The 288,358-nt window shown below is 38.6% G+C and overlaps 1 protein-coding gene across 2 annotated transcripts; it reads right to left on the bottom strand.

The window, feature by feature from the left end:
• Positions 1-67,420: 67,420 nt before the first annotated feature.
• Positions 67,421-173,154, bottom strand: ZNF385B (zinc finger protein 385B). 2 transcript variants are annotated; one of them, XM_036742684.1, is made up of 8 exons: positions 173,017-173,154; positions 143,782-143,820; positions 139,195-139,305; positions 111,278-111,440; positions 71,469-71,717; positions 70,994-71,172; positions 70,517-70,618; positions 67,421-68,946 (listed from the first exon to the last, which is right to left on the bottom strand). In XM_036742684.1, exons 1-8 carry the CDS (start codon positions 173,104-173,106, stop codon positions 68,728-68,730), a joined length of 1,152 nt encoding a protein of 383 aa, XP_036598579.1. In that variant the 5' UTR covers positions 173,107-173,154; the 3' UTR covers positions 67,421-68,727. The 2 variants fall into 2 exon arrangements, with proteins under 2 accessions (XP_036598579.1, XP_036598580.1); XM_036742685.1 differs by lacking the exon at positions 143,782-143,820.
• Positions 173,155-288,358: the final 115,204 nt, after the last annotated feature.

Raw genomic sequence — 288,358 nt, forward strand, 5'->3', positions numbered from 1 at the left:
CATCTGAGATGGAAAAGGAAATGGCAAGCTACTCCAGTATCTCTCTGCTAAGAAAACCCCTGATGCGGTTAAGAAGAGTCAGGCATGACTCAAAGACTCAGCAACAACAACAACTCCCTTTAACCTCTATCTAGATTCCTGCTGGGGGTCATATGTCCCCCAAATCTGTTTCAGAGACTCTGCCAAAAAAATATAATAGGAGTTGAATGGAAGCTGAGACACCCCTACAGAGCCTTGGGCACATTATTATTCACTTCCTGATTTTAATCATGAGGATATTTTGCTTTGTCTTAACTTCAAAACTCTTGCTCCTTTGCCAGGAGCCTCCCTTAGTACAAAAAGCATCATCAAAATTTAATATTTGTTAAGAATCAAAATTGGCTATAAATATGTAAGGGCTGAAATTTTTGGACTCAGAATTCATGACACAAAAAATATAAGACACATTCTGTCAAGGTAACTGCCTTCATGCCTATGGGAAAGGAGGATCCCTGTGCAAAAACAGTCAACCTGTCTGAGAAAGGTGAGGTGCTCCACCATTCCCCTTCTGCCTAGTTCTGACTTCGTCATGGCTTGTCCCTAAGGCTTAAGTATTCCAGTGACAGTTTCAGGACCTTCCCCGTTGGCCACCCTGTCAGAACTTCTTGGCAGCTACCAGCCTCTGTGCCATGCCCCCAATTCAGTAAGGGACATTTTGAGACAGAAAAGAAAACCAAACTCATAGTAGGTGACAAACAAAGAGACATTTCCCTTACAACCCCTATGAAAAGCCTGCTTTCAGAATCTTCACTTACACCAAGGCATAAATGATTAACAAGGACTTAAAACAGCATCACTCCCCAAATCTCCATTTAAATAGACATCAAGCACCTCATAAGAAGCTGTGATTTGGGAATTTCAAGCGTCAGACAATGGGAGAGGAAAATATTGAAGGGCACTAGAGAATTCATAGGTCACTTATCTTGAGCTTCCAAAACTCTGAGTGGAAAATTCAATATTCAGTTTGTTTTCCAGAAATTACAAGCCATAATGTCGAGGAACAAAGACTTTGCTAAATACATATTGATTGGATCACAGAGTTAGAGCTTGAAGAGATCTTAGAAGTCATCTTGCCCAGCACCTTCATTTAACAAATGAGGAAACTGAGACCCAGTGAGATGATGATTTGCCCAAGATCACACAGGTTGAAGGTGGCAGAACCAGGATTTGAACCCACATCCTCTGATTCCACTTTCAGTATTTTATCCACTATACCCCACTCCTACCTTTAGAGGAGCCACAAAGCAGAACAAAAGGGGGCCAGGAGAAAAAGCACCTAGGTGGTTTAGAGCAGAGGTGTCAACATGAGGCTCACAGACTACCAAGCTAACACTCCTGAGTGTAGCCTGAGTCAGATTAAAATGTCATTGGGAAATATTTAACAAAATAAATACAAATACAACCACGCATAGATATCATCAATGTGTGGTTTTCTAAGTCAGTACAAGGACCCCATTATTACTTGAGTTCGGCACTACTGGTTTAGAGCCTCAGGAGAAACACTCTATTCATTCCCTGGATATTTCTCAGGTCACATCCATTTCCACTGAGCAGCTGGATGGGGTTATCAAATCATTCAGAATTTCTTCCTAAAATATGTGGGTAAAGAAGAGGGCCATATATTTCTTCCAGCACTATCAATCAAATGCCATAGGGAAAGCTTTGTAGGTCCTGCTACACAAATATATATGTATGTGTGTATGTACATATATACATACACACACATACACACATGTACACATCTCTATTATATATATATTAATTTATATAGATAGGTAGATAGACAGATACTATAGATGATGACATGTAGAGGAGGGAACATTGAGTTTGGAGAGAGAAGATCTGGACTGTAATCTTAGCCCTATTACTTGCATCTGTTGGACTTTGGGTAAATTATTCACCTTTCAGGCCTCAGTTTCCCCTAAGATAAGGAGGTTGTAGTAGGTCCCTTCTAGGTATAAATTGATAAGATTTTTATATAATATGAAAGTAACCATCTGTGATTGGGTGGATGGGTAGGTGGGATGCAAGGGGCTGGAAGGGGAAAAAATGCTCTGGTAAATTAATTTTTACCTCTCAACCTTAAAGATCAAACAAGGTCTTGAAGAGTCCCCAAAATAGTTTTGTACTGCATCAGGCTTGACTCCAGATTACTGATGATTTAAATAATACCAAGAAGATATTTTCGTTTTTGCTATTCATCTCTCAGAGAAAATCTGGGACTTTTGTTGGAGCCAGAGCCTCAGGTCCTCCTTGGAACAAACTTTAGCCACTGAACAAACCCAAAACCTCCTTAGTATTATAGGTGACCCCTGGTCCAGAAAGATTCCCATGTCTTATTCCCCCAGTTAGATTGTAAGCTCCTGAGGATAAGAGCTAGAATTTAGAACAAAGATCACAGAATCATAGATTTAGAATTGGAAAATACAATAGAAATCAACCTAGTCAATACCTTCATTCCAAATGAAGAAGCTGTGTCCTTGAGAATGGAAATGACTTGGTCACAAGTGAGGACTAAGCTGGAATTCAAACCCAAGTTCCTTGTCTCTAAATCTCTTTCCTTCACAATAATAGCTTGTACGTATAACTGGATTCTGGTGTATTATAAAGATCCCATCAGCTTGCAAAGCTGATAGAACTTCCATGTGGAGGATCTAAGAAGTCACTTTCCCAGATAATTATGATAATATACAAAGGAGGTGCTTTAGAGCATGCATTGGCATTGTATAACTGGTTCTCGTCTGCTATCATGTGGTGAATGGAGAGGCTCTTGGGCTGACTGCAGAGGCATTCAAATAGGCCTGGCAGCCTTGTCCTAGCCCTTTTGGCCATTCCTACTTCATCTGTGCTGGGGTGGAATGATCACTTCATTCATAGTTTCTTGTAAAAGACAATACTGTAATATTGTAAGATGATCAGTTGTGAATGACTGAGCTAATCTCAGCAATATAACAATCCAAGACAACTCTGAAGGACTTAAAATGAAAAATACCATCCATCCCCAGAGAAAGAGCTGATGGTGTCTGAATACAGATTGAAGCATACTTTTTATTTTCTTTACTTTTCTTAAGGTGTTTTTTTTGGTCTATGTTTCCTTTCATAACTATTTTACATTTATTTATTATTATATATTACACATATATATTATATATTATTATATTTATTATACTTTCACATGACTATTATGGATATGTTTTGCATGACTACACATATATAACCTGTATTGAATTGCTTGCCTTCTCAATGGGTGTAGTGGGTGGGGAGGGATAAAGGGAGAAAATTTGGAATTCAAAGTTTTAAAAACGAATATTAAAAATTGTTTTACCTGTAACTGGGGAAAAATAAAATACTAAATAAAAGCTAAAAAAAAAACCCAAAAGACAGTGCTGTAAGGGAAAAGGCTTAGGGATCTTCTATCCTCTGAGGCCATGTGGCCTTGAAAAACAGGCCTTGGTCTTTGACCTCCCTAATTGCTCTTCTTCCTTTTAGGTAAAAGAAGTTGGTGCCCATGACCTTGTGAGGAGGCTTTCAGGAATGACATTCAGAACCCCAGCTCAGTAGCAGCTGAGATAAGGACTCATTTGGTAAACAGGCAGTGCCTGGACATGAACTTGGTGGGAACAATGCTATGTGAGTTATGAGCCTACTTGTCCTGGAGACCAAGGTGGTCTAGGGGAGAGCAGGTTCCCCTTCAGGATGTTGGGGGGAATGTTTGTACATTTGTTCTTGCCATATTTTTGCAGGAAATATCCCTTTGTAAAAGCTAATTGGGGTTAAGCAATGAGATGAAACTGAGGTTCTAGTCTCTGTTACTGAACACTGTAGGGGAAACCCCATCGCTACCACCACCGCCACCACCACCACCACCATCACCACCACCATGTGGCTTTCAAGCCAAAGCAAATGTTCTCTTTAGGGAATTTAGATCTCTTTCCCCTAAAGGGGAAAGGTATCTGGAGAACGCAAAGGACAGTTCTCAAGATCCAAATCCCCTTTCCCTTAAAAGGACAAAACCAGAGGAAGACAATGTCTGTAAAATTAAAGAAAGTTTTTTATTAAGCAGGGAAGTAAAACATGCACAAGGGGACTGCCAGCCTATGCTGACAGCCTGCCAAGTAATGGATGGGGTTGGAATATATACTTTTCAAACAAAGGAAGGCAGGGAAATGGTGAGAAAAGGTAGGAAATCCCAGAAAGGAATGAGTGAGAGTGCCCTGTCCCCAAACGGAGAGGGAGATGCAGGAGGAATTTCAGGTATCTGAGCTGTGGCCATTTGATACACAAATCAGAATGCAATCTTGGTGATAAGCAGTCCACAGCTCAAGGATAGAGCACAGACAATAGGATAAGAAGATGTAAAACAGGTTTTGTCTGACAGCCCCATAACCAACAAATAGGGGAGTCTCCGGAGATAAGGATGTCTCTTGAAGATCCAAAAACCAACAAATGGCTCAGGGTCTGCTTCAAAGCAGCTGGGTATACTCTTGGTCATCGCAAAGGATTGTTGATATGTCAAGCCACTCCATATCTTAGCTAATACAGCTAGTCCTCATACAACCCTTCTCTGTTACCTGGATAATTGGGGAGCTCAAGCACAAATTTACTTGTACAGGCTCAAGCTAATGATAATAGAGAAGAGAAATCTCAATCCCTCAGAGTTCCTCTCTGGGACTCTGAGGGATCAAATGTAGTTAGCCTGGCTCTAGGAGAGAGAGTTAGGTCATTCTTGCTACAAACATACACACACACAAACACACACACACACACACATATGTATGTGTGTATATATAAACATATAAAATTTTAATTTAGATAAAACACAACATATTTTATATGTTTTATATAATTTATTTAACATAGACAATTTTTAATAAAAAAAAATTTTCGTCTGACCCAGTGATTTCATCTGTGTAGGGAGCTTACTGGTAAAGAAACTCCCTCTACCTCTAAAAACAAATGTTTTTTTAAAAAAAGTTGTTTTTACATGCAACTGGCAAATAAGATATACAGGCAATGGGGTATAGAAATCTATCTTGCCCTACAAGAAAGTAAGGGGAAAGGGGATGGGGTGGGGAGTGGGGTGATAGAAGGGAGGGCAGACTGGGGAAAATGGGCAATCAGAATTTATACCATCTTAGGGTGGGGGGGAGGGTAGAAATGGGGAGAAAATTTGTACCTCAAAATCTTGTGGAAATCAATGTTGAAAACTAAAAATACTAAATAAAAAATAAATTAAAAAAAAAGAAACTCCCTCTACCAATGGAGACTGGCAATGCTTGTGCACCTTATAACTCAAAAGTTGCATAGGGACACTAAGAGATTATGGAACTTGTCTAGCTTTACACAGTCAGTAGGTATCAGAAGTAGAACTTGAACTCAGGTGACCCCAAGTTCTATAAGGCTTTCTCTCAACTACATCATGCTGTCTCTTACCTTGCACACTGAAATACAATAGAAATGGAATTCTCTGACCCAGAATCCTCATCCAGAGGCTGGGCTAAGTAGAGCCTGACAGGATTTAGGAGGTAAGGGAAGATGAGGCGAGAGAAGCAAGGCAGTATTTGGCCATGTTCCTGTCTCTGTAACTTTTGGTACTTGCTTGGTTGCCACGGAAATTTCTGGTTTCAAGAGATTTAAAGTTGCACTGGCTTTCTAGTTGAAATATGGCTTCCTTCCTATCATCCTATTAAGAGACGTTGTCACCCACTTTCAAGGGCATCTCTTTGACAACACAAAAGTGGCTTTTGGTACCTTTTTTTAAAAATAAAGAGTTAGAAGGGATTGGACAGCAGCAAATCATAATTCTTCCTGAAAAAGCACTCCCTTTACATTTTTCTCTCAAATAGCCATCTCTTCTGATGTGTGCAAATGTAGAAGCTGATTGGCAATCTTGTTGCATCTGAGATGACCTTCTTCTCAGTTTAGTAATAAGCCAAATGCATAAACATCATTTTCTTTCCTTTGCAATACTGATATTTATAAACAGATCATGATTTATTTCAGAAGCATTCGATTTAGTGGATGGATAATTTAAACCCCCACACCAGACGACTCAAATGCTGGAGGATCCACCCAAATTTTAGTTTTACAGTTGTGATAGAAATACACACCGAGTGGTCTATAAATACAGGAGTATGAGTGACTGCACATCATAAATATTTTATTCACAAGTTTATATTTCTCTCTCTATCATGCCGGCCTGTGATATGTAGCTGAAATATGCATTGGTGACAAACACTTCTAGCAGATACATGATGAGCAGTGAAAATGTCTTGGAGACTTAGAGGCTTTCGTGTTTTTGTTTTTGATTTTGGAAGCTGATGAGGCTACATCTTTCCTCCCTGAAAAGATTGTTCCACTACTCTACTAATATAGTTCCTAACATGTGCCCTACGCTTAAAGGTCAAAATTAAGATAATGTTCTCCAGAAATGAAAGCCATCTTTAATAATAAGCCATATTAATAATATAAGGAGAAATGATGACTTGCTTCTTTTTTCTCACCAGGAGAGAAAAAAATAACAGTGGCTCACCAATTGCTGAGCACTGTCCTTGCAATTAAAGAAATAGAAATAATTATTATTACTAGGTTAGACACAGCATTTATTAAGTGATTACTGTGTGCTGGGGATACAAGTATAAGCAATTAAGATAGTTAGATAGACGGTACTAGATGACACAATGCTGAATCTGGAGGCAGGAAGAATTGAATTCAAATCTAGCCTTGACTCTTATTAGCTGTACGACTCTTGGCAATTCTCAACCCCTATCTGCTTCAATTTCTGTCACTCTAAAATGAGGATAATAATGGTATCTATCCCATAGGGTTGTTGTGAGGATCAACTGAGATAATATTTATAAAGTGCCTAGCACTTAGTAGGTACTTAATATATGCTTGAGGAAAAAAATAGTCCCTGCTTTTCAGGAACTTACTTCTTAATATAAAAAGAAACCATGTAAAAGGGACTTAGACTTTACATAGATTATGCCATTTGAGCTGACAATAACCCATCGAGGTAGGCACTGAAGACCATTATCTCCATTTTATAAATGGATTCTTAAACTCAGAGAGCTCAAGTCATTTGTTTAGAATTCTAGAGCCTCTGAATGTCAGAGGGGAAACTGAACCAAGTTTTAACTGGGTGCCCCAAGTCTAGCACTAGTTCGACTGCCAAAGCGGCCTCTCATTTCATAAATAGGACAATAGTTTCATGAGAGAAGAAAGCAAACTGGCACCAATAGAATTCTGCTACTTTCTTATCAGAGCAAGGAAAGCAATACCTATTAACCCTAACATCAGGTTCTTTGGCCTTGTATCATAGAAAGAAATATTTGGATGTTTTCAACAAAAATCTGTCAAAAGGCATAGAGTAGATTGGATAGCAGGACCAAACCACCTCCCTGCCCCCGCCAAAAAAAACCAACCCCAACAACCTATTTTATTAGAAAGAACCTGAGACTGACACTTGAAGCCAGGAGTTGAAGGAAATTATGATTCAGCAGACAGAGGCTGTCTTTTGTTGCCCCAGAAAATGGACCAAAGTAAGATAAGCTACACTCTTATTTTCCAGGTAGATGAGGCATCAGATGTGTTAATAATGCCTCTGGCTACACTGAGGCAAGCAAGAATGATAGATCTTTTTTTTTTCCTACAGTGTTCCATTCACCAGGTAGGTAGAGATGCTGACTCAAATCAGTATAGTTGACTCTCATTTATTCCTTGGCAGACTATTCAATTTAATTCAATAAACAATTATTGAACACCATCTATGTTCAGACACTTTGTTAGAAAGATTTGTGGACCTTACACAGGCTAATGTTACTCTCAAAATTCTTGTTGAAGCATTCATCTGTTCTACTTAAGTCATTTTTTTTTGTTTTATGCCCTGCATGCAACTTATAAACCTTTAGGACTTAGAAAGCAAAGTATTTTAAATCAAACTACATCAAGGATATCCCCTATCCTGCATCAGAATGACAGCAAGTTTAGAAAGGAAGAGGTCATCTCTGGGAAGACGGATGCTTTGAGTCAATTTGAAACTGTCAACAAATGGGGGATAGGGTGGTAGCACACGGCTGTTTAAACACTATCTTAACTTTTGCCAGATCCTTTGTATATATATTACTGTTTTTGAACTTTGCAACAACTTGGTAAGTTAGGTTACGAGTGTAATTATAAATCCCCTTTTACAGTTGAGGAGAGTGAGACTTAAGAAGTTAAGTGATTTGCCCAAGGGCACGCAGCCAGCCGGTCAGGGTCAGAATTCAGGATTGGAACTCAGGGCTTCCTGATTTCCAGTCCAACCCCTTATCCACTATGACATGCTGCCCTTTAGAGATGAAGCAAAGAGGGAATAGAGAGATGCTGGAGAAAGGCCAAAGAGGGGATTCAAAGTGAGGAATTCAAGAAGGATCAGGAAGGTTCCAGAAACAGGATTAATAGGGTACAGAAAAAGAGAGAGGGGAGGATTGGGAAGGGGAAGGAGAGGGGCGGAGATACGGAGAGGGCTGGAGATGGACAGAGAGAAGCTGGAATGGGGAACAATGAAGGAAGTGATAACTCTTCAGTTCCTGATGACTCAAGTATTTCTACGGAGTTTTTTTCCCACGGAATTTCAAGTGTTACGAATTCTGTTTGCAAATAACTGTGCAAATTGCATGAAGTTTCACAAATTGGAGTCTCCTAAATGAGATTCGTAACCACTTAAAAAAAGTTTGGCTTAACTATCTATACAGGAATAATCAAGTGGGTAAGAATGCTTATTATACAGATTATGATTAACATCTGAAAGAATAACAGCTTTCCTAGTATATAGATGTCTAGGTAGTGCAGTGGAAAGAGTGCCAGGTGGAGACACGAGTTCCAATGTGGCCTCAGATACTCGCGGAGTGACCATAAGCTAGTCATCTATCCTTTGTCTCAGTTTCTTCAACTGTAAAAATGGGAATAGCACTTACCTCCTAGAGTTGGTGTGACGATCAAATGAGATATTTATAAATTGCTTAGCATGGGGTCTGGCCCATAGGAGCTGCTCCTAAACACTACTGTTCTTATTGCTGTTGTCACTGTAAATGGATGATGATATTGGTCAAGAGCTGACTAGGATAGATTATTATTGGGAAATGGTAAAGTTCTTTTAGTGACCCTTAGCTTCTTCCTGAAACAAAAGCCCATCTTGTTTTTTTTTTTAACACCAATGTCCTTCCTGTGGTGCTGCAGGACTGTTAGTTCTGCCATATTCCAGTTTTCAAACAATTTAAATTGAGGCATATGCAAAAGGCAATGCTGAGGCACAGGGTGGGCGGGAGCTTGTTTGTAATGCATTACAAGCAAGTAATTACATGAGAAAAACAGCATAAAGGATGGCTATCACGAAAGATGTGTATGATTGAAAAAGAAAATGAGTTAGTTATGCAGCAAGAGAAGGAAAAAAGAAAGGGACAGGCTACATGCTATACTGGCATCTTCAAGATGTCAAGAGACCTTGCCTTCACCATGTTGGGTGACTGACCCCGCCTATGGCAAACTTCCAGGACGTGGACAAAAGTCCCGCAGGAAAGTCAGGCAGGCAGATTGTGATCTGCATCATTAGAAGGAGTACAGACATCACAGCATGGAGTATAGAGATCACAGGTCTATTGAAGTCTTGGAGTTACATATTCCCAGAACATAAGGCATATTCATACCCAAAGGTGAGAGCAAAATCAAACTCTAAGGCCAAGGAATACTTGTACTGCTGTGCCTCCTTTATTCATATGGATAATGAAGAACTGTTTCTATTTGAAAAAGGAAGGAAAAGTAACTAGAGTATGGGCAAAAAAATCAGCAAATGAGAAACAATATGAGGCTAAAATATGTGGGAAATGGGAGGAATAATCTATAAGTTGATTAGAAATATGTTTAATCAAAATATAATATCTGTAATTTAATCAACCCCATCATTAGAATCTCCACCAAGAAGGCTAAAGTGGCATGCTAAATTTAGATTACAGAAAAGAACCCGAAATAAAAGGAAAAGCTTTTGCTTCCTTTTCAAATAGAGATATTGTTGTGATCACCACTAGAGGGGTTGGCAAACAACCTTCTTTCCATGTATTCTAGCTGAGAGCTGTAAGAGAGAAATAAAATGCAGTTGAGAATCATAACACTTGAAGTGACTGCAAGAGGTCATTTGGAAGAGAAATGATTTAGAAATGTTCATCAGATGTGACATTGTGCCCAAGGGCAAAGGTGTACTGGGTGATTTTCAAGGGTGAGCTATGCCATAGGGGAACAATAAAATGAGTTTATTAAGAAATACCAAGAATATACTTCTAACCTGATTAAATAGGGGGAAAAATCCTGTAAAATTGACCCAGAACCTGGCAACTCTCTCCTTCGTCAAGACTGTTAATTAAGGTTGTTTCTAAAATGATTATACACTTTTAGATTAATTCCATGAAGTCTTTAGAAATGAGAGGATGACGTAGGCTTTCAGAAACCTCAGCAAGATCACAGCTGGCAGTAAAAAAAAGCGATATACAATATTTTCAGCAGCAAGCTTGAAATGACTGGCTCAGGCTAGATTTAAATGTACATGAATTTTTCAGTCAAGAGTATAATGTCGAACCTGACTAATGATGCATGTGTTACATAAAATCTACAAATCCCTAATTAGAAACTAGAGTGGACCACTTATTAATTTCTAGAATGAACTATTTCATCAGACTCACTGGTCAGCTGAGATATTACTTTAAAAAACAATCTGTTCTCAACCTCAACCAGCATCTTTAAAATGTTTGCATAGGACTTTGTAATTATTGCACAGCTTAATGCAACCATGTTTCTTAAAATGAATCCCACCAATATTTAGAAATGGTGTGTGGAGGGGGTAGAGAGAGATAAAAAATGCAAATAGGAAAGGAAGAAAAGTTCTCATTTTCTAATTCATAATTACACTGTTTTTCAACAAGGTATATTGAAGATATGATTCTGCAGAGTAAATAGACTCCTACTCTCAATTCCCTTTAGTGCTCAACTCCTTTAGTGTTATCTATATTAAATTTAATATGATGAAAATATGTTTTGTATGACTTTACATCTATAATCCATATCATAGTGTTTGCCTTCTGAAAGGTTCCCCTTTCAGAAGGGGGAATGGGGAGGGATAGGAGGGATAGGAAAAGAGATAGGAAAAGAGAGAAAGAATTTGGAACTCAAAATTTTGAAAAATGAATGTTAAATATTTTTTACATGTAACTGGGAAATATTTAACAAAATAAACAAAAATATATCAAAGTAAATTTAATATGAAAGGGATTTTCTTTTTGGCTGTTTACATTTTGAATTAATGTTCCAAATGTCCAGTCAATTTCAATTCCTATATCATTTTGGTTTTTCAGTTTCCATTTCATTATATCAGTGTGACACTCCAGGTAGTATATTATAAAGGATTATTATATTTTTTCAGTGGTTGAAGTTCCTTTGCCTTCATTGCAATACCATCTTGTCTTACTGTATTGATTCTCTTTAAAAAATCCTCTAATGATGTTATGGCTTACTATGTGCTGAAATCATCGCTTTGATAAGTTTTCCAGTTCAGTCTAGACATGAGATTAAGTAGAACTAAGCCACTAAAATTATTAATCAGCTTTTTAATGCAATTAAGTGCTGCATTGGATATAGAAATAAACTTGTCACGTTATCAGGTTTCCATAGCTTGGAAACAATAAACATTTTATTGCAACCAAAGTTTAATGAGACATTCTTTCAGGACTTTCATTCATTAGTCCTTTAAAACAAAATATATATAGAAGGAATTAGATTAGTCTTCCAGACAGCCCTGGCTTGTACCTAAGTCTAACATTAGCATGTCCATTGGTTTATTGCTGAATATATTTTAAATTGTTCTAAGGCATGCGGTAGGTTTATTATTAACACAAAGAGGGTGTCAAACTTATTTTAATTTTTAATAAAAATAGGGGTCACCTTACCCTTTTGATATATTTCTTTTATTAAGGATGACTAATTGATATTGTATATAATTATCTCTGTGTCTTTGTAACTGGTGTTAGTACTTAAATCTCAGGTATAGATATTAGTTATGAATGAATGAAAAATGATTTCCATTAAGCACCTACTATGTGCCAGATTCTGTCATAGATGCCAGAGATACAAATGCAAAAGTGAGACTCTACTGTCAGGTCTAAAATAGTTTACATTCTAATATGGAGAATGGTAGTCAGGCGGTGTTAGCCAGAAAGTGATGTTTGTTTATGGGAAATCATGAAGATTGCAAGTGGAACCATATAGCAACTGGCTATCACACTTTTTTTTATTAGCAATGATACTGCTGATTTGAGACTATTAGGTTATTACTTTCATATTACTATGGGATGTAAGACATGGAACACTTGAACATATTTCTGGAAATTGAGAACTTTCTCTTTTCTCTGATTACAAACGTATATATCCAAGCAAAATAAATTCCCATGTTAGCATATAAAAAAAAAAAAAACACAAACAAACCAAAAAAACAAACAAATGCCTCAACCTCTGCTCAGAGTTCATGACCTCTCTATCTAGAGATCATGAAAATCAATCAATCAATCAGTCTCTCTCTCTCTCTCTCTCTCTCTCTTTCTCTTCCCCCACCTTTCCCCCCTCTGAGTCTTCACAAGATACCTTGGGTTTACAGGCTAGATTTCTTTCTTAAGGACCATGCCTTAAACCCAAATCACCCTGGCTCTCACTAATTGGTCAACAATACGTCCCAAGCCAAACCCCACTTGTTCATTATTTGGGCCCTGATTGACTCAGAGTGAATGTAAATTTTTCCGGAATAGGTTAAAAAGGTCATTCTTTGCCTCATTTTTTTTAAACCTAGCCTTAATCACAGGTGTTGCCTCTGTCAAACTGGGACCTGCTAAGGATCTTAAGTTTTAAAAGGCCAAGGTCTTCCACTGCATCTGGAGCCATCACCAGTCATGCTGATGCATATCTGGCCACTGGACCCAGATGACTCCGGAGGAGAAAGTGAGGCTGGTGACTTCGCATAGCCCTCCCTCACTTAAATCCAATTCACTTATGTATCTTGGCATCACCTCCATAATGGACAAACAACGGGCTTCCTTAAAACCCTGGCCCTTGAGAAGTGGAGGAATAGGGCAGCTGGCCCAGGCTTTCAGATACTTTATCCGATCATGTAGATAAGAATGAATTAATAATCCAGCACATAAGCAGTAAGTGTTTACACGTGCCCAGATTGGAGCCAAGCACCATGACATGTGAAAAACCAGACAACATCACCTTCCAGGAGCTCCTTACAAGACAGAAACACCTTGAAAAGAGACAAACTACCAAGAGTCATTGTTGATTAGGGATTTCCAAATGCCTGGGTGTGTTCCGGGAGCTCTGTTCTGCTTAGGAAAGTGGTTTTGCAAAGGTAAACAGCGCCTTTTGAATTCAGGTGCCTGTCTCTTGGGCATTAGAATGCTGGGTTGCATTACAAGATTACAAAAATGCCATGATATTCTTTGGACTACTCTAAAATGCCACACCATACAATTTTTAAATCATGGAAACTGGCAAATTATGCTGGTTCAAATCGAATATTGTATAACTAAAGCACTTAAGACACTCTGAAGCCTACAGGGATTTTTCATACCTCTACAGGGAAAATATAGGAAAATTGAAGGCATGTAATAGCATAAGAGGTTTTAAGTTGCTTATCACAGAGATCTCCAGGGTTTTAAACACAGTTTTAGAGAAGGAATTTTCTAATCAGAGGGGGAATTAAAAACCCACAGAGACAATTTTTCTTTACTGAAGTTTACCACTTTTTTCTTTTCAGATTAAGTTATGCATTTTAGCTATAAATTTCTTTTCTTTTCTTCTACCTTGCATTACTTTATCAAACCTTGGCTGCTCTGACTCTCTAGCTATTCTAACTCTTACCTTCCTGGCCACAGTAGTACTTCCTACCTGCACACCCTTCCCCCAAGAATATGGGTTTCTGATGCTGAATCTTTTTTAGTTTTGACCAATTTTCAATTGTAACAACAGCAGCAACAAAGTACATGTAATTGTTTAATCTACATGATTGCAAGCATCCATTTGAGATTTCTGACTAGTCAAGCCTTTCTGGTACCAAGGGGAGTTGTACCTCCCCACCCCAGCATCTTCCCCTTCATAGACATCCCACATACAAGTTTTTTCTTATCTCCCATCCTCCCTCTCCACAGGGAATACACAGTCCAGGGATACACAGAATGAAGACTCTCACAAAAAAGGTGCAGACAAAATATCACATGGGCAGAGCGATAAGAGAATACCATACCTTGCAGAAAACGTGGAAATTTCTCACTACCCAGCTCCTGAGTAGAGACCCTGTTTCAACGGTCTTCCAAAATTCATGGGCTAGTGGCATCTTTTCAAACTTTTCTAAATCATGACTTGAACCTATCTTCATTTGTAGATAGCTTTGTCTGTATCCTCTCCAGGTGCCTAAGCCAAAACAGCATCACCCTTCTGTAATGGGCTGCACCATCCCCCTGACCTGAGCCAACCCCAAGCAACTTCACACTGACATTATCTTGACAACCACCCACCTATGCTATAGGGCTTCCTTTGCTTTTGGTCTTGTGCTTGAATGAGCTGTCTTCTGTCTGATCATCCGTATTCCTTCAATTCCTCAGCCCAATCAGGGAAAAAAAAAATAACCAGTGATGAGGTTTGTAATTGTTAAAGAATAGGAGACTAACTACAGAAACCTGTTCAGATGGAAATAGGGCCTTTCTGAAATAATGAGTCTATTCACGTAGCATTTGGTAACACAACTCCAACAATGGTATACCAGGGCTTCCAGATCAAAACCAGGAGAGATCCTGGAGCATCAGATCCAGGAGGCTTATGAGGTCCAAACACTACGTGGTTCCTCTTAATTCAAGGCATCAGCCAAGTTACCTAACATCAAACATTCTCCTTTTATAGTCTGATATTCCGCCGACTACCTATTCATGGGTAATTATGCCTTTACAAAGCTCAGTTACATACTAGATAATGAAAGTGAAATACTGCAGAAATTGATTTAAACATTGCAACACTCATTCAGCAAACCCAGTTCAATAAGAAGGCACTGTGCTACATTCTGGGAATACAAAAACTAAAACAAAACACCTGCTGCCCTCAAGGAACTTATATTCTATAGGGTGGAGGGACTACATCTTACCCTCTTCTGGTTCCCTGTCTTCTCCCCCTTTGTCTACCTTGGGAGCCGAGAATCGATTCTGTTCATTATAATTTATTGGAACCTAGAACTATTGACTCCTGCGTTGTACCTTAGGCTCTCTAGAAGAAAAACAGGCAGAGAAGGTTCTTGGCATGTCAAGAAGTTGACATATTAGTTCTTCTTTGAGAACCTTGCTTAAACTTTGGAATGGACATTCCAAGTTTCTCTTATTATAAAGTTAGATTGTGTAACACCTCCTGCTTCACACAGTGGATCCCCCTGACAAGGCAGGTTCAAAGAACTCTGTGGCTCAACATTCACTGAAAAATGATACCTCATAAGCCTTCATCAATGTGTTTATTTTTTCTAATCTAATCAACAAGCATTTAGTAAGCACCTACTATGTGCCAAGCACTGTGCTAAGTTAAACACTGGGAATACAAAGAAAGGCAAAAACAATCCTTGCTCTTAAGGAGTTAGGGGTCTAGTAGGGAGACAAGATGCAAACAATTGTATACAAACAAGATAACACTAGAATAAATTAGAAATAATTAACAGAGAGAAGAAAGTAAAATAAAACAGAATTGGGAAAGGCTTCCTGTAGAAGGTCTAGGCAAGCCAGGAGACAGCGACAAGGAGGGAGAGGATTCTAGACATGGAGGACAGGCAGTGAAAATGCATGGGGAAATGGCATGTCTCATAAAAGAAACAGCAACAGTTAATTTCCCAAATGGGTTTGTCTAAGAAAATCTCTAAAACAAAGTTTAGGTTTGGTTTAGCTCTACTCTCATCTAGGGCTTCTCCCAACATGGGTCTCTTCCTAAATTGTATATGAGGTTATGGGGTATGAGATAGCATAATATGCCACATTTAATGCAGATTAGTGTAACTGATAGAATATTGATTTGAAGTCAGAAAGATTTTTTAAAAAACAATCCTGACTCAGTTATTTACTAGCTGTTCAGCTCTGGGGAAATGAAGGGAGGAAGGAAGGAAAGAAGGAAGGAAGGAAGCAATATAGTCCATTCCCTAAAGGAGTTTACATTCAAATGAGGGAAGATTACACAAAAAAGAAAGACGAATAGTGAGGGGTGAAAGTACTTTGTTCGGTGAAAGATTTTGAAGTCAAGAACAGAATTGGGAGGGAAATGAAGACTGGCTGATCTGGGTAGTTTCTCAGGGGACCAGGAGAAACTCACCAATGAGAAGAGACTGGCCCAGCTAAGGATTCTAAAAGGTAGAGGAGAGGAAGTGGTAAACTATGGGCTTGGTGGGCAGCTTGTGTAAATACACACATGGAGATAGAGTGTCATGTGTTAGGAATAGCAAGGACTTGGGAACCCTCTTGGCTTCAGTTTCCTCTGACGTAATAGGAGAGTGTTGGACCAAATGATCTTTAAGGTCCTGAGGGTTCTAACTCTAAGGATCCTATGATATCTACTAATAGGAAGGAAGTTTTTCATTATTATTTCTTTAGAACTGAGATTGTTCCTTGCAGTTTATTAGTTTGATTGCCTTTTTAGTAATGCTAACAATTTGGGGTGTGTGTGTGTGTATATAGCTTAAGAAAAAACATACTTAATTAGAAAACACACAAATAATATATAGCAAAATCTGCTTTAATTAAATTTCTATTACTCTTACTTCATTAATATGCTGTGCAATGCTCACAGTGATTCTAATAGAGTCTCTTTGGATGCATGCTCCTGTTTCTTGACTCTTACTGCCTGTACCTGAAGTCCAGCCAACAGCAGAGCACATGCATTAATTTACTGAAATGCTGATGGCTTATATTGCACTTCCTTACTCTCCTGACATTCTTGCATTCCCAGCACGAATAACTACATGGCCCACCAGGCTTAAGGATGCAGTTATCCTGACTATATGTTATTGAAAATAAGTCTCAGTAGGAAAGCAGATTAGGGCAGTTTAAAAAAAGGGAAAATATAGAAGCTATGAAAAACCAGAACGAAAATTGATTTCTAAGTACAGCCAGACCTCACGCCTATTAAGGTTTCATGGATGATTCAAGGCAGAGAATCACTGTCCTCTATCTCCAGAATTATGCATGTCTGGAGATTTGCAGATTCCTCTCAACTGTGGTCTTCTGGGGCCTCCCATTACTGGGGGCATGACAAGGAGCTTTCCCAAGTGTCCATGGTCTGTGCAGTATTTTAATAACATGCTATTCGAAGTGGAATTAAAAAAAATCTATCTATACTCAACAAACATTCCATTTTTTAAAACAATAGTTGGTTGTTTTTCAATTAGAATAAATTACATTTGTTAATTTGGGATGAGATTTGAATTTGTTACTATGGTTGGCATTCCATTTTTTGAAAATATGGTTTCTCTTTCAAAAATCAAAACTGAAAAAATTGAAACTAGTAGAGAATATTATACCAGCTGAAATTTATATAGCATTTCAATGTCTCTAAAGGACTTTACATACATTTCATTTTGACCTTACTACAAGTAAGTCTGAAGTAAATAAGGCAGGGCCATTATTCTCATTTTACAGATGAGTGAATGGACGCTTAGAGAGGCTATGAAACTTATCTGTGGTTGCACAGAAAGTGTCAGAGAAAGGTCCTAAACTCAAGTCTCTAACTCCAGGGGCAGTATTCTGTCCATTATACCCTGTTGACTCTCCAAATGAAAGGAAATCCTAATACAGACACATAAAACAAACTGCTGTTTCCCTCAGCTGGCACAGTGGGAATTATGATGTAAAAATTATACTTCCACTGATGGAGGATATTTTAGCACGCACGAACTCCTTAGGTATGGCTTTCAGAGTTAGTTAAAGAAATCAACCCATAATTTTGATGATTTATTTTCTTTAACATCACTTTCCATGGTGTAGGTTTCTCTTTAAATGTTTGTTGGCTTGACTTGACTCATCTTCTAGGATTAAGACAGAAGAGATAAAAAACTGCATATATATATTTATGTACATATATGTATTTATATACATACACACACACACACATATATATATGTATATATATACACATGTATATAATGACAACAATGTAAATAAATTTAATAGAGAGGATACAGAACTTTGGTCAAATGCAAAGTCCAGCATTAATATCATACTGTTGAGGTTCAGCGTCTGCCCAACTGGGGCCAAAAACTGTTGAGGTTTCATGATGTGTTGTGGTGGAACCATCTCAAAGAATTCAGAATCAGACCATCTCTAATCCAAAGCACATCTAATATAGGCATTTATTGAGACTGACGCTTCTCATGGAGCAGGTTAAGTTCCAAGAGGAACCAGAAGCTTCAGAGAAAGCAAGATGGATTTTTATAGGGTAAAGATGCAATTATAGAACAGAAATTTACATAGAATACAGGAATATGTTTAATATTAAAAAGGTAAGAGGAGTTTGTTAAGGGATTAGGTAATGAAGGAAGGGTCCTAGGCTCAGTGGAACTGCACAGGTGCTATTGTAGGATGGGCCCCTTCTACCGTTTCATGGTCAAGCATTCTGGTCATGCTGCCCTCCAACTGGCTAGCTATTGTGGTCCTGTCTGGTGAAGATAGATGGTGTGATTGTGATTTCACACACCTGTTTCGTGGGAAAGGGTCTGTAGGGCAGTGCTGGGTTTCTGATTTTGTGAGAACTAAGAGTTCAGGGACACGCCTGTTGTTCTAGTGAGCAGTGAAGCATAAGTTAGGACATTGGCTGTGGGGCTAGGTAGGTACAGTGGGCCTGCTGCCTATAATGAAATTGGAATATTGGGCCTGGGGGCAGCTCTATTAGGACTCCATCAATACTATCAAAGTCAATGGATGTTCCCCTCCTTTCTATTGGGAGAGAATGCGCTAGTAAGGTTTTTGTGAGTGTTTTGAAGGAAGTAGCTATTGTGTCAAAATAAAACATATCAATGAAACTAAAGCAAAGAAAAAGGCCAAAGACAGATGCTTGAGCAATCCTGTGTTTAAAGGAAATGAAGCTGAAAGCTCTAGAACTGGAAAGGCCCTTGAAGGTCATCTCATTCAACCCCTTTATGTTGTAGATAAAGGCCCTCATTGGTGGAAGAGCAGGGATTTGAACCTAGGCCCTCAGACTCCAATGCCAATATTCTTTTTCCCTGTATCATATTGCAGTCGAAGAGAAAACAAGCTAGCAAATGAGACAGAAACATCTTCCATGAACCCTTTCCTGATCTGTCTAAAGGACTGTGACCTTTGCCTCCTTGAACCTCCATAGCACTCCGTACCCTCTTAGGGCACTGATTACAGAGTGACGTTATTTGTGTACTTTCCTCATCTTCTCTGTTACCTAGTACACTCCTTGTGTGGTCAAGGACTGTGTTTTATTCATCCTCAAATCCCCAGAAGCACTTAACACAGAGCACTTAGCAGACATTCAATAGGTGTTGATTGAATGGAATTCAGTATTGAATTGCCTAGTCAAAGAGGGAACAGGAGGAAAGGGGCACCTCTAGTCCTCGTACTTTTCCAGGCACAAAGCACTGGGACCTGAAGTGTTTTGCTTCTTTCTAGTAACTCTGCCCCATCATCTCCACCCCCCAACCCCAGCCCCAGCCCCAGCCCCCAGCCTGGCATCATGCTGTACATTTGCTCCTCTTCCTTTTGGAAGGGAATCTATTCTGCTATGTAATCTACCAGTATGCCCAGACTCTGTCTCTTCTGAGATCGCCCAGGAGAAACCCAGAAGATTTGCATCCTTTTATGCCTTAGGGAGTCAGGATATTTCTCTGCCTAAATTTCTGTTCTGACAGGGAACTTCCCTCCCTCACAGAGATTAGACCAACACATTTCTTAAAACTAGGGATTCGTATGGATGAGAGAGCCCCATCACTTCAAGTGAGTTTAACAAATACTCGAGAGCCTCTTATCCCTAGGGATCCCCAAGTGCTTTGCAGGCTGAGCAAGCAGTTGTTCAAATCAGACATTAGAATCACTTCATTCACCACAGAAATCCAGTTAAGTGGCAAGTTAAGCTGAACATGTCTCTCCAACCCTGTACCTACATAAAAGAATTTCTGGTTGAAACTAATAGACCTCAATTACTCTGGTAATTTTCATGTGTAGACTCAGATTTACAAAGTCTGTCAATTTGTCCTGTTCTAACAGAACGTTGCACCAGATAGAGAACAAGAGGTTATTTTGCTGCAATTGGTCTAAAATTCAGAAGTAGATATTCTGTCTTCATAAAATGAAGTATTTATAAAAAAAAACTCAATAGCATTCTTACACCCCAAATCTGGATCTTTTGTTGTTTGATAAGACCTGCAATTTCTCTGGTAGAAGGAACATCCTATTGACAAAACTCCCTGTAATGATACAGGCCAGTACCTTGCCTTCAACTTTTGGTGTTGGGGGTTACCTAGAGCCAAGATGTCCAACTCAGCCTCCCAGCCCCATAAGGGCAAGGAACCAGCTTAAAATGTAATTGGGAAATATAACAAAATAAATAAAAGTACAACAGAATATAAAAAATGGTAATATATGGTTTTCTAAGTAAACATGCAGTGGGCAGGGATCCTTATATACCGCTGAGGGGACCCCATTTCTATTTGAGCTTAACACCACTGTCTTGGAGAACTGAAAGGTTAAGTAATTTGTCAGGGTTAATGAGCTATGTATGTGTCAGAGGTCAAATTTGAACTCAGATCTTCTTGGCTGAGAACAACCTTCATTCTACTATAATTTGCCTCTCATTTTTTGTATTTACATTAGGTTTATTTCATTAAATAGTTGATGGAAAATGATGCTGTTTTTCTTTAAATTTCATCATTTTGGGTGAGGTGGGGAAAGGAATTTAGTCAAATCAGACAGAGATAAATAAAGCCTGATGGTTGAGGTGTAGAGGAAGGCCAGGATTAACTCCGTATGATGACATAATAGAAAGGAGAGCAAAGGAGAGTTGGGAGAGCAGTGGGAAAATAGAGAGACAGAGGAGTGGAAATATTGGACTGTGGCAACCCAAGGTAAAGAAAAATAAGAAAATCTATGTGCGGAAATTGAGGGAGACTTGAAACCATTCATTGGCTGTGGTTGATTTAAACCATTAAGGCCTTGCCTATATTTGTTGGAAATTCAGTTCTGTGAGGGCTTACCTAAAAATTTATGACCCACTCATAGCAATGGAAAGCAAAATGGGAATTTATCCTGACACAGATGTGATGTGCTGATAACACAAATACAGTATGTATGAATGCTAGTAAGGGGGAAATTGGGAAGCACACCATAATTTATTTACACTAGAAATGGAAAAAAAAACCCTATTCATTAAAGGCAAGAGGTGGAAACTTTCAGCATTATGGAAATAGGGTTCTAATTAATTTATAGATTATAAAAAAGTCTGCTCTGATTCAGTCACATAATTTCAATAACAAAAGTCTTCTAATGGCTTTATAACAGATTTGTAAAAATAAATGGGAAAAATGGATTAAACCAGGGCACCAGGCCAATATAAACATTTGTGTTGTTAGCAATTCATTTCACAGAGTGGAAAATGTCTCCACAGAATTGGGAAATTTTGCCATGAAATGAGGCAGCCACCAATCTCATATCCCACCAGAACCTTAGCTGAACTCAGGCTGTACCTCTTGGGATGAATTCTCTGTTGCAAGTGGAGAAATCCATAGCCTTAGCAACAGGCAAGGCTCACTATTTACTTTATTATGGTGAACAATAATCTCATTGGAGCTGTATACGGTTATATGTTCAATCAATAGCAAAGTGCCTTATGTTATTAAGTTTCAAGGATTTTTCTTTAATGTTATACCATATTCTGCCTCTCCAGTTAATTAGAACAAGCCAACACAAGCGGCTGCTTACCATACACGTGTTATGTCACTGGGATCTTAACAGGAGAACACTTAGGATGTTTCACTGGTTTATCATTTAAATTAAATCATTTATCATTAAAAGTCTCACTGGTTTATCATTTAAATTGCATGGACTTTAAAAGGCTATGTAGTCTAGTCTCATTTCCCCAGAACTTGCAGTTTACCTCTTCAAGCCAAATGCAAACCTACCTGGCCCAGGGTATGACCTCCTTGGAATTTAGAGCAAAACCATTGTTTTATCCCTAATCTGTTACTTGACTGAGTGTCCAGTCAATCACACAATAACCCATATCCACTTCTTAATCATTATCCAATCAATGAAACATTTATTGATCGATACATATTGGTTAATAGGGTACTGGAGGCATAAAGATGAAAACTTAATAATCCCCACTCTCAAGGCCCTTACCTTCTAGTAGGGGTAGGGTGAGGGGGAGATTTGTACACATAAGAATAAATAGAAAATAAGTATACAATAGAAAATGAATACAAGGTAGTTGGGAACAATATCAGGGGTGGGTCTAGGACCTGGTAGGGAACAATAGTCCTCACAAAGAAGGGGGCACTGAAGGAAGTTTAAGATTCTAAAAGGCAGAAGTAAGAGAGTAACAAAGAGAGAGAGGAGAGCAAGGGAGGATCAAGTTAGTGTCAACAGAGAGCGAGGAATAAACATGTTGTACTGCGGCAACCAAAGATAAAGAAAAATCAGAAAATGATGTGCCAGAATGGAGGGACACTAGAAACTATTCCCTTCACTGTAGTTGATTTTAAAACATTAAGGCACTGCCCATATTTGTTGGAAATTGAAAGTTCTGTGAACTGTGTTTCTAAAAATCTATGTCCTAGGGGCAACTACATGGCCCAGTCGATAGAGTGCTGGCCCTGGTGTCAAGAGGACCCGAGTTCAAATCTGACCTTGGACATTTACTAGCTGTGTGAGCCTGAGCAAGTCACTTCATCTCATTGGCCTCAAAAAACTCAAATCTCCGACCTACGCATAGCAATGGAAAACAAAAGGGGAATTTATACTGACACTCATCTCTTGTGCTGATAAATACAAATATATGAATTGTCATAGGGATGGGGGACAGCCTAGGGTTGATTAGCACTCATAAGTAAGGGAATTAGTAACCATCAGCTGCCCGCTGTTACTTTTATATAAACTCACAGCCACCAGGTGTCATGCCAGCAAATCTCAGATACTGTTGTAACTGTAACTGAAGGGGAATATAATTTAATTGGTTAGTTAAAGGCACACAGTGATGCTCTGGAGATAGTGACCCGATTGTTAAATTTTTAGAAATTGGCAAATGCAAAACATAGAGGGGGCGGAGCCAAGATGGCAGCTGGAAAGCAGGGACTTGCGCGAGCTCCCTGCCAGGTCCCTCCAAAAACCTATAAAAAATAGCTCTGAACAAATTATAGAATGGCAGAACCCACAAAATAGCAGAGGGAAGCAGGGATCCAGCCCAGGACAGCCTGGATGGTTGCTGGATGAAGTCTATCATGCAGGGAGTGGAGGGGAGCAGAGTGGAGCTCAGCGTGAGTGGCGGCAGGACCAACCAGACCAGGAACTGGGTGGAACAGGCCCTAGCGCCCTGAATCAGTGAGCTGTGGCAGTTACCAGACTTCTCAACCCACAAATACCAAAGACAACAGAGAAGGTTAGTGGGAAAAGCTGCGGGGGACAGAGTGAAAAGAGTTTGAAGTTCAGCCACTGGTGGGGGGAGAGGGGGGTGCAGCTACAGAACTGCAGCTGCAGTTACTTCCGGCCCCAGGCCCACCTGGTGGGAGGAATTAAGTGGCAGATCAGAGCAGGAGTGCAGAGCCTGCTGAAGATTTGCATCAGGTCCTGCTTGGTGGTTCTTGGGGAAGGAGGAGTGCTGGTGTGGCAGAGTTGGCTATATAGAAATAGCTCTGAAATCAAGGGTACATCCCCTCAAGCTTGGAACAAAGTACTCTTTGCTCTACAAGCAGTCATACCCCCATGAAAAACACAAGGGTCAAGTAAGTTGGCTGGGAACATGGCCAGGCAGCGAAAATGCACCCAGATTCAGTCTCAGACTTTGGAATCCTTCTTTGGTGACAAAGAAGACAAAAACATACAACCTGAAGAAGTCAACAAAGTCCAAGAGCCTACATCAAAAGCCTCCAAGAAAAACATGAACTGGTCTCATGCCATGGAAGAGCTCAAAAGGAGTTGGAAAAGCAAGTTAGAGAAGTAGAGGAAAAATTGGGACAAGAAATGAGAATGATGCAAGAAAACCATGAAAAACAAGTCAATGACTTGCTAAAGGAGACCCAAAAAAATACTGAAAAATATACTGAAGAAAACAACACCTTAAAAAATAGACTAACTCAAATGGCAAAAGAGCTCCAAAAAGTCAATGAGGAGAAGAATGCCTTGAAAGGCAGAATTAGCCAAATGGAAAAGGAGGTCCAAAAGACCACTGAAGAAAATACTACCTTAAAAATTAGATTGGAGCAAGTGGAAGCTAGTAATTTTATGAGAAATCAAAATATTATAAAACAGAACCAAAGGAATGAAAAAATGGAAGACAATGTGAAATATCTCATTGGAAAAACCACTGACCTGAAAAATAGATCCAGGAGAGATAATTTAAAAATTATTGGACTACCTGAAAGCCATGATCAAAAAAAGAGCCTAGATATCATCTTTCAAGAAATTATCAAGGAGAACTGTCCTGATATTCTAGAGCCACAGGGCAAAATAGAAATTGAAAGCATCCACAGATTGCCTCCTCAAATAGATCCCAAAAAGAAATCTCCTAGGAATATTGTCACCAAATTCCAGAGCTCCCAGATCAAGGAGAAAATATTGCAAGCAGCCAGAAAGAAACAATTTGAGTATTGTGGAAACATAATCAGAATAACCTAAGATCTGGCAGCTTCTACATTAAGAGATCGAAGGGCTTGGAATACGATATTCCGGAGGTCAATGGAGCTAGGATTAAAACCAAGAATCACCTACCCAGCAAAACTGAGTATCATGCTTCAAGGCAAAATATGGATTTTCAATAAAATAGAGGACTTTCAAGCTTTCTCAGTGAAAAGACCAGAGCTGAATAGAAAATCTGACTTTCAAACACAAGAATCAAGAGAAGCATGAAAAGGTAAACAAGAAAGAGAAATCATAAGGGACTTACTAAAGTTGAACTGTTTTGTTTACATTCCTACATGGAATGATGATGTGTATGATTCATGAGACCTCAGTATCATAGTAGCTGAAAGGAATATGCATATGTATGTGTGTATGTATATATATATACACATACACACACATGCATACATATATGTGTGTCTATGTATGTGTGTGTATATATATGTATATATATGTGTGTGTATATATATATATATATGGACAGAGGGCATAGGGTGAGTTGAATATGAAGGGATGATATCTAAAAAAATCAAATTAAGGGATAAGAGAGGAATATATTGAGAGAGGGAGAAAGGGAGAGATAGAATGGGGTAAATTATCTCACATAAAAGTGGCAAGAAAAAGCAGTTCTGAAGGAAGGGAAGAGGGGGCAGGTGAGGGGGAATGAGTGAATCTTGCTCTCATTGGATTTGACCTGAGGAGGGAATACCATACACACTCAATTGGGCATCTTACCCCACAGGAAAGGAGGAGGAATCTTAGGGGCTTGACCAGCAAGTTGCCCTATCTCAGTACGCGATGATGAGGTGGGAGCCGATGGATATAACTCCGATTTATTGGCAGACATTATCCAGTTTTATAGGGTTTTGCACTACATAAGCAGAAGCAGGTGTTCAAGGGGTAAGGGGATGAGAGCATGGGAAGATCAATATCTGGTGAGAAGAATCTGGATTGTTGTAAACTATGTTTCCTACAAGCATGTGGGAAAAACCAGGGCTGAGGTAAGGTGGTTTCCATAGGAGTAAGGGAACAGAAGGGGAGTGCTGCTCTACAGTAACAGGGAAGGCTGGGAACAGGAGGGTAGTGCTGTTTCTACAGTATCTAAAGAGGCATGAGAAGGCTCGGGCAGGATACAAACTGGTATCAGTACTGTATGAGCTATGTGAGGCATGGGGCAGGATGCCCTTGTAAAGTGTCCAAGAAGTTCCCATTAATTAAAGCATATTTGTGTTAGGCTCTGGTTCAAGAGCATTCAGTAATGGCCAGCTGTGTTCCTCCTACTGGGCTTGTGAGTCCTTGGTGAATGGACTCTGCCTGCATGAGAAAGGATGGCAATCAGAGCAGGACGGGGGTGCTGTTAGGGGGGCTGCTAGGGATGGAAGTCTTTCCTCTGGGCACCTACCGTTCCAACTCCTACTAGGCCTGTCTGGTATTACCCAGGAAACAGGCCAAGCGCTAGGGTCCGAGCAGCCCCGGGGTCAGCACTAACTCCCTACGGAGGAAGAAGATAAAAAAGGGGGGATGATAGAAGGGAGGGCAGACAGGGGGAGGAGGTAATCAAAAAGAAACACTTTCAAAAAGGGACAGGGTCAAGGGAGAAAATTCAATAAAGGGGGATAGGTTAGGAAGGAGCAAAACATAGTTAATCTTTCACAACATAAGTATTGTGGAAGGGTTTTACATAATGATGCGCATGTGGCCTATATTGAATTGCTTGTCTTCTTAGGGAGGGTGGGTGGGGAGGGAAGAGGGGAGAGAATTTGGAACTCAAAGTTTTAAAAACAGATGTTCAAAAACAAAAAAAAAGTTTTTGCATGCAACTAGGGAATAAGATACACAGGCAATGGGGCGTAGAAATTTATCTTGCCCAAAAGAGAAAAAGGGAAAGGGGGATGGGAGAGGAGTGGAGTGACAGATGAGAGGGCTGACTGGGGGAACGGGGCAACCAGAATATACACCATCTTGGAGTGGGGAGGAGGGTAGAAACAGGGAGAAAATTCATAATTCAAACTCTTGTGAAAATCAATGCTGAAAACTAAATATATTAAATAAATTAAATAAACAATTATTTTTTAAAAAAATCTATAGGATAGTCACCTCCCTCGTGGAGTATACTATGCCTTGCTTAATGTAGCCTAAGAAAGCATTAGCTTTTTGCTTTGTTTTTTATTTTATGTCTTACTCTTGACTTCTATCGGACGGGCAGTCTACTAGAACCCTGCCCTTTTCCTTCCTCCCCCTTATCTTTTCACATCAATACTTACATAGCTTTGGTGAATTCTTGCTTGGTAACAACATATCCATTGGAGACCTCAAGTTTTTCAGTAGCAGGTTTCATGATTCTCCATGTGTTTGTGGACTGTATGCTGCTAAATGTTTAACAAATGGCTCTCCTGCGTTGGGGGGATGTAAGCACAAAACACTTATAAATTTAATCTGTATCATTAGCATTTTCTCCATCACTTCCTTAAGTCTAGACAATCTACAAAGCAATAAATCAAGCCCAGGTTTGTAGCATTTGCCAATTTCTTTTCTTTTGTTTTTATTTATTTTTGAAAGTGTTTGTTTTTGATTACCCCTCCCTTTATCTGCCCTCCCTTCTATCATCCCTGCTTTTTTATCTTCTTCCTCCTTCTTTCCTGTGGGGTAAGATGCCCAATTGAGTGTGTATGGTATTCCCTCCTCAGGTCAAACCCAATGAGAGCAAGATTCACTCATTCCCCCTTACCTGCCTCCTCTTCCCTTCCTACAAAACTGCTTTTTCTTGCCACTTTTATGCGAGATAACTTACCCCATTCTATCTCTCCCTTTCTCCCTCTCTCAATATATTCCTCTCTCATCCCTTAATTTGATTTGATTTTTTTTAGATATCATACCTTCATATTCAACTCACCCTGTGCCCTCTGTCTATATATATGTATATATATATACACACATACATATATACATACATACACACACACATATATATACATACACACATACCAACATATTTTTTATATATATACATATATGTATATTATATATATATATACATATGCATATTCCCTTCAGCTACCCTACTGCTGAGGTCTCATGAATCATACACAATATCTTTCTATGCAGGAATGTAAACAAAACAGTTCAACTTTAGTAAGTCCCTTGTGATTTCTTTTTCTTGTTTACCTTTTCATGCTTCTCTTGATTCTTGTGTTTGAAAGTCAAATTTTCTATTCAGCTCTGGTGTTTTCACTGAGAAAGCTTGAAAGTCCTCTATTTTATTAAAAATCCATATTTTGCCTTGGAGCATGATACTCAGTTTTGCTGGGTTGATGATTCTTGGTTTTAATCCTAGCTTTTAATGTAGGCTCTTTGACTTTGTTGACTTCTTCTGGCTGTATATTTTGGTCTTCTTTGTCACCAAAGAAAGACTCCAAAGTCTGAGACTGAATGTGAGTCCATTTTCGCTGCCTGGCCATGTTCCCAGCCAACTTACTTGACCCTTCAGTTTTTCGTCGGGGTATGACTGCTTGTAGAGCAAAGGTACTTTGTTCCAAGCTTGAGGGGACGCGCTGTTGTTTTCAGAGCTATTTCTATATAGCCAACTCTGCCACACCAGCACCCCTCCTTCCCCAAGAACCGCCAATCCAGACTGGACTCAGATCTTCAGCAGGCTCGCACTCCTGCTCTGATCTGCCACTTAATTCCTCCCACCACGTGGTCCTGCACCTGTAGTTCTGTAGCTGCACCACCTCCGCTGCCTCTGGGGCAGTGGCCAAACCACGAACTCCTTCAGTCTGTCCCAGCAGCTTTTCCCACTAACCTTCTCTGTTGTCTTTGGTGTTTGTGGGTTGAAAAGTCTGGTAACTGCCACAGCTAGGGCCTGTTCCGCCCAGCTCCTGGTCTGGTTGGTCCTGCCACAGCCCACGCTGGGCTCTGTTCCTCTCTGCTCCCCTCTGCTCCATTAGTGATAGTCCTCACCCAGCAACCATCCAGGCTGTCCTGGGCTGCAGCCCTGCTTCCCTCCATTATTTTGTGGGTTCTGCAGTTCTTCTTTGTTGTCTTTGTTGTTTGTGGGTTGAGAAGTCTGTTAACTGCCACAGCTCACTGATTCAGGGAGCTAGGGCCTATTCTGCCCAGCTCCTGGTCTGGTTGGTCCGCAAGGGCCAGGCTGGGCTCCATTCCCCTCTGCTCCCAGCTACATTCGTGATAGTCCTCACCCAGCAACCATCCAGGCTGTCCTGGGTTGGAGCCCTGCTTCCCTCTGCTACTTTGTGGGTTCTGTAGTTCTAGACTGTGTTCAGGGCCATTTTTTATAGGTTTTTGGAGGGACTTGGTGGGGAGCTCACACAAGTTCCTGCTTTCCAGCCGCCATCTTGGCTCTGCCCCGTATCCTATAGATTTTTAAAACCAAATCATCATAGAGGTAAGAGAATGGACCTGAGATTTCATTGCTATAAGAAACTCCCAAGTGAGGAAAGTCCCCTTATCCATGCAGGCTGATACTTACTTTGCAATTTATATTACAGAATTGCCTAGAGCAGTGAGGGGTTAATTGGCTTTCTCAGGGTCTCACAGTCAGTATGTGTCAGGGGCAAACTTGAATCTAAGCCTTCTTGGCTTCAAGGGCAGGCAGCTCTCTATTTTCTTTCTTCCTTCCTTCCTTTCATTCTTCCTTCCTTCCTTCCTTTCTTTTTTTCTTTCTTTGCAGGGGGGAAGGCAGGGCAATTGGGGTTAAGTGACTTGCCCAAGGTCACACAGCTGGTAAGTGTGTCAAGTGTATGAGGCTGGATTTGAACTCAGGTCCTCCTGACTTCAGGGTCAGTGCTCTACTCACTGCACCACCTAGCTGCCCCACAGCTCTCTGTTTACTAGGCCACTTAATGTATCATATGAAATTAAAATTTTTTTAAACATTTTTTTAAAAAGTGAAAAAACTGACTTGTCTTTTATCTTATTCATGTTATTTTTAAGTCGCAAATTTCTATTTTGGAATTAGAATACAAAACAAGCCATTAATACTGCTTTACATAATTCTAGCTACTATATTATTATTATTTTAATATTTTGAACATAAAAAAGACTTATACATTTGTAAAAGTTAAATGGGATTCAGAAAATGCAAAAATTTAAAAAAATATATAAATTGAATGAAACAACAACAAACCTAAAAACCAAAGAAAAAGAATTTGGGAAAAGCTAAGAATCATTAAGTGAAGTAAAAAAAAAATTCTCGACCAAATAATCTATTTCTCCTAAACCACATAACATAGTAGGAGAGGAAATTGTATATTGTAGACTGGTACTTACATATATATCTTTGTCAGCAGGTAGTTCATTGAAAGTTTTCTGTTCATTTTCCAAATGTGTGTAGTAGCAATTAGATTTGAAGATCTTTCCCATTCATCAATAGTCCATGTGACCTGTTTACATCACAGGGAGCCTAAGTCACATGTGGTAGGAGGAGCTTCCTGACAGGAAAAGGAAGTTATGTCACAGAAAAATGCTAAGAAAGAGAGAGTAGTTATGGCTGCTAATGGCCGCCCTCATGCTTGTTAGAACTGAACAGGCTGACTTAGCTGTACTGTGAGTTTGTCTTTGGGAAGACCCCAGCAGGGGGTCAGAGAGGTTTCTGGATGGTGAGGCTCCATGTTGTGATATCCTGTATTGAATGTTTTGGGTTCCTTGCTGTTATGATGAAGTGGACTGACTGGCTGTGGGAGCTAAGCATTTGGTTATGGGATATGATTTTCTGGTGTCTGAATAAATGTTATACTTGTTTTACCTTCTTTATGGAGAGTTTCTCATACTTTGCAATGCAGAACTACATAGGCATATTCATGATTATTGTTGCTGTTGTGTTTATTGCCTTATTGTTTCAATGTGCTATCTTGGGTTGTTTTGTTTCCAAAGGTTCTGTTTATTTTCCTCATTCTTTTAATAAAACTTTCCTTCTTTAATGTTGTGACCTGTTGGCTTGCAAGGGGAGACAGCGTTAGTGTACCAGGTGGCCTCAGGTAATGATTTCTCCAGATTTTCCCATTGGGGGCAATGAGAGAATGAGAAGTACAAACTCCTCTCAGAAGTCTCTGGGCCCTCTGTGTCCCAGCAGTCTTTGTAACAAGGACAGCATAACATTGACATAAGGCAGAATGTGAGGAGTGCAAAGTGGTCCAGTCAAATTACTAAGAGATCACATTCAGGTAAAGGTTAAGGGAGCCAGAGATGCCTTCATAGAAGAAGTAGCTTTGAAAGAAGAAGCATTTGATAGCTAACAGATGTGGATAGGGGAACAAGGTGGAACATTCATCCCAGTTGTGGGGGACAGTAGGCGTATACCTACCATACCTAGCCTGGAACACAGTAGAGGCTGCTCAATAAAGGCTTATTGAGTAATTACAGGTGAAAGGTGTCAAAGGCCTGCACTAGTGTGGTTATGGTGGGAGTGGAAGGGAGGGTATGGATGCAGAGGTGAAGAAGAAGGAAGAGTTAAAGATGACTACCAGATTTTGAGTCCAGGAAACAGGGAAGCAGGTCCTATTGACAGAAATAGATTCATTAGGGACAGGAGCAAGTTTTGGGGAAAGCTGAGTTCAATTTTGGGGATATGGAGTTTCAGATGCCTTTTTTATTAGCTTATTTATTTTTAGTTTTCAACATTCACTTCCATAAGTTTTAAATTTTCTCTCCCTCCTTCCTCACTTCAGATGCCTTTGGGTAGCATGATACAGCAGTCAACTGAAAATATGGGGCTGATGAGAGATTGAGAGTGGCTATACATCTGAGAGCCATCTAAAGCAATGTGATCATTGAAGCCCTAAATGGGTGAATTTGCAATGGTGGAGAACAGAAAGAGAAAATAAGAAGACTGATGGTAGAGTTTTGGAGGACACCCACATTAAGTGATGGGAGGAGGAGAAGGAGCCCATGACAGTTACAGGGAAAGGGTCAAAATCTAGGCAACAAGGCATCAAACATTTATTATGTGCTTAATGGGTGCCACGCACTGTGTCAAAGCTTCCTAGCTCTTCATGAGGATGAGTAGTCCAGTAGTATAAACAGGAAAGCAAATGTTTTAAGAAAGGTGGTTAAAAAAAGCTAGCCAGTCCAAGGGTCATAAAGCCTGTGAAGGGAGAATCCTCAGTCTAGACCTAAAAGTGAATCTGATACACAAGGTTGTTGTTGTTGTTTGTTCTTCCGTTCTGGAAGAGGACCATGACCTCAGGAAGGGGTGATGCCATGACTTGCGAGTGAATTGGATTTAACTGAGGCAGGGTTGTGCAAAGTCCCAAGCCTCACTTTGTCCTCTGGAGCCATCTGGGTCCAGTGAAAAGCTATAGATCAGGATGACTAGAGATGCCCTGGTGGTACACAAGGAATCTTTGTTAGAAGGAGGAGTGATGAACTTACGCTGGCCCATGGGGCTCCCGATCATAGGAGAGTTCTTATTTACGTCTCTCTGTGCCCAGGACTGCCATAAGATGTTTTGAGTCATGCGCTGAGGATTTAATAGATGAAATGTAGGCTGGTTGTAATATACCAACAGATTTATGCAGTATGGCACAAGTCAATGCTTCTACTGCTAGCTATTTTGCATCTGTCAACCTTGCATCTACTCTGCTAGGCATGGTATTAAATTTAGTAATCTCACTCTGGGAAGAATGGCACCTGATCACAACACAGAATATACCGGACAGATACATGCAGCATTATCAAACTTCTATAACAGTCTGTCACACATTCCATAGCATACCTTAGAGAATTTTTGCTGTTGTTTGTCCTTCATTTTTTTTTTGAAGAGCCTGATAATATCGTGGGGTGATGTCTTGACTTTTGAGTGAACTGGATTTAAGTGAGTCAGAATTGCACAAAGTCATCAGCCCCACTCTTTTAAATTTTTTTCAAAATTTTATTTATTTTATTCTGAACTTAAGAAATAAAATAAGCATTTCCATAACACAGGATAGAAAAAAAAGATTGTACAAACTGCAAATCTATTATATACAACTTGCTATTCCTTTTAAATACATAATAAAGTTATCATATGACTTTCTTTTTTTCCCCTTTTTTCTTCCCTCCCCCCTGCCCTAGAGATGGCTACCATTAGACAAACATGTGTGTATGTGTGTGTATATACATATATGTACATACACATGAGTGCATATATGTGTATATTAGGTAAAACCATTCTATATATACTTATTTCTATCAGTTCTTTCTCTGATATAGATAGCATCTTCCTTCATAGGCCCTTTGTAGTTAATTTGGGTATTTATAATAGTCAAAATGACTTTGGCTCAAATTCATCAACATCCGGTGGCAAGACGAAAGTCAGAATGACTAGCAATGGCCTGGGATGCAGCTGATGACTTTGGCATCTTCAATGTCTAACTACCGTCTAAGCCCTCCATAGCACCTGCTTCAGCCACCATTGGAACAAATTGTTCTCATTCACCCATCCCACTGGAGAGAGTCTTCACATGGTTGGGGGTAGACACCCCTCTAAGTCACAGACGGGTTTGAGGCCTCTTGGTTACGTTAGAGGATACTGAAGAGAAGAATGCTAGATATTCACAAGTACCTTGAGCACTGGGAAAATTCAATTTTCTTTTACTAAACTTGTGCAAGTTTTAAAATAGCTGTTCCTAAATTGCAGCTTTTAACAAACTATTTCTTTAGTCTTATCAGTGGATGGATAAAGTGACTGCTTATTTGGTACTGTTTCACAGACATTAGAAAAATGTTCTTCCTTCTTCCCTATCCTCCCAACACTTTCCTGACCCTCTGGTTTATGCCTAGAATTCCTCTAATTAAGGGCTGATATATATATTCAAACCCTGCTAGGAGAAGCAACAATTTAAAAGGTATTATCAGGCATTTGTACCTTAATATAGATGAGTTTCAGATCCTTTCCTGAGATTGTTTGGTCAAGGTGAAGGATGGGGAGGGAAAGAAGGTTTTTGGACACCTGAGGGGGCATGGTACAAGGGTCTATTAAACAGCAAGAGTGGGTGGGTCATTAAAGACAGGTGTCACTATTTCACAGTTTGCCTAGGACTGACCTGGTTCTTAAAAATGGATTGTAGAAAATTAGGCCAAAAAATAGTTGTACATTGCCCACATTTCAAAGATGAGCCCAGAGAAACCTGGGACGGGGGTGGGGGTGGGGGGGATGATGTTCTTCAACTCCATATTGGCCTGGAAAGAGGACATTCTCTCTCTTTGCCAGGTGTCTGAAATCTATTGACTTGCCCAAAAGCTCTCTTTTAATTTTCTTTTTTATATTTGCTCAAAAGTCATTTTATTTCCCTTTAGTATTTTTGTTTCTATAACCTCTCCCTAAGGTTTTTATATGATGTGTAAGTTTCAAAGGAGTCAGGCACCTCAAGAAGTAGAGAGCTAATGAGAAAAAAAGAAAAAAAAGCTCTCTCTACAGGGTATGCTAAAGGAATGGGCATATCTGAGATGAAGAAATGGCTGTTCCTGAGATGATGCGCCTGAGAGGCAATGTTTTTTTGGGGGGGGGTCATGGGTGTGGGCAGAGTTTTAATGTTTCTAAATTCAATGCTCTGAATTATGCCTTATAAACTTGCCGGTGTTACCTTACCTAGGTATTGAACAGTTGTATGTCATTCTTGTATCCTCCAGAGGGCGCCAAAGGGCATAGGGTTGATCACTATGGGCTGACTGGTCACCCTAGACATTGTGGGTATAATTGCTGGCTTAGGGGGCCAGACAGACTGCACCATGTGAACCACTCAGAACGGTAGTGGTCCTTGGTACTATGCTCCAACCTGTAGTCAATAGGGATCTGTTTGTAGTCTGAGTGGGTCTTATTTTCAAATATTTCTAGGGGGTGTGTGTATGTGCTCAGTCATGTCTGACTCTGACTCCATTTGGGGTTTCCTTGGAAAAAATACTGGAGTGGCTTGCCATTTCCTTCTCCAGCTCATTTTACAGATAAGGAAACTGAGGCAAATAGGGTAGAATGACTTGCCCACGCCAGATTTGAACTCAGGAAGATGAGTCTTCCTGACTCCAGGCTCAGCACTGTGCCACCCAGCTGCCTCATTTCTAGATGGCTCTGATTAAATTCAATTTGACAAATATTTAGTAAATGCCTACTAAGTGCCAGGCACTGTGCATACAAAGATGAAAAACAACACACCTTCTTCCAAGGGATTTAAAAATCTAATGACACTGCTGGGGGTAGGAGGAATATGATTAATTATTTAATACAATTGAGCATGATACAAGTTACAAAAGGTCAAGGGCAATAGAGACATCTAGTCAGAGCGATAGAAGGAAATTTGAAAGATCATTTTCAGCTGGGGGGATCAGGGGATGCTTCATGTAGGAGACATCAGTTGAAGTTGCACCTTGTAGGAAGAAGATTTCAGTAGGCAAAAATAAAATGAGAATACAGTCCAAGCATGGGACAGCCTTAGATATGGACATTACAGAATAAGATTAGGGATAGCTAGAGAGAGGATGAGGAGGAACACTATGAAATAAGGTTGCAAAGAGAGGTTGGAACCACATAGCGGACGTTCCTAAATTCCAGGCCAATGGTTTTCACTTTGTCCTAGAGACGAAGGGAAACACTAAAGAATTTTGAATAGTAGAGCGATACCATGAGACCATTGACTTAGGAAGACCATTGACTATTTTGGCAACAACACTGTGAAGAATGGATTGGAGAAGGGACACACTAGAAGCAAGGAGGCTGCCTGAACCAGTTAGTGAGGACCCAATAAATGGTGTTAGAGGTCAGGGTCCTATCAAGATAGGGACCAAATCATGACTATTTCATGTCTTCCAAAATTTATTGAAATTTCTAGGAGAAGCATATGGTGAAATTGTGGCAGTTCTGGGGAAAGGCTAGAGGAGTTTGACATCATTATTTTATTGATTTATTTTGACATGATAGAGCAGTGGGTCTCAAATTTTTTGGTCTCAGGATGTACTTTTCATTCTTAAAAATTATTGAAGCCCCCCCCCACCAAGAGATTCTGTTCATATAGATTATACTTGTCAATAGTTATTATATTGGAAATCAAAATGTCTTAGTATTATTATGAAAGTAGTTTTGACCTCCCTGACTCCTTGAAAGGGTTCCAGGGGTCACCAAACCACTTTGAGAGGTGCTTTGATAGAGGTTTCCAAAGAAATATTCAAACCATTGCCTACCCACACCATCATATAGTTCTAGAAAACAATTTTAGTTGCTTAATAGAAAGGGAGGATGAGTCCTTTTATTTTGACAGCATTCAGCTCCATTCTTATCCTCTCTTGGGGAGGTCTAAGAGATTGTGGGCCAGACTAAACATTGAGCAGAAGGGTCACTCATGGACTACAAAACTCCCATGTGTTCCATACTAAATTAAGATGTAATTGGAAAATGTTTAATAAAATAAGTAAAAATACAATATAGATAATGTTAATTTGTGGTTTTCTAAGTCATTATTCTGGCAAGGATCCATTCCTATTAAGTTTGACACCAATGCTTTAGTTTACCTTAGAGACATAGCTAGCAACATAATATATACACACATAAATATTTATGTATTATATGTTCTTATATATGTATGTATGTACACACACGTATATATATATATATATATATATATATATATATAGAAAGAGAGAGAGAGAGAGAGACAGAGAGACAGAGAGAGAGAGAGAGAGACAGAGAGAGAGAGAGACAGAGACAGAGAGACAGAGGTTCCACTTTACATTTGCTGTTCTGCCTGATTTCAATGCCGCTGAACAAAATGCTCCCACACCAGGTACTCCCTGATGTCTGCCCCTCCTTTCCTGCCTTCTTTTCTGTGTTGTCTCCCCTTATTAGACTGTAAGCTCCTTGAGGACAGGGACTGTCTTTCTTTTATCCTAATTGCATAAGCTCTTAAGAATATTTTGTGATATGATAACACCATTGAGGCTTAGAGATCTCAGCAATCACAAGTCAATCTCTGTCTCATAGGCTGAATGCTTTAGAGTGATTTTGGGTATCATTTTAGTGGTTTTTATTAATTGTATCCCCAGCGCTTAGCACAGTGCCTTGCATATAGTAGGTGCTTAATAAGTGTTGATTGGATTGGATTAGTAATATCTTAAAAAAATTGCTTTTCATGACTAGAAGAGAGGAATTGTCTCATTTGGTTAGAGGGTTTCTTTTCTCTATAAAAAGGGAAACCTTGTGCTTTTTAGCCTCTCCCTACCTTAACACCATAAGACTGGGAAGATGACCAACTCTGGATTATTTCAAATGAAGAGCTGATTGTTCTCAGTTGATTCAGTTACAAAAGCCCGAGTTTTTCTGAGCCACAAAAGAAGGTTTGAAAACATGGCCATATTTATCAAAATCAGATTCCATAAAATGTATGTCCTTAAAATATTTAGGATTTTACCTTGCAAAATTAATCTTATAAAGTCTGCTTGTAAACTGATTTGACTAAAGGAAGGATGGCATTGTAATTATACTAGTCTAATGTCCAGTATAGCTTTTTGTTTCTCATTCTCTGCTTTTTTTCCCCCAAAAGGATTTGAAATATATTAGAAATATAAATCACTCTCTCTGATAATGCTATGCATCCTGCCCTGTAATAATATGTAAGAGCACTTTTTGTCTGAAGACTTCATAATGCTTTACAAGCGCATGGACCTGAAGACAGATGTTTTACTACATTTGATAGACCTTGTTCAGTGATCGAGCAAGGTGTAAGACATAAGCGGCAGGTGGGCTTGCTATGGCTATTCACCACTGACACAGAGAAGCGTCGGTGCTGGGTACAAGTTGAAGAAGGCTTTCCTCTTAGATGGCCAGGCACTGCAGATACTCCTATTTGCAGAGGACACTTTATTGATTGCCTCAAACTCTAGAACAATGCAGGACCTCTAAAATGACACCCACGATCACTCAAAAACAGTCAGCCCATGAGGTAGAGTTTGACATGTGATTGTTGAGATCTCAAAGCCTTGATGGTGTTACCGTATTATTAAACAGGTATCCTTGAGAACTTATGCAATTAGTAAAATACTACTGACATTTATATGGTGCTTACTATGTATCAGGCACATGCTCAGATTACAGCCAATTTATCTTGAGGGGATGGGTGAGAGGATTATTAAATGGGGAAGGGGTAGGGGGAAGAGAGTGTTGATTCAAGCAAGTGTCCTTCCTGCCTCAACCTCTATAGGGAGGCCAAATAAGCAGAATGCTAAAGAATAAAAATAAAAGTTGACTTGCCATCAAGGAGGATTTGTGAAATTGTATAAGGTGCTGGGTCCCATGTGGCATATAGACCTGGCCTCTGAGCTCGAGAGGCGTGCAGTCTAAAGCAGACCCACTAGCACTGAATGCCCTCATTACAAAGAAAGCATGACAGAGATAACATTTCTGAGTCATGAGAAAAGGACCATCTTTATAATCACGAAGACGTGGGTTCAAATACTGCCTCAGATATAAAAGAGCCAGAGACAACGGGCAAGTCACCACCTTTCAGTGTTCCAGGCCAATGGTTGCAAGTATTGCAGATGAGTTATCAATCTACACCAGTGGAGGGGCTCTCCACAGCAGGAATTCCTTATACTGATGAAATCACAGCAATGGCTTTTTTTTTTAAGTCATGGCAAAATACATTTGGGAGATTTGGAGAAAGGGGAAATTCAGACCAGACTCTAGATGTAAGGTCAGGAAAACCTGAGTTCAAATCCTGCCTTGGATGCTTAGCCATGTGGCCAGGGGCATGTCATTTAACTTCTCATTTGTCTCAGTTTTCTCATCTATGGACGGGTAGGTGGCGCCATAGTGCATACAGTACCAGGCCTGGAGTCAGGAAGACTCATCTTCATAAGTTCAAATCTGGTCTTCCTAGGTGTGTGATGCTGGGCAAGTCACTTAATCCTATTTGCCTCCGTTTCCTTATCTGTAAAATGAGCTGGAAAAGGAAATGGTAAACCACTCTAGTATCTTTGCCAAAGAAAACCCCAAATGGGGTCACGAGTAGTCAGACATGACTGAAAAATGTTTAAAACACAACTTTTTCATTTATAAAATGAAGATAATATCCTAAGTACGTACAAGAGACACCCATAAAGACGGATCACATGCTCCATTGGTAGTCACGCAATACCAAGAAATAAGAAGAAGGAAGGTCCTCCCATGGCCCAGCATGTTGAGTAGATGACCCCGGATGACTGATGGGTCAGTATGTGCAAGAATCAAATAGGATGAGATAAGTTATAAGCTGCCCTATTGGGGGGAGTGCCCGCATTTGATCCATTCAAGCATCAAAGGTCAGAGACCTCCCTCACAGTTCTGCTGTTGCCTGTTCTCAAGGGACTTCAGTTCTGCAGAGGAACTCACATCTTACTGAATTTTATAATGAATCCTATGGAATTGTATAATGAGTACAGAAAAGAAATACAAACCTGATGTTTCCTTGAGAGATTCCTACTCGGGGGGAACACATAACCATCATCCTTGAGTCTAAAGGAACAGAAATCTCTCGGTCAACGTGTGCCCAAGGAGATCAAAAAACAAAGAAAGATGGCACAGATAATAAATGAGATGCATTGCAAACTTTAAAAAAGCCAGATAAATGTCTGCTATTGCAGCTTGGATAGAGTACTGGCCCTGAAGTCAGGAAGATGTGAGTTCAAATGCAGCCCTCAGACACTTAGTAAGTGTGTGACCCTGAGAAAGTCGCTTAAAGGCTGTTTGCCTCAGTTTTCTCATCTGTAAAATGAGGATGATAACAGCGTTACTTCCTAGAGTTGTCGTGAGAATCGAATGAGAGAGCTGTGGTGTACTTAACACAGTGACTGACACATAGTAAATGCTATATAAATGTTAGCTATTATTATTATTAATATTTTAGGAGTATTTGCTAAATGTACTTGGTACTTAATCTATATTAATGTATGTTGAATTGGCCATTTCTGTTTTTGCTTGAGTCTTATGGCCTGTCTACTTTTCCAGTCTCACGTCCTAATCAATTTCATTCTTATTTCCTTCCAAGTCATTTTGGAGATAGTAGGAACTTCTGTGTGTGGGCAATGATACCTCATGACTTTTTTTTCCCTGGGTGTTCTTTTCCTTTTGGTGATTTCTCTCTATTTCCCAGAGGAGGAGATGAAAACCACTTCGGATTTGACCCAAGATGGATTGAGGTTTCCCATGGAGAATCTGAAAAGAGCCAAGGGAGCTTACAATTGGTCTAAATCAGAGGTTCCCAAACTTATTTGGCCTTCCGCCCCCTTTTAAAAAACATTACTCAGAACCCCCCCGGAAATCTACTTTAACCGGTTAACAGATTTTTTTTTTAATTGTATCATTTAAAAAATATATAAAAAAATTCCAAATCCCCTAGGATTTGTCTGTGAAGTTTGGATTCAGTCAAAGGGCCATACTCAAGGACCTAGAGGGCCACGTGTGGCCTCGAGGCCACAGGTTCAGCCACTGGTGTACATCTTTCCCTTTATGAAGGGAACTATCCCCATAATGAAAGCCTGGCACTGTCAGATCCCATTTAAAAAACAAAACAAAACAAAACAACTCCATACTCATCAAAATGATTTCCAAACTCCCTAAATGGCAGACAATGACTCGGCAGACTAGACTTCAAGAATCTGCCTCTCCTAAATTCCATTATTGCTTAAGAGCTGAGAACCCCTCTTTTCTGATATTCTTTCTGTGCTGGGAAACAGTGACAGGAGGCTGGCAGCCTGTTTGGAAGTCAAAGGCAGAATGGGAACTCCCCCATCATGATTGTCTAAGAGCTTTGGTCAACAGGAAATTAGTTTCTTATCTGCCAACACCTCTGAGGCCTTCCCTGTGTAGGTTCCACCTGCTTTGGGAGACCGAGTTGTGACATTCCAGCAGCTTTATTAGGTGCTACTGAACTCCTGTCACCTCCCCTACATCCTCCCTACTCACAAAGGACACTTGGCAGCTCCAGGGTGTGGAAGAATTTTTAAAAAGTGCCTCCTCACTTTTGGCACTTGGATTCTCTTTTTAGCTTGCTAATATTTCAAGGGAGGAGTATCATTAGCAGAATGATAGAGACATATATTGCCTCATGAATATGATTCATAATTATTACCTTTAATGCATGGCTTCTTGGTGGTCTTCAGAAGATTCCATAATTCATTCATTCATTCAAAAAACATTTATTAAGTACTTACTCTGTGCTAGGCACTATGCTAGGCACTGGGGGTACAAGACAAACTGAAATAGAATCTCTTCTCAAGGAACTTAAATTCTGTGGAGGAACTCACATTTTTTTAAAAAAATTCTGTAATAAATCCTATTGAATTTTAAATGAATACAGAAAAGAAATACAAACCTGATGTTACCTTAAGAGGTTCTAAGTCAGGGGAAAATGTAACTATCATATCTGAGTCTAAAGGAGCAGAAACTCCTTGGTTAATAAATGTTCACTATTCTCCCAAGGAGGTTAAAAAAAAAAAAGAAAGAGGCCAGAGATAATAAAATATTCATAGCAGTAATTTTTTTTTGTGGTAGCAAAAAAAGAGCTACACGGTGGTTCATCAGTGGAATGGATAATTACTGCGCTATAAGAGGCAAATATAAGGAATTCAGAGAAACATGGGAAAACTTGTCTGAATTGTTACAGAGTGAAGAGAATAGAACTAGAAAAACGATATGTACAATGACTACAACATGGTAAATGAACAGAACAATAAAATGAATTTCGAAGTTTTAAAAATGATGACAGTTAGTCTTAACTTTGGAGAAGTCACCCCTCTGTTGGAGGTGGGGAATTACAGGGGTGGAATGTTGTAAATAGGACAGCTGGGGGTGCAGTGGATAGAGTGCTAGACATGGAGCCAGGAAGACTCATCTTCATGAGTTCAAATCCCGCCTCAAACACTTATTAGCTCTGTGACCCTGGGCAAGTCATTTAATCTAGATTGTCTCAGTTTACTCATCCATAAAATGAACTGGAGAAGGAAATGTCAAACCATTCTGGTATCTCTGCCCACATGGGGTTAGGAAGAGTCGGATATTACTGAAACGACTGAACAACAACCAAAAAAAATGTTGTAAATGCTGTCTTTAGCTTTTCTCTTTGTTACAAGGGACAGTTCAGTGGCAGAAGAGGGTGGAGATTAGGCATATAGAGAAATGACTGTAATATAGAAAACAAGGATAAATAAATAATTTTTTTTCCTAAGGAAGAAAAACCTGATGATTGATAAAATGTGGCAGAATTTGGAGAGAATTTAATAATTTTCTTCCTCTTTTTAAAGACGAAGATTTATAATTGATTGTTGATTTAAAATACATTTTGCTGATTTAAAATATGTTCTCTTCTTTAGATATTGGGAAGGGGGTCAGACTTAGTGTAAAACTGACCCTTTCATCTGTCCTTAGGAAATTTGTCAATCTGAGGAAACCACAGCACAGTAAAAAGAGTTAATTAGGTTATTTATAAATAAAATATCAGATTTAATGCACATTACCATCAGGGTAACTTACCATGTCTCATAAAAGTTCTCATTGGCTGTAAGGCACAGGAGAAAACTGAGATAGGCAAGTTAATTTCAAGTTAATGTGTGTTTCAGATCATATACCCTACTTTTCTTGCGAGGTACTTTTGCTAAGTTCATTAAAAAAAACAAACAAAAACACACACAAGGGAAAAACCAAATGTTTAAGAAGTGAATTGCTAATGATTCTTTATACTTGGACTCTAGGGAAAATGACTTTCAGGACTCAATAGCACACTCTAGTGCATGGTGCTCCCCGCCCCCGCCCCCAGTTTTAGAAAATTCTATCATTCATTTGTTCGGTCATTCACCATACATTAATTATGTGCTTACTATGTACCAGACATTCTGCTAGGTACTAGGAATTCAAGACAAAACTAGAAATTCCACACAGGCAGCAGAGCGTATCAAAAGACCCCTAGATTGGAAATTAAGGAGACCCTGGGTCTTTTTCCTTCTAAAAAAAAAAAAAAGACAAACCACGTGACCTTAGTAAAGCTGTTCAATGCCTTTGGGCCTCGCTTTCCTCATTGGTAAACTGGACTGAGTCAAAGGTTCTTAACCTGAGGTCCATGAACTTGGTTTTTTTTTCATGTTTTGACAGGTGTATTTCAACATAATTGGTTTCCAATTATAATCCAACGTATTTTATTTCAGGCATTTAAAGACATTACTCTTGGGATGACTTTACCAGACTGCCTAAGGGATCCATGGCACAAAAAGGACTAGATGATCGCTAAAGTTCCTTCTAGTTCTAAAATTCTAACAGCCTGGAAGAATAATGCCTTCTTTCAAGACATTAGTGATTCATTTATTAAGCTCCAGTGAGCTTAATGGGAACCTACTTGCCTGGGAGAATTGAATGCTCCTTCCATATCACCCATTCTCAGGCCCAGGCAGTTGAATATTCACCAGGCAGGTCCCCAGCCCAATACGAAATGCCTTACAAAGTTCTAAGTTGGTTCCAATCATATTCTTATTACTTAGTTCACAAACTTTCACCAATGGGCTGACAAATTATTCAGTATCATTTCAGGAAGTCCACTTTGTCAGCTAAATGAATGGTATAAGAAGATTTACTTGTAGGAGTTCTCTTTTTTTCCTAGTCAGAAGGTTAATAGTAAATCAAATTAAAAGGCTCCCCAAGTCCCCATGACCATGGTGCTCAGTGACAGCTTGGGAGATTTGTGGTGAAGGCAGCAGTGAAGGAGGCAACGATGTGATTAAATACAACAATCTTAGCCAAAATAACCTAGCCTTCCCCCCATCACAGAGAGGTTAAGCTCCTTAGGCTTGGGTCATTGATTCTAGCTTAGCAAGTGACAGTGTCCCAGGGGCTAGAACTCTTCTCTAGAACAGATATTTCTTTGTCTACAAGAATTGAATTCAGCTCAAAGACAAGTCAAAGGAAATATAAGGAAAGAAGAACCCTATTGCCTTTGAATGTTTTAGAAAAATATTCATTCTCATGACCCAGGAACTCTTCAATTAACCAGAGGTCACTTATCTGGTAATCATTTCTATGTAGCATACAGCTGAGAACCGAGAAGTGAGCTCTGGGGGGAGTAAATACCTCTGAATACCCAAAATGAGTGCCATAAATCTCTGTATGAGAGCTTATATACTTTGCTCCTAGAGTAAGTGCTGGAATGGACCTCAGAAGACATCTAGTCCAGACTTCTCATTTTATGGATGAGGAAATTGAGGCTCACAGTTTAGTGATTTATCCAAGGTCACACAAGGAGTAATCGTTAGAGGCTGGATTTGAATTCAGATCTTCAGAGCCAATTCTGGCCCACCTCCCCCTGTCCCCAGTCCCTGCCCTGATATTACCTTGCCTATCAGGTTTTTGCAACTGAAGATTTTCTTTTTTACCTATTCATGCCTTCATTCATAGATCGTTTAGTCTTGTTTTATATCAAGTACTAATTATTTCATCTGATTTCTCAATCCAAAACAAACGAGAAGCAACAAATTAGATGGTGGGAAAGAAGGATGTTGACAGAGGCAAGCACAATAAATAAACATTAGACCTTAAAAAGTAAAGCGGTCTGGGGTCAGTAGGGAAGACACAAGCAGTCCTGTATATCTCTGTAGGCCCTGAGGGGATTTGATTATGAAAGCCTTGTACAATGATATATTTGTCATAAACTCATGAAACAAATAAAAATAAAGCAGATTTTTTTTGTTTGGTCCTGCTCAGCTCCTTTTTGCTACTGCAGAAATGGGGGTAGCATGTATTAAAAATTATACAGTTTTTATTCTGCCTACAAACATTAATTTAACTGTCGATACTCTAAATCTGAGATCTTTGACCAATGATAAAATAGCTGATTTGCTGCTGGAGGAACCCAACTACACCATGTTATAATATCTTTCTGATTATTTGTTTATTGTCCTCTAAATTTAAAGGTGAGATATACAAAAGTCATTTTGGGAGGGCATGCGGGAGAGTTTAATTTTTTTATTTGGAGTTTCAATTCAACAAACATTTAAAAAATCTTATTACATTCAAGATACCAATTTTGGGAACTTGTAAACTACAAATGACAATATTTTTTAAAGGTTGAAAATAAAAAAGATTGTATGAGCAGAACCAGGAGAACATTATGTCCAGCAACAGCAATATTATAAAATGAACAAATGCGAATGACTTAGCTATTCTTAGCAGTATCATGATCCAAGACAATCCCAAAGGACTCATGATGAAAAATGCTATTCTCATCCAGAGAAAAAACTGATGGAATCTGAATGCAAGTTGAAGTATATTATTTTTCACTTTATTTTTTCATTTTTTAAAAATTTTGGTCTGCTCTTTTCACACATTTAATATAGAAATTTACATGATTGTAATATATAATCTATATCAAATTGATATATCTTAGGGAAAGGGGAGTTGAAGGAAGGAGAGGAAACATTTGGAACTCAAAATTTTTAAAAATTGAATGTTAAAAAATTGTCATTACATATAATTGGAAAAATATTATTTTAAAAAAGAAAATAAAAAAGACTTATTTCAAAACATTACTAGACCATGACATTTCAGTAGATTTTCACATGCTTTTTCATGTCCATGAATCCACTGCAAACACCAAGAGGAGGTCTTCTATCAGCCTGGAGGGTGCTCCTCAGGGATTTTGTCAAGGGGATAATTGTCAGGTATAGGGAGGACTAGAAGGCATCTAAGGTCCCTTCTGCCCCTGAGATTCTAGGATGCAAGACTGACATTCTTACTGTACTGAAAGCAAAAGAGGAGAATTACAGCTAAATGGAAAGATGATTCACAGCTTTTCCCTTGGAGAGGAAAAAAAAAAAAGAGCTGGCAGAGCCATACTTCACCCAAAGGTGATAAGAATCTGATTGTGGAATTCTTTGTCATCTCGGCTTGTATTCCTCATGCCATTCACAAACAAAGAGACCACCAGGAAGATAATTGCAGCTGATGTGCCAACATCTGTCATAAGGATGGATAAGTAGAGACAAACTGCAAAGAATTTGATAATCTCCTTCAAACCAAATCAACAAGTACCTTGATATTTGGTGACATCAATATCAAAGTGAGGATGGAGAAAGACGACAAAAATCATGGTGGAAAATATGATTTGAAATTAAGAAATACAAGAGACCCAAAGCTTGCAACTGCTTAGATGTCTTGTGCCTTTATAGATGCAATTAGTTGAAGCAGGGGTTAGAGTGCTGGACCTTGAGTCAAGATGACCTGAGTTCAAATCTGGCCTCACTTACTACGTGACTCTTAGCACCTGCCTCCCAGAGTTGTTCTGAGTATTAAATGAGATAATATTCGTAAAGTGCTTTGCAAACCTTAAAATCCTCTATGAGTGTTAACTCATTACTAGAATGAATATTTTTTCCCAAGGAAAGAGTTGGAAGGCACAAGATGTAACAAACACCAAAAAATAATTTTTAAAAATAGAGATTGACTACATCATGATCAGATAATACCAGCAACTGAGAAGGAAGTTATTTCAAAATCAGATGTCTATATCTAACCAGATCATGGATAAGCTGAATCCAAAGTCAAAATTATCAAATTAGAAGAAAGAATAGACATGGGAAGAAACCACTGCGTGAAATTGTAATAAATCCAACATGAATTGTTCAAACAATTAAAAAAATGGAAAATAAATGAAGATAAGTATATTGACTTAAACTATTATTATTTCTTATAGAAGTCACATTGATGAAATGCAGTCACCATAATGCGTAGGCCAAAGCACCTTAGAAAACTGCCTCAGTCACAAATATCCTATTTCCTTTCCAAGGGGTGATATTCCAGACAGGAGGTCTGGTTTGTTTAAGAACAAAACAAAACAAAAACTGTATTTTTATATATATGACATTTCAGAGGAGGATATCAGAAGGTTAGGAGTAGAGTCACTTCATAAAATAACAGAAAGCAATGGAGAAGAAAACCAGTCTACAGAAAGTTTGTCAGGAAACACATTGATTTATCAATGTTTCTACAATGATCTAATTTTACCATTGGTAACAGCAAAGCTACAACAGAGAGGCTCAAACACTTTTAATGTGCTTGTGTAAGGACATGGAAACAACTTAAATAAAAGTTAGAAATTGTAACAGGACCAGACTAAGCCCCTGTAGAAGAAGTCTATGCAGGAACTGACATCATTTTGAAAATATAATTAGGAAAAAAATCAAAGACAATGCTATAAACCATACAATATCAAAACAACAACAACGCAATAAAAAGGATGTCAGTAAGAACCAGTTGATAGGCTGACTTTATCATCCTGATAGACTCTTTATGGGAATGATCTACCTGAGTATTGGGGGTTTCCTTGATGAAAATATGAAGATCCATTTCAAACCATCAAGAATATTTTTATAAATTTTAAAATCTATTTTAAACTTAAATACAAAATGAGAAAAGAAAAAAACACTGCCAAATACACAGCAGAATATGAGAGGATTCAACATAAATAATATATTTTCATTTTAAGAAAACCTATATAATAAATACTACACCTTATTTTCAAAGCTGCCCAGCTTCTCTTTGCTTCCTTAGAGATTTTCTTTTGTTTTCTGCTGTGACCTTTTATTTTATTTTTTTCCTCCTCCCTCCCCTTCCCGTACCTTAAAGAAGGCTACAATTAAGCACGTATATATACACACCTACATAGATATCCACAAATATCCACATATATACACATACACTCATATACATATATGTAAGACTGCACTATGCTTATTTCCACTTGTCACCTGTTACTCTCATGGTGGATAGCATTTTCCTTCATAAGCCTAAGTCTGTCCATGGTTTTCTAAATCAACCAACTCATCTTTTCCTATGCCACAACAATCTTCCAACCCAATCCCATCCTATCTGAAAGACTGTCTATGAAAGTTTTTCCCCCAACTTTCTGTATTCCTACTATTCTTGACTACATAGGTTTTATACAAGAAAAATTTTAATTTAAAATAATAAAAAGTACCCATTTACACTTCAACAATGCTCTCACCTTATAGTTTAAGGTCTGATACTACTATAACTACTTCTTATACATCTTTTTTCCCTGGTTTCTTTGAAATTCCTGGCCTTTTGTTCTTCCGAATGAACTCTGTTATTATTTTTTCTAACTCAGTAAGATGTTTTTAGTAATTTAATTGGGATGGCATTGAATAAATAGATTAGTTAGATAAAATTATAATTTTAAAATTATATTGGCTCTACCTACCCATGAACAATAAATAATGCTTCAGTTATTTAGATCTGACATTATTTGTATAAAAAGTGTTTTTTTTATGTTCATATAGTTCTTGTGTCTGTTTTGGCAGGTATGCTCTCAGGTGTTTTATAGTGTCTAGTTATTTTAAATGGTCTAAAACAATACTGAATAATATTGCTGACACATAGTGTAGTTTCCCTATTTGTCTGAGATCATGATTACTACCCCTGCTTTTTTATATAATGCATGCTACTCCTGTCCTTTACTTTATCTTTGTGTGTATCTCTCATTTTTATAGTGTTTCCTGAAAGTACCATATTGTTGAATTTAAATTTTTAATCTCCTATCTATTTAATCTCCTATCTGTTTTGTGGTGAAATTCATCCCATTCACATCCTGAGCTATAGTTCCTTGTGTATTTTCCTTTTTCCTATTTTTCTTCACTATACTTCTCATTTTATTTACCTTATCCCTCATCACTTTTCTGTTTTACTTCTAAATACTACCTTCCTCTCCTATTCCTTAATCTACTCACTTCTCCCAGATTCCTTCCCTTATCCTCTCCCCCAACCCTTTCCCCTTGCTCTCATTTCTTTTTGAACTTGCTATGTATGTCACTACCAGCCCTTCCCTTACTAGCTTCTTTTATATCAATTTTTCCTATTATTCCTCATTTGTATGAGATAATTATTCCTTTTTATCTCTCCATACAAAGTTTTATCTTTTCAGAATCACCCCCATCATACTCAGCTCAACCTAAGTCTTTCTTTCAAACTACCCAAATAACGATGACAGTCATAAAAGTACTAATAATATTTTCACATATAAGAAGTAATCAATTTGACCTTGAGTCCCTTATAATTGGTCTTTAATGTTTAATTTATATTTCACCTGGATACTATATGTCGAATTTCCTCTTAAGTTCTGCTGTTTTTGTCACAGACACTTGAAAGTCTTTCAGTTCATTAAATGTCCATTTTTTTCCATTCAGGACTGTACTTGCTGCATAAGTTATCCTTGGTCATAACCCTAGCTCTTTTGCTCTACAAAATATTGTAGTCCAAGACCTATGGTCCTTCAACTTTGTAGCTGGTAGGTCTTGTGTAATCCTTATTGTAGCTCCATGATATTTAAATTGTTTTTTTTCTTTGTTGCTTCCAATATTTTCTCCTTAAACCTGGTTGCTTTGAAACTTTTCTATGATATGCCTGTAAGCTTTCCTCTTAGGAACTCTTTCAGGTGGTGATTGGTGGATTTTTTCCTACTTCTGCTTTACCTTCTTGTTCTAGAACTCCAGGGCAATTTTCCTTAATAATTTCTTATAACATTGTATCAAGATTCTTTTTTTTAAATTGCAGTTTTCAGGTAGTCCAACTATTCTTGTTATTTCTCCTTGATCCATTTGATCAGTTGTTCTTCTGATATGTTTCACATTCTCTTCTGTTTTTTCATTCTTTTGATTTTATTTTATTATTTCTTGATATCTTAGAATTCATTAGCTTCCCCTTGCCCAATTCTAGTTTTCAAGGAATTATTTTCTTCCTTAAGTTTTTGATTCTCTATTTCAAGTTGGTTGACTTTCTTTTTGTACTTTTCTCTTTTTTTGTACTTTTCTTGATTTTCTTGAATTGCTCTTAATTTTTTTCTCCTAAATTTTCCTTGCTCTCTCTTATTTGATTTTTAAAGTTCTTTTTAAAGTCCAAGAATTCTTTTTGTGCTTGGGACTATTTGACGTTTCTCATTGAAAAAGAAGAGACTTTTTAATTTTCCTCTGAATATGAACCCAGATCTTTTTATTCCCATAATAGCTATTTATGGTTGCATTCTTTCTCCTTTGCTTACTCATTTTTTAAATTTTGTTTTTACAACTATTAGTGTAATCAAGCTCTTGTCCAGAGGTATGGGGAATGATGCCCCAAGTTTCACATCTTCCTTACTGTTATTTTCTGAGGTCTGTCCCCCGGCCCAACCTTGGGCTCTCCTCTCCACTCCTAAACCCTGCTATCCCACAAATAATCTTCCTCACTGTTGTCCTTTCAGTGGCTATAAAGTACAGCTGTCTTCTCTCCCCTGGAACTGAAGCCAGGGGCTCTACTCTCCTGCAAGTGCCCACAGCCAGCAGGGCCCCTTCTTGCTACTATACTCACCAGGTGTGTGCTAGCTCCTTCTTCTCTCACAGCTGCCTTCCTGGAATCGTCTGGTCAGCACAGCTGTGCTTGGTGTCCCTTGACAGTGGAAGGTCCTTCAATCTCCTACTCAGCTGTCAAACCCCCACATTGTCAGAGAGATGGAAGTTTCTTAGGTTGAGGCTGCCTCTCAACCCAGCTGCCTCCAGGGTTTGTTGTTAATTCTGCAGAGCAGAGTCGGCCTGGAGGTGTTTGCACTTCATTCAGGCTAAACCTCTGCCCTGGAGGTCATTTTTCCTGTGTCTTTGGAGGACAACTCCTTTACCTTGACCTTTGTTTATTTCATTTGCACTAAGTTCCTTCTGAGGTGATGTTCTGTCTTTTTTTATGGAGGAAATTTGGAGAGCAGAAAGTTTTCTGACCCACTCTGCCATCTTCCTAGAATCCTCCTTTCATCAAGCATTTATTTAACTGCCTTCTATGTGCTAGGCACTATACTAGGCAAATAAGGCCATGTAGTGCATTGGGCTGGGCATTCTAGGACTTGCTAGGGATATCCATTACCACTGGCCCTTCCCATTCCCCTCAGTCCCACTGAGGCACACCTAGTCCTTGCATGCTTTATGAAAGCCCATGCTCAGGCGTTGCAGTGGAATAGTTAGGCTCATAGTCATAAATGGCCTGACAGTTGTAGAGAATTCAAGATACCACTGCGTTTATTGTTTGTTGATTATTTTTTAAAGTATCTGTCTTGATCTAAAATGCAACATTAAAGTCTATACCAAGAAGGCAAAGGTAATGCATATATTAAGATCACACATGATTCTGTAGAGATGACTTTGTTCAACTGTTCTCTATCAAAATCAAATGAGATATAAAATAAGGAAATTTACCTTTGCCATCAGTGCTCACTACTGATGTGCAGTATAGGGTCCAAATGGAAGAGGTCCTATGAACAGTGAATTCCTCCAGATGTTCCTGTTTGCAGAAAACATTGCTCTGCCAAACCCCAGAAGACTACAAGGCCTTCTCAATGAGACTAAAGGCCACTCAAAGATGGCCTAAGAATCCACAAAGGAAAAAAATGAAATGAATGAAAAATACCTATTGCCCAGATTATGGCATACAATTGGATGGATATGACATCAAGATTAATCTATTAGTGTATATATATGTAACAGAAAGTCTAGATGGACTTTGAGCAGAGCCTAGAATTGAACAGGATAACAAAAGTGGGCTGGATTGCCATTAGAAATTGCTTGGTATTTTCAATATAATATGATATGGCATGACATGATACAACACAAAATAATGTAATATATAATATAACATATCTCATAAATATTGCTAAGTCTTTCAAAGAATTTTTCCTGGAAAAAATAGGATAGTATAAGCATTAATACTCTGATTTTGCAGACAAGGAAATTGAGGCACAGAAAGGTTAAGTGACTTGTCAAAGGTTAAACAAATAAGTTGTAAAGTTAGTATTCAGATTTGGTTTCCTGAATCCAACACCTAGCCTCTGTTTACACTACCTTGCTTACTCCTGACACTTCAAAGCAGCTTCACCTTTCCCTCCCTCCCTCTCTCTCTCTCTCTCTCTCTCCCTCTTCTTCCTCCTTCTTCTCTCCTCTCTTTTTCTCTGTCTCTGTTTCTGTCTCTGTCTCTCTCTATCTACACCAAAATTCTTCCAGAGATTTTATATGGTCCTGGAATACCATAATCTCTGAGGAATGAAAACTGTGTGCGACTCAAAGAGCATGGAGTGTGTAAGTTGTCTGTTGGTTATTGTTGATGACGTCCATGCAAAAGACTGGTGCGGGGTTATTATCCACCAAATGTATGTTAGAAAAAGGAAGTGAGTAGGTCATATAAGGAATCCAAGAGATAATGGGCAGACAGCTTGAGCGTCAGAATATGTGACATTTTAAAATAAATAAAGATCCAAAGATTGCTGGGTAGTTCATCTATGGAGAATTTATGGATTAGAAAAGCCATGGACAAGAGTTACATAAGATATGTGCTTGGATAATATGAGATGTGCACTGTTGGAGGTAATACTTTGTTGAGATTACAGTTCTATTGAAATATTAAAGTATAATGATAGTAGTGTAGAATCTTTAAGAAAAAGTTAGATTATGCTCAGTGGGCTCTGCTTAAGAAGGAAGGGATTTTCATTTAGGAGGCTTTTAATAAAAAATAGTTAAGTCCAAACAAATTTATTAAATCTTTATTCTTTGTTATTGCTAGATAAATGGATGATCTTACTTAGTATCTTACTAGGCTAAATAAATTAGAATCATTGGGTTGCCAGAGTTCTCAAGAGGGGCTTTCAGTGGAAAGAGCACAGGACTGGGAGTCAAGAGATATGAGTTAAAATCTTGACTCTGACATAAGCTAGCTGTGGGATTCTCAAAGGATAAATCACATCATCTCTCTGAGCTTATTTCCTCATTTGCAAAATAGGCATAAGAATGCTTATACCACCTATCTTATAGTTGTTTTAAGGAGGCCTGAAAAGACATTACACCACAACTAAGGGGAATTTCTTGTGCATTCCAGGAACAGAAGAGAAGGACTAAGACCTGTATTAAAATCCAGCCTCAGGTGCCTACCAGATGTGTGTTCCTGGGCAAATCATTTAATCTCTCTCAGCCTCAGTTCCTTAATCTGTAAAACAGGGACAATAATAGCACCCACCTCCCAGGGTTGTTATGAAGATCAAATGAGATAATATTTATAAAGTGTTCTGCAAACCTTAACATGCTATATAAATTCTACCTTTTAATACTAATTTCTTTCTTTCTCTCTCTCTTTCTTCCTTCCCTCCTTCTTTCCTTCCCTGCTCTCTCTCTCTCTCTCTCTCTCTCTCTCTCTCTCTCTCTCTCTCTCTCTCTCTCTCTCTCTCTCTCTCTCTCTCTTTTTCTTCTTCTCCCCCTACTTCCCAGTAAGTTGGAGTAGTAAGTTCATTTTTGCAAGATTTTCTCTCAAATATCAAGCTAATTTTCCCTTGGACTCTAGGTATTTGAGGGAGAGTATTTTAGAAGAATGTTTTATGATAACTGTTACTACCATGCAATCTTAGTAAATATCCTTTTCTAAATGCTGCTTAAGGCTAACTGACTAAATCGATTTTCCACTGGGGCTGGAGGGTGGGTGTAGGATACACACCAGGGTGGCAGGGGTACCCTAAAGGGATATTCCAGTATCCTGAGGGGGTGATAGAGCCAGCCTAGCTCTGGAAACCACATTTATCTGTGGGACTGTGAGTTGGAATCAGGATACTCAAAGCTTATGTGGGCCACACAATTTTAAAAGAGCCTGCAATTAGGACCCAAGACAGTCTTCACTCAAACAACTATAGCTACTCCCAGTGTGAGGCCTGAGGTAACAATCACCTTGGGGATTCTAAGCCATGTAGTGCTCTGTTCTTCAGAAAAGAAAATGAGATTCTCCTTCAATTTCTCAGTTGCATACTGAGGAAAATACTTCCCTTCTCATTTTCTACATCAGAAGTTCCTAACCTGGTATCTGTGCACTTGTTTTTGTTTTTTAATTGCTAACTATATTTCAATACAATTTGTTTCCTTTGCAATCCTTATGTATTTTATTTTATGCATTTAGAAACATTATTCTGAAAAAAAGGCCCGTAAGCTATACCAGTTTGCAAATGGGTTCTGTGACACTGAAAATGTTAACCTTTGTTCTGCCCAAAGCTGCCAAATTAATATTTTTAAAGCACAGGTCTGACATCATTCCTTGGTTCAAGACACTTCATTGGCTACCAGCCTCTAGGATAAAATATAAACGCCTCTGCTTGTAGCCAGATGGCAAAGTGGATAGAATGTTGAATTTGAAATCAAGAAGACCTGAATGAAAATCTTCCCTCAACCATGTAGCACCCTGGGTAAGGGACTTAACTTTTCTCAATCTCAATTTCCTCATCTCTAAAATGGAAATAATAACAGTGAGGATCAGATGAGATTATATATGTGCTTTAAACTTTAATGTTAGCTAATTATTTGATTTACAACCCTTCATAATCAGGCTCCAATTTATGTTTCCAGACTGAGTTTTGCAATATTTCCCCTCATATACTCTGTGTTCCAGCCAAACTGGCCAATTTGTTGTCTCTCATGCAGCTACACTCACTCTCTCATCTCTGTCGTTTTGTACAGATTTTTTTTTCCAGTCCGGGAAATGTTCTCCCTCCTTCCCTCCACTGCTTGGAAGCCCTATCTCTCTTCAAGGCTCAACTCAAATACTTCCTCCTAAAAGAGCTCTTCTCTAGTAAACTTGGATATTAATTCTATCTGGATGTCTGTCTGTCTGTCTCTCTCTCTCTGTCTCCAGCCTCATCACTCATCATTTTGATTTTACTTTGTATATATTAGATACTCACTTTACATTTATGTTTTCTCTCCTTGGTAGAATGTAAGTTCCTTGAGGACAGGGATTGTTTCATTTTTGTCTGTTTCCCCAGTGACAAACTCAGTACCTGGCACATAGTAAGTTTTTAATAAATGTTTATTGAATTAAGTTGAATTATCAGGGGAGCCCTTATCCTGTGACTATAAGTAACTGAGAGCTTGCACATATGTCCCAGGTGTCTGCCTTGAAAACAAATCATCGTATTTAACCATTCAACATAGTGATTTCAAATGACAACCATATTGCAAACTGTAAATGTTATGGTTAAATGCTAGCCTTTTGTTTTAATGGATTCATGAACTTTATAGCCAGCTGTCTGAAATGATATTGCACCTCAGGAGAGCTTTTCTCTGTGCCTCAGATGAACAGATAAATCACAAGGAGGATGCCACTGATCCTTGTCTTAGAGGGGGGAGATATGCAAAACACCAGCATACTCTGGTAGGCTTCACGAAGGTGTTCTCTGTCATTCAAATGTTGCTTTTAATATTCAGTCTGATGTGATTAAATTTAGCAGAAAGTGAGTGGAACAAGTGTTGATATCCAAATGGCATATTAACACAGATAAGGGTAAGATGAGGCCTGAGAAGGACCTATCTCTGATGAAAGGACAACTAGTATCTTGGCACATCCTTTCCAGTTTGACATTCTGGGTTGGTGGGGATGGGGAGGGGGAGGGGGAGCTAAATGGTGTCATGCACTGGCAGAGTTTGCACACTATTCCTTTCACTCTATGATGCTTCCTCACTCAGAGCTTTGAGAACAATCAGACAACAGCTAAGTCCTTACTTTTGTTTTAGAAAGCATCTCACTTAGGGAAAGAGTCCAGTCCATCTGTTTCAGGGAAATATACCTATGACAGGACCAGTGTTTCTCTGATGTAGATTTTTTCCTCCCATCTACAACATAGGGAAGCTTTACCTAAAAGAAGATAAAGCTGCCCCTGAGACCTAACGTCTATGGGATTGGTTCCAGCTTCCTTTTCCACCTCCCCACTCCTCACCCTCCAGTTGATATGGGGCAGGTCTAGGACTGAGCTGTCTCTAGAAACTGTTTGCCCCTCATTTCCCTGATGCAGCTTCCTGGGCATTGAAGGATATTCCAGCCATGTGGAAGCTAGCCTCCTAGGCCCAGGTAAGTAACTTCACGTTGCCCTGCTGGGAAGTTGAGTCTAGAGAAAGTCAGGGCCCTTATATCCTTGTTGTATATTCTCACTGTTAGGGCAAAGTATATTTTGTGTTAACAGTTCAATGACTTGTATGTGCCTCATTTTGTCCCAACACTGAACCTGAACTAAGTGAGCACTCACATTAGAATTACACCTCTGGATTCAGCAAAAACTGCTTTTTTTTTTCCCCAAGCTAGTCTTCTATTTACTTGACTATAGCTATTACAGTGTAATGAGCCAAAAAGTACTTTCAATCAAGAGCAAAAGACTTGTATATTTTTATCCTTATACTGTTGCTACTTTCTAATGCCATGTACTCTAAGCTTTTTTTAAAAATCTGACCATATAAATTCAGGTATGTGGATATTCACTTATTCAGATCCCCCAGATTTGGCATTTGGTGTCAATAGCAGTAAGAATATATTCTCTGCTGATGGAGTGTGAGCAATGTTTTAAGCATAGGAGAATGGTAAGCCTCTCTGGCTTACTGAAGAACTAGGTCCTACTTGTTCTAGGTCTTCTAGGTCTAAGACTAGGCTTAGTAGAACCCACTAGATGTAGAACTACTGAAATCTGTTTTAAAACTACAATCGAGTTTGTGGAAGCCTTTAGTATTTCCATGTGTGTGTGATTTTAATGATGTAGGCATTCCATTCACCAGGGCAGATTGTAGCTCCATGCCTTCTTGTCTTGTGCAATTTTACTCATTTCTACTATGGTTCTTTCACTGATATTCCACCCAACATGTTGGAGGGTTTCTTCCAGGTCTTATAACATTTCTTGGTCACTGGTGTAGGCCTCCGGCTGTCCAACAGTCATCCTTCATTCTTGCCACTTGATAGCACTCACTCTGCTTTCTAATATTATATCTGCTGCATAATATCCATTTATGCCACTTATACATTGGCCATTATTTGAACTACATCAAAACCTATTTGCATGCACCATACATGTCTCCATTGGATTCTGGGTCACTTGCAATTTTAATTTAGATTGTAGAATTTTAAGTTTTGCAACCATACAAAGTCAACAGGAGAACATCTGTATCAAGAAAGATGGACTCATTATAGGGAACAATTTGGGATCATTAAAAGCACTGCACAATTTTCCCAAAGCAATATTTTTAGAAAATTTTTTTATTAAATTAAAGTTTATTACATTCAGTTCCACAAGCTTTTGAGTTCTAAATTTTCTTCTCCTCCCTCTCCCCAAAACAGTGTGCAATCTGATATAGGTTCTACATATACCTTCACATTTAAACATATTTGACATTAGTTATGTTGTAAAGAAAAATTATAACCAATGAATGAACCATGAGAAAGAAGAACAAAACAAAAAAAGAGAGAGTGAATAGTTTGCTTCAATCTGCATTCAGACTCTGTAATTCTTTCTCTGGATGTGAATAGTTTTTTTTTCCCATCATGAGTCTTTTGGAGTTGTCTTAGAATCTTGCATTGCTAAGAAGAGCCAAGTCTATCAAAGTTAGTCATTGCACATTTCTGTAATCGTGTACAATGTTCTCCTGGTTCTGCTCCCCTCACTCAGCATCAGTTCATATAAGTCTTTCCAGGTCATCCTGAAGTCTGTCTGCTCCTCATTTCTTATAGCACAATAGTATTCCATTACATTCATATACTACAACTTGTTAAGCCATTCCCTTGATGAATATCCCCTTGATTTCCAATTCTTTGCCACCACAAAAAGAGCTGCTATAAATATTTTTGTACATATGTATCCTTTTCCCATTTGTATGATCTCTTTGAGATATAGCCCTAGAAGTGCTATTGCCGGGTCAAAGGGTATGCACATCTTTATAGCCCTTTGGGCATAGTTACAAATTGCTTTCCAAAATGGCTAGATCAGTTCACACCACCACCGACAATGCATTAGTGTTCCAATTTTCCCACGTCTTCAGTATTTATAATTTTCCTGTTTTGTCATGTTAACCAGTCTGACAGGTGAGATGTGATACCTAAGAGTTGTTTTGATTTGCATTTTTCTAATCAATAGTGATTTAGAGCATTTTTCATATGACTATAGATATCTTTAACTTCTTCTGAGAACTGCCTGTTCATATCTTTTGACCATTTATCAATTTCCCCAAAGCAATCTTGCCTGGTCTCTTTCTTCCTATGAGTTTCTGGGCCTCAGCTCACCTTCTATTTTCAATGCCTTTCAAAGATTATAGGATCACAGATACCATATTGACTCCAGATAAACATCATGATGTCCTAATTCAATGGACAGATCTCCTACATCATAGTTTGGGCAACAGACATTTTTCATCAATTTAGTTTTTCCTGCATGGATTATTAGGTCTTTCTCTTTTACCTAATTGTGGGTCTTATAGATCTGGCCTTGTAATGAATGTTCTGTGCTTTGATGTAAAAAAAAAGTCATCCACAGACAACAGCTTTTGGAGGATCTCATCATCAATATAGAATTCTTTTTCCATGAGTAGTCTATGCAGGAAATTGTCTATAATGGTAGAAAATATCTTTGGCAAGTGTATGTCTCATTTTAGGTCTTGCTTCATTTATAATTGGTGGTTCATTGAACAGAATTATCTCAGTGATTGCATTTATCATGGATACTTATATGATCCTAACATATTTGTGAGATATTCCTTTTTGAAGGAGAGTATTTGAGGTGTTTTGCTTGCTTGACTTACATGCTTCTATTTTTTTTTTTTGAGGGGAAGAGGATGTATACACAATAAACACAGCAGCACTGTGTATTCTCTTCACCTTTCAGGCAATTACATGACCATAACATTTGGTCACTATAGAAAATCAGTTCCAAAGGCTTATGGTTACTTTCTCATATTCTCACCAAGATTACTCTCTTATATATGTGTAGATCATTGTCATAAAAAATTTATGAAGATGGTAAACATATGGAACAGGAATAGTTTATAGTGCTTTAAGTTTTATAAAGTACCATATATATGCACAAATATACATATGTGTAGGGTGTGTGTGTGTGTGTGTGTGTGTGTGTGTGTGTACACACACTTACCTAATACAATTATTTGAACCTCACAACAACCCTGGGAGGTAGGTGTTATTATTATCCCCATTTTACAGATAAGGAGGCTAGGGCTGAGAAAGGTTAAGTGCCTTGTACCATGCAGCTAGTAAATGATGGAAGTCGGATTTGAACACAGAAATTCCTTACTCTGTGTTTGATACTTACAGATGATCTCTCAAATGCCTTTTGGAAATATTTATTCAGTCATTCCCTAACTGATAGAGCAAGGGTGAAGTTGAAACCACTCCACCCCGTTTTTTAGCTCTGACACTTTAACCAGATGAGAATATGTCTCAATTGATTAATTAGAAAACTTTAGACTAAATGCAAAAATGCCTTTGAATTAGAAAGAGGTTGCATAAGAATAGTGTTTGGAGAGGCTGACCTGGGATTATTTACAGTTTATCAGTTGAGTGCAGGATACAGTTCTGGAAATGGAAGTGAGCATGGAGTTCTAGCTGAACTTTCTGAGAAGGGATTCCCTGGGTCATGGGATGAGGAATGGTGGCTTCAGCCTTAGTCTTGACCAGATCTCCATTTCCCACCACCTTTTTGCCTGCAGAAGGACCTTGCCTGCTTCAAAGAATGTCGAGGGTGGGGGACCTCATCATCTTCAAATTAGTCATTTGATTTATTAAGCTTCTACTATGTGCTGAACATCATGCTAAGCTTCCCGTTGGTGTACTGTACTTCTGAGGATACTGACTCCTATCTTCCAATCAGCATCCTAAATGCTGTCCCTGGATCAGCTCTTGGCAGTGTCTGCATGGTCAGGAGCTAAGGATAGACTGCATTTATGATTCCACAAGGAGCCCAGCAAAGAGACTTAAAGGGAAACTTTTTGAATATATTAACATAGGAGAAAATAAGTTTCTGACAACTTGTGACTTACCCGTTGGCCACATGGGTCACTCAGCCCACTTTCCCCTTGACTATGCATGTATTTGTATGAAAGTGTGTCACAGACTTTTGGGGGAATGTTTTGTACCAACTGCTATTATTGTATTATTTTAGTGAATTTTCCTCTCTATAGGCTACTTAAGGCTGAATAGCTAGATGATTCTTAACAGATAATCTGGAAGGGAAGCAAACCAAAGGGAGCTCAAGTCAATGGCATTAGATAATCACTACTAACATCTAAGGGATACTGCTAGAATCCTGAAGGGAAGATATAGCTCACCCAGCTCTGGGATGCTAACTCATGGGTGGGAGTGGGAGTTGGGAAAAGGATCCTCATATTTTATGTGTGTGGCGGCTAGGTGGTACAGTGGATAGAATGCTGGGTCTGGAGTCAGGAAAACTCACCTTTCTGAGTTCAAATCCAGCCTCAGATACTTACTAGCTGTGTGAGCCTGGGCAAGTCATTTAACCCTGTCTGCCTCAGTTTCCTCATCAGAGAAGGAAATGGCAAACTATCTTTGCCTAGAAAACCCCAAATGAGGTCACAAAGGGTCAGATATGACCGAACAACAACAACAAAGTTTATGTGTACTACTATAGGCATTCACTTTGTTTACTGAACCCATTTTATTAAAAAAAAAAGATTTGACCATAAGAAGGAATCAAGGTCTGTTGAACTGAACTAAATGAGAATGAATACAATTGAGTGACAAGGGCCCTATAATAATTATGTCAGGAATGCTAAAGTTCATTATATGCGATTACTTAGGAACAATGCTTTTTTACTACTTTAATATATGAGGGATTTGCAATTTCATCCTCCACCAATGCAGATCATAACCCATTAATGATTTACAAGAGTTTTCAAGAAATTCCATGGCTGAAAAATTTATCAATGTGGCTAACCTAGTAATGAGACTCTTTCCATTCAGTTAGACTGTTTCTCCAGTGACAGGCATAGTATCTATTACCATACCTACATTTGAAGCATTTTTAGCTTGGTAAGAGCTTTCAAGGGCTTGCCTCTGAAGGCATAACCTTCAAGAACCCATGCTCAGTGGACCAATTTGATCACCAGGAACCAAGGCAAATGAACATGGTAGCCAGTGTTCAATAAACACAACAACACAAATTAACAATGGAAGAATTTCCTCTTTGACAAGAGTTATTGTGTCTTGGGAAAATTGTAAATTATTTTTGCAGAAAACAGGCCCAGATCAACACTTTATACCACATATCACAATAAGTTACAAATGGATAAACATCTTAAATGTAAAAGGTTATATCCTTTAAAATTAGAAAATAGAAGATATCTTTTAGAACAATTGTTAGAGGCAGAATTCATAACCTAACAACTGGTGGAGGAAATCACAAGGGATAAAATAGACAACAACTTTGCTTACATAGAATTTAAAAAGCTTTTGCAATGATAAAATCAACAGGACTAAAATAACGGAAATTGTTGAATGGGAGAAAATGCTTGAATCAGATATCTTTAGCAGAAATCTGGTATGTGAATATGCAAATGTGTAAATAAATAAATAAATACATGAAATGCAAACTCTCATTTGAGGGTTTGGACTCAAGAAGTTGGAGTAAGAAGGGAACAAGGCTCCATAGAGCTGTGGCAGAGAAGGGAGATATTGAGGAGAATCCTTGGCTCTCTGGGCATCATGGAGAAGAGGATCCAGACTGAGGAAAGTCTCAAGAAAAGGTTGGCTCTTTCGCCAACTTTTCTCAATATCTGTCTATTCACAGACACTATAATATAATTTCCTGTTTTGTTAGTCAAATGTTTCCACTAAATGGAATTTTGCACCAACCACAAAGACACCAGAGCAACATTAGAGTTAAATGTAAATGTAAGATGAGGAAGAAAACCCAACCTCTGCCTAAGTATTACGATTGTGAAAGAACTCAGAACTTTATCTAAAATAAAGTCCCTAAGACCAAAGAGAAAGGAACCAAGGAGACCTTCCTGAGCATTATTTTGTTTCCTAGGGAAATGAGCTCATTATTGTAATAGAGTTTTACAGCAGCATGATGGGAAGATGGACTGAGTGTATCATGGTGGGTCTAGTGGTACCTAGACTTGGTGAACTCTCACTAATCAGAAGCCCAAGTCCTCAGGGCAGCAGCTAAAGTGCAGTAGCATGGTAAGAAGATGGCCAGAGGAAAAAATATTAATGAATCAACAGTGTCACATTGAAGTCAAAAAGGCCAAATCAATCTTTGTTATTGAGTTGTTTCTGACTCTTCATGACTCCATATGGGTTTTCTTGGTAAAGATACTGGAGTGGTTTGCCATTTCCTTCTCCAGTGGATTAAAGCAGAGGTTAAATGACTTGCCCAGGATCACATAGCTTATCAGTGTCTGATGCCACATTTGAACTCAGATCTTCCCAATTCCAGGCCCACTGCTTGATCCACTGTACCACCTCACTGCCTCTGAATCAACCCTACGCTGCTTCAAAAGAAGGATCATCCAGAATAGGGGAGGTGACAATTCCATTGTATTCACATTTCTAGTATGTTTTGGTCTGGGTTTTTTCTCTATTTTAATAAGGATATTGACATTGTAGAGGATATCTATAAGAGGGCAATCGGGATTGTAAGGAGACTGAGGACTAATTAAAGGAAGTGGAATGATGTGGCTGCCCCAGCTGTGTGCGGGCCTAGGACCACCATGAACAGTGATTTGTCCATCACCTTCTCTGATCAAGTGAGAAAAATATGCAAAGTTCTGTACAAACCCTAAAGCACTATGTAAATGCTAGTTAGTTATTATTATCTAACTGAATACTCAGTTAACTGCTACCTCCCAATTCAATGAGGAGCACTTTCACCTTCGCTTTCTGAAACCCAATGATTGTGTTACTCTCTGCAAGGCCATAAATCTTCTTTCCAACCTAGACAGATTTTACACACACACACACACACACACACAAGGTGGCAGGGTGGGGAGAGAGAGAGACAGAGAGAGAGACTGAGACAGACCTGGAGACAGAGAGAAAGGCTTGTTGACTTTAAGAGGGACTTATTGTTCAGATAAAGGTTGAAACAGATGACCTCACAGTCTTATGACCCTTACAACTGGGAGATTCTATAAGCTGCCATACACTGAATTTCTTTTTTGGTTTAAGTTACACATGGTAATCTTATAAAATGAGTTGTTTGTTCACTACGGAATATTCATTCTCACACAAGGATTTTTGTCTCAGTGCCAAAGTTTGGAAGTTTCTGTTTATTTATGGAGGAGTCTTATATTGCTTCTTTTCAGATATATAATACCCTCAGTTAGGCTCTAGACATTTTAGCCAAGGACGATCAAGACAATTCCCTTCTGTAGAAAATCCATACCTGAAGAAAAGCCTGCATTGTCAGGTCTCTGATGAAATCCCCAACACGGCTAATTACCTGGTAGGAAGGAAAGAGACCAAGATGAGCTACCCCAGTGGAATCTGATCTTGTAGTTACAGTATTGGGAGTCTCAGTGTTATAAAGCGGATGCTCAGAACACTAAATCAGCCATCTGGCAAGAGGAGTTGACTTTCTCCCAAATAGCATACATGTCTCCTTCATAATTAATTGACTGCCATCATGTTAACAAAATCATAAACCTATCAGAAACGGACCACAGCTGCTTCTTAGGTCTGGACAGCGTTCACTTTACAGTGGCAAATCTACCCCATTTGGGTTGTTGACAGATGTATTTACTTAAGGAAGGAATATGTGTACAAACTCTTGAAGATTACTGAGCCATTGTAGTAGGTGCCAAATCCCTATGGCACAGCACACCGCAAGTTAGACTTGGGGTTGAGAAGGTATTATCCAATCTAGTCATGTAGCAGCTGTGTGATCCTGAGCAAGCCACCTAATGTATCAGAACCTCACTTTTCTTTTTTGTAAAATAGGAATACTAGAACCTATATCACTGAGTTGTTGTCAGGTCCAAATGAGGTATGTATGTAAAGCAATCAACAAATCAACAAGCATTTATTAATCACCTACTGTGTACTAGGAACTATGTTGGTGCTGGGGATAAAAAGACAAAAATGATGTAATGCTTTGCCCTTAAAGGGCTTAAAGTCTACATTTACTTGTATCTCAACGTATGATATATGTGGAAACTAATATAATTATTTATGACCAAAACAATGGTGTATCACTTTTTTTTTGTATTAATAAGTAGTGAATCTCCAACTCAGGTCCCATAAATGAATCTCTTGGGACTGTGGGAGTCCTTTACATTTAACTTTTAAGAATTCTTACCTTCCTAGGCCGAATCTCATTAAGAGATTACTTTTCCCCCAGTAGAATTGTCCCTAGGTGTTTCCTTCTCTATCATAAAAGCGCCTTTAGTACCATCTTCACAGGGTTGTTGTGAGAATGAAATGAGATTCTCTCTCCTCTCTCTCTCTCTGTCTCTCTCCCTTTTCTATCTCAAGAGACACAGAGAGAGAGACACACACAGACAGAGACAGAGAGACATTCATGGAGAATGCATTTCACAAACTTTCTAGGCTTTATGAATGTCAGTTATTATTTTAACTGGCGCTTATGTTTTTCTTTTGCAGGCTGAGAGGTGGTAGGGGAGAATTCAGTTTTGTCACTTGCATTTCCTCACTTGAAAATTATAGAATCGTAGATTTGGAACTGATAGGGATCTTGGAGATGTGTAATCCAACCTGTACATCATACAATTAAAGAAACGAGGGCTTGCCTGAAGTGAAATAGGTAGTGAGCATCAAAGGCAGGATTTGAACATAGACCGTGATTCCAAAACCAAGGTTCTTTCTACTATACCATAATACCTCCTATTAGAACTTCTTCAGATGAAAGATAAATACATATTCAGGGGACATTTTGTTGTGATACATTCTGTGACATTTAGTTTGGTAATATTTTGCCCAATATCTCCTAGTGTTGCTTTCCATTTAAGATACAAGTTGTGGTATATGAATGTAATGGAATACTATTGTGCTACAAGAAATGGGGAAGATACGGACTTCATAATAACCTGGAAAGACCTACACTATGTAATGCTGACTGAGTGGAGCAGAACCAGGAGAACACTATACACAACCACAGATATATGGATTCTGTGATGACTAACCCTGATAGATTTCGCTCTTCTCAGCAATACAAGGTTCAAAGACAACTCCAAAGGACTCAAGAGGGAGAGAGCTATCTACATCCAGAGAAAGAACTATGGAGACTGAATGCAGATTGAGGCAAACTGTTTGCTCTCCTTTTTTCTTTTCTTTTTTTTTTGGTTCTGTTTCTTCTTTCTCACGATTCATTCCATTGGTCATAATTCTTCTTTACAACTTGACTATTGTGTAAATAAGTTCAATGCGAAGTTATATGTAGAAGATATATCGGATTCCATGCCGTCTTGGGTCGGGGAGGGGGGAAGAAAATCTGGAACTCAAAATTATGCAGAACTGAGTATTGTAAACTAAAAATAAAAAATCTTAATAAAAAATGAAAAAAAGATACATGCATATTCTTTATCTCCTCTATTTCATTCCTTTTTCTTCTCTTTCTTTCCTAAAATTTTTTAACCTATTGCAACAGTCCTACTCCATTGATATACTTTGTACAAAGTAGTTGTTAGATACCCTAGAGGATACAGAGACATTCTCTTAAGGCTCATGGACAATTTGGATTCCATGGTGAGCAGGCAAACGGGTGACTTTTCAACTTGCAGAGATTCTTAACCTGACATCTGTCAACTTTAAAAAAAAATAAATGTTTTGACAATTGTTACTGACATTATTTCAATATAGTTGGTTTCTTTTGAAATCCTATGTATTTTATGCATTTAAAAACATTATTTCGAGAAGAGGTCCATAGGCTTCATCAGACTGCTTGCTAAAGGGATCCATGAATGTTAAGAATCCCATGGGGGGGTGGGAAGAGAGGGAGGGAGACGGAGAGACAGAGGGAGGGAGGGAGGGAAGAAGAGAGAGAGAGAGAGAGAGAGAGAGAGAGAGAGAGAGAGAGAGAGAGAGAGAGAGAGAGAGAGATGGGGGTAGGGAGAAAAAGACAGAAAGGGGGACAGAGAAATAGAAGGAGGGAGGGGGAGAAAGAGAAGTAGAGGAGAGGAGGGAAGGGGAGAGACAGAGAGGAGAAAGAAAATAATAGTGACCCTTGACTCAAAGAAATTATCTAGAGGCCTTTCTTTGTAAGCTATCCTGACAGAGTCCTTATTTGGATTACTCTGTCTACCCTAGTTCTATTAGGCATAGTGCAAGATGTATTTTTTCAATAAGTCTTTTATTGATTATAATAAGACTATGATTACTGCTTCTGTTGTAGGTATCTTAATTAATAGCTATCCTTTTGTACTTGCTCCCTGGAGTGATTTTATCAGGATGTTATAAATCAGATCAGGGAATAAAGCCTTTTTCAATCTGTTTAACTATAGTCTCAGGACATTTTTCAAGTGAGAGGGGTGCAGTACAATGAGTTCCTTTAATGCTAGGTGGGATGATGCAAGATGAAGAGAAAAAACATTTGTCTTTGGAGAATAGGAAAACCTCCTCAGCTCAACCACACAGTGAAGCTGAAGGAGGAGCCTGTCCTACCCAGATCTTTACAATACAACGTCTCACCAAGCAACCACAGACTAATGGAGAGAATGTAGTATGTAGTCGGTAGTGTTCATTGATCAAATAAGTAATATTCAATTTCAAATGCTGAATGCTGGGCAGGAACCTAATTAGACTCTCAAATCATCATGACAGACGACATAGTGTAACATTACATAGAAGTAACAAAGGATATTGAACTAGGAACCAGAGAACTTGAGCTCTAGATCCATTGTGCTATAAGTCATTTAACCTTTCTCTCTAGTTTTCTTCACCAGTGAAATTGGGGTGTAAATATCTGGGCTGGTTTCCTCATTGGACTACTGTAAGGTACACATGAGATAATGTCAACTGAGCTTTGAAAACCACAAAGCCCCATACAAGTGCAGTTTAATGTACTTGTTTGTAAAGGGAGCCCTTCTCCATGTATCTGAGCTGCCTTTCAAGTAACTTGTCCTACATCATCTTTGTTGTGTCCACTCTTTGTGACCCCATTTGGGATTTTCTTGGCAAAGATATTGGAGTGGTTTGCCATTTCCTTTTCCAGCTCATTATACAGATGAAGAAACTGAGTCAAACAGGGTTAAGTGACTTGCCCACAGTCACATTTGAATTCATCAAGATGAGTCTTCCACTCCAGGCCCAGAACTCTATCCACTGCATCACCTAGCTGCCCCTAAGTTATTTTACCCCCTTTTTATTTTTCTTCTCAAACTGACTGTGGCCAAGATTTATGAGAGGGAGAAAAATGGTTCTCTCTTTTCCAACCTCCTTCACCCCCTTGACTTTCTTGGGGCACAGTGTGCAGAAATACTTACCTCATGAGGAAGTCATGAAGTTCACAGATTAATATGCAGCTAAAAAAGCAAAATAAATGTTTAATAAGACACAATCTTTGCACCTGCTAAAGACTTTTTATTAGGTGATTTCAAGTCAGAAGCATCTCAGGGACAGGAGAAATAAATGCCAAATAACACCGATCTCTATTTTTTCCATACTCTTTTATTGCAAAGATACATTTAAAAAAATACACAGACATTTTACCATTTACAGATTGCAGATACAGATGTTCTAAAAGATTTAATTCTATTTTGTTGCTTTTATTATACCTGTCACCTCTGATATCACAAGTAGTTCACTCATACTGATATCAACTTAAAAAAAAAGAGGGACAGGGAGGCAGAACCTGCAATATATTCAATCAACAGAAAAGACTAGTCATTTAATTATAAATATTTTATATTCTGTACATTATTGCATTAGGGAGCCACAAAATTATGTAGCATCATTACAAATGAAAACAGGTTAGAAATGGAGGAGAAATTATTTACGTATAAATACATGGATTCATTGTCTTCTTGCAGAACACACATGAGCTGAGATAATGTGCATTTAGGAAGCTCAGGTATTTTTTGTTGTTGTTTGTACACTGTTTACCAACTTAAACTAGTGAGGAAGCGACAAAATAAGTTAAACAAATAGCAAACAGGTAGTAATCATAACTATATTATATGGCTTTCTATTTCTTAAAAATATTTCTAAATAAAACATGAAATAAAAGAAATACTTCATTATCTTGTTTTTCTTTTAAAAAAATAAAAAAAAAATACCTCAAAGCTGCGTTGCTTCCTAACATTTACACAGCAACTAAAATGTTGAATTCAGACAGGAGATACAGTTCTAGTACTACACAAGGTACAACAGGACTTGGGTCTAAAACGGTACACGATCCCTGTCGACAACAGTACACGGGAAAGAAAACATTGGTAACCCATTGATAGGATGTTATCCACAATTAAGCACTTTTGTTAATCTATTTTTTTTCCCAAGTGAATATGCCCAGTTGGATTCCAAAGATTTATTTACAGAAGCAAGAGGAAGACCCTAGTTTTCAAGTCTGTCAGGAAAATAATCCAAGTTGTTTTCCAGTAAGCTCACACCCATGGAAATATAATCAGAGAATTTGGATGGTACAACTTTTCTGACCAACTCATTTTCAGGAAACCAAATGTCTCAGATATAGAATTTAAACAGAGTTGGAGGGGAGGAGGAGAGCTGGACCAGACCTTAAGAGGTACAGACTCCTAAATGACAGTATCTGTCCATGAGAATTCTTGAGTGCATCTGGGGAGGAGGGGAAGTGGAGGGTGGAGCAGGTTTTACTGCATTTTGAGGGAAGCCTTTCAAAGTAAAATGGTTCAATTATCCAATCCCATTTGGTTTTTTTTTTTTGCTTCTTTTCTTAACACTTTCCCACTGGCTGCCACAATCTTATATTATTTTTAAGTATTAGTATGGAGCAAAAAGAATTGACGCAGGAGTGGCTCGGATGGGCCCGTGGCCTGCCCTCAGGAGAGCTGGTGGTATGGCTGGAGCCTGGAATAGTGACGTGGATGGCCGGGGAGGCAGGGACAGGGCAGATGAGACAGCTGCTGCAGCAGCCAGAGGAGAGGAGAGGAAAGCCGGTGCCAGAGGCTTAATCATATCTTTCTGGAATGCAAGTTTTGCCTGAGTAGGGAGGGGGAAAAAGGAGTGGGGGGGGCAGTGTTAAGGAAGAAGAGAATGTTGCTTTAAAATGACAGCAATATTGACAGAAAAAATATTTTCATAAGTAATACATTAATAGCAGAAAGCGTCAAGCTCTTAAAATCTTAACTCCAGACTCAGAATTCAAGAAATGATGATGTTTCATATACTTGGCAGTGTGGCTCCTGGCATAGCTTAACTTTAATTTGCTTCTACTTCACCTCTTTCTTGGTGGTCTTTGCCTCTGGGCACTAGAGCATAGGAAAGTCTCCTCTAAATAGTAGGAGATACTCAAATATTCAAGCTATTTTATGGTGCTGCTTAGCAAGAAAAATAAAACACTATCTTTCCACATAGAAGATTCTTTGCTTAGACTTCAGAGCTCAATTCAAAACTCCCAGGAGTCTCCTTGACCCACAACGCAACTCATTGAAACTTTTTGCGACATCTGAATGACATTCTACTCACCTGCCTAAGTAAAAAGTTTCAACACATGGGAATTTTATTGGCATTAAAAAATGTGACCTCTGACATTGGAGAGCAGAGGATACATATATATATATATATATATATAAAGTCAGTTTAAAGGTATTTCAATTTAGAAGAAACTGCATATTCCTTAAAATTGGGTACAAATAGAAATTAAGTTCAAACTATTTCAATAGTTTGTTAAATGAATATTTGACTTGAAAGAGAACCTAGAGATGTGTATGAACCACCCAACTCCTAATTGATGTAGCTATCTTGTAAAATCTGTATTTTCATGCATCAGCTTTGCTCAATGCAGTGTATACCTGTATACGTTATCAGAAAGAGGGCAGATTTGTAGACAACAGACCTATTGCCACCAAACAGGCAAATCACCTGTAGGGATCCCTCCCGAGGGTAGATGGATTTCCCAGCCATCTACCTGTATATTTATATGGCATCTAATTTCTGGGGGTCTTGGGCACTTTTGCAAAATAACTGAGGACCTAACATCTTGAGAAGAGGTTAGAAAAGCTGAATATCCATATGTATGCTAGATGACAACAGTGAGAGACAAACACCCACTTCATCACACACAAAATAAAGTGAAGAGCCAGAAAGGGAGGTGAGGGGAGATAATTAAAAAAAAAGGGTAGATTTCTATTTGCATTCACAGTGATTCCATGAGGTTTAGCATGCTCTAGGGTTCCCAAGGCATCACTTGCCCTAGCTACATCTACATTACTTCTCCTCTTTATATGCTAATGGAATGGTATTGCTCCAGGTTCTGGAACAGGCTGGGGTGAAGGGCAGGGACAAGAGTCCTTGGAGAATTTCATCTACACTAGCCCCACACGCTTTAGTTTGCCTCATACTCTTAAAGGTTCTCTCCAGAAGATCAGGAACTGAGCAGTCACCCTCTTGTGTGACAGCTTTTCTAGCTCTTTGTTTTTAAAGTATGGACTGAACTGTCTATACGTGATGCCTATCCTGCCACTATATCCGTCCCCATTCCACTCTCCCCATCCCCAGTCCCCCCAGCCAAGGCTGCAGAGCACGGTGACACTCGGCTAGCAGTACTCACGGCTAGAATGCTTGGGCTTCTCTGGAGTTTGTTGTAAGGGCTGTACTTCGGTTTCATGGGCTTCCCTGCTACTCTGTCCTTGTGCCTTCTGCTAGAAATGTGCTGAAAGGAAATTCAGATATTTGCATTAGCTGTTCTTTTAGTTTCCTCCTTGGGGACAGATAGGTACTCATATTCAGTTCTGGGGTGGTTTGGGTGAAGTCACCCCTCCCCCATCTGAAAATTCAGAATTCTCTCTCATGCAACAATTATCAGTCAGGAGCAAATTGTGCAGAGAACCAAGACTCAAGACTTGCCTTAGAAAGTGCAGAGGTAAGTGGAGGTCAAATACTACATAAGCTGAGGTCAAACATAGAACTTGAATGGACCTTGGAGGACATGATTCAGTCCAAACCCCTCTTTTTACAGATGGGGAAACTGAGACCCAGAGAAAGGGGTGACTTGCCCAAGCTGACAGAGTCATTCAAGGCACTTTACCTGCTTAAGTTGAATTTCCGAATTCACATGAACATCACAGATTTCACAATGAAATGTTTTGTTTTGCAATCCCGAACCCTTGTTGCCATTCTGAATCTTTAACCTGGATCCAGGTCTTGGGTAGGACTTAATTGGACCAGCCCCATTGCGAGCTTCAACCATTGTCTTGTGTTTGGATCCTAAAGGGCCACGAAATGTACATGTGTTACCATTTTTAATAAGCACAGTTAAGTTGACCTTAAATTTATTTTCTGGTTAGAAAATTCCCCATCTGAAATGACATTAACTAGAGCAGCTTGATCAATGGGCTGCCTCTGCTCTGTTGTCACATTTTCCCTAAAAGAGCTGACTCCTTCACACCGGAAAGTCGAAATGTTTCTAACATCTAAGCAATGACAGGCGATCAGGAGCTTTAGCAGAAAAAATGTTTGCAGTTGTCACAAGCATAATTTAAATTCAAGAGACAGATGCTAACCTGTGTTATGGGCCTCTAGCTGTGACAGAGAGTTCACAGCCACTTTGCATAGAGAACAGTAAAGTAATTTTTTGGCTTTTTCCTCTTCTGATTCGGAAACGGCACTGGGAGCTCCATTTGTGCTCTTGGAGGGCGAGGTCACTGCTCCCAGGGGCAAAGGGGTTGTTGCTCCAGGTTTGGGTAGAAATAAACCTCCATCAGTGCTCGAAGGTTGAACAGAACTATTGGCTTTCAACTTCCCTTTATCTTCTACTAAAAGAAATGCAGATTTGTGTCATTACAGTCACGGAAGAAAACGCAAATGTATTTGAATCACATCCAAGGAATTTAAAATAGAATTTTAAAAATTATTTGTACTAAACCACTGAATTTTGGTTCATGTAACTTTAATGGGACCAAAAACAAACTACCTTAGAATTTTAAATAAGAACTCCATGTCATCAATTTCTAAATTAGTACAGATTAAAATCAAGGTTTTGTTGGCGGAAAGGGGTGGTAGTGGTGGTTAATGACACAGAGTCATCTTGATGGTGTTTACTAAGAGTCAACAATGATTTCTGAGGTTCCTGATAGTCATGAAAAAGAAAAATATCCACTGCACAAAAATCAAACCCTACAGGATGAAGTTGCCATGCTCAAACTGGAACTAGACAGAGCAAAAATTAAGGATCAGGAAAGAGAAAATCAATATACAAAAGGAAATGGAGTTTTAACAGAAAAGATTGATGATCTTCAAAAGGAATTAAATGATATACGCTATGTGCCATATGACATACTGAGTGTTATGATACATATATATATATATATATATCTACACACACACACACACACACACACATATATATTAGATGATATGTTTTGCTTAAGGATGTTGTTATGAATGTTATACTTTATTGCTGGATAAATACAGAGTTCATTATACCATGTGATTAGAACCTTGAAATTATTCACAGCAGCAGTCCTCAAGTGTGCTGCTGTGATTGGCAGTATAGTGGCTTCGTGTACAGGACAAACTAAATCATGACTTGTCTAGTCTAAGAGAGAACAATGGTGTCCTTTCTGAAGAGCTCTCTAAAGCTGAAAGCAAAGGAATAGTTTAGAAAATGAGCTATATCGTGTATGTGATTCCCTCAGAGAAAAGACACTAATTTTAGAAAGCTCACAGAATTAAACCAGGCCCAGCATGAAGCAAAAGAACTTACCACACAAATCAAACAGAAAAGGAAAAACTGAACAAATACGTGGTCAAACATAAATCTATCCAAGAAAGATTAGCCCAAATCCAGAGTGAAAATATATTGCTTCAACAACAGCTGGAAGATGCCCAAAACAAAAGCATCATTAAAGAAAAGGTATTGAGTGGTGCCCACGTACAGTTTATTGATCTCTTCAATAAACTTCATACTGATACTGAAAAACAAGTTGTACATAAGGAGGATTTTGTTATCCTTTTTAGAGTTCAGTTTCTCAGGATCCATGGCCACGGCAATGTCTAGTTTCCAGGTGTTAGATAATAACTCCCAGGATAGCCCCAAGGATCCTAGATAGTAATTCCTAGAATTATAGTGACAGACAGTCCTACTGAGGCTGTGCTGTGAAGATATGGGGTCCCATAATTGATATTTACTACGCTTGCGCAGAATGACGATATTGCTGAAGTTAACCTGTGAGCTTAATGTTGGCAAGATGCCTTCTTTGTCTGTTGCCCTATAAAGCAAGTGGGCACTGGTTAGTGAGTGGGGAAACCATGGTGAGCCCATAGGGGAATCTGTGTGTGCCTCAACTGGCCCCCATTGAGGGTTGAGGAGATTTAGGGGAGTGCACAAGCTGTGCCTGTCTTGATTGACCTCGTCGAGATGTAGGGGTAGTTGCACCCCCTTCTCGCTGGCCCCTGAGAGAAGGGTGATTAGGGGATGCTGTAGGAGTTATGCTCCCATTATCAGCAACCTTCTAAGAAGACTATATTAGGATAAACCTGATTATTAACCCCTCTGAAGGTGTCTTTCTGTCCTTCTTGTCTGACCAGATCAAGACTGAGCCTGTTAGAGTTTGGAGTCGGAAACCTCCAGTGCCTCCTGTGTGTTATCTGTGAAACACAAGTTCTTATGGTAGAAGAGAGAAATAAAGAGTTAAGAAATGAATGTAATCACTTAAGAGGGCAAATGTGTAGATATGAAAATGAGAAAGCAGAAAGAGAGGCTACAGTAAGAAAGCTTCAACAAGAACTTGCTGATTCCCTGAAAAAACAATCCGTGACAGAAGCTTCACTAAAGGTTACATCACTTTATCAAAATGATTTAGAAGATCAGAAAAAACAACTACTGAAGGAAATAGATCAAACCAAAAGTAAAGTATGTATGCAAAAAACGAAAAAAAGTTGTGGGGTTCGGAGGAAGGGGTAGGCATCATTAATTTTGGCTGTGATCAGTGAAATTTTCACTGTTATCTGAATGACAACAGAATTTATCCCAAAATGCAAAAGGCAAGGACTCCATTCACCCTAGTTATTAATTACTGCTAATCTAAATTTAAGTATCAGATAATGACACTGACCATAAGCAAAATGCTGAGGATTAGCCAAACCATTCACAAATGTCTTGGCATTTTGGTTGTGCAACTTTTAGAAGCTCATAATCCTCAACCTACATGTGATAGCTGCATGAGAGGTCAGAGTGACTTTTAGAGAATCTGTCTCCAACCAGGCTCAATTGTGATTAAAGGTGGGCTCCATTCATTGGCTCCTTCAGTACACAAACTGGAACCTCTGCCACCCAGCAGCAAAATTCAGTCATGTGCCCACATCCAACCGAGCTGGTGCTTCTGGAAAACATCGATGGAAATGCCGATAACAGTTCATTAAGCAAAAGAGGGGGCATTAAAGTTCAAATTGCATATTTTAGCAGCAATAGCTAAATCTGATCTGAGCACTGTTGGCCTGGTAGGTAAAGAGTGATGGAGTAACTAGGGTAACGAAGGTGACTTTCAGCAGGGTGTATAATTGGGAAGGCTCCACAATGTGGCAAACCTAGAGCTGTGACAGTGGGAGAGAAGATTTCAACTAAAATCTAAAGGAACACTGAACGGATGGAAACCTGAGGTTTTTCCATAATGCTGGCTCCCACAACCTGATTATCAATCAGTGAGAGGGAACAAGCAACTCCCTTCACACAGGTGCATTCATTCTTTCAGGATGTCATGCAGCCCCCAGGAAAAGGTCACAGGACCCAGGTGTAAAAAGATAGTATGCCTTTTGTAAATGATCATTTCTGTATCTATCAGTCCATCCTAACCTACATGGCAAGATAAGGCAGATCTGTTGGACTACAAACCTCTTGAGGTCTGAGTCTCTCTTTCCCACAAGTTTCCAACATAAGAATTTAAACTTTATGGCATTAACAGAGTAGGAAGTATACTCAGTGATATAGTACCTTCACATTTGTGGTTAAGGAACTGGGGCTTCCCATTCTTAAGTCTTAATGTTGCTGCCTACTGAACTTTTTTCCCCTGTCCTGATTCCTGTCCCTTTCTCCACACCCCCCCTCCCCCAAAGATGGCTCAGACTTGCTTCTGTCCCAGTCTCTCTTGTTCTACCTTCCTCTTCTCTTAGTGCTGCTTGTGGACTCTGCTTGACATGGATGGCTCTCTCTTCAATATGGAATTAATGGGAAAAGGAAATCGCTATAGATTTTCCCTACAATTCAACAAATATTTACTTGCTTTCCCATTAAGTACAAGGTACTGTGTTCTGTGGGTCAAGGATACCTATTGTGTGACTTGAACAGGTCACAACCTCACTGTTTCTTAAGTTGTTCTTCCCTGTAAGCGAAGGAAATGAACTAAATTATTTCAAAAGTCTTTTCCATCTCTAGAATTCTATAATTATCTATAGTTTCTATGGCTTTCTGAGAACTACCCAGCCCTACATATCCCAGTCCCTAATATTCCTTTTTTTTTCCCTTTCCTCTAAGCCTTTGGAACCCTCTTTCCACCATTAACATACTCCTTTTCATCCTTGGATCCTCTCACATTCCATGCATTTCCTAAATTGACTAAAACCTAAAATTTCCCTGATCTCTCAACACCTCTGGCAGTCTTCTCTGATGCTAGCTGTTCATTTTTTCTTCTCTTAAGAGTCAGCTTGCCATTCGCAATCTTTTGCTCCAGCACTGTCACTCAATAACTTGTCTTTTTTTGAAGTTAATATACCCAACTCCAAATCTTTATCATTGTCATGTACCAAGCTTTCTTACTAACTTCAGCACCTGGTTGTCTTCTCTATCCTTTTCCCTGATGTCATCTTTGAGAAGTTCAATATCTACAATGATGATTCTTCTCTGTTCATGACCTCACAGCTAGGTGAACTCCTTGCCTCCTGTCACCTTGCTCTATTATGCTTTAGAAACCATCTCGGGTGATCCTATTTTAGATGTCATCACTCACCCCAAAATTTTGATTTCTGAAATCCCTCTACTTGCAGTTTCTTGGAGAAGCTTACCCCAAATCAGAGATATTTAAAAGTAGAATGAATTGACTTGGGAAATAGTGAGTTCCCCCTCAATGGAGTCCTCAAGCCAAGGCTTGATGACTACCTGTTGAGTATGTTACAGAGGAATCTTGTTCAGAATTAGAAGTGCTCTGAGGTTCCTTGGGGTAGCTAGGTGGCTCAGTGGATAGAGCCTCTGATCTGTAGTCAGGAAGACTTGAGTTCAAATCTGGCCTTAGGTACTTATTAGCTGTGTGACCCTGGACAAGTTACTTAATCTTGCTTGTCTCAGTTCTTCATCCGTAAAATGAACTGGAGAAGGAAATAGTAAACCATTCCAGTATCTTTGCCAAGAAAACCTCAAATGGGGTCATGAAGAGTAGGACATGACCAAACACCAATGAGGTCCCTCCAAACTTAGAGCTTCTTTGAAACTATTATCCTTATACTCCTTGAAACAGCTGGAAGGCATTTCACCAGTCCTGATCCTTCACTCTTGATTCCTTACTGTCTGTATATGCCAACTCTTCCCTGTTAATTACTTCCCAAACCAAGGCAAACTCCCATTATCTGTCTCCTCTCACCTGACTTCCTTGAATTTGAAAGCTGCTTGGATCAAGCAATGAAAAGTGATGAATACAGCCAGGAAAAATCTCACCTAGGTCCTCTGCTACACAGCAGTCATTTCATCTATCTGTTTGACCTTCTATTTGCCTTCCACATCTTCTCTTTGCTAACTCCAATCAATCCCATTTCTTGTACTCCGGGGCTGATGTCACCTCCTTCCTCGCTGAGGAGCCTGAGACCTTGTGACTCCATCAATCCTCATCCTCCATGCATTGGTATCTCTTTGTGAATACCTCCACCTATTCTTCAGCTTCTAAGCAGCACTTCTAACTCCTTCACCTGTGCTCCTGATTCTGACACCTCCTAACTTGCCTTTAGAACAGGAGTTCTTAACCTTTTTGGAGCCCTTTGGTATTCTGGTAAATCCTGAAGACTCTTGTCAGAGTAATGTTTTATAAAATATATGGAATAACAAAGGAAATCAATTAGATTGAAATTCAGTTATTATTAAAAAATTATTGGGCCTCAGATTAAGAACCCCTATTCTCAACCTTGCTCTATCAACACTCCCCACATCTTCAGCATATTCAATGGATGCTTCTTAATCGGCTCCTTTTCCCTCAGTCTTAGGGACTTGCTTAGGTTGCTTCTACTCTACCCTAAAAGAAAATGACCAATACTGTTCTCTTGACTCTGCCATCTTCTTAGAATATGGAGTTCTCTATTTACCCCTTCATCAGCAATCTTAGAGAGAAATAAGCTATATTTGTTGCCTCTACTTCTTCATATTCTTGGGTATCTGTTCCTACTAGTCCTGATCCCCAATAAGCTTCTTATCACTAAATTTGATGGGGTTTTCCCCAGTATTTACACTCTTTGACATTTCTACATCCCCTCTTGATGGGTTTGCTTTTCTTGGCTTCCATGACTCCATGTTCTTCTGGTTTTCCTACTCTTGTCACTCTTTTTTCCTTTCCTTTTTTGCAGGCTCGTCTTTCTTCTACTCTTAAACATAGACGTCCCATAGGGTTATGCCTTTACTCTCTTCTCTCTTTATATTCTCTACCTTGGCCATCCTGTCCACTCTCAAGATTTCAATCAGCAACGCTATGCAGATGACTCAAGTGTGCATTTCCATTTCTATCCTTTTTCCAGAGCTCTAGGCCCGTGGCTCCAAGAGCCTATTGGATATCCCCAGCCCATGTCTTTCCATATCCTCAAACTCAATTATCCTCAAACCTAAACTCATCACCTTCCTCCCCAAACCTCCACCTTCTTTTAACATCTCTATTTCTAATGACTACCCTACTATCTTCTATGTCAACCTGGTCTGAAATCTCAGCATTACTTCTGATTCTTCCATCTCCTTATGTTGTCAAATTCTGTTAATTCTACTTCCACAATGTCTTTCACCTCCATTCCTTCCTTTCTGTGACATCTCTGCAACCACCCTTCTTCAGGTCCTCATTACTTCTAGCCTGTACTAGTCTTCCAAGTGGTCTTCCTCATTTCATTCAATCCCCTCTCCAGTCCATCAACGACCCTACTTCTAAGATAATCTTACTCATGTAATGCTATAATAACGTCACTCTCATGCTTGAAAGCCTTCAGTGATCACTGCCCATAGTCCAGGAAAAGAGAGGGAAGATTTTGGATATTAGCAGGAAAGTGAGATGAGGTAGGGAGGGACATCTCATTGGATAAGTAGATTTTATCATGTCAATATCTATCAAGTGCCTACTATGTGTCAAGAACTATACTAAGTGCTGAGCATATAAAAAAGGGGCAAAAAGATGGTCCCTGCCCTCAAGGAGCTTACCATACAACAGAGGAGACAACATATAAACAATATATACAAAGCAAGCTGTGCACAAGGTAAACAAGAAACAAATTAAGAGATGGAAGGTACTAGAGATTAGAGGGACTGGAAGGCTTCCAGTAAAAGATGGAATTTTAGTTGGGACTTAAAGGAAGCCAGGGAGGCTGTAGTCAGAATGGAGGAGAGAGAGCATTTCAGGCCTGGGGGACAGCCAGAGAAAATACCCAGAGCCAAGAGAAATGGAGTGCCTTGTTCATGGAACAGACAGGAGTTTGGTGTCAAGGGACTTGTGTTGGGGAGTAAGGTTTAAGAAGACTGGAAAGGTGGGAGAGGGCTAGGTTATGAAGACTTTTGAATGCCAAACAGAGTATTTGGTATTTGCTCGTGGAGGCAATAGTGGGCCATTGGGGTTTATTTAGTGTGGGGGGGGCGTGGGGAGGGAGGGATGGTGTGTGTGAAATGATCAGACTCTGCTTTAGGAGAGTCACTTGAGTGGCTTTTACTGCTAATTCAGCTCAGCAGCTTCTGTGCAACTCACAGTCTTTCAGAGTTTTCTATAGTCTAAAGCACTGAGGAGTTCAGTGACTTGCCAAAGGTCACATAGTCAGTAGATGCCAGATACGGACCTTGAAGTCAGCTCTTCCTGGCTCTAAGTCTAGCTCTCTGTCCACTGTGCAACATTTCCTCTAAATTCAGATGACTAAGGTGAAATGAGTTTTTAGATATGACAAGAGTGGCAGCTACAAACTAGGAAGAAGTACCAGTAATTCATAGGAATCAGTAACCAAAAAGAGAGAGAGAACAATAAAGCCCATGCTCTTGGAAGACTATATGCAAATGCACAAAGTATGGTTAGCAAACAAGGTGAACTACAGATCCTAATGCAAAGAGAAGCTTTTGAGCTTATATTACTGTTGGTGAAATAGGATGGGCCTCATGACTAGAATTTGGCTTCAGAAATGTATATTTTAACCTCAACTTAAAAGGTAGATTATAATTTTATACTACAAATGTTAACAATAAAACAAAATTTAATTTAAAAAATTTCTGTAGAAATGGTGGCAAAAGGCTGCAAAATATTTTCAAAGGAATATCCAGAATGCTGAAGGAAAAAACCTATTGGAGAACATTCGAGTGACAATCAAAAGAGGTAGGAACTGAAGTGATTTTTACCTCTTTTTTCTACTCCCAACACTTAGATGTGTGTATACATATAGAGACCACCTGGACAGAAGGAAAACCTAGACGAGTTTATAAAACATGGTGCAAGTGTAGCCCAAAAAGATGATATAGTAATGTTGAGAGATTATAAATATCTTAACATCTACTTGGACTCTTTTTTTCTTCCCAAAGCAGAAAGCTAAAAAATATCTATGATTTGCCTCAATGAAAATTTTAGACTTCCAAAGGCAAAAGAAACACCAAGAAGAACTGCAAGTCACAACCTATTTATGATTTACAAGGAGGAATTTGTTGTTGAAGTAGAAATGATAAGAACCTTGGTGTGTCGGGGGAATGGACAAGAGACATAAGTGACCACTTTATCAATGAATTTGTTTAAAGAAGGACAAAGGGTGCCTAGCTTAGGAGATTTGAAATGGTTCAAAGAAAGTATGGATACAATCCAATGCCCTAATATTCCAAAAGGCAAGTTCTCAAAAATGAAATTCTGAAAACATAAGCCAAAATAACTCTGATAAAGATGAAAAGGAGAACCAATTAAAAAGCCCAGTAGGGACGCACAGGAAACTCACTGACAAACACAGAAGTGGCAGTTGTGATGTGTAGAAAGGATGAAGGATTTGGAGTCAAGAGGATCAGGGTTCAAATCCTGGTTCTGCTACTGGTATGACTTTGGAACCAATCAACAATTTATTAGGCTCTTTCTATATGTGTTAGAGGCTGGGAACCCCGAAGTCAGAAAGAAAAAAGAAAGACAAAAGAAAATTCCTCAAGGAGCTTACATTCTATCAGAGGAGATAACACAGGATAATGAAAATAGTAACTAACATTTACATAGTGCTTTATATATACAGGGTGTTCCAAAAGTCAGTGTAGGTTTAGCTTAAACCTGCATTATTGGTATTATCTTAATTGCTATTGTATATTGTATATCTTCACAATATATATAACATAAAAGTATAAAAAAAATGGCCGAGGGGAAGGTCCTAGCAGCTATGGGGATCGGGAAAGGCTTGATATAGCTTGAGTTGAGCTGCGAAGGAAGTGAGAGATTCTAAGAGATGGAGATAAGGAGGGAGCGTATCATAGGCCTGGGAGACAGGTTCAGGGACAGATGGAGCATTGTGTGGGAGGAAACAACCAGAAGGACAATTTGGGCAAATTGTAGATCCCTGCCTTGGTGCCTGCTCTTCAGATTTTAGTGCCTAATTTGGATCATTCCACATTTCAGTCCAGACTCGATGACATATTTTTCTCTAGCTTCATTCCTTCTGGGAGGTTTTCAATGATCTTTCTTTATAAGAACTCCTGTGTTTCTTCATTATCTTACAAAGAGGTCAAACTGCTGGTTAATATTGGTCACTCTTCATCTTTGGAATTAAGTACAAAGACACATTGGCCATACTTAATGTTGTGGCTCACTTAGACACATACTTTGTAGTATTTTCACATTATTTTCTATGTAATTATAAGTATTTGATTAATGTTTACACAATCTAGAATGCAATTTAATTCAATTAAGGACTTATTAACGGTCTATCATATGCAATGAAAATGAATGAAAATAAAAAAATGAAATGAAAATAAAAAAATGAAATAAAAATAAAAATGACAAAAACAAAATAGTTTTTGCCCTAGAGGAGCTTACACACCCAGTTTTAGCATTTTTTTCCAGTTGAACACAAATTATTTTCTATTTTTGTTGTCTTACTTATAATCACAGCATTGCTGAGGTAAATTCTAAGTTTGGAAACGTGCTAATGAATCCCAGCTAATTTGGAAGAGCTACTTTTTGATAACAACTGACTAACGAAAACTAGGGACTAGAACTTTCATGTATGTCACCTAGCCTCCTGAATCACTCAGAATGCTTGAGTTTTGAGTGATTTTTTCTAGAGGCATAATAAACCTTTATGCTTCTTCCCAGTTCTATCTGTTGTATTATTATGTCTAATTTCAACTGCTTATAATCCATGTAAAAATCCGTTGTTTTGCTTCTCTTTTCTCACTGACATTTGTAACAACTCTTTATTTTATTGTATTTCAAAATTTAATTAAGACACAGTTTTACTTCAGTTTCCTTTAATAAAGATGCTTGTCATCAGGATCTTCTGGTTAATACATATTCCATTCCCTCCCACCCCCCCCAAGTATTCTCTGACCTACTTTTAATTAGCAGGCTCTTCGGCATGCCTTAATCATTTCCTGATTTTTAGAACACCTGTATTTTATGCTTTGTCTTATAGGCTTTGTTAGGCAAAATTTGCTTAGCCACCTCAGAACTGCTCTTAATTTCACTTTCTTCCTCATTTACAAGGTAAAGAAAGAAGGCTTTTTTAAAAAAACAAACACATCTGAACTTAAGACATACAACTAAGTGCTGTTCCCTTTCAAAAAATATTCAACTCAAAAGGTTTCAGCCTTCTCTTTTATTGATGCCACCCACCATTACTGAAAACATTTTGGGAACTGCCTTCAGAGCCAGACTGGGGTCATGTGTCCAGGTGAGTGTGAACACTTATGCATATGAAAATGGTTCTCATTACTCAGGGTCACTCTTCACTCCTAAATCAGAGGGGGGCATTACAGTTCAACACCTTAACTGGCTCCAAATGACTCTAACCCATCCTTAAATCTTTGTACTCAATGAAGACAGTCAAAGAAATCTGTTGCATACTTCAAAGATAGTTTTAGAGAACTCTTTATACCATTAATTGGGTCAGACCCATCTTCATCTAGACCTTTAATCATAATACTTTGAGAACCACACAAACTACCCTCTGTTTCCACTATAAAATGCTCGATCACCAAATGACTCCTTGCAAGAGCAAATTTAAGACTGTCAAATGTTTGTGGTTCCAGTGCATACTTCCACCCACCAGATTTGCCCTTGAATTGGACTACATTCAATGAACTGTGTCTTTTCAGTCCAGGACTGACATTTTCAAAAAGAATTTCCATCAATTCTGAACGGGACATAACTCTAGAGAAAAGGTGCTTTTGTTCTTGGAGGCTTGTGATTTTTTTTTTTGTCCTTCTAAAGCTACTACACTAAATTAGCTTAATGTCTACAATAAAAATAAATCCATTTCTATTATGGACTGGTTATGTCAGCTGGTGCTACGGATTGCAAGGTCATGAGTTCAAGCCCCACAGGGGCTTACAGAGACTAAACCACCTGTTCATTAGTCACAGACTGTCTATACTTCTGGCTCTAGCAAGTGGTCACAAGAAAGAATGTGGATGACTCGTGCTGATGGAAAGTCTCCTGAAAAGTGCTCATCTTCGGGTGATGGGTGAAATAGTATCTTAAAGTAGCATACTCATAATGATACTTTGCTCCCTTTGCTCCCTCTCTAGGCCAGTTTGCAGTTATTCTATATTTGAGATATTCATGTTTAATAATCAAAAGGAAGGCAGATAGATTTGAAACCATCCATGGCAGAACACGGCAGTCATTTATCTTTTTTTGGTTCATTCATGAGCTTGTCATAAATTATGGTCCAGATGTCTTTGGGACTTATTGAGATTTTGGGAGGAAAATTTTTATTTTAAATGTTTTACAATTTATTCTCTTCTAACTGAAGTTCTCCTCACTTTGACATGGAGACAGCCTTTTTTTTTTTTAAAGAAAAAAACACCATTCTGGTCATTATGGATTTAACAATCTGGGAAAGCTTTGAACAGAAGCCCTGTGGAGAGGCTGTATGCCTGTTGGTAGAGCAATTTTTGTTTGTATGTGTGGGGGCACATCAGGTATCTAACTTATAGTGAGATTGTTACCTGTGTTGGGGAGGGAGCACATGCAGGGACAAAATTACAGATATTTGAGGTACTGAAGAGGGCAGAGTTTTTTTGTGCTTGTAGATTTTTAAGCACTCTCTTGCAGAGAAGTCAAGCAGAAGGAAAAGGAGCTGATGAGAAGGTGAAAGACTTGGGTTGGGGGAAGATCAGAAAGATAAGGACAACTCAAGCTTTTACTCAAAGTAAAAGGAAAAAAAGACTAGAGGAGGAGGAGAAAGTAGTTGATAAAGCAAGATAAGACAAGATCTGACAATTTAGTGATCTCAACAAGTCAATATGCATTTAGTAAATTGTATGTGACAGGTACTGGGAATACAAACATAAGCAGAAAGAAAGACAGTTTGGTCCTCAATGTCTTTCTCCTTTACACTCTGATGGAGGAAAATAACACATTGGAGGAAAATAACACATAAAAGGAAAATGAAATGGGGGATGGATGGGGGGTGGGGGGAGTGGAAGGAGCAGGGTAGGAGTCCTAGAATGAGGGTATGTTAGAGAAAATCTGGAGATGAATGAAGATGGGGCTGGCCTGGGCCAGGATCCTTAAAATGAAGGTTCCGGGAGGAATTAGAGGGAGAGGCCTCAGGGAAAGAGGGTACTTCCAATGTGTAAAGTACAGGAGGACAGTGAGGCAGCCTAGGGAGGAATGAAGGACTTTTCACTAGTACTAGTCTGAGAACAAAACAGTCAAGGCAAGACAAAGGAAACAGAGTGGCTGTGGAGATGCTAGTGAGGTAGGAAGAAAGATAACTTGAGAAGCCAAGTGAAGAGTCTGGGGTTGAAGGCTCCCACAAAGAGACTGCCAAAGTAGTTCTCCAAGGGAGCTACTAGAAAAGTGTCCTCCCTAGAAAGGAAGGTTATCAGAGACAACGACATGTTTCTTTAAAAAATAAAAGGTTTTGATGTCAAAATAAAGAAGAAAAAGAATGCCACATGGAGAAGAAGGGGGAGAAGCAGGTGCTTGGCTCCTAAGGAATAATGCTGTGGACACATAGATACTTACAAGAGTAAGATCATTCAGTAAGGGTTTGAGGAAGAAGAGCTGAATAGTGGTAGCTTGTGGCTCTCTATGGTGGGCTAATGAGGTAGGCTTTTTTTTGATCTGATGGGAAGGAAAGAAAGATCTGCTGATTTCCCAGAGGGTATACCCAATGTATGGCAGAGAACATTCTTGCCTGATCAAACCAGTTGACTATTGGCCACTTCTCATGATTCATGTAGGCATGAATACTATCAAAAGCAATCTTGAAAACACTTCTGAAGGTTACCAAATCTCGAACCAAAAAACCCAAATACTTTAGGTGAAGTAGTGTGTTCATTACCACTGCCAAATGAAGACCAGGGATTCTCGAGAGAAAGGCAGAGAAGGGAGGAGCTGCTTGAAAATGGGATATCTGGAGAATGAGATTTAGAGTTTTGGATACATCTTAAAATATAACAGTAATGAGCTTACAGCCAGGTGTGAAGTAAGCCTGAAAAGTTTTTAAATGTTTTACCTGGAGCCTTGCAATTCTAATGTAGGGGGCTTAACAAGTGAAAATGAAGGAGGAATTAGAAAACTAACTCTATATGTATGTCCACTAAACAGCTAGTATAGAGAGTAGCTTTGTTGTGAGTCAGTCCGTCAGTTGTGTCTGAATCTTCATGACCATGCTGTGGACCATACTGTCCGTGGGAGTTTCTTGGCAAAGATACTGGAGGAGTTAGCATATACCAAAGAAGATGTCCAGAAAACTAGGCGATAAAATCCAAGAAAGAGAGCAACAAAACCCATGGCTTTAGATTATATGCAATTGCAAAAAACAAACCACACACACACACACACACACACACACACACACACATACACACACACATATATACACACACAATGGGCAAAGTTAACTTGAGTTCCTAAAGCTAAGAAGCAAATTGGACCTTTTGACGTATCACTGACATTTGGTAGATGATACCCAAGATTAGAACGTGGCTCTGCAGGGTCTACCTTACTCAAAAGAAACAAGATAACTAAAAAGACGGATGTAGTAGCATTGTCTCTTAAGAAAATATATCCATTAAATATATTCATATAAACCAAAGATGGGGGAGCAGGGTAGAAAGTATTTAAGTGAATATCAATAGAGGCAAGAACAGTAGTGATACATTCAAGGAGACAGACTACAAGCACATAGATAGAAAGCGGAAATAGAGGAGGAGTTCAGGAAATAGTTCACAAGCCTGACATAGAGCCACGATAAAAGAAGGAATGGAGAACCTCAATTATCTGGGAATCTGTTGGGAGTTCTTTCTCTCTCTGCTTACAGCAGAGGAGCTAATACTCTTTTAAGCTGTTCTTAATGAAAATTTATACAATGACACATTATAAAGAAAAAACATTTTTGAAAGACTTTAGGACTTTGACCAATGCAAAGGTAACCCATGAGTCCAACTGAGCTTGGTGATGCATACCTGTAAACACAGCTTCTAGGAGGCTGAGATTGGAAGTTCTGAGCTGTGGCCAGGCTAAGCCTATCTGGTATTTACAGTAAGTTTGGCATCATCAGGGCCAGGAGGTGGGGTGGTTACCTGAGGAAGGCCATACCAGCTCAGCTTTAAAACTTTAAAACTCTTTTGCTGAGCAGAATGAGACCAGGCCTGTCAGTGACACCTTCACTTCTAGCCTAAGCAAGCTACGGAGCATTCCTCTTAACACAATAATAAAAAAAAAACTGATACCTAACTCCAGGTAACTGGAGATAAAACAAGCCACTCGCCACCTTGTGACAGAGGAGGGACGGATATAAAATTCAGAATGTATTGTATTATTGGACATGGCTAATGTGGGAATTTGTTTTCCTGGACTAGAAGTATTGTTAGGAGGGTTTATTTTTCTGGGTTTTTTTTGTTGTTGTTGCTGTTGCTGTTCAACTGGAAGGGCAATGTGAGGAAGAGATAATAAATGCTTGTAAAGATAAGTAAAAAAAAGAATAAAAAATACTAAAATACAATTATCAAAATTAAAAAAAACACCACCACATGTTTGCAGACCCCAGGTTAATAACCCCTGAGTTAAAGTTGTTCAATGAAAGTGGAAATGTTAGTGATTTTTTTCCCCTCCCAGCAAAAGATGGATCACCACTTGTGTAGGAGAGGGGTTCTTGTTCCTATAGGAAGTCAGAGTAGATGACTTCTGAGATCACTTCTATAAATGTGGTCAAAAAAATTATTTGGAGCAGTTCCTTGCTTTCAAGAGGGTTAACATCTAAATTAGAGTTTTCCAAACTAATCTGGTCACCAAATATTTCTGGCCTTGAAGTGTAACTTGATGATGCCCAGAAATGTTTGCCTAGAGTAACCCAAGGATATGAAAAATCTATGTAATAATCAAGACTTGGGGAATTTGGGTGTCAAAATGGAGGAAACTCACCTTGTTGTCATACTAAAGAATTTCTGGGTGAAGTAAAACTTGCTAATAAACTAAGAAAGTTTGTTCTCCAACTATTTGTTTCAAGAATGAAATATTAGAAAACTCATGGAAAGCAAATGACAATGGAAGGCTTCTAAAATGCTATAGTCAGGAACTGCATTTAGATACCATCTTACCTGAGGTCCTCTTTTTAGACTGATTTTATAGCTGTGTTCCTGGGACCCCAAGCTCACCCAGAGCCCTCATGAATTAAAATCTAATTGTAAGATAAAACTTTCTTTGGATTCAATGGCTTTGTGTTGGATACGAATTATGTTGTAAAAAATAAAGACTTCCAGGGATTAATAATGAGGCAGTACGTGGCACAGGGGATAGAGTACTGGGTCTGCTGTCGGGAAGACTTACCTTCCTGAATTCATATCTGGCCTCAGGTGCTTATGCACTGTGTGAACCTGGGCGAGTCACTTTACCCAGTTTGCCTCAGTTCCCTCATTTGTAAAATGAGCTGGAGGAGGAAATGGCAAACCACTTTGCCAAGAAAACCCCAAATGGGGTTACAAAGAGTCAGGAAAGACTAAAAGCAACTAAACAGCAACAAAACATGGAAACAGTCGGGGAATGATACTACTGTTTTGAACGAGACCTTCACGTGGAGAAGCAGTATGGTATGCTGAGGAAAAAGCATGGCATTTGGAGGCACAGGGCCTGGGGCTGAATTCAGGCTTTGCTGCTTCCTACCTGGGTTACCTAGGGCCAATCACTCTGAACTTCAGTTTTTTAGTTTGTAAAATGAAAAGTTCAACAAGATGATTCCTATGGTCCATTCTGTCTCAAAGTCCCATTGTCCTATGAGTCTTATCAATCTTGTTCTGGGCAGCACCAAATAATGTCTCGTTTATACTAGCCACGAAATGTTCTTGAATCATCACTGAACACTGAAACCAAGTAAACAAGTCTTTATTAAGCATCTACTCCGTGTCAGAGACTGGGCTAAGTGCTCATCCATCAAGCTAAAGTCCACTTATGTTAATGAAAACAAATAAAATTCCAAAAGAGGATTCTGGATTGTGCAAAAAAGAAAGGGAAGGAATGTTCAAAGCTAGAAAGTTGCATTTGTTAGAGGCAGTGTGCTGTAGCTGTTTAGAATTAAAGCACCTGGGTTCAAATCCAGGATTTGTCACTTACTACATATGTGATCTTGGGTAAGTCACATAACTTCTTTGAGATTCACTTTTCTTTTTTCATTTGTAAAATAAGGGGATTAGACTAAATGGTTTCTTCCGAAATCCTTTTCAGTTCTAAATCTATAATTTTATATGTTTATTGGAAGGCATGTGGAACATCTAAAATTGGTTGAACTGAGACACCCTTTTTAAGGGACATTTAAAAAACTTATCAAACCTTACTGTTGAGAGGCAAAAGTAAACTCTTTTTGCATGTGAAAGGAAGTACATAATTATCAAGACTTTAACAACAACTATCATTATTATAAAAGATATAATTTAGGCTGTGGTTTTCTCAGTGTCTCTTAATTTTAATGAAAAAAAAAAGTAATAGACCCTCCTATTTACAGTACAGATTGTATTTCATAATGTTGTTGCTGTTGTTCAGTTGTTTCAGTCACATTCAACTCTTCAAGACCCCAATTGGGATTTTCTTGGCAAAGATGCTGTTATGGTTTGCCATTTCCTTCTCCAGCTCATTTTAAAGATAAGGAAACTGAGGCAAACAGGGTTAGGTGACTTCTCCTGGGTCACACAGCTAGTATCTGAGGCAGCATTTCAATTTGGAAAGATGAGTATTCCTGACTTCAGGCCCAACACTCTATCCCTTGAGCCACCTAGCTGTATTTCATCTGTCATTTGTTAAAAATAAGTCATTATAAAAGCAATAGGCCAATTGGTCAGTATTCCCTAAAACCACAGAACCACAGTCACCAATGGTTTTTTTTCTTTCAGATATGTCCTGAATAGCAAAGGAACTCTCAGATACTACAGAAAAGTAGTTAGGAAATGAAGACTGAGATTTCAGTGGAAAATCTTTCCTTATTCTAGCTGAGATTAAAAGGGCTCTACTCACCAATTTTTACAATTAATTTTTCTTTTTGTACTTAATATGTGCCAAAAGGAATTAAGCAGTTAAGTGACTAGTGGTCATATTCTTTACTGCATCCATAAGCACCTTGTCCAACGTTCTCATTCTCATTCCAAAAAACAAAGCACTGCCATATTACTCCTTCATACTCATTAAATCAAGTTAGCCAACCTTGATAAGGGATTCAGACAGATTTCTTTGCTGCTTTATTTCCCTACTTTCTGAATAATGAGAAATTAATGGGTGTCAGTCAGAATACCTACATCCTAACCAGTTGTGCAGTCTAGTGAGAAATGAGGATAAAAAACCCAGGAGACCCAATACCAGGCCAAAAAAAACCCTCTAAAAACCAAAAATTGCAAGCCCTGTATGTATGTAAATTGTGTGCTGCAAGAGACTGGTTAACTCTTTTCTTTACGTGAGTCTCCTATATTCTTTCTAATTCTGACGGTACAAAAGAGAGAATACCACTGATAGAAATTTGAAAATTGAAATTAGTGTTCCATTAAGAAGTTTGAAAGCTTTGCAAGAGTGAGGCAGAAGCTATGAAGATGTGCAAAATAATTTTTCTTCTAAAAAGTATTTTGAAAATTGACATCAAAATGATGCTTCAACATCTGATATTTATTTGGTGTTAGGCAGTTTGGTACAGTAAAAAAATTAGTGGGCAGAGGACCCGGGTTCGTATGCATATCACTTGTAAAACACTGGGCAAATATGTTAACCTCCTTGGGCCTCAGTTTCCTTGTCTATAAAATAGGGGGTTATTTGCAAGACAGATTCACATGAAGAAATTCAGGAAGGAAGAAATATGGTGGAGGGAACACAGTGACAATCAATGGTGAGAGAAACATAAGTGATCTCACCATTGTGACATCTAAAAAGTTCTGAGACACATAGTTTTGGGGTAATTAATTATTTTAATAATAAATCTAGCATCTTACCAATAAAATGGGTCAGTAACACTCTTGAATGCCAAAGACCAACCATGGCAGTGGGCTCACAGTTTATATGCCCTTGGAAGAGTGGGTGTTCCTGAGGGTGGCAATCAACTCTGACTGGTAAACAATTAACAAGAGAGAATGAATATTACAATGAGAGGTGTACTTATTCCAATGAGGTGCAGGGGGAATGTAACTTTGATTATGTCATTTACTTCTAAATTACCCGCAATCTTGGCCAGTCTAACCTGGGTGGGATCTAAACAAGTTTGAGAAGAAAGCTAATTCAGTCTCATTATCAGCAATGTCCTTCAGAGACTGAGCCTTGAAATGAGGACTCTGGAGAAAAAACGGGAGAATTTTGGATTTCTCCAAATCATTGGGTATTAATAATCATTTCTCTCAAAACAGATCAGAAGTTTGGGAAACAGATCAGAGACCAGACACAGAACATAATGTTGTAGGGATGGGAATGTCAATTGTACAAACATCTGCTGGGGCTCTACTGCCTACGGCAGAGTAGCAGCTCAGGACTCGGCAGAGGGCCTTAATGATGATTTTATTATTCAAAAGGCAGAGGATGCAAAGAAGATACAACTACTGCTACTGGACATGACTCCACCAAAAGCAGGAGCAGGAGTAGAAATGATGGGAACCTTGGTGAGAGAGTGACTGAGAATTTGTGACTGAGAATCGGAGGGAAGTCTTGTAGTCTGGAACAGTCTAGATTTCAGAGGGATCAGAGAAATGTTCAGTAGGATCCAGGGCCTAATATTTTGAAGGGAAAGTTGGCCCAAAAGGGACAGAAAGTGTACAAGAATGAAATCCTGCAGTCAAGCAGAAATTATTCCACCAAACAGGAAAAAGGGGAACCAACTAGACAGTTCAATGTAGAGACAAAGGCATTTCATCAACAAACTCAGATTTTAAAAAGACTCTTAGGGAAGATGTATGAAACCCAAGCAACTGAAAATGAATATAAAAGGGTAATTTAGTCTAATAAGAACTGTGTTGAGATATGCTAAATCTCATAATGGGCTGAGACTCACAAGGAACCTGAATTACAACAGAAAGAGGGGAACATACTGGTTTGGAAACAGAGGATAGGAAATGGGTGGGATAAGACCAAGGTCCCTGACAGAAAGATGACAACAGGTGACTGAGAGAAGAAAGGACTACTTAACGCTTATTTTGCTTCTTTTTCTCTAAGGAGAATAACCTTAGTATGAGGAAGGACAGAAGAAAAATGAGGATAATTAAGGACCTAGCAATCCTTCATGAGTTCAAGTTACCAGACCCAAATAAACTGCATACCAGATTACCGAAAGCCCTGACACACACGATTGGTGAGCCACTGTCAGTTATATTTGAAAGACTGTAATTAAAGGAAGATAGGCCACAGAACTGGAGAAGGACAAAGGTTGTTTTAATTTTCACAAGAGAGGGGGGAGGGGATAGAATAAACATTTATTTAGCACTTATTATGTGCCAAGCATTTAGTTACAAACATTTAGTTCATCTGATTCTCACACAGCCCTAAGAGGTAGATGCCATCATTCTCATTTTATAGTTGAGGAAACTGAGGCAAACAGGGGCTAAGTGATTTGCCCAAAGTCACACAGCCAGTAATTATCTGAGGCTGGATTTGAACACAGGCATTCTTGATTTCAAGCCCAGCATACTATTCACTGTGCCTCAAAATTAAGGAGAATAGAGTCTGCAAATGATAAGACCAGTAAACGTGACAACTCACAAAGTTCCAAAATGTTTAAATATAGTTAATGCACATTTACAAAAGGATGTGCTATTATTCACAAAGAGCTAGCAAGGTTTCATCAAAAAACACATCTTGCCATACTGATGTTATTTCCTTATTTGAAAGGGTTATTAGAATAGATTGGGGAAATGTTGCAGATACAATTTACCTAAATTTTGGCAAAGCATTTGAAGTTTCTTATGTTAATGTTGAGCACGAGATGGAAAAGTCGAGGCTAAAGAGCAATAGGCTGATTTATATCATGTTGGAGGACGCCGTCCAAAGACTCATCAAGCAGTCAACATTAACCTGGAAGGAAATCTCTAGTGGAGGGCCACATGGATCTTGCCCTTGGCTTTGTCCTATATGACTTTTTTTAATGACTCGAATAGTAAAGATCCAAATGGTGTACCTGTCAAATCTGTAGACAACACCAAGCTAGGAGGAATAGCGAATATATCAGCTGGCAATATGGATACAAAAGGATCTGAAACACCTAAGAATCTTGTGCCAAATTGAATACGCTAAAAATTTAATAGTGATAAACGTAAAATCTTACATAGGGGTTCAAAATACCAGCATCATGACTGTAAGATGGGGGATATATGATTAAAGAGCTTTAATGAATTCCAATCTCAATAGAGTCAAAATTGTGATATGACAGTTGGAAAAGCTACTGTGATTTGTATTAACACAGACATAGCATCGAGAACTGTGGAGATGCTAGTTTCATTGTACTGCGCTCTGGTAAGAAAACAACTGGGATTTAGCCAGAAATAAAGTCAAGTTCACTGGATCATTTTTTCTACATTCCATTGTTTTCCTTTTTGAAAACCGGTACATTGATACTTCAACAGCTTCATAACATATCTCCAATTGGATTTAGATTTATGTGATGCATTTTAGGGTTAGAGTTAGGATTTTAGGGAGAAAAAGTGATGAGCTGGAGACACTTTGGTGATAGTGAAGGACCTTGATATCATGTCATATGAACATCAGTTGAAGGGACTAGGAAAAGAGAACATTTAGGGAAAACATGGGAGAAAGGCTGGCACATGGAGATTTGTTTGGCTTGGTTCCAGAGTATCTAGGGGAAGTGATAGACGTTTCAGCTTGTTACATATGAACATTTCCTAACAATTTGGAGTTGCCCCTATAGAGTGAATTGGCTTGGAAGATAGCAGAGTCTGTTTCCCCAGTGTTTTATAAGCAAGGAGAGTAACTGACCATTTGTTGGATTTGTTATAGAATGGATTATGGGTATGAATAGGACTGCCTAGATTGGCCTCTAGGGTCCCTTCTAACTCTGAAATTTACCAAAAGAGGTATTACTTTACAATCTCTCAGGTTCTAGAGCTGTATTGAAGAGGAAGAGAAACTGCATATTTTCAGTTGATAACCTTTTATTGCAATAATTGGTACACCTGGTCCCTTTATGAAATGGATATGTTCCTGATAAAGTTGTGTGGCAAATAAACTTTTGAAACTGCTTCACGATTTAAGGCAGAGGGGAAATTTGCTAACTGTAAAAGGACATACCTGTAGTATATCCTTAAGCAAAGTGAATAATCCTTTTGTAAAACTAACAATCATGCTACTATTTAAGTTTTCTAAAATCTGTTGCATAGCCAGGAGCCTTTCGGGAGAAATGAATGAAAGATTTTGTAATATTCCAGATTTAAGGTTTCTGTATTTCTATAATTGCTTGAGGGGACTCAACTCAGCAAAGTACAGTGATCCACAAATACCTGAAGAGACTAACGGACCTAACAGGGAGCAAGAAGGCAATAGGACAGGTTGGTGTGAAGATGCCCCAAGAAGCCCCAACCAGGCTAGAGGCCCACTGGCAAACTAGACAAATTCTAGTTATCTAGTTTTATCTAGAAATTCATGTTAACCAGGACAGTGAATGAATGAATATGAATGAAAAAGCACTTAAGTACTGACTGTGCTAAGTGCGAGGGGTACAAAAATAAGCAAGCAAGATGTTTCTTGGCTCCAAAGAGCTTACATTCTAATTGGGGAAGACATCACAGTAAGGGGAGCTATAAAGGTGGAAAATGGTGGGGGGAGGGATACAGGAGGGCATGAGTCCAATGGAAGGATATGAGTGCAGGGACATGGATGGAGAAGGATTAGGAAGGGTGGTGAGGTCCAGGGACTAGGCTGGATAAGATGGCAGCCCGCTGATCAGAGCCCAGGACCCCAGAGGTGGCGAATTTGAGTTCTAGTTGGTGGAGAAGGCCAGGCAGGGTGCAGAGATCATGGCTAGGAGATGGCTAGGGAGTGAGAACTATGAGAAACTGATAAATAGAAAACAGGGAGGAGGTTTAACCTGGAAAAAAGTGGAATCATCTTTCTCTTTGCTTGTATTTGCATCCCCAGCATTTAGCACAGCACCAGGCACAGAGTGCTTAATAAATCCTCATTGGCTTGACTAACTGTTGTGTCACCTTGACTGTTCTATGTTTTTCTCTACACATATCCATCACACACTGCTGCATTATCCTCCAGGTACCCTGTGCCTCGTTTTCCACATCTGCCAAATGGCAGGACCTATACAAAGATCCATTTGAGTTGCTTAGAATGAGCTATCAATTCCACATCCACAGTGGTCTGGCATCCACAAAGCAGCATCTTAAAAAATCTCACACCTATCCTAGACACTCAACCCACAGAGCAGAAGGACGACTGCGCTTACCTGCTCTAGTCTGTTCTGTGTCTGCTTGTTTGCTCATTTTTGGAAGGCGATGTCTTTATGCTCTCTCCCCAACAAAACAACTCCATCTGCTATACAGCTTTTACACTTTAGGATGAATTTTAAATATTTCTTCTCCCCCAGCAGTAAATGTATTTAACTCTCATCTCTAGATAGAATACTTATAATATTTATATATTTAACACTCATCTCTAGATAGAATAGAATAGAATAACAGGTTTTGTTTCTTGTTAGTGGAATTTCAGGTAAAAGTAGGAAGCTGGGAGAGAGCCTGAGAGGTATCACTGAAATTATAGGCAACAACCTAGCACTTCACCTCTGGGTAACACCGGCCCTGAACTATACATACTGTCCCAAAAGTCTTAGTATAGCTCAAAGCTTGAATGGCTTAAATGATGTTTGGGATATTCTGGGACAGTTAGGTGGCACAGTGCATAAAGTGCTGGACCTGGAGTCAGACTCATCTTCCTGAGTTCAAATCTGGCCTCAGACACTTACTAGCTGTATGACCCTGTTTGCCTCAGTTTCCTCATCTGTAAAATGAGCTGAAGAAGGAAATGGCAATTCATTCCAGTATCTTTGCCAAGAAAACCCCAAAAGGGGTTATAAAGAGTAAGGCAAGACTCAATAGCAATAACAACAAAATGGTCAGTTTTAAAATATTAACAATTGGGAATTTGAGGGTGAGTAACACCATAGAAAATAATAAGAACACATGCCAAAAAAAATCCTACAAATTCAGATGTGGAGGTGTTTTTAAAAGCTTCTCAGTATCTACCCACCTCAGTTCAAGCCAAGATAATGTAAATATAGCAATGTTTAATTTATGGCAGAAGCAAAGGAAGTTGTATTTGGCATAACTGAAGGATTTGTTGGGGGTGACTCATGACAACATCTGCTATTATCATCAGTATACAATAAAAGACAATTTGACCATACATTACGACTAGTGACATAATTAAGCATATACCTGGGGGATATGCTGCTTTGGCTGCTATGGAGTATATCAAAAAGCTTATGCCAGTATTGCTAAGTTATAAATTAGCAATGAATCCTAAACTGAGAGTTGATGGAAGAGTAAATGCAGTGTGGAATGGCAAAACTATTTTAGACTATTTCAGTGATGCAAGCTAGTTGGTGGTAGATGCCAGACCACAGTGGATGTGGAATTGCTAGCTCATTCTAGACAAGTCAAATGGAGCTTTGGATAGGTCCCACCATTTGGCAGATGTGGAAAACGAGGCACAGAGCATTCAAGTGACCCACCCACCCGTAACCACAAATGAGGCCAATATGAAGCAGTAGAAGCCTAACCTGGTTTCCTTGATTCCCAGTCCACTTCTCTGTGTACTACCCTATGATACTTAAAATATTCTACAGAGTAATATCATAATCTAAATCTTATCCTATTTCAAGTAGATTTCTCTCTAGATCACCTGTACCACATCTCTGGCTGAAAGATAACTGTTAGACAGCCCTCCCTCCATGTTTATTGCCTGTGTGACTTTGAGGAAGCCCTCTCTGGGTCCTAGTTTGCTCTTCAGTGGATTGATCTAGCTAAACTCTAAGGTCCCTTGTAGATAGGTGGCACAGTCTTGGGCCCAGAATCAGGAAGACCTGAGTTCAAATTTGACCTCAAACACTTGCTAGGTGGTTGAGCTTGGGCAAGTCATTTAATTACTGTTTGCCTCAGTATCCTCATCCATAGCAGGCAAAGCAGTATATCCCCCAGTTATAGGCTTAATTATCTCACTCGTCATAATGCATGGTCAAATTGTCTTTTATCATATATTGGTGACAGTTCCAGATGTTGATATGAAATGGGGATTATGATAATATCTATCTCCCAGGGTGGTTAGGAAGATCAAATGAGATACTAATTGTAAATCACTTAGTACAGTGCCTGGCACATAGTAAGCACGATATGTTAGCTATTATTATTTTTAAATCTATGAGCTCTTCAGATATGTTCATCTATGTAGTATTTGCTAATGTGAGAAAAATAAAGACGACCTTCACTGTTAAAGTGACTCTTTTGTTACATCGCTTCACTTAAAATTAAAAATAACAAGGCCTGTTTGTTGGGAAGTGAACCCTGAACACTTGAAAGAAGGTGATGATTTTCGGTGGTTCAAAGCAGAGTCTGGCCTGTGCAAATGCTGCTGAGTAGATCTCCATTAGGCTTCAGTTCTGACCCATAACCTCCCCCCATTCTTTCAATATCCAAGCCAGTCTGGCAACCGGGCCTCACCACGCTGAGACTCTGCAGCCCGTGGAACTGTCAGCCAAGTCTCCTCTCTTATGCCCTTGTAGTACTTTGTAATTGGGCACAGGCTGCCAGCCTCATGGTCAGATAAAAGAATGGTCTCTCTAATTACCAACGTCAAAAATGGGCAGGCTGTGTCAGCTCCCTGGCACATGTCAGCTGGCCCGTCAGATACTGCAGCAGAGTACAAAAGAGGGTTTCTTTGGCAGGGTTTGATCTAATAAATGACTTTCTACTAATCTGGGTATTTTTCCTCCTATATCTGTTCAACACAGAAGTAATATTTTGACTTTTGGGGGGGGGGTCTTTCTTTGCCACCAAAAGTAACAGAACAGTTCATTCCTGAGAAGCATTTATAATGGAAAAGATAACACATAATTCATGTCACTGAAATCAAGCCCCGTGAGGCAAAATTCTGTGCAGCTCACGGAATTGTGGGAGTAATTCCCATAGAGATTCCAAGGATGGAAATAAGATTGCAGAAATGACCCACAGGGAATATCGGCCACAGGCTAGCAAAAGTGACAGATGTGATCTTGCTCTGCAAATTGTGAGCCTTGCAACTCTATATACCAAGCAAACAGATATTTTAAATGATGTGCTATGTGTAATATATTTAATACATTTAAATAATTTTTCAGGGCTATCACTTAGGGCTCTAGGGAGACTAAAGCAAAGTCCATGGAATGAATGCCATGTACTGAAGTCAAACTCCTGTGTAGGACAGAGTTGCCATTTTGTTTAAACTTGTTTGTATCTCTCTGTTAACCTATGAAAGCAAATGCCACACCAAGAGAGAGAAACTTTTTTTTTAGTAACATAATGCCTAAGACATCATCCTAAGATGTCCCCTCCCCCAAAATACTACAGTGCCACTGGGCCAGAAGTTCAATGATAATTTGATGTCAGTGAGGAAAAATAATCTGTTGTACTATGAATGAAGCATAATACTATGGTTTATTTTATTTCAAACTCAACACAAGATAATTCCTATATTTTTGAAATATTCTAGTAATAGAATCAATGTGGCATAATACAAGGGTGGACTTAGAGGCAGAGAGACCCACCTCTCACACATACTAGCTGAGCGACCCGGGCAAATCACTTAAATTTCTCAGTGTCCCAGTCTCACTATATGAGACTTCAACTTACAGGTTATAGAGAAGGGAGTTTCCCCCAAAGGGAGTTCCCCACACACAGGAAGTCACGGATCCAAACCAACTTTTAGAAACAAAATAAAATAAGGGGGAAAAGCTAGGAAAAGGTAGAATAGCTACCTTATGATACCAAGAGAACTTTTAGAACAAATGAAGTATAGTTTTATAGTTACAACAAATGAAATATAGTTTTAGAAACATTTCCATTAAAAGTGCTTAAAATGTGAAAAGATTTATCATTTAAGAGGTAAGCTTAAATTCTGTAGAACTAGATCTTAAACTCCTTGAGGGCAGGGCACTGGTCTTACATGCCTCTGTATACTCCTAGTGCCTAGCCTGGTGCCTGGTACATAGCAGTAAGTTCTTAATAAATGTTTGTTATATCACCTAAAACACCCAGCAGGCACTGCATAGCTTGGAATAGATCTTGTTCCTCGAGAGATATTAAAGTAAAACAAACCAACCAAAAAGCAGTGACTTTCTTGATACAAATCATGCAGCAGAAGTCACAAAATGGCAGGACTCTGATAGAGGCTCTAAGGCATGTAAGGTTATATATCTAAATTCCCAATTCTTTCATCTCCTAATATTCTTTTATAAAAAGCAGAAGTGTTGTATATAAACACAACTATTGGGGTAGCTGTTATTATAAAATAAAAGTCTCTGGATTAGGTGCTAACAGCGGCATAGCTACTTATGGGGAGAAAGCTCAAGGTTTTGCTTTTAGCAGAATTTGCAGTTGCCTTGCAGCATATCATGTGTCAATCACAACTGGAGGACTGCATCATTTAGCAACAAATATTGGGAAACAGTTTGTAGAAGGGCAGAGACCAACAGTTCAGATTTGGCATCATTTCAGAGTGCTGAAAAATGTTGTAAGACTTTTGGAAGTTTCTAAAGGATGAGCTGCACTTGACTGCATACATGTCTGTAGCCTTGCCTGGCAGGACTCCCCCCTTGAATTCAAGGTACAAGGGAAAAAAGATGCTGACAGTTCCATTTTTAAAAAATCGATTCTGAGAGTCTTAATGATGAATGTACAACTCACAGAGTGTGGGCCTCAGAATAATGGTCTATTTTCCTCAGACAGATGGGGCTCATTTACGTTCTTTGTGATTGTGCACCAGAAAGAACTTTGGACTTAAGATGTTTGTCATAAATATGTTTAATCTATCGTCTTACGAGGGGATACTAAATCTCTGTTTCTCGGATTTGGATAGATGTATGCCAAATTTATGATGGCTCGATGTCTATAAATGACATTGGCACTACCCAAGCTGAAAACTGTCTTTTCTTCTGCATAACAGCACAAGGTCCCATTGCTGTTGAGAGAAAGGAGGGAAGAGCCACTGAGTAGACCTTGCTTTTTAACTGATGGAGCATTCAGCATTTAGCTGAAATGGGAGGGTGTCATTTGGAAAACTTGGTATCGTTTTTCAATAGCATATAAAAATATGAAATACTTCACGGAACATATAAAAATGATGTGGGGCAAGGGTGTCTGCTCTTATCCTTGAAAGAAAGAAATTTCCTTTTGAACAGAAATTATTAACCCTTCCTGAGAGAGTAGCCCCACTGAAAACATAAAAATCTTAAACAAGTGCATCTCATGACAATCAGATTCGTTTGCTAATTGCTAACTACTCTATAATGTAATCTGACAAACTTTTCTTTTAAAACAGACTTGTTTTTCAAAGTTATGAGAGTAGAATGGTACGTAGACAATTAAACCTTTAGGACTGAATGCCGAAAACCTTTTACAATAAGATACACATTGAGAGAAAGCATCAGCTTGGCCTGGCTGATAGTCTTCAAGGTCATAAATATCTGGGTTTCAGCCCCACTTCTGACATACCTCAGCTGAAATCCCAGTTCTATCATTTATTACTTGACCGCTCTAAACTTATGAATATTAGAAAATTCTGGGAACTGAGCTAGCTGGGGGTGGCGATTGCTCTTTTTTGCAGATGCCTCTCCCCAGGACTTTCTAGTCTTCTAAGGCATTGTCATCCAGTAGCATCAATGACTACCCAGGAGTCGAAACCATCTCGTCATTTTATGAGTATGATGAATGTTGGGTTCAAATCTGATGCCTCCAACATTCACTACTCATACTCGTACTCGGCTATGCACAAGTAGGCAAAACTTATCCCACACTCCATCCCCTCACTGCCTTTTCATCCCACCTCACCCTAACCCTCTGACTATATCCAGGGCACTTCAGTTCTGTTCCCCTCTATAAAGTTGTCCATTGCTGCTACTACACTCATCATACCCACTTTCCTGCCTTAAACCAGGATAAATATCAGGCACAGACAAAAACCAATGAGAAAAATATAGTCATGATACTTGTGAACTTGGACGGTAGAAATCTGTCATTTTGAATTTCCAATTTACATTTGTCAATGACCTATAATAAAGACATATGGAAACATTGGGGAGATCAGGCTATCATGTATTAGTGGGGGAAAGTGGTACAAAAGTCAACAACCTTTCACTTCTCTAGTCAACTGTTGCTATTTATACAGAGCAAAGGGTCTGATGTTGTAAGGTCAAGACAGTTTCTTTACCATAGTCTCTCAAACCCTTTTCCATTTGAGTAAGTAGATCTCTAGAGAGATGTAGCTCTGTCTGGGGGAGGGGAGGTTTGATCAGACCTGAGAACTAAAATGGTCTTTTGGCCATATATTAGAGGATAATTAAACTGAGACCCCCCCCAAGGGAGACAGGAAAGTCAGTTCAGAGTTTAGCAGTTAATAGAAAGAATTCTAAAAGAAGCAGTTAACAGAGTTCCAAGAAGAGTTCAAAGGGCAGCCCAGTCCTTTTCTGCTTATAGGCTCAACATCTTCTGATACAGACTTGATTGAAAGGAAGAACTTTTACGACATGGGTTGACTTGACCGGGATGGCGGTGGCAGAGCTTAGCAGAGATCGGCTAAGAAACCAATAAAGCTTTCTAGCTGTGTGCTGACCATGCTGGATGAAGATATAGCAGGAGCCTAGCTGCGGGGGTTTCAAGGATGGGGAGGCGGAGGGAGAGGGAAGCAACACCTGGGGGGAGGGGCAGATGAGCAGCACCACAGATAGCAGCTGAGAGCAATGAGTGGAAGAGGGACAAGGTCCATCACAGAGCAGCACAACGGCATTTAGCACAGGATGTCAGCAGTTTGGTAGCATTGGAGTAAGCCTAAAGTCTTTTTTTGGGGGGGTGGGAATATTATACCATTATTTTAATTAAACCGCTATTTAATTGAAATGCCTTTGTTGTGTCTGTGTTTTATAGCTGACCAGTAAATTAATGGTAGGAGATTGTGACCTATGGTTTGGAGAGGTCTCTGACTTACAAAATACCTAGACTGTGGGACAGCAGATTGGGGGTGCCTTCTGGGGCTACAAAGACACATTAAAAAAAATCAAACCTGCTAGAAAGCCTATCTAACCACTGGACAAAAGGCTTAATCTGACATAGCCAAGAATTATAGATAAAAGTTCACAAGAATTGACAGAATAATCCAAATATTATCTTCATTTCCTATACGTAGTTGCTTTAAAAAGGAATGTAAGTTTACTAAGCATGCCGAAAGGATTGTTTGGTCTCAAATTTGATCCCAATGCTTTCCATGAAAGCTGCTTTAGGATATTTGTACTTATTTATCAGTGTTTATGTTCCATGAGTGGAATGTGCAGAAGGCTCTATAAACTTTATTATTAATTACATTTGTAAATATTTCAATAGCATTTGGGATTACTTCATTTGTTCCAAATTAGAAGGAAAGTGATCCAAGATTTGCATTTAGCTCTGAATATATATCTCCGTGTTTGAAATAAGGATAGCCTCTTCCGCTCCTGATACCCAATTAATTTTTAAAAATGACTTCGAATGCAAAAAGCCTATGAACATAAGCCACTAAGTAAAATCAACTTTTGCAACTATGTGATTATGTTATCTACATTTACAAGAAAACCAGGTTTTTCTCAGGCCCTTCATGCTGTGGCTCTGTTATATGGAGTTACATTGCTGTCACAACATAATAATGAATTTGGTCTTTGGGACATGCGTTATTGCAGGAATGTATATTAATAGTACCATATGTTACGACACTTGGACTCTAAGGAGAAATTCGAGTAAAGGGTTTGTGAGCAAAATGTTATAGCAATTTTTCAGGAAGCCAGCCAAAATATTCTGAGTTTAGGGTTCCACCTCTTTCATTACACATCTTTCTTAATACGTACAGGTCTCCTAACTACTTAAAAAGAATTGGGGAAAACCTTGAGTGGTCATCTCTTCATTTCTTTGCCTTTTACACAAGAAGTCCCAAACCTTCCCTGGTTCCTACATTGCTGAATAGATAGCCTGCTCTCTTATAGACCTCTAAAGAAGATGATGTCATGATTTCACCAGCCAACCCTTTCCACTTTTGAAGTTAGGGATCATATAACTAATTTAATTAATGTTACTACACTTTAAATTCATTTTCTCTCTCCCCCATCCACTATCCTGATTCAATTATGACTTCCACATGGATGCCTTTGTTCCCTCTTTCTATATCTTCAATTGTGTTGGACATCTACACCCATGTCCAATAGCATCCCAAACTTAACATATCCAAAATGGAATTTGTCATCTTCACTCCCTCCCCTTTCCCCATCAATCCCTCCTCCCAAACTTGACTATTTATGTTCATGGTACTACCTGCCTTAAGAAACCTGGTTTGTCATCTTTGATTTGTCCCTTTCCCCATCCTTCTAATCCAACCACACCTGTCATGTCCTAACCATTCTAGCTCTATTAATATCCACTAATATCTCTTCTTTCATCTCACAAAGCTGTTGTTGTTTGTCCTTAGCTTTGAAGAGCATCAATGACATGATGGGTGATTTCTTGACATGGTCATGAATTGGATTTAAGTGAGGCAGAGTTGCACAAAGTCATCAGCCTCACTCTCTCTTCCACAGTCATCAAAGTTCAGCTGCAAGACAAAGGTCAGGATGGCTGACAATGGCCCAGGATGCAGTGGATGACCTTGGTGTCGTTGACGTCTGACCAAGCACTAACTGCTCCACAGCACCTGCTTCTCACCGAGCTACCATACTATTGAAGCCCTTATTACACTTTCACCTGGACTACTGTAACAGGCTAACTAACCTCCTAGTCTTCAATTCGCCCTCCACACAGCTGCCAAAATACCTATCCTAAAGTTTGAAGATGTGACTACGACGGGCCCCTGTTCAAAATCTTATACATGTCTCTCTAGTACTTTTAGAGAACCTGCCCTTTTAGGCTCTCCACAACTGGATTCTAACCTTTTTACATATTAGTTGCCCTTACGATACTGTAAACTGGACTACCAGCTGTTTCCTGAACTTGACTTAGGATAATAGATTCACAGGGCCCTAAATTTTGAATTGGGAAGGACCTCAGAAATAATTTATTCCAACTAAAACTGAAGCCCCTTAAGTTGTAAAGCTAGTCAGTCACAAAGCCAGGATTTGAACCCAGGTCTTCCAGCTTCAAATAAAGTGCTTTTTCCCCCCACTATGCCATACTGCCTCCTACTTCTACACACTCACACAAACTACCAGCCAACTCATCTCAACTCCTTGCTCCAACGCCCAGAGTACAATGACTTTCTATTTCTGCCTTTCAGAACCCTCGTCCTTCGAGGTTCAGTTTAGGAAAAACCTCTACTTCACAAAAACCTGTGTCTGAATTACACTAATCCTGACATCCTTATTTGTATATAATTTCATCTTCTTCCTACCCATGCTCTTCTCCCATCTCATTGCACCCCATACCCAGTTCCAAAATAGAAGCTTCTTGAGGTCAAGGACTGGGTCATTTGAAAAAAAATCTGTATCCTCAGCACGAAGCATCACCCCTTAACACACAGAAGCAATCAAACAGTGGACAAGCATTTATTAAGTGTCTACTATGTGCCAGGCGCTCTTCTTGACAGTGAGGACACAAAACCAGAAAAGTAATAGTGTACTGGAGAGATAAATATAATTATATGGAAAATAGTCACCAGCCCTGTATAATAACCCTTTATATAAAGTAAAATCCATTATAAGAAAGTTCATTATATTATCATGAATTTAATGATAGATTCTGAAATATAACAAAAAACCCTATATAGAGGGTGAAGGTAACCAATTTCTCAATTTCAGTAGTTAAAAAAAATTTCCATTGAACTTGGAAAGACACCTTAACATTTTCCCCAGGCCAGATGACCCTAGTTTCTTTGCTGAGGATCTACTTTAAAATATTTTAAAGATCAACTTTATATATTTTATCCAATTTAATCCTTCTTCCTAAGTTGTGTGGTCCAGAAACAGGAAGACATTTGTGAGGGTATGTCTAAGGCCCACTGTTTCAGAAAAGGATTAGTTCTCAGTGCCCATGTGCTGTGCTCCATATGCCTAGTCAGGCATCCTGGCACCATGCTTACTTTTAAACAGCATCTCACCTATTGTCCATGTGAAACCCAGGCAATAAATTCGCATCATCAAGAGCTTCCTGCCCTATCTGTTCTTCCTTCCCAACCTGTCCCCATTGAACATCATTCTTTAATATCTTGATGGGTGTGATCTCAATAATGCTGGCATTCTCTCTACTGAAGCAGATCACAACCAGTACACACAGTTCTTCTCATCCTGTGTGAGTCTATACCATGGTGTCCTTTCTACATGTTGGAGGCCTTCCTTGTTTACATTTTTGTAAGTAAAAGAATGCCTTCTCCAGATATCCATTACAGCCTCTCCTTAGCCATGGCCACGTGGCTGGCCCAACTACTTTCTTTTCCCACCACCCATTTCCTCAAAGATATTACTTATATGCCTCTTCTTACATGGAAGAAGGTGGTCATAAGGAAACATATTGCAGCCAGCTTGCACCCATGAAGCTGTGCTTTTAATGATTCCAGCCCTGGCGCAAAAAATCCATCAATTAAACACAAATGTTGTCTTGGCAGTGGTCTATGGTTGTGAATTTTGGCATGTTACAATCTCCTCAGAATTGAAACCTCTAAGCTACATGGAATCAAAACATCTGGATAAAATGTGGGATATTCCATCCCACACCTGGATGTTTGGAAAGCTCCAGATGTTTGGAGTCAGAGGAGCGAAAAATCCAGCTAATGGAATTTTCTACTTTTCATCCAAAAGTTTTCGCAGCATATGGCTACTGTCTGAGTCAGATGACAGGGGACTCCTCATATGGAAGGGGAAAGGCTAGTGTCAGGGGAATTAAAACACTAAACAACTGCTGCTCAACGCAGAATTTAAAGTGTGACTACTGAACTTTTTTTTTTTTTGGCTATACTAACAGGGATTCTTAGGGTGTGGGAACTTGTTTGATTTTTTATTTTGATAACTATTTCAATATAGTTTTCTTTGTAATCCCGTATATTTTATTTTATGACTTTAAAAACATCATTCTGAAAAGGGGTCTATAGATTTCACTTAATGGATGCAAAAAACAAAGGGCAAACAATTTCCAGACTTGAGGGAAATTCTGAAATAAAACTGACCAATAAGAATACTTAAGTCAATTCCACTCTTTTTCCAGGAGCATTTTTTTCCCCCACACTCCTGGACCTTTTGTGGGGGAATCTTCCCATTCTTTGCTCATCACAAACTGGATTTCTAATGAGATACAACCCATTACCAACATCTGTGACTTGGACAGAGCATTGTGAGATTTAAAGATTGAGGTGTCTCTGGTCCAAGGTGGCAAGTCTGGGGCTGTCTTCAGTTGCTTAGCCTGGATTTTCAATTTTATGCATTGAAAAGCATAGCTTCTCTTACCACTCATTTGAACAATCTATTAAAAATAGAGGTGGAGATTCTTATGCAGAAAGTGATACCTGGCCAAATGTAGTGTAGATGTGCTTAGGAAAACAAACAGCACTTATTTTGAAATGGTACCTTTTGCTAATACATTTAGTACAATATCTCTGGTGTGTGTGATGGAACAATATTTTAAAATGTTTCATTCATATTAATATTTTATGGAACTGAGATGGAAGAAGAAATAACACATTCACATGATTATAGAATGAGAGCTAAAAAACACCTTAGAGGGGCAGCTAGGTGGTGCAGTGAGTAGAGCACCGGCCCCGGACTCAGGAGAACCGGAGTTCAAATCCAGGCCCAGACACTTGACATACTTCCTAGCTGTGTGACCTTGGGCAAGTCACTTTACCCCAACTGCCCTGTCTTCCCCCCACCAAAAAAAAAAACAACACACGCACACGTGCACGTGCGCGCGCGCGCGCACACACGCACACACACAAACACACACAAGCACCTTAAAGGACAGACATCAAGTCCAACCCCTTCAGAGGGGGAAACGAAGGCTGGGAGTGGGTGACTTCCCTAGGGTCTCACAGCTATTAAGTGTCTGAGCCTGGATCTGAACTCAGTTCTTCCTGACTCCCTAGTCCACTTCACCATATAGCCTCTTTGTTCATGTGTCACTTTCAGGTTTGCAAAGCACTTCACTACCAACGGCTTGATAAGATAAATAGTAAGTATTATTATCCCCATTTTAGAAACTGAGGGCCCAAGGGGTTTAAGTGACTTGTCAGAAGTCTCAGGTAGAATTTAAACCCAGGTCTCTTGTCTTCCGTTCTATTAATCTTTTTTCATCACTGCCTGATTTATTCTGATAACTCGGGAAATAAGAAATCAGGCAAGAAAGCATGAAGTACTGGAATGTTCTAGGCACCAGGGATAAAAATACCATAAAACAAAATAATCTCCACTAGCAAGGGGCTACCATCCTAACAGGAAGATAACAAAGAGATATACAAGTATACAAAGAATAGATATAAAGTAAATAAATACAAATAAAATTCAAATAAAGTAAAGAAATACAAAGAAATAACATATCTAACTGTACAAATAAATACATATATAAGTATACAGAGAATGAATATAAATAAATACAAAGCAGCCAAATACTCTTTAGTTGGGGCGTGGGGGACGAGCACTCAGGAGGATCAGGAAAGGTTTCATATAGAAAGTGATGCTTCACCTGCCTCTTGAAGAAAGAGAAGGATTCTATGGGGTAGATGTGAGGAGGGAGGGTATTCCAAGCAGGAAGGACAGACAGCGAAGTCATAAAATAATCAGACAGTTTCAAAGTCAGAAAATATAGGTAGAGAAAACACTAAAGATAATATATATTGCATCTAGCTAACTGAATGAGAACCAAGATTATTGCCAAATGACCTAGGCCAAATCCTCTGATATTGTCTTTCACTTTTTTTTGGTACCCCTAGCTCTTACCACAGGGCCAAGCACATAGTAGGTGATTAATAAATGCTTATTGACTAATGACACAGAAACCTAGTCTGAGGAAGCATGGCATTAAAAGCAACATTTTATGTGTAGTTAAGAAAAGATATTTTGATATAGTGGATAGAGCACCAGCCCTGGAGTCAGAAGGACCTGAGTTCAAATCTTAGCTCAGACACTTAGCTCAGATCACTGTGTGATCCTGGGCAAGTAACTTATCCTCAACTGCCTCAAAAAAAGATACTCTAATTCAAAGCTGTCTCCTCCTCTACCAACGGTGAATCAACCAACCAAGCAACCCTCAGACTTGTGCTTCTGCTCGCCCTCCTCACCCCAGTCTTGTACCAATCCTTCCTTCATTCAATACAGCTCAGGGATCACCTTCTCCAGAGGCTCTCCACCTTTCTTGGGTCACAGTCCGGTGCAGCTGAGGACCCCTTCTCAGAACCAAGTTTTTAAAGCGTATATGAAACCAATTATGTTGAAATAGTTATCAAAATACTTTTGTTTTAAGGTTAATAGATCCCAGGTTTACTCTCGTTACATGAAACCTTTCCTGATCCTCCCATCCATTAGTGCTCTCTGTCCCTCTCTCCCAACTTTTTATTTATTTTGTATAAATACACACATACGTGTATACACATATGTATATGTGTCTACACACACATGTGTATATACATATATGAGCATACATATGTGTGGTTTCCCAATGGATTATAAGCTCCTTGAGAACCAGGGACTGTTAACATCTTTGTATCCCCAGTGCTTAGGACAGGACCTGGCACACAATAAGTTCTTAATAAATGCTTGTTGATTGATTCTCTTTTCTTTGTCTTGAGCATTGCTATACTTGACTGGGAATATATACCTGATATTTGCCAGGGAATGGTAGAAGAAAATACTGCACATGTCAAGCTTTACTCTCCCTTTCTCTGGTCCTCCCTCCCTCCATCTATCTATCTATCTATCTATCTATCTATCTATCTATCTAACCATCCATCCTTCCATCTACCTATCCCTCTATCTGCAATATGCATACATGCATGTGCACATACATATAGACACGTATGTACATGTCCATAAATGCAGGGGGTATGTCAACACATGCATGTATATATTTAGGCACAAACATAAATATACATGAATAGATGTGTGTTGCATACATGTATAGATCTTCAGGTGTGTATATGCACCCACCTATTTATTGTATATGGGTGATACAAATTTATGTATGCAACACATATATATGTCTACGTGTCTGTATGTGTGCATACATATATATGTGGTGAGAGAGAAGGGGGAGAGATGCCCCTAACTTGATGGAACAAAGGTCCAATTTCCTATGTATCTGGTAGATAAGGTAAGGTATAGGGAACCTTTTTAAAATTTTCTCCCCTTCCTTTTTTTCCCATCTCACCCAATCTCATCTCCTTTTAAAAACATTTTCTGTGCTTTAATTGTTCTTCCTCTACTCAGGCTGTCCCAAAAGGTAATGGGTTTCCCCTCATAGGTCTTTTACAAAAGGTCAGATGTAGGATCTCTTTGGGGGGGGATGCTATGAAAGGGGTTCTTGTTCACCTCTGGGTTGGATTTGATGGCCCCTGAGGTCCTTTTTATAAACTCGAAGGTTTTATAATCCTTTGTCTAGTCTTCTCTTTTCTGCTCATTACTTTGCATTCTATCCCTGTCCCAAATCCAGACCCCAGGCAGTTATCTGCAATTTTACTGTGGACATTGACATCTCAGAGCTCACTGGCAGAACATACACAATTCCTCTCCGGCATCTCCCTGGACTGGCTATTAAGCCAGAGGCTCAGGTGAAAAAGTCTGTGCTCTACAATTTCTGGAATAGCACAAACCAGTATCACTTTAATTGTTTTCCCTGAAAGAGCTGCTGAGGATGAGAAGCCCAATCCAGATAATAACCCCATTGACAGTGACCTCTTTCCTTCAGAATCTCACAGGAGATAACACTGTCCATTCGAAAATGCAATGATGTGAGAGACAGAGCCCAGAGACCCTGCTCTACAAAGCCGTATGACCTTGAGCAAGACACTGCTATGGCCTCGTACTGCTCCTCAGCTTCCTTATGTGTCACATAATAAAGATGACAACTTCTATTTACGTAGAATTTCATGGTTGCAAAGCACTGGGCTTATATTATCTCACCTTACTAGCTATGTGAGCCTCTGTTTCCAAATCTGTAAAATGGAGATCATAGTACTCACATCCTATGTCATAGTTATAGTAAGTGCTCCGCAAGCATTAAGAAACCAAAGAAAAATGCTGTTGTTCCATTAACGACACAAAGCAACTGCTATTCCTTAAATCCTATTTAGAGCAAATTCTTTCAAGGATTTCATGCTTCTTGAGGCTTGTCAGCAAGATGATGGTAGTAAGATTGCTTTTCAGGCATGGCATCCCTCCATGACCACTGAATACTTAGCTCTGTGCCTGGCACATAGTAGACGCTTAATATATGTTTATTGACTGACTGACTGACTGACTGGCCATCTCCAAAGTTGTAGAGAGGCTGGGAACTGTACTGCCAGAGAAAACATCCATGGGAAACGAGACCACAGACCCCCCAAAGTACTTAATTAAGAGTGTCAGGAACCAACAGTCACTGGATCCAATCAACAATGGTCCCCTTACCTTTGTCATCCTGGAGCTCCTGAAGTCAACTCTTATAACTGTGGATTAGTTCCTTATCCACAGTCCTATTGTTGTCATTCAAAAAGGACCTTTAAAACCTCTATCTCTACTCAAAATAATTCTGATTGCAGAGTAAAGTCAGAGCCATGGCTGTTTTATCCAAGAGCTTAGTAAGGAAGTCAGTTGAAAAGGAACAGAGCACAAGTAATGTGGAAACACTTCCATTTAAAAAAAAATAGGTCATTAGTCGAAACAAAATGACCCATTCACAGGCATAGGCCTATGGGAGTGGGGAAAGCCCATTAAAATCCAATTTCACAGTACGTATGTGCTAGGAAACCTAGCCCTTTACCCCTATATTCACTGAATCTTTTAGATTTCACACTTCTCAGTAAATATGAGTCAGTCCACCCTAGACTTCTGAACATTACCTCTCTTTAATTTTAACACATCAAAGATTTTATGCTATAGATAATAATATAGCAAAGATATAGAGCTCTACATTTCAGATAATAGGGAAATTATTTTTCACAGGACCACAAAGAACTTGAATTAGTACTGGATAGAATGTCCAATTCTCAAGATTAGAAGTGCCATCTGGGTGTAACAGAAAACACATAGGACCAGAAGGAAGGAGCCTTGGGTGCTGGTCTCTGCTTTGCCACTAAATAGCTGTGTAAACTCAGGCTAAGTCATTTCCCTTCTCTGGATCTCAGTTTCATCTGTAAAACAAAGGGGGCAGAAGCAATGATCTCCAAGGTTTACAGAGATATGACACACAATCTTATATGGAATCTCACAGGCAGTTCTTTGAAACCCCACAAAGATGTCACTTGCTCTATCCAGTTAGCCAGGATGCTCTCTCTCAAGGACCCTACGTTGAAGCCAATGCACTTGGCAATTCCTTGCTCCCAGTTCTGGGGCAAACCAAGCACTAAATGGACTGAAAAAGAAAGGTGAAATTTGTTTAATTTCCTTTGGATCCAATTTCTGTCTTGCTTTGGATCCCCTGCAGTCAGAAGGGCTGTGTCTTTGCTAAATTTCTATGAGTTGGAATTTACAAAAAAAAAGAAATAAAATCCATAGCTAGACTTCAATTCTGTGTCCCTTGATCTTAAGTAAGAATTACTGTGCATTAGAATGTGAAGGTCAGGCCAATTCAGAGCATGTATGTGTGTCTAATTATGTAGGAATTTACATTCCAACATAGTATATACACACGTATAATTCTATTTCACAGTCTTTCAGAACTTAACTAGTGGCAGGAACCTTAGAAATAAATCATCCACTTCAACCCTTTCATTTTCACAGACGAGGAAACTGAGGCATGGAGAGGGTTGAAGTTACTTGCCAAAAGTCACACAACCAGTTAAGGGCTGGAGCCGAGACTCCATAAACCTCATGCCTTCTGACTCCAGGTCCAGGCTTTTTCCATTACTCACTCCATAATCTTCCCACAGGGAATGAATGGTCTTCCACTGTCTGACACAGATAAAAAAAACATTGAGATGCTGGACAGTAAACAAAACCCTTCCTGTGAAGGAAAACTTATTAATACTTACACAAACAAATCGTGGACAGTAACATGCAACAACTAAGGAAAACAAACAGAAAAAAAAGAGAACCACAAAGAATGTAAAGAACCGAAGCTGTCATTGACCTGATTTGTCAGAGCTGTTGCCTGTGACTGGCGGGATGGAGCAGCTGGGATTAGCCTTTGCGCTGTCCTTGGAAGAACCAGCTTTTTGTTTATTTTTCGATGCCTCAAGCGCTTTGACCTTCTTGGCATGCTTACTTCCTTTGTAGTGGGCCTCGGCCTGGCTCTACAAAGGAGAACAAATCAGGCTCATTTTTTTTGCTACTTTCCATACACCACAATGGATGATAATGTAGGAAAAAAAAAGACACTTTCAATAATAGGCACCAATAGAAGTTTAGAATTCGGTTTACATGAGTGTAAGGAGGCAGACTTGTATCTTATTTCAATCAATCAATGAATAAGTAAACATTTATTAAGCCCCTTATTATGTGCCAGGTGCTGGAAACATAAAGACAAAAAATGAAACATTCCTTGCCTCAACAAGCTTACGTTAGATTGAGTTCCTTGAGGGCAGGGATTGTCTTTTGTCTCTTTTTGTATTCCCAGCACATAGCACAGTGCCTGGCATATAGTAGGTGCTTAATAAATGTTTATTGATTGATTTGATTGGTGATGTTTCCATGCTTGAGAGAGCTCTAATTTTGCTGGTGCTGCATTGGTTGATGGGTCACTGACACAGACTGCAACCTCTACATACACACCCAAGAGATGGTCTTCATTAGCTGGCATATATATCCCTCCCTTAAATCATCACCTGGTGGCCAGTCCCTTGATGACAAACACACACTTCATTACTAGGATCATACTGTTTATTTACCATGGGCCTCCCCAGCTTAAAAGGACTTGCCCCAGTCTGCTATGTTCATACTGCTTTTGAGAAAGAAAACTCATCGATACCCCATGCTGAGGAGGACTGGGGTGGCAAAGACATGTGCCTAAGAGGTTTCCATGTAGTGGTGTTCTTCATCGAGCACAGAGTACTCATGTCTGCTTCTCTGAAGGATTTAAACATATAGGAAAAGGGAAAAACCAGAATGGGCCCTAGGCAAAACTGTGAAGCAGGTAAACCTGTCTTTTGGTGTCCATTTTATCTCTCTCTGGCTGCATTTCTCCCTGTTTTTCACAGCCACAGTGACCTCAAACTGTCTTTCAGCAGGCTGCCCCAGGGCCTGCACTGCCATGCTCCTCTGCCCAGGTGTTCTGACACTCTCTTCTGAACCTTTTCAACTCGTCCCTTCTTCCCCTCTGTTCTCAAAGTTGACTTGCTCTGAGTCTAAACCTCCCAGGATTTTACTCTTAATGATAAATTAGTAAATTTAGCTACCAGATCAACTAAGTGATTAGAGTAAACAAAATGACGGGTTATGTGTTATTCTCTCAATGGCCTGATAGAAGTGGTCATCTAATTCACAGACAAAAAACCAGAAGTTATAAAATGGGAGAGATGATCCTGGGGTCTCTAAGTTGGATAAAGAAAGACAGGAAAGGCCAAGCTATCCTTAAATTTATTTCTAAAGGAAGCATAGATAGAACTATGACTTCCCTCCTAGATCAAAGAGAAAGGGCTAAGATCAAAGAGAAATGACTGATAAGATCTCCATAATGCCAAACAAACAGCAGGAGACAGAGAAAATATTTGATGGACATTTGAGAAATTCCCCTTTTACAAAAGAAGACTTCCTTATCCCTTAACACTTCAGTATTGGGTGCTAATTTATAGACTGATAAAAAATACATATATTCTTTGCAGTTTCATTTCTGATATACCCAGGAAGCATATATGGGCATTTTGGTTTGGCATAACAATAGTAGCAAAATGCAGACTGGGATATAGAGCACATCAGATATCATTACTGCATCTTTAGCACAACCTAATTGTACTGATTTTCTTTATACCTGCAGTATGCACATGTACATCCACATAAATGAAGATGCTTCTAGTTACTAATCATTTAATTCAACAAGCATTTATTGAAAACTAGAGTAGGGAATATTCTACTGGAGTGTGTGTGTGTGTGTGTGTGTGTGTGTGTGTGTGTGTGTGTCCAGGTATCACTGGAGGTATGGGGATAGTTGGGTGAGAGCTACAAAAGAAATAGGAAGCAGCATGGAATGGTGAAATGAGCACCAAGTTTAGAGTCAAAAGATGTGGGTTCAAATTTTACCTCTGAAATCTAATGTATGAAGAGTAAATTATCACCTCCCTGGACTATAAAATGGAAGGGCTGGATGCTTCCAAGGTCCCTTCCGATTCTACCTCTATGATCCTCTGGTCTATAAGTCACAGCACCTGTCCTTGAGGAACTCATGGAATAAGTGGCAAGACAACAACACTAGATAGAATGAGAAATACCACGGAGGATAATTTACCAGCAAGAGCAAGCTAACCTAAAATTTGGGAAGTCCTCAGTTTCCTCATCTGGTGAAGGGCCTCTAAGTTCCCTCCCAGCCCTGCATCTTATGAACTTCTTGAGTAAAGCAGTGATCATGTCAGGAGAGTCTTCACTATGGAAGGGTTCCTACAGCAGAGAAGTTTTGAGCTGGAGTTCAAAGGAAATATCCAAATGTTGGGGAGAGGGGAAGGCCTTTCAGGTAACTGGGATCATTCATGCAAATTCCAGAGATGGGAGAGAGCAGATAAATGTAAGTGCTTTAGGGAGAAAATGAGAGGAGTCTGGAGAGTGGGTCATGTTAATAATGGAACACCTTGATCAGCAGGCAGAGAAATTTAAGATTTGATGCTTTAGGCTGGAGAATTCATGATGGGAATTATCTTGATGAAAAATTTCACTCAAGGAACATTATGCTTCCAGGAAGAGGACAAAGAGCTGGTCTGGGAGCCAGAAAGATCTGCCTTCAAGCCTCACCTCTGATACCTGCAGGCGGTGACTCTGGCAAAAGGCAGTGTTCTAGGCAACTCTTTAACACTGTTAAGTTGCAGGTAAGGAAGGTACTTGTCCTGTGTTGTTGGAAGAGGGAGATCTTGATGTCAGTGAAACTACAGGTCTAGTCTCCATCCCCTCTCCCACAGCTTCATTCTTCTAGCCTCTCTCCATAAAATGGCTTAGAGGGATCAAGAGCCACTCCAGTGGCTAGACAGCAGTTGCAATAAAAATTGAGGCGTGAGATGTATGCATGTAAGGGTAACCATTTGCTATGCAATTTGAAAGCAATGTGTAGCAATGCAGCCACAGCCACTGTTTGTTTGCTGGCCCCTCTGCTGGACTCTGCCAAATAGACGTACTTCTATTAGAATGTGAGCTCCAGGAGAGCAGGGACTTTTTTTTTTTTTTAGTATCCTCAGCACTTAGTATAGTGCCTGGCCCATGGAAGGCACTTAATAAATGCTTGCTGATTGACTAACTGACTTAAGTTGCCTCTCCACATTTCACAGTTAGGCTAAACCATCTGAAGTCTACCACAGTGTGTTTTTTTCAGCATGTCATTTGATTTTCTTGTTTGCAAATCTCACTTCAGTTTGTTAGGCACGGATTGCTTGCCTAACCTGCTGTCATCCATCCACTACACATGCCCAGTCACACCCGGCTGGATTAGAGTGGGTATCCCTTCCGACTTCTTGGCATTCCAAACCCTTGCCCCTATTTTGGAGTATGGTCTGCAGGGAGGACCAATGAAACAGCTCACTGTGTTGAATGTTATATTTAATTGCAGTCCACAGCCATAGAGGAGGAGATCATCAGCACCACTTGACACCAGACACAGCCCGTCTCTCATCTCTGAAGGAAGTGCTCTCTCTAGCCTGTTTTCTATTTCTTTAAATATGTGATTTGGGGTGTGTTACCTCCATATTCTTATTTGGGCCCAGTTCTTAATTCTGTACACAAATAGCTTAAGGTGTGGGGAATAACCCTAGTATTTTATAGTCCAATTTCCTTCAATACCAGAAAGGCCAGGTACTTATCAAACACACCATGACCCTATATTCAATCAGCACTTTTCTTGAATGACTTTTCCCATCTCTATTTCTAGAGATTAACCACTGGTATATCACACCTTCTGGATGCCTATCTCAAGGGCTTTTACCTGTTGTGTTAAAGGAAAAAAGAAAAACTATTCTGGAGGGAGGGAAGCATAATCTAACTCCAATTTCCAGGTCTTCTATTTATTTCACTTATCTTAATCTCTGCCCTAGGCTGTTAGGCCTAAAATTGGTTGAATAGTATTTAAATATATTCAGATAAAATATATAGATATACCTAAAGCTGCTACAGAAAAGGCTAACTGAATTTCAAGAAATATTACTTAGCAATACCTAGTAATAGACTCAAGGTTGTAAAAGTTACTTGAGCACATTTAAAATGTATGTAAAGTAGGTGCCCCTATCAAAGGATGAATATTAAACAAGTTAATATTGTAATTTTGGGGTAGCTATGTGGCATAGTGGATACAGCACTTCCTGAAGTCAGGAAGACTCATCATCCTGAGTTCAAATCTGGTCTCAGACACTTACTAGCTGTGTGACCCTGGGCAAGTCACCTAACCCTGTTTGCCTTGGTTTCTTCATCTATAAAATGAGCTAGAGAAGGAAATGGCAAACCACCTTAAGTATCTTTGCCAAGAAAACCCCTAGGAGGGGTTTCACAAGGAGTCAGACATGACTAAAAACAGCTGAATTGAATATTGTAGTTTAATTAAAACTTCAAAAAAATTTAGGAAAAGCAAACTTCTTGAAATCACTTCAGCGGGGTGATCACATCTCAATGGCTTCATATTTAAGTACAATCAGGAAATAATTTACTCAATCTCTGCAAGGTGCATTGTTTAAACACATTAGGTCGGATGCTGGTAGTTTGTGCCTGGGAATATTTCATTTTTAAAGGCTCCCAGGACTACAGGACACTTGTGTGTTCTCCAGTAACTATTCTGACCCTGGACACTAAATGGTACAGTAGAGCTCCACTACACTTTCGCTCAAGAAACTTGTAATACCTTAAAAAAAGATCTCAGCCCAAGATACTAGAGTGTCATCTCCCCATTAACTGTTTTCAGGGCTCACTGTAGGACTTTAAGTGTGTCAATTAGCACTTAGCCGTAAGGATACAGTTCAGTGAAACTACATTAAATGACAAGATAAGTAAGATCTCTATGGCCACAATCTACTTCTTCACATTAGCCAGACATGAAGTGGATAATGAAATGCAGGCTCTCATTCAAGCTTTTCTATAACCACAGATTAATTTCTCCTCCTCTTCACCCTTTACTAAAGGTACAGTAGCAGGAAAGTTAATCTCATTACAGGTGGAAATGGGAATGTGTCCTGTGTCTCATTGCCCTAGACTCCTGGAAAAAAAGAGATGCTGAATAATAAAACAATCTATGCAACTTGGTTACCCAGGAATCTTTTCATGCAAAAAGTGAGAAAAAAAGCGGGGCTAAAGTTCAGAAAGCTCAAGTCATCCAGGTATAGTGGAGCTCACTATTTGGGCAGGTTAACTGAATTTTAGCTGCTTATTAAGCTAAGACCCCACAATCACAGGTCCTAGTAGGAAAGGTAAGAGGTAGAGGCAGGCAATATGGCGCACCCTCATCCATTTCAGGGTACTGCCAGAAGTATGGGAAAAATCATGCTAAGGTCCTGCCTGAACCAGGAAAGTCCTACCAAGCGGCTCCTCTCTGAAAAGAATTCTAGGCCATAAGCTCCATAAGAGCAGGGTCTGTGTCTTCTCTAAAGTTTCTTTATTTTCTGTCCCTAGCATAGTGCTTGTCATAGGTAAATATCTGCTGAATCCAATTGGTTTTGGGGTACTCTCCTTCAAACTTACTCTAGCAGCTGACTTCCCATAAGTGGAAAGTGTGCCTTTGAAGGTAAATGATGTCTGAGAATATTTCTTCTGCTTTTTCCTTCTGCTTGCACAACAACATAGGATTTCTTCCCTCAACCTTCCCTGCTCTAAAGGTACCTGCTTCTCTAGAACAAAATGATAGAGATTAATATGTGGTACTTTAGGGGAAAAGCTTGGGGATATTTTCCCATACTTTTTCTATTACATTCTGTAAATATAATCCAGAATTTTAGGTAGATGAAACAGAGAGAGTATGAGTGTAGTAGAAATTCAAATCCTAGCTCTATCTCTTATTACCTGTATGGCCTTGGGCAAATACATCTCTTACTCTCTTTGTTCCTCAGTTTCCCCATTAGTAAAATGAAGAGTCGAACTAGATAACCTCTGAGGTTCCTTCCAGCTGTAAATCCATAATCTCTATGCTATATAAATATGGCACTATGCAGGAGACTATACTTGCAACCATCTTACCTTTAAGTCCTTCCCTCTGGTAAATAAATAGCTGGGAAATTTCTCCACTAGTGCAGATTGCAGCCCTTTCACACCTTATCCTATGTGATTCTCCTTGCCCCATGTTCTACTATAAATACTCTATGGAGGCCCCACCCAAATTGCCAGAGACGTTCCTCTTCTTTTTGGGAGAAGGCTTTCTATCTATCTATCCATCCATCCATTCATCCATCCATCTATCTATGTGTATAGAGAGAGGATGTATATAGATTCTCTCTCTCTCTCTCTCTCTCTCTGTCTCTCTCTCTGTCTCTCTCTCTCTCTCCCCCTCTCTTAAATAATTAACTACTCCCCTGCAGAACATAATTTTTTTCCATCCTTTAGGGAGTCATTAGGACTACTGAATCTAGTTTGCTTACTTAAAATAAAGCACACTATTCAAAAGCATTGTAAATATTTTCCCTTAGATTTGGGAGTATTATAAAATAGAGTAAATCATATTACAGTTCAGACAACCAATAGGGAGAAAGACCCTGTGTGTGTGTGTGTGTGTGTGTGTATGTATGTATGCATGTGTGTGTGTGGCATGTAACCCACATGGAACTGACAGGAAATGTATATTAATCTGAGATCATCACGGTCCCCTTTGAAAATTATTCACACCACTAAAAATTACCAAAGCATTTCAGTAAAAGCTACCAAAGTGAAGTGAAATACTTTTAATGATATATCCTATAGCTTCATAGATGAATTTATGAAGAGTAAAGTATTATCATTATTTGCATGCAGTCCCTAAAGAAAGAAAATGGTCATGCAGCTAAGGTGCTAGCTTTTTATCATAAATCTTAACCCTAGTTCCAAATCATAATCTTCTGTTAAAATGGTAGCTGGAATATTTATAATTTAGTCTATTAGTGATTACCAAAAAAATGGAGCCCACAGTACTTAAGTTGTTAAATATGGTATCAAACAAAGGCTAAGACCAAACAAAAGCTGTATCTTTGTTTTAATCTGTAAATATTCTCCCTATTAAAATGATCAGCGAAGTCAAATGTGGCTAAAGCTACAATATGAGACACAGGGTACACTCAAGAGAAAGACTTACTAAGGTCACCTAATTGCTAGTAAAACTTTCTGCCATTTGCATCCACAAGGCAGTATAAGTAATGACCTACATTTCATTTAATCCTCACCTACTGAGATCTGCTGAAAACAAACAAGCAGGATTAAAACTACCATGGACTTTTCATCACTCTCTCTCACAGTTATATTGGTTTCTGGTGCATGGTTCAGCTGTCACTCCCCACTTTGGGCATTCCGTAGTGACTGGATTTACAGTGGGCACACATTTAAAATAAAGTCAATGAACTCTGAAGATAGATTCCTCACTGAAGAGAAAAGAAGAAAGATGCACCTTCTACAATGCAAAATCTCTTTGGGATTAATTTAGAAGCCATCAAAAAGTACAAGGGAGGGGAGAAAAGGTACAATCTTACACTGCAGCTGTTTTAAAAATGTCACTTTAAATAAATGGGTTTGGGATATATTTTAATAATCTGAGTTATCAAAAAATTTCCATGTAGGCAAATTAATTCACTTCTTAAAATGAAAGCTCTTTAGCAGTTTTCAAATTAATTTTTCAACTACAGCTTATTAGTTAGCCAGGAATCTTGATGTTCATCTTCACAGAATATAATTCACCAATGGAATTATTTCACACAGTGTTACTCTGAAAAGCTGTAAATATAGAACGAGAAGAACCAACATGAAGAATCAGAAACAGTGTAATTTGAATAAGGCACTGGAATACATTTGCACTTGAAATGCTAAATTGATGAGTTTTTCTTCAGTAGTCTTAATAGATGGAATTTTGTCTTTACTGCTGAAATGAATTTTATATAGTCAGTTTCCAGCTGCTTTAAAGCACAGATTATTCTCTGTCTGTATTACTGAGATCAATCAATCAACAAGCAACATTTTTTTTAAGCACCTAGTCAAATTCTGGGCCACAATTATATGGCCAAGAAGGGAAAGGATTAAGGGTAGGCACATTGCATCTGAAGAGTGTGGGATGTGGGAGCCTCTACAATTTGTAGATTAGTCATTTTAGGACATTATCTCCCTCCACATCTTTCCTCTACTTACTCCTTTTGCACATTAGCCCAGGTACTTAAAAGCTCCCTTGCTCCTATGAGCACAAATTAATGAAAGGTGTTTACAATCAATTAACACTATTGTGTAGTTTCAAATGGAAAATCTGGCCCAGATTAAGTTTAATGTTGTTTATGATGTTTAAGAAAGCCAAAAGAAGAGCAAAACACCATTTCCTGAATGTTTACTTTTCCAGTTATGTCACCTATATGATTTATTTATTTCTATGGATAAGTCGCTTCAGTTTTAGTTAGTTTCAACAAAGGTAAAATCAGTTATTAAGGTTAGCTTTTTTTACTATCACACATTAGCAATCCAGAACTGAATCAATTCAACTCAGCAAACACCTGTTAACCTTCTACTATGTGCGAGGAATTATGTTAGACACTAGAAATATAAAGATGAAACCTCCAAACAAACTAGATCCTGTTCTCAAGGAGCTTACATTCTACTCAGAAGCAAAGATTAAAATATCTAAGAAACGTAACCTCAGAATATCAACTACTTTAGTCATAGATTATCATTTTCCAAAAGTACAGGCATTTAGTTTTTGGCTTATGGCCAAGAGTCAAGTCAATATACTAATGCAAATATATGTATGCATCCTACAAAATTACATTTTCTAATGCAGATTAAGTGTGTGTGTGTGTAAAGCCCGGTCTAAAGACATATTTTGTTTTAAAAGGGAGGAGGGATCAGTGAATCAGGCATATTCATAACATACAGTGCTTAATAAAATATTTCTGAGTAGGCTAGCTCCTCATGCTTCCAGAAAGATCCCCCATCCCAAAGAAGGGCAATCATGTTTAGTGCTCTGGGGATCAATTCAATCCTGAATATAGTGCTAAATAATTAGCAAATTCCAAGAATTACAAGGCCCCAATTTCTAATTCTGTGGCCATATTGCCTTTGTCGGTAATGTTTGCAAGGTTTTTGTTCACACCTGTGACTTCATTGGTGAAATTCTTCAGCTCTCTAAGACCAGAAGATCCATAAAGAGAAGTTGCTAGTATACATTGGTTGCAAAGGTTCCTCACCAGAAACAATCTGTACAGATAAAATCACAGGTCTAGTTGAAAAAATTTTTTTTTTGCAGTATTAACTATTATTAATATTGGTAGTATAAAAATTAAGACTTTTATTCATGGTTGCTTAATATTCTCCTTTCATTCGCTTCTTGTTTTCATAATTATTAAAAATGGAAATAATTTTCCTTTCTCTAAAGTAATTTCACATGCTATATTACCCCTTACACATTTCACTTAATAATTTTCAGCTTCTTTGAAGTAGAAAGAAGAGTGACTCAGGGTTCCCAGTAAGTCCCCAGTTACCTTCCAATTTCTTAACATCTTTGGGAGTGCAGTTACATCTGGGAGTGCAGTTACATTTCAGGAGGAAAATGGAGTGCCATTGTGTGCTTTAAAAAAGGCAATTTAACAATTCAGTACTCAATGACAAGTAATGTAATATAATTCAGACCTATGAATTGAAGCAGAGACTACATAGCTAACTAATTCAAGTCTTCTGACTGTCTTTTAAATTAGCCTACTAGGCTTCCACACATTAATTTTTAATCTGTCTAGAAGGTATTACATTTACTTCTATTTTCCATTTCAGCATTAAAGAAATTTACATACAAAGCTCTAAATAAATCTAAAATTAGGTTCAGTTTTAGCTCTCCTGACATTTTGATAGCTAAAGCTTAACACTACGAATGTTAACCAACAGTAGATGAATGTGACAAAATAACTTGGAAAGGACAATGTTTAGCAGATTGGTCATGGGGTGGCTTGTGGAATATTTTATGTACATCATGAATACTTTATTATTTCTCATTATTAGTTTGAAATGAACATTCTTACAATTTTATCATTTAAAAAGCCCTAAAACATTTTTAGATACAGGCATGTTTTACGATGCAAAAATAAATTGGTATGCAAATTTAGAAGTATCACATGATTTTTTAAAGACAAAAATACCAACTACCTGTTCTTTCAAACTTGGGCATTCTTTTTGGTCAACTGTGAGAAACTATTGAAAACATGCATGAAGTTTTAGGTACCACCATATTGGCTTCGAGCCTAAGAAAGATTGTTGCTTAAATGGATTACCAGGCCCAGCTGGAAGTTTTGCTTCCAGCCCATATTTTGTCCTAGGCCAGGCAAAAGAGACAAGATTGATATGAATTGAAATTTTTATTGGCCCTCTAAGTCGAAACATTCCTGGGCCTCTACTGCCTACTGAGTTGTGGATTCCATCATGAAGCCCATGTAAAGAGTACTTCCAAAGTATAGTCCTAAGTAACAGTGACTATAACACAGATCTATGTGTAAAAAAAAAAAGGATATACATATATATATGTGTATCTTATATGTGAGTATAGGACTAGAAAAGGACCACTGGATTACTCAGAGAGAACTGAAATGTCTCTCTAGTTTTGAACACTAAAAAGCCATGACAAAATGGTAAGGCTGGTCATTCAGAAGTGAGCGCTATCCTTTGCGGCAGTAACATTTATGAGTTAATTTAAAAGACAGTCAAGATTGAAAATGTAAAAATGTCCTCTTGAGGTTAAGTATTTTTTTCATGATATTAGCATGAAACAATTAAAAGTAATGTAGGTACTTCCCTCTCTCCTCCCTTATTATTGGGATAATAATACCTACAATCTTAATAGAGAGCATACCAATTCCTATAATTTGGAACCATTTCCAAATACCTGGACCTTGCAAGTACTAACAAATTTGGATATTTAAAGGTCACAAACCACAGCTTTTTCAACAGAGATATCACAATTTCGCCATTATAAAGCACTTACATAATCCTAAGAGAAGGTATAAAGAAAATAAAAAGACAATGCCTGCCCTCAGGGTGGTTGTTGTCTTTCATTCTGGAAAAAGACCAAAATGACATCACTATGTTAGAGTCAAGTTACAGTGTGTCCCACTGTGACTGAGCAGACCAATGTGAGCTTGGAACGCTTTACGACAGGTCAGGCACAAATAGTCCATGTGAACATTTGGGGTGGATTCTCTAAATTGGCGCATCTTATGTTTCTTTTGAGCTATAATTCCGCTTTGCTCTGATGAGGGCACGCCATGCAGGGTGGTCCTGTGTCAGTGTCTCCCATGTCACACAATTAATTCCCTCGGGGAGTTTACATTAGAATGGGGAAGACTGTACACTTAGGAGAATGGGGACCAGGGAGCTGCCCTTGTTACTAGACTGGTAAGTTAGGTTGGATGAGAGTGGACCACCACACTCCATCTAGGGACAGTGGCAGAGTTGATTTGTTCATGGCCCTAGCACTGGAATAGGAAGGAGGTGAGTGGTGCATGGTGCTCCTGCAAAAGACTGTGGAGAAGGCGGCGGGAATAGAGGGAGTTAGATAAGTGAAAAGAAGCATGTCTGGGATTTTCCTGAAACAGAGGACTGGAAGAATCTGTCACCAATAAGCATGGGGAGGGCTGTAGGACCCACAGTGGAAGTTCCCGCCTGCTAGTCACTGATCTGGGCAGGCAGGCTTTTGGAAATAAGTCATGATTCTAGAGAGATAGACGACGACCACATCAAATGAAGGCCAAATATGAATATTCTCCTTAGGAAATGTTCTAAAATGCTTTATTTCAGTTGTTCACTGTTCTGAAGTCAGAGGGAAGAGTTCTGTGGTTAGTTTGATTGATGTAGATACCTAAACAGGAAAATTAAAGGCTAAATCAGTTTTGTTCTGCTTTTTATTTTGCCATTATAAACCAGTCTATCACGTGAGCTGAAGATAACTGACTTGGAAGATTTTTAGACAAAAGCAAAAGCAAATAAAATCAAAAGGAGATATTTTACATGGCGGGAGGGGGCCCAAGTTAAATTAGTTATGTTACAGTATAATTATAGTAAAAACCCTATGCATTTGAACTAAGTGAATGACAGTTGGGATTTGTGAAAAGTCTAAAAAATGAAACATTTGAAATAAAATAAAGTTTTGTTATTTTTTGAGTAACAAATTAAACTGAGTTCATTCTTTCGAATTGTTGCCTAATAGAGGTCCTCAGGGTCCCTATTTTAATGAATAGCTAATTATTTTAATTAGCATATCAATTGCTTACATGTAAATGGATGCCTCTAAAGTGCTTAAGGGTACTTGAAAAAATTTATTCCCAGAAATCTTGTTTATGTTATTAATTTACATTACCTAAGAAGAAAAGTTTGCAGAGAAGGTAAATTTTACCTGAGTAAAATACCAGAGTAGGTATTTCCTAAAAGCTTGCTGAATTGATCGTTTTTATTTAGGTCTTCAAATTTATAGCTTGAGCTTCTACTATGTCAGATTTTGCTTAATTCTCCCCCGTAGGGCCCATGAAAAATTACAATTTAAATCTTGGATGAAATGAATGACCTTTTTGGCTCCATTCAGATGTTGGCCTAAGTGGCCTCTTTGTCTCTTCTCTCTCATCTCTAGTCTCTCTCTTAACCTGATATTCCTAAAGCACTTCTGACACTATCACTTCTCTGCTCAAGAAGCATCAAGAGCTCCCAATTGCCTCTAGGATACAATTCAAAACTGGATTAAAAAAAAAAAGGCCTGTGCTTGGCATTTAAAACTCTTCACTATATGACTCCTACCTACTTTTCCAGGGTTGTTGTATATCACTTTTTTACATCCTTGGGCCCACTTGCTATTAACATCTGTGTACAACATCCTACAGCATAAGATACTAGACAAGTGCCTCACATGAGTAAGTCACATAATCCCTCTCTCAGCCTAAAGTTTCCTCATCTGTAAAATGGGGAAAATAATAGGACCCAGCATCTTAGGGTTCTGAGGAGTAACTGAGATAATGAAGGCAAAGGGTTCTTCCAACCTTAAAAGCCACATAAATGTTATTATTATCATTATTATTTTATCATCTTTTATTATTATTAATAAATGAAACAACTAATAAAATTAGAATAATCATGGTGATGATGATAACAATTAGTCCCAGCCTTTGCAAATGGCTGCAAGGTACCTCTTGTTCAACTTTATCTGCTAGAGTATCTAGATTCCTTCAAGGTTCACCTCCAGTACCACCTGCCACAAAGGATCTGCCCTCGTCCTCACCTCCCCACCTCCTTCCTTTGCTGTCTCTCCCAGAAGCCACTTTGCATATATTTTTCATCTTCTCTGTGTCCACATCATTTCTCCCCAAGAGAATATAAAATTCTTGAGGGCAGGGATTGTTTTGTTTTTGCCTTTTTATCTTTAGCACCTAGTAGAAGGGCTTAAAAAGTGTGTTGAATTGAGCTGAAATGGAATGAGTAGTTAGAAGGGAATCGTGTTAAAGAAAGGTAGATTCAATAAAAGTAGATTCCCCATGGGGGAAAAAAACTTTCTCTAAGGATTGTGGGGGAATACCCATAAGCCACATATATGGCATAATTTCTTTCTAAAGCAGCCTCCAACTCTCATCCCAATTCACCCAAATAGAGCCACATTTTCAGAAAATACTAACAGGATAAAAAAGTACATGGAAATTACAGGTTTTTTTTTTCTGTTTCCAATTATAACTCTGTTCTATCAACTATTGCTGGATCTGGGAATATGGAGTGTGAGTGGGGGGATAGGGAGATGAGTAGAGGGGTGAATGATAAATCATTATAGAAGATCTTCCATATTATAGTGTAAGCCTGGCTTTTCTTCCTTCCCCCATTCCCCAGCTCCTGCAAGATCTTTAGACTTTCCAGCTTGGAATAAGGAATCAGAAATTCCTCTCCAACTGATAAACCTTCAATAAGAATGAACCTCTCAGACATTCCTCTCTGGTTGATAGGCCCAAAGAGTGGAATACACTACCACTAGGAGACAGGCCTTGAACAAAGGACAGGAAATTCTGAAACTGCTTCTTGAGGACCTAGCCAGTTCTCAAAAACAAAATGATTGACAAGATCTTCCCCTCCCAAGGGGAGTGGCTACCATTGCTGCCCAGGAACATCTGGGACAGTTAGCAGTAAGCCTTCCCTGTTCAGGAAGCTATAAAAGTCTCCATGTGGAACAAGCACACGGAATCTCACCCATGGGGAGGACACTTCGCCTGGGATCAGTTTCCCTCTTGGGCCTTGATCGAGCTGGGCTGTGTAAATCAGAACCCCCCTCAGCTTTGAGAGGATCAAGTGCTGGAATTCCCCTGAGAGGTGATAAATCTATGTTGTCTGTGTTTTTGTCTTTGTTGTGTTAACTGTGTTGGTTAGGAATTGTTGATTATTGTGGGTGTGGGTTTGATAGAGTATTTTCCCTGTCTTTCAACAAAAACCTTATTCTTTGAGAGCATGCCTTATTGCCAGAGCAAATTCAAATCTGAACCTAACCTAGCTTAATCAAACAAGGGCAGAGTTTAGAAATAATTTATTTCAATACTTTCATTTTACAAATGAGAAAACTAAGACTCTAAGAGATTAAGTGATTTGTCCAAAGTCACACACATGGTTACTAAGATAGCCAGGATGTGCCCTAACCCCTAAATCCAGGATGCTTTCCACTATATCCCTGCTTATTTAAAGTGAACTTCAAATTACTTATTATTTATCATGATTGCAAAATCAAAAGCTAAAATCTTAGAATACTCTCAATTTGAATGAAATCATCATTTAACAAAAATTGAATTGTAACAAAACCAACGCAACCAAGATTAGAAGGAAAATAGAAAACTGGGGAAAAATTTAAAGCAAGTGTTTCTGATAAAGGCCTCATTTCTCAAATATATAGTACATTGAGTCGAATGTATAAGAATACAAGTCATTCTTCAACTGATAAATGGTCAAATTTATAGGAATACAAGTCATTCCCCAGTTGATAGATATAAACAGGCAGTTTTTAGAAGCAGAAGTCAAAGGTACCTATAGTCAAATGAAAAAATGCTCTAAATCACTCTTGATTAGAGAAATCCATATAAAAACAACCCGGAGGTGCCACCTCACACCTATCAGACTGGCTAATCTGACAGAAAAGGAAAATGATAAACGTTGGATAAATATGGGAAAATTGAGATACTAATACATTGTTGGTGGAATTATGAACAGATCTAACCATTCTGGAGAACAATTTGGAACTATGCCTGAAGGGCTATAAAACTGCATACCCTTTAATCCAGAAATACTACTATTAGGTCTGTATCCCAAAGAGATTTTTTTTAAAAAGGTATAAGGACCTACTGGTACAAAAATATTTATAGCAGCTCTTTTTATGGTGGCAAAGAATTAGAAATTGAGGGGATGCCCATCAGTTGGTGAAGAGATGAAAAAATTTGTGATATAAGATTATAATGGAATACTATCGTGCTATAAGAAATGACGAGCTGGATGATTTCAAAAGTTGAAATGTATATTCTGGAAAAAAAATTGACCTTTCTTTCCTATAGTATCATTTTCTACTTCCCCAGATTTTACTTCATTATCATTTTCTTGAGATGCTAAATAATAACCCCAGAAGGTGGCACGCCAAATGTCCTTCACCTCCTCCAGAATATGGGCTGAAACTGCAGAGAGCTAATGAGATCAAACATGAAGATGAAGTTCCTGTCAGTGAGGGTGATTGAACATGACACCATATTGTCAAGGGAAACTGTAGCCTCTTGGACTCTGGCATTTTTAAAGAAGGAACACTATCACATATGATCAAAGTATAGTCCTGCTTAGGAATCCATGATAGACGACCTCTTGGGGTCTATTTTCAGATCTGATGACTTTCCACATTTTTTTTCCTTCATTTTCCTAACTTTTCCCCTTGGTTTCTATTTAATTCAAATCCTGCCTATCTTTCTGGGCCTAGCTCAAATCTCCCCTCCTCCAGGGAGCCTTCTTTGCATTAGCCCACCCTGATTTTGTTCTTCTCTGACTCCGTGAAGAACTCAAAATCTATGTACCGCATGGTCTGGCAGCTTATTCATATTTAAATATTTCCATCTGTGGTTTTGCGATCACAGCTAAACTAGATTCTGAGTTCACTTAGGATAGAGACGCTATCATATATTTCTTTTGTGTCTCATTTATTTAAGAAGCCCTTATATTTATGACACTGAATAAAATGCTTATAGGTTGATAATGGATTCTTCTACCTGAAATAAGGCTGGTAGCCAAGAGAAAAACACTCTTACTGAATTCACTAGCTTCTTCCTACCACCCTTTGAATTTTAGGAAGCCAAGTTACCCCAATGAAGTTACCCCCAGATGTGGGTGATTTCAATACTTTCCCCCAGGTCAGTCACTATCAAATGAGCCCAATGCAACCAGATGCTGTCTATAAGGTAGCTAACTACAGAGAACTTGTAGAGGAAATCTTTCTGATTTGAAGACTTTTCAGGAATTGGGAAAATTGGTATTTCCCCGTCTGTAGTCCTTTTTTTTTTATCATGCCACATACTTCAAAATCTCTTGTAGTTTGCCACATTTTACTGTAGAACTCATTTTTATTTTATTTTAGAGATCTTCGAGATCTGATTTCCTGACCTTCAGGGACAAAAGTATACCCATTTGCTTTCGTACTTTGTATATACAATTGGCTCAAAAGGCTGCTCCAAAAAAAGTACTTTACTAGTTGTCTCCAGTATAGGACACATGGAGCTTTATTAAACCTACCACCCGCTTTAAAACAAGGGAATGGAAAAAGTTACTTATTCTTATTCCCTATAGCTTTTCATTGTTGCTTTTATCTAAAAGAAACAATTCTCTTCTTTGTTCCAGTGACACAGCTTCGAAGACTTAAATTTTTATATTTAAGGCCAATATCAGCTTATGGAACAAAAGACAATTTATAGGAAACTAAATGTATCTAAACTAAACACATGGGCAGCCGGGTGGTGCAGCGGATAGAGTGCTGGACCTGGAGTCAGGATGACTCATCTTCCTGGATTCAAATCTGGCCTCAGACACTTACTAGCTGTGTTACCCTGGGCAAGTCGCTTAACCCCATTTGCCTCAGTTCCCTCTTCCATAAAGTGAATTGGAAATGGCAAACCACTACACTATCTTTGCCAAGAAAACCCCAAATGGGGTCACAAAGAATTGGACTATACCGAAACAACTCAACAACAACAAACATATCTGAAGTGAAGGATGAGCATCAATTTTAAACTATTCATTTGGGCAATCACAGGTATGTTCAGTTTAAAAACTCTACTGGACTCTTGATTTACACTGAATTCTCAGCAGGATCAATCAACCTTCCCCCGCCCCCAACCCCAACTGAATGAAATATTATCCTTTTCTTAAGAGACGTGTTCTAGCCAATTATAAGGAAAGCTTTCCATGCTAGGCAAAGAAGACATATACAGACATCCCAAAATATGGGACGCAAAGAATACGTCTTCTAAGACAATTTTAGAAAGGGAAGAGAAACAATGACAAAGAATCAAATAATTCTCTGTGGTCTTTTAACAACTCCTTGAATTGATATTTGCCATGACTGTGAAATACAGTTTTGCACAGAGAAAAGACCTAACACATTTTTTAAAGAAGGTTTCAACAATGTGCAGTCACCAAAGCACCCTAAAGATGGAATCTATCCCAGCATAATGTGTAGACCAGAGATGTAGCTCTGAAAGGGCCTCAAGTTAAAGGTTACCTAGTCCCGGCTTCCTAGTTCTCATTTGGGAGATCAGGAAGCTGAGGCCCACAGAGGTAAAGTAACTCACCCAAGGTCACAATCAAGGTCAAACAGGTAGGATGTATCAGAGGCAGCGTTTTAACCCAGATCCTCTGCCAGCAGGGTCGGAGCTCCTTCCAGCATGCTTCCCTTCAATGTTCAATGGCACACTTAATGGTATTTTGCTGAAGAGACATGATATAGCACAGCCCCAAATAACACTCATTCTTACCATTCTTCACAATGGCACAAGAGGACAACATATTTGGGCAGATCTTCATAACTTTGAACTTTACAAAAGTCCTATTTAATGCTTATTCTGAGGAACCAAGTCATTTTGGAAGAACTAAAAAAGGGTTAGTTTTGAGTGAGTGGTATATGCTAGGTTCTCAAGTGAACATTTAAAATGAAATTTCTCTCAGAAATTAACTTTAAGATCTGGAGAGTAAACTTTATGCTATAATGTTCCACCTTTTTGTCATAAAAAGGGTATAAATTAATTCTATTTTTTCCAAATAGTAGATTCTATTTAAGGCATACCTTTTCCAAATATTCATTTAAAATAGGATTCTGTTGAAAATGATACTGAAATCTCAGTAATACAGCAATACTGTGGAAATGAGGCCATTAATAAGTAACTATTATAATCTTCAGAAAGCCAAGTGAACTTAGTTAAAAGGTTTGTTAAATAGCTGCTATTGAACAGAACTCTTAGTAAGCTCTACCCTGGCACCCTGTAATCATGCAATATTTCTGTCATGTTGAAGCTAAAAATGTTCATCATTTTGTCAGCTCTGTCTACAAAGCAGAGAATTACCTTCACAAGCTCTTGAGATTTATGCTTTTAATTACCTCCTATCTGCTTCAGTACCCTCCAAACCTGAGAATCAATATAAATAGTCTTATTTATGGGGAAAAATGTAAAATGTTTGACAAAAGCAGGCTAGCGTCTTCTAGATTTTCATTTGATACTATTGATTCTCTTCATTTTGAGGATTTTTTTTTAAAGAGTCAGCTAAGCTTTCAAACTTTTAAAATTACTCAGTTATCTAATAATTTCTGCACGCTTAAAATCAGCTCTAAACTTTAAAAAAAGGAGCTTTCTGGCTTCCAATATATCAACAAGATGATTATCACCGTGATATCTTTTTAATTAATCGGCCATTGTTGCATTCAATTTAAAGGTGGCTTTCTCTAGCCCCTACGGTAGAGAACAGGTCACCCTATGTTAAGCGCATACTTCCCTATGACCAGTCTCATATCTCTTTTGTTTTTGGACAAGAGGTCATTCTTAGTTCAGGCACAGTTGGTCATTCAAGCACTGGCCAACTAAAAGTTCTCTCCCTGGACATTTTTATGAGCTCCAATTTTTAAAAATGCCCTGAGATAATGTTACATAAAAAGGCAGCACCATCTACGTAGAAAACATACTGAAGTGAAGAGTGTGAATGTGTAAGTGTGAGTGTGTGTGAGAGTGTATGTGCATGTGTACGTGTGTGTGTGTTTTCTGGTTTAATTTTTCTTTGCCCAACAGACTATTTCTCAGTTATGTTGTCTCCTCCTGCAGAATACTTCTTCCCATTGGCCGTGGCCCTTCTCTGGTATTGACCACCCATATCTGAAAATTGCTCTACTTGGAACATTTCAGGCTTGCTATAGCCTTAAGAGGGAAGGGCGGGGGAGGGGAGAAACAGAACGACCTTGGGCAGAGTCCTTCCTATAACAATCCTTATTATGTAGCTCTGATCTGGTAGCAACCATGACTCCTGAGCTCACTGGGGAGTTACTAGAGCTGGCCGGAAGCACGGATCCACCAATCCTAGACCACTCTGGATTCTCTTACTGGAGACCATCATGCTCCAAGTTCCCTAGTGACATCCCTGGTTGTATCTTTTCCCTGAAGTCAGTGCTGCTTTGAATAAGGGATAGTCCTAGAAGACTATCCTAGCTTGGAAAAGTCAGCCTTATGCAAGGTAAAAGGGCCTGTTGCTTTCGATGCTGATTAGATAGTTTAAATCTTCTGTTTTTAGTCTCAACAAAAGACACTGACAGCACTTGTGAATGACAGGCAATAGGTTAATACTTGGAAACAAGGCCCATTTATCTAAGAATTAATATAGAATAATTGAATAATTGTGTACTTCTCAGAAATGCTAAGCTAGCATTTTATGGGTCAGCAGAACAAGGCAATTAACTGCAAGGGCTCAGGAGAGAGTAAGTAATAAATAAAATCAGTCCAGGAAACATTCATCTGACCAGTGAATACAAAGGGTAAAATTTCAGAAGTCATATAAAAAAGGGCTTTTGTTTTACTGTATTCCTGAAATGCTTATTGAATTGCATCCAGATATTTGGTGAGAAAATGTCTAAGGAAATGGCATATACATATGCTGTAATCTGATGAAGCCTACTGGCCCCTTCTCAGAATAACATTTTTAATGCATAAAATAAAATACATAGGATTACGAAGGAAACCAATTATATTGAAATACAGTCATCAAATAATAAAAATAAAACCAAAAACAAAATAGAGGAGACTAAAAAGACAAAGAAAGGCATTGATTATATGTAAAAATGACTATTTCCAACAGTATAATGCAGAAAGTTAAGACAGCCAATAAGAGAATGAAGACTCCACTAGAAAAATCTTATATAATGGCAAAATTAAAAAGGCTGGACCTTCAGGGAAGCCAGACAGGTGCCCTTGAAGCTGACTGGCTCTTCTGTTACCACTGCAAGGTCTACCTTCAAATGCTCTGTCTATAAGAGTGTCACTGTTTCAGGACCTGCTGGCTTTTCACTGAAGGTATCCCAGCTGCTATGGGGACTGGCCTCCCCATGACAGCTGGTAAAGGAGGTGGAGTCTGACCTAGTGGCCAAAAGGAAGAGGAAGAATCAGCCAACAACACATGGAAAGGGAATCAGTGAGGGACCCAAAGTTGTGGCTTTCTTCCCTAATCTCACTGCTGTTGAGATCTCTGCTGGATAATGTATGAGGGCCAGAGGTCTCTAGCAGAGTTGGCATCACATCCATTTGAAGCAGCAGATGGTAAACTAGGGCTGTTTATGTAAGACAGATCAGACTTCCTATTTTATTATTACATTATTGATTGAAGAAAATCGAGAAGTGCCACTCACATGGAAGCTGAAAGGATACAAGCATAGAAAGAAAGCTATGTGAGGGAGGGACAACTTAAGAGTTTCTTGTCCAAGCCAAAACCACTAAGATGGCAAGCTAAGTAGACTCGGTATGGTAACACTGCTGCCATACCAATAAGTCTATTAACTAGGGTCAGGGGGTCCTGATCAGTGAACAGTTGTGCACCTCTGTGACCCGAGAATAAAGGCCAAGTAAAGAATGAAAAGGACATTTCATATATGTGGTCACCTGTGTCACTTTTGATTGGCCTAAAATAAATCAATAATGTAGTAGAAAGTATTTGTCATAAGACTCTTTAACATACAAGAAAGACTCAAAGTTCAGCCTACAGAACTCTGAGAAATGGGCTACAGTTCTACCTAAAACAAAACACACAAACAAAAACCGTACATAAGCACAATTAGAGGAAGAGGGTAAATGAAATTAAGCTATCTTAAATATGACCTTGAATTGGTTCTCAATTTAGAAAGTTGCTGAATAAAACTAGGTTGAGTATTTAAGAGTTGTTTTACTTGACTTTTGATTAGAAAACTGGGTTTGTACGGCTAAATGGAGTTGCCAATACTAACACACCAAGTTTTGGAGGTATCGATGGATGAGTAATCCCAGAGTTTGGAAGGGATACAAGGACCTGCTGCTTACTTCAAGTGCACAGATTTTTATTTGCCCTTGAAGTGCTAAGCAGGATGGTACAACTGAGGTTTGATGATACTTAATACTCAAATGTTTTTCATGTTTAAAATAGCCTAAAGAAATGTTCATTTCTATTTGTATATTTCACTAGAAGAGGCCAAGTTGCACTGATTTTGTGAGAGGAGGGTAAGATAGCAGCAGCTCAATAAGCTTATAATGAATCATGATAATTTCCTCTTTCACCATTACTCCCACCTTCATACCTCACTGTCCCCATTTTGTTCTCCTAAGGCATTAGTATGAACAGTTAAATGAGACAAGTTTGGGCTACTATCAGTTTTTGACCTGGAAAAAAAGAGGGGGAAAGTGATCCAAAAAGAAAGAAAGAAAAAGAAGAAAGAAAGAAAGGAAAAAAGAAGAAAAAAGATATTTTGCATATCTTTGGTATAATTCAATGGATGCCTGCATGCAAAGGGTGAGCACGGTAACAGATTCTTAGATAAGATGCAGCACAGCACAGCTCTGGAGGAGATATTTCTTTGGGTAGCCTGGCATCTGGAAATGGAATTTCCAAACAGACAAGTAGGGATTTTGATTTAAGGTTATCAATTTTGGAGTAATTTGTATTTACAACTACGTTGCGCAGGAAGAGAACTGAATATCCTATTTCAGAATGTTCCTACTCATCACAAGGGCTCATGACTCCAACTACTTTGGGTACAGAAGGAGGGCCAAGAAGAAGGGGCAGGGGAGGTTAGGAGATAGACAGTCATATGGACATGAAAGTGGCTGGAACTCAGTTGGAGAAGCATATTATTCCCAAACCTAGATGCCTGCCCACTGGCAAAGTTAACAGTGCTAATTTGTAAAGGTTCATTTGGGAAATGTTTGTGATTAATGCTTGCTCATTTGCATAACTTTGTATTATGTAAATAAAGCTGTGGCCTTGGCTTTCCGATAATGTCATACTAACCCAAGATGACAAAAAGTCGGACAAAGGAGGCAATGGGGCGTTTAAGATAGGTCACATTAGATTCCAATGGTGCCTTTTACTTAAGGAATGTGAACTGCCGAATTCAGAGTTTACTGTTCAAATCTGCCTTCCAGATTTTTCAATAAACATTTTCTACACTGAAGAGTGTAGCCAATTCAGTCTCCTATTGATTTAGAAATGTTATTAAAGGAGATAAGGGCAAGCATCTTTTAAATTCTTATATTAAAATGTAAATAGGGTAATTACAAAATAATGAACATTCCTCCAAATAAAACATACTTAGTTTCAGAGCTCAACTATGCAAATTATATCAGCATTACTAAAGACTGTGAACATGTATATGGCACACCACGGATTTGCCATCAAGACACCATGGCTTGGCTGATGTGAGCCTAAGCATGACTCAGAAATATAATTTCGCTCTCCATTATTGACGGAGCTTTTGGAAATTTAACAAGGGAGCTCAATTTAACAAAGTCATGAACACACATACACATATTTCTTATGAGTCTCTTGACACGTACCTCTAATAGTAAAGACGCAGAAAAAGTCTGACACTGAATTAAGCATTCAAAACCCTTCTTAACCTAGCCCTCTCCTATCTTTTCAGTGTTTTTATACCTTACTCTCTGACACATACTCTTTAATCCACTGACACTGGCCTCCTGGCTATTCCACAAACAAGACATTCCATCTCTCAGCTCCAGATACTTTCTTTTGACTGCTCCCCACACCTAGAACACACTCTCTCTCTCCTGCTCTGGAACTACTGACCTCCCTGGCTTCATCACAACTAAAATCCAACCTTGTATAGGAAGCCTTCCCAACCAAATCACTAATTCTAGTGCCTTCTGTCTGTTAATTACTTTCTATTTTTCCTAAATATAACTTGCTTTGCATATATTTGTTCACATGTTGCTTTCCCCATTAGATTATAAACTCCTTGAAGGCAGGGATTTGTCTCTTTTTGTATCCTCAGTGCTTAGCACAGTGCCTGGCACACAGTAGGCACTTAATACATATTTATTGAATGGTTGTATGTATAAAAATAAAGAGAATAAATATTTTAAAAATTGCTGTGTTTTTGTCCTTTGTTTTCAAAGAGGACCATGATATCAGGAAAAATGATGACATCACTTGCAGTTGACTTTGATTTGAATGAGGGAGTGCTGTGCAAGGTCACCAGCCTCACTTTCTCCTCCAGAGCCATGTGGGTCCAGTGGCCTGACATTTGCCAGGACAACTGGGGATGGCCCAGGATGCAATGGGGGAATCTGGACCTTTTAGGCTAAGGCCTTTTCAGGTTCTCACTTTGAGTGAGGTAAGGCCCATTTAGTGAATAGGCCTCTTTAAGAAGCCAGTCAAGGGATGGCCCCTTTAATCAGAAGCAAAAAAAAGAAAATCAAACTGAGAGGGAAAGACCCTCAGGGTTGCTAGTCAAAAGAGAAACAGTTACCATTGGCATTCACTCTGAGCCAGTAGGGTCTAAAATAAGCCATTAAGTAGAGCTTGGGCAGGGACCTATTGTGATCCAATCCAGAGTGAAATGGTTGAGAAAAGAAGAAGGAAAGGAAGGAAGGAAGGAAGAGAAATAAAAGGAAAGGAAAGGAAGAAAGGAAAGAGAAGGGAAAGAGGGAGGGAGGGGAGAAGGAAGGAAGAGAAAGAAAAGGAAAGGAAGAAAGGAAAGAGAGGGGAGGCAGGGAGGGAGGGAGGGAGGGAGGAAGGAAGGAAGGAAGGAAGGAAGGAAGGAAGGAAGGAAGGAAGGAAGGAAATGACCTGAGCAAAGGAAGTTGAGCCTATGGAAAGGGAGGATTCCAGAAGCCAAAAACACCCCTTAGAAGTGTCCTTGAACTGTGCCTCTTGTTCCAGATGGGGACTGTGGCAAGTTGTTCCTATTTTCAAGAATATTTTCCTGAGAGAAGGCATCTTCTTTCTGTCACGTGGCTAACAGTTTCAGAAAGGCTGGTTCCTTGTAATTGTGGGAAGGAAGGAAAGAAGGAAGGAAGGAAGGAAAAAAGGAATGAAAGAAGGAAGGAAGGAAAAAAGGAATGAAGGAAGGAAGGAAGGAATCCAGCCAGTAAACCCCAAGTTAACTGGGGAGGTTCCAGCCATCAAAATTTACCTTCTTTTGGAGAGGAGGAGAGAGAGAGGAGGAGCTGAGTTACCCAACTGGCTGGGTCCCCATTCAGGCAGCTCAGACTACTCATGGGTTATGTTTTGTCCTTCGTTTTTGAAGAGGACCATGACATCAGGAAAAATGATGACATGACTTGCAGTTGACTTTGATTTGAGCGAAGGAGAGCTGTGCTAGGTTAAACACTAGGTAGTTTGGGAGGGAGGGTGGGCACTATCAGTCATAGAAATCAAGAAAGATTTCATGTAAAACATTTTACTTAAGCTACACCTTGAAGGAAGAGAGAGGGGTTCTATGAGGTGAAGGTGAAGAAGAATTTCCTTTCAGGAATAGAAGGAAGTCAATGCAAAGGACAGTAATTTGAGCAAAGAAGGCCAGTTTGGCTGGATTATAGGGTCTGGAAGAAGTAGCAATACACCATGAATCTGGAAAGATGAGTTGGGGTGTGAAGAGCTTTAAAAGCTAAATAGAGTTTATATTTTATCCTACAGTCAACAGGGACCTTCTAGAGTTTATTGAGTTATGTGAGTAACATGGCTGTATCTTTGCTTAAGGAAAATCACTTTGGTGGTTAAGTGGAAGATGGACTGCAGCTGTGAAAGATTAATTAGGACGTTGCTGTAGCAAGAGAGGAAAAAAGAGCTAAGAGCTGAGGAAGGCACTGAGGTGATGAAGCTTGGGAGACTGGCAGAAGAGGAGTACCTTCAATAGAAACAAGGAACAGACAACATTTATCCACTGACTTTCCCTGACCTTCCCAAAGAAGTATAAACAAGATTCCTCAGCAACACCTCTGACTGTTGGTTTCCACATACGAAATATAAGAAGAGTTTCGTTGTTGCTGTTGTTCACTCATGTCCAACTTTTGGTGACCCCGTTTGGGGTTTTTTTTGGCAGAGACCTTGGAGTGGTCTGTTGTTTCCTTCTCCGGCTCATTTTACAGATGAGGAAACTGAGGAAAACAGGATTAAGTGACTTGCCCAGGATCACTCGGCTAGTGTCCCAAGCCAGATTTGGACTCAGGAAGATGAATCTTTCTGATTCCTGGTTAACTTCTTTATAGATGTTATGAAAATAAATGAACATCCAGAAGGGAAAAGGACCTTAGAAACCATTCAGTCCACTCCTTTAATTTATTCATGAGGAAAGTGAGATACAAAAAGTTTAGATTGCTTGCCTAAGGTCCCCTGCCTTGTTAGTGACAGAATGGAGACCAGTACACAGGTTTCTCAATTCTCAGGGTCGGGTTAACTCCACTCTACCACACATTGCTTCTAATGATGAAAATTTCAAAATAGGCAATATAGTATTTATCCAATGAAAGATTATATGCAAGGGTTGATGCTGGATTATTTTTAGATGATTTTTGTTCACTTCTTCACATCCCACAGGAAGTTAGAGCTAGGTCCTGTGACGTGATAATCAGAGCCCATCCTTAGTCGTTAACAAAGCATAAACAAACAAAAAAAATTCCTGAGGGTAGTGAAATAAGAACTTAATTTTACATCTCTTGAACATACTTTTCATGTAATATTGTATATTACAGCCATCTGTATTTGGGTCTTATCTCCCTACTAGATTAGAAGCTCTGTGAGGACAGAGATTGGGGCTTATTAGAACTTTGTCCTGACCTAGCATTTAGCACAGTACCCTTAATAAGTGTTTGTTGTAAGCACCTTAATAGAGGTTTATTGAATGAATCCAGAGAGGCAGAGCATAGTGGGGATAAAATTCTGGACCTGTAGTCACAAAGACTTCAGGTAAGCTGGGTGACTCTAAGCAAATTGTTTAAAATCTCTGAGCCTCAGTCTCCTCATTTTTAAAATGGGGACAGTAATAGCACCTACCTTACGGGGTTGTCACGCACATCGACAAAGTATAAGGTTCTCTGTTAACTTTAAAGTTCTTACAAATGTCAACTATTATTATTTTATGAATGAGGTGGTAAGTTTTATCTGCTTTTGGAAATAAATGCTTGTTGAATGAATGATTGAATGAACTGAATGAATTGTGATGGCGAGTCGCTCTCAACATGACCATGCATAATGTTTCTTCTCAGTTTTTGGTTAATGGCTGAAGAACTCTTACCAAACTCCACACTTAAGAGTTCTGAGTGTACTCATCCAAATGTTTAGCCAGGGGAGGGAACCTGCGGCCTCAAGGCCACATGTGGCCCTCTAGGTCCTCAAGTGCAGCCCTCTGACCCAATACAAACTTGATTCAGTCAAAGAGCCACACTTGAGGACCTAGGGGCCACATGTGGCCTTGAGGCCACAAGTTCCCCACCCCTTTAGATGAATGCCTACATAGCAAAAAGCAAAGCATGCACTTTAACCCTGTGACAATGCCTTTGCATGGCCTAGAACTGACTTTGGGTTCTTGTCAGCTCTTTTGGTTCCAACTAACCTGGAAAGACTTTGAATATGGTGGACTATGTCTCCATCATTGGAGAACCAACCTAAGTGTGGAGAGGAAATGTAGGCTGCCAGGTGATGAATGTTAGGGCTACAGGGACTCATGAAGACCATCTACTAAGGCCTGGAGGGACTGCAATTTGCATTGCTGGAGATATTTACTCAAACCAGGAAATTGAGGCTCTTTAAGTATTGAAGAAATAAATAAAATGTAGGGTTTGAATGAATGCGGTTCTTAAGGAATCTTTATAATTTCATGTTCCTCTTTACTATCGGGTATTCCCAAACCTCTCTTCCTATTTTCTCAGTTTAGGTATTTTTTGTTTTTATTGAGTAACTTTAATAGGTGGGATCAAATATAAAAGGTTATGCATTGCAGGTCACTTGAAATGTCCCTAATAACTCCGACTGACCACTTAATCTGGTTCTCAGGTTTCCAGCGCTGATGCTAATAACCTTGGAAATCTGGCACAGCAAACATGAATGGGTAAAATTTCACGCTTCCCAGAGATGTGCTATGTTGTAGAGGGCACAAAGGGGCACGGATTTCCATAATGAGACTCATCAGGCTCCTTACTCCACAAAGTACCTACCTAGGTACAGCAATGAAAAGGTGATACTCACGTCAGAGTTAAAACGAAGCTGACAGACATTACAAGAAATAACTTGTTTCTTCTTTGGGGGAATGGATACTCCAAATGTGTGGTTTATGACTGCCTTTTGCACAGGATCCATCTAAAGAGCAAATGAGAAAGTATATAATTCATAACTTCAAAGGACAGTGAATTGTGTGAACAGTTTAAATACTTTTATTTTTCCTTCAGGATTTTACTGTTAATTTTTTTTCCAGAGCTGTGCTATAAAATTAAGCCCTGTGGTTACACAGGACATCTCAGACATTTAGACTGGCAGGGAATGAATCAGAGCACAGGAAATCCCCACAAAATCACCAGGTCAAAAGACAGGTGCCTCCTAGATTAGAAGTCTTCAGATACCACCAATGTTTTAGGGAACCACAAAACATGAGGTCCAAGGGTATAGACTAGAGTGATGTTAATTTTCCCCCAGACACTAAAGAGTAATTAAGGTAATTCCAGAGCACCTAAGTTAGAATCTTTATAAGGAAACAAAAGTTATTTCAGTTTCTTAACTATTGATTGGTTCATAGCAAAATTTTAAATGTCAGGCTCACATCATAGAAGCCTCCAATTTAAACTTATAGCTGTTAATCTGTATTTTACAGTGATGCTAATTAATCATTTTTACTCATTCATTCCAAAGTATCAATCACAGATGAAGCGCATGTCATAATACTTTGTTTAAGAGGCTCCCCCACCAAAATGTTCAGAATGCAAATGCTGTTTAAATATTGATCTGGTAGATACATAGAATGTCAATATTTCAACCCTTTAATAAGATGATGGGTTTTTTTTCAGCTACTCAGCAGGAACATAAATTCATGTAGGGGAGAGTGTTAGACATGCATGGTAAGAAACAAAAAAGTACTTCTGAAAAAGATGAATCATGCCAATGGGAAAGAGAAAATCTAAAACAACGTTGAGTGCAGTGACACACACTCTCGTGTGGACCCGATGCCTTTCCCAAGACTTTCTCTTATGTGGGCCATGGACTTCCCCTTTGGCAGTTTACAGAAACCTATAGATGATGAGAAGTTAGAATGAATAAGGATGGAAATTTTTCCCCATCCAAATGTATGGACCTCCTGAAATCTATCCACGCACCCCAGGTTAAAAACCCCCGATCTAAAGCTGTAATTTCAAATATCTGACAGTTTCAAATTCAGCAAAAATGACAACATGTCAATTACATACAGAGAGAGCACTGCAAAAACAAACTCACAGCAGTGAATGAAGGCTCTGGAATTTTAACATTACCCTCAAAGTAGCGGATAATCTTTACTAAAACATGAGAAACTCTAATTCAACTAAAAACGCATGCACCTCAAATGTAGAAGGGACTGAATAAATACCACTATATCTCTATGTGGTTATGACTTAAAAAAGTGCAATGTTAACAAATGGAACTTCAAAATGTTGTAATGTGTGAGAAAGATAGTAGACTTGTCAAACATGTGTCCAGTCCTGGCACATGCTGCCCACAACACTCCTGTGTGGGGCCTGAAGCAGATTAACATGTGATTGGGAAATGTTTAACAAAATAAATACAAATTCAATAAAACACAGATAATATAACTATGTAGTTTTCTAAGACAATATGTGGCCTACAGGCAGTCTTATATACGGTTTTATGGTTCCTGTTTCTTTTTGATTTTGATACAACTTTGGTTTACAGTATGAATGAATAGAAAAATGTTCTGTTTCTTTCATAGGATTACAGCATAGATTCTGACAGTACACTAAAATGGAGTGGGGAGGGGAAGAGTAGCACCGGACACCGAAATCCCAGCTCTGCCACTAACATAATGTGTGATCCTGGTGAGTGAATCCAGTTCTCTGGGACTCACCCCTAATTTATAAAATGAGGGGACTAAACTAGATCATTTCTAGAGTCTGTTGCAGCTTGAACTTTCTGTAATTCATAGAAATATGAGTTCACAAAAACAATAGTTGTGAGTAGCTCAAAGAGGGGTGGGGGTGGCCCACTGCCCTCAGATGTTCAAAAGAACTTATGAAAGAATAAAAATCTGTTCAATATCTACTATGCATAATTATTTGGGGTGACAAATAAAAACATTTGGAAATTTTATAACCACCTTTTAAATTCACAGTTAAAATGTATTAAGTTAAATTTTCGTATTCATCTACTGGGTCAAAGAAATCCTAAGGTACTTAAAATATTTATAGTGAGTGTCAATTTCTACTTGCAAATACATACACTCACCACTGTCATTCATTCACTTCCAGACCACAGAACTGGGCTTGCTCCCTTGGGGTGCACAGAAATAGACAAGTTCAGCCTGCTATAAGTATGAAGCATTACTATTTTCTTCTAGGAACAACTAATACCAAATTGTATTAAAGGTTCAAATATGCATTTTGTTCCTCAAGCACCTTTACTCTGGAGTTCAAATATCTTAAGCAAACAACAAAATTCTGTCTTATAATAGGGTAGTCTTAGGAGAGAGATGTTTATGATTTCAGCCTCTGCAAAGCATTTTGACTCTGGACTTGGTACCTGAGCAACATCAGACCCAACATGTAGCTAGCAGAAGTCTTGCTTTTTGTCTTCAGGAACCCTATACCAGTCTTCCTTCACTGTTCGCTGACATCTCCCTGGAGTAGACGCAATCTTTCAAAACTTGACAGATCTTGAAAAAGCCTTTGCATGTGCTTTCAAAATTTTCAGGTTAAGCAGGAATATAGCTGGGAACTCTTATCTATAGCACCTGTTTATCTATAGCAATTGTTTTGATATTCTGAAAGATTTATGAGTTGTCAGGGCAAAATAACAAAAGTTTTTTTAAAAAAATCATCACGTGGTAGCTAACTTTCTGGTTGTGAACCTCTTTGCCCTTGGCGAGGCTGGACTTCCAACAACTGATACCCAAGCTGGTTGCTGTCCTGCGGCCAAAGCTTTCAAACTGGTTAAGACCTAGGATTAGGATCACTGGATCTAAAATTGGAATGGACCTTATGGGTCATCTTGATCTAACCTATTCACTTACATATGGGGAAACTGAGGTTAAATGAAGTTAAATAACTCATCAAAGGTTTCATAGGAAACAGCACTCAGGTGCTCTGTTTACAGATCCTATGCACTGTGCTGCCCATCACGGACTTCAAGAACCCAGAGTCACCACTGCAATGGCATCAAAGCCGGGTTTTCCTTACTGGTGGTTGTACTTTGCCAAATCGTTTCATACCACACTTCAATAAGAAAACACTCTCTTCTTGCCTAAGGCCAAAAAGTCTAATTGCATTGCTTATGAGCTGCTGACCAGCTTCCAGGAGAAGCAAAGTAAAAGGTTTCCCTTGTTATCCTAGACGGAATTACAACTCCAGAGGTTCCCAAGAAGTCTTCACCAGATGGTTCCCACTTACAGACACAAACTTTATCGTGACCATAAATCACATTTACTGAGTAGCCTTCGACTATTTATGTTCTAGTACCATTTTCTCTATCCTTCCAACAACCTGTCCATTAATTATACAGGAATTTTTCTTCTCTAGGCTTTTAACTTGGAACTGCTTCCCTCTACTTCCCACCTGACTCTACACTTCATTTCAAATATATTTGGAAAGGGTACAATTTTCTTCCCTGCTTAAACCTCTTTATATCTTCCTTTCTTGGTTATTTATCACAGACGTCTATAATTATAGGACTGGCCTAGGAACATATTTTGAGACATCACTTGTATGAAAAAGACTCTAAATTGTGCAAAAAAGAATGTCCCACTTTTCCAAATCATTTCATACCTCTAAAAGAGGCGATACTGTCTAGCCGATGTTTTGAATATTTGCCTTCTGATGCAATAACTACAAATACCTAAGTCATTTCAGTAGGCTACAGACTAAGCAGTAACATAATAGGTGTTTTTACATTTTTTTAAAAAAGCCTACAATGGGTAATATCTGAATTTTTCATTATCTCAAAGTTTAACCATCTAACTTCTAAAATTAGATGAAAATAAGAGCCAGGATATAGACTAGATTAAAAATTGTTTTCTCACTAAAGTGATGTCAGGCTTCTGCAATCATAGGAAATGTCTAATTAAATCAGTGGTAATTCTTTTTACATTTATTTATCAATTTTCAGAATTCATACAGTTTCTAGAAATATTCTTATGATTTCTGAAATATGCTAAATCTGATTCAGTTTGGATAAGGCTAGGAAGCAGGATGTTTTACTGACACAATATAAAGAGTAACTGAATAGCTGAAGATTACTATATCCACTAAATTCCTTCATCTTCACTAGGTGCTTATCCTAGTATTTGGGGGCCATTTTCATGTTAAAAAATGAACTGGTGATTCAGGAATTTCATGCACATACACAACACACATCGTGGCACTACTCTACAGTTAGTGATAAGTTTACAAAAATAAATAGCCTTATTACATAAACCAGAGACATTTCATGTTAGCTCACACTGTACATAAAAGCCACTGCGGGAGTGATAGAATCAGGATTCATTGCTAAACATTACTTGCTCTAACCTTTAGAAGTTTGCCTCCAAAAAAGATGAAACAAAAAATTCTGTCAGAAAACTCCACTACCAGCAGTCCTTACCTGATAGAATTTATTGGTCCCAAACAAGTCTCTTCTTTTCTAAAAAAAGTAAAAGTTAAAAGTCGTCACAAGTGAATAGAACTTGAATCTTGTGGCTAGCAGGCACATTTATCTAAGTGAAACAAAAACAGAGGAAGGAAGGAAGGAAGGAAGGAAGGAAGGAAGGAAGGAAGGAAGGAAGGAAGGAAGGAAGGAAGGAAGGAAGGAAGGAAGGAAGGAAGGAAGGAAGGAAGGAAAGGAGAGAGGAAGGAGAAAGAATAGATTCCCAGTATCTGTTTCATCTCTGGTTTAAAAGGCTGGTACTGTTCTCTAGGGTTACAAAGAGTTAAGACTTGCTGCTTTTTCAATGAAAATTATGCTGGAGTAAAATGCAAAAACCATTAAGCCAATGAACTTTTTAGGTACTAAAAATGAAAGATAGAGTGGGGTCATTACTGGAGAAAGATGAAATAATTGGAGGCTGGTTATGGACAAATACACTATTAAATTACTTAATGAAACTGGTCTTAGTAAAACATACACTGCAATTTTAATATCAAGATAATAATGTAAACAAAGCTTTTCCGTTTGATGTGGTCAACATAGACTAGGAGAACCACAAACCTATGTAATTTTTGTTTTCACTTAGAGATTTTTAGTCTCATATGACGCAGTAAAAAGTCATTCACGTTACATTAGGGTGCCTTTTGCTAAGTTGCTCAGTACAAGCATCTGAGCAAGAATATTTACTGAACACAAAATAAACACAAAATATAACTTAGCAATATGGGAATGAAACATTCCTTTCTGATAAAGTCAAATTGAGCAGTATAGGATATCAAAGATCATGCTTTCCAAGGCACGTAAAAAACAAACTAAAATAAAAAACCCTAACTTGTGAAACACTTAAAGAAAGCATACATACACACACACATACATATACACATAAGCATGCATACATACATATATGTACATGTATGCTTATGTTTTACACACACACACACACACACACACACACACACACACGTATTTGCCAGGAAAGTGAAATGTTATAGCAACCCATTATGTCTAGTGGTGCTGAGTTCTACGCATGAAGGCAAGCAAATTGCCACTAATCCTTGAAAGTTAGGTCCAGGAATAAACAGTTGCTGCTGCTACTGCACTAACAAATGAGAAGAACTTGAGTTGCATCCCAAAATATCTCCATTAAAATCTCAAAATACATTCAGTCACAAGTCAAAACAGTGGAACAGAGAGGTGAGGTGCCTGCACCATCAGAATAAGACACCTTAGAAGGAGGGGCTGTCAAGAGGATTGCCTATAAGCCAGTATTTCAACTGGATGCTGCTTCTGGAAATCCTTATTAAAAGCTACCAGGGCCTCACCATAATTGTGATCCCATTATCAACCTCATTTGACTGTTAACAAAGCACTTGAACAAATATTTAATAACGCATTTCTCACACACTTATAATAAATACCTCAGGTGATAGGAAATAAATAGAAAATATGTTTCTGACTATAATAAGCCTACTATTTAGATGAAGCAAGATATACAAAAAATACAAAGAATATATAACGCAGTTATACATAGAAACTAGCACAAACTGTACTTATTATAGGGCCATGGAACTTGACAAAGCAAAAATGATGGCAGGATTCTCTCTTAGTCAAAGATTTGAGGTAAAGTTTGTCTTCCTACTCCAGAGCTTCTTCCTTTTACATCTTTTTTCTTTTATGTAATGTTCCCTAACTCATGAGTGGGGAACCTTTGGCCTCGAGGTCACACGTGGCCCTCTAGGTCCTCAAGTGCAGCTCTTTGACTGAATACAAACTTCACAGAACAAATCCCCTCAATAAAATGATTTGTTCTGTAAGACTTGAACTCAATCAAAAGGCTGCACTTGAGGAACTAGAGGGCCACATGTGATCTCGAGGCCACAGGTTCCCCATCCCTGTCCTAATTCATTCAAGTCCTGAATGGCTTTTCTCTTCCCTCTTAATACTCACTTGAGTAGGAATTTACCAGTTTTATTCCACCCATGAAGCTTTTCATTTTATGTCTCCTGAATGAAGAATTTCAGAGAGGCATTGCTACTTAAAGGACATGGGGCATTGGTAAGAACGGAAGTGTGTAGGGGGCTGGAGGAGAAGACTTCCTATTTGCTCCTAAATTCCCACCCCTTTAGGTAGATACCTATTTTACCTTCATGTATGGTCTGTTTTCCTAGGGAAGGTGAAGTGTTTCCCCCTGTGTTCCATCTATATCTTTCTTGCCACAATACAAAAATTCATTTCCTCTGTCTAATCTTGGGGCAACATATATGGCTTCTCAGCCTAATAATTGCTGGCTTTGAATAACAGACATATGCAGTATGGGAATGCTTACACAGACCCACCGGCAGACAAAACCAAGAATTTGTACCTGTCATAAGACTTACTGCAAAATGCCTTCATTCATCAAATTCTTATGACTAATGGCTTTCTGGAAATTTGCAAAAAGTTCTATTTAAGGTCTTTATCGAATTACTGGAATAGAATGGGAAAAATATTTATTCTTTATTCCCTTCTTTTTCTCAATTATTAGCTAGCCATTTTCACAGAAGAATTTGTGAAAAATGAATCTTGAAAAGACTGAATCTTCGGGAAGATAAATTTATGTCAAATGACAGTTGCTTCATAAATTAAAGTACTTCTGGAAGCTCCAAGAAATTGATTTTTGTCTCTGTTCTGACCAAATGCCTTTGAATTACTGTTTTACCTCTTAAGTCCTAGAAAATTAAGTACAAGAAAACTAATACAAATGGCAAGATGGCAAATTTCTCCCCTCAAAGGTCAAGAAATGCAAACACTTTCTTTTTATGGCAAAGTTAACTCACCCACACCACAGTTTTGCATCATTTTCAATTCTAAATCAAAATACCATGTGAGCACATGAAGTCTATGATTCTACAGCGGGAGCCCATGTCGTTTTGCTTCTTTATTTTGCAATGTTGTCATTTGTAACCTCAGCTCTACATCGCTGACATTGCATTTCCATAGGAAGCAAGCCACAGGTCGGGAGCAGGATGAACACCACCTCTGCCATCCAGCACCTTGCACAGAGCAAGCTCTTAGCAATCAATGACCAAAAGAAAAGTAAGTAACCATTTCTCTTTCCATTGTTTTGGTTCTGTCCATTGCCAGCATCTGGAAAGGGGATCCCCTCCTACCCCTTTCTTCCCCCTCACTCCTCCATTTATTAATATAACAACAAAGTGGCAAAGAAAGACAGGCTGATAAAATAAAAGCTATGTACTTTTTCTTTGCAGAGACAGATTTATCTTTACAGGATATACATTTAGCACACTTAGAAAAAAAGCCTTAAATGTCAAATCATCTGCCTTAGAAAGGCAGATGTGGCAGAGTAGGCTGGATAAGTCACATTGTACCTGAATCCCTGCCTGCTAAAGCTATTTTTTTTACCTGAATACTGGCTATTAGCAGGTCTGGCTGGCAGATAGCTGGCAACATGTGCTTGCTGTGGGAATTTTGGGCAGGGTTCTACGATTCAGCTTTGCCCACTTCCCCAGGGAGCCACGAAGCGGAAGCTAAGGTAAGCACTAATGCTGAACTGTTCCGCCCCAAGATGGAGGCAGCCAATCAGGCTTCTTGGGGTTGTTACCTGGGCTTTTATATTCCATTACAAATGAGCCTTAAGTTAGTTATCCACTTTTATTTCTTCTTTTTTTTGGGGGGGGTGGTGGTGGTAAATGAATGATGTTGGACTGACCCACTTCCCTTTCTCTCTTTTGAGGACTATTCAGAGACAACCAAATTACAGTATTTGATTTTGTTTGTATGATTTCTTTTCACTGTGAACAAAAGAAATCACCATTGCCTTTTACCTCCAGCAAATGTTTGCTGGAAATCTATTGCCAAGATGTTTGCCTTGTCATAGAAAGACAATTAATTCTTTGCCATACACAGTATATCTGTGTGTGTGTGCGTGTGTGTGTGTGTGTGCGTGTGTGTGTGTATTTGACATAAGACTATTGCAAAAATGTCTTTGGATGAAGTCTGAACAGGAACTTAGGCTCTATGTCAAGAATAAGAAGAGTCACATATTTTCTGTTATCTCTAGAGAATGAGAATTATGAGATACGTTAGTTTCATTTTATGGAAGGGTAGACACACACACACAATCTATATGTCAAAAGGCAGTGTGTCCCTTTTCTAACTACTTCTGGTGGTAAAATATTCCCTTGCAATTAATTACTCCAAGTCAGAAAATGAACTCTTCATCTTCTCCCCAAACCTGTTCTTTTAATCTTTTCTACATCTGTTGATGATACTAATTACTATCCTCTCAGTCACTCGTATTTGAACTTCAGTCACCTGGGACTTTTCCATACTTCCTGCTTCCAATCAGTAATCTCTCCGAACCCCATCCCGCCCCCCCCCCTTACCCACCTTTACTTCCCAGGTCAGGACCTCTTGCTTGAATGGCTGTAATAGTCTCCTAAGCCAATTTCCCTCCCCCCTCCCCATGTCCCTCCTTCCCTTCCAAGTCACCTCCCTAATTCACTCCACCTTCTAAGCTACAAATTTATTCCCTTTTGGATTTCCACTTTGCACTTTTGTCAAAATAACTACCTGTATATTTGCATTCTCCTCCTCCCTGCAAAGTTATAAACTTCTTAAATGAAGTAGCCAGTGCAATGTTTCACCTTTGTAGCGATTATTCATTGCCCACAGTAGTCAATGAATAAATATTTCCAAGTAGAATTGAAATGTAGCTCTAGTCAGTTTGTCTGAGTTCCCTTTTCCCACTGTTTTTATAAGGCAATCACCTCATCGCCCAGAAACTTTCCATATTCCGTCCTCAGAGGAAACCAAAACTTTGCCTTGAGATGATTGATAATAACAATAATAATAATAATAATGATAATAATTTTAGTTGCCTTGATATTCAATCCATAATTGTGTATGATTCCCTTTAAAGTATAAAGAATCTGCCAAGATGAGACAATAAAAACTGAATTTTAAGGGAGTATATACTCAATATACATGAAGATTGGAAAAAAAAAAACATGTTCAGGGGCATATCTGCCCACATTTGCAAGAAGGAAAGGCAGGTGAGGGTTGCCATGGGCTTTCTTTCAAGTGCTATATCATGGTAATCCTGTAAGAGATCAAAGTCTCTGTTATAATTTCATCTTCAAAAGGACAAATAAGCTTTACTTGAGCAGGTGTGAGACATTCCAACACTCTCTGTCAATGGAAAACTACTGACCAGAGTCCTTCCCAATTGAAGTTTCTAGAACTGTTAACTTTATGGCATTGAAATTTCAACAACACCACTGATAGATTTTTTTTTTGGTCTATATACAGAACATATGAAGCACTGTACTGACTTTTATGGTCTGATCATTTTATGGGATAAGATGAAACAAACACAGAACGTTGGTTCTCCTTAATATGTTGGGGGTGGGGTGGGGAACAAGTGCTAAATAAAAGCCCAGGGAAGTTTTTTTTGTTGTTGTTTGTTTTGTTTTGTTTTGTTTTTTCTCAAGTTTAAGCATCAATTTCATCATCCTTAGTAGGGACTCCACTTCCTGAAACAGCACTCAAGCATTTATTGTATTTCTAGAAAAAAAAGTTATTTTATCAATGTGGAACATTTAAGGGTATATGTCTGTGTGTCCTACTGCAAACTCCAATTTAGTCTGTCTGGTCTATTATTATCATAAATAACAAATATAGTTCACACAAAAGCAAAATATTCTATTTCTTTGGCCTGCTCTGTGCATCTGGTGATTTTCCATGCTGCTGGGGGTCAAGAACAATGCAGCAAAGCTGGAATTATACCACTGGTAATTTAAGAAGGCATAGCAAAGAGCATTTCCAAAAGTTCAGTTTCACAAAGACGTTTCCAACTAAGGTTACAGTGGGCATGGAATTTAATCGGATGTTTCACTAATGTCTAGTTATCATTGGCAAAAAAGTTTCTGGGTTTTAATATACATTTGTCGTTGAATGTATAAAGATAAAACAGATAAATTTAAGATGTTGCTAACATATTCATCCTCAAGTTAGGAAAAGCAAACACTGATGGGCCTAACTGGTTAAGGTGCTATGTTAAAGACAGCCTTTCATTTTCTGCCCCACCTTCATCTCCCAACCTCAATTTTCAGCTGCTGCTCTCTGTAGGGAAGTAGCATTAAGGTAATGAGCTGAATCATACATCCCCAAAGCAAACATGATGCTTTTGTTGGTTTGGTTTCTTTCTTGAAAAGGCAAATGCAAGAGACAAGTCTGGAAACTAATAGAAGTGTTTTTTGATGAGGATTCAAGAAAAATGAGTGAAAGTTCACTCATGTACTTATCCTCCTCCCCTAACAGCCGAAAATAATTCTACCTTTAAGGTACTTCATTAAGTTTCAAAGATAATAGGGGGCCATGATCTATATTTATACCTTGCCACTGGACCCAGATGGCTTCAGAGGAAAAAGTGAGGCTGGTGATCTTGCACAGCCCTCCCTCACTTAAATCCAATTCACTTGCAAGTCATGGCATCCCCTTCCTGATGTCATGATCATCTTCAAGAAGGAAGGACAAACAACAAGAAGATGATATTGTGGAAAAAATAATGTAGAAATGGTCAGGCCACTTTCAAGGGAAATGAGGAGTATACACACTAAGCAAGGAAACATTCCTAAACAATGGAGACTGCTTAGGTGAAGGAGTTGTGAGGCTAAGTGTTGAATGGCTTGGCAAGGAAGTGCTAGGAAAGGTTAGAGACTTCGAACTCCCTGCTTTCTAAGGGTTTGTAATCCAAACTAGACTCTGCAATATTACATATTCCAGTAAAACAAAGAGGCATACATTGTCAAGTTTGGCAATGAGTTCTTTGGCAGAGGGATGAGTGCCAAGGCTTCTAGAACCATGCTGTTTAGTGATGATAACTTGGAATGTATTCACCAAGAGAAAGTAAAATGAATGCATTTGGATGGGCTGGGTTGGCTAGGTCCCCACACAGAAAATAAGCAGAACCAAAAGGGAAAGTAAAATAAGCCATGTTTCTAGAATGCAGGTTTAGAACAATAACTACAAAGTGCTTCTCTAATGCTACTTTAGTGGGGAGATTTTCCCATGGTGCCCCTTTGAAAATGAGACCCAAGTTGAGTTCTGAGTCAGTCAAGCAAAAAGATATGCAAGCCATTCTTCTTCTTCTTCTTCTTCTCCTCCTCCTCCTCCTCTTTTTTCCAGCCAGGGGCTTGAAGGGAAGGCTCAAAAGATCTCAAAATTGACTTTCCAAAAAAAATTAATGACTATAAATGGAGGCAGACAGTCTTGGGTTTTTTGATAATGACAGCACCTTATCTGCCAGAAAAAGGGAATAAAGTGGTATCAGAGCTGCTTGCTAATGCATATTAATATAGTTTAAAAACTTGAAAAATACTATAGATGTGAAGTATATGAAATATGAAGACTATAATCAGATTGGAGGTGACTTTGCTGGCTCTCAAGTCTACTCACTGAAAAAAAATGTCACAAAGGCCTTGTAAGAGATGAGGGAAGTAATGGGTTTTCTTGAATCAATATATCCTCCCGTACAGCCAAATCTGTTAATTGGCATCCTTTCAAAACCATTCTGTCAAAGTTAAATTTGAAAGACTGCTCAGTGACTAATCAGATGCATCTTGATGCTCAAGCAAAACAAGACCATGACACAAATTAAAAAGATGTGAGAAGGAAAGTCCCAGTAGAAAAGGAACAAACATATAAGTGGAAAACCCAGGGCCTGTCTGGACGTATTCCACATTCAGCCAGCAAGCAAAGAAATGAAAGGTTTGTTTTTTTCCCATCAAATGGAGAACAACAGATATCACACACTGGGCTCTAATAAGAGATGTGACAATTGGGAATTGGTAGGGGTCAATATCACAGACTAGACTGAAGGGAGCAAATATGGAATGCTACAATCATGAAGATGGAAGTATCCTAGGCTGGCCAAAAAAGGCTAAGATGGGACATTATACTATTATATTACAATAAATAATCATAAAATTTCAGAGAAAAAAATCTTAGAGATCATCTAATCAAACCCACTGATTGTAAAGATGAAAGTGAGTCCCTGAGGAATGAAGTGACTGGTTCTTTGTTTAAAACATTTTTTTTGATGCTAAAAAAACCCAGCATTGTTGATTCTTCTTCCTCCTAACCTCCATTAAGCTTTGTCTTATAACAAGGAGGTACAGTTAAGCAAATCAAAGCTGTATCTGACAACATATGCCACATTCTCTGCTTCTTTAAGAAGAGGCAAGAAGCATGGGGAAAGGACTTGCTGGACCTCTGGTCTTCATCTTTTTACTCCCATTCCAGTACTATTACTACTATGGCTATAGGAATTCTACTTTGTCTCCTTCCTGTATGCTCAGCCATGTTGAAATTAATATCACAGATGCTTAATTAGAAGAGTAGTCTGTGAGGGCTCTTGTTATGGAGATGCCATCAGCGTCTTGAGTATACTTCATTATTCCTTTCCCCTACAATCCATTTTTATTCTTCTCCCCTTTTCATTTCTTTTATACCATTTGTTTCTTTCCTTTTTGTCCTTCCTCTTTGCCCCCTCCTCTCCCTCCTTCTCTATTAAAGACGAGTAGATAAAGATGTGTGTATATATGTATATACACACAGATAGAATGTAAGCATATGTGTATACATATATACACATACATACAAATATACATATGCACACACACACATATATGTATATGACCACATAAACATAATTACAGTTCAGCATTTATAATTAATGTGGTTGGCAGAAATCTACAAGTATTTGTTAAGTGGAGAATGGGAAAAGAATAGAAGGCCTGGGGAGAAAAAAACAGCAAATGTCACCATTTTTAAAAAGGAGAAGAATGTGGAGTCTGAAAACTTTAGTGCAGCTGACTTTGATTCCTGGAAAAATTCTAGGTTTTATCATTTAAGAGGAATTAGCAAACATCTAGAAAGGGACGTGGTGATCTTAACAAGAAAGCATGGTTTAATAAAGAGCCATGCCAGACTGACCAGGCTTTCTTTTTTGACAAGGTTACTGTGGATCAGCAGATTGGGAGAATAATGTTTAGATAGTTTACCTTGAATTCAGGAAAAGGGGTGCATTCTCCCACACTCTTCTTGAAAAAGATAAAGTGTAGAAGACAGGACAGCTAGGTAGATTTGGACCTGGTTAAATGTATACACCAAAGGAAGTGTCATTAATGTTCCGATATCACCGTAGAAAGTAATTTCCATCAGGGCATACCACAGACCTGTGATTGGCTTTGTGCTAGTAACATTTTTATCAATGATTCAGATCGAGGCCTAGATGATAAATTTATCAAATCTAATGCTGCCACAAAACCAGCAGGGTTTGCTTTTACTTTGGATAAAAGAATTGCCCCACAGTCTCAAAAGGATGGAATATGTTCTTTAGCGCAGCTAGGTGGCACAGTGAATACAGTATGGGACCTGGGAGTCAGGAAGGCCTCGATTAAAAACTTGTTTTGGACACTAAACAGCTGGGGGACCCTGGGCGAGGCAGTGAGCTCGTCAGCCTCAACATCCTCATAACAGCACCTTTTTCATAGGGTTGTTTGGCAGAGCAAATGAAATAACCTGTGAAAAGTACTTTGTAAACTATAAGGTGTTATATAACTGTTGATCATAATCATCATCATTATGTTTCCTCAACTGTATTCAATGTATAACATGAAGAGGACGGAATGTATGACCTCCATGGCCCCTTTCTAGATCTAAATCTATGAACCTATGATCCCATAAACACTGAGGTCAATCTAAAAAGATAAAATTTGATACCGACAATGTAAGTCATACATTTGGATTAAAAAAAAATCAACTGCGTGATTATGCTATGGGGGGAAGCAAGACTAGACAGCAATTCATTCGAAAAGTATCTTAGGCTTTTAGTGGATTACAAGTTCTGTGTGTGTCATCAGGGTATTATGGCAGACAACAAAGCTCATGAGATCCTGGGCTTTGTTAAGAGAGGCTTAGTGTCTAGTACGGGGGAATTAAGAGCTCCACTGTACTCTGCTACACCTAGGCAGCCTTTCTGACCTAGTGATGGAAAGGAACCCTCACATGTGTCCATATTTCCCAAAGCCAAATTGGTTCGACGGGTTTGTGAATTCATAAGGATCGCAGGTCCAGAGCTGAAAGGATCCTAGAGGCAAAGCTTTAGAGCTAGAAGAGGTCGAAGAGGCCATCTAGTCTCACCTCCTATTTGACAGAGGAGGAGACTGAGGCACACAGCAGTTAGAGAGCTTGCCCAAGCATACATAGATGCAGAGCCAAGATTAGAACTAGGGCTCTGGGACTTCAAGTTCAGTGTTCTTTCCACTGCTCCATACTACCTCCCTTTGTAATGGACTTCAGAAATATTGTTGCATTCACCTGTTTTGTTGTTATTGTTATTGAGTCGTGTCTGACTTTTCATGACCCCATTTGGGGTTTTCTTGTCAAAGATACTGGAGTAGTTTGCCATTTCCTTTTCCAGCTCATTTTACAGATGAGGAAACTGAGGCAAAAGGGTTACGTGACTCGCCCAGGGTCACCCAGAGACTAAGTAGCTGAGGCTGGCTTTGAACTCACAAAGATGAGTCTTCCTGACTTCAGGCCCAGCACTCTGCATTGTGCCACATAGCTGCCCCAGATTCACCTGTATTCCCTTTCAAGTTGTTACCTCTTTAGGGGAATATCACTTCAAGGAAATCAAAATATTCATGAGAAATTCTCATCTGTGCAGCTCCCTATCATGCCTTTTCTCTTGCCCCAGATCTTCATCAAAATCTGCTAAACCCCCGTACTTAGAACATGTGAAGCTGAAATGTCAGCATATTGAATATATTAATGTAACTGGTCAGGACAATCACTTTCATTGGACCAAATCTGTGTATTGGACCAAAACAATACCACTTGCCACAGCCATCAAATCGTGACCCTCCCCAAAGATCAGGGCAAAAACTGGCCTTTAGAAATCAACTATTCTCAACTCTAGTCTGAGATGGAAAACTTCAGTGATATGAAAGCTGAAATGGAAACTATAATCTTTTGTGATTGCCCCTGGGGCCATGAAAATGCAGAAAAGAAAGGCTGGAATTGTTGATAGTTTCCTGTGATGACAGATTCCCCGCAAACTTTGATATTTGTCTGTGGCCATATTACAATGGCTTAGACTCTAGCACAGATGTACAGTTTCAACAAACTTTTTATCTTAGCTCCAGTGCTTCTTCAGGAAGCAACTCACCCATTTAAAAGGGCCAGGCAGATCCCTCTGAAGACAATAGGAAGTCTGATTGCATAAGGGTGATGAGCAGTGTGCTAGGGGACTGTCTTTCTAGAGAAGACTCCGTCATAAAATTCATGGCCTTTCGAAGTGAATGATTTAGACAATGTGCATCCCTTCTAAACATTCTGTTCAGACATTGTGAGACTGACACTTCTCTGATGTTAATAAATGGTTTTCACTCTTGCAGAATACTAATGTCTCACTTTCTGAATAGGCTTTGATTTGTGGGACTGTGAATATATTAGCTTACGTGATTTTAAACATTATTTTAGGATGTTATTTCAAATCTGGGAAGAAAACATTTTTCCAAGTATGAAAAATAGCTGTTTTACCTTTCTCATATATATATGTTTCCAGAATAGAATATATAATTATTAATATTTGTTAAACAACAAACATCTGACTTATGCTAGCTGCTCATCAGAATATAATAGGAGAAATGGGTCCTTTCATTTAGATTGACATTTATGGCCGATAGATGAGACAGAAACTGAGAACCATGAAACCATTCCAGAAAATGGTTAGCATTTCAGAGGAAGAACCCAATGATGTTCTTTGAATGGGTGAAATTATAAAAAAACATGATGTATAACTCAAAAATTTAGTTTGTTGCTACTAAATTAAAAGGAATACTTTTCAAGTATTATTTTAAATCCAGTGATATCTCAATTAATAAATCCTGGGGTACGGGGAAGAGGGAAGAAGCTTCTTTACAATGGTTCCAGATAGTTTAAAAGACTTCATGAATTACATTAATTAATCAATCAATAAGCATTTATTAAAAGCCCACTATGTGCCAGGCATTGTACCTTTAAGTCCTGGAATCAGAGAGGTTTTATGGTGTATGGCTCCAGGACTTTGTTTCTTCTAAGTATCGCGTGTCTATAGCTGTACAATGTAACACTCCAGAACACTCTAGTGGAGGCCCTAAGAACCTCATGCCTAAATTATTGCAATAGCCTGCTGGTGGGGCTGCCTGCCCCAAGCCTCTTTCCACTCCAATCTATCCTCCATTCAGTCACTAAGGTGATTTTCCTAAAGTGCGGTGACAACTGATCATGTCACCACCCCCCTCCCCCCAATACACTCCATTGGTTTCTATTGCCTTTAGGAGCAAATATAAAATACTCTATTTGGTATTCAAAACCCTTCATAACCTAGCCCCCTCCTACCTTTCCAGTTTTCTTATGCCTCATTCCCCAACATATACTCTTTGATCCAGTGACACTGGCCTCCTGGCTGTTCCATGAACAAGACACTCCACCTCTCAGTTCTAGGCATTTTCCCTGGCTGTCTCCTATGGCTGGACTGCTCTCCCTCCCCTGCCCTGACTACCGACCTCCCTGTCTTCCTTTAAGTCCCAATTACAATCTCACCTTCCACAGGAAGACTTCTGGAAGTCCTCTTAATTCTAGTGCCATCTGTCTGTTAATTATTTCTTATTTATCCCTTTAACAGCTTGCCTTGAAAATATTTATTTGCATCTTGTCTCTCCCATTAAACTGTAATCTCCTAGAGGGCACCCACTATCTTTTGCCTCTTCTTGTATCCTCAGTGCCTGGCATATAGTAGGTACTTAATAAATGTTTGATTGATTAAGTAAAAGTATATTCAATCTAACAACACAGAAAACCCCTCTTCCCAGACTTCATAGGCTCGCACCACACAGGCTATCTAGTCCAACTCCTTTGGTTTACAAATGAAGAAACTAATTAAGTAACAAAAAATTAAGTAACTCTTCCAAGGATATTAAATGACAAAGCTGGGATCTCTACACAGGTCTTTTGACTTTGTGCTTTGCAAATAAGACACTTATTAAATTGTTGACCAACTGACTTCAAACCTGGCATTCTTTCCACTACATCACACTGCCTATCTAAATACCTAATTAGCTGCACTTGAGGACTTAGAGGGCCACATGCAGCCTTGAGGCCGCAGGTTCCTTACCCCTGTAACCCATCAAACACTATTCATTCATTAATTCATTTAGCGATTAAAATTTTTGAGCACTTGTTATGCAGGAAACCACCATGTGACATTTTGTGAGAGATACAAAGAATATGACATTTAGTCTCAATTTTCATGAACTCCCTTTTTCTTAGTAGATCTGTCTGGTGGGCAAGACAGGTTTCTTCCATAACAGAGGAGGAAACAGGTTCAAATAGGTTATAATTTGCTTATGGTCACAAATCTATTAAGTGGAGAGAACCAGATTAAAATTCATGTCTTTTTAATTCCTTATCCAATGTTTCCCACTACCCTGGGAAAGTCTTGGCCTCTATCTCCTCAGACAGCCCTTACTAGCCCCACTGTAGCTCCTAGAAGCCTATTTTTAAGCATTTATAGGAGCAAGAATTTATTCTAGGACATGAAGGCCTAGTGTCTAAGCACGTGACTCAACAGGAGGTTTTATTTCCCCATTCCCAACCTTCTGCTTTCCTACTCGAACATGATACCTTCCTTCTACCCCACATTTCCCATGTAGAAACTGTTTGTTTTTTAACACAGTCGACTCAATTTTACCTAATTATCAATTCTATTTTTGTATTAAAATCTTGGAATGAATTCCAATGCCTCCTAAAATATTTTTATCTCTAGCCCCAACTTTGGATTACTTCCACTTATTTATGTGCTGCTGAACAGAGCTAGAGAAAAATCACAAAACTAAGCTGAATGAGTCCATTACAAATTTATTTTACTTAATCTCAACTGGGCCCTCACTGTGGTTTGGCAATCCTTTTACACCTTTATAATCAATTCACTATCCCACTCACCACAGTGGTTTTTTAATTATAAATTTTTTCATCCCTCATCAAACCTCCAATGGTTCCTCGTCCCCACCATTCAACTGGGAACCTTGCCTCCTATTTTGCTTAAAAAAAAGAGAAGATATGCTCCTTCTTCTCATTCATCCAATTATCACTCAGATTCTCTACCCCACTATCATCTCCAATGTTTTACTTGAAGAAGTGGCCCTTTTCTTGCTACTGCCAACCCTTCTACATGTATACAGGATCCCATTCCATCCCATCTTCTCCAGTAGTTTGCCTCCTCCATCATCCCCACTCTGCCACTAATCTTCAATATCTCTCTGACTACTGGCTGCTTCCCTGATGGCTAAAAACATGTCCATGCCTCTCCCACACAAACCCTCCCACCCCCTCCTCACTTGATCCATCCATCAATGCTAGCTATTGTCCCAGATCTTTTCTCTTTCTTAGTGGCTAAATTCCTTGAAAAGCTGTCTATAATAGGTGCCTCCACCAGTCCTTTCCAGCAATCTCTTTTAAATTCTGCAATTTAAACCATCTAGCTTCCAGTCTCATCATTCCACTGAAACTGCTCTCCCTAATGGCCTTTTATCAACACTCACCCCTCTTGACCTCTCATAGATAGTGCCTTTGATGCCATCAATCACTTTTTGTCCTAAATTCTCTTCTCTTTAGGTTTTTATGACAATGTTTCAGCCTTGTTCTTCTCCTAACTCATCTGATCGCTTCTTCAAAGTCACTCTGAATTAACTGTGGGTGTCTCCAGACTTTCTCTCCCTCTACACTATTTTGTCTAGTGAGTTTATCACATCCCATGAATTAAATGATCATCTATATAGATGAATCTCAGATCTTTTTATCCCATCTTAACCTCTCTTCTGACCTTCAGGCTCATATCTATGACTATCAGATATCTCAAACTGGATGTCCCATAGACATCTTAAATTCAACATATCCAAAACTGAACTCATTCTCCCCCTAACCACACCCACACCCAGACTCTACCCTCCTTCAAACTTTCCTCTTTCTCTCTTTTGTCTTTGTCCACTATCTGGAATAGCTCCTCATTGTCTCACATCAAAGAGTTAGACCTGGCTAAAAACAACTCAACAACAACAAGCAAGCAAAGACTCAAAGGAAAAAATGGATTATTCATGAGGACTATATGAATACCTAGAGGAAATAAAGCAAAAGCTAAAAGTTAAAGTCATTTGAGGAAAGAATTGGAAAGAGAATCAACAGCTTAAAGAAGAAAGTGGTAAGTCTAACTAGAGTAACCTTCTTCCTGAAAACTGGAATAGATCAAACAGAATTCAATGACCTCAGGAGACAGCAAGAAATATTGGAACAAAATCAAAAGAATGAAAAATAAACAGAAGAAAATGTAGCACATCTGATATTAAAAACAACTGACCTGGAAAATAGGTCAAGGAGAGATAATTAAGAATAACTAGACTCCCTCAAAACCATAACTAAAATAAATTCTGGACACTATATTTCAAGAAATCATAAAAGAAACTGCTTAGACTTATTAGAAACCAAAAGGTACAGTGAAGCTGGAAATCACCTATTACTCTCTGAAAAAACCCCAAATGAAAAAGCCCTAGGAACATTATAGCAAAAATACAGAGCTCACACATCAAAGAAGAAAAACTTTATGCTTCTAGAAAGAATAGTTCAAATGCCAATGGACCAGAGTCAGGATCAAATAAGATCTGGCAGCATCTACTAAAAATAGAGGAGATCTTGGAATGTAACATTCCAAAAGGCAGAAGATACAGGCTTACAACTGGTTTTTAAAATTAGTATAATCCTACAGGAGGAAAAATGAATCTTTAATTGCATAATGGAATTTAAGTATTTCTGATGAAATGATGAGGGATGAGTAGGAATTTTGAAATGCAGAAGAGAAGAGTTCAGAGAAACCTAGAAAGGTAAATTTATTTGAGCATTTGGAAGGAATCACATGATGATAAAGTACTAATATTCTGATAGGGGAGAAGAAACAAATGCCCCCTTTTGTGCCCCTCATTCTGAGAGTTTGAGGAAGGGAAAGAGATAAAAGAGTAAAAGGGGGACTATACTGGTCTAGAAAGGAGGAGGGATTGTGAATTAACACAACAAACAATTTGTATAAGGATAGGAGTACTGTAAAAAAAATACAACTTGGAAAGATTTAAGATTAATGTAATGAACAATCACATCTCAGGAATACCTGTGATGAAGCATGTTACTCACCTCCTTTGGGAGAGATGATGGAAACAAGATACAGAGAAAGAGAAATACATTTTTGGACACAGCCACCTCTGTGGATTCAGTTTTCTTGACTATGCTGAAAAGTTTTTCTTTGGAGTTTGGGGGAAGTGAGGGTTAGCAATAGTGATGCCAAAAAATAGAACTAATGAAACGTTTTTTAGGTACAGAGAAAAGACAAGGCAATTTAGAAAGCACAAGTAAGCAGTCATGTTTTGAAGTATGTGTTGAATTGCTTTTATACACACACACGCACACATCTATTTTTTAAAGTAAGCCTATTTTCCTCTTTTTCTGTTCTTCAGTGCCTATGGGAATGATTTTTTTTGGTGTTTTAAGGTCAGAATAAATTTTTTTTAAATAATAAATTGTATTGATGTTCATCTACTTCATTAATTGCTGCCTTCTTTGTTTTTCACAACAAGAAGACTTAAGGCCTGTTTTCTGGACCTTGAAACTAATCTGAGTAGTGGATTGGAGAAAAAAAATCCAAAAATATATATATTTTTAAATCAATACATCTTTCTACTAAGCAATAAACTAGATTACAAATGCTCTCCTATCAGGAGGGGAAAATAAAGATCAAATCAGAAAGAACAATGTTTGTGCAGATAATTTCAAGTAGGCCGTACAAATCTTCAAGATTAACAAAGGAGGGTGTCTTTTTTTTAAGAGAAGAATCCAGCTCATGTTTTATATGTGTCTCTGTAGATATTTTATTACACCAAGATATACAGATTATATTTTGTACTTTTCAGTGGAGTTATATTGCTTTGCCTGCGGGGCAGCAAGGTGATGCAGTGGATAGAGCACTGGGTTTGGAACCAGAAAAACTCATCTTCATGAGTTCAAATCCAACCTCAGATACTTACTAGCTGTGTGACCCTGGGCAAATCACTTAACCCTGTTTGCCTCAGTTTCCTCATCTGTAAAATGAGCTGAGGAAGGAAATGGCAAATCACTTCAGGATCTCTGCCAAGAAAACCTAAGGTGGACATGACTGAAAAACAAAAATTGCTTTACCCCCTCCCCCAAATCCTGCATTCAATAATAACATACATGAATAAGTTGCTATTACTTCCTCAAAATATTATTATTTCAGCCTTTCAATTACACGTTTTAAACAAAGCTCTTCTTACAAATTTCTTAGGGAAGACTACTATCCCTCTCTGTGCCCAAACTGTAGTGGTACTCTTGATTCCCATTAGGGAGAGGGACAGAAGGATGGATGACTATTCCATCCGAACTCAGAATTCAATCCTTCAAGCACAGGTGAACCAATTTTACATTTAAGGCTTATGAGAAAGATTTAAAGGCTGTGAGATTATTCATTTAGAAGAAAAGGCTGAAAGTGATTTACTGAATATATATTTTCTTTTTAGACTGTGGTGACCAGCTCTGCTCCATCTCTGCTTTAGACTAAAAGGAAAGAAAGGCTATTTAGTATTCATCTTTTCCCTCCCCTTTTGCCTCTGGGGCAGCTAGGTGGCACTCTGCCAGGCCTGGAGTCAGAAAGGCTCATCTTCCTAAGTTCAAATCTGGCCTCAGACACTCACTAGCGGTGTGACCCTGGGCGACCCCGTTTACCTTAGTTTCTTCATTTATAAAATGAGCTGGACAGGGAAATGGCAAACCACTCCAGCATTTTTGCCAAGAAAAGCTAAACAGGGTCACGAAGAGTTGGACATGACTGAAACGACTGAACAACAAAAAAAACTTTGCCTCTTGGTGACCTCAGTCAAATCACTTAACCGCCTTGGTTTCTTTGTAAAATGAGGAAGTTAGATTAGATGACCTATAAGGCCCCTCCCAGCTCAAATTTCAGATGCTATGATCCTCTAGGCCTCTCTCTACCCTCCCTTTTTCTTCAACTTCTCTCCCATGCCCAAACAATGGGAAAATGGAGAAAGTAAGAAAATTATTTTTAAATACTTTGCAAAACACACTTTGTAAGTACACTTAGCCATTGTTTTTTGGCCTGATTTCTTTAGAAAGTAACCTCACAAGTTATTTTATGGCTATGTTTTTTTATTCCCACTGAGTCTAAGTAATAAGGAATATTCTAACTACTACAGAATCTGATTGATAACATTCAGGGATGTAGAGTTTTTACTGAGTTTCTCTAACTCAATGAACCAACTTATAGAGGGCTTAAGTACTGTTTCTCTGGCTCTACACTATCAACCTTTGCGTGCAAACAAAGTGGGTTAACTAATTATCTGTGGGTTTATCTAATCTTAAACTAGCAACAGGTGAAAGTGGTCAAGGTATCTTTCCCCCTGTTGAATCCATTAACATTGTTTACTTGTACTCAGGTGAGGATACATTAAAAAAAAAAGCAAACAGGCAGACAAGACAAATATATCTTCTAAAAAGGGTATAGTACAAAAGACGTTTTCTCAGTCTGACTTTAGCAGGCACAAGGATTTATGGGGTACTTTAAACATATATATTTCCCAACGAACCGTGGGGGGTGTGCTTGCTTTTGCATACTCTATTTGGTACGTTACAGAACACCTCCCATTTGCCTGGATTTGGGATTTTCCAATGAAGCAGTGCCAGGTGGATGAAACATTAAACTTAGGTCAAAAGCCTTGGGCTATGTACACAGTTTTCTGATCTATTAAAAATAAAAAAAGGTTCTGTTTCCCACATAAGAATGCTAAAAGGATTAATCAATTGCCTACAAGTCTTCTTAACCACCCCAAAACTGGCCCAGCACACAGACACAGACACACATACACAGACACAAACACACAGACACACACACTCACACACACACAGAGACACACACACCAAAACCAAACCAGAATGATGCATCAGTTTTTCAATGCCTAAACATAGAAGTGTATGCCTACAAAGAAAGTTTAAACTGCAAAGGCATTTGCCAAGCTACCTGCAAAGCCCCTCAAAGGTGTTGGTGCCACTCAAGTTTTAAACAGCTCTTCACTTTATTTTTTGCACACTCAGAGGCAAATATAAAAGTTTTGTGGTTGTCGTTCAGTTGTTTCTGACTCTTTGTGGTCCCATTTGGGATTTTCTCAGCAAAGATATTGCAGTGTTTGCCATTTCCTTCTCCAACTCATTTTACAGATGAGGAAACTGAGGCAAACAGGGTTAGGTGACTTGCTCAGGGTCACATGACTAGTAAATGCTTGATGCCAGATTTGAACTCGGGAAGATGAGCCTTCCTGATTCCAAGCCCAGTGCTCCATCCACTGCGCCACCTTGCTGCCTTATAAAAGTTTAAGGGCTGAAATATTCCAGGACATTGGCTTTCCCCATAAAAAGACTTAATTCTAAGCCGGAGAAACTAAAAATGGCTGAACTATCAGAAGAGTTTCCAATTTTTTGATATCAGCTTCTCAGAGACATTAACATTACATTATAACATAAACATTATTTAATGTTTATTGAGCAGTCATGTTAGAAATACCTCTAGTGGACCAGAGGGAATGAACTGTACAATAATAGCTGCTACTTTTTATATTTATTATGTTTTAACAGTATGCTAGGTCTGTACAAAGCACACAAAAGAAGCTCAAGAAAGAAATTTGCTTTTGTTGACTTTGACTAGTTAAAAATTAGAAGGCTCAACATAGATAGCTAGATAGCTAGACATAAAGCAATATGTAGAGATATATCAATATAGAGATGTATATATATATATATATATATACACATATATGTAAACATAGCCATAAATACCATATATTACATATACTAACTATATGTAGTTAGTTAAAAATCATAAGGCCCAACAGAGAGAGAGACTGAGAGAGAGAGAGAGAGAGAGAGAGAGTTTTAGTTTTCTAAGTTGACTCTGTTCTTTAAAACTGACAAGCTGCTTGCTTCTGTGACAAGATTTGGGAACCTGTCTCTTGCCAGAAAACCTGCTGCATCCTCCAAGTACACATAATCCTTGAAACTCTAGTACTGAAGAAGAGACATCAGAGTAATGTTGAGGGTTGAGGCCAGGATAATACAGTGGCCAAATGTGAGACTGCAGAGTGGGGCCACCAGAGGCTTCCCTCTGACAGACTTCTGCACTTAGAAAGTCCAAGGGGCCCCCGTTGCATGCCTTATTCTGCTACCCCAGAGCCTAGTCAAAAGTATAGTTTATATTTTGCGTGTGTTTGCAGATTTTAAGGATCATTGTGCATCTTATATGTGCGAAACAGAGTACTTGGATTTCTGAGGAGTAATTACAGAAAAGGAAAACGTCCTTACCCCCTTGGGCCTGTGACCTAATGAAAGCAAGAGGGTAAGTTTGTGTATATAGGCTCATTCATGTAGGAGGAGTGTAGGTATTCCCAAACTACCACTATAAATGTCGTTTCAGACATGTCTGACTTTCCCTGACTCCATTTGGGGTTTTCTTGGCAAAGATACTGGAGTAGTTTGCCATTTTCTTCTCCAACTCATTTTACAGAGGAGGAACTGAGGCAAACAAGGTTAAGTGACTTGCCCAGGGTCATATAGTTAGTAAGTGTCTGAGGCTGGATTTGAAGTCAGGAAAATGAGGCCTAACACTCTATCCACTGCACCACCTAAGCTGCCTCACCACTATAAATGTAGATATATGAATGCTAGTAGGGCTGCCAAAGTACATGGTAATAAAAAGGTAATAAAGTTAAAAAAAGGTAGGTAATAAGTCTCTACAAAGGCTTCAGAAAAGGTGAGTCTTGAACAGAATTTTTACACAAGGGAGGTACATTGTTTTCCAGCAAAGAGAGATGGGGAGAAGGCACTCTAAGTATGGGACATGTTTGATGAGTTAGTGGCACAAGGCAAAGAACAGTATAGATGGTAAGTAGGATTTTTTTTCCACCCCAATTTGCATGTTTGAGTAATTCAACACTGTTATATCTGAGTAAAAATTATCTGAATAAGTGCTGAGCTCAGATACTTGTACGGAACTCCCATTAGTTTTGTAACACGTTTCAAAGGTCTCTATGATTTTGTTTTTCCTAAGGAATCTATGGTGTGTTATGGATTAGAAGGTAACTTTTATTTTTTAATCTTTAGGCTCAATGATGGGTATACTACTTACATCCTCTCTCCCACTCATAGGAATATGAGTTTCTTGAGAAAAGAACAATGTTAGTTTTAATTAAATTGTACTTCTTGCATGATAATGTACTTATGCAGCACATTCTTCTATAAATATAGGAACCTTCAAATAACGTCCATAAAGTAATTAAAAAATTTTTCTGCTATGCTTTTTTTCCAACTGGGAAGTAGTTAAATTAAGTTCACTTTATACAGAACTTTACAGAGTGTTTTCTTCACAATAATCCTGCAAGCAGAGCATTCCAGTATGATTATTCCTTTTATGTACAAGGAAAATGAAGCTCAGAGATCTGAAGGGGCTTTTCTAAGGCCACTCAGCTAATAAATAAATGTAAGAGTTGAGACTTGACTTAGGTATTAGAATTCGAAGCATTTGTTGTCTCACACCGTGCTGCTTATCTATGAGGTGCTGATACATACACATGCACGCACATCGGTATGTAAATATATTACTACTACTAATACAATGAGATAAACTGGTTTTTCAAAAAGTAGATTTTTTTTTTGCCATAGAGAATTTTTAAAAAACTAAATATGGACATGGATTTAAAGTTGGAAGGGACCTTTGATGTTATTTAGACCAATATCTTGATGTGATAGATTAGGAATTGGAGGTCTCTGATAGGTCAAGTGACTTACCCAGGGTCCTACAGATACTAAGTGGCAGTGAAATCAGGTCCTCAGACTCAATGTCCAGTACTATTTCCCAAACCTCTATGAGATCAGTCATTATGACTATGCACACTTGAATAATGCCATTTTAGAAAATCTTTAAAAACTACAAAAGGTAATCATTTTGATAATTCTAAAGCAAAATGTAAATAAGTTTTCTTTGATGTCTTTGATAAACAGATATATACTTAAAAACAAACTAAATACTAATTTTAAGGGTTTCATTGCAACATAACTGCTTAAGAAAGAAAATAATTCTAGTCCTCAATTTCCCTTTTTTAGTACCCTCTCCGTATGTTTCCCATATTAAGAAAGTAGCATTTTTAAAGCACACGTTGGTAATGGCAGGTGATAATTAATCTAGAATCTCAAAAGATTTACCAGAGATGACAAAATTAAATGGCAAATATACAAACCATTTCATAAGTTGTCACAGAGAATTCAAAGGCTCTTAAAAATAATTCAAAGAATAACATGAAGAATTTTAGGTTTGTATTTCAGTAAGAGGCCTTGCTCCCGTCCATATATTCCTGTTTCTATGTTAGCGGGGTGGGGGGGAAATCATTTCTAGGTAGAGAACAGGAATAAGATTATTTTCACTAAAATAAGATTGTAGAGACTCTTGCAATAAAGCATCAGTGACCTCCATTGTTGAGGCTTCCTGGAACAGTTGCAAAATTATTGCAGGACTCACAAAGACAAATCAAATAAATAGGTGTGTAAAACACTTGTCAATTGACAGAGAATTGACAAATCACTATGGTTCTGAGGGTACTGTTGGTTACAGAGATTTCTCTGTACATACATATCCACACCTAGAAATACATATGTGTGATATGTGTCTGTTAAATTATGGAATTCCATGAATCTTAGTTGGACATTAAAAAAAACAAACAAACCTCATTTCATTTGAATAAAGTATGGATTAGCTCTCCTGGTGTCTTCTTTCTGAGTCAGTCCTTTCTCATGGAGAATAAAGCAAAAGTAATATGCTGTTTATGCAGGAAAGAGCGTGGATTCACTGTAAATGAGCTCAATTCTTTTGGGAGAAGCCTTTGTATTTCCTTCTGCATATCTATTAATGCCTATTAATTAATAAATGACCATGAGGTGCTTGGCAAATATAAAGCATACTAAATAACTGAGATGATAGGAGTGTGGCTCCTCCAGGCTTTCCTCAAATCCATTTAAGACAACCTTCCTTTTCCACCCGGTACAGAGCTCATAATAAAGCCCGCAGTTTTTCATTTCTTTCTTATGGTTTCTTCACATGTGTTTCTCTTCTCCTCCTAGTTAGCTTGTAAGGTTCCCCCCAGAGCTGAAATGAACTGCATTCAATTTACTTTGTGTCTCCCTTACAGAGTCCAGAACTCTCTTCTGCACATCTTAGAAACTCCCCAAAAGCTGACGAACCAAGCCAGTGACACAGAGGATTTTCTTAAATGTGGGTCTGAGGCCAGAGATAGCTACCACAGTTGCCATAAAACCAACAGGGCCTTACAGAAAAGGCAAGAGACAAGTGTTGATAGAAGAGAGATTGGAGGTGACTGACGACCTGAGGTACAGCAAATATTGGACTATCAAGAGAGCCATGAAAGGTAAACACTATTCCATCCTGTGAAGGGGTTGGGGGAGGGGCTGGGGGGAAGGAGTCTAGAACACCCAGACGCAAAGATCCTTTTTAAAAAATGCGGCTTCCTTTAAAAATCTCTATCTGGATAGCCATAATCCTTTAACTCTGAATGATTAGAAATCTTTACCAAGTTGAAATGTTATGGCACCTCAGGGACAAAGAAAAGGCATAAATGATTTAGTTACGATGCTTCCTTTACACAAAGGATGAACTGTACAGATACATGCATATTAGAAATACTTGCATTATACATATTATATCTGCATATATTTATATATGTGCATGCAGATGTTATATTTATTTATATAGGCATAATAGCTTTACTTGGTCAAACTTAATCTTAGTGTCTTTTATCTATTGATTATCTTTCTGTATAAATATATATATATACACTATATATCTATGTATACCTATGTATATATGAACATACATGCACATGCACATATATAGTTTGTACATAATAATAGTTATAATAATAATATAATAATAAATAGTGCCTACTATGTGCTAGGCACTATGCTAAATGCCCTATAGATATTATCACATTTGATCTTTACCACAACCCTGGGAAGTAGGGGCTATTATTACCCTCATTTACATATTATCCTCATAATACAATGATTATCCTCATTTTACATTCAACCTCTGAGGCAGACAGAGATTAAGTGACTAGCAAATCTCTACAGCCACATTCGAATTCAAGCCTCCCTGCCTCCAGGCCAAGCACTCTATCCACTGCATCACCTGGCTTACAGTTTGTCTTACAAGTTGTCTCCTCCATTAGACTATGAGTCTGGTGCGAGGAGAATTTCTTTTTTTGCCTTTGTGTTTTCAGCACTTAGCACAGTGCCTGGCAAACAGTAAGCACTTAATAAATGCTATTTGAATTACTGACTGATGCTTAAAAGCTAGCAAAGTGCTTTATATACATTTTCTAATTTGTTTTTCCAAACAGTCCTATGAGATAGCTTTTATTGTTTAGTTGTTTTCAATAGTGTCTCATTCTTTGTGACCCCATTTGAGATTTTCTTGGCAAAGATACTGGGGTGGTTTGCTATTTCCTTCTCCAGCTCATTTTACAGATGAGGAAACTGAGGCAAGCAGGGTTAAGTGACTTGCCCAGGGTCACGCAGCTCATAAGTGTCTGAAGCCAGATTTGCACTCAGTAAAATGAGTCTTCCTGACTCTAGGCCCAGCACTCTATCCACTGCGCCACCTAGTTGCCCTATGAGGAATCTACCAGATAAGTTAAGTAACAACCATGGTCACATAGCTAATAAGTATCTCAGGTGGAATCTGAACCCAGGTCTTCCTGAACCTCAGGTCCAATACTCTTTCCTCCTCTTCCTCACTTACATCTACCAAACACTTTCCTTTTCTTTTTGATTTCTCTTTAAAATTCCAGGGTAGTACTACACAGACCTGCCACTTCCTGGGTACCCAGATCTGCCCATTGATTTCACGAAACACTTTGTTGACTGAAGAATCTGTAAGCCCAGACGAGTTAACCAACAAGTGAATGATGTGGTGTATATTTTTAAAATCAGGCAGAGAGAGGGCAGACTCCTACAGGTTTTGGCTGGGTGAGAGAATCCTGCTTATCCATGCCATGTGTCTTACGTGTCCTTGTCATGTTGTGCTTTGGGTTCAAGAGAGGTTGTTCAGTCGTTTCTGACTCTTTGTGACCCCATTTGGCATGTTCTTGGCAAAAATACTAGAGCGGTTTGTCATTTCCTTCTCCAGCTCATTTTACAGATGAGAAAACTGAGTAACCTTCCGAGAGTCACACAGCTAGTGTCTGAGGTGGGATCCGAACTCAGGAAGCTGAGTCTTCCTGACTCAAGGCCCAGATACTCTATCGACTGTGCTGCTGCTGGAGGAACCTCAGAGATTAACTATTCCAACAGAGGTCCCTGGAGTATTAGGGAGCATTTCTCCTACAGAAAGATTTTTCCAATTTTTTTTTCCCAACAGTCCACTAGGAAGGAAATAGACAAAATCTTTGAACTTCAAAAAGAACGTAAATATGTCATTTTCTCAAAACCTAATGTTTTAGTGTTTATCTCACAGGTGGGAAAACAAGATGCCTTATACATAGGGCTCTTCCCCTGTACCTACTCACAAATAGACCGTGGTTAAAAATAAGCTATCAATGGATTCGCCATACAGACCTAGGCAGTAAGGTATTTGTTCTTAACTCAGAAGTAGGGTATAAAGAGAGACAGTTTGTGAATTTGCCATTCAGAAATGAGGTATGCTTCCTGACAGTACTCCCTCAAAGATGTTATCTGTAATGGCCTACTTTATACATGCAAAACCTCTTAAACTATACATATATATACATATGTATATGTATATATACACACTATGAACTAGGTTAGAGAGGGATAAGGGGAAAAAAGTGAGGGATAGAAAAAGGGAGGGGACAAGGGAGGGGAAAAGAGTGGGAAATAGGTAGGAGAAAAGGGAAATGGGCAGGAGAGAGGGACTAGAAGAAGAGAGAGGAGGAGGTAAGGAGAGAAAGAGGTGGACTCAAATAGAAAATTGATTTACAATACTTGCTCAGCAGAGTGCAAAAGATTAAGTGATAAAAGGGTTTTAATCAGGGTTTTACACATTACTCTATTTACTCCTTAGTCCTCTGGCATTTCAGACACAAGATCAGAGTGATTTAGAATTGGAGGGGGCCTGAAAGGTCAGCTAGTCCAACCTCCATGAGCAAAGTGAAGCCCAGAGAGGGTGACATGCCCAAGGTCACAAGGCAGGGGAATAGTGGAGCCATGATCCAAACCCAAGGATTCTGGATCCAAGTCTAGTATTTCTACTCAACATTTGTTCATCCCTTTCAAGATAGTTGGGCTTAGCAATTTTTTTTTGGTGGAATGGTTATAAAGTTAGATCTTAAAACACCGACTGTATTCATATGTGGCAATTCCTGCTTAAGCTTTAACTGCTATAGAGGCTTCATCCACCAGATAAGAGTCCAGCCTTTCCAATAAATGAATCTACAAAGTAAAATTAGGTTCAAGCAGGTAGCAAAAATGAAAGAAAAACATCATACTTAAAAAAAATTATGAGGATACCCATTAGGTAGCTGCTTTATGGAGTAAATCAGATAATATTCTAGTTCAACTAGACTAACACTTATTAAGCCTTTACTACGTGTACAAGTTTTAGATTAGGACACCATAATAAACAATCCCACCTGTAAAATCCACAAACGTAAGCTGACAAAAACAACGCAAAATCCCCAAGTTATACTGTGGGGACCAATAGAAGGCCAGGTTTTCCTTATAAATACATTTTGATGTAGGCTTGTGATTTCACTGATATTTAAGGAACTCCTGGTATGGAGACTCCTTCCACCAAAGCCAAGCCACTTCAAGTGAGAATTTATATAAGTGACTCGCTCAGGTTCAGAACGGGTCAGAGGTAGGATTTGAATCCAGGTCTTCCTCACTCCAAGACCAGATCACTCAATTTATATAATCTGAGTTACATAAATTCATTAATTCACACTTGGAACCAATAATTTTTTTTTCAATATTCTAACTAACTGAAAGATTCTCTATCCAGGAAACATACTTCGTATAGTGGAAGGTAACTAGAGACTAGAGCAAAAGTTGAACCAGTGCTTGGCTTCACTGGGAGCTGTTTTTTTGTTTCCCACAGAGGGTCTGGTAGCAACCACTTTTAACAAAATGTCATTTCCAGGAAGAAGTTAGGTTTCAGCGAACAATGAAATTCCATTTCTGGTAGCATCCTTTAGGGAGCTTTAAGAAATTTATCATTGATTCATCACCTCTTTCAAAGGTAAATAAGTACAGAACGAGAAACAGACAAAAATGCATGCTGTGTACATCTATAGGTCATACCCACGAGTTCAGGAATTTTATTTCTTGTCTCCAAGATATCTTTCCAAGATTATGTATAAGGCAGATATTCACATTTTTTTAAAGATGCAAAGGCGTGGCTGTGAATAGGTAATCTGTGCAGTATGAGCACTGGTTCATATACATATAAATAGTTAATATAGTTCTCTGACTGCCACCCCATTCCTCTGTTCCAGATGCTGTTTCCCAAATATATATTAAAGGAAAAAAACAAATAAACAACAAAAGCAAAACAGTAATCCAATAAAGGCCCCAAGTGATTCTAATGCAATGTGATTATTGTTGATCAGCATGTATGTTCAATAAAAGATATAATGGATGTGCTTTTTACTTAGTCTCTTGAAATAGTATTTTGCAGTGCTCCAAGAGGGTTGGTATTGATGGAGTTTGGTGAAGAGGACAGGGGTAATGTATCTTACTGATTGGTTCCACCGCATCGTAAAGGATGCTTGCCATCTTTCCTTTTTATTGTCCAAGTTACTTCTGAAAAACCCGATGAGGGGGAGAAAAAAAAATCCCAAATGTTCAATCTCTAAGTCAAGGCCACCACTATTTAAAAAAGTTGGCTGATCTGTTACACCCTAATTACCTTACAACTCTGTGCCATGGCAGAAGGCCTGTCAGCAGAATTTATTTACAACCCTGGAGGAAAAAATCCTCTTGCTGTTTTCACTTCGTGCAGAAGATAAGTTTGCAAAACGAAACACTTGGCAGTGCTTCAAACACTCACTGTCTGGTGGTGTTGATAATGCAATTCTCTTCCGATTACAGCAACATCTATGATGCTGTCTAATCCATGTAAACAATCATGTCCAACCGGACTGTACTTACTGACTGTACAGAAATCAGTCCCATCATCACCTAAATTACTTAACCATTTCTATTGCTAGAAGTCTGTTGACTGTTACTGGAAGATATCAATGTGGCACTGGCAAACCTTTTAGTCCTATGAAAGTAGTCAAACTCATTGCAGATGAGAGGACTGGTGGTGAGAGAGAATTTTATTAATATCTAGAATTTGTTTAAAGAGCTTTTAAGAATCCTATGAATCATTAACAGATTTTTTTTAAAAGCCTAGGATTTTCCCAGAAAAGGGTTAACCTTTCTAAAAAATCCTTATTGAATCAAACTCACATTCTATCTACAATAACTTAAAAAACTTAAAATAATTGTCTATGATTCACAATTTATCTACAATGCCTTCAAAATAAAAGTGCTCCAGGGGAATATAAAGCCCATGGTCATTTTTTTTCTTTCTAGTTTAGCAATGAAAAAAAAATCAATGTAGCTTGATATCTTGAAATTATAATCTTCCAGCATGTGAACAATATCCCAGAAATAAGAAAGGTTCCTGTCTTACTGGAAAGTCTATCAAAATTGTGCAGTGCAACAGGTGAAAAGCCATTTGGGAAAATATTTGCTAAAATGAATCTCCCAGTCTAACTCCCACAGGTGAGACATTATCTTCCATAACACAGCTGAAATAGGTTTGTCCAATATTTGAGGCTAAATTACACACTTTGGAAAGAGAGGCTCCATCTATTGGGTATTCCCAACTGCAATAAAGAAAAACAGACCAAGGAAGGGACAAATGAATAACATAAAAATGCATTTACTCACTGTGTTAAAATTTGGAAAGAGGCCGACAGCAGAACTACTATCCACTGGAAAGGACATAAATGGTTTGATATCCAGGGAAGGTTGCATCATCAGGGTAGGTGTGCGCACAAGTGCAGGAAGTGTGGTACTGTGGCATGTACTACCTGCCAAGAACAACAACAGCAAAAAAGGAATTCAATCACTCTCACACTCCATCTCTCTCGCAAACCTGTGGGCACAGGAATGAGACTGCTGTGTTGCAACCTAGAAGAGATATATTACACGGGAGCAATAAAACGGTCCAGGAGGAGTCAATACGATTAAAAGGCACCTTACTTTCTCATTGTCTAAATGATGCAGAGTGCTTCCCTATGGCCAGGGCCATGCTTGCCCAGACTCTGAAAAGACATATGGCACATGAATCATACCGGCGGGTATTGTAGAATGAGAACGTCTCTAAGTCTGAGCAGCAACAACAAGCCAAAAAGGCAAGAGAAAGAAGGGGAGGAGCTTCTATTAAAGCCAGATGCCTTTTACCATGTGGAGTTGCCTTATACCTGACAGTATTGAATGGTTAGTAGAGACATTTTATGTGATCCATAGATTTGGGAACAGTAGTGATTGTTTTGTTTTGTTAGTAGAGGAAAAGGAACATTAATGCCCCATGGCTACTGTCTGCTTCCAAGGAAGCTGTCACTTAAATTATTTGTTTTCATAAAACAAAACAACTCGAGGATTTTTCCTCTTGTTTGTGGATAATTAAAACATATGTAGGGGAGAGGATGAGATCAGGAAAAGGGAAGGGAGATTTGGGGGCAATGTTGTACAAATATACATAGCTCAAGACCAGACTATAAATGAGATTTTTTTCTGCCCTGAGATTTTAAATTATTATAAATTCTTTCATTCCTTTTTTAACAGTTATATTAGTAAGCATCCCCATTAGACCTTTATTTTTCAGAGTGATTAGTTTTAAAATAAAAATTTTTATAAAAATTAATATTTGAACTTTAAACTACTATGCCAATGAAACTGTCTATCCTGAATAAGTTTCAGAACCAATGGGTCCTAGGTAAGAGAGATTTTAGGAATTGTACAAAGAAGTACATGGTAATTATGTGACTGTAATCCTTTATTGAATTCAAGGAGAAACTAATAGTAGAGGATAATGTCCCACTTGTTAAAATTTCCATCCATCTTTATACATGTCATCCTAGAATACCCACCCCTATTCCAATGCTATTTTCATAGTAACCATTTGATAAGTCTTCTAACCAAATTTTGAATCATTCTAAGGCATTACTGACAGTAGTACTGAATTGGCTGTCTGAGTTCATTTAGATTAATCCTAAAAAGTAGTAAAAAAGTTCTGAAGAATGGCAAGCACTGTTAGAAATGCCCTGCAAAATAAACCAACTATTTTGGAATTCATAGCAGAATTCAGCAAGAAAACCACTGAAATAACAGAAAAGAAAATTGTATTTTTCCTAGTCGATATCAAAGTAAACACTTGATGTCAACATGGTAGTCACAAGACAGCCCTGTATTTAATTACATAGTGACCTTCTAATTAGGTAATGTTACAGCTATTGTCAGTTTGGGGGTCTGTTAGTACAAGACAATATCAACACATCTTGGGTTGCAGGGGTACATGTTACAGTATTCATTTAAAGAGCTTATGCTTAAATGTATCATAAAACATTAGATAGAATTTTAGTTTAAATGCAGTTAATGTAGAAATATACCTTAGGTTAAAGGATTTACTTCTCTTAATATTTTTATTATCTTTTTATTGTGACTTATTAAAATTGCAAAGATATAGTCATTCTCATTATAGCAGATCCATTTTCTGGTTAATGATTATCTTTTGTCATCATTTTAATAAACTACAAAGATTTTCCTAAAGGTAAAACAGGTTACTTCTGTACTTCACAACTGAGGTTATGATGGCTTTGTAGGATAAAGGGTCTCTGGAGGAGTTGGGGAGACCTACTTTATCTTCTACCATAATCAAATCAAAGAGAATACAACATGGGATGAAATAAACAAACTGGTCCCTTTTCATCCCAGGTCACTTGCCACACACCCCTAACCTAATCAAATCTGTATGCAGATATGAGCTAGGCGGGGATAGTGGGACAAAGGAGAAAAAACACCTCTGGAACTTCCAGTGTTCATTATCATAAAAAAAAAAACTTAGCAGATGTTTACCATTTCATTAGCATTTTAATAACAGACAATTGATCATGTTAAACACAGACCATTTTAAACTGCTAGTAAATCATCTCAATAATTATAAACCAACCTTGTGTCAGTAGACTTGCCTCCACACCTTGCTGCTTTCACTTTTTAAATGTGATTTTTAATACTGGGAGCTTTTCTATCAGTGAAATGAACCATGGTGGGGAAGGAAACCTTCCTATGTCCAGGTTTGATAGTATCCAGACCCCTCAGGTGGCCTATTCTTGTTTTCCCGTTGCTAATGAAAATGTCTCTACCTCAGCTGGCTGTCAGAATGATCTCCCTCTAAGTCAGTCAGTAGCACAGGAAGAAACTCTGCCAAAACGCATTTGTCTTTGCCAGCAAACTTTTAGTTTCACCAAAACACAAGGACTTGGAGAGGGAGGAGAAAGGGATTTTAAAGTGGAATTCTATAGATTATAGAATACTTGATCGACTACCAAACCAATATCTTAATGTCCAACAGCATAATTATAATATCCTTTATAATGTTGGTGTTATATTAAAATTTATATTATAATGAAAATAGTATTAAATTAGCTTTGTGTTGTAACTAAATCTTAGTAGATATTTACTTGCAGCATGTAGTTCTGTTTCAGGGGAAATAATTTATATTTGTGCCATATCAGTTCATGTAGCTGTATTGTAACATGGTCAACTGTATTTTAAAACTTGTAATCTATCATTTCATCTGTAAAAAATTCAGAATAGTCAATTTATAAATAAACATTACTGAGCATCTACTATGTGCCAGGCTGGGATACAAAGAATGGTTAAAGACAGTCCTTTCTTTCTTTCTTTTTTTTTTTTTTGCAGGGGGGAAGGCTGGGCAATTGGGGTTAAATGGCTTGCCCAAGGTCACATAGCTAGTAAGTGTGTCAAGTGTCTGAGGCTGGATTTGAACTCAGGTCCTCCTGACTCCAGGGCTGGTGCTCTACTCACTGCACCACCTAGCTGCCCCTAGTCCTTGCAGGAGCCCTTGGTCTAGTAAGGGCAACAACATATAAACAAAGCTATATACAACATAGAGGCAGTGAGGTGACACAATGGATAGAGCTCTAAGCCTGGAGTCAGGAAGACTTGAGTTCAAATCCAGCCTCAGACACTTACTAGCTATGTGACCCTGGGCAAGTCACTTAATCCTGCTTTCCATAAAATGAGCTGGAGAAGGAAACAGCAAACCACTCCAGTATCTTTGCCAAGAAAACCCTAACCAGGCTCACGAAGAGTCAGACACAACCGAAAAAACTCAACAACAACGATGACAAGGTATATGACATACACTTGAAATCCATGTACTCTTTGCTCTGGATTTTAAAATACAGTTTAAAAATCAATGACTCCAGCAGTCCCAATTTCCATCCGTGTCTAGTTTCAGGCTATGACATTCTTCTCCCCAGATTCCCCGAAGGATACAACTCTCTTCTCCCCCAGCTTTCAATCTGATGGCGGGCCTCAATAGACACAGATTGCTACTAAATCAATGATGTCTTGCCCAACCCACCGCTGTAATTGCATAGGTGAACAAAAGTGTAATTTCGGGTAACTGTGTCAGTAACACACGTACATTTTTATAGTTACTTAATGGAACCTATCTGTAGACTTAGTGACACGGCTTTGAACTTGACAAAAGATCTCGGGTCTCCATTTAAGGTACAAATTTGAAATCTCCACATGGTCTTCCTGTGGTGAAGTACAACAAACTAAGTCACTGCAATCTCTAGAAAAGAACAAGTCTGTAAATAGCTAGTTACAACAAAATAGAATCAGGAAGTTTTAGCAGAGTAATGTCCATAAATTTCTGTTATTTATTTCAGAAGGACTTCTTATTTCAGAGTTATCAAACCTGTCCTTTCAGTGAACATTTGACTCATAAGGATGCATTAAAATAAAATCTATTAGACAAGTAGCTTAATTAGATTCCCCACCCCACCTCCCCGCCCCGAAATCTAGAACTTGTTGTATCACTTGTTTTAAACACTTTTTCTCTGGAAGAGATGCTTCAACCATGCTGTCAAATGGGTTGATGGTTTACTTCATTATCAAAACTGGCTCTTAGCTAAGCCTCAACTATGTATGTGTGTATGTATGTATATATGTGTATAGGTCATTGCCTACCTACTGAGTAATGAATAACTGCTTTGATACTGAATGAAATGACATAAATGGGAGAGAGGTTTTAGAAATTCAGCCTCATCCACCTGACAAAATGTTTGGTCAAATGATGTCATTGAAACAGTCTATAGCTAAACTGGCCCATCTGTGACTGGAAGGTGGAAACAACAACTTGGTGACCCCAGATGCTCATCTCTACTTGTCTGATGCATCCTGGGCCATCTCCAGTCATCCTGATGAACATCAGGCCACTGGACCCAGATGGCTCTGGAGGAGAAAGTAAGGCTGGTGACCTTGCACAGCCCTCCCTCACTCAAATCAAAGTTAACTGCAAGTCATGTCATCATTTCCCTGATGTGATGGTCCTCTTTGAGAATGAAGGACAGACACAGCAACAACTTGTCTAGTTCTCCCATTAGCCCTAATCCTGTGATGGTGTTTGGGGGTGAGGGTTCTTTCTTATCTCCACTCATGGCACCTGACGCTCTTAACCTTCTTTCAGTTGTGATTCTAAGTAGAACTAGAAAGCACAAAAGGAAGACAGGAGCACAGAGAGAGGGAGGAAGAGAGACCATTATTACTGCTGTACCAGTTACAGAACTAAAAACTTCTTAAATTTAAAAAAAAAGTAAGATGTATCAAAAGTGCAGTTTTAATCTCCCATTGCCTCCAGATACTTGTACTTCTGCTTTCTTTCTAGTTCTTCCCTTCCTCCCACCCCCAAACACTTTTCGTACCTTAGCTAGCTTCTTAACGTCCTAACCCTTCCTTTTGTCAGATCGCGATTCTCTCGGCCTGGCATATGAGATGGCTGTAGAAAAAACAGCTCCTGTCAGGTGCCATCAATCATGACTGCTGGAGGTGAGAGCAATGTAGGAGCAGCGAGGGGGATAGTTAGCTATGGCTGGCTTTCTTCTGTTGACAAGGCTGCCCACAAAAAATAAACACACACACTCACATTTGCTCACTGATGCACATGGTGAGCACGCTACGGAATACTGCAAACTCCAAACCGTATTGGTACGATTTCTGTTGATTGCTTAGACTCATTCTCCTACGGGGATACTGGGGGGATTTCAAAGATGTGGACCTAAAGTGTAAGCTGAATTGAGAAAACAGAAAGGATTTTTATTAATATTTTAATATTTCATATATATCAGGCAGGTAGGTGGTACAATGCATAGAGTGCTGGGCCTGGAGTCAGGAAGACTCATCTTCCCGAGTTCAAATCTGATCTCAGACACTTACTGGTGGTATGATCCTGGGCAAGTCACTTAACCCTGTTTGCCTCAGTTTCTTCATCTGTAAAATGAGAAGGCAATGGCAAAACCTCAAGTGGGGTCACAAAGAGTCGGACACAAATGAATCGACTGAATAACAATTATAAATATATAATATGTAAATATTGTACATACATAAATATAAATATATATAAACATATATATAACATGGAAAGTAATAAAAGCTAGGATTTATATTGTGTGATAAGGTTTGCAGAGCCCTTTACATGTATTATCTTACTCCGTCATGAAGCTCTTTGAGGTAGGTATTATTATTATCCCCATTTTACAGAACAGGAATATGAAACTGAGGGAAGTGCTTTGCCCAGGATCACCCAGCTAGTACATGTTTGAAGCAGTATTTGAATGCAGGTCTTCCAGTGTGACTCCAAGTCAATCATTCTATTCACTGGGCCCACCTAGTTACATGGAAGTAACTGTGGTATGAGTTTGTGTTTTTTTAGATGCTTTAAAAGGAATGCTTAACCTTCAATACCTTCACAGACAGTATTCTCACAGGAGAAAAAAAACAGTAGTGGGACCATTCATCAAGTACACACAACATACTTGGGTTCTGCTCTTTGTAGGGTCCTGGATAACTCCTCCCTCCAATTTGGCCTTTAAATAACTTTAAAATATTGTTAGTGAGACTTTGAAAAATGAATGTTTGGAAGACTACAAGAAGATAGATTTATTTTATTATGCAGTGCAGGAGTGTCCTTTTCCTCAATGAAACTGCTATTTCAACATTCCCTCTCACATCTTTGGACTATGTAGTCTCCAAGAGAAATAGGAGTTATTGAAATATATGTATTTCTATCTTTAAAACTTCAGCATAAACTGAACATGTATTTTTAAAAGAGCTTTGGTGATCTTATTTCATTGTGCTAATTCACCACTGGATATCTTCAATGCTGTCAGAACCACTTCAGCATGTGCCTGCTTCAGCAACATATAAAATCCAATTTTAGTACAAAGCAAAAGGCATCCATGTGAGAACTCAACATTTTTACTTAAAATAGGACAACAGGAAACATTTGACTTATAAAGCCAAATTTAAAAGTTTTCAAAGAAAATCTTCATTATAATAAAGTGTCCTTTTTTGTCCTCTTTAGAAGTATGTGCATCTTGTATAACCTATATCAGATTGCTTACAATCTCATGGAGGCAGAAGGGAGGAAGGAAGGGATAGAATTTGGAGCTCATAACTTTAAAAAATGTTAAAATTTTTTTTAGATGGGAGGAAAATAAATATTATTTTTAAAAGTACATGTGACTAAAAGCTAGTATCCTTTGCAAGATATATATACAAGTATGCCTATATGAATATATATGTGTATATATACATATACATACAAATATATTATATATGTGTGTATATACAAAATCTGTCTTCCCCTCTCTAATAAGGTTTTAGTAAATGTCTTAATTCCCTACAAAGTAAATTTCACATTATTAAGGAGATCTTTGGTGAAAAAGCAATGTTTCCAAAAGTTTTATCTAGATGCACCATTTAGGCTAGGGTTCTTATGGCCAGGAATGGTATTTTCTCTGAATTCTGAGTAGCGCTTGGTACCGTGTCTAGCTCAAAAGCATAATTAGACTAAAATATTAGTGCTTTGTGATTGGTTCAAGTGAGGCACAGACTACACCCAGATATGAAGGAAAGATAAGCTTTCAAAAACTGAAGAGTTTTTTTTATCTCTGGAGCAAATGTCCCTTCACTTTGTCTCTTGTCAAACTGACTTGGCTCAAAATGACTTGTGAAGAAATAAAAGCTGCCGTGAACACTGATTTTTAGGAGGAAGATGAGCAGTAAGCAGCAGAAAATCCAGTGGTGCTAGAGATAGTATCAGACCAATGTGTGTCTTTGGCACAAAGTTAAACAAAAGGCTTAGCAAAAGAGAGTTTCAAGCTCAGTCCTGTTCCCGAGTCTCCCCTGTGGCAATTCAAAGTGCCCTCTGGGGAAGAACAGCAGTAGCAGACTGGCAAAGCATCTTCCTTTTAAAAATAACTCTGGAGCATCACCACTGAAGTTTACAAGTAATAACGAAGTCAAATGCATCAAAAAATAGCCATGAGGCCACATCATGGCAAATTTTAAGTCATGATCTACTTTGAGTTGAGTGGCACCACACCAGGGTTTATAAAAAGAAGAAAAGGATGAGCCTTTCGTTGAGATGCAGCAGCATTTCAGATGTTATGTCCATTTGACACAAATAGGACAGCAGGGAGAGGCTCCTTTAACAGCTAGAAATCCTAAAGTTACACCAAGTCCCCTACCTTTATAGCTTTTATTTTATTTTATTTTTAAAGAAAATTCATGTAGTAGGCAAGGCATTTGAAGTATTGGCATGGGATCTGTTAGTGTTTATGTATCTCCAACTCCACCCTGGACCAACCCAGCTACCAGGGCTCTTATAAGTTCAGGCAGCAAGAGAGACAGTGTGGTATAATTTCAGAGTTATGAAACCTAACAGAGAAAGGTCTTACTAGGACGACTTGAGGTTCTAATCAGAACCTATTAGGCCTCATACTTAGTGGTGCTGTGACTTTGGGCAAGTCACTTAACCATGGTTTCTTGGTTTCTTCATTTCCAAATGTGGGGAATCAATACTTAATACTACCTACACTACGTATGCTTTTTGCCATATCAAAGTACTTTGTAAATCACAAAGCACGCATATGACCCTTTGGGTTTTTGTTTTGGTTGTTGTTTTTTGTAGAGCTCAGAAATCCATAAGAATTTCCAGAGCATGGTTTTATTCAAATTCTATAGTTGACTTCTTATAAGGACCTTTGGGTTCATAGCTAATGAAGATTACCTTCCTTCTCTGGGATGAGCTAAAACCCCCTGAGAATAACCTTTGCTGAGGTTTCCATCTAGAAACAAAACAACATAGAGAACTAGAATATGAAGTTCATTGATAGAGGAAGAGAGGAAGGGTTCAAATTAAATAGTTTTAAATGCCTATCTCCCCTAATCCTTAACTGGAAATGAGAATTTCATGAATCCTGTGTTGATTTAAGAGTCACAGGAGGGGATGACTTCAAGAAGGTAACTAATCTAACTGGGTTAGATTGAGGTGGTTCTTTAGATAGGAATGTATTAAAGTTATCCAGACTAGTGGATGAATGTGAAACTCATTCAGAGGACAAAATTTTCTGGTTTAAAAAATGTGATTTGATCAGGGTAAATGTTAAAGTTAAATGTGATTTGATTCAAGTAAAAATGGTGATAGCTCTATGGGTTAAGGTGTTTTCGAAGGGTTTGAGGGCTATTCTTCCAGAACAGGAAGGCACTATCAGGACTATTTGGAGTTTTCTAGTCAGGGCCTATGAGGTCCCTAAAACTCAGAGAAAGGACTTTAAAGATCAACCTTTCTAATGCCATCATTTTGAACATGCGGACACTGTTGCTCTGAAAGGACTCTAAAGTTCCTTCTAGCTGTAACATTTTATGATCTACCCCTCACTTAACTAAATGTTTCAGGAATACTTGGAAATTTAAGGAGCTTAGTTTTAGTCCTTTGTAAGGGAGGCTGAATTTTTAGGAAGACCTCAGAACTTTCTTGTACAACTCAGGAGCCTTTCTCTTGGTTTTAAGGGTCTTGTAGGCCCTGATTTAGAGAACCTCAAGCAAACTTTCTAATGCTATCATTTTAAAGATGTAGAAACTGTTGTTCCTGAAAGGTTAAGGACTTGCCCAAGTCCTACAGCTTGTTAGTGGCAGTTATATAACTGATTGATCTGTTGGGAAAAAAGATATCAAATTACATTATTCAAGTTTGCACAATCTAAGATCTATAAGAACCAATTTAAATCTTTTTATAACAACCCTGGGAAAGTAAAAAAGATTTTTATTTGACTTTTTTTTTTCTTTGTGAATTGGTGAACAGCAGTTCTTGGTCCATTACTTTAGGGGGAGAGAGTCTAATGGGAAATCAGACATCTTTGCTTTGTTAATAAACAGCCTAGGGCAGCGTATAGAGAGTCATGTCCTTGGAGTCAGGTGGACCTGGGTTGGAATCCTGCTTTTCTTATTAGCTATGTGAACATGGGCAAGTAACAGCCTTTGTGAGCCTCAGTTTCCTCACCTGTAAAAATGGGTCAAATAATACCTACAGTACCTACTCGACAGGCATATTGTAAGATTCAAATGAGATAATCTCAGTAAAGGCTTTTATAAATATAAAGGGCCACGGCCACGTACTTTTTAGTTATTATGATTAAAATTTTATGAATCACAAAAGATTCAGGCCATACAATGCACCATTTTGTATTACTTTATAAAAGTTCTGAACAGGAAAATAGAAGCAAGTCTATTAAAACATCCTTTTAACCATTCTGGTTGAGTCAGTGAAAGGAATTTAAACCACTTAAAAGGAAACATGAATTTGTCAGTGAATTCCTGCTGGCAGTTTTTATATTGATGGAAATTACAAGAAGTATTGAAAAAGGCACTTTTACCTAAGAAATGGCAACTGATCTTCCATTATAGTCAATTAAAGCAGCCCTACCATTTGACCCTCCTGGCTGCCTCAGCTCTGAGCCCTCTCCTCTGTAATTCACAAACGATCTTGACCAAAGGAGTCTGGAACATGGCAACTATGAAGGTCAGCATACAAAGCCACCAGTATAAACTTTAATTTAGGCTACACATTTTGTTTTATTTTGTTTGGTTAATCAAATTTTAAGTTATTGGAATGCATGTAGGTGTTCTGTATTCAAAAGCCACATAAATATAATCCTTTTTTTTTCTTGTTTTTTTTTTAATCAGAAAAAAGGGATATCATAGAATCACTGTTCAATTTAAAGAATTGGTTAATGTTTACTCTATAAGTACTTTTTAGTCCCACCTTTGCTAGAGGGAGGAAACTTCCTCAGTTTAAGCATTAACCAGAACTTTCCAAGCCATTAACAAATGGCTGCCCACACCAAAGGAAATCACAGTACACTATAAACTTTTGTGGTAGAAGGTGTGTGGCATCCTCTTTTAACAATACTCATTCTTGGTGCTTTTGAAAATCCATTTCTGTTGTTAGCCAATAGCCTCTAAGGCTGGAGTTGGAGGATTTGAGGGAAAAGCTTAGTGGCCTAAAAAGGTAGAAAAAGCCACTGTGAAAAACTTCACATGGAGAGAAGTCATCTTTGTTGCTAAACAGCAGTGGCTGTCTGCTAATAGCTTCCAGTAACTACGGACTCCATATATCACCTTGACTCCACCTTTCGCTTTCTTAGTAAAACTGACGTGTGGGGGTGTGGGGTGCCATCTGCATACAGCAGAGAGAAAGCAGAGGTAAGCCTGGGGGGCGCTGACCAGGAGCCAGTGATAACTTAACAGGCAATGTTAACAGAGGAACTATTTGAGATTTCAACATTACAAAAGACGTTCCTTTTCTTTTTTTAAAAAACTCTTTAGATTTACTCTAAGAAAGATTCTTCCAATAGGATTTTATTTACTAACACAAGCAGCACAGATGGCAGAGGCAAGACATCATAAATGGCCGGAAAAGTAAAGCTCTACCTGGCCAGGAGTGAATTCAGGTTAGATGAGGCTGCTAGTCCCTCTTTGACAAGGCAGGGAAACAGCAGTTCCTGGTAATGGATTGCAGGGAATTGCATTTTATGTGGCAAAATAGTCCCTCCCCATGCTTTATTCTTCCATACTCAAACCCGGGTCCTGAAAACGTGAAAATGAACACCATTCCTTCTTTTTACTCCACCAGACCTTAGGGTACTGGTGACAATCAGAATTACCTTAGACATTTCAGACGTCCATATCTTTTTACGAGATTCGTTGTAGATCAAAAATTTAGACCTGGACGGATTGCTAGATGTCATCTAGTCTACCGCCCTCATCTGGCATAGAAAAAAAACTGAGGCCTGGATGTTAAAGGGCTTTCCCAGGATCACTAAAGAACTGAGATGAAAACTTCAGTACTCTAAACCCAGCACTCTTTCCATTAGGCCTCGAGGCCACAGGTTCCCCACCCTTTAACATTAGACCATACTGTGAAGACTTCGGCCTATGGATTATAATTATTTATATATTTCTATAATGACTTTGTGCCATTTTAAAATTTCCATATCCTCTAGGGACTAGCAAAAGACCCTGATGGACAGACAGACTAATACAAAGTACTACATAGGTAAGTGGTACAAACCAGTATGGACTAATACATGGTAGTAAACATTTGTCTTTTCAGTAAGTTGTTTTAGAAGACAAAGGAATGGGCAGGTATTTCCAGAAGCAGCATTTTATATTGTTAGTGTTCCTCTCCCACATATAAATAAAATATAAGAAAATAAAATAAGGAAAAAAAGCAAGATACTACACACCATTTTACATGAAACTGTAACTGCTACTATTTACTGATCACTGATCTATCCCTGAAAAAACATAAATTGATTTCAATAGAGAACCACATCACCCTTTTTTTTATTCATCCTTTTTGACTTTCTTAAGTTTGTGTCTAAAATGAATTTGTTGCTGTAATTGTCACCTTTAGCTGCTGTGGTCAGTTTGTATATTGTTCTTTTTATCCCCCTTTCTTCTGTCTCAAACATCATTCTGAAACTCCCTTTTTCTTGTAACACACAAATTAAAATTAAATATTACATATAAGTGTGCCAAGTGCTCAACAAATTCACTTTGGGAAAGGATGTTTTAGTCTAAATTAAAAATATCGAAAACCAAGGTCCCCAAATTGTATACTCTTTATACTTGGAGTTGCAAGAAGCCATTCTTTTCTAAACTTTGAGCAACATGTCATTAAAAAGCAAGAAATAAAAAGTACCCAGTGGATGTGTGTGTGTTTGTGTATGTGTACACAAATGTGTGGGAGAGGGATTGGCTTCACTTTCACTGTTTCCCCTCCCAATACTTGTTTGTATCCACAAATCAAAAGGTGAAAGCAAGAAACATGTTATCATCAGGATATTATTATTAGAATCAAACAGTTAAATTAGGACACATCTCTAGCTAATCTAGTGTAGTTAGACCAGCTGTAACACCTGAGGGTTGCTTTCCTATGGGGGAACATTATGGTATGTGTACTGTGTGTGATACAGTGTGACAAATAGGAACTTAAGTTGAATGCACAGTAGCAATAGTAAATTTTTATAGCAACTCATTTTTAGGCTATAACTGTGATGATTTCTTGGATTTATAAAGTACTGGGTACTTTTTCTCCAAGGAGTCCAAAACTACTTTCACATGTTTTACATCATCTTTTAGCTGTTACTACAAGCCTGTCAAATGTGTCAGTATTATCTCCTTTTTCTGAAAAGAAAGCTATTTAATAACAGAAGCACACACACAGAAAAAGAAAGCTATTTAATAACAGAAGCACACACACACACACACACACACACACACAGCGAATGGGGAGCCAGCATTAAAGTTTGGCCTTTCAGTTCCAAGTTGCCTGTCTTTTGACAAGCACACTGAATTATCCTACTCATCTAAAGCTAATCACATTAGCTACAGATTTGGGAGTTAGTTACTTACAAGTAAAGATCAACATATATTGGTTTCAGTTGCTCCTTTTGGCAACCATCCATTGAAACGGCAATGTTTGTACCTCTGATCCACAAAGGAGGCCAAAAAAATAAAAGTCTGTTTCTCAATAATGTTGAAGCCATCAGAAACCCCTCCCCCCAGAGAGTTTTCAAAATAACAACACCTTCACACCTTGAGTCTCAAAGTCCTTTCCAAACAAACAACATCTATCCGTGTTTCACAAATGGCAAAGACTGAGGAAAGCAGGGTCCCTGGGAATAGGAAGTAAGGGACAAAGCAGAGGGAAAAGCCAGGATATTAAAGCTCCACCTTGTATACATGTAAACACAAGCCTAACTTCATCCTAGGAAATACTCCCCTTTGGAGACCTGAACTCACCTGGTTTCTAAACAGATTTCTCTATCAAAGGAGTATGAGAAATATTCAAACCACTGAGTCCTTGCCTGAACTGATTTGTGGCAGTGCAATATTCCACAAACTTAAAGAAACACAATAAACTGAGATAATGTAAAGAACAAAAGAAATTCTAGAGATTGGCGACATTTTCCCTTGCAGAGAAAATCGGCAAAACCTGCCTTGATATTTACGTTGAATTTTATAAAAGCTTAGGGGGGAAAGAACAGGATAAATTTTTGGATGGGGGAGGGAGTGAATACCAACAAATCTAGTATTTATTTTAGTTCTAAACCTCCTCACTTCTCCATAAATTAATTTTCAGTGTTCTCTCTCCATGCCTTCTTACTTCATGGAAAAATAAAATCTCTGAGGTGTAAATACTGGTCAACCAGCAACGCTTACCTTAGTTTTAAAGTTTACAATCCAGTCACTTCTGTATTCCAACACTCTATGAGGTATCATTGCATTTAGAGATAAATAATTCCATCATTTCAACCTGGTGCTTCTGTGATATGTGGTGCTAGGAAACAGCCGACTGGCAGGCACAAAGTCTGAACAAATCAGACGTACTGTAATTGGTGCTTAGCTCTAATTACTATGGAGGATTGTGTTTGCAACTTGATTCCGGAGGGAGGGGAGCTTACCTACTGACGACACCCAACCAAACAGAATGTAAAAGACTGACATTTGTTTTATTGCATATCATTTTTCTAAATATTTTTCAAACTACTAGGGACCTGTTTTAGTATCATTGTCGACAAAAAAAAAATTGAAACAAGGGAAATTTTATTTTTAAAGCAATCCAGTTCATTTTTTATAAATTTAACCATGAATTCTAAAAGTCAAGATTTTGAGGGGAAAATATTATCTCAGTAATTAGATGAGTAAATAACTTTAAAAATTTTTCCAGATGACTTTTAACTCTAAATAAATTTTGTACTCAAAATGATTGAAATTAACTTTGTTTTGGAGGATGCTTTGTTTTTGTTTTTGCCTTGATGTGATAAGTATGAAGAATACAGATTAGGAAGATCCCTGCAAATGCAGGTCAGGAACTTCACAACCTGTATCCTTACAGAGTTGGCCTGATCATTGAGAAATTAAATAACTTTCTTAGGGGGTCACAGAGGAAGAACTTAAATGCAAGCCTTCTGGACTCCAAGGCATGTCTCTTATCCACTGTCTCACAGATTCTTCTTCTTACTGATATTCATGAATAAGAAGGATGATAGCAGATTACATTTACATTAGGTTTATAAAAATGCTTTGCATATATTACTCTCCTCATTTGACTTTCATAAGCAGGTAATACAAGTACTGTTATTGCTAAAGAGAAGCGATGTAGATAGTAGCTAGAAAGCTTCAGTAAGAGAGACCTAGTTTCAAGTCTCATCTCTAACACAAACTGGATATGTGATTACCTTGGGCAAATCTCTTAACCTCTTGGTGATACAGATAGCTCTTTGGGACCAAAAGCTGCAAAGTCATTGCCATTCCCTGTACCAATGAGATCACAGGTGCAGTCCCTACCCCCACCCCCCCCAAAAGGCCATTTTACAAATAAGTATTTTTTTTTTTAACAAATAAGTACTTGCCCAAGCTCACACAGGCTAGGAAGTACTAGAACCAACATTCACACTCAAACCTTCTGATTCCAAGCTCAGTGATCTTTATTGCATAAAAAACTAACTGAAGAATTTTTCTTAAAGTGCCCCTAAAAACAGCAAAGGAGGATGATGATAAATTATTCATGCTCATGTATTTATAACTGACTTTACTCCTTACTTAGTGACATCTGTCCACATAATGAGAACATGGCCACTCTGTAATCTTTGTGTTTACACACTCAAGTTGCAAATGAACCAATAAACAGGCTATTGCTTTACTTATGGTAAGCTGTGTGTCATTGATACTGATGAGTTGGCTTAACGGATACTTCATTGAAGGAAAAAGACATGAAGTGACTGATGCTTCCAAATGTCAGAAAGAATCTTGCACCTCTGGCATGGCCCTCTTGCTTGTGTGCCAGCCGGGGCCAATAATAACTCAAGTGAACTACCAGGGCACTGGCATGCCAAAGAGAATTCATTCCACCAACACAAATTCAGAGATCTGGCAGGCTGTTTCTGTCTGGTTTCACTGGGTCACTTTCAAGGACAGGTGAGCCTGTAGTGATTAATGAGATAGAGCAGTCAACACACTCATTACATGAAGTAGCCCTTGCATGAGGGTTTTTCTGTCTAGCCTAAATAAGCTCGATCAATTTATGAATAATTATTAGGAATTTGAAGAGCATAGAGACATTTTACGTTAACATCACAGGTTTTTAAATTGTATAATGAAATTAAATACCAGTGAAAATAGCATTTCTAGGCACACACACACCAGACCATAAGAGGATTCAGTGTGAAAACTTGAATCTTCATTTTATAACTCCTGATTTAAGAAAAATATATATTTTACATGTTACTTTCAAAACCTTCCCACTTACTTTACTTCCTTCTGAACTTCTGTTTTCTTTTATGCATTTTCAAAAGTGTTTTCAATAATCCTGTTTTGTGTGTGTGTGTATTACTTGTGAAACCCTTAAGTGCCCTCCTGTATTGTTAATGTATTGTTAATACAATTGGAAGGTCTTCCCATCCATTAATAGGCCCATGTGACCTGTCTGAGTCACATGGAAGCCTGAGTCACAGGACCCTGTGGTGGGAGGAGCTTTTTGAATGGGTGGAGCAGGAAGGGGTAGAGCAGAACTGAGAGGTAGTGAGACAGAGCAGTCAGAGCTGGGAGAGAGAAAGACACCTGCACAGAGCAGGAGCTAGAGTGAGTGAGAGCCAGGGTGTGGTTTTGCCCTTGTTGTGGGAAGGCCCTAACAGAGGGAAGGCTTGGGGATGGCAGTGCCCCCTGCATTGATAATGTGTATAGATTTCTTTGTTGCTATGATAGATTTGGCTTTCTGGTGTTGAGATTCAGCTTTCTGGTGTTTGAATAAATGTTCAAATGTCAGAACTGTGCTGGCATATTCATAGCAGCCATAGCATTTGCTGTGGGTATCGCACTGGCGCTATGCCTCCTTAATTAAAAAAGCAGAGAAATAAAGGGGGGGGGAGGGTGAAGCAAAAAAAAAAACCTACCCCAGTAACAAATAAGTAAAATCAAACAAAATAAACTCACACAGTGGGTATCTGCAAAAATGTATTTCTTTTTTTTTTTTTGCACCTAGTGTCCACTGCCTGTCCCTCAGAAGTGGGTAATGTGTTTCATCACAGGTCCTCTGGAGACATAGCTGGTCACTGCTTTTGTCAGAGTTGTTAAGTTTGTTCAAAGATGGTTTTCTTTACAATGTCAGTCAATGAATAAACTATTTTCTCCTGATTCTGTTCATTTCACTGTTTTGGGTCATGCTACTCATGATTTTCTGAAGTTGCCTCATCATTTCTTATGCAGCAATAATATTTCATTGAATTCATGTCACAATTTGTTCAGGCATTCCCTAAATGTCTTAGGCAATATAAGACATCTGCTTAGATTCTAGTTCTTTGCTTTCCCCTTTTAATTCTGCCTTCAAGATCAGGAAGTTTGTATTCTCCATCTCCTCATTTTCCTATTGAATTTCAACACTAAGCCCTTTGTGTACATGCATTCAACTTTTTTTTTGTGTCTATTTCAGTATGTACACTTGTTGCCCACTCCCCCTACCCTTTCCTCCATTTTTATATGGTCTTCTTTTCCAACACCCCAATGAAGAGGAACAACAAGGTCCATATCCTTCTTCCTTCTCTCTATACTTATGTGTTCTTCCTTTTACTCCCTGTCCCATACCTACATGCTCTGCTTATGAGATCAAGGGGAGGGGAACCCAAGCACACAGAGGTTTAGGGCAAGCCCCCTAAATTAACACTGTATATCATAGCATTTAATGCACAGGAAAATTAAAGCCACACATATCCATTTACATACAGTCAGTTTGCCTTTTGTATGAGGAAAAGAAAGACCATTTGGGAAACATATTCAAGAATGAAATCTTTAAGGCCAGTAGAAAGCTACTATGGTGCACTGTTACCAAAAACACACAAATGAAGGAAAAGCTGATTAAGGGAAACAGAAATAAAAACAACATACGATATAGTACAGAAAGAGAAGGTTGTCTCCATACCCTCCCAACAGTATTTTGCTTCTATACCCTACCTGCTTCTATACCCTCATAGCCACAGAGCACAAGGGCAATCATTTCTGAAGAGGCTTAGGAACTACTCGACTTGAGGGCAAAAAGGGGAAAATTGTATAAAAAAGCTTGATTCTCTCACCATGAGACCATGAGACTACTGAGCAGGGGGGAAAAAAAGAAAAGAAAACTCTAAGTGCAGCTCCTGTCTCAAAGGCCATGGGTAGGGGCCTCTCTTCTCATTGATGGAGATGAAGACCCTGTCCTGAATGATGGGTAGGGTAGAGTTGGCAAGAGAGGGAAGGCTCCAGTCTTCCATCTTCTTTGGGACTCTTCAAGTGTCCAGTGCCTTCTGGCTTCCAGCTTTGAGGGGGAAGATGGAAGAGGCCATCCCCACTTCAGGAAAAGACTCTGGGAAGAGCTAGTAGTCTCCATGATGTGTCTGTCCCCAGCTTGCTACACTTGAGACATTGGGGAGTTTCCCCCTGGGTAAGATCCCAAACTCTCTCTCTCTTGGTTGAGCTGAGTTACTTTTTTCCCAGGGGGAGAACTCCATTACTCTATATTTTCTGGTATATATCTTCCTATGTATATCTTCTCTGATTTCTGTTTTGCTATGATATGGATTAATGGGTTTCTTTGCTATTTTTAATGTGGAACTGGTGTTTTGTGGGCAAGGAGTCAAGGGCTAGCGATAGAGAAAGGGGTCCCCTACCCCCCAATAATGAAACAAAGTGGTCAAAAGTTAGATTGAACCTAATCATATGCCCTAGACAAATAGTCATTAAGGGAGCAGATAGATGTAATCCTAACCCAGTAACCCCTCTATTTGAAGACAGCAGAGTGGCCTCTAGCCCCAACCTCCTGCTTCTCCTCCCTTGGAAAATTTGGGGAAGGGGAGGAGAAGCTAGAGATATCTATTCTCCCTTCCTCTGGACACCTCATGCTGGGGGAGTAGAAACTGGGAAAGGGAGCAGGGAGAGAGCCCTTACCCACATGGATTCCTGGCCACATGTTGGCCTCTAATTACATTAAAAATCTGATATTAAGTATAATACACGGTTATACATATACATACTTACTGATTGATTGATTTGATAACCATTAGTTTTCCCAAGAAATAAATGGCTCCTGTGCTGAATAACCAAGTCCAGGTGATTCACAATATGCAAATGTGATATGTTCCAAAAGTTCATTTGTCAGTTGCTTGGAACTCACAACGCATTTTCCCATAGAAACATTCTAAAGCTTCTAGGCTAGTCCACACTTTATAACTGAACCATAGTATTAACTATTGTAGTCCTACAATTGCAGCAACGATACCATAGTAACAACAGTCCAATAGTAATTGTATTGTAATTAGTGCCACACTAATAGCGACACTTAAAGTATTTTTAAAATAGCTCTAATTGCATTATTAATATAAACATGTGAGGAAATGAAGGTCAAAGTTCTTTCCCCTATTCTTGCCCAGTACCCAGTGAGAAGGGAATGTAGCGACTTAGGGAATATTTCTCCTCCAGTATTCTCAGCAGAGGTCTTCCCAATCCTCTGTTTAACGAAAGCCATGCATCATCTTATTTGGTCTTAGGATAACCACGTGGGGTGTTTATTTTCATCATTTAACTGAAGAGGAAACTGAGGCTCACCAAGATTGAGTGGTTTGCTGAAAATACACACAGTAAGGGGCCGGACCAAGCTTCAAATTGAATTCTTCCGGCCCTGAATCCAGGGTTCTTACTACCATATATGGACATAAACACTGTAAATCAAAGAGTATTTTCAAATCTACATGTATTTAAGTTCAGATATATTTCAATTTCATCTCTAATGTTAAATTGACAGTGGCTCCTTGCATTTTCGCTACATTTTCCTGACCCCAATCCCTGTTGCTCAGTGATCTTTAAACAAACAGGTTGGGGGGGGGGCGGAGTGGGAGCTGGGGCGCACTGCTTAAAGAAGCCCTTATATTAATCTTTTTGCCAAGTAAACAATGCTTTCATAATAGAAGATTTGTAAGTTTGGCTATTCATAAGACTCTGCCTTTTGATGGGCAACTCTGTAACTAAAGAGATGATCTGGGCTTTCATGAAACTTGTATAAAATATCTGTAATATACTTATTTTTTCCTGGTTAAAAATTCTCACTACTTGATAGTCTCTAAAGACTACCAGATAGGGGCAGATTTGTTAACTTTGCCATTTCCCTATACTGTTTTGTTTACATGATTTTATTGACACTCTCAATGCCTAAAAAAAAATATCTTTGTACCATTTCTCTGTTCAATGCCTTCATATCTTTCTGTCCCTCTGGTATCTTGGCCTCATTATCTTGCAACCACTTGAAATTGAACAAGGTAAATGTTGTTTAATTCAATCTCTTTTATTTGAATTTTTAAAAAGCTTTGCTAATGTGATCCAAGCATGATAAATCACCTTGGACTCCTCAGGCTCCATGTCTTCCCACATTCAAAAGGCTGACAAAATCTTCAGTCTCCCACAGTCTCTCTAATAAGTGCTATGTCTTCCTTTCAAACCCTAAAGTCCCTTGTACAGACCTTTATCATCGCACTTTTATATTCTTGAAACTGACCTACCTTCAGTTCAAAGATTCTAAACTCCTTGAAGTTGGAGACTCTTTTTTCCCCCAGTCTTTTTCTCCCCACTGTCATGAATATAGTAATAAATTTCCCTTATTCTTATACTCAGAATTACATAATTTTTATGAGATGCTTAAATCCTTAAAAAATAGTCCAATTAGGTTCTTCCTTAAAGCATCTTCCACAAGGGCTAGGTAGGTACCATTACTCTGCTCCTCCAAAACTCCCTTTGTACCTCTTTTGTGTAAGGGCAGGGGCTCCTAACTTGAAGTTCATGGTCCAAAGTGTCTATGGATAGATTTCTGAGGGTCTGTGAATTTGGATGGGAAAATATATTTATCTTTATTTTCTCTAACTTCTCAATGAATTTTAGCATTTCTGTATATTATGATTTTTACATTTTTATATTCATTAACCTCTCACTGAATTTTAGCATTTCCTTATATTATGATTTTTTTAAAAAAAATATTCTTCTCAAAAGGAATCCAGATGCTTCATAGGACTGACAAAAGGTTAAATGATATACCTCAAAATGGTTAAGGCAAGACTCCTCGTATGAGGAGTCTAAGTCAATCCTTATAACAGGTTGGCCCTCTGGATGGATATAAAAGTAGTAAGATTAAGTCCCTGTCCTGTTTTAGATAACTAAAATCTCATCATACATGAAATAATTAGATAAAAAAACAAGAGAGCACATAATCAAGTGCTAATTTATAAGGAACCAGCCTCTAAGTTCTTTAGTATATCAGAGAATAAAATTCTAGAAAAAGAAAATGGGACTAATCTGGTATGATCTATTTGTGATAAAGCCATACTGTCTCTTCATGCTTAACACTTCCCTTTTCTAGGTGGGCCAATAGTCAGTCACCTCTTTATTCATACATTCTAGAGGATTTGCTAGCAATCAAAATCATTTCACTGGCATACATTTTATAGATTCCACACACTATACTTATTTGAAAAATCTCTAGTGGTATGTGTGTGTGCATACTATAGGCAATATCTGAAGGTATAAGTTTTTATTGCTGACTCCATTCTTGGATTTTGTCTCCTGTGAATTTCTGGGCTTCTCTCTCTTATTCCTTTGTGGAAGCTCCTCCATACTCTAGCCTTATGGGTTTATGCTGGTAGTTTGCTTTTTCTCTTTCTTTTTCAGTTTAAACCCATTTAAATTATATTCATAACTCTTGTGACCTTATTAATAAAATGATTAAACTACCCAGAAACTATGTCTCTGAAACCTTTTTAAACTTCACAGTTATGGCTAACCATGAAGGGATCAGAGGCTTTCACTCTAGATTCTTGACAAGGAGCTCCCTTCAGCTGGGCCCATGTGGAAAGTTTTCTCCACAAGGAAGAGAGTTCTCTGTTAGGACTCTGGCCATGATGTGACTCCCCCTATCACCAGGAGGCAATGGTCAGATAGATGCGTCTACTTGAAAAAGGTCCTCTGAAGTAAGCTATGTGGGGATGAGAGAGAGAAAACCTGTGTACACAGTAAAGGGCCACCTGGAAAATTTGTGGTATTGTGGATATTCAGCTTATGAAACTAAATGCTTGATCCTAGAAGGTGAAAAACAGCAGGACAAAAAGGTGGGGAGATGAAAATGCTCTTACTTCTGAGGTCATTCTATGGCTGTGTCGATAGGGACACGGTTTCGAAGCCCAACATTATTACAGTAATGGCAGATGATCTTGGCATTGGAGATCCTGGATGCTATGGAAACACAACAATAAGAACTCCTAATATTGACAGGATAGCCAAGGGGGGAGTGAAATCCACTCAGCACTTAGCTGTGTCTCTATGGTGTACACCAAGTAGAACAGCCTTCCCAACAGGCCATTACCCTGTCCGACCAAGGATGACTTCACACTCTAAGCTGGAGGGTTCCTATTTTCGGCTTCTTCAGGTGGACTGCCTACAAGTGAAATCATCTGGCCAAGCTTTTGAAGAACCAAGGCTACCCTACAGCCCTGATAGGAAAGTGGCACCTTGGGATAAACTGTAACTGCAGAGATAACTTCTGTCACCACCCTTTAAATCATGGTTTTGATCACTTCTACAGACTGCCAGTGACCAGTTTGAGAGATCACAAGCCAGGATCAGCACTGTGTTTACCACAGCCATTCATATGTTCGTTTTCATTCCCCTGCAAATTGTTGGCATCGCCCTTGTCACTTTGGAGGTGCTCAATTGCCTTGGCCTGTTTTGGATCCCTCACTGGATATTCTTTTCCTGTCTTTTATTAGCAGTCACTATAATTGGACTCTTAATCTGTTTTCTTCATTTTTTTTTCTGACCTTTAAACCACATCTCTGTGAGGAACCATAAGATTGTCCAACTGCCAATGTCTTACAAAAATCTCTCAGAGGTTGACCAGGGAAGCTCCCAAGTTCATAAACAGGCTGGTGTTCCTTGTGTACTGGGATTTGGCTCATGAAAACTGGCTAACATCCATTTCCATGGTGACGACAAAAACATTATCCTCATTTTAGCCTTCTTTTATCTTCCATATTCAATAGGTATCCAGAAAGATAATGAAATAGCACATGGGGAGGGCAGTTGGTCTGAATAAAATAATATAATATGAAAAATGAAAAAAATTTATTCATAAAGCATAAGGCAAATACATTTGGCCACTCCTTGTTAGGTATGCTTCAACTGCCCTACAGCCCATAATTCCTGTATTTTAAGATATGATGTAGAATAGGGTTTTATTTTTGTTACTGTTCAGTTGGAGAGAGGAGATGGTAAAAAAGATAATAGATGTATGTAAAATAAATCAGCTTTTTAAAAGATGCAGAAATCCAAATCCCTTATCAGATATTATCTTCTTAATTAGGTAGTCATTTTGAAAACCTGCCTCTCTTCTGAAATCCTCATTTTCAACTGGATGCCGTGATGAAAAAGAGTCTCTGTATTCCTCAACTCTACGGTTTCTTACCCAAAGCCCTCAAACAAACAGTCAACAAGCATTTATTAAATGTTCACTATGTGCCAGGCTCTTTGCCAATTTGGGGGGATACAAAGAAGAGAAAATGGACTCTATCTTCAAGAAGCTTATAGTCTGCCTGGGGGAAATTATATATATGTACACATATATGTATATATGTATATATATATGTATGTATTATTATGTACAAAAAGATGTAAGGTGATTTTGAGGGGATAACATTATCATCTGGTAGGGTTGGGATTGGGGGGAGAAAACCTCACATAGAAAGTTCAGAAGAAGTTTAGAGAAGAGGAAATGAAGGTAATAGATAAAAAACAGCTTTCATTTGTACCCATATCAATCCCCAGAAGTAGGCAGCAGTCATCCTATTTGACAAGTCTTGGGAGGATTAGGGTGTACCTTCAAGACAACAGCCTCTCTGCTTAATTGAAGCTTAGAGGATTGTGAGTTACTCCTTTCTAAGAAAAGTCTGGGAAAACCCTCCTTTGAGGGGAAGACACAACCCTTTCCAGGCCAAGAATTTCTTGGTGGTTTTAGTGATTACTTCCCAGCATATGAATGAAGCCTGTCCCTTTTACCTCAGCCTTTGTCTTATTTGTTTTAAATTATATAATGTGTGTATGCATATATATATATATACACATATGGTTTAAAAATCGTACACATACATAAAACCACATGGTTTTAACCCTTATGTATGTATGTATGTATGTATATATACACATACATGTATATGTTTGTTCATGCTGTCTTACCCCATTAGACTGTGAACTCCTTGAGGGCACAGAATTGTCTTTTACAAAGAAGGGGCTTAATAAAAGCTCATTGTTCTGACTGACTCAGAAGGCTCCTCATTTAGTTTTTTGGCTATTAATCTATCAGTAATGGCATACTACAGGCCTTCTGCTTTGTTTCTTTTCTGCATAAGTAGATTAGCTATTTACATAAATGATTGCTACAGTTATTGAGAAGTCAGGTATCAATCAGTCAAGGACTAGAATTTGCTGCGAAAGAGAGGAGAGGACACACGGGGACATGATTCCTGACTTATCTTATAAAAATTCTAAGCTTAAATATTCTTGCTGGATCCAATCTCTTACAAGTTCTGTCCCAATATTGTGAGCTCATATAGTACAATGGCCTGGTCCTAGAACCTAGTTCCCTATGCCTACCTTGCTCTAAAATACAAGACAAAAACATGCAATCATGAAATATAGTCTATCTAGGGCACCTATTCTCTCCTATAGAGATGACATACAATCTCTTTTATATGAATAACATAGGTCCTTCTGTATGAGAACAGTTAAAAGTTAAATGTAAGATGTCAGCAAGTGCCAGACCTACATGATCCAATGCCTAAAAGCCTCTCTAAATCTGTATAAATTAATACTATCAGATAAAGGTCTGAAATATTTAATTGCAAGTGCCTCCTTGTACTCAATATCAAACAATTTTTATTTCTTATGGGAAAATCCTAAGGAATATCTAGATGAAACTTCACTCCACTTTTAATATTATCATGAAATTATCTGGATTCTCTAGGCCAGGGGTGGGGAACCTGTGGCGTTGAGGTCACGTGTGGCCCTCTAGGTCCTCAAGTGTAGCTCTTTGACTGAATCCAAGGATTCCCCACCCCTTCTCTAGGCTACCCTCTGATGTCTGAAACAGTAGGCCATAGTTTGAGGGTACTTCTAAAAAACCTGAAAAATCATCCATTTAATGATATCAAACATGAGAACAGAGACCTCCATCTAGGTGGTACAACGGATAGAGCATCAGGCCTGGAGTCAGGAAGACCTTGAATTCAAATCTGAGCACAGAAACTTAGTAGCTGTGTGACCCTGGGCAAGTCACTTAACCCTGTTTGCCTCAGTTTCCTCATCTGTAAAATGGCCTGGAGAAGGAAATGGAAAATCACTCTGGCATTTTGGCCAAGAAAACCCCAAATGGGGTCACAGAGAGTCGGACATGATTGAAACAATTGGGCAACCACAAAAATGTCCCTGTTTCATTGCTACAAAGCAGTTTAATCTCTCTGAGGGGGTGATGAGAAGGAGGGCATTAACCAAAATTGGAACAAAATTTCAAAATAATTCACCTTCAAGTGTTTGGAAGATTTGGGGTATTTTGGTTCTGAAGAAGTAACTCCAAATTCCCAGAACTGCCTTTTCACCCCTTCTGGGAAGAGATTAGTAACTACTGCATAGCAACTGACTGAAGCAGAGTTAGCAGTCTAGTGAACATAGGACAAATACAGACCTCACATGTTAGCTTTCCTCTTTCAGGAAGTATGTCTTCTTTTCCAAATGGGACCCGTCTTTACTTTTCTCATAACAGAGAGCTGTCACATAAGGCACGTTTCTAGCCTGACAGGCTACTTGTCTGCTCTTTCACTGACAACTCTGTTATATAGATATCAGCTGGAAACCTCTGCTGGAGTCTGGAGCAGCTCAGAACTTTTGAATAACGTCCAGGGAGAATATCTGTCGTCTCCCAGTCCCACACTCCTATTGCAATTTGTCACTCTTGTGACCTCGCCTCCAATTAGATGGGACGGAGTCACAAGAGGAAGAGGATCTAAGTCTGGCTGGGGCTGAAACTAACTAGAAGGGTTTGCTTCTGGGATGATGTGGCCTTGTGAAGAAAGCATTATTGGGGCTCAGAATGCAAGTTATCTTACAACAACTTTTTGTGACCATAGGGCAGTAGTAAAGTAAATTCAGGGCATTCATTCAAAATACAATTTTCAAGGGGTTCTAGAAGGAGAAATGTGTATTAAAATTGAATAGGCTCTATTTAGGTCAAGGATTTTCTCAGCACATACATGTTCACATTGCTTTAAACTGTCAAAAGGCTTCTCAAAATTCATTAGTCAACTGAATTTTCACAAATCAAATACTAGAAGTATTACCACTTTAATAATCCTATGATGAATTATTTTGTCAATTTTTTTCAAGTGAATATCTGAGCCAATCCTAAACCAGCAATTCGGAAGAAGAATTTGAGGTTAAGAGATAAACACTATTCTTATTTGGTAGTTAAGAATGTTCTAGACGAAAGGAATCATGGAAATATCTGTGCTTGGAGAGGTGTAGCTTAAGACTAACTCATTAAATTTAGATACCATCTAATCTATGCTGGACAAAACCTTGGATATTCACTTTTGATTATCTACAACCCTACCTTGATATTTGCATTACTGTTCTTTTTATTATGATTGAAAGCTATGTGCAATTGTTGGGGGGGGGAGCTGAGTAGTATGGAGGTTGGGAACAATAAAATGACAAAAAAGTGAATAAATGTCCCCAGTTTATTTTTAATATTCTTTTGTAGTAGATTTAAGTTTTCATATGTAGGGTTTTGCTCAAGAGAAAGTAGACTAGCATATCACACCATATCTAATTTTCAACAATAGACTAATGTCATCACAGCATAAAATCTGTCCAATGTAGGAATATAATATAAATTCTCCCCTTTAAGTTAGAAACCTAAGTAGATTAGGAAAACTGATAATCAAAACTCAAGGTATAGTTATACCTCAAGGAGACGTTGTTTTGGCTTTTATTTAAAATAAGACAGATTCTTTTGTCACCTATCAGTCTATTTTTGAACACAATAGATTTTGTTCTAAATTTACTATCAGCTAATGTATATAGTAGAGAAGAACAATGAAAAATTAATTTGGGTCTTGTGTATCTTATATTGTGGAGAATAATTATATGTTTTAACAATTTTTTATTTTCTTAAATATGCTGGCATCCTAATTTGAAAAAGGAAAGAAAAAAATCAGTGTTAAAAGAATTTGAAATAATTTATTCTAAATTTTATTATGGGCCAAAAAGGGTGATATAAGTGTGTTATTTCATGGCTCATAATGGTTAATTAAGCAACACAGGGTAAAATTCAGGACAAAACTAAACTTTAAAGGAACAATGTACAAAGTGCCATCATGTAATTGAACTAAAATATCATATGAATTTTATATGCTTACTGCCAAGAGGGGCAGGGCAAGGGTAGGGGTGGGTAGGACATGAGAGACATTTTCTAATAAGGTGGAATAAAGAAGAAGGTGTGTTTGAGTTTGTTGAGGCGTTCATTTCTTTTCAATTAATGTTTGGTTTTAGTTTAAAGATCAACATATAACATACCAACATACGTTCAACTTTTGACAAGTTTGTTGTATGAATGAGCTATCTGTTTACTAGTTCTTCCTAGGTAAACAAACAAATAAAATACTATTTAAAACAAGGTCTTCTATTATTAGCAAAGGCATTACTGTCTATCAGGAAGTGATGATACTTCTTAATTTCCATAACTTTTTTTTAGCATCCATATTATACACGGACCATGTCATAGCAGGAACCAAAATCAGACCATATTTTGAGGGCACTTAACATACCTGTGATCAAGGTATAGATTCTTCATCCATCTAATAAATGTTTTTCTTTCATAGTAAAATGTTTCTAGTTGACTAGTTTTTGACTCTGAGCAAGTCATTTACCCTCTCCAGGGCTGGGTTTCCTTATTTTTGAAACAAAGGGGTGGGATCGCAGTAGGTCTCTAAAAGTTCCTTCCAGTTTCCACATCCTATAATAGCATTGTAGCAATCCCCAGAATCTAGTAAAATTTGCTAAATGTTCTTTTCTACTTTTGAAGGTCAAGTTTAAACTCTAGCAGTAATAAATAAATTAATATGTGTATATGTATATATATGTGTACACAAATATATGTGTGTGTATACAAAGATATATATATATATGTATGTATCCCCTCTAAAATATGCATGCATTTAACACTCCCTCTGGGGTACTCTTTTAATTCTTACTCCCATGCCTACTCTCAAGTTGAGTCCCTAGAGGACTCATTAGTACTCTTGGGTCTACATATAACCCTCTAGGGCTATACTTCTAACATTATTGCTCATGAATCCCTACCAGTGTACTTCTTCCTATTCATAATTAACCAGTAGATTTAATTGTTTTTTTTTAGCAAAATAATTTACCTAGATGGTACAGTAAGAATAGTTGATACACAGTATTCCACCCAAAAGTCTGGGACTTATTGTCCCTCAAATAAAGACACATTCATAAGCAGAGTAAGTTCAAACTTAGAGCGTAATAATGAGGCACATGGGTAGGATCCATGTGTGGTCAAGGCCAAGTCACAACTCCTGTTATTTTATGGCTTGGACATCTTCTCTTGAGTCCACAGTGAAAAGGGTCATTCTCCTTGAAGCTGCTTCCTCTCTCTTTCTATATCTGTGCCTGTCCTCCGTATGGCTCTCTGCTCCTCACTACATGTGTGAATTCTATTTGTCCAGTCTCTTCAAAGACATAGTTAACTTTGTGGGAAGAAGGGGGGATGAAGAAAGAAAAGCCAAAAGGCTGCTCTTCTGCTTTGTCCTACTATAAAGGAATTCTCTTTCAGGGGCCTGGTTCTGCCTGCACTTGTGGCACCAACTCTTGTGCTAATAGCACTCTGAATTGGAGCTCTTCCACCATCGGACAGGTGTACCCTCTTACATATTTGCTGTTTTTATACAAGCTGAAGGGGGATGGCCAATTCTCTCAGCCAGTTACAAGATATTTCCTGTAGATTCTACAGTCCTCCCAAGCTGATTACAGTCATTCACATATGGTGGTGGGATTGTAGGAAAGTTCTCCAATAGCCACTTTATGAATAGATTTTTGGGCATGTTGATTGATTCGTTGATTCTGCAACCAGCTCCAATGAAGTGTTTTGACCATCTGTGACTAAACTGAGGAAGAAAGGAATGGAACCTCTCCCATCCTCACATATATTTATATCAATATATGTTATCAGTGTTATTGTCAATCAGTTGGTTAATGCCTCTTAACAATAAAGAAAACAGTAAGTATATTTATACCTATTGTGATAGTTCTGCTGTGGTTTCTTTTCTGTCTTATTAGGGGCCATTAACACAAAGTATACTTTCAAAGACAACAATTAGCCTTTGAGAACAGGCAGCAAACACAAGTAAAATTTTTTGCTTTTCTGGGCTAAAGTGACACTATTTGATGTGCTAACAATTTTTGCTTGAACATGCAGCTATCATTTCAATAAGGCAACCACTAATTAATCACTTACTCTTGAATGTCTTCCATGTTTTCTTGCCTCTGAAATGACTCATTCTATCCCCAGCACCTGGAATTCCCTTTCCCTCCAACTCCATTTGCTTGCTGACAGCCTTCTTATCTTTCAAGGCTCAGTTCAAATGCTAACTCCTCCACGGACCCTTCTCTGATGCTGGAAATCATCAGCTGGGTGTGTTTTCCTCATCTGACTTTATGACAGCTATAAGATCATTGATTTAGAGATGGAAGAGAACTTATAGGCTATGGAATACACCTCTTCCCACTCCCTCATTTTGCAGATAACAATACTGAGCCTCAGGGAAATTTAATTGACTTGCCCACAGTCATATAACTAATAAGTGGTGAAGGTGGGATTTGAACATAGGTCTTCAGACTCCAAGTCCAGTGTCTATGTTGCCTCTATGCTGCCTCTCCCTAGCGTGGATCCTTATCAACAACCTAAACTATTACCAAATCTACCCAACTGGTCTCTCCATCTCTCTTCTTGCCCCTCACCCATCCAAAATAAAATAAATATTTCTGAATGAATGAATCTAACCTTCATACTTCTGTCAGCCATTCCTATTAATAGATCGGATCACATTACTACCCAACTCTAAAATCTTCAGTGGCTCCATCCTGCCTAAATGAAGTTCATAATCCTTTGTCTGGTACTCAGAATCTTCCACAATCTGCTCCCATCTCATATTTTAAGCCTTGCTACATACTCACTATCTTTCTTCATGTCATCTATCTAATGTGGACTGCTCTCTGATACGTTATTTCTTGCCTCTGTGACTTTGTTTAAGATGCTGTTTGGAAAATCTTCCTTCCCCAACTTTGCTTGTTTAATCCTACCAGTCCTTGCAAAGCTAACCTAAAGGCCACCTCTTCCATGAAGTCTTCCTTGAGCCCTACTCTTAGTAACAATCTTGCTCCTCACACTTCACACACCACTGTTTTTAATCTCTCTAGGGCACCTAGGTGGTCCTATACTACTTATCTATGCCTTGTCTTATCCTCCTATGAGCTTCTTGAGGGAGTTTATATAAACTTTATGTCTCCCCTAGTGCCTAGCACAGTGGTTTGCTCAGTAAGTTCTCTGAACTGAGCTGGATTTTCTCCAGGTTCTTATCTGCACGATGGAGAGTTTTCTCAAGGAGTCTTTTGTAATAAAATGTCAATATTCTGAATTACACCCCAGTTCACAGCTTGAAATAGGGTGATAACAGTGGGGACAGCTAGGTAGCAGAGTGGATAAAATGCTGGGCCTGGAGTGATCTTCCTGAGTTCAAATCTGGCCGCAGATACTTAGTTATGTGACCCTAGGCAAGTCACTTAACCCCGTTTGCCTCAGTTCCTTATCTGTAAAATGAGCTGGAGAAGGAAATGGCAAATCACAGCAGTATCTTTGCCAAGAAAACCCCAAACTGGGTCACAAAGAGTCGAATGCGACTGAAATGACTGAACGACAAAAAGCAATAGTGGTGTGCAGGAAGCTGGTAAAAAAAATGCGTAGCATTTGAATAACTTTGTTTTCCTAAGGTAAGTCCATGGTTCTAAAACAATCTTTCACCAAAGGTTCAGATAAAAAGGCAATCAGAAATTTTTTGTCCATCCATGAATTAATTGTCATTCTACAAGCAATAGTGAAATGTATGACATTTTCTTTTGGGTGGTGGGGGAAATTTCCCAATTATTAAAGGGTTGCTTTATAAAAGGGCACCGAAAACATCAGGGCACATGTAACAGTCAACCTTTGCTTACTCTGGGTAAACTCACTATCATAATCCGGTGTAGAAACTGACAAGTATGTGCAATATAAAGCAGTTCTATGAGTACTAGGACACTATTCTGAGTCTAGGTTGTAAACAGAAATATGTATTCTGAAAAGACACAAATTTTTTATGCTGTATCATATTTTTCTATAGCAATATGTGGCTATTTCCTCTGTCTCATTTTGAAATGATTAGCTGCTCTCCCGAACACCCACGTATCTATGTTGCTCATTCAATTGAAATCCGCTATTAAAAATGTTTTGCCTTCACAATGAGCACTGTTGCCCAAGATGGGTGTACTCTGATTCTTTCACTGAAAAGCCTTCATACCAACCATGGTCAAGGTGTTCTTGGGTAGACAGGTGCACCACATGCCATTGTTTCAAAGTTTTTGAGAACTAAGACTTTGCAAAGAATCCTATCTTGATCCATTAGCATTTGAAGGAAAACAACTTTCTTAAACTATTATTTTTTGCCATTTACTGAAGATAGATATCATAGGATGCTTTTTACAGAGAGAATATAAGCTTCTTGACAGCAGGAACCTGTCTTGTTGTATACCTCTGTATCCCAAGGGCTCAACACAATGCCTGACACATAGTGCCTAAAATAAGCTTGTTTACTGACTGAGGCTAAACTCTCTACTCTGTTGATTGTGTCTACAGCACTGTACTAGTAAAGAATAGTATACAGTACTAAGATAAGAGTATAGGATGCTAGTATATTGTCACTTAGGTTATCATTGTAAAGTAATAGCTCTAGAGAATTGGAATTCCACCTTGATCCAATTTAATTTCATGGGTTGGCTATACTGATTCAACATAGAACAATATTGTCTTAAAGAGAATCTGGAAAAGAATGGTCCTCCTTGTACTTTCTATGTAAACCAACAAAGCCCAGAAGGAAGAGATAAAATGATTCTTTTTTCCTTTGTTGATTTCTTTTGATTCTTGCATAAATTGGATTTGAGTGAGGTGGAGTTACATGAAGTTGTCGGCCTCACTCTCCTCCAGAGTCATCATAGTCCAGTGGCTGAACAAAGTCAAGATGACTGGTCGTGGTTCAAGATGCTGTGGATGACCTTGGCATCCTCAATGTCTAACCAAGCTCTAAGCACTCCATAGCACCTTAAATTCCATTCAAAATCACAATGGGCTATATAAAATATTTGGGAGTCCACCAACCATGACACACACAAGAACCTTATGACACAAACTGCAAAATACTCTTTAAAGAAATAGAGACAGACTTAATTTGTTGGAGACTTGTTAATTGTTTATGGTTGGGCCATGTCATGAGAATATTGCTTCAAGTGATTTTCTTATTCGGTGCCAGACCAATCAAGCTAGTAAAGCGTTGCTTTTTAGAGCCATAAAGATGATAAAATGCATCCGGAGAAACAAAAGGTCAAAAAACTCATGGAATATATATTTTATCCCCCTGTAACCAGATTGTGAAATCTTGTATAGTCTTATCTCCACAACATCCCCAGTACCTAGCAAAGTGCATTTTTAAACACAGTAAATTTTAAACGTGTTTGTTCAATTAATAAACTTTTTTGTTTTGTTTTCAAGAACAGAAGTATCAGAGGCACCATCTATCGATTTGTCAATGTTATTGGACATTAGCTTTTAATGGCCATTAGCTATAACAAATACAGTATGCTTAAACCTGGCAAAGTTTTGGCTTTATGGTTAAAGAGAAATGAAGATTTTTCTATCAAAGACTTTTAATAAATATAAGAATCTGACTTTCGGCTCTTTTCTCACAAGCTGTTATGAAATGGGATTTTTTTAAAAGTAAAAAAACCCAGAAATCAATACTATATATGGGGGAAAAGGAGCCAAAGAGAAAATAGGAGAGAAGCCTTTAAAAGTTCACTTCAACAGGAAAGATTTATTTCTAAGTAAGCTCAGAGAAAAAGGCAGCACATTCTGTCAGGGATTCTGGGTTATACTTAAGACTGAATGGCTCTGTGGCTTTATATCAAATCATTCAATTTCTTTATTCTCAGTTTCTTCATGTATAAAAGAAGGAGAATCCTAACAACTGCATTGAAGCACCAGGGAAAATAATGTTTGTAATGAACTTTGGGTTCTACTAAGTAAAATATGCCTAGTTATTATTGGAAGCAAGCAATCTGGATTTTCTTTATGCAGGCCTATCTGTCCTTGAACTCAATGGATTGATTTTTTTAATGGTCCTTTTACTGTAACGTCCTCTAAAATGAACAAGAGTATTTCTTTCGCTAGGAATTGTAAAATGATGTACCAGACTAAGCAAATTTTAATGGAAGCATTGTCTGTGGATTAAGGGGTTTGGGCCCTTAAGAAGTACATAAAACAAAATAAATTGCTGTTTTACAGAAGGCAAATGTAGCTAAACCATATTCTATTTTGGAGGAAATAGCTTTGTGCATTTTTGAGGCTACAATATCCACCAGAATTGATACCAATCAGACACACAGCATTGTTCTCCTAGAACCCTGAACAACAGAGTGGACTTTCCTGGTTATCCTTTTCAAAAGGGGCAGGATTCTTACTGCAAACAGTCATGTGACAAACTTTGTGAGAGCAAAATCTAATCTATTTCTATTCAGTTCTGGGCATACTCTTTATCTGTTTTACCATTGAGCCCAGAGCTTGGTAGGCTAAAAAAGAAAAATACCAGAGTAAACATTCATAAAATCTACTCATTAGCTGCCAAAATCATGAATATTGAAACACTTGTATTCTAGTCAAATTAATCGTAGCTATTTACTAGGAAAGGGCCATTAGAGAGACACAAACTATAAATAAGTTAGATAGGAGCTACACTAGAAGAAGCCAGAGCCTTCTTAGTGTGTATATGATATAGAAGCGTATGGAGGAAATATTTTTTATTTAGCATAAATCATTAGCATTTATAACAAACAACGGTGAATAAGAGACCATCCTTCCCTTGGGGGCAGGCATAACTAGGGAGGAATGGTTAAGAATTCATAAATGACAGCAAATCATCAAGAAAAAAAAATGTCAGGTAGAGGAACAAAGGAGAGTATAGCTGTAGAAGAACTGACAATGATTGTGGGGGAAATGGGTGGCTAAGTGATACAGACACTACAATGGAATACCATCCAGAATGCCCTCATTAGAACAGTCAGTCAGGAGATCTGGGTATCCTAATGTGTATTACCCCATAAGGATTGTGAGATACCAAGAGACTGAAAACCATGAATTCAGTTGATCAGGGATGTATTACTCATTCTCATGGTTTCTATGTTCTGTCCATTCCAGTGTGTTACAGTCGCCTTCCTGCCTGAGGTAGTCAATAGTATTGTAAGGAGTACAAATTGCTTTTTGTCTACCTGCTAGGAACAAAAAAAGGATTTTAGATATGTCACTACATTCCAGCTTATTAAAAAATGAATAATCTCTAGATAGGAGGAAGAAATAATTCAGGAAGGAATGAGAAATTAAAAGATTTGGAAGCAGTCTCCAAAGCAAAACCAGTGTCAAGAGGTACCCTGAATAAACATATTTAAGAGAGTGGAGTAAGAAAAGATAGATCTCTGTGCCACTGACATTTTTATGTCAGGCTTTTTCATCAATTCCAGACTTTCTAAACAGAATGTACATCCTTACTCTACAGAACAGTAAGGAGACATATAGATAATCCTATCATAGTCTACAGGAAGTGATATGTTCTGGTGGTTGATGAGGCCTCATTGAAGGATATGGAGATGGCCATTTGTTGACCTGGCTTGGCTAATCAGGAGATAGACTGTCCTTTTACAGTGAGTATGAAAGATATAATGAAGATGGTGGCTGGAAAGCAGGGGCTTGCTTAAGCTCTCCCCCAAATCCCTCTAAACACCTGTAAAAAATGACTCTGGACAAATTCTAGAGCTGCAGAACCCTTGAAATAAGCAGAGGGAAGTAGGTCTTCAGCCCAGGACAGCCTGGATGGTAGCTGGGAAGGGTCTATGGCACAGTGCTAGGAGTAGAACGCAGCCCAACATGGGCCACTCCAGGACAGACCAGACTGGGAGTCAGCCCAGAGCAGGCCTTAGGCACATGAATCACTGAGCTGTGGCAGTTACCAGACTTCTTAACCAACAAACACCAAAGACCACATTGTAGGTTAGTGGGAAAACTGCTAGATTGGGTTAGAAAGTGGTCTGGCCCCAGTCCTGGGGGTGGCGGAGGTGGTGCGGTGGTGGTGTCAGCAGCAGCAGGAAGCTCCTGTGGCTGCTTCCAGAGCTCCAGCATCAGCTGATTCTGGGGTCCCTGGCTCACACAGTGGGAGGAATCAAGGGGCAGAGCAGAGTGGGAGTGCAGGGCTTACCTTGCCCTGCTTAGATCTGGGTCTCAATCCTGGTTGGCAGTTCTTGGGGGATGAGGAGTGCTGCTGTGGCAGAGCTTGTAGTGTCAGTGGAGTAGAAGTAGCTCTGAAAACAGCAATGCAGCCCCTAAAGCTTGGGACAAAGTACTCTCTACTCTAAAAGCAGTCATACCCTGACAAAAATCTCAAAGGTTGAGTAGTTGGCTGGGAACATGGCTAGGCAATGAAAAAAGATGCAGACTCAGACTCTTGAATCTTTTTTTGGTGACAAAGAAGACCAAAACATAGAGCCAGAAGAAGTCAACCAAGTCAAAGAGCCTACATCAAAAGCCTCCAAGAAAAACAGGAATTGGTCTCAGGCCATGGAAGAGCTCAAAAAGGATTTGGAAAAGCAAGTAAGAGAAGTAGAGGAAAAATTGGGAAGAGAAATGAGAATGATGTAAGAAAACCATGAAAAACAAGTCAATGACTTGCTAAAGGAGACCCCAAAAAATACTGAAGAAAATAACACCTTAAAAATAGACTAACTCAAATAGCAAAAGAACTCCAAAAGGCCAATGAGGAGAAGAATGCCTTGAAAGGCAGAATTAGCCAAATGGAAAAGGAGGTCCAAAAGACCACTGAAGAAAATACTACCTTAAAAATTAGATTGGAGCAAGTGGAAGCTAGTGACTTGATGAGAAATCAAGATGTTATAAAACAGAACCAAAGGAATGAAAAAATGGAAGACAATGTGAAATATCTCACTGGAAAAACCACTGCCCTGGAAAATAGATCCAGGAGAGATAATTTAAAAATTACTGGACTACCTGAAAGCCATGATCAAAAAAAAAGAGCCTGGATATCATCTTTCAAGAAATTATCAAGGAAAACTGCCCCGATATTCTAGAACCAGAGGGTAAAATAGAAATTGAAAGAATCCATTGATCACCTCTTGAAAAAGATCTCCAAAAGAAAACTCCTAGAAATATTGTCACCAAATTCCAGTGTTTCCAGGTCAAGGAGGAAATACTGCAAGCAGCCAGAAAGAAACAATTTGATTATTGTGGAAACACAATCAGGATAACACAAGATCTAGCAGTTGCTACATTAAGGTATCGAAGGGCTTGGAATATGATATTCTGGAGGTCAAAGGAGCTAGGATTAAAACCAAGAATCACCTACCCAGCAAAACTGAGTATCATGCTCCAAGGCAAAATATGGATTTTCAATAAAATAGAGGACTTTTAAACTTTCTCAGTGAAAAGACCAGAGCTGAATAGAAAATTTGACTTTCAAATACAAGAATCAAGAGAAGCACAAAAAGGTAAACAAGAAAGAGAAATCATAAGGGACTTACTAAAGTTGAACTGTTTTGTTTACATTCTTACATGGAAAGATGATGTGTGTAATTCATGAGACCTTCCTCAGTATTAGGGTAGTTGAAGGGAATATGGGTGAGTTGAATATGAAGGGATGATATCTAAAAAAATAAAATTCAATTAAGGGATGAAAGAGGAATATATTGAGAGAGGGAGAAAGGGAGAGACAGAATGAAGTAAATTATCTCACATAAAAGTGGCAAGAAAAATCAGTTTTGTTGGAAGGGAATGAGTGAATCTTGATCTCATCGGATTTGATTTGAGGAGGGAATAACATACCCACTCAATTGGGTATCTTACCCCACAGGCAAATAGGGGGAAGGGGATAAAAAAGGGGGAGGATAGAAGGGAGGGCAGATGGGGGAGGAGGTAATCAAAAGCAAACACTTTTGAAAAGAGACAGGGACAAGGGGGAAAACTGAACAAAGAGGGACAGGATAGGATAGAGGGAAATATAGTTAGTCTTTCACAACATGAGTATTGTGGAAGTGTTTTACATAATGATACATGTGTGGCCTATGTTGAATTGATTGCCTTCTTAGGGAGGGTGGGTGGGAAGGGAAGAGGGGAGAGAATTTGGAACTCAAAGTCTTTAAACCAGATGCTCAAAAGAAAGAGCTGTTTTTGCATGCAACTTAGAAACAAGATATATATAGGGAAGGGGGCATAGAAATGTATCCTGCCCTATAAGAAAGTAAGGGGAAAGGGAATGGGGGGGAGTGGGGTGACAGAAGGGAGGGCTGACTGGGGAATGGGGCAATCAGAATATATACCATCTTGGAGTGGGGGGGAGGGTAGAAATGGGGAGAAAATTTGTAATTAAAAATCTTGTGGAAATCGATGTTGAAAACTAAAATATTTAATTAAAAAAAGATGTTTCCTCAGCAAAAAAAAAAGATATAATGAAATTTTGCCAAGGATCAAACTCAATGACTTAACAACTTCTGCTGATTCATATGGGAACAAACACTATAGTCATGAGGAACTCTACATGTACTACTGGACATTTTTCAGTCATGAGTAATAAGTGGAAAGATTTGTTTTGTTTTCCTTTTTTCTACCAAGTGAATTTTGAGTGAAATGAGTATGGTCTGTATGTAGGAAAGCTGCTGAAATAAAGAAAGGCATGCTGGGGTTCAATATTAACATAATGATGTATAAGGTGGGGTCAGCTAGGAAAAAAGCTTTGAATGCCAGACTGAATACCAGATTCTCCACATGCTTCTGAAAGCAAAATAACATAATCAAGACAGTCCTAGACCAGGATTCAGAAGATCTAGGGTAGACCTTGATATGCCACTTTCTATCTATATGCATGACCTCTTTGTCACACAGTAAGACAACCTTTCTGAATTTCAGGTTTCTCATCTACAAAATGGGGATAATACTCTTTGTACCATCTATTTTTATAGGGTTATGGTGAGGAAAGTACATTGTAAACCTCAAAGTGCCCTGTAAATGGGAGCTATTTTGCTATTTTTATTATTTTTTCATAGGATAATGATATTTGTTTCTGAGCCTGGGAGTGACACATTAAAATCTATGTTTTAAGGCTGTTCAACAGCAGTTTACACAGCGAAGTAGAAGAACTGACTCATGGTCAAAAGATAAAAATGGACAAATTTTGAAATCTGAAATCTGAATAGTCATATGAAAAAATATTCCAAATCATGAATACAGAAATACAAATTAAAGCAACTCTGAGGTTCAGCCTCTGCCTCGCACCCATCAGATTAGCAAAACTGACAAAAAAGGGAAAAGGTTAAATTTTGGAAGTGCTTCAGGAAAACATGTGCAATGCACTTTTGGTGAAGCTGTGAATAGGTCCAACTATTCTGGAAAGTGATTTGGAGCTAACCTCTCTCCCCCGAAAATTGCTAGTTCTTGCCTAACCTTTGATCTGACAATACTACTACTTGACCTATACCCCCAAAGAGATCAAAGAAAGCAGAAAAGGACCCATCCATACAAAAATAAGTATAGAAGCTTTTTGTGGTGGCAAAGAACTAGAAGCTAAAGGTGGGTATATCACATGGGGAATGGCTCAACAAATTATAGTAGAGGAATGAGATGGAATACTATTGGATCATAAGAAATGATGAAAGAGATCATTTTGGAGAACCCTGGGAAAACGTCTATGAATTGATGCAAAATGAAGTGAGTGAAAGTAAAAAAAAATGGTGCAATGAAAACACCGTAAAGACAAATATCTTTGAAAGACAGAAGAATTGAAAGGCACAAGAACATTGCTAAATGCAATGGCCAACCACAATTTCAGAGATAATATGGCCTCAGGATTCAGAATGAGGGATATATTTCTTTTAGATATGACTAATGCAGGAATTTATTTTGCTTGACTATGCATATTTGTTACAAAGATTTTGTTTTTGTTTCTGTTTTTTTTCCTAAAGGGAAAAGGAAGGTGGGAGGGAGAGAAAATAGATTTTTGCTCATGGAAAAAATTAAATGAAATACAAAACCAAGATGGATTGGAGGAAGAGAAATGAAAGCAGGAGATAATTTAGGTATGAAATGTTGAGAACTTAGACTAAGATGGCAGCAATAGAAATTAAATACAAGGGAAGAATCCAAGTGACTTTGTGAAGGAGGTTTCTACTGAGGTTGATGGCTAACTAGATAACGAAAGGGAATGAGACAAAGCTTTAAGAAACTGAAGTTTGGTATTAGGAGATTTGTAAGACATTGGGACATTTTGCCATTTGGGAAGTAAGGACCATCTACATAAATCCTAACTTCCTTTTCAGGGGAGAGAGATGGCAAGCCAGACTCCTTATAGTGCCAATCTATCAGGAAGGTCAAGGATACAGAGCTAAGCACCTTAGCTTAGATACCTGTGCCCTTCTTCCCTGCTGAACAAAACAAATTGCCCATTTGCTCTTTACCACTGCTGAAGACATTTTCTTGATTTGTTTGTTTCCTTTCCTCCTGATTTATAATCTCATTAGAATTTATGCTCCTTGAAGGCAGGGATTGTTTCTTCTTCTTCTGTCTTTGTTCCCCTGGTGCTCAGTGATTGACATGGAAGTAAGAACTTAACAAATACTTGTTGACTAACTTACTAGCTTGTTCTGCTTAGAGTAAAGATAGTAAAAGTATTCTAACCAGGTATAAAAGGCTTGTAAATAGCAAATGCCTCTGCTCTGGGCAGAACAGGGAGGATGATAGGTGTGGTTTTACACATGTTGAGAGTCAGGTGCCCCTAAGATTTCCAAATGCAGATGGTGCACCAGCAGCCAATACAGAGATCTGGGATGAGAGGTTGGAGCTGGAGATGTGAGTGTTACCCGAAGTAAGATGATAACGATAATAATAACCACTAGCATTTAAAAGTGCTTTACAAACATCTCATTTTATCCTTTTAACTCTGGGAAGTAAGGCACAATTATTAGTCCCATTTTGCAGATGAAAAAACTGAGGTATACAGAGAGCTAAGTAACTCCCCCTAGGATCACATGTGTTTGACGTCATATTCGAAATGAGGTATTGCTGGACAAGCAGTTGCCACATGATGTAGTGGCAAAAGCACTGGGCTGAGGGTTCAGAGACCCAGGTTCTATAGTCTTGATTTTGCTACTAGTTCATTGTGTGACCTTGGGTAAGTCACTCCATTCTGGGCTGTAGTAGCCTCATCTATGGAGTACAAGTGTTGGACTGAACCATCTTTAAGGTCTTTCCTAGTTCTAACATTGCATCAGCTTGTACCAGTGATTCCTGGGATGCCAGCAGGTTGTCTAAAGGGATGAAATCTAGTCCCCTGACGCCTCTAAGGATCTCATGGTCTTAACCCTCCAAAAAGGGAGGGTAAAAGTAGTATCCTCTCTCCAAGTGAAAATGCACATTACAAATTATCAATGAAAACTTTTAAATTCCAGGATGTCTTTCCTCTTACCAACTCAGCATACATTTGCTCTCTCTGTATAGGCGTAGGTGATACACACTAATTTTAATGTAGTTGTAATGAATTTTAATATCTAACTCAAACATAAATAAGGTAAATATGCTATTTAAAAATCATTGCATTTTCTCCGACCACAAGGTAATTATATCAGGATTATTCATACTTCTGCTCCTCTCCATTAGTGCATAAAATTGAGAGCTGATTATACGGCAATCTCAATTTTTCAGGGACTGATTCTCCAGGTTGTGGATTATTTTGGTTTCTTGATGGTTCTTTCCCTGCTACGGCCAGTATTTGGAACCGTATCCCCGCTTGTTAGGAAATCCACCAAGTAAAAATGAAACTCAAAGTTTGTCGACTTAAACACTTCAAGTTGAATTATTAAGTGGTTGCTAAGGTTGGGGAAAGAAAGTTAAAACTATTGGCCAGAATGGTATTTTTGAATTGTTTATGGATTTCTCTTTATTATATTTCTGGTTTTTATGAATACAAATAATAAAGTTGATTATGTATATATATGCCTACATATATACATTATACATAGATTTATATAGACATTGATATCTATATATACATACAAATTCTCCACATAGATATCTATGTATGTATAAGTATCTGTATAGATAAATATGTATATATAAATATTTCTTTATATAGGGGTGTATACATCTCTATATAATCTATCTAGATAGATATGTGTGAGTGTATATATATATAGATATAGATATGAATATGTAGATAGATGTGTGTATAGGTATCTAAAAAGATATGTATGTGTATATGTCTATCTATATAGATATTTGTATGTGTATATATACATATATGTATACACACATATACACGCACATATATGTTGTTGTTCAGTTATTAAGTTGTGTGCAACTCTTTGTGACCCCAAGGACCATAGCTCACCAATATAACGTCCATGGGGTTTTCTTGGCAAAAGTTGTTCAGTTATTAAGTTGTGTGCAACTCTTTGTGACCCCAAGGACCATAGCTCACCAATATAACGTCCATGGGGTTTTCTTGGCAAAGACATTGGAGTGGTTTGCCATTCCTTTTTCAGTGGCTTAAAACAAACAGAGATTAAGTGATCTGTCCAGGGTCACACATCTAGTAAGTGTCTGAGGCTGGATTTGAACTCAGGTCTTCCTGACTCCAGGCCCAGCACTCTATCCACTGAGCCATCTAGTTGTCCCATATAGCTATAGATATTGCTGTCTATATAGATTAGATGTTTTATTGTTCAGTCGTTTCAGTCATGTCCAACTCTTTCAGTCATGTTCCCCTAAATGAGGTCTTCTTGGCAAAGACTCTGGAGTAGTTTACCATATCCTTCTCCAGCTCATTTTACAGATGAAGAAACTGAGGCAAACTCAGAGTCATACAGCTAGGAGGTGTCTGAGGCCAGATACGAATTCAGGTCTGCCTGATTCCAGGCCTGGTGCTCTATCCATTGTGGCACTTAGCTGCTCCATAGATATGTGTGGTGTATTATGTAAACATCTATATATAGATATTGTTATGTATATTACATATTATATGACATATATAATATGTATAATCAGGGTGAAAAAGACAGTTTTCTCAAAACCTAAAAAAATCACTCCAAAAAAGTTTCCTCTCACATGCAATAATTATTACTGTGATTCTCTCACCATATAGAATTGACATGTACTTTAAATAGTACCTCTGACTGTGTGTGTCAGTATATTTCTGGTAGAAAAAAAGGTGGTGACTGGACCTGAGTTCTGTTATAATTGCTAGTCTCAGAAAAAAAAATGTCAGGCTAATTTAAGGTTTTATTAAAGCAGCACCCATAAATTGTGTAACATCTTATTCTTTAGAGAAAGAGAAGGTACTGCAATTTAAATTTTTTTCTTGAGCTTAGATAATTATGTTTCAATATTCTTAGCAGGAAATTGCTAAGCAGAAATAAGTAATTTTTTAAAAATGTTATCTTTCTGGCTAAAGATGAATACTGGTAAATGTCCACATGAGGGAAGAACAGTTAACCAATTCATTGTTTAAGACTTGGGTTAAAAATCAGATGTAAAGATGAATGATTTAACTATGGAGCTTGCCTTCATATAACTCCATTAATGACTGGGAATAAATGACTGGGAGGAAATCCGTGTGGATTTCCACAAGTCTTGCATTTTACACCAAGAATCTCAGCTCAATCAGCTCTCAGCTCTCTTGTGCCAATGCCCATTAACTTTATGACATTTCTTAAATAACAACATAGCCATTCTTCAAGTTATAGTATAGAATATAAGCACCATTACTAAAATTTGAATGGTTCCTTAACCTCTAGTCACTTCCCCATTCAAATAATAATCATTTTTAAAGATAACATTTATATAGGGTTTTGTTTGCAAAGCACTTCACATGTTACCTCAAAATATTCTAAATTCTAGATAGGCAAGTGTATATGCCCACTGGGCTTTCATGTTGGAATGCTGAGAACTTGGACTTAATTATGAGCCATCAATATTATTAATTCCTGTATGAGATGATAAAAAAAACCCATGACCAAGTGGGAAATAATAGTTCTTTGCTTTTTGAAGTCATCTATGGAAAATTCTTAAAGCAGCCTGAATGTCTAACAAGCACCTTCTAGTCTTTCATTGTTTTCTTTATTCTGCTTATCACAATCACAAGTAATGACATTTGCATTGCTAATAGCCCTTTTTTAAAAGCTTGGTTTTGACACTTGGATTTGAATGATTCTTTACTCTGATCAGACTTTAGAATGTGGTACCTACCTACAAATTAATGGGGATGCATGCAGACTACATGGCAAATACAGAAGTACTTTCTCATTAGAAGCATGGCTGAATAAAATAATAACAACTCAACAGTTACACGTTTTTTATAGTTAGAAAGCACTTTTATGTCCATAATTCACTGGATTCTTGTTTGATGCAAAATGAATTAAAGTGCACTTTATGAACTTACCCAGGAAAACTCTGAAATGTGCAAGCGTGTTTGTCTGGTAAAAGCTCGTGTCAGTCTGATGTGTTGGTAAGATGATTAGACTGACAGCTAAATATGCCTTATTGCCAGGGGTACCTCAGAGCTAATTGTTAAATTTTCAGTGTGAACATCTTCACATACTACAAATCAAGCCTTGGTTTATGTTTGTTGACTGTCTGGATTTTAAAAAGTGAGGGAGAAAATGTTAATAATGTAGATTAAGCTTTAAAATGTGTGCCCTGGATACATTTTTCTTCAGAGATCTGGTTGTTAAACATTTTATCATCACACTCTTGTTTAGGGCTAAAAACACAAATCCTGGTTAATTATATGGTAGTAGGAAAGAACAATAATGAAATGTATCAATTCTGTTCTTATACACATATATATGGTTATATATGCATATATATACACATACACATACATATGTGTATGTGTGTGTGTGTATACATATATTGCTATTATTGTTTCTTCTTTGTTGTCAAAGAGGACCCATTGCATCAAAGGTGATGCCATGACTTGCAAGTGATTTGGATTTAAGCAAGGCAGGACTGTGCAAAATCACTGGCCTCACTTTCCCCTACAGAGCCATCCGGGTCCAGTGGCAAGACATAGATCAGGACAACTGGAGATATGTATTATTTCAAATACCTAAACATTAGTTTCTTTAGAGTGCTCTATTTTGATCACAACTGTTGGGAATTTAGCTTATTCTACAATAAGCTCCTATTTCCTTGATCCTGTACCCTATGGCTGACAAGTTTAAAAGCCTCCTGCTCTGTTGTCTTCACCCAGGACATTTGGAATTATCATATAATTAGGTGAAAACCTGCCCCCCCCCCACTCCCTCTCCTAGTACCCTTAGCCTAATCAACTGGTGTCTACTCCTGTCCAAATCTTTATTCTCCTGGCCCTTCTTTTACCCTAAACCCACTTGAGGGTCCCATCTCTACTGTTGACATGATTCTGGTCATTCTTGGTATCCTGTTTCTGTATGATTTCTACTTCCTGGCATGATGTTCCTTGCTACCTTTTATAGGATCACCAATGTAGAGATGAAAAAGACCTTAGGAGTTCATCTACTTCTACTGCTTCATTTTGCAGATAAAGGAAACTGAAACCCAGGGAAACTCAGTGCTACTTTTCTAACTGAAAGTCTTTTCTGGGGTGACTCATCATTAGGGCTTTCTCCTCCAAGTACACTGTATTGCCTTGATTTATTTAAATGTTGTATCCCCACAGAAAGAACTAAGCTGTTTGGAGACTGAGGCTGTGTATTCTGGATTTTGTCTTTGTATGCCAAGGGCTAGTGTATAGTAGGTATTTAATTAATACTTGTCAAGTAGAATTGCTCAAGGGGATCACAGGTGCTAGATAAGTGGAGAGCTGGCCTCCTATCTCCTGCATCCCTGACTCATTGGATCCATAGGAGTGGCCTTAATACCCCCTGTTTGTAACCCAGCTCCCAAGGCTTACTGTGCCACTGTCACTCAACAAGGATCCTGATGCTAATTGCTACCCTTATTTATGCCCCAACATATTCAATGACTCCATTACATGATTTATTGTGTTCCTCCCAACCCCAACCCTTGCCAACATTCTCTCTGACTTCATTATGCTGATGAAGTTTCTAACAGCTTGGTTTTTTAATTCATCAAATTTTTCAATTTCTATCTTCACTCTAACTCAGCCACCCACATTCTTCCATAGTCTGAAACTCCACTATTGCCTGAAACTTTCATTTTCCAGATCTTGAGCCCCAAAATTCCCCTATGTGATCACAATATATTCTTTCACTACGCCCATACTAGTAGTGTTTCATAGCTGCTCGTCTTCCTTATCATTCCATCCAGTCTTTTGTTAACTTTTTGTTCTGCAGAATTAACATTCTTATTATGGCTTCATCTCCCTCCTTCATAATCTTGACTCTAGAATGCGTGTATTCAAAGGCTTTGTACTTTGGAATCCTCTGCTCCTTTTTTTTTCTTTTTAACTATTCTCTTCCTACCAATCTCCACCCATGGGCCAAGCCCACCAGAGGTCTAATTTCTCCATTCTTAGTCTCAGGCTGCCAAGCACTGCTGGCACAAGTCATAAAACCATCCTGATCTACATATACTAAAAAAAAAATACCAATATCAAATGGGTGTACAGCAATTCTATCCAGCTCTGACTTATCACACTCTTTACAACAGCTGTTCCAAACCTTCTGAAGTCTCCACCTTTACGCTTGGGTGTGTATGCTCGGAGTGGATTTATTCACTTCTCACTTTACTGTCCAGAGTAGCCTCATCTTCTCTTCTCCTGAACTCAGAATCTCTTTGAATTCACCTTCCTTGTGGCCTCACAGGATGAAGCAGCCCCTTTTCTTGCTAAGGCTGATCCTGCTGCCTATACCTTTGACCTCTTGCCCTCCTGCCCCTTCTAGAACTTCCCTCTGCAGACATTCCCTCTCATCTTTAATCTAACTCTCTCTAGGGGCTCTTTCATTGCTGGCTATGAACATGCTTGGGTCTTTCTCATCCTACATAAATCTTCTCTTGACCTTGACATTTCCTTGAAATCACCCTGTACCTTGTCTCCATTTTTTAAACTATTAAACTCTCAAAAAGAATAGACTATATTCTCTGCCTATACTTTTCTACCATGTACTCATTAATAATGTAGCCTCTGTATCAATTGGTAGGACTTTTTTCTCCAGTCAATCAAATCAACTAACAAGCATTGACTAAGTGCTCGCTAAGTACCAGGTACCGTATCCCTGAGGATACAAAAAAGATGTTTAAAACAACCCTTTCCCTCAAGGAGCTCACATTCCAACGACCCACATCCTCCAAGCCAAATACCCTTTCTCAATCCCCGTCCTTCTTGACTTCTTTTTGGTAACATTCCACACAGCTGACTCTTATCAACCTCTATGATCCTGCTTGGACATGGTCTTTCTCCTACTCCTTATGTAGTTCAATTTATATCAACAGACATTTATTAGGTAACTAGTATGTTCCAGGGGAAGACAACATGTACTTATATAAATATAGACATAACATATACAAAATGAATATAAGGTAGTTTGGGGAGGGAATGCGGTAACCATTGGGTTATGGGGGAGATCAGGAAAAGCTTCATAGAAAAGACAAGGCTTGATCTAAGCCTTAAGGGAAACCAAGGCTTCTAATGGGTAGAGGTGGGAAGGAGTAAATTCCAGGTGTCATGAGGGAAGACGGCAAGGAGACCAGTATGTGGAGAGATGTAATGGATAAGACTCAAAAGGCAGGAAGGGCCTGGCTGTGAAGAAATTTAAATGGCAAATAGAGGAGTTTATAATTCATCCTAGACAATTATTGTTGTTCAGTCACATCCAACTCTCCGTGACGCCATTTAGGGTTTTCTTGTTTTGCCATTTCTTTCTCCAGCTCATTTTACAGTTGAGGAAACTGAGGCAAATGGGGTTAAGTGACTTGCCCAGGGTCAAGTACTACTTACGAGTAGTACTTGAGGTCAGATTTGAAGACTGGAAGAGGAGACTTCCTGACTCCAGGCTCGGCATCCTATCCCCAGTGCCATTTATATGCCTCTAAAGGTAATAGTTCAATTGCTTGCTGTTCCGTTGCTTTGACTCTTCTTGACCCCATTTGAGGTTTTCTTGGCAAAGGTACTGGAGTTGTAGTTAGCCGTTAAAGTTTTCTGAGTGGCTAAAATGATGTCCCTAATGTATACACATCATGATGCCTTTCCTTTCCATAATTTTCAGTTGCTTCACACTTATAGAATACAAATTCCTCAGTCTGGCATATAAGGTCCATCACAATTTGGCTCTAAATTCCATTTCCATCCTGAGTTCACTTTATCCTCACCTTCACGTCCTCTCTATGTCCCAGCTGAAATGGACCATTAGCTATTCCCCTGCTTCTGCTCAGCTGGTTTTTCACCTCTTATAGAGAAGAATACATACTCTGTACATCTATGTTGAAATCTGTCTCCTCTAGACCCATCTCCTCCACGGAGTAAGCTCAGTGTGGCTCAGTTCCTGGGCAGCACTAGTCTTACCAAGTTTACATCCAGAGGCAGCATCACTGTCAGATGAATCCTTATCTCAGCCGATGCTGCACTGGAGTGCTAAAGATTACTGCTTGCTCCTCAGCACATCAGTGCTGTCCTTGTGACAAACCTGAACCCTGGAATGCTGGGATTCCAAGGCTCTCCCCTACCCTCACCCCATCCTGGGGTCCTTTTGAATTCATGATTACATAGCCTGTAGTCCACCAGTTGCCATAGATGGAAAATGAGTCATTGAGCTCTCCCAAGAGTTCTGAGGCACAGAGGAAGCAACTCTGCAGTCAATCCAAAGGCTTCCTGTTCACTTTTTGGTTAGCCACAGGTACAGAATATCCACGTATGCTCCAGTCTCTGTAAAGTGGTTTTTTGTTTGTTTGTTTTGGGTTTTTTGGGAAGACTGAATCATCCTATCTTGTCTAGCCTAGAAGTACAGTGACCATACAAAAGCCTAATCCCCATTCTTGATCGGCAAATTAGGCAACTTGTTCCATTCCCTTCCTGGGCCAGCTAGGTGGCACTGTGAATAGACTGCTGGGCTTGGGTTCAGAAAGACCTGAGTTAAAATCCAGCCTTATATACTCACTTAGCTGTGTGACCCTGGGCAAGTCACTGTTTGCCTCAGTTTCCTCATCTGTAAAATGAGCTGGAGAAGGAAATGGCAAATCATTCTAGTATCTTTGCCAACAAAACTCCAGATGGGGTCATAAAGAGTCTGACAGGGTTGAAACAACTGAACAACAACAAAAAAAGGCAGCTGTGTGGCCCCCTCCTTCCTAGGAGCATATCCTATTGGTGCTGGACTTACAGAGGACATTCAATTGCCTTAACTCAGTGCAGCTCAGAATTCCAGAACTTAAGTGATCCACCAGCCTCAGCCTCCCCACCAGCAGGGACTATGGCTGTGTGCACCACTCCCAGATGCCAAGACATTTGCATTTCATGTTATCTCAGCTCCCCAAGAAGAAGGCTCCCTGGCGTTTCCACATGGGGAGATGCCATTAAAGGAACTCTGTACAAGTGTCAGACCTCCATTACATCAAAAACAAAAACAAAAAGCCCTTTCCATCTCCTTATTTTTGTGCACTTTCTATCCTCTGTATTCACTGAGGAAAATAATTTAAGGTGTCTCTAGATGTTTTGTATTTGAGGGGAGGATGATGCTTCCCTTCCACTGCAAGGACTTAAAAAATTCTGAATTTAAAAGACACTGAAAAGAAAAACAAACCCCAAGCCCATATATATACTAGAACATAAAACCGCAAATCTTCATCATATACAAATTGCATTTTAAAAAATACATACTAAATTATATATATATATTTCAAAACTGTCCTGCTTCTGTTTCCTTAAATGCTATGAGACCTTTTCATTCTTTTCTTTGCAACTTTATCTCTAGCTTCCCTGTTCCCTCCTAAATATCGCTCCCCCACCCAAAAAAGAGAAGACCACAATTCTTGTAACAAATCAGAATAGTCAAACAAAACAAAGCCACACATTTGTCATTTCCAAAAGCAGTATGTTGAATCCTGGCCCTTGATTCTGTTATCTCTCTGTCAGGAGGCGGGTGACATGTTTCCTCATTAGTCCTCTGGAGTCATGATGGGTCATTGCCCTGATCAGACTTCTGAAGTTATTAAAAGCCTTCTGAGGTCCCTTCTAGCTCTAGATTCATGATTTGGGGACCTTACTCTCGTTGAAACAGGAATCTGGGTTGTGGGCTGTTAAGTATGGAATATTGGAGCATGGTTAAGGGTGAGAGGACTCCAAAGATAGGGAGTTGGGGGAAGGAGAAAGGGAAATTCACATTAAATAGATGGGTAAGATTGATGTGAGTATGTCCTCACAGCCGAAAGGATAGATTATTTCTTAATGGTGTGAGTATGGGTAGTAATAATTTCATGCCTATGGCTGAAGGCAGAACCATTTGAAAAGTACAAACAAAAAATTTTATGTAAAAAACCCAGATATCATATTCCACTTTAAGACTTAGCTTCTTCTGATTCAGTCTGTTTATATTTTCTTAGCTTTATTAGGAAACTATGTTATGTGGTTACATATAAACATACATATAAAATGACTCCTGATGTTTTTTTCTTTTCCTTTGGTGCTTCCCTTAAAACAAATCTACTTCTTACCGCTTAGGCATGGCATTTGAGGCTATGAGAAGACAGAGCTTTCAAAATCAGGATTAAACAGCTCCCCAGGGGACCTAGCCTAAATTTTTGAAAACATTTTATTTGCATTAGATTTGTCAGGCCCAGCAGGTGAAACTCTTTGTCCATCCTCTTCCTTCATCGTCTGCCCCCCAGGAACCTAAGCCTATGAAGAATATAAATAGAAGCATCTAAACTCTAAATATGTCAATCTTTTAGAAGCAAAAAATAACTATCAACGCTAAAGGGAAATCCTAGTGACCTAGGTGTCTGACAAAGCCATATTCCTCAGAAGGGAGGACAAAGGTCACAAAATAGGTGAGTTGTTTTTTGTTTGTCTTTAATTTACCTTCTCTAAGATGTCTAGTCCTTTTTCAAAATTCCACTTATCTAACGGTGGGGGTGAAGGAGGGAATGTAATGGTCCCTTGAGGATGTGAAATAAGTTCAAGATATGAAGTGTTAACATGTTCTTGGGGGTAAGGTGGTTCTGGGTAATGGGGGGAGGAATGTAGTAGTTCCTTGAGGGTGTGAAGTAAGCCTGAGATACTAAGTGTTAGCATGTTCTTGGTGGTATCCCCAAAGAATCCTAGAGATGACATTTGCTGGGATTCCCAAAGAGCTTTACAATTTACAAAGCACTTTAGGGTATATACAGCAATCCTATGAGGTAGGTAACCTTACTATTATTTCCATTTCATATATGAAGAGACCCAGACTCAGAGTTTCAATGACTCTCCTAGAGTTTCATATGGAATGAGTGGCAGTGCCAGGACTTCAAACAGATCTTCTGGGTCCCAAGCTCTTTCTGCTATGCTAGGCTCTCTCTACTAATTGGTAATAATACAAAACAAGTCTACATGGTTTTCCATATTCATTCTGTCCCCATGTGATATTACTTCAATTAACACCTAATTTAGAAGTACTTGAGTTAGCACAGCACTTGGCAACAGTGGGCACTCAATAAGTGTTTGTTTAATGTATCATCATCAACACTTTGGTTTCTTTTCAAAAGACTGGCCATATGCTCTAACACAACACACAAGTGTGATATCAACACAGCGGAAGAGTTAGGAAAAGTTAAATGATATTTTTAATACTTTTTTGGGGCTGGACCTATGATTTCCTTGGTGCTGGGAACTCCTGATAAGAAAACTCCCTCCGTCAATGCAGATTGGCACCTGGTCCTCAACTTTGATAGTCTTGGAGAGTTTTCTGGGGGCACTAAATCGTTGAGCAACTTGCCCAAGGTATGTGTCAGCCAGTACAAGTCCCAGACAGGACTAGAACCCAGGTTTTTCAATAGTCCAAGATCAGTTCCCTACCCTTTACTCAATACAGTCTCTCTTTTAATACTTATCCATTAGTAAATGGCATAAAAGGCATCTTGATTTATTCAGATGTTTTTGAAAGAATAGTAAACAATTAGCTGAATACTTCTAAAGTCTATAAAAATTTTTGGGAAGCAACATCGCCTATTGGAGAGGGAGGGGGGGCAGAGAGAGAGAGAGGGGGAGAGAGACAGAGAGAGAGAGAGAGTAGAATCAGTAACACCTTGATTCATTCAGGTCCTGTCCCTACCACACACTAGCTATGTGACTATGGGCAAATCACAATCTCTCAAAGCCCAATGAACCTCTCTGAGACCTTAAATTCCAGTGGAACTGCTGATACTAACTGGTAGAAGGATCTTTCATATGGGAATTCCTCATGGATCCAGACTATAAAAAATAAATAAACCTACCTGGCATGGTTCAACAAGACCAGATATAGAATAAGTAATTTCAACTTGTATGCACATCAAAGTCTTCTATATTTATAGATAAAGCAGCAGATGGAATTAGTATAGGTATAATCAGGTATGGCTGGAAGAACTGTTGCCCTTCCCATGACTAAAACAAGAAAATGCAAGATGCACGTTCTTTGGACTGCTAAACGATACATATTGTTTAGTTGTTTTAGTCATGTCCAATTTTTCATGTCTCCCATTTGGGGTTTTCTTGGCAAAGATGCTGCGCTGGTTTTGCCATTTTCTACTCCAGCAGTTTTGTAAATAAGGAAACTGAGGCAAACAGGATTAAGTGACTTGGCCAGGGTCACACAGCTAGTAAGTGTCTGAGGCTAGACTTAAAATAAAAAAGATGAGTTTTCCTGCCTTCAGTCCTAGCACTTTATCCGCTGTGCCACCTGGCTGCCTCAAACAATATATGTCTATATTTAAAAAGTGAATTGTTGCTATATTATGCTTTATAATGTATCAATTCCATCATCTGCAAAACTGGGATAATAATAGCACCTATGACACAGGATTGCTGTGAGGATAATATGATAATAGCTTTAAGATACTAAACGGATGCTAGCCTATATATTAGCTTACTGCTGTATTTAATCATTATTTATTTCTAATGTGTAATATTAATTTTTACATGTTTATATCTAGTACTCCAACTAGACTGAGTTTTCATAGAGCAAGGACTATTTTGGGCTTCTTTGTAAGGATTAGTTAAAAGCAAAACTTGTGTTCAGCCTGGAAAAGAGAAGATTTGAGGGGTGAAGCAGAGGGGGCGGAAAAGGAGAGGATGATACTTGTTTTCAAGCCCTGTATTTCAAGACAATCACACAGTTTAAAAAAATGACACATGTAGGGCAGTTAGGTGGTACCACAGCAGATAGAGTATGAGGCCTGGAGTCAGGAAGACTCATCTTCCTGAGTTCAAATCTGGCCTCAGACACTTCCTAGCTGTGTGACCCTGGCCAAGTCACTTAACCCTGTTTGCCTCAGTTTCCTCAACTGTAAAAATGAGCTGGAGAAGAAAGGGGCAAAACACTCAAGTGTCTTTGCCAAGAAAAACCCAAATGGCGTCACGAAGAGTGAGACATGACTGAAACAACTGAACAATGGCAACAGAACTCCAGAACCCAATAAAGTAGTAGCTTCACTGTCACAGACCTAATCTAACCTGTCCAAGTTAGTGAGTGACCCAGAAGAAGCAGTACACTCATAATTACAGCCATCTAGCAGTGGAGCCAACCGCCTTGAGCTTTAAGCAGAACATGGATGCTTTTTCTTTTGCATATGTGGTGGAAGGGATTCCTGTTCAAGCAGGAAGCTGAAGCCTAAGCCCATCAAGTGACAGGCCTAAGTTTATCAAGGAAATAGCAGAACCAAGATTCAAGCTAGTTATAGTTACTAGTTCATTCCAGGTCATGACCCAAAGATCTAAACTTTCTCTAGACAGGAGCCAGAAAAGATCATCACATTCGGTGACATTTTCTGTGGTGCAAAGGAAAAACCCACCAAGGGCAGGAAAGGTGGCTTACACATACAGGGAAGTTTTTCACAGTTGTTACTCCTATCTGCAGTCTGTTTCTGCTTCTAGCCTTCCCCCTGAGCCTTATGGGAGTTTAAATTGAATCACCTCATCAGATTGCTGCCCATTAACACAACTTACTTGCTGTTGTCTCTTTCCTGGTAAACCACAATGAGCTCAGATTCTATTCCACAGTACCTATTTACTTGTCTCTGGTTAGCCTCTGAATAAAAGCCTGTTTTTAACAAATGACTCATCCCACCTGGACGTTACTGAACTCTTTAAACACACACACACACACACAATAAATTCTCAGAATTTAAGTACAAGTGTACTATACTCTAAAAGAAAATGCCTATGAAATATGTTTTAAGAAAATTTCTCTAGGAGATGGAAAGGTTTCAGGATGGTACAGTCAGAAGAGAGTCTGATTTGGTTGGAAACGTACATAACCACTCAGAGCATCCCCGTAAGAACCATCATGCAGCTATGGCATGGAGAACAGTACTCAATACCTATTTACTGTTAAAGGATTTTAGCAAGGAACAGTCACCTCTCTTACTGCTCCACTGCCCCGCCCCCCCAAAAAAAGATAATGGAAAAAAGCCACAAAAGAAGAGTGGCTGAAAAAAGATAAATAGATGCACCACTTGTTTTTCCTCTATGTAATCTACATGTTCCCTGCCTGATATAGTGAAAAGAGTATGGAATTTGGAGTCTCAGGACCTAAGTTTGAATGGCAAGTCTGTGACGTACCACCTGTGTGACCTTGGACAAATCACATAACTTTTCTGGGCTCAAGTTTCCTCATCCACAAAATGACATCGATGTGCTTAATCTGTAGTCCTACGATAACTTCCCAGGACAATGTCCTTAGAACCAGAAAAGTCATAGAATGTGAAAAGCTGGAAGGGAAGATGGAGAAGATATCTAATCTCCTCCTTTTACATATAATAAGTGATGGCATTTATAGAGTACTTTAAGGTTCACTAAGTGGTTATATTTGACCCTCACAACAATCCTATTGGGTAGGTTCTATTATATCCTCATTTTAAAACTGAGTCTTGGAGAGGCTAAATGATAAATGTTTGGGACAGGATCTGAACTCAGATCTTCCTGACCTCAATTCCAGTGCTCTATCCACTACAGTGCTGTGGTGGAGAAAATGAAACATTTGTTGTCGTTTAGTTAATTAGTCACGTCTGACTATTTGTGACCCAATTTGGGGTTTCTGTGGCAAAAATACTGGCCTGGTTTGCCATTTCCTTTCCCAGCTCATTTTACAGATGAAGAAACTGAAGCAAACAGGCTTAAGTGACTTGCCTAGGGTCACATAGCTAGCATGTGTCCAAGGCTGGATTTGAACTTGGGTCCTCCTGACTTTAGGGCCAGCACTCCACTGAATCACCTAGCTACCCCAAATGAAGCCCAGCATTATCTTATAGCACACCGTACTCCTTTTCACACTCACCATAGCTTAATTTGTATTACATTTGTCTGTGTATAATCCTACTAGATTCTAAGCATTTTCAGAATGGGGACCATGTCTCATGTTTCTTTTCATTTCCTCCAATGCCTATCACAGAACATTGTACATACTAAACAGATAAGTGTTAATGCCCAGGATCACACAGTCAATTAGTGGAAGAGTTGAAACCAGAACTCAGTTGTTTTTTTTTTTACGTCTAGTCTATGGCTATTTCTTCTACACCACAGCGATTCCTAAATTCCTAAAAATGAGCAATACAGAGAGTTCAATGTCTATAGTGTGACGTGGATAAACATATTTTTACTATTAAATATTTGATTAATATTTTGGTATCATCGATTCATTATTCATGCTTATGGGTGAAAGTGGTATCCTATTTAATCCAAGAATAATTTCTTTTTGGGTTGGGAATATATTATTGATTTCTTTTGCTTTCCTTCTCCTTTCTTTTCTTTTTTGTTTTCCTTTTTTTTTTTTTGGAAGCTCTGGGGTAGGAGGGCTATGCATCAGTGATTGACCTTCCAGATTAGGTGTTGATTAGTTAATATTAAAATGAGTTTCAATTCCTTGGGCATACATCAAATGAGGACATGGTAAAATGAAAAGAAATCATGATGGTTGGCAGAAAGAAAAACAGGCAAAGGATTAACGACTTAATGAAGATAAGCCAGACAAAAGCTTATAGAGCTGGTTATACTATGATGACTTTTTAGTTGGTTTAGTAACTGGTACATAAGATGGAAAATATAAAACTGTTTTCTTTTCCTGGGCTGATTTAGTGGTTCTGATTCTCAGTTACCTCATCTGTAAATGGAGATTAGAGTTAATCTTGCCTTTCACCAGAGGGTAGTGAGTCTGAATCATTTAGTATCAGATAATAGTTCAAATAATCATGAAGAAATTTAGCTGATCCATTTCTTCATGACCACAGAGAGTGCTAAGTACTTAGCCATTGAAATTGTTTAATTTGGGGCATTATAATACTCTCCAGTATATGATATTAATATATAAAGCCTCTTCACAACCCAATAGGACTGTATGATCAACAATCTGCATTTTAATAAGTTTTAATGCAAAGTTGATGTGAGGTAGGAGCCAATGGCTTCTGTTAGACAACACAAACAAGAACAAAATGATTTCATAAAAGAGAACTGAGGCTTATAAATAAAATTAGTTTTAAAATGCAGATGTGATCCAGATGGATAGAAATTAAAGTCCCCCCCCCCCACCATCAGCATATACACAAATACACAAAGATTAAGATTTCCTTCCCAAATGCAGCTTTCAAGCCTCACAAACAGTTCTTTTAGGAAGATAAGAAATACTAATGAATATTCAATTTCTATCCCTTCTGACAACAAATCTCACTTTTTAATCTAATAAGTTAGTCCCAAATCCCTATTTTCAGGTCCCTTCCAAAAGACAAGGGAACCTCTAGATGAAGGAGGGAGCTGTATCTGAGCAGCGCTATGGTAGGAAGAGGTGGAGCCATTATAGACTCTTTGAGGTAGCTGGTTGACTCAGAAGATAAAGCAGGAGTCAAGAAGACTGCAGTTCAAATCAGGCATCAGATACTTACTAGTTATGTGACCTGGAGCAAATCAACATAATCTCTTTCTGCCTCGGTTTTCTTAACTGTAAAATGGGGACAATAGTAGTACCTGCTTCCTAGGGTTGTTGCGAGAAGCAAATGAGATAATATTTTGTAAAGTGTGTAGCATAGTGCCTGGCACATAGTAGGTATTTAATATGTTCTTTCTTCCTCTTTCTCCTCCTTTCTTTCTTCCTCCTTCTTCCCTTCCTCTTTTCTTTCCTTCCTCCCTCCCCTCTTCTCCTTCCTCCCTCCCTCCCTTTCTTCCCCTCCTTCTTTCTTTCCTTCCTCCCTCTCTTTCTTCCTTCTTTCCTCCCTCCTCCCTTCCTTCCTTCCTTCTTTCCTTCTTTCCTTCCTTCCATGATTGATCTATCATTATTCCCTTAATCCTAGCCTTGGTTCCTCTAGTTTCTGTTGGGAGGCTGGGTATTCAATAGTCCCATCCTTCCAGATGAGTAAACTCTCCCAGGGGAAAAATCCTGTTCTGATTTAAGAGCTTTCTTTTAAGGGAAGAAATGAATGAGAGATGATGAGCTGTAGGGCATTTCTATTCAACAGCCTTCTAGTCACCTCCCAGCTTTAGCAGGGCTCCCTGCAAGTTATGATCTGGCCTATGGTGCTTGAGGTTTGATGGGCTCACTCATATTCTACTTCAAATCAGCTATGAACCTAGTTTCTCTCTCCCTAACAAGTCTGAGGTCATTTAAAATACCCACTTATCTCCTTCCCTGCTCATCTGGGGTGGTGTAGGCATTTCTTGGCATGGATAACCAGTCTGCTTAGTCATTGAAGAGCTCCTCTTTTCTCTCAACAAATGACAGTGATATGCTGTCCTTTATCTATAAAGGTGCTATCACTGACCTGGGCCACCATCAGCAAGGAGGAGCCTCTTGGAAGCAAAATCTCAAACATCCAGGCACCTATACCCACAAGAGATATGTTGAGATGGCACAAACTCTCTAGCAATAATCCTGAGGTAGAAAAGGGCACCCCAGAGAGCTTTCCCTCCTGGCTTGTGGCTGGGGCTTCCTCTACTGCCACATACTGAATTTAAATGTCCCCTAGGCCACTTGGGGATTAGGCCGAACTCCTGTCTTGTCCTGTTTCCCAGCCTGGCTCCTTCTACTTAGCCCATCTGGCACAATTTCATGTATCGAACAGAGGCCTGTATATTTACAGCGACACATAAACATTAAATAATCATCATACCTGAGCACCCTGGGAAGAATTAAGGGAGGATTGTCAGCTTTAATTTGGAATTTTCTTGTTCTTTGTCAGTTTGGCTCTCAGAGTTAAAGTCGAGAGAGAACAGAAACTGTCATTACTATCTGATGGCTTCTCAATGGCACAGAAGAAATTAGCCAGGGACTTCTCAAACTAGCTCCCTCTGGATGCTTCTATCTAGCACACATTTCAGCAATCTCAGCAGAGAAAGCAAGCAGAGCCTTGCCCAACTCCTTGTTAATATGGTGATACAATGAAATCAGATTTTGATCCAAAGGTAGGGCAGTTTCTTTGCACATGTTCCACTGGGGCCTGGGGATGTGGTGGGAAGGAAGAGGAAGGAGAGGAAGAAAAGGAGAAACAGGACCGAATGGGCCAGAGGTGGATGACAGAGGACTGTGATAGCTGTAGCTATGAACCAGTGCTGGTTGGGAAACAGTGAGGTGAGCCTATATTCAAAATGCCACCACCAAATTCACTCAGACACACCAAACACATCACCTATGGTAGAAAGGAAAGAATGATAGACTTAAGCTAACCTAAGTTGAACCTGGGTTCAAATCTTGCTCTTATCAAGCTGTGTGACTCTGGGTAAGTCACTTAATCTCTGAGCTTTAGTTTCTTGATATGTAAAGTGGTAGCAATAACAGCAACAACACTTGTTTCAGAGATAAAAATAATATATGTGGAACAAAAGCACAACATACATTTTAGCTATTATTACTCATTTAAAACCAGTGGAGTTTGGGGGTGGGGGGCGGGATCAGGCATCAGGCTCAGCAGGTAGCTGGATGAATGATAGCAAGAATTTTCTTTTGCTAACATAACCATACACCTTTCCCGACCAAGCAGAAGCAGTAATGTTGGCTGCTTATTTATGTTCTTTGGCCCTACAAATAAGGGTCCCCGCCAAAAAGCCAGTGTAGGAGCCTGGAAATTATATTTTTACCAACAAGTAAATGGATTTTAATTCTTTACTCACCCATGAGTAATCTGGAGACTGTCAATGTGACAATTCTCATCAACACCAAATTCACTTGGAGAAAAAGTACCATGCAATCATGGAAGGTAGCATGTTTCTAAGACAGACTGATTTTAAAAAAAAAGATGACAGAATTTGGGCAAAGAGGGGAATAAGACAGACCTTCTACAAGTCCTCTACCAGGAAATGCGTAGCACTTTACTGTGATGGTAACTCATAGTGCTATCCAGTAATACCAGGGTAGTCTACGGCTCTCTCTCTTCCCACCCCCACTACCTTACCCTCCACCTTTCCCCAACTTCAAAGCACATCTAATTATGGACAGAAATCCAATTTGGTGTTCATTAAATAGACACCACCAAAGATAGAAATTACAAGTTGCGTCAAAATTATCCTTTGGAGGATCACTGCCTGATGATCATGCTCAACAGCACACAAATGTTATCTACCACAATTTTCCCTCCAAAATATCTCTGTTCTACTCTTCTTTGATAATTACAAATGATGATATACTGAGGCAAAAGGATTACTTTTTAATTCCAATGGGATACTCAAAAGGACTCTTGTAAAATTTTCTCATAAAATTTTCTTGCTAAGATCTGAAATTCTAACTGATCCTTTCTTGGTACATTTTCTATTATTTTCCTACAACTAAAAGCACTAGTTTTCATAACTTAGTGATTTTGCAAACTTTTTCCTAATAGTACTCCAAAATGGAATGTGTCATTGTCTCAAATGAATATTTATACTCTCCTTAGGAGGAAATATTAGATCTTCACTATAATATCATTTACTCAGAAGAATTTGTTGCCTAAGGGAAAGGGGGGGAAGTAAATAAGCATTTATATGGTGCCTACTATGTGCCAGGCACTGTGCTAAGCTCTTTTTTATATATATCATCTGGGGGGGGCGGAGCCAAGATGGCAACTGGTAAGCAGGAACTAGTGTGAGCTCCGTAGGGAGTCCCTCCAAAAACCTATAAAAAATGGCTCTGAACCAATTCTAGAATGGCAGAACCCACAAAACAGCAGAGGGAAGCAGGGCTCCAGCCCAGGACAGCCTGGATGGTCTCTGGGTGAGGTCTATCCCACACGGAGCTGGGAACGGAGTGGAGCAGAACCCAGCCTGAACGGCGTGGACCATCCAGACCAGAAGCCGGGCGGAGTGGGCCCTAGCACCCTGAATCAGTGAGCTGCGGCAGTTACCAGACTCCTTAGCCCACAAACACCAAAGACTGCGGAGAAGGTTAGTGGGAAAAGCTGCGGGAGTAGAAGGAGTTTGCGGTTCGGCTTCCAGCCCCGGGGACAGTGGAGGTGGGGCAGCTACAGCTGTTGTTACTTCCGGCTCCAGGCCCACCTGGTGGGAGGAATTAAGTGGCAGATCAGAGCAGGAGTGCAACAGCCTGCTGAAGATCTAAGCCCAGGCCGGGTTGGGGGTTGGGGAAGGAGCAGTGCTGGTGTGGCAGAGCTGGCACCTCCCCCCCCAAATGTGGAACATAGAACTCTCTAGTCTACAAGCAGTCATACCCCACTGAAAAACTCAAAGGTCAAGTTAGTTGGCTAGGAATATGGCCAGGCAGCGAAAACGCGCCCAGATTCAGTCTCAGACTTTGCATTCTTTCTTTGCTGACAAGGAAGACCAAAACATACAGCCTAAAGAAGTCAATAAATTGCAAGAGCCTACACCAAAAGCCTCCAAGAAAAACATGAACTGGTCCCAGGCCATGGAAGAGCTCAAAAAGGATTTGGAAAAGCAAGTTAGAGAAGTAGAGGAAAAATTGGGAAGAGAAATGAGAAGGATGCGAGAAAACCATGAAAAACAAGTCAATGACTTGCTAAAGGAGACCCAAAAAAATACCGAAAAATACACTGAAGAAAACAACACCTTATATATATCATCTCATTTGCCTAGGAGAAATATTGTCTCATTTGCTCTCACTTACCAGCAGTGAAGGTGCTTATCGGAATGGAACACAGAAGAAGGAAATACATAACTGGGAAACAAGAACCTATCTAGAGAACTTCTCTCAAATAATGAGGAGTGTTTGACTAAGTATGTATTCAGGTATATATCCTGGAGAAAAAAACATGGGAAAGGGGATACTAGACTATAAACTCCCTGAAGGCAGAGTTTGCCTCATTTGCCTTTGTATTCCTAGCACCTGGCATATAGACTAAACGTTTGTAGTACTGAGTTTCTCAGATGTTTTATATACAGTCCTGCCCAGAGATAGGTGGAGTTCCTAATAAAAATATATTTCTTTTAAGGAATTTTTGGATGTTCTATCATGGCCCTCAATATCTTTGAGAGGCAGAGCTAGAGGAGTTACATCCATTTTAAATCAATGGAGAAATAAAGAAACACATCAGTTAAGCAAGTTGCCAAAATCCGGCAATTAATCTTTCTTCTCTTGACTTTCAAATAAGGTTACTTCCCTTGGGCTAACCTTCTAGTCCTGTGATCCTAAGTATCAGCTTTTATTTTTTCCCCAAGGCAAAATGAAGGCCCAGCATACATATAAGCAACCTAAATGAGGATTTTCAACTACTTGGTGTCATAACCAGTATATGATTAAGTAGTTTCGCATCCACCAAGTCTCCTAGAAAGAGAGACCCATCATTTGACCATCATTATTCTTTAGGTGATGTATGTTTGTGATTTATGGACTATCACTCTTCACAGAATGAAAGTTGAAGGCCAAGATAGAGAGGCACATGGTAGCTGTGAGTAGGCGACCTTGTGTTTTGAACAACTACTTGTGCAGAAGAAGCAGAATCAAGGATGTCATCAAAGAAATTCAAGATAAAGGAAAGGGTATCCCTTTCCCAGAACCAGGGATGGATATCCAGAGGGTTCCACTGGCATCCATGCAACATCAAGATGCATCCAGGGAACGCTGGATGGAGCCCACAAGGCCAATGGCAGATGCATATAAAGACACAAATAAGAGAACACAGAATGAGTAGGCTTTGATGGGTTATGAGGAAATACCATCACTGGAAGGAATAATCAAATCAATGAGACCATAGCTCTGAATGGGGCTGCAAAAATATCTTCACCATGATCAACAATTTAAAATAAATCTACTTCCCACAAATCAGGTATTTACATATGCATTATAGATTATGCCAGATTCATAAAGCTTTTCTGGTCAGTAAGGGAATACTTTGAGCAAGGATAAAGCTAAGAGGCCTCCTATCCCAATATTTTCTCTGGAAAAAACAAATAAATAGGGGGAATATCCAATTTAAAAAGGAATTTTCCCAAATAACTAACATTAACACATAGCAAGCGTAGTCATGACCACTATAACCAAATATTCTGACTAAATTGGGCAGCTGAAAAACCCTTCTCAATTAAAAACTATTCTACTTTTCCACAAAATGTTTTTTTCTCAGAAATTAATATGCAAGGTAGTTTTAGGGGACAATACCCTTTCCCCTCTCTCCAAGTAGAAGTCTTCAAGTTGGATGAGAGTTTTCTTGTTCAGGTATGGTTTGGATCTGAAAGCTTCTGAGTTCCCAATATAACTGTGTGATTCTATAATCACACAATTGGTTAAGAATGAGAAGATGAAATTTGAGATACTCTTATGACATCTTAGAACTGGAAGGGATCCTGGAGTTTTAATCCAACCCTCTTTTGACGGATAAAACAAAAGAGGAGGTTACATAGGAGTGAAGTTATTTGCTCAAAGTCACAAATGGTATCAGATCCAGGATTCATTGTATCCTGTATTGTATTCTCCTCTAATCAATGCAGATAATAAAGTAAAATATAATAATCTCATTGTGATGTCCATGAAAATACATCAAATTGTAATTAAACCTAAATTGAGAGAAATAAACATGAATTTATACTGAAATGATTAATCATTATTTGGGAACCTTTTTCCCCCTAAGTGAATACAATCACATTTTGATATGAATGTTAAAGAGAACAGAAGAAACATAGCTTAGTAAATTGTAAGGCATGGATTTGCATATGATTACTGGAAAGCCTATCATATACCTTTAATATATCATAGGATAAAAATTCACAATTGCATCTCCACAGCTGTGCTGAGGCCATAGCTCTTAAGCTTCTTATGGCTTTTTTTTTCTCATATAACCTATGGCTCTTCAAGACCTCGAATTATTTTATTACAATATTTCCCAGCTGGCATCCTGGGAATGCTGCAGCCAATGGTGATGTCCTTGGCATGGCAGACTGGAGCTACCCAAATACTGGCTATGATTGCTGTGTAGAGTTCTGAAAACATGGGTGGGGACGGGGAAAGGAGGAGGGTGGTATTACTTCCTGCTTGTTTTCTATTGGCTTCTGGTGTTGAGACCTCTACCCTAGGTTGAACTGGAAAAGAGGTTCTGCATCTCAATCTATCCTTAGGGGAGAACTGATCAACAAATTTATATTGAATGACTTACAGCGTGTCAGGCTCAGTTCCAGGAGCTGGGAATATAATGACAAAAAAATGAAAACAGTCTCTTTGCTCCCTGGGAGCTTACTTTCTATTGAGACTTTCTTGGAAAGCCAAGACACGATAAGTGAAACTCCCCAGCTGATTTCACTATACTACAATCAGTAATATGCAATGATTGGGAAAAATGAGGATAACAGCATATTACAAAGTCTTTGGACTGTGGGGTTTTTTTAAATAGGCAAAATGGACCATAAAAGATACCTACAGAGTTATTACATTCTATTGTTTCACAGCTCAGGTGGGGATGCTTCATTTTGTGAATTATTAACAAGATAACATATTAAACTGAAAATGTGTTAAGTTTAATTGAAAGTTTCATATCTAAACTGCTTACAGAAGGATTTGGTGGTTCTAGTCACAGTATACTTAACTCCTCTGTGTCTCTCTTATTGACAGTGGAGTCTAATGGCTCCTCAAAATCATTGCAGTCTTGTATTAAACATATTATAGAAAAAACAGTATGAATTTTCATATGGGATTACTGTCTCTTCCAAACTACCTGGGGATTCTAAAATCCATTTTTTTCAATGAGCTTTATTTACATAACCAACCATAAAGGGTTATTGTTAGGAAGAAAAACGAAGTAAATATCTGCTTTGGGATTCAATTAAGTTCCTCTGTAAAATTAAAAGGGTTTTTCAATTATGATGAAGTGGAGTTATTTCCTATGGACATTTGTACTTCCTGTTGATATGGGGGGGCAAAAAGTCTGGCTTGTGAAATACTACTTTCTCAAGCGATTACATGAATAATATATATTATATATGAAATATAATTTGAAAAATTTATCTTCATACACTATAGAAGCTATATTCATATCTCCTGAAACATGCTTGATTTAATCTGATCTCAGAAGCTGAGCAGGGTTAGCACTTGAATGGAAGAAACTATATTAAAAAATTAAAATACCTTTGATGCCGCTATAGGACTCCTTGACTGTCACTGTGTGACCACTGCATTTCAAAGTAGGAGTGGATTATTTATTTATTATTTATATTTTCCTTTTAAGGATGTCTTTTCTTTTCCAAATCATCAGAAAACCCCCCGGTAATGGTCCATATAATTTATTCCTTTTCAAATGGCAGCTAGAATTTTGCTGGAATAGTGTTTAAAACCTATAACTACATCTCTAAGCTATATAAAATGAAAAGGATGACAAACATTGTAGCAGAGAGGAGAAGGCAAAGTTATCACAGGGACAAAGTTAGGAGAGTCAATAAAGTAAGTAGATCTTTCATCAAAAAGCTCACCTGCCAGTAGAAAATGTTCCTGATCTTCTCACTTTTCGAGCCTGCTCATTACCTTTTCTTGCTCATCTCCATTCCTCTAGAAGGTTCCCCTCATCACAGGGCTGAGAGGATTTATTAGGTTATGCCTTTGGTGAAGGCATCACAAGGCACCAATTTCCATTGGAAACAGAAGAAAACAATATGAAAAAGGAGTAAGAAAGGAAGACAGAAGGAAATGATTTTACAAGATAGTTTTTAAAATGATGATTTTTTGAGCAGAAAAAGGCCCCTCAAAAGAAAGGAAGAAACTGAGATTAAGGAGCCAAGTTTAGGGTTGGGAAGAACAGGGAGATAGCACTTATGAAAATCCTTAATGCCTTCTGCTCTCCATCACCCCAGCCCCAACACCACCCCCAGCTTTTTTTTTTCCCTTTAGGTCTGCTTTCCTCCTTCCTTTAAACTCTGGGCATGCAGGTTTATGCTAAATCGCATCTTTTGTTTAATAATGTCACTGCTATTAAACAGCTCAAAGTTAGCAATAAACAAGTAAGTAAGCACTGCTGGCAATAACCCAAATGACCCTAGATAAATATTTCAATAGTGATCCCATAATTCCATCAGAACACACTAAAAGACAGCACTCCACGTGTCCTAAAGAACCCAATGCTGCCAAACAGAAATCATGCTAATACAGTTATCATCAACTCATCTCTGTTCAAAGCCACTAGAATACCTGCTCTTTTCTGTGATGCCAGGGCAGAAAATGCTCCGCACTCCTCATTTCGGATTGTCTTTATGGCTTTGTAAATCTAAGCCCCTATGTTCTGTATCCAGTGCAGGAAAAATAATACCTTCACAAATGACATGAGCCAGCAAATGGCACACGGCCTAAGGTTGACTCAGTTACTAAAACAGATTGCTGTCACCGCCAGAGCCCATTGTGAGCTGATGTTATCTGTGACCTGAATGGCTTTGAAGCTAGCAGGAGAAACACATGGTTCAAAGTCACCTCGTGCTGATAGGTGGGGCTGTAACAAAGCAAGGCTCTTTTCCAAGGGCTATTGTTTGTGCCCTTTTAAATGGGACTACAATATCTTGCCTCCTCCAGGTTAGAAGCCCTGTTTTGTAGATGATGTAGCCTTTATGGGCGGGGGAGGAAATGGATAATGTCGAGAACACCTTTGAGTCCTAGGACACTAAACTAAGTTAAGTGAAGAGCAATAAAGGATGTAACTGTGATTTTAAAGACTCATTCTTATAACATCATTCATAAAATGTTTTTTTTCCCTTAAGATTTTAATAAAACGGGTACTGAGGAAGGAGGACCAAATAGAAACCCTAACTCTGTGCATTTGGGGGTTATTCAGTCAGTCAATGAGCATTAACTAAGCACCTACTACTATGTGTTGTGCTAAGGATGCAAAGAAACAGTTCTTGCTCTCAAGGAGCACACAGTCTAATGGGGGAAACATCAAAATAACTATGTACAAACAAGATACAGAAAGGATAATTTAGAAACAGTCAAGAGAAGGTAGACTCTAAAATTAAGAGGGATTGGCAAAGGCTTTCTGTGGAAGGTGAGATTTTATCTGGGCCTTGAAAGAAGCCAGGGAAACCCTCCCTCTAGCTCTACTAGCATGCTGCATTGCTATGGCACACAGATGGATTTTAATTGCTTGCACGAGGTATCTTTGATGATGCTGTAGGCCTTTTCCTAATCTCTACCATTACAAAGCTCTTTAGCGCTGCTGCTTCTTCATTCAAATAGAGTTTAATGGTGGAGGGAGATTTCACAGGCAAAAGACACACAGCTGAAGGGAATCTCAGAGGCTTTCTGGTCCAACCCCCAAAGTTTAAGTGACTAGGCCAAGGTTACACAAATAGTGAGTAGCAAAGTCAAGATATAAATTTAGATCTTCAGAATCTACTATACCCTTTCCTCTTCGATATACATACTCTTACTTCTCAGTTTTTGAGATTCCTTGCTATGTTTTCCATTTTTTTTACCCTTTGTCTTCTATTTTGGCTGTATCTGACCATATTTGATCATACAACTGCCTCTCATTCTTCATTCTCACATTTCTGTTCCTAATAAAAGCCTCTCACCCAAGTGAGAACCTTGTGAATGCCAGTGTGATCATTTTTTTCCTTCTTTCCTGAGGGTGTGCCACTCCCTTGGCCTACATCATTCATTCTCCATCTCCCTGGAAGACAGAATGCTGCTATTTTGTGGGAAATGTTAACACTTAGGAAAACAAAATGTCCCCAAGTGGAATTTACCATTGCAGATTCTTCAGTGTCCTTTGATATAGGGAATTTTCCATATTTAATACTTGTTTATTGAATACTTACCATGTGCTTAGCCCTAGGAAAAATACAGAGGAATGAAACATAGCTCTTATCCTTCAGGAGCTTACAATCAAGTAAAAGTGGCCAGAAAACAGGACAAAAAGCTATAAGGCAGATAATGAAAAGTGATGAAGGACTGGTAGACTTCTGTGGGAGTGTAGAGGAGGGAGAGAACATTTCTGGTTCAGCAGTGGGAGAAAGGTGCATGAAGACAGAGAAAGGTCCATGGAAAAGAAAATATTTTAAATGGGCCTTGAAGGACAAGAAGGATTAAAACGTATAGAAACTGGGTGATGGGGAAAAGAATAGAATGATATAATGGAGGATTGCAAGGAGAGTATTTCAGACAGCTGGCATAGTATAAGCAGAGGAAGGAATCGAGTTGTTTCCAACTGCGTGTTGAAAACTTCCACTCATCTGCCCTTCCAGCACCTTAAACTCGATGTGACCCATGCTGAGTTCATTCATTCCTTCAACAAATATTTATTAAGAATTTTTGTGTACAGAGCCCTGTACTAGGAGCTGGAAGAGAAAAAAATTAAGATGGGATCCCCTTACAAGACTAAGCTACAGGAAGGAAAAGGATAAGATGCAAATAAAATCAATCAAGAAGCATTAATTAAATGTCTGCCATGTGTCAGGCTCCCTATTATGTGCTAGAGATAAAAAGATAAGTGAAAACAGTCATTCGCTTCAAGGAGCTAATATTCATAGTGGTACAGTGGGTAACCTTGTGGGACTTAGAGTCAGGAAGACCTAAGTTCAAATCCCACCTTATTACATACAAGCCGTGACCCTGGGCAAGTCATAAACTCTGTCAGACTCAATTCCATTATGAGTAAGAAAGAGCTCAAAGCACATAACTGGCAGGGTCATTGTGAGGATCAAAGTAGACGGCGTCTTTATAGTGTTTTACAAACTTTAAAACATTACATAGATGCCATCAAGAAAGACAACATGTACATATGTATGTAGGTACAGAACAGATACAAGGTGATTTCATGGAGGGCACCAGCAGCAAGGGGCATCAGGAAAGTCTTCAGGTAAGAGGTGGTGCTTTTATATAACGATCATACCTGATGTTCTATAGTGACGTCGTTGTTCAGTTGTTTTAGTGACCCCATTTGGAGTTTTCTTGGCAAAGATACTGGAGTGGTTTGCCATTTCTTTCTTTTGTAATGTGAGGGGACTAGAGAAGGAATATCCAAGATATTTTAGCTCGAAATCTATGAGCCTTCATCATCTTCTAATCCAGAGAGAAGACAAGATTTAGGGGTTTATGGAAAAGATAATAAGCTCAGTTTTGGATGAGTTGTGTTGGAGGTGCCAGTGAGATGCCTCTACCTGGCTGGCAGAGGTGATATCGAGCTGAATCTCAATGGAGAAATCGAGGCTAAAGATAGGGATTTGGAAGACTCAGAATCTCAGAGTCTGAATAGACCTCTCAGGCAACCTGATTGCCACCAGTCACCAGCCATGAATCCTTTCCATGACATTCTTCAAAAAGTGGTTATCCAGCCTCTGTTTGAAGATCTCCAGTAATGGGCAATTCATTAACCCATTTTCTGAGGTAGCCTGCTCTACTTTGGGACAGCTCTAACTGATGTAAGGGAAAAACTTTCTAGCAAGTTTACATCTAAAAGGTACCAGTTGCTCCTAGTTCTGTCTTCTGGAGCTAAGCAGAAAGTCCAGTGATAATCCTTGAAGACTTTTTTGGCAATGCTTTGCGGCACATTTTCTCTTCCTCATGCTAAACATTTACATGTTCCTCAATTGATCCTTGCAGGGCATATTATCTCATCTTCAAACCATTCTAGCCATCCTTTTCTGACATTCTTAATCTTTTCTACATCTTTTCTTACATGGAAAATAGCAATTCAAATATTGGCTGACCAGGAAAGAGAACTATAAATTTTTTTCTGGCCATAATGCATCTTAGTTCAGCCTACATTTTTGGCTGCCATATGACCTTGTTGACTCATACTAAGCTTTTAGTCACCAAAACCCCCCAGATATTTTTTCACGAGAACTGTTGGAACTGTGTATGGCCTCTATTCTTGTGAAGTTGAGGCTATCACTTTACATTTATCCCTAACAACTCTTATCTTATTCAATTTGGTCTACTGTTCTCGCCTATCAAAGCCTTTTTGGATCTTGAATCTCTCAATTGATGTTTTAACTACCCCTCTAAGGTTCTTATCAATTGCATATTTGACAAGCATATGATCTATGCCCTTTAGATAATCCACTGATAGAAATGTTGAACAGCGGAGTCACTCTACTTGGGACTTCCATCCAAATGGTTATTGACCTATAAAAAAAAACTACTCTCATTCTGGTTATTCAACCAATTCTGATTCTTCTTAATGTACTATTATAAGCCCATATCTCCCCATCTTGTCCACAAGGATAGCAAAAGAGACTTTGTTAAAGGTATATAGAATTATGTGCTTAGAGGCAGTATTTGAAGGGTTGGAAATGAAATGAATGAGATTTCTGGGAGAGGAAGAACATAAACACACACAGACACAGACACACACACACACAAGAAGGCCAAGGTAGAACCTTGTGGAACACTTATTTTACAAGGTCAGAAAGAGGATGAAGAGTGAGTGAAAGAGACAGAAAAGGAGCAATTAAAGAGAAAGGAGAAGGACAAGGAGACTATAATCTTTGTGAACACAAACTGGCAAAGTGGAAAGGGTTCTGGTCCAGGGCTTATAGTCAGATGACTATAAGCCTAATAAGACTATTGTGTGACCTTGGGCATGTCATATAGGGTGTTCCTAAAGTCTGGACACATAGGCAATTGACAGCAATGTGGAGTTATTGCATCAAGTTCACATGAATCTTACAAAGCACATCAACCTTCGCATCACAAATGATGGAAATCATATTGAAGATGTTATTTGTTAATATTTCAATTAAATAAAATGTTGTTGAAAATTTTATTCATTTCATTTCTTGAAAATGTGCATTTTTGCCTATGTGTCCAGACTTTAGGAACACTCTGTAGTTTCTATGAGCCATAATGGCGGAGGTAGATGTTTGACTATTCCCAAGAGATCACTTTTCTCTCTCTTCTATGTATGGTCTTTGAACCAAATTCTACAGATGCTCCTGTTTAAGCTGGATATTAGTATACCTTATCTGATCCTATTTCCCTAAACACCTATAAATGTTTTTTTACCTTTGTTTCTGTATTTGCACAGTCTGTCAGTCAGTAATTCCTTCCAGCTCTAACATCCCATCAGTTTAAAACAGTCTTTATTGAAGCCTGCTGTGTTAATGGCACTCAGTTGTCACAAATTGACTAGCAACCACATGATTAGAAAACATTAAAGCTGCCCTTTCCAAACTCTTCATCTAGAGCCATAGTTGGCAGATCACTTGATGCTTGGGACAGGCAATCTTTCACCTCATATAACCAGAGAAAGTCTTTGCTCAGGAAAGATTACTTCCTACCAAGCAGATGCATGTAGCTGATGCCATGCCCCAGAATTCTACACTATGTCACCCCCAGAAGTTGTTTTATAGGATTGTAGTATTCAGAGATGGAAGACACCTTGGGGATCATTTGCTCTATCCTTCTCATTTCACCAGGGAACCAGAACCCAGAAAAACAAAGTTACTTGCCCCAAATTCTGGATGTAGAATTGGAAGAGGCCTCTAGTCCAGCATCACATCTCCATTTTACAAAGGAACAAACTGAAGCTCAGAGACATTAAGTGACTTACCCAAGGTCACACAGGTAGTAATTGACAGAGACAGCCTTTGAACCCAGGTTCTCTGACTCAAAAGCCTGTACTCTTTCCATTCTGCCACAGTGCCTCTGACCAGATAGGTGGTAAACAGCAGAATGAGCTCTGTTGATCTGTCAGCAATCATTTTTCTTTAGTCATAACTACTTAGAAGAAATCTTGATCAAGTAATATTAGATAAATAGAGCACTTCATAAAACTTAAAGTGCTAGCCAGGTCCCCACTGCCTGAAGGCCGAGTTTGTTACATTTCTCCTCTCCATCAGGGTTTTTTCTTATGCTCATGGGGGTCTGCAGGCATTTAGTCTCTCTGCCATTGGCTCAAGTCTCCAACAACAGTATTCTCCAAATTTTAGGGTTCTCCTGCACCCGAGTCCCATTTAACCACTTAACACTTAGATTAGATTTTTACAAAGGCATATTTACTCTAAAGGTGTACCAAGAACACAGAAAAATTCTCTTTACCCCCTTTACCACTTTCATTTCTGAGATGGGGAGGGGGACTGGAGTCATAGCTTACCCAGTTCCTTTACAGCACAGTCCCACTAAGTTCCAATTCCAAATTCCCCATGGGCTCCTGTCTCTGCAGCTAGGTGACTTGGTGGATAGAGAGTTTTCCTTATTGCTGGGTGCTTCATGGGACCTTCTATATCAGGTCAGGCTGGCTTTGGTCATGCTTAACTTTATTCTCTGACCTGAGTTCAAATCCAGCTTCAGATAACGTACTAGCTGTGTCACCCTGGGCAAGTCACTTATGTTCTGTTTGCCATAGTTTCCTCATCTGTAAAATGGGGATAATTATAGCACCTACCTCCCAGGGTGATTGTCAGGATAAAATGAGATAGTATTTTTGAAGTGCTTTCCAATCTCTGATATCTATAAAAATGCTAGCTACTTTTATCATTATGCTATATTAATGTTAGCCATTATTATTAACTCTTATTATATCACTCATCTATATACCTTACTAATAGACGGCTTGTCCTAGTAACATCCTATTTGGCCTCTTCAGGTGATCCAGAGACAGTGAAATTTTTCAAGGGTTGGATGTAACATATATATCAGGTTCAAGTGTCACAGCCCAAAAGAAGGCAGTATAATAGGATTTCATCTTGGTTCTGATAAGCTTGAGGTTTCAAAATGAAATGTGACAATATAGATTATAACAAAAACTCACACCACAACACAAAGCTATCTAAAAAGGATTAATTCAACCTTTCACATTGTGAAGAAATAAATTTTAAAAAGCCAAAATTTTGCTAGAGTTCAAGTATAGAAAGTTTAAGTTCAAAGGAAAGATATTTGGGGGAAAAAGTTATGAGTTAGCAAAAAGACAGATTAAGAATACGGTTGTCATGGTAACTGTGATGTTCACCACTGCAAACTATAATGTGTATTCAGTAAAGTACCTTGGGATTTGCTTCTTTGGGATGAAAGACACTCTATAAATATAAGGTATTATCAACCACAAAATAATAATAATAATAATAATAATAATAATAATCATGATAATAAAAAATCTGAAAAGTCACTTCCTCCAATACCTTAGCAAATATGCTAGACTTGATTCTGTGTACAGTTAAAAGGCAATGCTGTTTCCCTCCCAGACTGCTGAAGTCTGGATTCCATTCACCACAGCTGCCTCTTGAACCCATGTCAAGGATATGCTGTGGGGTATGGAACCAGCTCCAAAATTATGTGCCAATTCTACTTTGTGATGCACTAATATCCCTATGAGCAGGATAGCAATTTTCACTGGTCCCAGTTCAGGCTTCAGCAGCTTAGCAGACAGTAAGCACTGAACTTTTACATACTTAGGGCTGGAAATATGGCGATGGACATTGGTAGGGGAGGAGCAAGACAGGTTGGCAGACCTCAGAGAGCCAAAGCTGAGGGCAGTGACCAGGGAGTAAAGTGGCGCATTGCATAGAGCATCAAGCCTGTAGTCAGGAAGATATCTTCCTGAGATCAAATCGAGCCTCAGACACTTACTAGTTATGTGACCTTAGGCAAGTCACTTAACCCTATTTGCCTCAGTTTCCTCATCTGTAAAATGAGCTAGAGAAGGAAATGGCAAACCACTCCCGTATCTTTGCCAAGGAGTCACAAAGAGTTGGACATGACTGAAATGACTAACAAAAAGTCTTCCAGGGCATGGTCTCTGGTTCAGTGGCACAATGACTGATGAGGAGATGATCTGAGAGTAAAGTGAAGCATGTCTGGGGCTGGCCCAGCCTGACATAGTGGGCCCCTTGATGAAAGGATTGTCACACTACTCACCAACTGCTGCAAAACTACTAGGCACAACATTCCATCCTAGAGAATCTTAGAATATACAATATAGGGTCATACCAGAGGAAACAAATGCTGGAACCTTGGGATAACCCATTACGAATTTTAGCTGCTGAATGAAAAGAACATTTTGTAGGATGTATCAGAGACATTATTCTACATCAGACATCTAGTGAAACAGACATTGGTAGAGCAACAAGCAGGATTTATTGTGTGACCAACAGTTGGCACAGTGCCTAGCACATACTAGGCACTGAAAAACTACTTACTTATTGATTATGGACAAGAAACTTGATTTCTTGGAGCCTCAGTTTCCTCATCTGCAAAAAGGGATACTTGAATTGAGCAATAACTGAGGATTTCAATTGCTTTGAAATTTACAAAATATCCAAATGTCTGGTGTTGTGAACACACATAGCCTTCATTTACTGTACTCTCTTATTGATGATAGAGCCCAGGTAATTAAAATTCGATAGACCATAAATTCAATAGACCATAAATTCAATAGACCATAAAATTCGATAGACCAATAAAACTGTAACAGACATTTGTCACACCTGAGGTCTGCAGTTTTTTTTCTCTTTATGTACACTAGTGAGAGACTCACAGAGTATCTTTGACACTTTTCATACTTTTTCTATTAAGTGAATTCATGTTTTATTAATTACAAAAGCATTTACATGCATTTGAACCATAGCAATATACATTCTGCAAAAGGAACGATTGCTTACTTATTGTAATGAGTCATCAAATGAAGCAGCTACTACTGTGCTGTAACTTTTGGGAACTGAGAGTCCAGTGGAAGGGAAGAAAGCTTCAGCATTAGGTCTGCTTCCAGGTCCTGTTCCTTTTTATACATAGATTTCACTACAACATATACAGAAATCAATATGATGCCCATATGGATTTGCAAGTTCCTTACAATAATAACTGGGTAGCCTTCCAAAGTTTGACACTTTTTTAGACACTTATAAATGAAAAGAAACAAATGACCCCTGAGTACAACTTCTTAGTAGCCAAACAATTTTGCAACTGTGAGGACTGGTGGAAAAGTTCATGTACAGTAAGACTTCACTGAGTTAGAATAAAAGAAACATGTTTGATTTATAGAATAGTTTAAATAAATGCAATTTAATCAATAATGAATACTATATGTGTTGTAAACCAAGGTACAAATGAGGAAAAATAAATTATAATAAAATGACAAATCACAAAATCCCCCTACAATTCCTAATTATGAACCATGAAGGTGTATCAGTAATCCAGGGGCCTCATGTGTATTTGATAGATGTCCCAGATGATAATGGAGGTGCTACAGTAGCAATATCAGTTCTGATTCTGCTCATGCCCTGCTCTTGGAAAATCTATACAAAATTAGGCTATAATTAATTAACCAGCCATGGGGTACGATATATATTTTCTTCCAATAAGTGGTCCTTCCTTCCTTCTCTAGCCACTGGTCAAGGTGAAGGTCTTGCTAAGATCTTCGTAATGTAGCAGTTGTTAGTCTAGTCCAATTCCATTCCTGCTTTTGGTCATTAATCTGCTCTACCAACCTAAGGTCTTGATCTTATCCCAGCTCCTGTGTCTTCACCTCTCCCTGTGTCTCCATCACAACTCTCCAAGATCTGTCAAGCTCTTTCTTCATTGGTCCCAGTTTAGGGTGCAGCAGCTTAGCAGCAGCAAGGAACAAATGGCTATTAATAATGATTTGTCCTACCACAGCTGTCCAGCTCTTCTCCCAATGGTATGAAATTATTTGGAATGTTGGACCACTGTTAGAGGAAGGGGTCCTTTACTATAGCAGGAGCTACCTTCCAAAAATGTTAGTCTTTGCACATCTGCCTGCCAACCACTTTATGTTGCCAGCATGGCAATGTATATTTCTTTCTCTCTCTCTTTCCTTTGCCTTAATTGTATGGCAAGACGTTTCTTCAAGGGCAAGGCAAAAAGAGATTTTGGGATCAGCATACGCATATGGCCTGCTCTCTTATGTGTCAAAATGACCTGTTTGCCTCTACTGAAATTCTGGGAGGAGAGAAGAACCCTTGCTCCAAAGACAATGTAAGATTCTTCAAGCCAGGGATTATTGAATTTTTGTCTTTGTATCTTTTACAGCCTAGTACCAGACCTTGCACATAGTAGGTACTTAATAAATGCTCATCAAATTGAACTCAATGCACATAGTAGGTACTTCATAAATGCTTATTGAAATGAGCTAGATGCACATAGTAGGTCCTTAATAAATGCTTACTGAATTGAACTCACAAATATTCCATTTCAACTTTCTTTAGATAAGAACTATGCATAAGGTCTGCCTTACATACAGGGACCACTCAATCATCATAGATTCTGAATATACCTTTAAAACTGATAATATTTATAGATAACATTCCTAGATGGAATTAGACATAGTAGCCTTTTCCAAACTATTTGGTGGCATAACTACTTTTGATAAAATGCAAATAGAGATCTAGAGAGAAAAGTTCAATGTTAACAACTCAGCCCAAAGGGACACCCCTTCCTCCAGCTCAGAGATGTCCCCTGACTCAAGGAAGCTCCTCCCAAGCCTCAGCTCTAACTCCTGCTCCAGCCATAGTCTCCATTTATCTGCAAATCCCAAGAAACCCTTGTGAGGTTTCATTTAATGTATGGCCATATGCCAACTCAAATGTTAGCTCCATTCTATGGCTCTATACCAGAGTATTTCCCTCCTAAGCCATTTTGCTTGTAAAGATCTTTTCAATAGTTGATCTCCCGCAGCAAAGTCTGTCATTTCAGCTTTATGACACTGGATGACAGAGCAGGGCTTTGTACACAGTGGGCATGCAATAAAGGGTAATGATAACAGTACGTAAAAAACCAGATTCATGGGTGTTTCAGCAAATAAGCATGCGCATTGGTAACTTCATCCAGCAAAAGAGTTGACAAAGAATGGTTCACATCATGAAGAAGAGTGAATATTCTCGAGAAACCTCACTGCCTTCAAGCACTTTTCAGTTGCTCAAAAAAAAAAGCTCAATTCTGACCCATTCCTGCTGTTTACTGAATGCTTGCTATCACAACAATTATGTTTTAGGACTTACATGCCCAACATGGGCTCTGGTAATGGTTAATACAAGTGAATATTCTAGCATACTGGGAACTTGGCAGACACCTCCATCTCAAGCTAAGCTCAATCCTTTCCACTAGACACTCCTTAATATATATGTAGGCACTTAGATTTCAATTCTTAAAGTAATGAGACAATTCCTTGTGTGGCTCAGAAAATTGACTCTGAAGGCAATTTTTACTCAGAGATACAAAAAAAATACTTTGAATTATGATTGCATTCTGTTTGAAAGTGGAAAACACTTATTTGAACGTATAACTTTGGTTATCTTTATTTAAAAAAATAAATCTTGTTAGAGCCACACCTTGTATTTTAATTTTGGTTCTCTTATAAAAGTCTGCAGACGTAGGTGCTGAAGTGACTAGAAGTGCAATTATATGTAGCTTTTTCTAGAAGTTGAAAGCTACTAACGTTAAATTGCTGAAGTATCTGTACTATAGCAATGGAAATGTGAAAAGATCAACTCTAGATGGGGAAAATTCTGTTTTTCAGGCTCCAAGTTTCCACACATAATAGCAGCATTCAGACTACCAGTGGGAAGCAGAATGATACGGCCTAGGCAAGTGTCTTATCCTCAAAAGCTTTGGAAATATATGATGAAAAGGGCAAGAAAAGGCAAACTCTGAAACTGACATTTGAATATACCCACTTATTTCGTTTCTTAATTTAAGAAGAAGAAAATAATGTTTCCTGCTACATCCACAAATACAGAGAATATGGTCAGCAGCCTTCTTTTGAATATACCAGGTCAAAAAACACATGTATTCCTCAATGGATGAGAGGCCCCACTAGTTTTCCTTAGCCCAACCTAAAAGCTTTAATGTTTCATATGAATACTTCAGAGGCATTGAGGTGGCACAATGAGTGTCTGGCCTGGAGTCAGGAAGACCTGAGTTCAAATCTGACCTTAGACATTTACTAGCTGGGTAATCCTGGGCAAGGTGCTTAACCCATTTGCCTCAGTTTCCTTTCTGTAAAATGGAAATAAGAACGGCCTCTGCCTCCCAGGATTGTTGCAAGGATCAAATAAGACAATGACTCTATAGTGCTTAGCATAGTGCCTGGAATAAAGTAAGTACTACATGACTGTTAGCGATGACAATGATGTCAAACAGCAGGACTCTTCCACTAAGAAAGCTTTTTCAATTCTGACTTCACCACAGCTGCTCTCATTTTGTGAGCAGGACTTAGCTCTGGTATCTTTCATGTGTATGTGTGTGTGTGAGTGTGTGTGTGTTCAACAAATTATATTCAATTCATACCTTTGCCCCACAAAATACATTCATCCCTTGTATTACAGTGGAAATATTGTATAGTAGGAAAAGTACCTAAAATGGAATCAGGAGAGATCTTAGTTTGAATGAATGAAATTATAATCATGATAATAACTGACATTAATATAACCATTTAAAATTTGCAAAATGCTTTATTACCTATCTTACTTGGTCTTCACAACCCTTTGAAGTAAGAAATTGTTTGTTTTTTTTTCCATTTTACAGATGTGGAAGCTGAGACTCCAAGAGATTAAGTGACATGCCCATGGTTACACAACTACTACAATTTACTGCCATAACCATATCAGAAGCAGAATGACCTCAATAAATGAAAGCAGAGGAAACAACATGAGGAAATGATGAAGCCCAGTTGAAAGCCATAGGTATAACATTGACTACAGAGATATAAAAAGAGCTTTCGAAGCCATGCCTGCGTAGGAGAATGCATCACATAATGTAAAGGGAACTATTCATATTCTTGCAAAGAGAAGTTAAAGCTATGAATCAAAGAGTGGCCTTACTAATTGGACTCATTGACCTCTAAGATCCTTTGCAATTTGAATATTCCATGATTCTAATTAAGCATTGACTTGGCAGTAGGGAAGGATAATTATCCTTAGTCTCAAAGCAATAAAATGGACAATATCTGCATATGTCCAATGCATGGCTTTCAGAAAATCTTCATTTGCCAAGAAAACCTAAGAAATTATATTTCTCTCAAAAATCCACTTATTCGGTACATTAGAGAGGCAGAATGCTAGATAAAAGAAGAGCACCAGACTGGGAGTCTAGAGAGATGTGGGTCCAGAATCATGCCTCGAGCACTTCACGGTTGTGTCACTATATGTAAATTACCTAACCTCTTGGGAGGTTAGTTTCCTCATCTTAAAATGGGGATAATACCTGTAGTATTTACCTTTCATAGTTATTGTGAAGAGCAAGTGTGATAATTTTTCTAAAGTGCTTTGAAAACTATAAGGCACTCTATGTCAACAAGCATTTATTTGCCAGCTATTATTATTATCAATATTATTATTACTTTCATTTGAATTTCTACTAAGAGCGAAGCAATATTATACATATGGGGATTTAACTGTTACATGACAGTTTTTCTATTAAAGGTGCTTAAAATTTAGAAAGGATGGTAAGATATAAACAAATTAGAGTATCAGTCAATTGATGAATGTTTATTAAGGGCCTCATAAATGCCAGGAATTTGGCTCAGCATTTAGGATACAAACACAATAAATGAAACAATCTCTACTTACTGGAGTTTATTATAGGTGCTTAAGAATGGAAGAGGAAAGGATCAAGCACTTATTAAGCACCCAGTATGTGTCAGGCATCATTCTAAGAGCTTTACAAATATTGTCTCACAATACTATTATCTAAATTTTACAGCTGAGGAAATTGAGGCCGAAAGAAGTTAAGTGATGCCCAGGGTGTAACAACAATGCTACCTGCAGCTGCTGTGGAGGTGTAAGGCCAATAACACCAGCACAAAGGAGGGCTGCCAGCACAGGTTCTTTCATCTGCTTTTCTAAGGAAAGCAATTTTAAGGGGTTTACAATCTCACTTTAATTAAACATTCATATATCATTCACTTAGTTCAGGTGAGAAAAGTCAGCACCCTGAACTTCAGAGAAAACACAAACAGAAATTACAAGCAGAAATTATATAAACAGAGCAAATAACATAAATCAGCAGACAGGACATCTGTCTGTCAATAGCAATACATACATAGTTACCAGAAAGAGAAGCACCAACATCTGGGTTTTCAAAGCTGTGGGGGCTCCTTAAGGGCTGCCCAGAGTCTTGTCTGACCACATCATATGAACACTCTTCCAATGAGTGAGTCTCCAAGCAAAATGCTAACTTCAGAGTATATATACACTTCTTCAGGGTCAGAGGGCATCACAACCATGTGATTCAAACTCATATAACTCAGGCTTTCTTGTGACTTAAGAAGGTCATCAAAGACTCTTGATTCAATCAAAGACTCTTGATTCAGACAAAGGCAAGACTCAATCAAAGGCACTTGATTACCTCAGTGCTGAGAAGCACTCCAAAAGAAAAAAACAACAAAAAATACCACTTTGCTTGCCATTACACAGGGTCACACAGCTAGTAAGTATCAGAGATTGGATTTAAACTCAGGTTTTCCTGATTCCAGGCCCACTGATCTATCAGTTGTGTCTCATAGCTGCCTGAAGAGTATAATGTACTATGAGACTGGATGAGAGACGTTATCTCCATCTTCAGGATGTGAGGGTATGTGTGAAAATAAGGGCAGCTTTTAATAGACCAAGTGTTATTTGAATTGGGGACTTGAAGGTTGGGTATGATGTCAACAATCATATTGTACCTATTAGAGAATTCTGAGAACAGGGAACAGTATAAGCAAAGACAAAGAGATGGGAAACTATGGCATGATACTGATAGAATCATGGCACCTGGAGCTGGAAGGGACCTTAAGGAACATCTAGCTAGTCCAATACCCTCATTTTACAGGTGAGAAAACTGAAGTTCTGAGTTGCCCAAGGTCAAACAGTGGTAATTATTTAGCACAGCTAGGTTTTAGACTGAAGTCTACTGATTCCAGATCTTTCTCTAGCCCCAGAGTAATCTAGTTGGAGCAGGGCCCAGACTATGTGAGGCTAGAAAAATGGGAAATAAAACAGAAAAAAATGCAGTAACGCCAGACTGTAGGCACACAAGTACAACTCACATTATGCAGAAAACCCCAAAACAAAGAAAGCATCGAGAGAGGAACGAAACCTCTTGTGAGCTTTTAGGAAACCTAGTAAGAGTGGCATGATGAGACTTTCTAAGTGATGTGCTAGATGCAGGATCATTTCAACAAATTCAGTCTGGAGGACCATCATTTAAGTTTATACCACTGTAGAGAAGGTTATTGCTGTCAGACTGTCAGATCATCTGATAGTCATCAAGGCCAAAAATAGTGTATGTGTGTGGGGGGGTCTGTGAGAGAGAGAGAAAGAAAGAGAGAGGGAGGAAAGGGGAGAGAGAGACAGAGAGAGAGAGAGACAGACAGAGAGAGAGACAGACAGAGAGAGAGAGAGAGAACATAAGTCATTTGGGATGGCTGAACAAAGATTAGAGGATAAAAAAATTTTCTAAGCAAACTAGAATACTTGTAAAACTAATAAAGTTATTACAGAACATTAACTTCAAATAGAAACTTCCCAGTTTTAAATTAGTGCAATAATCCCTGTTTCTTAAGGCCCAGGAGTTATGAAGTATAGAGGGAATGATCTTCTCACTTTGGATGCCACAGGAAATAACTATACTTATTATTATGTTTAGTCATTTCAGTCATGTTGGACTCCTCATGACTCCATTTGGAATTTTCTTGGTAAAGATGCTGGACTGGTTTGCCATTTCCTTCTGCAGCTCATTTTACAGATGAGGAAACTGAGGCAAACAGGATTAAGTGACTTGCCCAGGGTCACACAACTAGTATATGTCTGAGGCTAAATTTGAACTCAGGAACATGAGTCTTCCTGACTCCAGGTCTACCATGCTATCCACTGTACCACCTAGCTGCCCATATCTACTAATTATACTAACACCATATGTGCTATACTATATCTATATCTAACTATATCTATAAATCTGTATCTTTGTTCATACTATACTAAATATATTAATACCATATGTACTATACTATATCTATAAATCTATATCTTTGTGCATACTATACTAAATATACTAATAACTATATTGCTTCTCAATGTACCAGGAGCTTTGCATGTCTGGGCCTAGTTTTTATCTGGCATCCTGTAATAAAGATATCTAATAGACCAAAGTGGGCTCTAGCATTTTGCCAATAGCAACATGTATAAGCAGTGGCAAAAAAGAGACCTTTTCTATAAGATTTGGAAAAGGAGGTGGATGATGGAAAAAAAAGAGGTGGGCTACAGATGCCAAGAATGATTGATAACAAATGGAGAGACCAGGTGTTGTTATTGTAAATATTATAAAGACCCAGAAACACTATGACAAGTTTGGTAGATACTTTATGAAAGATTTTTTTTCAAAGAAGCTATTAAGAGCTAGACATGAGGAAAAGGCTCAGCCCCAAAGAAGAGAGAAAATATACTCCTTTTCTTTTTTTTGTGGGGACTATGGGTATGGAGCTTGCATATACTGTCAGACTTGGTTGATATTTTGCTTACTTTTACTAACTTGTTTCCTCCTCCACCTGTCCATCTCATTAAAAAAAATCTTTGAAACAAGGGATAGCTCTCTAGGGAAGAGAGGGAAAGGAAGAAATGAAGGTGACATAAAAACAAAAGATCTCAATTAAAAAATAAAGCAAAGGGATCAAGTTCAGAAAGAGAAGAGAGAGACAGAGAGGGAATAAAGGGGAGAGACTCTTTGGTATACTCTGTACCTAAGACCTCAGGCAGCTTCCAGCAAAGCCCTAATCACTTCCACAAGTGCAGATATATAGAAGTTACTCAGATAGCGAGGCACCTCAGGACCCAACTGTTTTGCCACAAAGATTTCACCTGGTACTCTTGCTCTCACTCTTTCCAGACCAATGATGTTTATAATCGCACCCTAAGGAAGAGTCAAATTTCAGACTGGATCCCTGGGTTACAAAAGTTCCTTTTAGCAGCCTCAGAATGAAAGAGTGGCAGGTGTCTTTGCTAGGTTCACCAGTCACATCCGCCATCCTGCTGCCCTTCTGATTGTCCTTCCTCAGGGTAACAAGTGCACTTGTTCCAAGCTCTTGATGGCCAAGTGGCTTCTGGTACCACCACCCAACCTGTACTCCCTGAGTCTTGGAAGCAGCAGCCTGGGACTGGAAGTTTACTTTCTAAATCCTTTTTTGCAAATTAACAATTTTGCTGCTGAAAAGGATTTTGGAGATTTTCTAATTGCATTCTCTCATCTTATACAGTGTAATGATGACCAAAAGTCCCATACATGGTGGAGCTAGATCGAGCTGGAACTAGGAAGCAGGTCTCCTCATTCCTCTTCCATTTCTTTGTACACCATATCCCGCTACCTCTGTTTTCCTTTATCTTATTCTAGTATTCTTATACTACAACTCTCTTAATTGGCCTGAGATGATATTGTTATTTTGGCGGGAGTGGGGGGAGGGGGTTGCCATGATATAACTGACTCATTTAACTAACAGACCACTGCCAGATTGTTTTCAAAGGAGCTGTTAGCTAGCCCCTTCTCAGTTAGTGAGGTAGGAAGAAAAGCAGGGAAGCTTAGTATCTCTTCAATAAAGGAAATCAGGCATGGTGTTAGTGGGATGTCAAAAGGTAGAGAGAGGTCGTGCAAGATGAATGAGACCTAAACCAAGGTTAGAAGATTTGGCAAGCAGGAGCTCAGTGATGACCTTTGAGAGAGCAGTATGGATGGAAGCTGGATTGCAGTAAGTTGAGGAGAGAGGGTAATGAAGAAAAAGAAGTACCATCTAAATTTTAGATGCAAAATTAACTGTACATTCCCAACAACTTCATTATTTCTACATAGGCATTTTGCAACTCAATTATCTTAGATGAATAACAAAATCAAGTTTGAATTATTTGTATTCATTGTAACTCACATCCATTATAAAGTAATGCCTTGGGGCAAGAATTACAAGGTTCTATTTTCTTTTCTTTTTTTATTGTGCCAAATATATTGTTGTATTAAATGTATTATAATTTATGATGCTCAAGAATACAACAGTCCATTTCTCTCTCCTGCCAACATGTTATTTATTTTTCAAAAATCTGATTTTTTTATATGAACTTGTGATTTTATTTTCTGTAGGGGACTTAGAGTGTAGAAATTCCTTCCACTGATACACATCCCAGCAATTGTTTTGTAACTTAGAGAGTTTTCTGGGGATGCTGGAAGGTTCAGTGACTTAACCATGGACGTATGGTTAATATTTGACAAAGGACTGTCTTGAACCCAGGTCTTCTTGACGCCAAGGGCAGAACTCTAGGCTTTATGCCAGGCTGCCTGCCTTATTTGTATTGCTTTATTTAAAAGGGAGCAGTTATGGTTTATTACACTTGTAAATGCTATCAGATTTTAAGTAACACAAAAGACTGACTTTTCTTTCTGAGCAAGCAAATAAACTCTCATTTTCTTTACCCCATGTAGTGACTGACTACTCTTTTTGTCATTGTTTGAAGATGAATGTTAGGTCACCAGCACCTGGCATCCAAATGCATTTGGTCTCCTGTGTGCTATGGGCTCAAGGAATGATGGCATGCAGTCTGGGGGACCATGATTACTCATTCCCTGATTTACAACCTCAACCACATCTGAAAGTAGTTCATCTAATTTTATAAACTGTTGGAGACTTCATTAGAAAGTATCCTAAGAAGACCTTTGAACAATGCTGAGCACTGTTCACTGATTAAAAATATAACATACATTGGGACTTTTAAAAATGGTTTTATTTTTAGGGCATTGCACATGGGCGTTTTCAGATTCTCATTAATAAAAATACACTGAACAGGACTCTCATTTCCCTTTCGCTCCCCTTCCTGTCTAGACCTATAATTTCATAGTTAAGAGAACTAGTTTGAAAACCTTCTTCTCCAAAGCAAGTTGGCAACTCTTTTATAACTTAAAGTCTCAGGGAGTTGCCTGGGGGACATTGGGAAGTGACTTGATAATGGTTATGAGGTCACATTGTGGCCAATGAGGCAAGACTTCAACCTGGGTCTAGCCCCCATACCCTACCTACCCTGTGCATCATCATTGCATCTGCCTGTATCTGAACACTATACTCACATCACCTAGGAGTGCTTAACTCAAAATATATTTACTAACTCCGGAATCATCTAGAAGATTACCTCTCTGGACAGAGTAACTACCAAATTAATTTTTTGCCCTTTTCCGGATCAACACTGGCTATACAACTGTGGAGTGTAGACAGATGCAGTTACATGGGGTGTTCTCTAACAGAGGGGAAAATCTGTGTGTGTGTGTGTGTCTTGTGATATAGTTCAACTGGGAAGACCCCGGAAGTCAAGAATGTGAAGTTAAAAAAGTCAAAATCTTAATATTCTTTTTCATTAACTATTTAAAAAGATCTAGAGCAGATTTTCTTTTTATTAAGATTTTATTTTTAAAAAATAATTTCTTAGCATTTTTAGAGAACTTATTTTAGGAAGTTTTTTAAACCTCCTGAATTTTTGTCTAGGTTTTGAAATTATTCCCAAATTATTTGGGGACTGGCTGATAAGTAATAACAACAGAATTTTGGCAAAAACAAACATGGATCATTTTAGCTATCTTACTGATGGAAGAAGGCCAACCATGATATCAATACTATCATGACTACTGACACCATCATGATATTAGCCCAAATGTGTGGATTGGTGATATTGTAGTCTAGTTCAGAGGCTAATTATGTATGGGTACAGCTTTAGTCACTGAACTAGGATGATGTGTTACTACCTTGGGAATCTGAGAAATTTAAAAGGGCATTTTAATTATTCAAAACAAATATGCCTTTTATGGCTTTGGAACAAACATTATTTTATGGTTTCTGATGTATCATCAAGGAAATGAATTAAGATGAGAAAAATAATTCAAAGGGAAAGTATTCTACAAACAGGTTTTTTTCCCTTACACCAGTTACCCTTAATGGAAGTTGGATACAAATGACCATTTAGCAAAAAACAAAACAAAACAAACAACAAAATTCAACACTTGGACTCAGTTCAGGAAGTCATTTTTCAGTTGGGTCCGACTCTTTGTGACCCCATTTCAGGTTTTCTTGGCAAAGATACTGGAGTGGTGTGCCATTCTTGGAAAGTCTATATCTAATAACTTTTGTAGAGTCAGAGTTAGATCATCTGCCAAACATGTAAAAAAAAAGTGAAAAGGACTCACAGAGTAGAGAACAAATGGAGATTATGAAAAATATAAACCTGAAATACAATCTAAGATCCAAGAAAGTATTATGAGTGTTTAGAGAAGTTCAATATAGTCACCATTTCCAGAAAGAAGGAAATTGAAGAGAAAATATGTAAAGATCCCTGCTCTGGTGAATCATTTTTTATTTTGTTACTTCTAAGGCACCTCAACCACTTAATCAAAGATAACCACAGTAGGTTCTTCCATTCACCCCTCTTCATATATGTATAAGTTTTCTCAGATCTGGTCTGTTATAGATAGCATTTACAGAAATAAAATTAGGTTTCTTAGTACAGGGATGATCTTTTAGACATATTCATGTTTTTGTACCTTTTTAGTGACTACAGACTAAACTATAATGTATGTTGTCCAAATCCTTTTATTTGTTTCCAAGTCAAATCAGTTAAGTTTATTTTTTGGGAAACTTTCTTGCCCATTAGGCAAACACCAATTTTTATCAAATACAGTATCTAGAGGATTAGGTCGTAATATATTTTAGATAAGTATTATACCATTTCAAAATGCAAACCTTTCACTGTACCTAACTACACTTTGTGCATAATTCCAAAAATATTTTATATTCGGTAGCCCAAGGGAACAGTAAGCATTTTCTTTTCTAGCAGAGTAGGTAATTAGTAAAGTAATTTATTTTACATAATGCATATTTTAAGAAGTACTTGTATAATTTTATGATGCTAGTAACACCATGAACACTAATATAATGTACTCTATCCGTAATACAATAAATGAAAACACATGGACCTCATCTCAAAGACCTAGAAAGCCTTGGTGAGGCATGACTGGAACACAAAGAATAATTTAGACAGACAGGTTATATGTTCCTTTAACCTATTAGATGTTAATAGGCAATATAATTTTCAAGTGTTGGCAAAGCACAATTAGCTCATAATATTTCATTTCCTCCATCTGCTGTTTTACTCAATCCACTCTGATGGACTTGACATACATTGAGGAAAACCTTGCGATCGCACTTGCTTTCTGATGAAGACACAATACCATGCCCTCCTGTTTCCTAAACTTTTCATCTGTGACTTAAACTCTGCTTAGTAGCCAACAAAAATATATGTGAGTATCAAGTGTCGTTTTCTAAATATACAACTGAGAATTCTTTCTTTAAGATCCCTAATTGTTAAAGGGGGACAGAAAGATTGCAGGAGGTAGGTGGAAAAGTTCAAAATATTGGAAGATAAACTTGGTCCATAGTAAAAGCTATTGTGTCTTAAGACACTTTTTAAGGTGGGACTTGGCCATTCAATACCAGCCATCCATTATGGATCAGTAAAGCAAATACCATATTTCCATATTTCACTGTTTAAAAAGTTCAGCAAGAGGTCACAATGCTTGTAATGTGCATGTATGGCAGACAACTATATTAATAACCAACTTATTTAGGAGCAGAACAAAAATGACTCTCCTATATCAGATGTGGACTATTTGTAATATTTTGTTGTTCAATTGTTTCTCAGTCATGCCTGACTTTTCATGACCCCATTTGGGGTTTTCTTGGCAAAGATACTGAAGTGGTTTGCCATTTTCTTCTCCAGCTCATTTTACAGATGAAGAACTGAGTCCAACGGGGTTAAGTGACTTGCCCAGGGTCACACAGCTAGTAAGTGTCTGAGGCTAGATTTGAACTCAGGAAGAGGAGTCTTCCTGACTCCAGGCCTGGCACTGTATCCACTATGGTGCCACCTAGCTGCCCTATTTGCTATATGTGTATGTGTATATGTATATGTAAATTTACATGTATGTGTTTGTATGTATGCATATGCACATACAGAGGTATAAATGTACACATATAACTATATATGTGTGTATATACTGGCATATACGTAGTATGTGTGCATATATACATATATATATTTATAATGTGCATATGTAAACGTTAATTTAATGTTTGAACTACTACAGGGCTAGGAATTGGACCCGCAATTTCACTGGAAGGAGGAACTCAGATGAGAAAACTTCTTCCATCAATGTAGGTTGGCATCTTCTCTGAAACCTATAGTCTCAGTGAATTTCCCAGAATCCAAAGAGTCACATTTGCCCAGAGTCACATAGTTAATATGTGTAAATAGCACATTTGAACCCAAGTTTTTCTGTCTCTGAGGCCAGTGCTCCATCCGCTATGTAATGCTGTCTGTCCAACCATTATAAGGATGCCTAAAGTCACGCTTATTTTGTGTTCTTAAATGAAGTGCTCTCAAGCAAAGTCTTTAGGTTATTTGGTAAAACCAAGTAGTCATGAAGCCTCAAGGTCATCCCCTCTCTGTCTCCTCCACTCTCAAATTAGGGCCACAAAAGTGACAGTGAGTTGCCATACCCCACCTTTCTCAGTATGTTTGATCTAAAACTTCGGGGTGCAGGGAGTGTTAAATATGCGTGTTGAGATTCTTTTCATTCTGGTGTGTTCCAGCATCATTTATAATGAAGTATGAATAATTCTAAGTAATTAATTTTTAAGCCCAAGGGCAGAGATTGTGTCTCTTTTATAGTATACCACGTATCGGGCACTCAAGAATTGAATAGAGAAACAGCAGCAGTAACAATCATTTCCATCAGTATTCAGAGTCAGAATTTAAGACTGGAAGAGATAACTAGCAACACACTGAACTGACAACATGATTTACAATTCATGCCTTCAAATAGAAGGGACTATTTTAATGTGCTCTGCATAGATTGAAACAAAATTTGGAAATGGAATTCAAATAAGCAATGAACTCAAGAAAAAGAAAACACGTTTCATGATATTTTGGACCTTTACCAGGCTAGAATCCTTGAGGAGTCTCTTAGAATGCAGGGCTGACCTATAGAGCTTTCTCAGGTCAACAGATTCTTTTAAAAAGAAGTCCATCTGTTTACGTGGTTACTCTATAGCTTTTGTGCTCTAAGGGGCCAATGTATCTTTACCCTCACTAAATATTCCTGCACTCTACAATCCAGCCAAAGTGCTCTTTTCTCTTGGGTACCTCATCTCTCATCTCTGTGCCCTTTTATTGGCTGTTCCCCATGCCGGATATGCCCAGACACAGTTGGGCATGCTTACTTAGCCCATCAGCAGAAGAAAAAGGCACTATTTGATCCTGAACATCAGAGTGACGGGAATTGTCATTCACTGACACCTCATGCCTCTCCCTTCATGGTGCTTTTGTGAGCTTTCTCCATGCTGGCTGTGGACCTAAAGTTACTGTTGGTGACTTTGTTTTACCATTCTACTAGCCTTCTAGACTCTTTAAAACTATAAACTCTTTTGGTGTTTGATCTTAACCCAAATTCTCTTTCCTCTTTCAAAGTACAGTTGAACTTATACCCCCTTCTCCCTACCTCATTAATTGCATTTGCTCCCTCTGGGCCTGCTAATTACCTATAATCACTGATACCTGTCTCTACCCCACTTCCAATCTCCTACTAGAGGAGAGGAATTGAGTTACTTGGCAGCTTATGGTGTAATTGCTATATATTGAATAATTTTTCAGGTGCGTCTGTCTCTTTGTGACTTCTTGGCAAAGATACTGGCATGCTTTGCCATCTCCTTCTCCAGTTCATTTTACAGATGAGGAAATTGAGGCAAACAGGGTGAAGTAACTTGCCCAGGGTCACATAGTTAGTGTCTGAGGCCAAGTTTGAACTCACAAAGTCTTCCTGACTCCAGGCCCTGCACTCTATCCACTGCATCACCTAGCTGCCCAATTGCTATATACAATAGTAGAAAAAGTAAACTGTGTTGGGACTCGGGAAATCTGAATGCTAGTTAAAACTCTGACAATAAAAGCCATGTGATCATAGGCCAATTATGTCACTTCTCCAGGCCTCAGTTTTTGCCATCTATAAAATGAAGGGGATGGGTCCACAAGAATCTTTGCAGCCTGAAGATTCTGAGCTCTAATTCAAACTTTTTCTTCCTGCCCTCAACCCCCTGAGTGAATACGGGAGCTCAAGGGATGGCTGAGTATCGTTTTCACTTTCTTCTCCATTAGTTTCATATAGGATGTCACAAACTCCCAAGGGTCCTATCACAAGGAGTTTTGTTCTCGGAAAATCTACCTCTTGAATTCCAGAAATATACCCTAGTGGATCCAAACCTAAAAATATGCTCACAAACTATTTCACATTTCTTGTTTATTGTCTTTCGAGATTCAACTACATTACCTTGAGTCATTCAGTTTTTCTAAGAGAAAAGATACTTGTCTAGAAAATCATGGTCCCTGAAACAATGGTTAGTCTGATATATTTTTGTCTTGCACAGATTCCATAATCAGAGATGATATATGAAAAGATATCAGAGCTTACAAAAGCTACTCTCTTCTGTCCCTTCTTACTTGTATAACCTTAGGTAAGACTTTCAACTTCTCTGGGACTCAGTTTTTCTTACTTGTAAAATGAGAGAGTTGGACTGATAACCTCTAAGGTCCTTTCCAAATTTAAGTCTATGATCTCATGACTGGAGGTGCCTGGGTCTGGCCAGGTTATAACTGCCCTGAGGAGTCCAGATATGGTGAAGCTGCGGAAAGCATGAGGTGGAAGTAAGTGGAATGGGGGAAAAACTAAAAGCGGTGGTATGGTCTTGTTGGAGACAAGCCCACTATTGGCTTTGCTCAGGAGGGGATGATGTGACCTATCTACCTTCCTGATGCTTAGTTATTCCCTAGCCCCTCTTTTGGAGGCCACTGGAATTGAATTAATATATGCAGACTCTGCCTCCCAGCAACCAAATGTAAAGCTCTAAAAGCAAATAGCAATGTCACATTTTAAAAGAGTTTTTGTTGTTTCATTTTTTGACATGGTATGACTGTGCTGAATCACTGTGCTTTGGCAGCCTATCATCTCATTTTAAAGGCTGGTCTTGCTTTTTTTTTAAGTCAAGTCTTCCATTATTACTAGACAGTAAAGAGAAGTGTACTTAAGATCCATTATGTTGGGAGCATCTAATATTTACTCATCCAACACTTCACTTTTCACATCATACCTTTCATTCAGCAGGTAAATGGCAGTTTTCAGCTGAATTTAAGAATAGTGTATCATGTATAATTCATAAAAATTGCCAGTGGCATCAACATCATCTTCTGGCATTTGTCCTACTTGAGGGATACCACAGATGATACCCCTACAATAGGGGATGTGCCTGTTATTGGATGAAACTGACCTTGTTCCCGGTGTCCCTTTTGTAGTGAACAACAGTCACTTGGACAGTTAAGATTTTTTTGCTGACCTCAGCAACTTTTCTTGTTATGTTTTTTGTTGCTGAATAGTTTTCATGTATGAAAAATGCACATCCGCAAGGAGGGCTAATGCTAGCCATGTCAGTAACATGTCACTGAATTTATTTCTAAATGGTGGCTGCATCAAGGTCAGTCTCTTATAGTACAACTTTAAAGAATTTCAGAACAATAATAGAAGTGTTATTCTTAGGTTTCTTGGTATCTCATCCAAAACAGTTTTGGGGGGGGTTGGGGATATTAATTATTTAAGTAATGCAGAATTTTAAGAAATCTTTCAGGTATGATGTTTCTTAAAGCAACTGCCACAACATTCACATTCACATTCTAATTCTTATCCTCTCTGTCTCTCTCTCTGTCTGTATCTCCCCTCTCCCCCACCCCCATATAGAGTACATACACACAATGGAAGAAAACGAACCTTTTACTAGCTTTCCATCCAGCTATCTAATAATGATTTCACTTTGCTACTTGGTCCCACCAACACCCGCATACCTGGATTCTATCTTCTTCACTTTACCTAATTCGCAAAGTGGCAAAAGCCAAATATCTTACTCTTTTCTCAAATGAATCAAATGAGATTCAAACACGAAAGGCACTTTTCAAATATTGAAGTGCTGTATAAATGTTAGCTATTATTAATATTAATATTTCATATCTGATTATATCCAATAATTATTCTACATCAGTCAGCCTTTCTTTCCTCAATATGATTTCTCCTGTTAGCTGCTATGGCACTGTCAAATATGAGAAATCTTCCTGATTCTAAGATTTGGGATTGACAGCTTCGAATTGCTAATTTTTCTTCTCAGTACAGAGGACCGTGTGTGTGTGTGTGTGTGTGTGTGTGTGTGTGTGTGTGTGTGTGTATGTTAGGTAGTTTTCTCTCAACCATTGTTCAGACTTCCCCTTCCCCTCAGGGGGCTGCCAGAACAGGAACCTAGGCAGGCCTAAGGTCCTGCCACCAGCCTAGACTTGAATTTGCATAATGTAAATTTTTGTAATGTGAAACTGTCTATACGTGCTGTGTGTTTCTATGTGTGTGTGTGTATATATATATATATATATATATATATATATATATATATATAATATAAAGAAATAGATCTATTTATACACATATATATTATATAATGAACAGCTAGGACTGAATATATGTACATATAGAAATACACATACACATACGCATACCCATACATACATGCATACACACACATATATTCAATCCTAGGCATTCTCCTGAGGTCCAGCCCTATTTTACCTATGGACATTTAGAAGTTAGACATCCTGTAGACATACAACTCAAACTGAATATATCCAAAACAGAATTAACTATCATTCCTGGCCCCTAAACCTCAACTCTCTTATGAATTTCCCTCTTTCCATCCAGGATACCACTATCATTTCAGTTATTCCCAGCTCTGAGCCACTCTCAATTCCTCATTCTCACCCCATGTAGCCAATAAATCACCAAGTCTTGTTGCTTCCAGCTTCACAACTTCTCTTGCATCTACCCCTTCTCTCTACTCACAGGGCTGCCAGCCTAGTTCCTAATTCCTCTTTATCTTTCCAAAGGGCCACTGCAATGGCCTTCTATTTGGTGTTCCTGCCTTGCGTTATTCTCTCCCCAATCCATCTTCCACACAGATGTCAAAGTGATCGGTGTAAAGAAGCTAAAACAAAACAAGTACCTCCCTAATACTTCTAGGATGAAATACAAATCCTCTCTTTGGCATGTGAAGCCCTTTATAACCTGGCTCCAACCCACCCAAACCAAACTGACCTTTTTGCTCCTGCACACACACAACAGTTCATCTCCAGTCTCTGTGCTTTTGCCCAGGCTGCTTCCTATATGTGGAATGCACTACCTCCTCACCTCTGCCTCCCCGGATTTCCAGATCTCCTGAAAGCTCAGCTCAAATTATATCTTCTACATGAGGTTTTTCCTGATACCTCCAGCAGCAAGTGCTTCAGCCTCTCCCAATCACTTTATTTTTTTTGTATATATCTATATTTATATCCATTTACATATTTTCTCACCTCAAAGAATGGAAGCTACTTGAAGGCAAAAACGGTTTCATTTTTGTCTTTCTATCCCAGTAGCTAGCTCATAATAGGCACTAGTAAATTCCAGACTGATTTCCAGATTAAATCATCCCTAGTCTTGCTCCTGGATCAGTTTCTGACGCAATTTTAGCCCTAGTTCCAATCCCAATTCTAAAGTGGCAATCATTGCTTCCATTTGCTACCAACAGCTAGAGATTTAGCTTTCTTGCTCAAAGGAAGATTAGCGGGTGTTAGAAACCATTAACACCCAGGGTTGTTTCTCCAAAATTTAGACAACAGAAGTGAACAACGAACACTGAAAAGGGAGAGTTCAGAGAGAGCAAGTAGCCTGCTTCTCTACCTAAACCCTTTTACATAGGTCACATCCATTTAAGCCACTGTTACTGAATGGTTACAAGAATTTAGGAGTGATTATAATTTTACAAGACGAATCGCTGGTAGTCAAAGCATCTGCTTCAGTCAGCTTGGGCCCTACTGTAGCCCACAACCATATTGTCTCCCTCTGTCTCCAAAATTCCTTGATTCATTTCCACCTCTTTGCAGTTTCTCTAGCTAAGAATGACCTCCCATTTCTTTTCTCTAATTGAGAATAAATGAACAGCTATTGTTCCTTTCCACCAAAACATTAGTTACCATCAACTCTATACCCTGGATCTGACATTCTTTTCTCTCTTGTCTTTTTTTTTCATTCCAAGAAATCATGGGGAAATAACCTGGACATCTGTCTTTTTCCATCTGTATTGGCACTTCACACTCTTAACAATAAAAGCTGTGTGATCACAGACAAGCTATGTTTAAAAACTAGTTCTAACTTGATAGTAAGGAATGATTTTCAGGAGTTTTCAAATGGTGCATGATTGGGTGACCAAGAAATTATAAGAAACTAAATTAGTTGGCTCAACAAATGACTGTGAGATTGTAATAGACTATTATTGGGTAGAAAATATGAAGAATTCGGAGAAACACAGGGAGATATTATGAATGGAGGCAGAAGAAGTTAAGCAGAATCTTAAGAACCTATGCAACTGATACAATAGTCTAAATGGAAAAAAGCTAAACTTTATGTGTAAAAACCAGTCTTGGCCCAGAAGAACAGATAATTACATTTGACTTCCTCTTCTCAGGAGAAAGGTAGAGACTATGGGAGTGAGGGTGGGTGGGGAAGGGAGGGGTGGAATGTTGTATGCATTATCAAGCATAGTCATTGTTATCAACTGCTTTTGAAGAACTGCTTTTCTTTGATATTAGAGAGGGCTAATATTCAGAAGTAACTGATACAAAGAATAAAAGACATCAGTAAATTTTATATGTAGAAAAGACAGCTTGAGCCTTGGTTCACTGCCTTTTAATTTAGAGGTCCCAAAGCCATGATGAATGTTACTTTGAGCCCTGGGCATCCTCCATGTCCCATTTTCCCAAGCTAACACTACCTAGACAATGGCATAAGAGATCCAACTGGTAGGTATGCTGAACGCTGCAATATAGGGAGAAATATGGTAACTTATGTTTTGCCTCTCATATCTCAACTTACAACTGTACACAAAGGGCTTAATCATGTAACTGCTACTATAAAGCAGCACCTGGCCTATCCTGTTTATTGTCACAATTCTAAGAGTAAACCATGATACGGGAGGAAAATAAAAGGAAACACATGACTAGGCCTGGGATAGAACCCAACCACAAATGATCAGCCTTGCCATCGCTGTAATATTTTGAGTGATGAATTGATGTCAGATATTTTAGGACTGGCCAGATTAAACTTTCCTGTTGGGTCTCAATGTTGTCCAGGTATACTTTAAAAAATTTTTTTTTCAATTTTTTTTAATTTGTGGAATAAGGATTTCTATAACCCAGTATAATAAAAAAGATGATTGAACATGAAACTGCAAATCTATTATGTACAAGTTGCTATTCCTTTTAAATATATAATAAAATTATCACATACATTTCTTTTTTTTCTTCTTTCCCCTCCTTTCCTCCACCTATATTATAAATTATATGTATAATTATTCTACATATCCTATTTATCAGTCTTTCTTTGCATGCAAATAGCATCTTTCTTCATCTGTTCTTTAGAGCTAATTTGGGTATTTATAATAGTCACAATGACTTATTTGCTCAACAGGTGTGTCTTAATATTCAATTGCTATGAATATGAAAAATGGAGCAAGTACCTCTAAAGTCTGTGGATGAATAAACTCCTATACTCCCTTAGAGTCCCACCTGAGGTATCAGGAACACTCTTAAGTGATAAATGTGTGCATTGGTTTTAATAAAACAAAGAGAATTTATCTCATTATAACAGAACATGTCTTGCTGGCTTATATCAAGAGCAATCATTCTAAGTGTCAAGACACTGGGATCTGTTGCTTCAGACTGTATCTTTGCCCTCCACTAACTTGAAAGATATTTATGAGGTGAGAGGCATGCTCTTTAGAGTGGTCTGAAGGAAAAACCTTGCCTGTTCACTAATAGTAGGATGCTTAAAGATTAAGGCCTATTTGTTTGAAGGCCAGTCTCTCTAAATTTAGCCTTCTGACTAAAAATGAGCTTAAAAGGACACAAGCGGAAATAAAATTAAAAGTAGAAGGAACTCACATTATTAGTAGAAATTGTGCTATCATTCATGATGTCCCCCTGACAACCTGGAGTTTGGTGTCTTTTGCAGATTTGAGTAGCTCAGACTTTTAAAGCTGTTTTTATAAATTTTCCAGTCTGTTATAGAGGAGAGCTAGGTTTGGAAAATCACTTCAAATAAAGAACTACTGCATAAAATGTTTTGACCACTTGACATGATCCCCACATTTACCAGTTCATACCCACCGTAAGTATAAACTAAAACAAATCTGCCTCAAAGAATGGAAGCTGGGTATTTCATACTCTTTGATGAATTATACAACCAAACATTGGTGCCTATTTAGAATTAATAAAATCTAGGAATGACAGTGAATAAAAATTGAAATCAATGAAAAGCCAGACAAATTTAAATGGTTTGAATAATTAGGCTCACTATAAAGGTTGTAAGGGCAAGCAAAGTGGGACTTTTTGTTGTCTTTTATTTTGGAGTCCTCCTCAGTACTAAGGCAATCAAGTGCCTTTGAGTGAGTCTTGCCTTTGTTTGTAGGAAGGCCCATACCCTTTCACTAATTAGGTCACAAGATGTGTAAAACCCTCAAGAGGCATGAAGCACTCTGATGCTGAAGAAGTGAATATATACTCTGAGGTTAGTATTTTGTTTGGGGCTCACTCATTGGAAGAGTGTTGGTGTGGACATTCTGGGTAGCCAGCCGTTAAGGAGCCTCCCCATCCCTGACTTTGAAAAACCCAGATGTTGGTGCTTCTCTCTCTGGTAACTATGTATGTAATGTCTTGGTCAGACAGCTAGAAGCCCTGTCTGATGATTTGTGTTTATTTGCTCTGTTTATGTGGTTTCTGCTTGAAATTTCTGTTTGTGTTTTCCTGAAGTTCAGGGTGCTGGCTTTTCCCCCTGAACTAAGTGATATATGTATGTTTAATTGAAGTGAGATTGTAAAGTCCTTAAAGTTGCTTTCCTCAGAAAAGCAGATCAAAAGACCTGTGTTAGTAGACCTCCTGTGTGCTGTTGTTATCGGCCTTACAAGCCACAGTAGAGGCAAGCAACATTGTTACAATAGTTTACTTCTCAATAGGGAAAACAAACCCACTGACCCTAAATATTTTAGCGTCAGAGTATCACAGATTTAGAACTGGAAAGGACTCAAGAGACCATCTAGTACAACCCATTCTTTTTATAAAGAAACTGAGGATTGCATGTGTTTAGTGACTTGCCTACAGTCACGTAATTTGCAAGTTTCAGAGGTAGGATTATAGCCCTGGTCCTTCTGACTCCAGATACTGGGATTGTTAGTTATGGCTTTGTACAAGTGCCCACTGCCCAACTGATTTGAGGAAGGGGGAAGAAAACCTGTTTCCTTGAGCCTTACAGAAGCATTAAAATAAATGACTAGGGAGAACAAAATTAGAGAACAAGGCTTTTAAAAGTTCTTTTTCTTTTTAATGTTTCCTGGGCAGTGATTTCTCCTAATAACTGCAATACTCTTACTTGCCAGACCCATACAGCCATTGTTTACTAAAGCTTGTTTGCTCTTGCCACCTTAACATAAAACATAATAAAATGAAAAGAAAAAATAGCATGGTTCGGAGCAATTGTGCAGACTACTAAGATACCCTCCCAAAGGCTCACGTTTGGAAATATACTAGGCTAGAACATCAGATCATTCATAAAAATAGAAAATAGCACCACTTGTACCATCACAATTCCTGTAGACAGCCACCATCAGACATCTCATTGTTCTGATATCCTTAAGGGCTGGTCAAGCTGGTAAAAACTACATAGACATGATAGAGTTTCTGAATTTAACTTCAAGGCTATTTCCGTGGCAATTTCTGCTTTATAAAGCATATACTTCACCTATGGGATTTGGTGACATAGGAAACTCTCCAGGCAAAGCTTCTTAGAACGTCTCAGAAAACCTTGAAAGCCAAAAATAAATTTTATTTTCAAAGCACATGCTGGGCCAAGGAAAGGAAGAAAGCACACCAGGGAAAGTCCTAAAGGATTTTCAGATTCTTCATGTACACCAGGGAGAAGGAGCGCATGTAGCCCAATGAGCCAATGTCAGTCTATTCCAGAAGTCTTAAGGTCTTTGTTCCATTTCAAACTATGTATAAGAATAAGTAAATATTTTACTAAAACTACTTTAAGAGGTTCTTCCAATTTCCTATTCATTCCAGATCACCACACCAGAACATGATTTGGCACAATTCTGCAGACCTGGCAGGATCTCCTCACAAGAGACTAAAGGCTGGAACAGTCGATTGGAACAGTAATGGTTATAGGACACAGTTGAGGTACACTAGGCAGGGACGTCAGCTGGGAAGAAGAAGAACCCGCCTCGACAGCTGGAGCCTATGCCGGGCCAGTTTCTTCCATTATCATTTTCTCACATCACCATCATTACAAGCCCTAAAAATACCCACACACTTTATAAAAAAAAAACCTTAAATATTTGGTTATATTTTAAATAAGTTCATTTTCAATGTTAGCACAAACAGCAGAATGCATTTTTTGAGTGACTGGCAGAATTCACAGTGTTTTGGAGTTCACCATTAAGTTCTAATGCATTTTGGGGGAAGCTTATTTTGAAACTGTAATCTGGCAGCAGCCCTGGCTAGTTTACATTCCCACCATTTTGGCTAGAACAGAAAAGCAATCAGCAGCCACCACTCATTGTCACTGACAAGGAAATGCCCTGGGACTTGGGAATACAAGCTGTGGACAGGACATAAACAAACTCCTATATGCTCTGTTAAAGACACGCCCAGCATACAATCTTGGTCAATGGAGCCACTTTTATAGTACAGGAGCCAAAAATGAGTTAGGCAATTGATGAGTTGCAAGGGAAAAACATCCATGAAGGTGGAACCATGAGAGCCATGTTCTCATTAGTTAATTCCGTCCTTGCTAGAGATGGAACTCTCCTATCACTGTCCCTAAGGGTGCTATCATTCTCCTAATCACCCAGGCCTGACCCTCACTCATCCCACTTATCCAATCAACTGCCAAGTCTTGTCATTTCTACCTTGGCAATACCTCTCCCCATATACACAGAAGGTACTTTAATCCAGGCTTTCACCTCTCACCTAGTCCCAGACAATTGCAATAGCCTTCTAATTGGTCAGTTTGCCTCAAGGTTCTGCCCACTCTAATTCTTCCTTCACTCAGCTGCCAAAAGAGATTTTCCTAAAGACCACATTACTGTACCATTCCCCTGCCCCCCAACAAATTCTGGTGATTCTCTATAACCTCCAGAATAAAATAAAAAGGTCTCTGACATTTAAAACTTTTCATAAACTGGCACCCTTCCTACCTTTCCATACCTTTCCAATCTTATTCATTTTATGATCCATTTACACTGGCCTACATCCTCATGAATAATACTACCGACTGTCTATGTGCTTTACACCGGCTGTCCCCCCTACCTGGAATGCTCTCCCTTACCTCTGCCTCCTGGCTTCAAGATTCAGCTCAAATCCCACCTTCTGCAGGAAGCCCTTTTCAGTCTCTAGCTGCTGGTTACTTCCTCTCTAAGACTTCTATCCATTTATTATGTATAGATCTTGTACATGCTTACTATTTATATGTAGTCTTCCCCTTTACATTGAGTTCACTGAGGGACCAGAACCTTGTTTTTGTCTTTGTGTCACCCGTATTTATTTACTACAATGCCTGGAAAAAAATATATATGTATGTGTGCATGTGTGTATGCATGCATGTAATAAATGCTGGAAAATATATGTAAATAGTAAGTGCTTAATAAATGCTAGTTGACTGACAGATAACAGTGACTCCAGTAGTGATGATATGAAAAAAACCTCCTTATTCAGCTTCCTAAGAAGTTAATGCAGAGTACTAACCTACAACACTTCATATTCTAGAGAATTCTGTGCCCCTGAATCTGAGATCCCTTCCTTAAATGGCCACTTATTTGAGTCTGTGTGTCCATCTTTGGGTCAGCCACTTCCAAATTGGCATAAGGCAGATGTGTTCTGATCTTGTGTTGTTGGGAAAGTACGGACACATAGCAAATGGCCCTAGTCTTTGTCTTTATGTCTCTATAAGTGGCAATAATGTTTCTTATTTTTTTTGGACCTGTATCTTCATCAATGTGAGGAGCCCTCAAAGGGGACATTTCCTTTTCAAAGGAACAAGTGGCAATTTGTTACTCATGGTTCTGAGAGTTGCCAGAGGCACCAAGAGGTTAAATGACTTTCCCACTGATAGCTAGTATATGTGTCAGGGGCTGACTTGAACCTTGAACTTCGGACAAAGCTCTAAAGTCAGTTCTCTATTCACTATATGAGTGTGATCTCTGGTTTCAATAATAACTCATTTAATAGACTATTTTAAAGTTTACAGAGTACTTTAATAGATATTATTTTCTTTGATCTTCACTATAATCCTCAGGGGTACCTACCTCAGCTACTATAGGTATTATGTCTATTTTACATATGAGGAAACTAAAGTTCAGAAAGATTGACTCATCCATAGGCATACAACAAGTAATGCCTTTGGAAGGACTGAACCTTCGTTTTATTATGATCCCAAGTCCAGTGCTCTTTCCATTATGCCATGTTATGAACATAAGTTGGTGGACTTGCTAGGGATGACAGTGACTAATGAGAACAACCTTCAAATTAGATTAAATAGACTTTTGCCAGAGTATGTCTCCCAGGTGCCTCCTGTCTTTATAATCAAGGGGAAAATATGGGGAAGAAGACATTATCTTTCAGAGGCATGTTTCCATGGAATGCCTTTTTCTAAACTGATTTTAGATTTGAGGTTATAATCACAACCAGCCAACCCAATGAATCCAGAAGTGATATTAACCAAGAATGTCACGTACACATGGAAGATTTCACTGCCTCCATAGAAATCCTACTTCAATACCTCTTGGTCCTATGGAAAGGAGCCTAACTTTTCAAGTTTTGTAGCAGAGTCCAAAGCCTACCAAAAAAGTAGGAAAGGCTTTGATTATAATTCCTGCCTAAACTATTATTCATATAGAGACTCATCACCAGTAGGCTGGACACAAGGTAATGAATTCTATGGTCACATACATATATTTTTTTCTAGACAGTGTAGTAAATAAATACCAGTGACACAAAGACAAAACCCATGAAATGAACAAAAATATAAAATGGTCCTCCATACTTTTGTGGCTGTCTTATATTTCTGTAATGGTGCCATGACAGTAGAAAAGAGATTTTTTAAAAAGGGCTAAGAATTGCAGTCTTTAGATGAGCAAAAAAAAGAATTTAACTATGGATATTCATGATAATTGGTTCTTATCTAATGACCAATGAGATTATGTATAAGTGGATGATCCAAGTCATCATTACTGATGATTGGTATAAGTGAATCCAGAAGACATAAGAAAGTTGTAGCTAAATGGTATGATGGCTCAGGTTCTCCTTTGAGAGACTAAAAAAAAGTTTGCAGAATTGGTTTCATCATGAATTTTAAAATGTTATAAACATAATTTTATGGGATAGTTGATCATCTTCATTTGCAGCATTCACAATCAGGGGAAAAAAAACCCCAGAAAGATTACCATTAAGATGATTTTAAATTATGTACCAATAGCTGTTGCAAAGAACAAAAAGGTACAAAGACTTTGGTAAGATTTCCTAAATCAAATAAAAATCTATTGATACTCAATGAAGTCAAAGTGAAGATGGCACAGTAGAGGAAGCCAGGAAGAAGAAAGAAAGGAAGGAAGGAAGGAAAGAAAAAAGAAAGAGAAAGGAAGGAAAGAAGAAAGACAAAAGAAAGAAAGGAAGGAAGAAAGAAAGGAGGAAAGAAAGAAAGGAGGAAAGAGAAAGGAAGGAAGGAAGAAAGGAAAAAAGAAAGAAAAAAAGGAAAAAAGAAAGAAAGGTTACAAAATATAGTTTAGATTTAAGAAATGAAAGAGGCCAAAAATGTATTTTTATACTATTTCAGCAGCCTCACTCCTATGATATTTTTTTCTGAGATGAAAAGGGTATTTGGAAGAGATCACATCTAATGACTTCACAAAAAAGTAAAATAGACCATATCTTAACAGACAGAAAATGACTGGTTACTAAGTTGGAGTAATTTCTGTCTGTGGGCAGTACTACTAACAACTAGTTGGAACAAAGGTAAAAATCAATACAAAATTAGAAGATAACTATGGACAGATGATATGAGTAATTACAGTGACTATGAACTAACCTATTCAAACAAGCTATTAGTGTCCCCAAACAGGAAATGGATACAATAAAATTTATCCTAATTATCACTATTTCTTGCAGAAATTAAAATGATATGAAGCAGTCACCACAAGGAGAAGATTTGATCCCCCACCTAGGACCATCAAGATGAAACTCTAGGAAGAACAAACATTTAAAAAATTGATCTGACTTGCCAGCATTTCTCTAGAAATATATTCTTATCCTAGATGACAGTGTGACATTTGGATTCTAACATTTGTGTACCTGATTTGCTTTGAGGAATTATCAAGGAAACCAAGGAGAATAGCTAGACCAGACTAAGTATTCATAGAAAAAATATTTGAGAGGCAAGGGAATTTCCAGAGCATTCATTGATGGATTGACTTTTAAGACATGTGAAAGAAAGGAATATACCCAATCATTGAAAAAAATAATAAATTGCCTGCTCCCCAAAGTGAGGTAGTGAAAAGGAAGCATATTGGTAGCTACTGATACATTTGCCTATTTCTTCATCTCTATAAAATCTTTTATAAAAATCATCTATGTATATATCAAGGAAAATAAGAGGACAGGAAGACATTTGCAAATTATTTTCTACAAAAGAACATATCTTCTCAAGTTACAAAATTTGCTGAAAGGTACAGGGAGTATAAGATGCCAGTGAGTTTACTGCTAATTTTTTAAAAACCAGCTGATTCTATAGAGTAAAATTAAGCCTAAAAAGGTCCTTCCCTGACATGGTATCTCCTATGCAAATATAAAGTCATTCAAGATTCATTGACAGATTCCACCACAGATCATTTTGTCCAATGATTCTTTAATCATCAGCATCAAACAGGCATAAAAACAGGGAGATGTATGAAATAGCTGATGATGGTGAAGTCCTCAGATGTTCTCTATAGCTATCACTAAGCTAACTGCATCAAGCACCAGAACACAGCAGATCTTGTTGAAAAAGTTCTATAGGCATTTGTCTAGTAATTCATTTAAGAAAGGTCAGATAGAGCAAGCGTCAGCAAACTACAGCCTTGTGGGCCATGTCCGACCTGTTGCCCATTTTTATGCAGCCCTTGAGCTAAGAACACTTAAACTTTATCTTAAAATGTAAAAGCCATTTCCTAGCTCACGTGTGGCTTGCAGGATTTGGCCTGAGGATCATCGTTTGCTTATTTCTGAGATAGATGACTACGTCCATGCTAGGACCTGTAGTTAAATGAGCAGTGCATTGACTTATTTTATCAATAACTTGGACAGGCAGATGGACAATGAGCCTGGCCCAAAACTAAATGAGAGGAAGAAAATAGGCTGGTTTGTATTTGAGAAATCGTATGGGGCTTAACTCCGTCATTGAAAAACAAACAAGAAACCAAACACACATCAAAACAAAACCCCTGTGTCTAACATCAATGTTCTCCTAGGACAACTAGGTGGCACAGTGGATAGAGTGTTGGGCCTGGAGTCGGGAAGACTCATCTTCCTGAGTTCAAATCTGGCCTCAGACACTTCCTAGCTGTATGACCCTGGACAGGTCACTTAATCCTGTTGGCCTCAGTTTCCTCATCTGTAAAATGAATTGGAGAAAGAAATGGCACATCACTTCAGTATCTTCACCAAGAAAATCCCAAATGGGGAACAACAACAACAAAATCCCCCAGTAAATTTGTCTGACTGTGTATCATGGAGCACCATAATATACAAAGATTCAAAACTGCAAGTTCACTGGAAAGACTTACCGTTGATGTGAGTGGACTTTGGCCTGTTGGCAATGATGATCTGCATGACTAGAAGTAGAATGAAAGATATCATCCAGGAAGTGCATGATCAGAGAAGGTGGCAGTATTCATTACATGTACAGAGAGGAAGGGAGAACAGATGGGCAGCAGAAATACTGAAGGGTTGCCCTGGTATATGCAGAGCGTTAAAAAGCCTAGAGAAAAGCTGCTGGATGTTGCATAAATCTTCTCTGCAAGATTAATGGGAAGACGTGGATAAGAATCACACATAATGAGAAAGTATGATTGGATTTCAGTCTATGTAATGTAGGAAATAGTGCCCACATCTATGAAAGCATGGATCTATTGAGTCATTGCAGTACAAGTTTTAATTGCAAATGACTTAAAATTAAACTGACTTTTAATCATATACTTAAGTTCATTATATATTAAATATAAGGTGTTGCCTTCAATTCATTTTTGCATGAAGGTGCTGGTTTTCTTTCTGAATGGAGCCTCACAAGAAACATTGAGAAATGACAATCTATAAATTGTAAAATCTCTGTAGTTACTTGTCACTGACTCATTTTCCTTTGGAATTACCAACTCCAGTCCATCTGGATTACCCACCACCACTTCAATCTTCCTCTTTCTTCACTCTCCTTACCTTCTTTACCATTCTCATGACCCTCTCTACCCCATCTCAAGAAACATATACAAAAAACCATGTTTCCTGTGCCCCCTCTCATCATCCTCTCTTCCCACCTTTCCTTTTTGTGATTTATTGCTGTCTCTTGGCCTTTATTTATCGATTTTTTTTCCTGGGCAACCACTCTAATCACTGTCTGTCCATCTGTGTCTGTCTATCTTTTCCTCTCTGTCTGTCTCCCTCCCCGTGACACACACAGATTCTACTGCTTTCCAACAATGCTTCCCTTCCTTGATCTTTCCTACTGTGGCACCCAAGCTACTCGTACATTCCCTTTGTTGGCCTATATCCATCATGCAACAAGTATTGCTAACTAATTTACTGATTCTGGAGGATAAAGGTGAGGTGGCATCTTGACTAAGCAGCCCTCTGCTGCTTCCGCAATTAGACTAGCACACTCCCAAGCAACAGTCAGACATCAGCCCTGAGCATACTATTCCTGAAAACAAGGGGTAAACACTCAGGTGGTACTTGAGGTATTTAGGAAGGAAGAGGAGGGAAAAAGAAAGAAAAAATGGTATTTTCTGCAATAATCTGAAACTACTTTGAAACTGTTTGGTGGCTTTAATCTCTTACTCAGATTATAGTGAAGAGAAGCACTGTGTGATTATCATTACCAACAATTATTTATTAATAATATATTGGGCAACATGCTAGGGGCTGGGGACTGGATCCCTATCCTCAAGAGCCTTGCAATCTAGTTGGGGATGTGGAATGAAGACATTAGGAGAAAAAAGACGAATCTCTTCACTTTCTTTGAACTTAAACTCTGCCAAGGAAACTACTACAACTTCTTAGTCAAGAAGGGAAAGGGGGGGGCACAGCTAGGTGGCTCAGTGAATAGAGCTCCAGCCCTGGAATCAGGGGGACCTGAGTTCAAATCCAGTCTCAGACACTTGACACTTACTACCTTGGTCAAGTCACTTAACTCCAATTGCCCCTCCAAAAAAGTAAAAATAAAAAAAATTATAAAAAAAGAAGGGAAAGGACAATTAGCCTAATTCTATTCTGGTCAGTTGAGAAACCAAGTGAAACAGAGGAAACCCATTTATTCTAGTGTTAAGTTGGGCTTCAAGAGTCAAGGAACACAGCACTTGCATTCATATGCTGCCATTTGCTATGGAAACACCCCTGAAAATTGAGGGGGCAACTGCTATCTTCCTTGTTTTGCAGATAATTAAACTGAGTCATTTAAGGGGAAAGTGACAGAATTCCAGAGTCTTCCATTTGGAAGAGACCTTAGCTATCATAGAATCTCTGATTATTTCCTCCAATTAGCAAAATGGGATCAGGATTAGAACCCGTTATCCTATCTCCCAGACTTTTAAGTCAAACTTCTTCCTTTCTGTACTTTGTTAAATATGTAGCATTACTTGTCAAATGTTAAATTGTTCTTTCCTTCAAATCAGAAATTTTTAACCTGGGACTCATGAACTTATTTTTAATATATTTGATAACTATATTCCTATATAATTGGTTTCTTTCATAATCTTATCATTGTATTTTATGCATTAAGGAAAAAACACAATTTTGAAAAGTGGATAGAACACTGGGCCTGAAGTCAGTAAGTCCTGGGTTCAAATCTGATCTCAGACACAAACTAGCCATATGACTCTTGGCAAATAACTTGTCTGCCTCAGTTTCCTCAAATGAAAAATGGAAATGAGCAGTTAGGTGGTTTGGTGAATGGAGTCCTGGGTCTGGAGTCAGGAAGACTCATCTTCCTGGCCTCAGACACTTCCTAGTTGTGCGACCCTGGGCAAATCCCTTAATTCTATTTGCCTTAGTTTCCTTATCTGTAAAATGAGCTGGAGAAGGAAATGACAAACCGCTCTACTACCTTTGCCAAGAAAACCCCAAATTGGGTCACAAAGAGTTAAACATGACCCAAAGAACCGAATAATAACAACAACAAATGTGGAGAATAATAGCACCTACCTCATAAGGTTATTTTGAGGATCAAATGAAATAATATGTGTAAAGCAGCTGAGCACAGAACATAACTGGAGTTTAAGAAATGTTTGTTTCCCTCCCTTCTCCTTTACAGAATTCTAAAGAAGTCTATGACTAAAAAAATATTAAGAAACCCTGCTTTAAATCTACTGGAAATTCATGGTATGAAGATTGCCTGCTATAAAGCTTCTGGGAAGCAATGAAGGAGATATTCCAGCAATACCTTTTGTCAGAAAATCCATTATCCAAGGTAGAAACAGTATGGGAGGCAAAGGAGAATATCTGAGGACTTGGATTTCCTCCTCCACAAAAATTGGGCACCCTCCATCCTCTTCATCTCCAGGCAAAGTGAGCAAAGCATTCTCAGTCCTCTTGGTTTGTGTGGGAATGTTCTCATCTTTTGGGGAACAGTTGTCTATCAAATGAAGTGTTGGCTACACAGACATGGCCTCAGTTAGCCTGCAGTTTTGTAGATAAGAGGTTCACACTTGAGACAGCATTATAGGCAACCACTCTACAGCCAGTGCTGTCAACACTGACCTAAGTGATGAAGGACCGGAATTCTCCCAATGCCATTCAGCACCCAGGATGGATGTTGTTAAAAGGAGTTTCATCCTCACTTGAAGCATATGATGCTCTCTCTCTCTCTCACATACACACACACACACACACGCACACACGCACACAATATAGACTCTTGATAATGTTATGCAGGACTCCTCCAATGCCTTCATATGATTTTCAGCCCATATTCTGAAGGACAAAGTAGTCTCAATTTCCAATGGGAAAATGGTCAATTTATTGAAAAAAAAAAGAACATAGGATTAAAAAAATCAAAAGACAAACTTTCAGATAGATGGTAAAGTATATTCCCTTCTTATCTCTAAATGTCTGAATAAATCCAAAATATGCAGATTTATGATTCATGTAACTCGCCCTCACACAGAGAGAAAAATATATCTCTAAGTTTGTACTCACAGTGGGAACACACCAAACCAGATACATAAATAAAATTTTGCATTCCTTCATATCAGTATCATGGGTTATAAAGCAAGATAACTTTGTTACCAGTTTTCAAAAAAAGCCTTTTTTTTTTTAGAGAGACAGTAATGTACGATTTCTTTAAACTTGGGCATAATTAACTTTAAAAAGCATTAAGACAAGAGGTGTGATCCAGCTGGTTCACACCAGTTCGGTAGAACCAGTACTTAATTTTAGGTTTAGTTCCGAGAATGGGTTATTAGCGGGGCGGGGTCTGCACCAGCCATATCATTGGTGGGGACCTTGCCTTGGCTAGGTTCTGGGCCCCGTGGAGAACCAACTGTTAATTCATTTGAATCCCACCACTGATTAAGACTGTTCTTTGCATAATTCAGCAAATTTGAAAGCACATCATTGTAAGTTCTTATCGATGAGTTTAGTCTTCTAGCTGGGGGATGAAGGAGGGAGAGGAGGAGGAGTATTTAAAGAAACAAAGGAAAGAGTCACTTTCACCAATTGATGCTGCTGTTGATCACCCTACTTAAAATGCAGGAACTGAAAAGTAAAATGGCACTGTTCTCAATGACCCGGCCCAAGCTAAGAACTGAATTATAAATGGCAATATTTCTAGTTTGCCAAACTGAACCCTTAGGCATATACCATTGCCCAAAGGAATTACAGGAATCTTCTCATGTCAGCAGGAAAGTAATACTTAGTATTTAATTGGGACCATGGATGTACAGACCTTTCAAAGCCACATAAACATGAGTTATTAATATTATTATTACTTGTAGTATTTGACAGTGCCAAATGACATTAGCCAAGAGGCTCCCTGGGCCTTTTTCAGATAGTCCCATTGTGGTCACACCCCCTTCTGTCATAGTAATGTCTAGCCCTTAATAATTAACAGTCAACTAAATGAATACCTATTCAACCTCTTCTAGGTACCTGGCCCTGTACCTGAAACTTGTAATTGTAAATAATTATAGAATTGTTAGGCAGGAAGGGCTCTTAAAAGATGATCTGTAAATTCCTGTTTCCAATTTTGAGGTATTTCTATCTCCCTGAGTCTCTCCATACAAATATTTCCCTTCTGAGAGGCTTCCAGCAAATAAAATTCCTTCTGTAACATCTTTAAAAGTTTTTTTCCTTTTTATTTATCTATAACTGTACATATCTGGTCATGATTCTGGATAAGTCAGTCTGCTTTATACCTCTTATTTGCAATTTAAGCCCATTTTCTCTATTTTGATCTTCCAGAAAGCTATTTAGAGGATTCATAGCATTGTACAAGGTACTCGATAGAGAGCAGTTGAAAACTTTATTTCTCACAACTGCCTTACAATAAAATGAAAAAAAAATGACCACCAACAAATTAACAAGTGAAACTCAGTCCTTGGAACATAAACTTTTTTTCCATTTGCACATAAGCTTTAATCCTCTCCTGATTTTCTGTTTCTGGCGTCAAACCAATAGACAGGTCTGTCCATAGATTGTCACAGACTTACTTTGTATGAAGACTTGTTCAGTCTTCATGTTCTCTACTATGTTCTTTTAAGGTCTTTCTAATTTTTTTCAACATCTCATCTTCCAGTTCTTCTTTCAATTGCCCTGCTACCCTTTGGGGAGGCTCCAGCTGTTTAATATACATCATATATTGGAGAACCAGACCCTCGTAGGACTATCAGATGTACTTTACTGCAATTATGAGGCAAAGTTAAGTTTTGTAATTATAAAATGATTTTTAAAATGACATGAATACTATCCCTTACATGTTAGTGCTTTCAAAGTAATAGCTAGTAGTAATATCTTCTACTATATATATATATATATATATATATATATATATATATATATATATATATATATATATATATATATAGACATATATACAACACAGGCCCAAAATGCAGGGAGGTTACATAAATATCTGTCTATGCACCTCCATGATATTATTTTTGACAAAATAAGAAAGCAGATTCAATTCTGATTTCTGGCTATTAGTTTGATAGCACTGTGGTAATCTCATTGGTGATGGTATAAGCAATGTATTTTCTTCAGTTTTACAGTATGTTGCCACCTGTCAAATCTGGGAGTTGCCAGTGAACACTTTCAGGAAATTTTCAGGTCTATTTTTAGAAATAATATAGATTTTCCTATCTAGTTTTCAGCCATGAGATGTTTTGGCAGACACTGAGGCAGTTGCTGCCACAGCAATGTGTGGCATCTCAAACCACAGACACCCTGATCCTGGTACCAGCAACGATTAACTGACTATAGTTTTTCTTGAGTAATTTTTGTGTCCATTTTCATATTCCTCTGGAAACATCACAGTTTCTTGTTCCTCAAAGCTTCAAAGAAAAGAAAAAAACAACACCCAACTTCTTCCCCTACCATACTGTCCTCTCTCCTTCCCGCACCCCAAAGAAGAAATGCTTACTCTATAGCAGGGATTCCCAAACTTATTTGGCTTACCGTTCCCTTTTCAAAAAAAAACATTACTTACTACCCCCTTGGAAATTTACTTTCTTTAACCCTTTATTGTTTTTTTTTAATTTGTGTCATTTCAGAGAAATATAATTTAAATTTAGTATTTTTTTTTGTAAATTTGTGGGTTTTTTCCCTGCATTGAAATTTGGAAGACACAATATTGTATCATATAACTGTATAGTGTTGTATCGCAAACAAGTCATTCCATGCATGTATTCTTGCCGATACATGCTGGACTTTCCAACAATGCACTACATGCTTGCCTGCCAATGCTTGTTTATTAAGACCTGTCAATGGACTTGACCACTGATGGGCCATAAGTTGCATTTTGTGTGTTTATTTGGAAAATAATATAATCACTATGACTTTAACTCTATTACACAACAGAAGAAACATGTATGAAGAGTTTTTCAAAATTCCCTTCTCTTCTTTCCTTATGCTTCCACTGCCCCCTTATTTTCATTCAATGCCCCCCAATTGCATCCAAGGCTACTACTGCCCTCCCCCCAACATTCCAGCACCCTGCAGCGGGTGGTATCGCCCACTTTGGGAACCTCTGCTCTATAGTAATTTCAGGATAGGCAACCAACCACTTTACAATAGCCTGTGTTTATTTTGTTTGTATGCTTTTGTCCAAGTCACTGTTGATCTAGAAGATCTGGGATGCTAGTAAAAAAAAATGGGGCTCTTTTGTGATCAAAAAAGAAGTAATTTATTTGGGCTTTCTTTGTCTCAGATGGTTTGGTTGCTCATAGTTGAATAGTCAAACCACTATATGTGGAGGTGCTGCTGTGAACTCCATAACACACAGATTCCTTATTTCACATAGATCTAACAATCTAACATTTAAATATCTTGACATTTAAATGCCGAGGTTTTAGTTCTAATCTGACTGAAATTTAAATTTTAGCTTGCTCTGAGTGAGCCTAAAGACAGGAAAATTACCATTGTGGGTCAAATTCACAGGCCATCTAGGCTGGCACGGCATTCCTGAAGGGACATTTTGTTGGGGGTTGGGGCACAGTTACTTTCCCTGACTTCAGCCTCAAAAAAAGCAAAAACCCTTACTTTTCCTCTACCTTTTCATTCTGTATCTACTATATATAAATTGATTTAAGCCCTTCTTGAATGTATTTTTAACTACAGTTTATACTGCTTTTGTGAGTTGGTGTTTTTAATCTGTCCTCAATTTATATTTTTCCAAAATTTAATTAGGGTTCCAAGTTCTACCCTACTGGAACTGGGTGAATGAATGGCTTCTTATATTAAAAAATGATCTGTCTCTATAAGGCAGGGGAAAAGATATTGGCTGTCATCATCAATTTATAACTGACAAGCAAGAGCTTTACTACTATGAAGCAGGCACTGTGAACCAAGTCTCGTATGCCACCTCGAATTCTTGTGACCCACAGCAAACCTCCAGGGACTCCTGCTTCTAAATGCCCTTAATTTTATCAGGTGCACCAGAGTCATGTTTCTGGTCACCACAGGCTTACAATCTCAGTATCAACTGCTCACTGTAACTCACCTCACGTGTGCAATGAATTACCAACTCTTGCCATCTTTACCTCCACAAGTCTCCTATCCCCTTCTCTCGAATCACACAGCCACCACTCTATTTCAAAGCCCTCATCATCTCTCATATGGACTAGTATGATAGCTTCCTAATTGATATCCCTGTTTCACATCTCTCTCTTCTCTCCAATCCATCCTTCACACAGCTGCCAAAATGATATTTTAAAAGGTCAGGTCTGACCGTGTTACCCCTCTCCTCAAAAAATCTCCAGGGTCTCCCTATTGCCCTTAGAATAAAATCCTCCATCATTTAAGGCCCTTCACAATCTGGCTCCCACCTACCTTTCCCATCTCCTAATGGACATCACTTCTCTTGATTTATGGTTCAATTAAACTGGTCTACTTGCTGTATCTCTTATCTCTGAGACCTTTCACATTCTAACACCACGCCTAGAATGTATTTGTACCTCACCTCTGTTTTGTAGAATCCTTAACTTTCTCATTGCAGTGTAAGAAATGACCAACAAGACGAATACAGAGAAGCCTGTAAAGATTTGCATGAACTGATACAAAGTGGAATAACCAAAGCCAGGAAAACAACATACACAATGACTATAACAATGTAAATGAGAAGAATAGCAGCCTAAAACAGAGTCAAAAATCAATGTGGAAAAATTCATAAAGAATAAAAGAAAAAATATTAGAAGACACCTCCCCCAATTCTTTATGGTGCGATGATGACATAGTTCAGGACACTGCATATAATGTCAGTGTGTATGTGTGTGTGTGTGTGTGTGTTTCAATGTACTGATTTGTTTTGTTGCATTTTGGCTTCTTTTTGTTTGTTGCAAGGAATAATACAGGAGGAACCGGAGGCAATATAAACACAAAAGATATATACATACATATGCCATACACACACACACACACACACACACACACACACACACACACATATATATCTCCAAGGTAATTTTGAGTATGGGTAGGTAGACATAAGCAGCTAGGAGGATCAGGAAAAGTCTCATAAAAAAGGTAGAATTTAAACTGAGCTTTAATGAAAGCTGAAAGGGGAAGCTAGGTGATATAGTGGATAGAGGGCTGGTCCTGGAGCCAGGAACACCTGAGTTCAAATCAGGTCTCAGACACTTACTAGCTGTGTGACCTTGGGTAGGTCACCCTGATTGCCTCCAAAAAAAGAGAAAGAAAGTTAAGAATTTTTTTCTGTAATAGATTGTTATTGATATCTTTTGTTTATATTTCCTGGTTTACCCCCATACATCCTTCCCTTTTCCCAGAAAGACATCCCTTATTTCATATATCTATATCAAAAAGAAAGAAAATCTTGTATTTATGTGTATTATTATATCCCAAGACAATATAGGCTTCTTGAGGGAAAGAATTATTTGCTTTTTTTGGTCATCATCATCAACTAGCATAGTTCCTGGTACATAAGAGGTGCTCAATAAATGCTCACTGATTAACTGAACAATCACAGTAATGACAATTGGCACAATGCCATCTTTGACATCCATTTCATTGGCTGCTAATCTGTAGGTAGTGAGGCTCACCAATAGAACTGTCTTCCAGGAATGGAATAGTTGTTCTATTCCTATCTCTTAGAGAAAGCATCTTCTAATGGACAATGAAAAATGGTGAATATTATAAAACTACACATGATACAAAGAAAATCTATAGATAAATGGTCCCTTTTCTTATTCTTATTTCTTACCAAAAATGATTTGATGAAAATAAGATCAAAATTCTTGGAATTATGATGATTGTTAAGTTCATAATAAAACTAAAAGTACCCCATTGTGAGTGTCATCTTGCAGATAATAACAATAATAACTGACATTTACATAGTATTTTAAAGTTTTCAAAGTTCATCATATATATTAACTCATTTATGCCTCACAATGATCCTATGAGGCAGGTACAAAGGTAGTGTGTACCTTCCTTATCTGGTACATTGCTATCTTTTATTTACTTATATTTTTCCCATTTTATAATTCCTATTATATTCACCTCATATTATTCCTCATTTTACAGATGAGCAAAACAAGGCCTGGGAAAGTTAGATGACATCTATGTGGTCATATGGCCAATAAATGTCAAAGGGAAGAAATTCATTCTCATTCTCTCGAGATTTCTAGGCATAAAGAATTTTTCATAGCTTTTCTTGCTAGCCGTTTTTGGTGATTTATCATTCTAATAGTTACAAAGTTCTCTAATGTCATTGAAATGGAGAATAAGTTATTATCACCCTTCACCTCTGTTTACCGAGTTCCCTAGAACTAGGATATCCTTTTCCCTTTTTGTAATACCTTTTTTTCTAGAGTCCATATCAAAAGGTTGCACCTTAAATGGAAGCTTCCATGATTCCCCTTACCATCACTCCACATGAATTGCAACCTTCCCTCTTAAACTATGTATGTGTGAATATACATATATGTACAAGACAGATAAATGTGTATATATATGAGTGTATATGTGTATATAGACAGGTAACGCTAATAGAATTACCTGATAAGTGCTTAGAGAGCACCATAATATTAAGCACAATATATTATATCATTATAAGACACAATATAATATTTCTATTATAATATAGTACATATGCTACATATATTTTATATTGAATTATTTAATATCATACCAAATTATTAGATTATATTATACCGTATTATATATTATATACTATTTAAAATTATTATTATATTATTTAATATTATGGTACTCTTTAAGCACTTATCAGGTAAGACTATTAGCGTTACCCTAATTTGTCTTTATGTCTCCCTACAAAACATGAATACATACTGTGCTCTGCATACAGTGACTATTTTAATAAATACTTAGTATTTAAAGTTATATTAGGGATAGCAAGAGATAGTGGAAAGGTTATTTGGCAGAAAACTTGGAATTCTCAATTCTGCTACTAGCTTTGCTTCTAAGAATGTGGCGAGAGGGATAGTTTTATACCTCAGTATTCCCATCTATACAATGAAGAAAACCATTATCTTCTTGGATATTGCAAGAATGAGGAAAGAATCTATTTGAATGTAAATCCAATTCTTTCCTAGAACAATATGCATTGTTATAAGTATTTTTGAGTATGTGGGCCCTTCCCGTTTCCCAACCTTATTGGGGTTTATGCAGATAAATGAATGGAATACTGTTGCGTAATAGGTCATGATGAACACGACAAGTTCAAAGAAATGCAGGAAGAGAAGTATGAACCAGTGCAGGGGGAAATGAGCAGAATCAGAAGGACAATGTACAATAATGTACAAGAAAGTACAATGATGAAAAAGAAAACAGATCTGAAAGCCTTCAGATCAGAAGATCGCTGGAGCATGTTATCCTCCTCTTGGCAGACAGTTGAAAGCCTAGAGGTACAAATGAGATTTAGGATTTCCGACATTGCCTATGTGTTGATTCATTGTGTTTCTTTTTCCCCCCTGTACTTTTTTTGTTACAAGGGAGGGATCCTATTAAGGAGACAAAGTAGTGGTAATAGAAATGCAAGGGAAAGAGAAGAGTAACAATGAAACATTAAAAAACACTATACAGAGAAAACCAAAAGAAGTGAAGAAGGGCTCACAAACAAATTAAGAAATTTTGTTACTACCTTGTTAAATTTAATATCTACTTGGGAGAAATCCCATACTTTCAAAAGTTTCCATTTTTTAAAAAAAATATAATTCTTTCCTGTTCTTTGTGCATGAAAATCAAGCAATAACCAATAAGCATTAAGTACCTACTATGTGCCAGGAACTGTGCTAAGTGCTAGAGATAATTAAAAAGTGAAAATATCCTCTGCTCTCAAGGAACTTATATTAAAATGAGGGAAACAATGTGTGTGTGTGTGTATGTACACACATACCCACATAAATATGTATGTACATATGTTTGTATATACAGATAGCTAAAAAGCAGATATGAAGTCACCTTAGAGGGTAAGGCACTGGGATGCTTGGGCTTATTCTTAAGCTAGAGATTTTAGGTGGTAGAGATGAAGGGCAAAAGCATTTCAGGCATGGCAGGGTTCTGGGTCTAAAGCATGGACAAAGCAGATGGAGCACTATGTGAAGAAGTGGGTCAGCATGTTGGGACAGCATGACTTGTCAATGGGAGCTGATGAGCTTTAAAAATCCTAGAGGGAACAGAGAGCCAATGGGGTTTACTCAAATGACATAGGGAAATGACATAGCCTTGAGGCAAGCAGAGCAATTAAGTGAGGAGGTTATTTAGGTAGTCCAGGTGAGAGCTGATCAGGACCTCAACTCCAGTGGTGACCGTGTGAGTGTGGAGAAGGGGATGGATGTGAGAGTTGTGGAGACAGAAAAGAATTTAGCTGAGAAGGGGAGGAGAAATATAGGACAATCCCTTGTGGAGGTGGGACGATCTTGAGAAGGTTTTCTTTTTTTTTAAGGATGCCCAAGGGAAAGTTGGGGATGTTTGCAGGGAAGATATCAGAAGGTAGGAAGAAATTAAAGAAAGAGGCTAACGACATTTGAAGTTTTTATCTTTGCTAATTATTGTTCAGTTCATAAAATGATTTTTTTTAAAGGGAGTGCTTTCAACATTGGTAGTCAAACACCATATCATGGTGTAGTATTCTTAAGAGGAGTATAGCCATGTCTCCCTTATCTTTCTGTCACTGGCAGCTGCTTACCCTTTGCTGAATGCATGGGTATAAATCCAAAATGTTTTAACCCAATATCCATGTAGGATCTAGAACAAGAAAAGCTAATTATGTGCATGCCCCGCCCCCATCTTTCATCCTCTACACTCTTTGAACCATTAGCCTTTGCCCACCTGGTAAATTCAGGTAAAATTTCTATCTCAAATGAGGCCAGCTGTTTCCAGGGTAAGATTGTTAGTTTACCACTACCACCTGGGCTGAAGTTGATTCTGTTAAAGTGTGGGCAAACAGACAAGGCAACTCTGTAAATCTTCTT

Source organism: Trichosurus vulpecula, chromosome 2 (assembly GCF_011100635.1).
Source record: "Trichosurus vulpecula isolate mTriVul1 chromosome 2, mTriVul1.pri, whole genome shotgun sequence".
NCBI lineage: Eukaryota > Metazoa > Chordata > Mammalia > Diprotodontia > Phalangeridae > Trichosurus > Trichosurus vulpecula.

What these genes read in the sequence shown, in the direction of transcription:
- ZNF385B (XM_036742684.1), bottom strand. Translation starts at nt 173,106, where the DNA reads ATGATGCAACCTTCCCTGGATATCAAACCATTTATGTCCTTTCCAGTG. An exon ending in TCTTTCCAAATTTTAACACA is followed by an intron (nt 143,821 to 173,016) that starts GTGAGTAAATGC and finishes TACTTTTTTTAG; the next exon opens with AAAAGAAGAGACTTGTTTGG. An exon ending in GAAGCCCAAGCATTCTAGCC is followed by an intron (nt 68,947 to 70,516) that starts GTGAGTACTGCT and finishes CTCCCTACTCAG; the next exon opens with GCAAAACTTGCATTCCAGAA.